The following is a 252,913-nucleotide window of genomic DNA, read 5'->3' as shown; positions in this document are numbered from 1 at the left end:
TAAATATATTTGAAAGTCATGGGGAGCCAGGCTCGGCCAATACATTCACCTTCTGACCTCTGTGAATATGACCCCAAGGCCTTACTTCAGTGAAAAGACAACTAACCCTGAGAATAAAGATACGCACAGAAATGTTAAAGGCATCCTTCACAGTGGCCAATGCGATTTCTTGGAAATGCAAGTAGGTCACATTACCATTTTGTTTAAATTCTTTCACTTGTTTGCTTACTCAATAAATATGTGTTTACTGAGAAATGATTCTGTGATGTGGGTGCTGTAGGATCAAATCCAGATGCCTTGTGCAACTTACATAGCTTCTATCTAGCCTCTGCCTGCTTCTCAAACTTAAGTGGCATCGGATCACCTGGAGGGCTTGTTAAAACCAAGATGGCTGGACCTCATCCCCAAAGTTTCTGACCCGAAAGGTCTATGATGGGGCCTGAGAAGTTGTGTTTCCAAGTTCCCGAGTGATGCTGTTGCTGCTGGTCCAAGAACTACGTGGGGAGCCGCTGCCCTAGCTTCACCATGTTACCATGGCCAACTCCAGCCTCCAGTCTCTCTCCCTACTCCACATCTTCCTCTCACACACAGACGCCTGCCCCATAACTACTGAACTTCTTCAAGTTTCCATGTCACCCATGCCATAACTCTCACAGATTTTATACATGCTCTCTCCTTTACCTAGAACACAATCCCTCCCCAAATTCCTCTGTCTCACTCCTATCTCCTTTGGAAGATCCGGCAGAGATGTCATTTCCTCCAGAAAGCCTTACATGACTACTCTCCTCTCCCTTATTCACTACTCACACAACAGACTGGGCTGGGCCTCTTGCTCTGAGCTTCAGGAGCAACCTGTGCTACCCCCTCCTCCCCTCCCCCCCTCACCACCCCCCACCTCCCGCCCACCCATAGCCCTGAGTCCACTGAATCATCAGAGCTGGTCTGGCTCAGCCTCTGTGAGGACAAGAGTCAGATCCATTCTAGTCACCCTTTCATTCCCAAGGCCTGGCTAGTGAGGAAACAGGTGGTCAGTAAGTATTTGTGGAATGAATGAACAACATGAACTTGATCATTGTCTTATGGAGATATTAGCCTATATTCATATTAGATGGGATTTTAATACCTTACACCTACACTACCTCCTCAGTGGTTCTCAAGATTTCATTCTCCCCAGTAACATCCACATCGCTGGGGAACCTCTTAGAAATGCAAATTCTCGGACCCCACTGCAGACTCACTGAGTCAGGAGCTCTGGGGTGGTGTCCAGCAATCTGGTTGTAATAAGACTCCAGTGCTCTCTGTGCATGCTCAAGTTTGAGAACCACTGCACTGCCATATAATGAGTCCTCAGAGTGAAAATACTTAAGTATTCTAAAGGTCAAAGGACTCACAGGTATTGGTGAAGGGCTCTGGCACATGAACGCTACTTCACAGAGGTCTTGGGGACTGTCTACACTCGTGAGGAGCTGTAACCTTGAGGTAGTCCAGCGGGGGTCCATAATTATCCAAATTATTAATATTTATAAAAGAGTTACCTCAAGGATGGAGGAGTCACCGCAGACGAAGTGAGCTTGGAGAGGAGATGATCGCTCTGTCAGGTGAATAATTTGGAGATCAAATTGAAAAGCAACAACCAGGAAACCCAGGTGAGCTAAAGGTTAGTTTCATGGCAGGAATAAGAAGCACTACCACGGAGCGGTAATCGGTTCCCTGGCGGGTTTGGGGGAGCAAGCCTTTCCAAATTCTGTGAGCCACCCCCTCAGGAGAAGTAAGCACAGTAGGCATGAGGGGTGAGAGCTGAAGAAATGACCCGCAGGTGGCCGCCAGCGCCTCGGGGCTTGCAAGGAGACTCCAGGCCCGGAGTGGGGCCACAAGAGAGGTTAGGAATGACAAAAGCATCAGATGGGGACAAATAAAGCAGGCTAGTACTGCAGGAGGAGGCAAAGACTGTCCCACACTCTCTCCAAAGTCAGGGTAAAAGAAGCCAGGTGCTGTGATCTAGGGGAGATCAGAACACACAGGTGTCCTCAGGAGGCTTTAGAAAGAGGAACCCCAACCTGAACGTGGGGAGCTTATCCCCAAAGTCCCACCAGCAAGTGCTCACTTTCCTTTAAAGACTCGGCATCTGCAAACATGTGCCAGTTGGCATTGAAGCAAAATGGAAATAAGACACTAGACTTGCTTGTTGAACCATGGCAAGCGGCAGCCTATAGATCTACCATATGCTTCTCAATTGTCCACCTCTGCACAGTTTGCTCTCAGATATTCTTCAAATGCCAACAGAACATATTCTACATAGTGAACAAAGCTAGCCTTGGGCTGCCTTTCTGACCCAGGAACTGGATAGAGGAGGCATGGATCTGCAGTCCTTGTCGCCCTACCTGTGTGGTGGTACCCCCAAGAAAGGAGCAATGAGGGGTGGAATCCCCCCACTAAAAGCAAATTTGCCACACGGAGCCAGAAAAGCACTCACTGGGTCACTAAGAACGGGACCTTATTTAAAATGATCACTTATCCTAAATTAGGCCAAAGGTCGGGATGAGGAATACCAATATTATCTCAGGTATCTGGTGGAGACACTTGATTCACGGGAAGAGTTGTTGAGAAAAGAATGTGTGTTTTTGAGGTAGATATTCTCCCAATACACAGCTCAGGGTGTGAGTTCAGGCAAGTGACAGACCTTCTGATTCTCAGGGTTATCCCAACACTGAAATAAAAATATCTCCTAAGCAGGGTTGTTTTAGAATTAAACAAGGTGTCACAGTATCTCTCATAGACACCTAATAAATATTAGAGGTACTGACCTCACACCGCTCAACTATGGAGACCCATTTGTCTGAATCCTGTTTCATACAAGGAAGGCAATATGGAATGTGACAACATCGCCCTGAACTATAGGAAAGCCACAGTTTGTAATGAGCGTTGTAAATTACTTTTTAAAAAATTAATGATGAAAGCATTTTTGCCCTTTGATTGGGTTTGGCGAACTGCCTTTGTCTTCTTCTTCACCGTTAGAAATGTTGTAAGTACACGCCCAGAAGTTGCCTGGTGAGCTTTCTGGGACCTGTTCCCTCCTCCCCACACACACACCCCAGGAGGAACTTCTCATGCCCACTTATTCACTAAGACCTAAAATTTTCACTAGAGGTATTTTTTGTTTAATTTTGTTCTGTTTTGTTTGGGCTGATGACATTCCCTGTATTACTTTGCCTGTAACAAAGTACCACAAATCGGGTGGCTTATTCAACAGAAACATATCGTTTCACATTTCTGGAGGCTCCATCTCCCAGATCAAGGTGTTGACAAGGTCTCACACACCGCAGGAGGCTGTGAGGGAAGGATCTCTCCGTGGCTGGTAGATGGCTCTCTTCTCCCTGTGTCTGTCCCTAACATCTCCCTTCTGTGCAAATTGTCCCTTCTTACAAGGACACCGGTCATATGGAATTAGAGACCACCCTTCATTTTAGCTTGGCTACTTCTATAATTACCCCATCTCCCCCTTCAGAGGTCCTGGGGGTCATAACTTCAACATGAATTTTGGGGGGACACAATTAAGCCCCTAACATCCAGCAGCCTCACTCATGAGCACTTGTGCCGAATGGGGGATGAGAGGGTCGTGTTAGCTGGCCTAGCTCCTCCAGAGAAGGGCACATCTCCACAGTGGAGGGGAGAGATTTGCACTCCTGATACAAACCTCACCCTCAAGAATGCCCTCCACCCCCGGGGCAGCTAACTAGGAAGGCATGCACTTGGTCTCTCTCAGACTGATTCCCTTTGGGCCCACAGATATGTTTAGAGACTGGACCTGTAGGCTAGGCCCATGTTCACAGCTGTATTAACCATCCTGTAGGCAAGGACCTTCACCACAGTGGTATCAATGGGTCTGCTGGTCCCACGCATCACAACTATATAACCAAGGGATTGACAGGCTTCTCACTTCTCATTCTGCCCCACTGGCTACAAGTGCAGCAACTCTATTGAATCTCGGGGTAAGAACTGCTGCAAGGCTTTGCTCCTGCAGGAAAAATAAGGAGCAGGCAGAGTTAAAGGAATTGAGTGTCGTAGGCAAAATGTGGAGAGGAGATCCCACAGGGTTCCACTTACTTTTCAGCTTTCAGAGAAACTCCCAGAAGCATCTCTACCTCAGGGATAAAGGAGGGGGCAAGGGAGGGGCTCAGGCACATTCGAGGATTTACAGAGAGAGCAAAAAAAAAAAAAAAAAAAAAATGGTAGCGACAAAGAGGCATATCTTGGGAAATTGTGTTCTGTATCTCTCAGACACATCTGAAGCATTCACATCGGACCAGGTGGACCGTGCCCGGCGGCTGTCAGACCCCTGCCCTGGGCGTCTCACCCCCTCACTGCCCAGAGTGGAGGTGGTTCCCTCGCTGACAGCCTTCTCAGCCAAAGCTCAGGCTCCCCCTTGCCCTTTCAGACAAAATGAATGTTTCTCCGTTCAGCCTTAAGGTGAATCCAGGAGAAGCCTCCTCAGAGCCACCCTCCCTGAAGGCTGCACAATGCCAAGGGAGCCTCCTGGAAGGGGTCCGAGTCTTCATCTTGCCCTTCCAGCCGCAGCAGCCCTTTCCACACCAGGTCCTCTGCCGGCCTCGCCTGTGTTCCGTATTCATGTCCATGAAAATTAAAAGCCCTGAGATTTAATTAGGGGGACGTACTGGGAGAACGAATGGGCAGAGCTTGGTGGTCCGCCAAGGGAAGATTGCAGGCCCAGGGGTGGGGCTGTCTGAACATTTAAATGGAGAAGGACAGCGCCTGAGCAGACCCATCACCCCAGTGACAACGGCAGCTGGTTCCAGCCCATTCCTCAGACACAAAGCCAAAGTGCTTTTGCCTGAGAAGGTTATCATTTAAAAGCATAAAGACCCCTCCACCTTTTTTTAGCAACAGTCTTTTGGGCAACGAGTTTAGTCATTCTGAAGAACTAAAACTCCAAACCCGGTGCTCATTTCGGCAGCACATATACTAAAACTCCAAACCCGGGGAAGGGTCCTGGCGTGTGAATCCAGTGGAGGGTGCTGGGAAAGCGGGCCTCGGGCTCTGAGGCACGAAGCAAGCGTGAGCCCCTCACCTTGCAGCAACTGAGAGAGGCCCCAGGATAGCAGTGCCCCTTCTAAGTCTGCAAGTACGCACAAGGAAGCTACTTGTACTGAATGCTGAGCTCTTCTCAAGCCAAGAGCCCAGGAGCGTTTCTAGCTCTGGCTTGGCCACTGACTGTGTGACCTCAAACAAGTTCCTTAGGCTCTCTGGTCTCCCCCTCAGGGCATTGTTGTGAAAACGGAATGAACCCATGATAATGCATGAACACCATCCCTAGAAGGCACGTATAAATGCTAACTACCCCTTTCAATGATAGTGTTTCCTCTCCCATAACACTAGGTTGGGGCCATGCTCTGCAGATACACCAGATGGACACTGAACAGGGATGGAAGTGGTGACTTTTCCTTGGGCCAGTCTCTGGACCTGGTTCCTCATCAGAAGAATGCAGGCAAGGATTACAGCCTGATGCTCTGGGCACCGAAATGACACCAAGAAGAGGAAAGTGCTCTGGGATCTGTGATGATGCAAGTGTATATTTTTACACTTGATTCAAGAGTGTGTTCCCTAGAGTCAGGCTCCTCATGCATTTTAATTGTCTTCTAAGCAATTGCTTAACCTCTCTGTGCCAGTTTTTCATCTGCAAAAGAGGAAATAAAAGCAAACGTTGTGTAGGTTACTGCAAAGATGAAAAAGTAGACGCTGCAAGTTTGTTTCTTGGGATGAGAACTTTTAAGCTCTACTCTCTTAGCAACTTTCAAATACACAGTGCAGTATTATTAACTGCAGTCGCCATGCTGGGCATTACACCCGCAGGACTTATTTTATTCTATCACTGGAAGCTTGTACCTTTTGACCACCTTCACTTTTTTCAAAGAGAAATCCGTAATTATGTGTGGTCATCCACTTATTGTGGTGACCATTTTACAAGATGTACAAATATGGAATTATTACATTGTATACCTAAAACTAACATAATGTTATATATGAATTACATCTCAATAGAAAAATCATATGTGGACAGCGGAAGGATAAAAAAAAAAAGGTATGTGCTAAATGCTTAGAAGAATGCCTGGCACATTTTAAACCCTTGTTAGTCTTATTATATTGCGGGTTCTGTCCTTATTGTTACCAATAGTAGCACATGAAATAATTGTGGCTATATTTCCTCCTTCAGGGTTCATGCTCACCCAGCACGGCCAGAGGCCTGGCCCCCTATAAAAAAATCAGAACATTGGGAAAGTGACTTGGTTTCCCCTCCTCCCGCGGTAGCCGTCCCTGGAACCAGGGGTGCTCTCCACACCACAGTCCTACGAGGCAGGCTTTACTGGTTTCATGTTTTTAAAATCCAGGTGCTACAAGTCAGCGACGGGCCTGCCTGTTTCCTGTTCACTCGGATGCATTGCATGTTGTTGGGAGCGGAATTGGCTCATGTAACGGCGCGAGAGGGGAATGAGGTTTCCCTTGCCAGGAAAATCCAGGGGGCAATGACGCCGGAGGGAACAGTACAACCTCTGTGCAGGGCCGGTTCGGGCAGAAACACAGAGGAGCTGACAAGGTGAGGCTCTGATGCCTAAGAAGCCATGGGCCCCGGGCAAAGAGGGCCGCTCTCCTAACACGGAATGCAGACCCATTTGGTCAGAGACTCTGTTTCCTGATGCTGCTATAGAAAATGACTGACCTCAAACTTAGTGGCTTAAAATAACACACATTTCCTACTCCGTGGTCTGGAGATCAGAAGTCTCAAATCCGCGGTGTCTACAGGGCACGTTCCTTCTGTAAGTCCCAGGGGAACTGTTTTCTTGCCTCTTCCAGTTGCTGGGGGCTCCGGATGTTCCCTGGTTCGTGGCCGCCCACATCATTCCAATCTCAGACTCCACCTTCACAGGGCCTTCCTCCCTTCCCCCAGTGTCTTTTCCTCTTCTGCCTTTTATAAGGACACTTGTCATTAGATTTAGGGCCCAGCTGGTTAATCTAGGTTGCTCTCACTTCAAGATCCTTAACTTAATTACATCTCCAAAAACTCTTTTTCCAAATAAGGTCACATTCATAGGTACTGGGGCTTAGGACTTGGATATCACGTTTTGGGGGTTACCATTCAACTCATTACAGAAGGAATTGTTGGATACATGAGTTAATGAACATGGTAAGTACCTGCTCCTTAATAACTAGAATCCCATTCCGTGGGGAGGTACATATAGGGATGGTCTGTGGGCCGGAAGGACCCCAAGGCATCCCCAGCTTGGCCCTAAAGCTAAAGCTGAGTCCCCAGAGAAGTGGGTTTGAGTGTGGGTGATACATCAGGGGAACCCAGGCTGCCATGGACCGGAGCACCTGGAGGTTTGGGTAACAAAGAGCAAGGAAGGAAAGAGTGCCCAGGGATTGGTCCCAGGCTGGCTCAAGGAGCTGCAGTCGCACCCAGCAGGGCCATGTCTAGGGGTCTAGGGTGCGTGTCTGCATTGGAACAAGCAGGGCCAGAGCCAGGCTGAGATGGGCCCAGCACGTGGGGGCTGCAGAGGGGCAGGCATCTGGCAAACCGCCACCAGACTCTTCCAGCTGAAATAGCCCGTCAGGGCAATAGGGGCAGTCTCACCTTACAGATGAGGAAACAGAGACCCAGGGAGAGACAAGACCGGCTCCCCGCTCGAGCTGTGATGATCAGTGATGCAGCAGCAGCTAAAGCCCTTTGCTCCTGGTCCAGGCCCTTCCCTCTGCATAGACAGTGTCACTGTCTCCTGTGTCCTGGGGAGTCACAATCATGTGACCACATTACCCAAAGAGTCATCAGGCCCTATGAGTGGTAGAGGATATGACGGACGTGATCAGAGTTGAGTGTGGAATTCAAGGGCTCCCTAAAATAAAGCTAACCAGAAATGTGAATAAGAAGTGGATGGGGAAAAATTGATTGAATGCAGTCTTCTGATGGAATCCAGTGTTCCTTTTGGCAAGAGTCTCTTGATATATGTCTGTTGGAGCCAAGGCTTGAAGGTAGGGGCTTCCTTTCCCCGGGGAAGCGTCTAAAAGACAAGGGAGAGAAAAGAGGAAGAAGGGACAGGCTGGGGAGTGGACAGAGATGCTGCGGGGCTGGAGTCACTGCAGAGCTCCAAGGACAGGCTGACTTTGTGGGGTTGTCAGACAACACAAGCAGCGACATAAGCAGCACTGGAGGCAGAGAAGGCCATGAAGAGCCAGTGTCCAGATACCTGCAGATGGGGCAGAGCCTGGGGACCCGCACGGACTGTGCAGTGTGGGTGGGCTGGGGCCCATCTCACCCAGCTCTTCGAGGGGCAAGCAGGCCCCAGCTAACACTCGGATCACGTCTTTGCCCCAGTAGCAGCCCATAAATGGTCAATAACCGATAACAGCTGCAATCAAGGGAGACTTTGTCAGACAAGTTGTGCCTGTAAATGTTTTTGCTGTCCCATCTCTACACACAGCACTGAGATGGACACTTTCCCTGGCCCCCATCCCAACTGAGGCTCAAGGGCTCAGTAGCACGTAGGGGCACATGCAGGCTCACCTACAGGCTCGCTTCTCCCCCCACCCCCACCCCGGGCACTCACCACCTCCCTGCTCTGCTCTCCCCTCACCTGAGTCCAGGGCTGAAGCCCCCACACCAACCCCTCCTCTCACCCAGTGCCAGGGCCCCTTCTGCCCCCTTCCTTCTCTCCTCAGTCCATCCGCTCACTTCTGCTCCCCCCACCCCCCTTTCCTCTGACTCCTCCACCAAAGCCTTGACCTCTATCATGGTCCCCTTAGTCTTGCAACCCGATCCTTCCCTGAACCTCTACCCCCAGATGACCATCCACTGCCCCCCTTCCTTTCACTGCCAGGGGGTCTTCTTCACATCCTCAGTACCCAGACTGCCTTCAGCTCCCCTCCAGTGGGACCCTGCATTCTTCTTTTGAGGACTCAAAATTTTGGAATAATTCTTAATTCCTCTTTTCCTCCACCTGCCCTTAATGTTCTGCCAGTCACCAAATCCTGTGCATATTTCATAAATATCGTTGAATTGAAGTGTTGATAAAACCACCTTGTGGTGGGAGCACAGAGTTCTGAGTTCTAGAACAAAGTCTCACCCTGACTATGGAACTCTTTATGGATCTCCCTGCGCTTATCTGTGAAGTGGGGGTTTGGACTAGAAGAGCTTTATGGACTCTGGTAAACACCGCTGCTTACCCGCTCTTTATCCAGTGTCATTGTGCCCCTTGGCAAAACCATGATTCTGTCCTGGGTAGTAATATGCTCCCTGGGTGGCCAGTCCTGGACTAAGGGTGACACGTGCTGCATCCTGCAGGTCTTCCTGGGCCCAGAGTCATCACCGGCCCTGGGTAAGCAGCCAGGACTCACTGCAAAAGTCGCAAAAGGCGTCTGCTTGCTTGATGTCTCCATGGGAAGAGAGTGGCCTGTGTTTAGAGGCTCAGAACCTGGGAGCCGGACAGACACTGAGGTCCACAGGGTCCTAATTCCTGTTTCACTCAGAGGCCCAGATAGTTCTATGAGAGTCTCTTTCCTTTTGGGTGTCATCTGGGGCCATATAGAAGTTTCTCCAACCAGTCCCTCTGGAACTGGAAGGACAGCTGCAGGACAAGTCTTCAGATGTGTCAGATGCCCCCTTCTCCTGTGTTTCTTTTTCCCGGTTTAGCTGGAACTTCAGCTGTCAGGACAAGACTGACAAGTTTCCAGACCCCGCATCATACCGGTGCTTGAAATGTACCAAACATTGCAGCCCTCCAACCCCGCACATAGTAGGACTTGACTTCCCACACCAGGCTCTTATTTTTTTAAGATTTTATTTATTTATTTGACAGAGAGGGACACAGCGAGAGAGGGCACACAAGCAGGGGGAGTGGGAGAGGGAGAAGCAGACTCCCCGCTGAGCAGGGAGCCCGATGCGGGGCTCGATCCCGGGACCCCGGGATCGTGACCTGAGCCGAAGGCAGACGCTTAACGACTGAGCCAGCCAGGCGCCCCCCACACCAGGCTCTTGAAAAAGATACTCTTCTTAACTAGGTAGGGGCCTCCCTGACACTTTGCACAGTATTCAGTGCTAGGAGGAGAATTTCCCAGCCGTCCATGGACGATCCCTTTGGAAATGCTCACGACACAGAGGCACAGGTCCTCTTCTCCTCTGGTCTTAACCTGAATTCAGGAAGGCTGGAATGCAGAAAGCCATCCAGATCAGTAACACTCACAATAGTCTTTGGGGTGCTGAGTGGAGACCTTCCCCTCTGCTGGGCAAATGCCCCAGCCCAAAGGGCTCAGGGACCGACAGGAGCTCCTCTGTCCATCCCTGCCTCCCGCCCCACTGACTCCAGCTTCCCAGCAGGACCACAGGCTCCTCCTGCCCCCTGCATGGGACTTGGCCTCACTACGTACCACATGTGCAGGCCTTTCTCCAAACCAGGAGCAACATCCCCTGCACCATCCCTCAGAGGCAAAGTGTGAATACCGTTTTGTGCGGTTTCATCAGTGACTATTTACGGGCACTTTGCATTTGGGGGCGTACGAAGTCCCAGTGCAGTTCTCACAGATCGTTCTGGCATCAGACACTCAGAAAGCCAGGTGAACACTCAACTTCCAACTACTTAGCTGCAGTACCCCAGCTGTGCGGGGAAGTGACCAAAGCTGGGCTTCCTCTCAGGGATCTTCTCCCCAAAGGGAGCCAGGCTGACAAAGGGAAGGGAAGGAAGCTGAGATTTGGTCACAGCCACAGAAGAAACACCTTGGGGCATGGTTGGGGGAAGCTCTGCCCTGTGGAGAGACCCCAGCCCCAAACAGCCAGCACAGGAGAGGAAGAAGGAAGAAGTGATGATCTCTCCCCACTTAGAGACCAATCAGCCTTGAGTAGCTCTGCCACGGCCACATTGCTCTGTGCGTACAATATGGTGGACCCCACTCCTTGTCTCCAGCAGAGCCCCCTGGAGATGCACTCTAGGAGTTGAGAGGTGAGGGCTCAGTCGCCATTTGCAGACTCTCCACTAGAGGGCAGCTCTGGGCGGGGCTCTGCTGCTCCTCCAGGGAGCTGTGGGGGCCTCCAGGGCTCAGGGCTCAGGGCTCTGGAAGGAGCTCCCAGATGGTGGAGGGTGAGGTGTCCCCTCCACTGTAGTACATTCTGGGTCCTCCATAAATCAGTTCTTGGAAGCCACATGGCCCAGAACCCTCCGTCTGAGGTCGGAACAAGCTGACCTCACACTCGGCTGCCCAAGAAGCCCCAGACACCCTGGACTCTTCTGTGGTGAAGAGGGAGCCCAGGGTGCAGCTGAGATCTGAGAGGCATGTCAGAGCTGCCCATGCGGCCCCTGAATGTCCCTCCCAGACCTCTCGAGAGGTTTGCTTCTCTCAGAACCACAGGGGAAGGACGGAGGGTTTTGCCGGGCTGACACCTTGCTTATCTCTAGCTAAGAGTCATGGGGTAGGACCTGGAGCCCTTTTTAAGAAGACAAATAAAAATGTGGCACAAGTCTGGGTGCAGGCTTAGTGAAGCTCTTAGAAGAAAGCCCAATTTGTAGAACACACAAAATCAGGGCTGCCCTGGACAGAGGAGGATAAACAGAATCCCATCCTCTGAGTAGCCCGGCACTACCCACCCTCTCCACCCCTGGCTTTGAGCGCCTCTTGGAGAGCCTGAGAGTCTCAAGGATACAGTTTGAAAATCACCAGGCAAGGTATCCTGAGGCCTTGGGCATGGTCATAAGCTGGAGGCAGCCCCAGGCCAATGCGTATGGGCGAGTAAAGGGAAAGGGGTTAGGAAGCAGGAGTAGACCCTCCTCACATTGGGGCAGCCCTTTTGTTGACAAGATGAGATGTGTCATCCACAAAAACCCTGGGAAAAAACTCTGGCCCTCAGAGTAGGTTCCTGATAGGCAAAAGGGACAGCCCAGGGTCTCTAAGCATGAACCCCGCTGCTCCTATGGCTGTCACAGGCTCAGCCAGAAACAGCCTCAGACACAAGGACTCCTTGAGGCCAAGATAGAACCTCGCCTACCCGCCCAGCCCCAAGCACCATGCATGCAGGTGCAGGGTGCCAAGGCCAGCAGGAGTGTGCTTCAGCCTGGGAGGCAGAGACCCTGTGCCTGGCAAGTCTTTGGGCTCAGAGACACCGTTTGTCACATTTGCAGGAAAGACGGGAAGGAGCATTTTACATTGTCCTAAGGGGCTTCCTAAAAAGGAAGCGGATCTTAAAATACGCATGGCAGCAAATATACAAACAATCCCCATGCATGTGCACATATAAACCTCACAGATACAATATGAGCACCCACACCAGTGTGTGACTTACATACATTGGTGGCCCACATTACAGTGCCCCGAGACAGTATTGCAAAGATCAGTGGACCCTGGGCCGAGAGAGCACTCTGTTGCTGTCTAGCTCTGTGTCCTCAGGGAAGTCACTCCACCTCTCTGAGCCTTTGCTTTCTCATTTGTAGAAGTGCATAAGTCAGAGCCATCTGCCTCCAAGACTTATTATGACAGCTGAATGGGAAGCTGGTCTACAGAGCCCTAGCCTGAGATCCGTGCCCGACCATGTGCATGGACACCCAGTCTGACAGTGCTGAGTGGGGGGCTCTGGAAACCAGGAGGCACTCGCTCACTAAGTGATGGACCATGGCCTGGGCGGCCATCACTGCTTTTAGGCCAGTTTTCCAATCCAGCAGTCCCTGTGGAATAAGGGCCCTCAGCCAGTGTCAGAGCGCCTACAGCATGGGGACTGTCAGAGGTGATGTAGGAAAGAACGATAGGGTTCGAAGCCAACAGCCAAGAAAGAATTCTTGAGATGTTTTTGGTGCAAAAAGGTGATTTTATGAAAGCCCGGGGACAGGACCCGTGGGCTGGGAGAGCCGCACCGGGGTCCTGAGGAGTGGCCCAGGATATACTTTCAAGGTGGGAGGGGGTTAGGGACAGCGTAAGTCCCTAAGGAATTTGGAAGCAAGGTTTCCAGGACCTTGAGCGGGCTAGCTATTGTTGGGAAAAGGTCATTTATTACCATCTAATAAAACCTGAGTCACGAGACCCTTCAGATGTATATCGGTGGGCCATATGCTTGGGGGATGATTGCCAACACTATCTTGGGGCGGGGCGGTTAGAGATAAAGGAAGTTTCCAAAGGAATTTTTCTACGTTAAAGTAGACTTACCGGATCCTGGGGGGGGGGGGGGGTTGGGGGGGAGGGAGGGGTTTGGGCTAGGATTGCCTTTTGCCCTTAGCAAAGTATTAACATCGAGGCAGTTGAGTCCCCAGAGGAATGTCACTCAGCCTGTTTCAAGGACTTGTCAGTGGGCTATAAGTAGTAAGGAAATTTCATCATTTCTTTTCTGCCTCTGTTTCCCACATCAAGAGGGCTGGAAGTGGGCAGCTTTGGCCTGCGTGCTGCTTGCCGGGAAGACCCAGGACTGCACCCCGAGGCCCCGCGGAGGGAGGCGCTGACTGCAGGGACACAATGCGGGGAAAGAGCGGGGATAAATATAGAGAAAGAGAAACTGTAAATAGAGCGGTGACAGAGGCAAAGGGAATGAGCGGAGATGGCCTGTGTAGAGAGCCGCTTGGGAAGGCCGTGCAGACACAGACAGCCGCTGACAGACAGGCAGAGAGAAGAACTGCCGTCCAGGACCACGGGGCTTGAGTCACCACATAGGCGCAGGCGCCCACATGAGGACGGGAACAAAGGATGGAAACACAGAGTCCTGGCCGCCCAGGACCTCTGGGCCCACTTCCCGCCTGGACACCCCAAGGACCTTTCTCTCCCGACACTAAGCTCCTGCCAGGCCGCTGGCCACCAGACCCGCTTCGTGCCCGGGCAGTGGCAGAGGCCGGCAGGGGCGGGGGCAGGAGGGGGCAGCGCAGGTCACGGCCAGCCGGGGGGAGGAGGAGCAGGAAGACTCAGTGCTTCAGAGGGCTCAGTCCCCGAGCAGCCGCGGGCAGTCACCGAGGACCTGTGCTTGTCAGCCCTGCATGTTAATGGCTTTAATGAGACCTGGTGCAATTTTCTCCATGGAGAAAGTGTTTTTCTTCTGTGATTCCTGGCCCTGGGAGACTGCGCGTCTTCCCTGTCCTGGCTTCACCTACTCTGTGGGGGGAGAGGGGGAGGGTAGAAATTCTTTCTGTCTTCTTTTTATGATCATAATTAATTCCTCCCAAGGGGAATAAACGAACGTGCTGTCCGTGTACCTAATCATCTGCCATCCCTCTGGTAATTCACCCAGAAGTGGAGGTGGCTGCTGTCTACCGCTATGTAATGGGGAGGAGAGGGGAGGAGGGGAGGGCGGCCTCCCGCTCCTTGATGGGGGAACGGTGGTCACGTTGCACGCTCACACACATGTTGAATGCTTACCTCCGGCCCTGGGCTCGTGGAAGTGATGGTCACATTGAGTAAGGGACAGACGGGGCTAGGTAGGGAGAGACAGGCAGGGGGCTGCGAGAGCAGGCTCACAGCAATCCCAGATGTGGAGAAATGCAGAGGCGGACAAAACCAGAGAGAACAGAGAGCATAACCAGACCACCTTGTTTGTCTTAAATGTTACGGACGAGATATTTTCATGATAGCGACAAATTGACCGCTGAGAGTTACCGACCTTCAAAGGAGAGGTAGACACGGTGCTACCAGGGGTGACCTCCAGAAGATTTCAGTTCCCTGGTCAGTTTTCTATAAAAGACCGACCATAAAAGCCCCCTGTGGCAACCCAGTCGGGGCCCCTCTCGCTCTAGAGAGCTTTCTCCCCTTCCTTTCCGTTCTCACCTTCACTTAAGAAACTTTCACTTCACTTCACCCTTTTGCGTCCGCGAGATTCGTTCTTCGACTCGGTGAGACGAGAACCCTGCAAGCCTGCAACAACATTCGATACGGCCTCTGCTCTGGGGACTTGTGCCCCGTGCCACGTGCAAGGTGTTATTGGGATGAGTTGACTTAACGTTAAACTGTGTCCCCTTGAGCTTCTCCTAATTCCCTCCTACCTTTCTGAGCATGTTTCTTGGTCTCTTTTACTGATTACTATTTTTCCACTTGCCCTTAAACATCAGGGTTCTCCAGGGGCCCCCTGGCCTTCTTCTCTTGTCACTCTGACACCCTAACTCAGGAAATCCATTCACCCTCAGGACCCACTGCCCAAGAACCCCAGCCCCTAAACCAGGCCCGTTGGGCGGGGCAGAGAGGAAAGACCAGTCCCTGCCTTCAAGGAGCTCAGTCTTCCAGGGGAGCAACTAGAAACAAAGCAACAATAAAATCGATGAGCTCTGTGCTCGTGGGTTATAAGAAAGGCAGAAGGAACCCAGCACTTTTGCCCTTATGTGGAAAAATGAAGATTTTCATAGAACCTCATAGGAGTGTCGAGGTGGTTAAGTAGTGGAAAGCTCTCACAACTGTGCCTGGGAAAATGGTCAGAGTTTATTGAGTGAAGACACATATGACGGCCTGAGCCATCGCTGAGACCCATGTGTCCAGCTCAAGCTTTTCCCTATGGTTGCAGGCGAGCACACCTATCCCTCCCCATAGGCCAGACCATGTGGGCATCCAACAGGCACTGCAAATCTAACAGATCCTAATGGAACGCATCACCCATCCCCAGCCTGCGCTCCCCGTAGTGACGACACCACCATTCACCCACTGGTCCAGTTGCCTGAGCTACCACCTGGGTGCCATCTGCACTAGTCACGGTGTCCTGGAAACTCCAGTGGGGTCAGGCTGGGGCATGAAAACTCCTGAAGCTAAAAGTTAAAGATAAAAGGATAAACAGTGAATTCTCATATAACCCATTCCCATACATGCCATTCCAACTCATAGGTAAATACCCAAAATAATTGAAAACGGATACTCAAACAAATCTTTGTACACAGATATTTGTGGCAGCACTATTTATGATAGCCAAAAGGTGGTAACAGCCCCCAAATGTTCCTCAGAGGATGACTGCATAAATGAAATGGGGGGTGTCTATGCAATGGAATACTAGTCAGCCACAACAAGAAATGGAGTACCAATGCATGCTACAACGTGGATAGACCTGGAAATTCTGCTAAGTGAAAGAAGCTAGGCATAGAAGGTTACATATTATATGATGCCATTTCCATGAAATGTCCGGAGTAGGCAAATCCACAGAGATAGAAAACACATTCGTGGTTACCAAAGGTTGGAAAGAAGGGGAAGTGAGATGTTGGAAGGAAGGGGAGGCTGCATTCTGTAGGGCTGTTCCTCCAGAAGTTGCCTATAGGGCCAGGACATTTATTAGCCAGGAGGGAGGGGCTCTGGCCAAAGCCACAGCCTTACAGCCTAGGTCAATGACTGGCCTGGTCTTGGATAAAAATGCTCATGCTGGAGGGAGCCCCGAAGGGCTTACACTGGGACTGCTGGCCAGGTGAAGCTAATGCTGATCAGTCTCTAGAGATTTGCACGCTGCAGGATTCGGGGAAAGCAGCAACCCAGGAAAAGCCGATGAGAGCACACGGACCACTCCATCTCTGGGTGTCCCCTCCAGCCCTGCCTACAGCCCTACTACTTAATATCAGCCCGTCCCTCTCTCTCTTCCTAGACTGTGAGCTCTTTGAGGGCATGGCCACGAGTTTGCACTTTGGGGCCCCAGCATCCTGCATATATATATGGCCCCTGACTCAAAGCCATGACTCCAGCACTGTTCCCTGGGCTGTCACCACTTCCCTGGACACGCCCTGCCACACAGGCATGACAGTTTCCCTTTACTACTGGGTCTACTATTACTACAGAGATGTTGCTGGGCCCCCGGAGGATGCACAGCAAGCTCCCTCCTTGCAGCTCTTCCAGACCCATGCTCCTATTAACATGGCTTCTGGGGGCATCCGGAGTATGTGGAAAGAAGTAGGGAGTTGGAGTCCAACCACCCATGTTTGTACCCTGGCTCTGCCACTTTCTAGTCCTGGAACCTCAGGAAAAGCTCCATGACTCCATTTTCTCACCTGTAAAATGGAACTATAGATCTAAGTTTGGATAAGTAAACGTCTTTTTTTTTAAGATTTTATTTATTTATTTGAGAGAGAGAGAGCACGAGAGCAGGGAGGGTCAGAGAGAGAAGCAGACTCCCCACTGAGCAGGGAGCCCGATGCAGGACTCGATCCCGCGACTCCAGGATCATGACTTGAGCTGAAGGCAGATGCTTAACCAACTGAGCCACCCAGGTACCCCAGGATAAGTATATGTCTTAATTTGAGTCCACCCTGAAAGCAGAGCCTGAGACAAGGACTTGGATGCGGGCAATTTACTTAGGAAGTTAGCCCAGGGAGTGGCAGAAACGATTTGGGGAGAGCAAATCAGGAGAGAGAGAACACCAATACAACTATTGCTGTAAGTAATCAGGCCTCCATCCCGCTGGAACCCCTGAGAAGCATCTGAGAAGCATACAGAATACCCCGTTAAGACGGTCCATCCAAAGGACAGGAAGCAGACCTCCCATCTCCCATTGGTTAAGGACTGACGTGCCCACGAACTCCCCACTCCCTCCTCCAGGAGATACTTCTGGGGTGCTCTTGTTTGCAGATGTGTGGGCTTCTGAAGGTTCAGGAAACGCCTGACGCAGAGAAGCAGAGAAGTGCAAGAGGCGCTTGCGGTGGGACTTGAGCTCATGTGGAACTTTCCACCATGGCTGCAGCTGAAATCAGAGGCGAGCCGGGGCAATGTGAAATGGGGCCTGAAAAGCAACTGCTCCAGTCTGTGAGCCCACACTCCCACAGAAGGCCACGACCACCTCTCCCCTCGTGTGGCCCCATTCCTCTGAGCTGAGATTGCATAGTTGTCTGTGTCTCCACCTGACAGGGCAGGAACTATGTCTGTCTTGCCCATCCCTGTATCCCCAATGGAGAGAGATCTCTGCACACGAACATTCTCGAAACCACTTAGTTGTTGCATGACTGTATGAATGAGAGTACCTCTCACCTAGTGGAACCCAAGACAACCACAGCACTACTCAGACTTTCTGAATTAAAGGAGAGAATGCCCTGGTTTCTTATCAAGTTGCAGAGAATCACTCAGGATGAGGGGTTGGAATTCCTTTTCCATCCAAGCTAGAGTAACAGAGACCAAGTTTGTCCTCTGACCTGGAACAACTACAAGCCCACATAAAATACACAAAACAATGGTGGTCGAGGCATTGGGCATTGGGCAGCCGAGAAGGGTTATCCCTGAGAAGCAGGAAACAAATGAAGTGAGCCCTCAGATTGCCCCAGTTTAATGCTCATGGAAAGTCTCCAGGCAGCAGTGGGAAGCAGGGGTGGGGGATACAGGACTGATGGACACATCACAAAGGGACATGAGGAAACATTTGAGGGTGACTCCAAAGTCACTACTTTGACTACGGAGATGAATTCACAGACATATCTGTATGTCATAACTTAACAAATTGTTTTCTTTAAACTATGCCATTTTATTGTACATACTTACACTTTGATAAAGCTTTTTTTTTTTTAATATTTGAGGGGACTGGTATTTCTACTCAGGCAATGAAGGATAATCTGCGTTAGAAAAACACATGCAGAAACTCACTAAAGAACGTATAAGTAATCAATATCTTTCTGGTAAGATCCTTATCTCTCTGCCTTTTGACAAGCAATCTTTGTCCAAAATTTGTATCCAGTTTCCTGGGAGGATTCAGGATTTTGACGGCAGGCCCAGAGAAACAGAAACACATTTATAAATTCCACATGAGTCTCTCTCCCATCCAGACCCGAGACAGTTGCCATAAGAGGGACACATCCCGCTCACTAGGCCACCTGCCATACATACTATTTTCCTGTGGAGCTTTAACCTTGTTCCCCATATTCCACGGCCTCCGACAGAAAGGCCCCATGTGGCTCCTTCCCGCAGTTCCCTGCCACGCCTGGATCCTTACCACGACCTTTCTGAGATCTCTCTCCTTGGATGCTCTCTGCACCCACCCGTCACCATGCTCAGGGACCACTAAGGCTCTCACTCAAAGGCTGGATTCTCTGGTTCCTCCACTGGTCACTCAGCCCCTTCCTTCCCACTGCTCTGCTCTGGACAAGGAGAAGAGGAGGGCCCCGGCAGAGCTGCTTGGTCTCCTGGTCAAATGTCGCCTCCCAATTTACCATCCATTTCCCTAGAAGAGTAGTCTAAGTTCTTAAAGAAACAATTCTTTCCATTCGATCTTATAACCACCTCCTCCTAAGAATCCAAAGGTATCCCTAAGGGACTATGCTGGGGTGTATTCAAGCTTAGCCTAGTGCCCCCTTCTCTGCAGGACCTGAAGCTACCAAGTCTGGCCGCTGCGCCAAATCCCTTCTGTATTAATGTGATCTTTCCTTTCCCCCCAGGGCCCTGATGTCCTTCTTGACAATCTGGCATCAGTCTGCACGATACAGTCTCTCCTCACCCCACACCCTCCCACCCCCCCGAATCTACCCTCAAGCTACAGATAAATGAATCTTGGTTGTGGACGGGGCTCTGGTTCTTTCCCAGTGGGATTCTGAGCCCAGCGATAGTCAGCACAGGTGTGTGTGTGATGTTCACCCCACTCGGTGGGGTGAACATCACACTCCATGAGGACCCCCCTGGGCTCGGATTATAGTTCAGGGCAGCCCACACAAAGCACTACAAAGATGATCATGGCTTCCAGGCTCTGCCTCCTACCCCAACACTTTTGGGAAGGGGGACGGGAGGGCGGGGGTGGGGAGAAGGGGTGCTATAGGAGACAAGGTTGTACATTATAGGGAATTATGTTAGAAAGTCCTGGGCCCTGAATAAGGGGAACTTGTGCTCCAGCTGGAAAGTTGATGGAGGTGTGTCAGGAGGGAGAGTCTGGGAGAGGAACCGGCGAAGCAGCCCTCACCAGGTTAGGCTCAGCGTTTGAGCTGGGTGTCAGGACTGAGTGAACAAAGACAGCCGGTCTGACGTCACGCAAACTGCCGCGTCCTGTGACATTCCAGGTGGAATAAGAAGACTCAGGTCCAGTCCAGCGGCTCCTACAATACCCAGGTTTGAGTACCGGGTGCTCACAATGTGGAAGAAGCCTAACCCAGACAGTTCCAGGAGCTCTGACACCCCCCTTACCTCTGTTCCCATGGCCTGGCCTGAATTCCCACCTCTCCCGTGGGTTCCCACCGCAACATCTCTGCCTCCAGCCCTGGGTCCTCCCGGCCAGCCTTGCCCATTCCTGCTACCAGGGAGAGTTTCCTAAAACAACTGTGCCCACGATGCGTGCTGCCCACGGAGGAAACACGTGGTGCTGGCCCCCAGCTGCTCTTAGTCACACACCTCCTGGCGTCTCCCACCCACCCAGTCCCATGTTTCTGCCACTCCGGACTTGTCACCATCCACCCCACGCCAGACCCTCTCAACCTCTGTGTCTTGCGGGGACAGAGCCGGAGGAGAGGGAGACGGCGGAGATGCAGGAGAGAGGAGGAATGGCAGAGGGGAGGAGGCCCAGGGGTCAAGGACAGCTGAGGCAGGGAAGACAGAGTGCAGCTGACGGCCCATGGGCGGGAAGGGAGAGGATGAAAGTTGAAGGACATCATGTCCTGAGCCCCCATTAACTCAATTAAGTAGGAAACGGGATCAACTAAAAACTGCAACCCAGCAGGCCATGCCCCTCAGAACACACACGCACGCGCACGCGCACACTCACACATTCGAATGCACACTCACACACGCATGCTCCACGCGGCCTTGCTCCTGGTCCCCATCTGTCCTCAGAGTACTGCTTGTCTCCCTGTGGTCAAGTGTGAGCCTCCGGGGGCAGAAACGCAGATTTCCTGAGGAATCCCTTCAGGGGGCAAGTCTGAGGACCCCCTCGGGGTCTAGGAAGAGCAGCAGAAGGGCGCAAACAATACCAGAAACACACAAACATCCCTAAGTATTTAGTTTATGATAAAGTTTTCATTCCCAAACTGTAGAGGAAATAATGGGCTACTTGATAATTTTCCCTGAGACCGAAGAAATTCCTATCACACACCAAAACATACTCAGATGGGTTTAATGGAGATACAAACCATGATATAACCGGGAAAAAAAATAAATAAATGTCTTTTCTAAAAATCATTTGGTGGCGAAGGCTGTCTACGCATGAAGCAAAGGCAGAAACCATAAAGAAAATGATGATCAGATTTGACTAAGTGAAAAATTATTATAATCCTCATTTTGCAGATAAAGAAGCTGAGGCCTAAAAAGTTCAGAGAGCCAGCCAGTGTGGATGCTGACTGCCAATATGCACCTGAGACATGCTTCCGTAAGAGATGAAAGTCTTCCAAGGCCATTGGATCAGCGCCTCAGCTCCAGTGACCCCTGCAGCCCAGCAATGGGGAGGGAAGAAAGGGCTGTGGGCAGTTGTGTGAGGGAGAGACCCTGCAGAGAAGGAGAGCACACACCCCAGCTAAAGGAAAAATATGTGATCCCCCTGCCCCCGAAGAACCATGAACCCAGGCCAGGAGGTTTGAGGGACGTCCTTGCCACATCTCCAGAGGCTCAACAATTGAGTATTAAACCTCCTGCTTTATGTTTACAGAGGAGAGAAAACAAAGTGAAGGCCGAAAACCCCAGTCTCCAGTCAGAGTGTGGAGAGGGCAAGAAGGGGCAGAGGTAGAAACCACTGAGACTGAGGGAGATGCCTGGGTACCACACTCCGCTGAGAGGGGTTTCATGTAACAGGGCGAAACTGGGAGCTGCCCTCAGCTTACACCCGCCAGCCTCCCACCATCATTCTCCCTCAGAGACGCTCGATGAGCAACATCCAAACAGTGGGAACCAGCACAGGACCTCTGCCTCTGTCCTCCAGAAAACAAGGTGAAAGGAACAAAATGTGCTGCAAGATTTTGTCAAATATTAACTTAAAAGGTGCAGCCCTCCCCTCTGCAGTGTACTATTTGAGTCTCTTCCTTAAGGTCAGTCCTCATTGCTCGAGGGGAGTTAGCTTGGAAGGACCAGAGGGCAATGGAGCCAATCTTAGTTTTGAGTTCTAAATCAGTGTTCCTCAACTTTCCCATGCAAGGGAATCATCTAGGGACCTTGTTAAAGGGAAGATTCTCGTTTCATAGCTCTGGGGTAGAGTTCTCACAAGCTCCCAGGCTGCTAGTCAGCAGACCACATTTTGAGTAGTAAGGATCTGAGGTCTGGATGTTAAGACAGGAGAAAAGGGAAAAAATATGTGATCTACCCTGACCTCCAAGACAATCAGTAAAAGGGAGAGAGGAGAGCAAGATAAACGTTCCTGGGATAAAACTAATTTGATCATGATATGTTTTTCCTACTTGCTGTTTGATTCAGATTTCTAGTATTTTGTTTAAATTTTTAATCTGTTTTCTTGAGTGCTATTGTTTCATCAATTGCCTGTTGAAGGACATTTTGGTGATGTCCAGTTTGGGCCTATTACAGATAAAGGTGCTATAAACATCTGTTTGTGTGAACATAAGTTTTCATTTCTCTGGAATCAATGTCCAGGAGGGGGATTTCTGGGTCTCATGGCAAGTATATACAGAGATAGCTTCTTTTCCAATTCTCATACCTGTATGTTCACTCTTATCCAATTCCATCGGCTAATACTTCAAGGACAATGCTAAATCATACTGAAGGTGGTGGCCATCTTTGTCTTAGTGGGAATACCTCCAGCGTTTCCCCATTGAGTAGTAGTACTCTGACTTTAGGATTTGAGTTTTATATTATTTTTTCATGCTAAGGAAATAATTGGTTTCCTAGGGCTGCCATAACAAAGTGTCACAAACTGGGTGGCTTCGAGGAACAGAATTTGTTCTGGAGGCTAGAAGCCTGAAATTAGGGTTGGCATGGCCACGCTCCCTCTGAAACCTGTCGGGAGGATTCCTTTCTTGCCTCTTCATAGATTCTGGTGCTTTGCCAACAATCCTTGATGTTCCTTAGCTTACTACACCTGCAGCACTTCACTCTCCACCTCCACTGTCACGTGCTGTTCTTCCCTCCTTGTCTGTGTCTCTGTGTCTCTGTGTCTCCTCTGATAAGGACAATGGTCATATAGGATTAAGGACCCACCCTACTCCAGTATGACTTCCTCTTAACTAATTACACTGGCAAGGACCCTCTGCCTTTCTTTGTATGTTATTCTTGAGAAGACAGACAGAAACTTAATTTTCCTATGCACTTAAGAAATTTCATAGTTTTGCCTGGAAACCCTAAGGACTTTTCTTTGTCTATACAGTCTAATAGTTTATGTCTCAGATTTGAGATTTGATCGTTCTGGGACAGTCTTCCAAGTAAATGTGTTGGGAGACAGTTCTCAATGAGTCACTTGTGTTTCTGTATACATTTTGAGTGAGGCACTGACTGCCTTCTGTTCCAAAGGGTCTTTTCTTTCTTTTCTTTTTTTGATGTAGTGTTCCATGATTCATTGTTTGTGTATAAACACCCAGTGCTCCATTCAATACGTACCCTCCTTAATACCCATCACCGGGCTAACCCATCCCCCCACCCCCCTCCCCTCTAAAACCCTCAGTTTGTTTCTCAGAGTCCATAGTCTCTCATGGTTCGTCTCCCCCTCTGATTTCCCCCCTTCATTTTTCTCTTCCTACTTTTTTTTTCTAAATATAATGTATTATTTGTTCTAAATCAGTGTTCTTTTTTTTCTTTTTTTTTAAATATAATGTATTATTTGTTTCAGAGGTCCAGGTCTGTGATTCATCAGTCTTGCACAATTCACAGCGCTCACCATAACACATACCCTCCCCAATGTCCATCACCCAGCCACCCCATCCCTCCCACCCACCACCACTCCAGCAACACTCAGTTTGTTTCCTGAGATTAAGAATTCCTCATATCAGTGAGATCATATGATATTGGCCTTTCTCTGATTGATCTATTTTGTTTAGCATAATACCCTCCAGTTCCATCCACGTCCTTGCAAATGGCAAGATTTCATGGTTTTTTGATGGCTGCATAATATTCCATTGTGTGTGTGTGTGTGTGTGTGTGTGTGTGTGTGTATACCACATCTTATTTACCCATTCATCTGTTGATGGACATCTTGGCTCTTTCCATAGTTTAGCTATTGTGGACATTGCTGCTATAAACATTGGGGTGCATGTACCCCTTCAGATCAAGAAATGGCAGAAGACATGAACAGACATTTTTCCAAAGAAGACATCCAAATGGCCAACAGACACATGAAAGTGTTCAACCTCACTCTGCATCAGGGAAATCCAAATCAAAACCTCAATGAGATACCACCTCACACAGATCAGAACGGCTAAGATTAACAAGTCAGGAAACGACAGATGTTGGCAAGGATGTGGAGAAAGGGGAACCCTCCTACAATGTTGGTGGGAATGCAAGCTGGTGCAGCCACTCTGGAAAACAGTATGGAGATTCCTCAAAAAGTTGAAAATAGAGCTACCCTACGACCCAGCAATTGCACTACTGGATATTTACCCCAAAGATCCAAAGGATATTTTCAAGGAGGGTTGTATAGCAAACAGCCTCGGAAGATAGAGACAATATCGCCCTCCAGGACAAAAAGAAGATATGCTTATAGTCAGTATAATGAAGCAAAGGGAAAGTGCAGGTTCCCTAAGCTCAGAATTTCTCTCCTACAACATTGTATGCACAGATAGCACCCAGCCCTCTGCATGTCACCCTTGAACACTAGGGCTTAGGGAACCAATATAGAAATGACAATACACTGGGTGTTGCCATTGCTGTGAGCAATATCTTATGTTTTGTCTCTGGTCTAGGGGGCTCATGTTTTCTACCAACATCCATAAAACTGGCAAGCTAACTTATTAGCTTACAGGTTGGATAAAATTTAAGACTCTTCACAGTGCTTGACAACATAATGGGCCATTTTAATATGGTTATTTAATTTTCTCTTATTTTTGGAAAGTTTCCTCGAATACAGTTTTAAATACTTGCTTTGTTCTTGGGCTTTTGTCTTTTCTTCCAGGGACTCCAAATATACATAGACTGAACCTTCTTTGCCCTTCTTCCGTTTCAGTCACTTTCTCTCAAAGGATTTTACTTCTTTCATTATTTCATTTTTGTTGTTTTGTTGTTTTTCCTGCATTTCTTCAGTGTTCTTTAAAATTTTTCACTTCAACATATTCCTTCTCACATGTCTTCTCATTTATTCTTTATTTAGGAAATTTTGTTGCCTTTTTCTTCAGTTTCCTTCCCAAGTTTGGTAGATTCTTATTGCATTTCTTTATATGGTTTGTTCATTTCTGTTTTTAGTTTTTTAATTTTGGTTCTAATTTTTTAAGTCTCCAAGTGCTTTTTTAATGTATTTAATTCAGATTGAAACACAGGTTATCAGTTTCTTCCATTTTGTGGGTGTTTGTTAGGGATGAATTTTAATCAGCTAGTAGTCTTATATGGACTTAGTTTGATTGATTGATTGATTGATTGATTGATTCCTGAGCATAGTGTGGACCGAGTTCATAGTTTAAGAGTATCTCTTCCCTCAGTTTGATAAAGTGTAAGTTTCCTTATGGATGATGATGAGGGGAATGAAAAAGTTTGCCATTTCTTCTTCCTTTTTCATTTCTGCAAGATCAGTATTTCTCTTCTCTTACTATATCACTGCGATACACTATGATACACTCAGGTATGATTACTATGTCAGTCTGGAAAGGGCATAATTCATCCCTATTTATTTGATTATCTCCTCGGAGCTATGCTTCTCTGCAGCTGCCATTTCCAGCCTAGCTCACTTCCAAGCCATTTTTCCTGTCAGCTGATGCTGTGAACTACCATGTCCCAGACCTGCGCTCAGTATTTTGACACATACTGTTGCCTTTATTTTTCTGGGAGTGATTTTGTATGTGTTTTGTCTCTGCCTTCTTCTCCTTAATTTCCTTTTCGCACATTCTTCTAAGCCTCTTCTCCCCTACTCTCTGCCCCTCATATCTGCAACAGCAGCAGAAACTCTCTGGGAATGTGGTGTTTATTTCTCAGTTTACAGTTAGTTGAAAGTTTGTGGTAGTCTCCATCTCCCAGTGATGTAAAGGTGTAGATCAGCAATGATTTTACTTGTCCTTCCTCTGGACTTAATTGATTTTCATGTGATGTATAGAACTAAACATATCAGGAAGTTGCCATGACTTTTCAGACCTGAAAGCTCTCCCTTATACTAAGTATTTTAAATATCCATTTTGAGTACTTTTTTGATACATAGGTATTTAGAAGTGTGTTTTTAAGTTTAAAATGTATGGGGTTTTTAAATTATTTTTACCAATTTTTTTCTCCCTTAATTGCATTGAGGTACGATATGTGGTCTTTAAGCTCTTGATTGTTTGAAATATACAGAGACCTAATTAATGGCAGTATTTTGGTTCATTTTTTTATTTTTTATTGTTATGTTAATCAATACATTACATCATTAGTTTTTGATGTAGTGTTCCATGATTCATTGTTTCTGCATAACACCCAGTGCTCCACGCAGAACGTGCCCTCTTTAATACCCATCACCAGGCTAACCCATCCCCCCACCTCCCTCCCCTCTAGAACCCTCAGTTTGTTTTTCAGAGTCCATCGTCTCTCATGATTCGTCTCCCGCTCCGATTTACTCCCCTTCATTCTTCCCCTCCTGCTACCTTCTTCTTCCTTTTTCTTTTCTTAACATATATGGCATTATTTGTTTCAGAGGTACAGATCTGTGATTCAACAGTCTTGCACAATTCACAGCGTTCACCATAGCACATACCCTCCCCAATGTCTATCACCCAGTCACCCCATCCCTCCCACCCCCCCACCACTCCAGCAACCCTCAGTTTGTTTCCTGAGATCAAGAATTCCTCATATCAGTGAGGTCATATGATACATGTCTTTCTCTGATTGACTTATTTCACTCAGCATAACACCCTCCAGTTCCATCCACGTCATTGCAAATGGCAAGATCTCATTCCTTTTGATGGCTGCATAATATTCCATTGTGTATATATACCACCTCTCCTTTATCCATTCATCTGTCGATGGACATCTTGGCTCTTTCCACAGTTTGGCTATTGTAGACATTGCTGCTATAAACATTGGGGTGCATGTAACCCTTCGGATCCCTACATTTGTACCTTTGTGGTAAAGACCCAGTAGTGCAATTGCTGGATCATATGGTAGCTCTATTTTCAACTGTTTGAGGAACCTCCATACTGTTTTCCAGAGGGGTTGCACCAGCTTGCATTCCCACCAACAGTGTAGGAGGGTTCCCCTTTCTATGCATCACCACCAACATCTGTCGTTTCCTGACTGATTAATTTTAGCCATTCTGACGGGTGTGAGGTGGTATCTCATTGACGTTTTGATTTGGATTTCCCTGATGCCGAGCGATGTTGAGCACTTTTTCCTGTGTCTGTTGGCCATTTGGATGTCTTCTTTGGAAAAATGTCTGTTCATGTCTTCTGCCCATTTCTTGATTGGATTATTTGTTCTTTGGGTGTTGAGTTTGAGAAGTTCTTTATAGATTTTGGATACCAGCCCTTTATCTGATATGTCATTTGCAAATATTTTCTCCCATTCTGTCGGTTGTCTTTTGGTTTTGTGGACTGTTTCTTTTGCTGTGCAAAAGCTTTTTATCTTGATGAAATCCCAATAGTTCATTTTTGCCCTTGCTTCCTTTGCCTTTGGCGATGTTTCTAGGAAGAAGTTGCTGCGGCTGAGGTCGAAGAGGTTGCTGCCTGTGTTCTCCTTTAGGATGTTGATGGACTCCTGTCTCGCGTTTAGGTCTTTCAACCATTTGGAGTCTATTTTTGTGTGTGGTGTAAGGAAATGGTCCAGTTTCATTCTTCTGCATGTGGCTGTCCAATTTTCCCAACACCATTTGTTGAAGAGACTGTCTTTTTGCCATTGGACATTCTTTCCTGCTTTGTCGAAGATTAGTTGACCATAGAGTTGAGGGTCCATTTCTGAGCTCTTGATTCTGTTCCATTGATCTATGTGTCTGTTTTTGTGCCAGTACCACACTGTCTTGTGATGACAGCTTTGTAATAGAGCTGGAAGTCTGGAATCGTGATGCCGCCAGCTTTGCTTTTCTTTTTCAAAATTCCTCTGGCTATTCGGGGTCTCTTCTGGTTCCATACAAATTTTAGGATTATTTGTTCCATTTCTTTGAAAAAAAGTGGATGGTCTTTTGATGGGGATTGCACTGCATGTGCAGATTGCTCTAGGTAGCATTGACATCTTCACAATGTTTGTTCTTCCAATCCATGAGCATGGAACGTTTTTCCATTTCTTTGTGTCTTCTTCAATTTCTTTCATGAGTATCTTATAGTTTTCTGAGTACAGATCCTTTACCTCTTTGGTTAAATTTATTCCTAGGTATCTTATGGTTTGGGGTGCAATTGGAAATGGGATTGACTCCTTGATTTGTCTCTCTTCTGTCTTGTTGTTGGTGTATAGGAATGCCACTGATTTCTGTGCATTGATTTTATATCCTCCTACTTGACTGAATTCCTGTATGAGTTCTAGCAGTTTTGGGTGAAGTATTTTGGGTTTTCCACATAAAGTGTCATATCATCTGCAAAGAGTGAGTTTGACTTCCTCTTTGCCGATTTGGATGCCTTGGATTTCTTTTTCTTGTCTGATTGCTGTGGCTAGGAATTCTAATACTATGTTGAATAGGAGTGGTGATAGTGGACATCCCTGCCGCATTCCTGACCTTAGGGGGAAAGCTCTCAGCTTTTCCCCCATTGAGAATGATATTCGCTGTAGGTTTTTCATAGATGGCTTGTATGATATTGAGGTATGTACCCTCTATCCCTGTACTCTGAAGAGTTTTGATCAAGAAAGGATGCTGTACTTTGTCAAATGCTTTTTCTGCATCTATTGAGAGGAAAATATGATTCTTGTTCTTTCTTTTGTTAATGTATTGTATCATGTTGATTGATTTGCGGATGTTGAACCAACCTTGCAGCCCGGGGATAAATCCCACTTGGTCATGGTGAATAATCCTTTTAATGTACTGTTGGATTCTTTTGGCTAGTATTTTGGTGAGAATTTTTGCATCCATGTGCATCAAGGATATCAGTCTGTAATTCTCCTTTTTGATGGGGTCTTTGTCTGGTTTTGGGATCAAGGTAATGGTGGCCTCATAAAATGAGTTTGGAAGTTTTCCTTCCACTTCTATTTTTTTGGAACAGTTTCAGAAGAATAGGTGTGAATTCTTCTTGAAATGTTTGGTAGAATTCCCCTGGGAAGCCATCTGGCCCTGGGCTTTTGTTTCTTGGGAGATTTTTTTTTTAATTTTTTTATTGTTATGTTAATCACCATATATTACATCATTAGTTTTTGATGCAGTGTTCCATGATTCATTGTTTGTTCATAACACCCAGTGCTCCATGCAGAACGTGCCCTCCTCAATACCCATCACCAGGCTAACCCATCCCCCTACCCCCCTCCCCTCTAGAACCCTCAGTTTGTTTTTCAGAGTCCATCATCTCTCATGGTTCGTCTCCCCCTCTGACATACTCCCCTTTTCTTCCTCTCCTGTTATCTTCTTCTTTTTCTTTTTTCTTAAAATATGTTGCATTATTTGTTTCAGAAGTACAGATCTGTGATTCAACAGTCTTGCACAATTCACAGCGCTCACTGTAGCACATACCCTCCCCAATGTCTATCACCCAGCCACCCCATCCCTCCCACCCCCAACCACTCCAGTAACACTCAGTTTGTTTCCTGAGATTAAGAATTCCTCATATCAGTGAGGTCATGTGATACATGTCTTTCTCTGATTGACTTATTTCACTCAGCATAACACCCTCCAGTTCCATCCACGTCGTTGCAAATGGCAAGATCTCATTCCTTTTGATGGCTGCATAATATTCCATTGTGTATATATACCACAGCTTCTTTATCCATTCATCTGTCGATGGGCATCTTGGCTCTTTCCACAGTTTGGCTATGGTGGACATTGCTGCTATAAACATTGGGGTACACGTACCCCTTCGGGTCCCTACATTTGTATCGTTGTGGTAAATACCCAGTAGTGCAATTGCTGGATCGAACGGTAGCTCTAATTTCAACTGTTTGAGGAACCTCCATACTGTTTTCCAGAGTGGTTGCACCAGCTTGCATTCCCACCAACAGTGTAGGAGGGTTCCCCTTTCTCCACATCCCCGCCAACATCTGTCGTTCCCTGACTTGTTAATTTTAGCCATTCTGACGGGTGTGAGGTGGTATCTCATTGAGGTTTTGATTTGGATTTCCCTGATGCCGAGCGATGTTGAGCACTTTTTCATGTGCCTGTTGGCCATTTGGATGTCTTCTTTGGAGAAATGTCTGTTCATGTCTTCTGCCCATTTCTTGATTGGATTATTTGTTCTTTGGGTGTTGAGTTTGAGAAGTTCTTTATAGATTTTGGATACTAGCCCTTTATCTGATATGTCATTTGCAAATATTTTCTCCCATTCCGTCGGTTGTCTTTTGGTTTTGTGGACTGTTTCTTTTGCTGTGCAAAAGCTTTTTATCTTGATGAAATCCCAATAGTTCATTTTTGCCCTGGCTTCCCGTGCCTTTGGCGATGTTTCTAGGAAGAGGTTGCTGCGGCTGAGGTCGAAAAGGTTGCTACCTGTGTTCTCCTTTAGGATTTGGATGGACTCCTGTCTCACGTTTAGGTCTTTCAACCATTTGGAGTCTATTTTTGTGTGTGGTGTAAGGAAATGGTCCAGTTTCATTCTTCTGCATGTGGCTGTCCAATTTTCCCAACACCATTTGTTGAAGAGACTGTCTTTTTGCCATTGGACATTCTTTCCTGCTTTGTCAAAAATAAGTTGACCATAGAGTTGAGGGTCCATTTCTGGGCTCTCGATTCTGTTCCATTGATCTATGTGTCTGTTTTTGTGCCAGTACCATACTGTCTTGTGATGACAGCTTTGTAATAGAGCTGGAAGTCCGGAATTGTGATGCCGCCAGCTTTGCTTTTCTTTTTCAGTATTCCTCTTGCTATTCTGGGTCTCTTCTGGTTCCATACAAATTTTAGGATTATTTGTTCCATTTCTTTGAAAAAAGTGGATGGTATTTTGATGGGGATTGCATTGAATGTGTAGATTGCTCTAGGTAGCATTGACATCTTCACAATGTTGATTCTCCCAATCCATGAGCATGGAACGTTTTTCCATTTCTTTGTGTCTTCTTCAATTTCTTTCATGAGTATTTTATAGTTTTCTGAGTACAGATCCTTTGCCTCTTTGGTTAGATTTATTCCTAGGTATCTAATGGTTTTGGGTGCAATTGTAAATGGGATCGACTCCTTGATTTGTCTCTCTTCTGTCTTGTTGTTGGTGTATAGGAATGCCACTGATTTCTGTGCATTGATTTTATATCCTGCTACTTTACTGAATTCCTGTATGAGTTCTAGCAGTTTTGGGGTGGAGTCTTTTGGGTTTTCCACATACAGTATCATATCATCTGCAAAGAGTGAGAGTTTGACTTCCTCTTTGCCGATTTGGATGCCTTGGATTTCTTTTTGTTGTCTGATTGCTGTGGCTAGGACTTCTAATACTATGTTGAATAGCAGTGGTGAGAGTGGACATCCCTGCCGCGTTCCTGACCTTAGGGGAAAAGCTCTCAGCCTTTCCCCATTGAGAATGATATTCGCTGTAGGTTTTTCATAGATGGCTTTTATGATATTGAGGTATGTACCCTCTATCCCTATACTCTGAAGAGTTTTGATCAAGAAAGGTCTTGGGAGATTTTTGATGACTGCTTCAATTTCTTTAGTGGTTATAGGTCTGTTCAGGTTTTCTATTTCTTCCTGGTTCAATTCTGGTAGTGGATACACCTCTAGGAATGCATCCATTCCTTCCAGGTTATCTAATTTGCTGGCATAGAGTTGCTCATAATATGTTCTTATAATTGTTTGTATTTCTTTGGTGTTGGTTGTGATCTCTCCTCTTTCGTTCATGATTTTATTGATTTGGGTCATTTCTCTTTCCTTTTGGATAAGTCTGGCCAGGGGTTTATCAATCTGGTTAATTCTTTCAAAGAAGCACCTCCTAGTTTTGTTGATCCTCTACTGTTCTTTCGGTTTCTATTTCATTGATTTCTGCTCTGATCTTTATTATTTCTCTTCTCCTGTTGGTTTTAGGCTTTACTTTCTGTTTTTTTCTCCAGCTCCTTTAAGTGTAGGGTTAGGTTGTGTATTTGAGACCTTTCTTGTTTCTTGAGAAAGTCTTGTATTGCTATACTTTCCTCTCAGGACTGCCTTTGCTGTACCCCAAAGATTTGAACAGTTGTGTTTTCATTTTCATTGGTTTCCATGAATTTTTTTAATTCTTCTTTAATTTCCTGGTTGAGCCATTCATTTTTTAGTAGGATGCTCTTTAGCTTCCATGTATTTGAGTTTTTTCTGACTTTCCTCTTGTGATTGAGTTCCAGTTTCAAAGCATTGTGGTCTGAAAATATGCAGGGAATAATCCCAATCTTTTGGTACTGGTTGAGACCTCATTTGTGACCTAGGATGTGATCAATTCTGGAGAATGTTCCATGGGCACTAGAGAAGAACGTGTATTCCGTTCCTTTGGGATGGAATGTTTTGAATATGTCTGTGAAGTCCATTCGGTCCAGTGTGTCATTTAAAGTCTTTATTTCCTTGTTGATCTTTTGCTTAGATGATCTGTCCATTTCAGTCAGGGGTGGTGTTAAATTCCCCCACTATTATTGTATTGTTGTCAATGTGTTTCTTGCTTTTGTTATTAATTGCCTTATATAATTGGCTGCTCCCCTGTTAGGGGCATAGATATTTACAATTGTTAGATCTTCTTGTTGGATAGACCCTTTAAGTAGGATATAGTGTCCTTCCTCATCTCTTATTACAGTCTTTGTTTTAAAATCTAATTTGTCTGATATAAGGATTGCCACCCCAGCCTTCTTTTGGTGTCCATTAGCATGGTAAATGGTTTTCCACTCCCTCACTTTCAATCTGGGGGTATCTTTGGGTCTAAAATGAGTCTCTTGCAGACAGCATTTCGATGGGTCTTGTTTTTTAATCCAATCTGATAGCCTGTGTCTTTTCATTGGGGCATTTAGCCCATTTACATTCAGGGTAACTATGGAAAGATATGAATTTAGTGCCATTGTATTGCCTGTAAGGTGGCTGTTACTGTATATTGTCTGTGTTCCTTTCTGGTCTATGCTGCTTTTAGGCTCTTTGCTTAGAGGACTCCTTTCAATATTTCTTGTAGTGCTGGTTTTGTATTTGCAAATTCCTTTAGTTTTTGTTTGTCCTGGAAGCTTTTTATCTCTCCTTCAATTTTCAATGACAGCCTAGCTGGATATAGTATTCTTGGCTGCATATTCTTCTCGTTTAGTGCTCTGAATATATCACACCAGTACTTTCTGGCCTGCCAGGTCTCTGTGGATAGGTCTGTTGCCAATCTAATGTTTCTACCATTATAGGTTACATATCTCTTTTCCCGAGCTGCTTTCAAGATTTTCTCTTTGTCTCTGAGACTCGTGAGTTTTACTATTAGATGTTGGGGTGTTGACCTATTTTTATTGATTTTGAGAGGGGTTCTCTGTGCCTCCTGGATTTTGATGCCTCTTTCCTTCCCCACATTAGGGAAGTTCTCTGCTATAATTTGCTCCAATATACCTTCTGCCCCTCTCTCTCTTTCTTCTTCTTCTTCTGGGTTCCCAATTATTCTAATGTTGTTTCGTCTTATCGTATCGCTTATCTCTCAAATTCTGCCCTCGTGATCCAGTCGTTGTTTATCTCTCTTTTTCTCAGCTCCTTTATTTTCCATCATTTGGTCTTCTAGATCACTGATTCTCTCTTCTGCCTCATTTATCCTAGCAGTTAGTGCCCCCATTTTTTATTGCACATCATTAATAGCCTTTTTGATTTCAACTTGGTTAGATTTTAGTTCTTTTATTTCTCCAGGAAGGGTTTCTCTAATAACCTCCCTGCTTTTTCAAGCCCAGCTAGTATCTTTAAAATCATGATTCTGAACTCTAGGTCTGACATCATACTAATGTCCGTATTGAGTATGTCCCTGGCAGACGGTACTGCCTCTTGTTCTTTTTGCTGAGGTGATTTTTTTCGTCCTGTCATTTTGTCCAGAGGAGAATAGATGAATGAGAGAACAAAGTGCTAACAGGTTAACAACGTCCCCAGCAAATATACTCTAAACAAATCAGAAAAGACCTGAAACCCAGGGAAAAGAAAGGGAAAGAAAGAAAGAAGAAAGAGGAAAAAAAAAAAAAAAGAAAAAGATAAAAACAAACAAAAAGAGAACAAAAGAAAAAAAGCAGAATATGATCAAATATGATCAGGCTAGTGCATAGATCAGTGCCACACACTAGATTTTGGGTGTATTTTGGTCTGTTAGAAGAAAGTGCCTCCTAAAATTCTAAAGAAAGAAAGACTTATATATGTACAAAATAAGGGTTGATACAATGAAGGGATGGAAGATGACTGTAAAGAAGAAAATTATAAAAGATTTTATAAAAGGAATTGATAAGAAGTTGTTTGAAAAAAGAAAGAAGATATAAAAAAAGAAAAGAAAAGAAAAGGGAGAGAATGTGATCAGGCAGGACTAGAACAAAGCCATACACTAGTGATTTAGGGTATATTTTGATCTGTTAGAAGAAACTGTATCTCAAAATTTTAAAGAGAGAACAACTTATATATATATGCCAAAAATAAGGGTAACTACTGTGAAGGGATAGAATATGATTCTAAAAATGAAAAATAAAAATGTGGTTTTTTTTTTAAAAGGGATTGATAAGATGTTGGTTGAGAAAGGGAAAAAGAAAAATTCAAAAAAAAACAGTTAAAAAAATTAACTTTGAAAAACTAATGAATCATGGTAAAAAAAGCTATGAATTCTATGTGCAGTATTCCCCTAGCACTGGAGTTTCCCCCTTTCTCCTTGATCGGTAAACTTGGTCTTGGCTTGCTGGCTGTTCATGCTATCTTCTGGGGGAGGGGCCTGTTGCCGTGGTTCCCAACTGTCTTTGCGGGAGGCGGAATTGCCCCACCCTTGCCTGGTCCGGGCTAAGCAATCTGCTCGGGTTTGCTCTCAGGAGCTTTTGTTTCCTGCAAGCTCTCGGTACAGCTTTGGAGGACCAGAGTGAAAATGGTGGCCTCCCACTCTCGCCCGGAGGAGCCAAGAACTCGGAGCCCCGCTCCTCAGTGCGCCCCCAGGGAAAACCAGTCAGTCACTCCCGTCTCCCCGGTCTCTGGCCGCACTCCGTCCTCACCTGGCCTGTGACCGAGCATTTCTTTCTCTGGCAGCCGACCCCGTGTGGAGTCTCCAAACCCAGCAGATCCCTGAAGTGCGCTCCTGCGCCACTCCTCCCGGGGGAGGAAGGGGAGTCTCCCCGGCTCTGCCGCTTGTTGGGTCCCTGCTGGAGGAGCAGTGGCCCTACTGGGCCGCGGATCACAGTTTATGGCAACCCCGAGCTGAGAGCCCACGCCTCGGCTCCGTCTCTGTACCTGGCTTCCCCGCTCTGATACCCGGGAGCTCTGCCGCACTCAGGCACCCCCAGTCTTTCTGTGACCCCGAAGATCCTGAAACCACACTGTCCTGGGAGGATTCCACCCCCCGCTTAGCCACTGGAGCGACGACTTCTAAAAGTTCCGATTTTGTGTTCCGCTGCTCTATCACTTGCCAGAAGCGGCCTACGGAGGCCCCCTCCCCCGCCATCTATTCTCCCAAATATCGCCTCGGATTCACTTCTCCGCACGTCCTACCTTCTAGAAAGTGGTCGCTTTTCTGTTTAGAGCGTTGTTGCTATTCTTTTCTTCGATCTCCTGCTGAGTTCGTAGGTGTTCAGAATGGTTTGATCCCTATTCAGCTGGATTCCTGAGATGACCAGACAAAATCCAGGTCTCCTACTCCTCCGCCATCTTGCTGCCAAGTCTTTCGTTCATTTTTATACATGATTCTTGTGTGCTTGAGAAGAATGTATAAGCTCCAGTTTCTTGCTGCATGGCTTTCTATATATGTTCACTGGATGAAGTTTGCTAATTATATCGTTCAAATATTATGAAAGATGTGTTGTCTAGCTGATCTATTAATTACTCAGAGAGGTATAACAAAAATTTACCAGTATGATGTATATTTGTCTGTTGGTCTGTCAGATTTTGCTTTATATATTTCTTTGAGACTATGTTATTAGGTATATTTGAGTGTACTGGTAATTCCTAATTAACTGAAGATTTCATGATTATATGTTGCCCTTCTTCATATTTAAAAAAAAAATCTGATATTCCAACCCATGAGCATGGAATGTCTTTCCATTTCTTTGCATCATCTTGAATTTCTGTCATCAATGTTTCATGGTTTTCAGAATACAGGTCTTTCACCTCTTTGATTAAGCTTATTCCTAGAAATCTTACTGGTTTTGGTGCAGTTGTCTAACTGCTGAGGCTAGGACTTCCAGTACTATGTTGAATAAAAGTGGTAAGGATAGACATTCTTGTCTTATTCCTGACCTTAGGGGGAAAGCTCTCTGTTTTTCACCATTGAGTGTGATGTTCGCTGTGGGTTTTTCATTTAAGGACTTTATTATGTTGAGGTATGTTCCCTCTAGACTTACTTTGTTGAGGGTTTTTATCACAAATGGATGTTGTAATTTGTCAAATGCTTTTCCTGAATCTATTGAAATGATCATGCGGTTTTTGTCCTTTCTCTTATTGATGTGACATATCACATTGATTTTTTTATGAATATTGCCCTTGCATCCCCGGAATAACTCCCTGTTGATTGTGGTGTATGATTTTTTTAATGTATTGTTGAATTCGATTTGTTAGTATTTTATTAAGGATTTTTGCACCTCTGTTCATCAGAGATATTAGCCTGTAGTTCTGGTTTTTTTGTGGCGTCTTTATCTGGTTTTGGTATCAGGGTGATACTGGCCTCATAGAATGAATCTGGAAGTTTTCCTTCTTCTAGTTTTTGGAGTAGTTTGAGAAGAACAGGTGTTAATTCTTCTTTAAATGTTTGGTAGTATTCACCTACGAAGCCATCTGGTCCTGGACTTTTGTTTGTTGGGAGTTTTTGATTACTGACTCAATTTCATCGCTGCTAATCAGTTTGTTCAAATTTTCTATTTCTGCTTCAGTTTTGGTAGGTTAGATGTTTCTAAGAATTTGTCCATTTCTTCTAGGTTGACCTTCCATGCTCATGAGTTGAAAGAACAGTACATGTTAAAATGTCTATACTACCCAAAGCAATCAATAGTTTCAATGCAATCCCTATCAAAATACCAGCGGCATTTTTCACTGAACTAGAACAAACTATCCTAAAATTTGTATGGAGCCACAAAAGACCCTGAATAGCCAAAGCAATTTTGAAAAAGAAAAACACAACTGGAGGTATCACAATCCCAGACTTCAAGTTCTATTACAAAGTGGTAGTAATCAAAACAGTATGGTACTGGTACAAAAATAGACACTTAGATCAATAGAACAGGATAGAAAACCCAGGAAAAAAAAGCCTCACAATTATATAGTCATTTAATCTTTGACAAAAAGGAATGAATATACAATGGGAAAAAGCCTCTTCAACACATGGTGCTGGGAAAACTGGACAGCTACATACAGAAGAATGAAACTGGACCACTTTCTTACACCACACACAAAAATAAACTCCAAATGGATTAAAGACCTAAATGTGAGACCTGAAACCATAAAAATCCTAGAAGAGAGCATAGGCAGTAATTTTTCTGACATTGGCTATAGCAACATTTTTCTAGATATGTCCCCTAACGCAAAGGGAAATAAAATCAAAAATAAACTATTGGGATTACATCAAAATAAAAAGCTCCTGCACAGTGAAGGAAACAATCAACAAAACTAAAAGGCAACTTATTGAATGGGAGAAGATATTTGCAAAGGGTATATTTGATAAAGGGTTAGTATCCAAAATATATAAAGAACTTATATAACTCAACATCCCCAAAATAAAGAATCGAATTAAAATGGGCAGAGGACATGAGCAGACATTTCTCCAAAGAAGATATACAGATGGCCAACAGACACATGAAAAGATGCTCAATATCCCTTATCATCAGGGAAATGCAAATCAAAACTATAATGAGATATCATTTCACACCAGTCAGAATGGGTAAATCAACAACAAGAAATAACAAGTGTGGGCGAGGATGTGGAGAAGAAAGGAGTCCTCATGTACTGATGGTGGGAATGCAAACTGGTGCAACCACTATGGAAAACAGAATGGAGGCTCCTCAAAAAAGTTAAAAATAGAACTACCCTATGATCCAGTAATCATTCTGTGGGGTATTTACCCAAAAAATACAAAAACACTTCAAAGAGATACATGCACCCCTATGTTTATTGTAGCTTTACTTACAATAGCCAAATTATGGAAGCAGTCCAAGTGTCTATCGATAGATGAATGGATAAAAAAGATGTGCCATATATATAAAATGGAATATTATTCAACCATACGGAAGAATGAAATCCTGCCATTTGCAACAACATGGGTGGAGCCAGAGAGTATAATGCCAAGCGAAAATGTCAGTCAGAGAAAGACAAATACCATATGATCTCACTCATATGTGGAATTTAAGAAACAAAGCAAACAAAGGAGAGAGAGAGAGAGAGAGATAAACCAAGAAACAGACTCTTAACTATAGAGAACAAACTGATGGTTCCCAGAGGGGAGAAGAGTAGAGGGATGGGCAAAGGAGGTGAAGGAGATTAAGAGTTCACTTATCACAATGAGCACTGAGTAATGTATATAATTGTTGAATTACTATATTGTACACCTGAAACTAATATAACACTGTTAACTATACTGGAATTAAAATTTGAAACTTAATAAAAAATATGATATTAATATAGGTACACCAAGTTTGTTTGGGTTATTTTACCTGGCAAATATATATTTTCCAACTTTTGATTTTCAGCTTTTTCATGCACTTTTGCTTTACTGTGGCTCTTGCAAATAGAATATGTATAGATTTTTTTAATTGAATCTGATAATTCTATATTTTAGCTATAGAGTTTGGTACATTTCTATTGTGATTATAGATATATTTATGTAGAATAATTTTTCTGTGTTATTTTATTTCTTATATTTACTTTGACTTACTATTTATTAATTTACAGATTTTTTTTAAGCAAATGATTTCTCTTGCTGTGAAAAAAAACCTGGAGTTTAGTAATTCTATTAGTTACACTTTAATATTTTCTCTGTCAAATCCAAGTACAATTAAATGCATTGTTACATACTTATGTATATGTATAGGTACACATGTTATCTATTTATAGCTATTTTTGCTACAATGAACACATATGACCTCAATAATATAAAAATTATTTAGAGACAGTTTAATCTATAAATGGATAAATGAATAAATAAAAGTTATATGAAAATGATGTTGTTACAACCAGATAGACTTACCAAAAGCCATAAGAGGGAAGTGGTCTGAAAGCAGAAACTCCTCAATTCCTCCTCCCCTAAATGTTTTCACTGTGCATAGTAAACAGGGGCCTGAAAAGAATGGGTGCTAGCAGGAGAGCCTGAGCTGAGCCCTATGGTAGAGTTTCAGACTGAACAAATAAAAACATGACATGGGATATCCTAACGCTAAGAATTTACATGCTGTTTATCTGAGATTCAGACATAGCCGTGTGTCCTATATTTCATGTGGCTTCACCCACGCATTACGCTGGGGAGTAGAGGCGGAGCAAGAGGGCTCTTCTTGTAAACGTCTGGCCTCTCCCTGCTGAATGGAGCTGAAATGTGTGCCCTCTATTTCGACACCCAGGACTCATCATCTCTTATTTGCTAACACTCTCTCGGGGGCCCTTTTAGCACTTAATCTAGGGAATGAGAACACTATTGCCATTGCTCTTCAGCCTACGAGAGGCAGGTCCTACAGCTCCAATCTGGCCCCTTGCTAACGACTCTTCCGCCATCACCCCCACCAGCCACACACCTAGACCTTCTGCGCAGACCTCGGAAGCTGGAACTGACCAGGAAAACCCCACACTGAGGGATCGTGGCCAGGCACTGCCTCCTCCCCAAGCTCAATTGCCCCAGCAGGACATCGCTTACTCAAAAACAACAAATGGATTAACTCCAATGAGTATGAGTCCCTCCAAATCACTGCAAAGTCCTCCCGGATCTTTTGGTCCACCCCTACCCCCTCTAAATCCTTACTCGTGAGTTTTCCTGCTCACAATTATTCAGAGTTCTCCACTGTTTCCTCTCCTTCCTAAAATAATTATAATAAGCTAATAATTGACCATTTTGTACAAAACTCTAAGTTTCTGGTATATTCTTCCATTATATCTGTGATGATTATCTCTCAGTCCAGCTCTGAGAAAACATGGGCTCTGACTCTAACAGGCCTAAGTCAGAGGCCTCCATCAATCATTTACTAGCTTGTGGTTTGGGCCAACTCACCAACCTTCTCTGAGATGGTCTATTCCCCATCTATAAAACGGGACAAGTACAAATGACTCCTTTGAACCACACCCTACCCTATTAGAAACCATTCAGACTAAGGGGGAAAATTTTGCAAACTTCACATTTGAATGAGATCTTAACCTTTTAGAAGCCATATGATTACTAGAAAAAAAACTGCAAGCTTCATTTGCAGCAGAACTAGGAACCGATTAGCTGATTATAAGATAACCACACAATGGAATATTTTGTAGGCTTTACAAATCAGGAAGTTCTTTAATCTTCACAAAAAATAAGAGGTAGACCTTATTTTAATGAGAAAAGCAAGATAGGAACCAGTACGTATAGCATGCAACATTTTGTATAAGAAAGGAAAAATATAAAAATATATTTCATTTTCTTAGTCTACATAAGCAATACACAGAACTTAATAAATGGTGGTTAAATCTGGTGTGAAGAGGGGATGGTGATGGAAAACATAGTGGTTCAGAGAAGGGGTGGGAATGAGATTTTTACACTATATATCATTTTACACTGTTTTGATTTTGGAACCACTTATGTAACTTCTTCAAAATATATATATAACTTATTCAAAAATAAAAATTGAAAGTTGAGGGGCACCTGGGTGGCTCAGTTGTTAAGCGTCTGCCTTCGGCTCAGGTCAGGATCCCAGGGTCCTAGGATCAAGCCCCGCGTCGGGCTCCCTGCTCCACAGGAAGGCTGCTTCTCCCTCTCCCACTCCCACTGCTTGTGTTCCCTCTCTCACTGTGTCTCTGTCTGTCAAATAAATAAATAAAATCTTAAAAAAAAATTGAAAGTTGAACAGAGGGTAGGTGGGTGGGAATGGGTTCAATGGGCGATGGGTATTAAGGAGTGCACTTCTGGTGAGCACCAGGTATTGTAAGTAAATGTTGAATCACTAAATTCTACACCTGAAACTAATATTACACTATATGTTAAGTAACTGGAAATTAAATAAAAACTTGAATAAGTAAATAAATATTTAACATAAAGTCTACCTCTAAAAGTTGTGAGTTAAGTAAGAGTATGTACATGGTATGTGTGTTTATGTAGTGCGTGCGTGTGTGTGTGTGTGTGTGTGTGTGCGTGTGAATGGTGTCTAGAAACCTACATGGCATATAGTGGTCATACATTAAATGTAGCACCCTTGCCTTTTTTATGGTTATTTTTTTAATTATAAAATTATACAGTTTGATTAGAGAAAAATTCGCAAATTAGAGGAGTCTAAGGAAAAATAATCACCTGTTATCCCAGCACTCAGAAGTAAATCTGTGAATATTTTGCGTATTGTTTATCGATCTTTAAATTTTATTTAAATATTTTTACATAGGGCAGTATACCTTAAAGCAAAGATATCCTTTCCAACTTCTGTTTTAATATCTGTGGTATGCTCCATTCTAGAAATGGCCTTTGTCTTCTGTACTCCTGCCTATGTTCCCGTGGCCCTATAAATTCCCTGAAGATAGGGGCTTTGTCTTCTCCATCGTTGTGTCTCCTGTGTGTAGCTTGTAGAGGGATCTTGATAAATATCTGTTGGAGAAATGCAAAAATTAATTACCCCAAAATCATCTAAGTAATTGCTTATTGTTGGGTGTTGGATCATTTCCAGTTGTTTTTACTCTCCTAAATAATGCTAGCACAGTCATCCGTATACATAGATCACAAATAAAATGACATGTGTCTTCACTTGTTTCCTTAGGCAAAATTCCTAGAAGTGGAATTATTGGCCGAATGGATAGGAAAAAATTGAAGGTTGTTGAAATCACATTGCTAATTTGCCTTCCAAAAAGTTGCCCTGGTACGCACGCACTCTTAGCAGCTGCTTAGGGGAGGCCTGGTACTGACGCTCACTGAAAGTAGGAGCTCCTACTCCTTACATCTTTGCTCAGTGCATAGGAAGACATCCTACCAGTTTCACTTAAATGTCCTTAATTGTTTCAGTGAGGTTAAACAGGCTCCCCAATCTTATGAAACATGATATTTTTAACCAGTTGTCTGCTCACACACTGTGTTTGTCTACCTACTTGGACCTTCATGTTTTTCTTCTATATCTTCTCTTTTTTTAAATTTTGAATCTCCCTGCTTATCTCTCCCCTCACAGTTTACCTAATTATCTCCAGGGAATTTTTTGGAGGTTAGGGAAGATTTATACTATGGAAGATTTCCAGCAGGCACAAAAAGTAGAGAAAAATAGTACAATGGGTCCCCACGTTCCCATCACCCAACTTCAATGATTCCAAACACTTTGGCAGTTTCATCTGTTTATCTCTTTCTTCCCCAACACACACATATAGATGTTTAAAAAAAAATTTTTTTTCTGGAGTATTTTAGGCAAATCCTAGACATCATAGCATTTTACCCACAAATACCTAAAGAATTTTTAAGCTGCCATATGAGTATTTCTATTTAAGTGCACGGATTGACTCCACAATTAGGGATTTATTTATAACCTTTCAGAATGCTGCCCTCTATCATTTCTCCACATTTAGTTGATTCTTTACATCGAATGTGGCCTTTGTCCTTCAGCCCCTCTGCGAGTAGCCACGGGATATTGGTGAAATATCGTAGCCATGCACTTAGGACAAATGCATGGCCAAGGCCTTGCCAAAGTCACCCAGATAGGCATGACAGGAGAATCACCAATTTTGCATTCACTGAGCACATAAACCACTCGTCTCCAGGCTTGCGTTTTACTAACTGCTTGCCCACCTTAACCAAGCTCATACTTGAGCAGCATTAACATTGTTAAATCTTAGCTCGTCTTCATTAAACAGTGGCTCATGTTAAGAGGGGTTTACTCCCTTTCCCTCTCTGTTAAATGGAGCTTTCTCCGCCATGCGGGAAGCAACGGATCCCACCACCCTCCTTTGCAGACTGGGCTTCAGGTAGTAAGCAGATCTCCAAGACGGTGACAGTATCTTTATCTCCTCTGTTGAAACCATTTTTACCCAACTTCAAGTCTCTGTAGAAATCAGAATCCAAGCAAGCGGCCCCAAATGTGGGGACTACAGGTGTGCAGGCTGGAAAAGGACAGAGAGGGAGAGAGATCGTGAGGAAGACATGTCTGTAAGACAGCAAAAGTCGTTTTTTAAAAATAAGTGCTTGCAAAGACATAACTGCAGCCAGGCTGGAAGAGGAGAAGGCCACGCCACCCCCTGAGCCCCAGCCGGCCGTCCCCTGTGCTAATCCCAGTGAGAGCAACAGGAGACGCTGGAATTCGAGCCGCCCGCCTGACTTCAGCATCTGGCGCTGCCGGCTGGGGCTGTAGATCCGGGGGAGTTATGGCGTGCGAGTGAAGAAATACCAGCTTGTCAAGCCACGGCCTGGGTCCTGGACCAGCTCCAGAAAAGTCCAACTGCCCTTTATTGACCAGCGCTCACATTCGGGTCAAGTTTTCACCCTGGGCCAGCCCTTTAGCATCTCCTGGCCCGATGTGCTGCAGGGAGAGCCCCTGGCAGCTCAGCCTGCCCCTAATAACAGTAAGATTGCGGTGGGGTGTGCGTGTGTGCGTGCGCGCGCGCATCGCTGTGTCCCGCTTTGGGACCTGGAAGCTGCAAAGCACCTCGTTCCAAAAGAAGCCTGCTGTCAAGTGGTAAACAAGGTGGATTCTGGGAATTAAAATGTCAAACCCTACCCAAAGTCAGGCCTTTGCTAACATGCTTGGTGGCCAGGTGGCACCCAGAAAGGTTTTTAAAGACTCTAGGCCGGCACGAGGTGTGTGAAACCAGAGCTTTGCCTTTCCGTGGAAAAAGCTAAGGGAGAACAGGAGAAGACAGGCTCTCTCACCATGAAACGTGTTTGTTGGAGAATCTTGGGAATTAAAATAGATGCACTCCCGAAATAATCTTGTTTTGAAACATCAGAAATCTTAGGAAGAGGAAAAGGCTATCAATACACTTACCCTTTGAATCTGTTACGGCCCTTACTATTTATAATGTTATTTTTCCTCCACATGGCTTAAAATAATCAACGGACATTATCACATTAATCTTGCAATCCCCCCGTCCTTCCACCGACGCTTCACCTTCAGGGCCGCAGAGGACACAGCCCCAGCCTCTGCTGCCCCGGCTCCTCTGAGCCCCCAGGCCCGCCCAGGCCCCGCCCCGGCCCGCCCAGGCCCCGCCCTGGCCCAGGAGAATGTCCTGGCCGCGGCCGTTCAGTCTTTCCTCACCTGCACCACTGCCAGGTGGCGGGGAGCCTGCTGGAGAGAAACCTTGGAGCATCAGAGCCTCAGGACCCTAGAGACTCCCTAGGCCCCAGTGCCTGCTGCGGTGTCCTGACCTACCGGTGTCACTGGGAGGCCCACAGCAAGTCCCTGTTGTCAACAGTAAAGCTCGGGCACTGACAAATTCTGTACCTTTTAAAAAGTAAATTAGAGCAGGGTCAAGTTATCTCAACTTACCTCAAGTTACCTCAACAAAATGGCAGCCCACACGGTATGTGCATGCTAACTTTTAAGACTCAGGACTATTCGCATAACAATTGGTATTTTCAGCTTCTCTTGGAAAACCTGGGGCAGGTGGTCCCAAGCCTCAGCCCCCAATGGGAGCTGAGGGGCTCTGCCCTTTCAGCAGGAAGCAGGGCTCCCTCTGAGGGACCCTGGGAGTCCCTGAGTGGGCCACACCGCTTCCCTGGCCACACCACTTCCTGGCTCCTCACAGGCAATTGGAATATGACCTCTGGCAGGCGAGGGCAGGAGCAGACTTCCCAGGGGCCAAAACCTACACAATTTGGGGGGGGGGTGCATTTTAAGAAAAAAAATATATATATACATACGAAGTTAAATGCAAAATGAATATTTATTTAGAATGAGAAAAGAAATGACAGCAAATTACAGTTTTTATGGCAAATATCAATGGTGACAATTAGAAATCACCAAGCAATGACAATACACACACAATACGCACAAAATCTAGAAAGATAATATAATTTTGAAAAATACTACTTCACTGCATGGCATGCCTCTATACTCCGTTTTTCCTATAGTTTTTGGCTGTATACTCTGATTACATCTCCATATGAAATGATTTTATAATATTTTCTCGAGAGAGAATAGACATTCATTCTTTCCTCTAGATCAGCTGGTTGAAATTTGGTTTAAATTATTGATAGTTTAGAGAAGTTTCTTGTAGCCTTGCCCCTCATTATCAGTAATGTTATGTGTGTTTTTGATTGTTGTCAAATTTAGAAAAACTTCTGTCAAGTTTCTTTCATCGATGAGCTGCTACAGTTGTACTTGAAGTTTGATGTACTTCCACAGGCCTGTGCCTGTGGCATAGGAATTCTAATAGATTCTATTTTACATAATTCTCATCAAGAAAAGGGGGGGGAAGGATATATAGTACAATTATAATTGTATGCTGCCTTATTGAGTATATTCTTGCATAAGTGAACTTCTGTTTTGACTAGGCATTGATGAGAATTGAATCCATTGCTTACAATTTGATGTGCCTAATAATCAGAAGATGATCCTGCCATAGTCTCTGTACCTTTCAAGCCTTGTTCCTCCTGTATTCCCCAAATGCTTCAGGAGCTGCGTGCATGTCATGGTTCTGAGAGGGGTCACAGAATGGGCAGGAAGAGCATTCTTGGAAGCCATTCCTAGACCAGCAGGGCCAGCAATGACTTATCCTTGAGAGTGATGCAAACCCCAGAAATATATCCCACTAAACCCAAACTAAATGCATCCCAACTTCAACCCCCTTTACAGAAGCTAGCAAAGCCCTTGGCCACTCCAATTCCACCTGACACAAAGAAACCTGGCTGAGAAGAAGAGAGAATGGACAGGGACAGTGGTTGTACTATTATAATTCAAACCCCTCACGTTTGCAAATTTTATAAAAATGCAGAACTATATGCACACATTGTGAAGGTCCTTCCCAGGACTCTTGAAAGTGGCCTAGCAAGTGAGGGGCCTGAGGTTGAAGCTTCAATTGCTTCCAGGTGAACTGGCCTCTGGTGGGTAATAACAATCCCACTCCCCTGCTTTCTTAAATGGAAAAGAAAGAGGTAAAATAACCTGTAGACACACACTCAGGATCTAAGCCATAACCCTGTGTGAGTGCCCTGTACAGCAGCATCACTAGTTGGGGTGTTTGTCAATTACTGAAGTGACTTACTTCCCCAAAATTATCTTCCTGAGTTTTGTCCAAATCTAGATCTTGTGGAGGAAATGCATCTTTCATATGGCCATGATCCACCAGCTATGCCCTGCCTGAAAAATGGCAGAGGACCGCTGTGCTGGGGGGGGGGGGGCCTGATGCTACAGATAGAGAGAAGAGAGAACTGCCCACAGTTGTTGGGGCCAGGATTAGACTCCCCCTAAACCATCCTTAGCCCAGAGCTATTTCTACTCATTCAGAGCAAAATCTCAGCTTTAAGGTGACTCTACCATCTCTTCTCAAATACACAGGCACAGCCTTCTGATGGGTCTTGCTTAGTGTATCGATCAGGTGTTGCTCAGTGTTGTGTAACCATCCACCCCAAACCCTTTGGCTTGAGACTACCATCATTTATTCTCAGGAATCTATGGGTTCGGTAGAGAGGCTCTGCATCCTGCTACAGGATTGTAGGTCTAGGTTTGTTCCACACATTTCTTATCCTCCTTGGACCAGAGGACTAGCTTAGGCATGTTCTTCTCGGGGTCATGGCAGAGGTACAAGATGATGAGTACAAACATGTGAGGCCTCCTAAGACTTAGACTTGGAATTGACATACTATGGCTTTCATCCACATGCCATTGGCCAAAGCAGATCATACAGCCAAAATCAAAGTAAAGGATGTAAAGAGTACTCCACTCATAAGCCTATGGCAAGGGTGTGAATGCAGAGATGCGTGAAAGATTGAGGACAATTATTCCATCTACCACACCTAGGAAGGAGCACAGATGACGGATGGACAAGACGAGCAGCCCACTGTAAAGATGAGAGAACTGGGGAGCGCCACAGACAACACGGCTTTAGCAGGGCCTTTGGCAGGGGCAAATGTGGACAGCTGGGTAGATTTACTGCTGAACCACAGTGCCCAAAGAGCATTGGCTAATGGATTGATGTCCATCTGGAAGAGGTTTGCAATGGCATACCATCGGCTTCTACTCTGCTCTATGGTTTTCCTCCACATCTTGGATGTAATCATTTGAATCAAGTTTTATCAGATTTGCAGCTGATACACAGCTGAGTAGCATGACTAATGCCCTTTGATGATGAAATAAAAATTCAAATTGGTATCAACAGACTGGGTCTATGGGCCTAAAATAACAAAGATGAATAAATAAAAAAGGAAACTAACATTTATTGAATACCTACTATGTGCCAGGCACACATTTTATTTAATCCTCACAACACACTTGGAAGGAAATATTATGCTCTTCTTTCAGATTAAAAAACCATACCCTAGAAAAAGAAGTACAAATTACATCCAAATCAAGCAGAAGGATGGAAGTAAAGAATCAGCATGGAAATTTTCATATGTTATATGAAACAATAGGAGAAAATCAACAAAACCAAAAGCAGTTCTTTAAAAAGATCCACCAAACTGACAAACCTTTAGCTATGCTGATCAACAACAAAAAAAGAGAGAGAAAACTCAAATAATTAAAATCAGGAATGAGAAGACATCATTACTGACCTTACAGAAACAAAAAGGATTATAAGGGAATCCTAAAAACAATTGTACATCAACAAATTGGATAACTCAGGTGAAATGGACAAATTCCGAACAAGACACAAATTACTGTGACTGATTCAAGAAGAAATAGCAAATCTGAATAGGCCTATAACAAGTAAAGAGATCAAATTGGTAATCTAAAATTTTCCTGTAAAGATAAGTGGCCCAGGCTCAGAGGCATTCACTGATAAATTCTACCACTCAATAAAGGGTTAATACCAATTCTTCACAAAACTTTAGGAAAATTAGAAGAAGCGGAAATACTTTTTAATCCATTCTATGAGGCCAGGATTGCCCTGATATCAAAACTAAAGATGTCATGAAAGAAAGAAATCTTACAGAACAATATTCTTTGTAACATTAGATGCAAAAATCCTCAACAAAATACTAGCAAACCCAAACCCACAACATATAAAAAGGATTATATGCCGTGAGCAAATGTTATTTGTCCAGAGAATGCAAAGTTGGTTTAATCTTCAAAAATCAATTGATTTTTAACAGCATGTTAATGGACTAAAGGACAGAAAACATAAGATCATTTCAATAAATGCAGAAAAAATATTTGACAAAAATCAATATCCTTTTATGATAAAAACATGCAACAAACTAGGAACACAAGGGAACATCTCAATCTGGTAAAGGACATCTATGAAAAATCCATAGCTAGCAGTATGCCAAGTGGTGAAAAACTAAACACTTTCCCCCTAAGACTAGGAACAATATAAGGATATCTAGTCTCTCCACTTCTATTTAATGTGTACTGGAGGTTCTAGTCAGGGCAGTGGGATAAATGAAAGAAATAAAAGGCATCACAACTGGAAAGGAAGAAGTAAAACTCTATTTTCAGATGACATAATCTTATTTATAGAAATGTTAAGGAATCTACTTAAACACTATTAGAACTAATAAATGTATTTTTATACACTAGTGATTCAAATTCAGTTGTTCGAGTTGAACAATTAAATTAAGTAACTAAAATTAGAATTAGGAAAACAACTCCATTTGCAATAGCCTCAAAAATAATAAGTACTCAGGTATCAATTTAACAAAAGAAATGCAAGACTTGTTGAGAGAAATAAAGGAAGACATAAATAAATGGAAAGGCACACCATGTTTAATGTTGGGACAATCAACACTCTTAAGAAGACAGTATTCCCCAAATTAATTTCCAGATTCAATACCATCCTTATCAAAATCCCAGCTTCCAGGTTTTTCTTTTTTTCAGAAATTGAAAAGCTAATCCTAAAATTCATGTAGAAATTGAAGAGATCCAGAATAGTCCAAACAATTCTGAAAACAAAGAACAAAGGTGGAAGATTCCCTTTTCCCAATTTCAAAACTTGTGACAATGCTAGAGTAATCAATCAGCATAAGGACAGACATATAGATCAATGGAATCAAACTGAGAGTTCAGAAATAAACTGATACATTTATAGTCAATTGATTTTCCAACTCCAATCGATGGGGGAAAGAATAGTCTCCTTAACAAATGGTGCTGGGACAACTGAAATGCAAAAGAGTGAAATTGGACCCCTACCTCATTCCACAGACAGAAATTAATTCAAAATGGGTCACAGACTTAAATGTGTGAGCTAAAATTGTAAAACTCTTAAAATAACGCATAAGAATAAATCTTCATGACCTAAGATTTAGCAATAGATTCTTAGGAACAACACCAAAAGCATGAGTAACAAAAGAGAAAATAGATAAGTCGGACTTCAACCAAATTAAAAACTCCTGGGCTTGAAAGGACATTATCAAAAAGTAAAAAGACAACCCACAGAATGAGAGAAAATATTTTCAAATCCTTTATCTGATATGAAACTTGTATCTATAGTAAATAATTCTTATAAGTCAATAGTAAAAAAAAAAACTCAATTTAAACAGGGTCAAAGGATTTGAAGACATTGCTCCACAGAAGATATAGAATGGCTGACAGGTACATGAAGAGATGCTCAAAATCACTAGTCTTTAGGGAAATGTTAACTCAAAACTACAGTGAAATACCATGTCATACACACTAGGAAGGTATAATAAAGACAGACAATTTGTGTTTCTGAGGCATTGAAGAAATTAGAACTCTCCTGCGTTGCTGGTGGGAATTTAAATGGTGCGGCCATTTGGGAAAACAGTTTGGCACTTCCTCAAAAGGTAAATGTGCATTTACCATATGACCCAGCAGTTCTACCACTAGGTATATGGCCAAGAGAAATGAAAACATGCATCCACACAAAGACCTGTACACAAATGCTCATAGCAGCATTGGTCATAATAGCTAAAAAGTGGGAACAACCCAAATGTTTGTCAACTGATGAAGGGGTACCCAAAAGATGGTATATCCATACAATGGAATATTATTTGGCAATAAAAAGGAATGAAGTACTGATATGTTAAAACATAACAAACCTTGAAAACATTATGCTAAGTGAAAGAAGCCAGATGCAAAAGATCACAGGTTGTATAATTCCATGTATACTAAATGTCCAGAATGAACAAATCCATAGACAGAAGGTAGATTAGTAGTTACTTATGGCTGGGGGATGGGGTAGGAGGGGTGTGGAAATTGACAGTTAATAGGTATGGGGTTTTTTTCCTTAAGGGGGACAAAAATTCTCTAAAATTAGAATGTGGTAATGGTTGCACAGCCTGTGAATAAACTAAATAAATAAAACTCTTTTTTAAAGATTTGACTGCACAGGTGCAAAAAAGCACTCTATCCTAGGAAAGCGCTTCTCATACTTTAATGTGCATGCAGTTCACCGGGGGATTTGTTAAGATGCAGATTCCGCGACATAGGTCTGGGATGGAGCGGAAGACTTGGCATTTCTGCCTAAGCTGCCTATACCGCATCTAGAAGAGCAGGGCCCCGAGGTGATTAAACAGCTCCCTCTGGATCAGACAGCTAGCAGACCCGGGAAGCCTGAGTTCCATTTGTGCGACAGCCGAGTTGCTGACTCGTGGTGAAGTGAACAGTGGATGAGACCTGGCTTCTCCTCAAGTGTGAGAACAGCTCCCTATAACCATGACCTCAATGAGTTCACCCCAGGCACTGAGACTCTGGAGGCCAAAACTGAATTACTAGAAGTAGAGAGTCCATCCCAGGAAGGAAGGCCTGTCTCCAGTCAGATTCCAGTCTGATCTGATAGCCTCTGGAGTCCCAGGTTCAGATGTGGGAGCCACACTGAAGAGAAACCCAGGAAGTGATAGTTGGCCTAGAAGAAGGTAACCAGCATGGGGAGAAGATTGGAAACCTTGTCACAAGAGGAACTGGTAAAATGCCTGGTGAGGTTTATAATCCAGAAGTAAAGATGTAGGCAAACGATGCTGACTTTACGTGAGGGCTAGCCTAGGAAAGAGGAAATGAAGGCTTTCTCTGTGACCCAGTGGGCAGAGCAAAGATTTAAGAAGAAAGGTTGTAGGGAAGTCACGCCAATAAATAAAAAGGTAATACAATTTTAATAATTAAAACTTCCTAGATCATTCTGGGACTCAGAAACCAAACACAAATTGGCTTAAGCCAAATGAGAGGTTTTTCACATAACACGAAAACCCAGAGATAGGTTTCAGACATTGCATCTTTGCACACTGTCCTTCTCTATGTTAACTCCATCTCCAGGCATGTCCTCTTTCGGGGGTGCCAACGTGGTCACTAGCAGCACCAGGCCTAGGTCCTATCAGTTTAACAACCAAAAGAGTGAATGTCTCTTGCCCGAGGGTTCCATCAAAACTCCCAGGGCTGACTTTTGCTGCACAGCCTGAGTCATATGCCCATGCTGGGTCACATGACCAATCACTGTGGCCATAGTGGGAAACATGACAATTTACCAGGCTGGGATCACATGCCCACCGCTAAACTGAAAGGTGGGGTCTGTCCTGCCCAAACCACAAGGACTGAGACTGGAGGAGAGGTGACTCTTCAAAGAAAAAAAAAAAAAAGCCTGGCTGTTTTTTACTGAAGGGAAGATAGAAGTTTGTCAGGAACACCAACAGATTTCCATAAACTGCAAATTAAAGAGGCTCCTCTGGGAAGGGAGGAGGGAGAGAGATCCCCATTTCCGGAGACATCCCAGCAGAGGCTGAATGATCACCAGCGCCCTACCCAGCAGGGAGCAGTGCATGGGAGTCAAATCCTACATGATCACTTCTAAGGACAGCAATTCTCCATGGCCTTCCTCCTCACTCTTGGGCACTTGCTTCTGCTTCAAAATAACTTGCATCATAAAAAAGCTTCCTAACTCATATTGCATGGAATTTTTTAAGCCCTTTTAGAAACAGACACAGTTCTTTTTTTCTTCCCTCTTAAGCCACTTTTTGTGGCCTGGATGTACACTCACTCTCCGTGACTGGCCTTGGCCTTTTATATTTGGCATAATTAAAGATGCTCTCTCCAAGGACATGTGGAGTGAGGCTTCAGCGGAGCATTATCATCTCTTGTATGTTGTTCTTTAGCAATTCACCCCTTATTCAAGGTGAGGTGCTTTGTTTTGCAAGAAAATAAGATCATTCAAGCTAACTGAAGAAAGGACTGTGTGTGCGTGTGTGTGTGAGTGTGTGTGTGCACGCGTGTGTGAGTGTGTGCATGCGTGTGTGAGTGTGTGCTCTTGCTCTGCCCCAGACAATAAGCCAACCCTGATCTAAAACTCAACCCTTCTCCAAGTATCTGTGGCCAGGAGAGGAGACACAGATTTGACAGCCCAGGCTGTTCTTCAGTAAGTCGGTGGATAACACCTCTGGAACTTGCTGCTCACCCAACGCACACCCCAAATTTGTCAAGTGCATCCCTCCTCTTGCACCTGAGTATTGCAGAGAAGATTTGGGTGTGCAGACTCATGTTCTCCCTGTAAGTAACCAACCAACTGAAAGGGTGCAAACTGATCAGGCCATTAGGCAACACAGAGTAAATGTCTTTCCAAATGACGAGGGCAGAGGAGGCTGGGAGGCTGTTGCACATGGCCCTGAAGACAGTGCCAGGAGAGGGGTTCAGCTTAAGGAAAAGGAAGAAATTCATCAAAGCTCAGGGGTTTCTGCACCTCTAGCCTATGTGAGAGGGAGGCTCACGCTTGTGTGTCCAGGCTCTCTACAGAGAAGGGGGCTGCCTGTGTGGCTGACTGGACCAATCCTAGGAAATCCCAGCCATGCACCAAAGGAATGGCACGTGAGTCCCCCAGTGCCCCTGCTCAGAGACTGACCCCCGTCCAAACCTCGCATCTGTCCCCTGCAGGGTTTTCAGGGGATTCACCAGGGAAGGGGCCAGACCGAGAGGACTAAGGTATGAGGGAGAATCAGGCCACCTGCGACTCAGCCATCTGCTCCTTGCTGTGAATAAGGCTGAAAATATCTGCTAATGTAAGCATCTGAGGGCACCCCAGCCCTAACTCGAAGACACCATTCTGGCGAAAATATGCAGCCAGAGAGACTAGAGGGAATTCTAGGGGATTAAAGGGATGCACTGGTTCCAGGCACTGCAAGAGAATTGGACACAGTAATTAATGGAATCTTATAAAACAAATTCAAATTGATCAGTCAGTAAATGAGTGTATTGCCACCCAGACTGAAACCGATTTAAAGGAACATAAATTGAGTCAATAATAAATGTGGAAGGAGACAGTAGTCAGGAGAAAGTAACAAGTGTAGCATTATTGGAGTTGATGTTATTTATTATAGGGGATTAATAGTAATAAAAAAAAAAGCGCCCATGACAAAGCCTTTGAAAGAAACTGCAATGTAAAATTTAGATCTATAAGTAAGATCTGGTTTTAGGAGCTTAATTGAAAATATTAAATGGGGAACAGCAATTTAATTAAATATAAAGATGATGATAAATCGCTGGGTTGGATTTAGTCATGGGAAGAGAGATCTGGAACAAGGGCTCTGGTGTAATAAGAATTCTGGGAAACACAGACATTTTTCTAAAGAGGACATTTGCAAAGCACCGATTGAAAGCTGCCCGCAGGACCCCTTGAAGTGGTCAAGGCCCTCTGTGGTCTGTCTCCGACCTGGCCCCAGAAAGAAAAAAACCCCTTCCCTGGCTGCACAGCCCTCCCCGCATAAACCCCATCCCTGAATGTGTGGAAGCGCAGGCCCCGCCCCACGCCCATCATACACGGAGCAGGCAGTGCCAGGACCCCCCGCAAGCCAGAAGAAGAGGGAACCCCGGGAGCTGGGAGGAGCGCAGTTCAGCCCCGGATTCATCGCTCTGATGAATAAGTGAGAAAACTCCGTAGTTATCTTAACTCCAGAGCAGCTGACCTCCAAGCCTTGCGCCTAAGTGTTCAGAACACGCCCCTAGCCCTCAACAGTGTCACCCTGCATGCCTCATTCACACCGTCTCTCACAAGAGGGGTGGCAGCCGGGCACAGGCTCCATGTGGAGGGGGAAGGACAGTGGTGTCCTGGCCACTGGACAAGGAGAATGCACACAGGTTACAGGAAGGAACAATGAGCTAAGAAGAGGCGGGATGACTCTCACAGCAAGAGACACATGGCCCATGAAGGAGGGCGGCGGGACCTTCTCCTCCTTGGCCCTGAAGACTTGGGCCAGCTTCAGCAAGTCAGGTGGGCTTCCCTAGATCTCGCACCTCCCCCCAGCTGGGGTCGGGGCATCCTCCTCTGGGCTCCCATTGACACTTTCTGCAGAAGCTTCTACCCAGGCACTCAGTCTGCTGTCTCATGGTCACCAGTTTATCAACTGAGTCTCCCAGCTGGACTGGGTCTTGTTCTTTGCAGTCTCCCCAACAGAACCAGGCACACTGTGGTTGATTGAATGATGGAGTGGCAGGGGCTCAGCTTGTTTGGAGGAGAACTAGTCTTCAGAGCCCAAGACTGGTGGTGACAGCTAGCTGAGCCCATAGCCATCCAGCTGTGTAGCTGGCCAGGGAAAGCCCGCTACAGCCTCAGCTGCCTACCTATGGTGGGGGTGGATGTTTGAGGGTGATAGAGGACCATCAACAGATGCCTGTCCCAGCTCTTCAAAAACAGCCTGACTTGGTCATCTCTCCATGCTGCTGGACCCCAAAGAGGTGGCCCCTTTCTGAGCACTGGGAGCAAGCCAGAGACAGGGCTGGGGCCTGTGCTCTTGGCTGTGGGGAGGGAGGAGGTGCATTCAGAAGGTATCGAGTGACACAAGATGGGACATGAGTCGGTATATGTTGAAGCCGAGTGGTAGGGAGAGACATGAGGGCTTATTATATACCTCTCTACTTTCGTGTATGTTTGCATTTTTCCATAATAACATCATTTTAATAAAATAAAATTTAAAATTTAAAAAGACAGTAACCGCAAATGATTTTCCCTAATGGTCTTTCTCTCCACCTCCCCTAATACAGTGGTTCTCAAACTCTGTGACCCAGACCAGCAGTATTGGAATCACCTAGGAACTTCCGAGAAATGCAAATTCACAAGCTCACCAGAACCTACTGAATCAGAGACTCTGGGGTGGGACCCAGCAAGCTGTGCTTCACAAGTCACCTAGATGATCCCGCTACATGTATACATTGAGAGAGAACTACCAGTCTAATGTATTTTCTTTAAACCTTCAAACTTGTGACTTCCATGGATTGGTGATATTTCCAGTTGTCGCAAGTTCCCTCCCCACTGCCTCGGGGAGAATGTGTTTTCCCCGCAGCTGACATCCCAGTCTCACCTACAGCCCGACTGGAGCACTCAGTATCCCTTATGCAGAGGACGTGAAGAGCCCGTGGTTCAGTATATTCAGTGGGTCCGGCCCCTGGCAGTCATGAGTACTCACTATGCACAGGAAAGGTCCTGAGCTCTCACGTGTTATCTCATTTGATAATTTCAACACCAGATACTGTGATTACATTCATCTTACAGATGAGGAAGCCAGGCTTAGATGCACAGTGAAATAGCTCACCAAGTTTACCAAGGGAGCAAGTATCAAAGCTCGGATTCCAGAGCATGAAGCCCTGACCACGAGACACCCCCACCTTACATTTGTGTCCCTTGTCTGGCTCTGATTGACATCTCACTCCCAGGACCAAACCTGCACCTGGCTTGGACCCCTGTGCCTAACTCCATGATTTAAGTATATATCCAGGCCCTGGAGGCTGGGACTATAATTTATGCATGCCAACATCACTCACTTTGTCAGTTAGGAAGCTTCCAGGTGCAAGGAATAAATTAATGGACCTAGACAACAGGGAGAAGCTATCACCTCATCTAAAAGGGGCTCCCAGGTAGGGTGGCTGTGACAGATTAATGCAGTGGTTCCACGGTACCCTCAAGGACACAGGTCCTCCCCTTCTTTCCTCCCTGCCATCTCAGCTTGTACCTCTCTTCTCAAAGATCAGCCCCCATCCCCCTGTGGTCACGAGATGGCAGCTGACATCATGATCAGACAGGAAGAAGAAGGGCTATTTCTTCCAGACATCTCCTTATTCAGAGTGAGGGGCCCTTTCCCAGCCAACCTCCCCTCATGTCACACTGGCTGGAAGTAGTGACGTGACCATCCCTGAACCAACTGCTGCTAAGGGGAAACAAGAAGGACTTGATGAGAGTAGCCTACTCAGATTGACCCCTGAGCTCCCTGGTAGAGGTGCGGACAATCCAATGCAACTGGGACTTGGCCAAAAGGGAAGAGGAAGGAATGGCTGTTCTGGATCCTTCCCCAGGAGCCCATGTAGGACTGTGGGATAGGAAATACTGTCCTAGTGTACAGCCCCAGAGAGTGAAAAGCAAATGTTCTTGAGTCATGTTATCAGGACGTTTCAGAACACTGGGGCAAAAGTTTCCAGAAAGAAACAAATAAAAGTCACCTACAAAGGATCAGGAATGAGAATGGCATCAGACCTCCAGCCAGAAACTTCTCAGAATGAGTTAGAAGACAGCACTGCAGGGCCTTTGAAGGGATGAGGAAAAATGATGTGAAATAGTCATGTTACAAATCAGTCAATTATAAATAGTCAAATTATTAATCAGTTCCAATAAAGACATTTTCAGACATTCAACAAACATTCAAGGTCTCGGAATCATGCACCTTTCTCAGGGAGGCAGTGGAGATCATGACTCACCAAACAAGGGAAAACACTAAGGAAGAGGAGGAAATCAGACCCGGGACACAGGTGAATTCCTGAGATTGCATGAAGGAAGGCCGTCGGATGACAGCCGCAGGTGTGCAGAAGGCCTGAAGAGAAACCGGGAGGCATGGAAGAGTCTGGGGTAGATGTCCCGAAGAAGACGTGCACCTGGCACTTCCCGGCTGTGTTGGGAAGAGAATGGGGAGATTTAGTGATAAAGACAGGAAGTTAAAGCAAATAAAAAACGAGGCAATTATCACCCTTCCCCACCCTCCCAGAAAACAATAAACAATAGTTGTTAAAGAAGAGAAATGTAATCATGGAACAATAGGCTGCTTAATTGTCAATTATACTTATAGTCGTACTATAGTAAACCCTGGATATTTACTAATCAAATCTTGTGATCTAAGCAGATTGAGAGAAGGGAGGGGTAGAAATGTGTGTGTGTGTGTGTGTGTGTGTGTGTGTGTGTGTGTGTGTGTGTAAAGGGACTAATCCTAATCTTGAAATAACGAGTCTGTAGATAATATTGAAGCTGGAAAATCAAGAAACTGAAGTACAATTGTGTCTTTTTGAGAGAGGTGAACAGAAGGAGCCAGTGCAAGGGCTCTCTTGAGACCAGCACTTCAGGGTGGAAGAAGTGAAGAAGGTCCACCATCGGCCAACCTGTGCTATTTGAATTATTCAACTATGTTCCTGTTATTTTATTTTATTTTTATTTTTATTTTACTTTATTTTGTTTTATTTTACTTTACTTTATTTGACAGAGAGAGGGAACACAAGCAGGGGGAGTGGCAGAGGGAGAAACAGGCTTCCCGCTGAGCAGGGAGCCCGATTCCTGGACCCCAGGATCCAGGACCCTGGATTCCTGGACCCCAGGATCATGGACCCCAGGATCATGACCTGAGCTGAAGGCAGACACTAATGGGGGGCCCCCATTACCTGCCTGCAGAATCTTCATTTGGAACAGCTGATGCCACTGAAGCTTTTGAAAACTCCCCGGGAGAAACCAAGCTGCCACTTCCGGGGCGGGGCCTCCCACCTCCAGTGTGACCTGTTTCCCCGAGACCCACAGTGGCAGGCACATCGTGCAAGGTTCGAGGGGATGTGAGCCGGTCCCGGGGGGCTCCAAACAGCCTGGGGTCTTGGGGCCGGTGCGGGGCTACGGCACGTCGGCCGGGACCAGGCCCCGGCCAGGCAGAGACCAAGCACGGGTGCCCCCAGCCCGGCCAGCCCCAGACCTCTTCACCCCACGCACCACACTTGTTTCCTCCTCTGGCTGCTTCTGCCAACCCACCTTCCCACTCAGGGTCCCAGGGAAGCCAGTGCTGTGGGTGGAGTGAAATTGAATCCAGACCAAAAAGACCCCGTGTTCCAATCCATGCCCAGGCCCAACCTGCTGTATCTGGGCTCTCTTTCTCTGTCATCAACCACAGTCCAGGGGCATCAGGAAGGGGATGAACACTTTGCCCTTCTTACTCAAGGAGGCTGAATGACCCGCCCCCGTCCACGCGGGTAGTAACTGCTGGCTCAGCTCTACTGGCTCCAAGATCTGAATTCTTCCCTTTTCTTCCAGACTGTCTCTAGAAGTGGGCAGGGGTACATTTTATTCCCAGGAGGAATGCAAAGTTTCCCGGGGAGAATATTTATAAACATTACTACATATTCTCCACAGTGTTCATTTGTTGATTCAAGAATTGTTTATGCAAGGTCTGATGCTGAGTGCAGTCCCTAGACTCAAAGAGGGCACAGTACAATGCGGGAGGAAGACACTAGAACAGATCAGCACAGCTCTGTGATAAGCTGATCTCCAGGAGTCCTCAGCCGCCTCTCCTGTGCCGTGGACGTGTCCCCTGACTGGCCACTTAGCACAGGCACTCTGCTCCCCTTCATTTCCTCTTGTCCAGGGCCACGGTGCGGCCACCACAGCAAGAAAGCTCTGGAGTCCTGAAGCCCCCAGAATGGGGCTATAGTGTCTGGAGCCTGAGGGCTGAGGCCACATGGCCTTCTGTGCCTGAAGGAAAGCTCTGTCACCTAGGGCCATAGCGAGGCTGCTCCTGTGCCCAGTGTCTTTCAAGGTCTCCGCTGAAAAGTCTCCTTTCATCTGAACTTGGAGTTTAATGTGTCCATAGGACACTGAGCTAGGGACAAATCCAAGCGACAGCCCCTCTAAAGAGAAAGGTTTTGCTCCTCAGCCTAACTCCTGCCTGCCCAAGAAGTTCCTCAGTCCCGCTTAAAAACAATCCATTCCCTCCTCAACAAATCTTCCAGACATGCACCAACATGGCTGAGGGCCAATGGTGGGCTGACGCCCCAGGACACATACATGTTGCACACGCTCATGCACATGCATGGCTGTCCCTCTGCCCACCCTGACCCATCCTGCCTGGTCATCCTTCCGCAGTCAAGGCCCAACACTCTTAGACCTTATCATTTGGGGTCAGAAGGCTGTGGAAGGACACATGTCCTCCCCACATCTCAGGACAGTGCCCAAAATTCCAAAAGCTACAAATCTCTAGTAACTGATGGTTATGGAATAGAACATAAAACCTGATAGTCTGAGAATAAGATGTACAAAATGGGAGATATTGCCAGAACCATGTTTGTATTGTGATGGGGTTAAAGGCACACACTTTGTAAGCAGCCAGACACTGCAGAACAAGGAAAATGTGAGGGCCATGCCAAGCCTGGAGGGCCGTCACTGACGGGGCTCTCAATGACCACTTCAGTCACTCTGAGCCTCTAAGTTTCCAGCCTTCTTGATAGTTCCCTCAATGCCCATCAAGATAATGAAAAATCCTCCCTATTCCCTCGGGGCCCCAGCCTCTGCTAGGCAAAGCTTTATTGTGGGAAATCCCTAACCGATCAGACAAATTAATCTCTGATAAAAGATTAATGTAAGGATGGCAAATGGATTTCATTTCTGCTGCCAACCGTGATTGATTGGGAGGGCTACCTGGAGTGCTCATCTGCAGACTGTGGTCAGAGCTTAGCGCAGCACGCAAGAGTGCCGGGATCGATTCAGGATGTCTGCCCTGAGCTCTCTAGGGACAATGCCATCACAGGTGCTGCTTATCTGCCATCCTAGGGTTAGTGGCTGCCCTGGGTTAACCTGTCCCTCCCTCTCTGGCATGGCCGTTGGGGGAAAGAAGTCTTATTCCAGGTAGTAAAAGACCTTGAGCCCATGAGGAGTTATGTGGAGTAAGGAGGACCCTACCAGCCCTCTTGGGACGGCCCTTTCCATGCTCCAGGAAAACCTGACCTCAACCAGCAGTATCTTAGAGGGTCCTCAGCCCAGGGTGAGAGAAGGGCTAAGCGGCCATTGATTCCAGTTAACCTCAATGAACATCATTAACTTGCCTCCTCCAGGGTAGTGACAACCATCCACGTGTGGCTAATGCAAATTGCCCGTTGGTGATTTGGCCCAGGTACAGATGAGCAATCACCACCTGCTCTGGGACTCAGGTCCCAGGAAGGAGGTTTGGAATCTGAGAGGGCACTTACCAATGTGAAGAGAATGTGGATCAATCCTGTGAATAAGCCCTGGGTACACTGAGGCCTCACAGTGGGATTCCAGGAGGTTATTTTTGTTTCATTTTGTTGCTTTTCCAGGGCTGCTTATGCACCTGCTAAAGTATTAAACATAAAGGGCTCTGAAAAGCTAGGCAGAGCCTGGGGACACTGTGTGGACCCCGTAATTCCTGGAGCCTGGGTATGAGGTCTAAGAAGTTAGAGGAGAACAAAGCCCATTCTGTCTGCTTCTGTGGGCCTGGTAGACCCTGGGCTGTCTCCCTCCAAAAACAGCTTACAAACTCCTGCCAGGCCCCACCTCTCCAGCAAGCCATGGCCCTTCCATTCTGGGATCCACACACTATTTACAGAAGTTTCCAGCCCATGGACAAGTCCCAGCTTGCCCAGTTGGTCCAAATAAAGCACATAGGGACCATGATGGCAGATTGGCTCATCGGAGAGGTGTGCTGGGAATAGACTCCTGCAAATAGCAGGCGTGAGCTAGCCCTGGCTCCAGAGGAGAGAGACCTGTGGTATAAGCATCTTCCTGTGGCAGGCTGGGGGTTGGAATGACTCTTAATCATGGTGATTTCTGGATTCAATTGGGACACCCTTCTAAGATGGGCTTCCATCATTTTCTCTATTTGTCTTTTCTGTTCTTTACCTAATTCTGTCTTCTTTTCTTCCTTCCTTCCTGCTTTCATTCTCTCTGTGTACAAGTGTAGATGTCTACTGGTTGTCAGGTGCGGCCCTGGGTGCTGGGGACACAGAGATGAACAAGGCCCAATCCCTCTTCCATGAGCTCTCAGCTGGAAATGGAGATCATAAATCTACATGCACACAAGTACACGGCAGTAGAGAGCACAGGGAATGGGGCACCCAAGCCTGCTACAGAGAATTTGGCATTTAAGCTGGAATTTGAAGGATTAATTGATGTTTGTTAAGTGGGAAATCAGGTAAGGACATTTCGGGCAGACACTGTAATGGGTAAAAGCACCCAGGCTCGAGAGAATATGCAGTGTGTGGGAAAGTGTAAGTCCGGGTGGTGAGACTGAATAAGTAAGTAGACAGCATGGAGAGCCACGTGTGCTGAGACAGGATTTTCTCCTGAGGCCAATGGGAAAGTTCAATCGAAGCAGGAAGCAGCCCTAATGAATTGACCTGAGAGAGACTTCTGCATTCGGGCAGGCTAGGGAAGGTTGCTGCAGGCCAATGCTCCTGCTGCAATGACTAGGGACAAAAGGAAAAATTGGAAAAAATTAAAGATCTTTTATTAATTTTTTTTTTTTTTTTTTTTAGGATCTAAGAGTACGATGGAGGCAATGAAGTCCAGGGAAGGAAACGCCTTTCCTAGGTGAGCTGATGAATGTTGGCTCTCTTCTTCCTTGGAGACTCTTGCCAGTTCAGGGCACAGGCTGGTGATGGGACTTGGCCCAGCCAGGGGAACCTTACCAAGGAAAGAGGAACAAGGAAAGTCTTCAAGGTCGTCCGGGCTGGCTGCTGGACTGGAAATAAGAGGAGCCCTCAGGCAAAGCTGGTTTTGACCTAGGACAACACTAGAGGCTGGGCACCAGGACTGGAAAAAGGAATGAAGTCTCCCCCCAACACACAATCAGAGGGAGGGGGGCTGTGACAAACATGCCAGTCTCTTTTAGGATACTTGCCAGATTTTGAACACACCCAGAGTGGAAAGATAAAAATCTAAGCTCAAAATATCAGTGGTGCTAACTGTGTTAGCTTAGCTAAATTGGAAGTGCCTTTCCCAGAATTCTTTTCCTTGTTTGGTACCAGATTATGGGTGGTCACAAGATAAATTTGAGATTTGGAAAGTGGATTGAGACAACAGTACTCTGCTGATTTATAGCAACTTCTGGCCCACCACTAAACTCAGATACAGCAGGTTTCCATAGACTCCCCTACCAGCTCCCACAACTGCATAAGGTCTAACCCATATAATCATTATTCCATGTCATTCTTATTGGCTCTGCGGCTCTGATCAAACTCTAACTGGTACGCCAGAGGTTAGCAAACTTCTTATGTGAACATTTTATTTAATAATAATTATTATTACTTATTAGATATAATGTATATTTATTTTATTTATTTATTTACTTTAGAGAAGGGGTGAGGGGCAGAGGGAGAGAGAGAGAACACCAATAGACTCCCCACTGAGTGCAGAGCCCAATACGGGCCTTGATCCCATGACCCTGAGTTCATGACCTGAGCCAAAATCAAGAGTCAGATACCTAACCAACTGAGCCACCCAGATGCCCCAATATATATTTATTTTATAGTAAATATTTATATACATGCCTTGCAGTCCAAGAGGCAAAAGTGAGGATATTATAAAGGAACTGAATTTTTTTGTAATACAGGTCTACTTATAAGAAGAACCAAATTCTTTTGGACAAGATAGAATTTCACTTAGTAGGGATTCAGACTTAATGCTCTCCATCACCAAACAGATTGCAAATTTTCATCTGTAAAAACCATTCTTGTTTGTGGGCCATACAAAACCAGGCAGAGGACAAGATGTGACCTGAGCCATTAGTTTGCTGGCCCAGTGATACATCCTTTAAAGGGGAAGGAACTTTCAGGGCTGAGAAGAGAGTGCCAGCAGGTTGTAAATCAAAACTTCAGAAAGATTTCACTCAAGGAACAAGGACAAACTACAGATAAGCTGAGTCTTACTAAAACTGCAATCCAGGGGCGCCTGGGTGGCTCAGTGGTTAAGCGTCTGCATTCGGCTCAGGTCATGATCCCCGGGTCCTGGGATCGAGCCCTGCCTCGGGCTCCCTGCTCCGTGGGAAGCCTGCTTCTCCCTCTCCCTCTCCCCCTGCTTGTGTTCCCTCTCTCGTTGTGTCTCTCTCTGTCAAATAAATAAATAAAATCTTAATAAATAAATAAATAAATAAATAAATAAATAAATAAATAAATAAAACTGCAATCCATTTCCAACCCAGCTCAATCTCTGGTAGGACTGAGGTGGTAGTCTTTTTACCCTACCCACCTAACAAAGAAGGAATCCTTGCTGGTTGAGAATATCAACCAAAGCCTCTATGATTCTATTATACACGATGACCAATGTGTAATAAAAATTACTAGATATGCAAAGAGACAAGAAGATGTGATTGATGATAAGGAGAAAAAAACGAATAATAGAAATAAGTTAGAACATTTTAAAATAGCTATGATTAATATGTTAAAGAAAGTGGGTACAGTTGAACAGAGGATTAGTGAACCTAGAGACAAGGCAATAGAAAACATCTAAAGTAAAGCACAGAAAGATTTATCTGAGAGAAAGATCATTCTGGCTACAGGGTATAGGATGGATTGCTGGGGACAAAAATTGAAGTCAAAATACCTTGAGGGGATGAGTAGAGATTTGCTTTCTCAGGTCATCTAAAAGCAGCCAGGATGAGGAACAAACAGCACCCAAATCCTTCTTCTCTCCCTCCTTAAGGAAAAAGGACCTTATTCAGCCCCTCCCCCACCCCATAGCCTTATTCAACTGAAAGCAAGTAAAATCAGAGGGCTCTTGGAGAAGCATCCCCCTCTTAGGGTCAAACCAGGTCTCTCCATTTCCTTCTGATAATGGTATTTCTAGCTTGGCTGAGACTGAAGGAAGAGAAGATTCTGCAGATTCCTGGCTCTTCCCTGAGCAGGGAGGGAGACATTTCAGGCTCCAACCCAGCCTGCTGACTATCTGCTCTCTTACTGATTCCCAGAATGTTAGCAGAGATTCTGCACCACCAACAACCCTCTTGGGAAACCAGAAGCTTCTAGCTGATCAGAAGTTGTAAAGTGCAGCCCATCCAGGTCCTGGCAGAAAAGCACTCCACATTAAAACCAAAGAGTGAGCTGGGGGTAGAGGTGGGGGAGTGGGCAGGAAAATTCTCTTCAGAGGGAAAGCTCTATGTGATGCTTATTCATTCAGCAACGTGAAACCGCTACTATGTGCCAGGTATAGGTCTAGGCCTGGGAACACAGCAGGAAACAAGACAGGCAAAGCTACTTGCATTCTAATTATCTCAGTCAGGTTAATAAGTCTGTATAGTAAATAAACCCACAAGCAAGAAAATACCAGTTTTTGGAACATGTTATGATGAAATTAAAATGGTATGATATAACCTAAAGTAGTGAATTGGGTGGCCAGGGAAGGCTTCTCTGGGTTGGTGACATTGACTAAGATTTGAATGATAAGAAGGAGAAACCTGGATTAGGAGCATTTCAGGCTCCCCCGCCCCACAAAAAAATAAAAAATAGAAATAAATAAAAAATAAAAAGAGCATTTCAAGCAGAGGAGCTAGGGCAAATATCCCGAAGGCTGCTGTAGCTGGAGGGCAGTGGGTGCTAGGGAGATGGATAAAGTCAGGTGGGAGGAAGCCAGTTCTGTAAGTTCTCAATCATCTTGACACAGAGCTTGATTCTGTGTGCAACAGAAAGTCATCAGGGATTTAAACTACATAGAAGAGTCCTCTGTGTTATTTCCTCCCACCCTTCGGCTTGATTTCATGGCTCTGATTCTCTGGCTATCCATGAATCTCCCCCACGCCCCCAAATTCCTCTACCCCTCAGCCTTTGCCAAAAGGCTCAGGCCAAAATTCTTGGAGTCATCCCTTGACTCTATTTCCTTGAAACCCTAAGAAAATTCTGTGGGGTGGTGGACATATCGATGTATGTCCGGTATCCAACACTTCTCACCACCCCCACCTAAGCCACTGTCATCCCACATCTGGGTGATTAAAACTGGCTGTTTCTCCTCTTGCCCCTACAATCTGTTTGCCACACAGAGCAAGCCTCTTGAATTGCCAAGCAGACCAGTTTACAACACTCCCGTGCTCAGAGAGCCTCCTTGGTTTCCATCTTGCTGGGGGCAGAAATCCGAAGCCCTTACAAGCATTTATAAGGTCTCTATGGTATCCGCTCCTCATGACTTCTCTCCCCTCCCCACCTCCCACTGCCCTTCGCTCACACCATCCCTGGGACCCTGGCCTCCCTGCCACTATAATGCTTCTGATCCGGGGCCTCTGCGGTTCCCTCTACCCTGAACATTCTTTCTCCAGATAGCCCACAATGTAACACCTTCCTCTAGCACATCTAGGCTCCAAAAGCCACCCCTCAGCAGAACCCTACCTGTCTACACTGTTGCCTCATGCAAACTGCCCCCATCCTGCCAGTCTGTATCCTCCTTACCCAGCTTTACCACTCATTTTTTCTGCAGGTCTCACCACCTTCTAAAACATTCTACAATTTGCCCATTTTCTGCGGTAATTGACTATTATCTGGCCTGTCCCCCAGTGTGGATGAATTTCTGTGAGGGTGGGCATCGTGTCTATTTTGTTCTCTTTATGCCAAACCCCTGAAGAGGTGTTTAGCATATAGTCAATGCTCAATTAGTACTTTTGAAAGAACATTGTTGAATGTATTGATAATTTTAACATTTTTATTCTATGCCCTAGATCAGACAATGTTATACATGACAATATTTATATCTATAGTATGTCTCTTGATCATTCAAGAAAGAATTTTTTGAGAGGCACCTGGATGGCTCAGTTGGTTTCGGCTCAGGTCGTGATCTCGGGGTCATGAGATCAAGCCCTACGTCAAGCTCCACACTGGGTATGGAGCCTGCCTAAGATACTTTCTCTCTCTCTCTCTCCCTCTGCTCTTCCCCTCCCTGTGCTTTCTATCTCTCAAATAAATAAATAAATCTCTCTAAAAAAAAAAAAGAAAGAAAGCAAAGACTTTTTGAAAAGAAAAAGTTTGAGCGCTGTATGCAGAACACAACAGTACTACCTTGACTTCCAAGTTGAACATGATGGATTGACTACATGTGTCCTCCCCAAATCCCAAGAAAATGACGAAGACGAGGTAAAAGCAGAATGGACCCATAAAGACAAAAAGAATAAGAGGGAGATGACAGTGGACAAGACATATGAGCAAGGTGCAATATGGAAAGCAGATGGACAAGGGTGGCCATGTTGTCAGACTGACCTGACCAAGGGAGAACCATGCTTGTCTGAACGGAGGGGAGCCAGGAAGGAAGCTGGCTCCTGCTTCAGCATCTAGAACTGGAAGTAGGGAGACGGCTCTGAAGGCTGCCACAAGCGGGGCTGAACACAAGAGAATGGGTTGAAGATCCACAGGAGAGACAGTAGGACCCCCACATACCTCCCAGCCCGCCCAGACAGCAGCTGCACATGGACGGCTGACTTCATCCTACTTGTGATGTAGCTAAATTAGAAGGATGTTATCGCCACATATCTGCATGATGGGGGCGAGGGATAAGAGAGGTAAGTGTTATTCCACGTTTGGAATTCAGTAGAAAATAAGTAAAACATAAAAGTCAAATGTTAGCAGTACCAGGATGGCAGCAGCTGCTGAGGGCTGCAAAAGCTCACCTCTGGGAAGCGTGACATGTGACCGAGGAGGGCCAGGACAGCAGTCTGCTCTTCTCCATTAGAAGCCTTATAGAACGGGTCATCATTTAACACTGGGTCCGTACATTACTTTTGTAAAAATGGAAATTGCCTTTCTGGCTGCTGTGTGGAAAACAGATTGGGGGAAGGCAAGAATGGACCCAGGGGAACCCCATAAGTGGTCCAGGAGAGGGGTGATGAGGACGGGGCCGGCGTGGTAGGAATGGAAGTAGAGAGAACTGGCTGCATTTGCTAAGTTCACAGCAGAGTCAACACAGCCTCCTGAAGGACTGAATATAGGTGTAAAAAGTAAGAGGAATCAAGTGTGATTTCTAGGCATTTGGCTGAAGCCACTTGGTATAGTCAGGGTCTGGAGAGGAAGCAAGTACCAAGGGCACAATATTCAAGGAGGCCCTTGCTCTCAGGGCCATGCAGGTGCAGGTGGGCCCCTGAGGGTGAGGGCCTCCTGAACCGGTATGCTCACCTCACTCTCGTCTCAGCCTTGACTTAGAAGGTTCTAGTGCTATTTACCGAGATGGGCAAATGAGTGGCAAAAGCACAGAAGTCACAAGGAAGGACAGAGAGTGAAAAAAGTTTTCGTTTGGACAAGTCATGAGTTGTCAAGCAGTACAAGTCCGCAGCTCAGGGGAGCAGTCATGTCGGAGATGGAAGTTCGGGTGTCTCAGCATAGAGATAATCCTTAAAGTCATGGGCCAAGACTGGACAACCCAGAGAGAGTGGGTATGAAGAGAACAGGAGGGACCAGATGGGAGACACTGCAGGCTGTAACAATGAGGATAAAGAAGGAAAGGGCAGACAGAGAAGGAGCAACCAGGGAGGTAGGAAGGAAGCCAGGAGAGGCTGGTGTTCCAAAGCCAGGAAGAAAGCCTTTGCAGAGGAGACCATCCTCAATGCTTCATTCCCCAACCTTTTACAGAGATTGTCCTGTGAAGAGGACAAAATGCTTGTGTCCTCTGTCTTACCCAAGGCCAGCCTCCATGTGTCCACCTGGGACTCCGGAGAACTCCAGCTTCTCTCCACCTGTGGTGTTGCCTCACTATGAGTCCTGCTCGCTCCCAGCTTCTGGGTCACTGCCTTTCTCTGCAGTCTGTGGCCTATCCATTCCCCAGGACTTCACGCACCTCCTATCTTGACCCTTGCTTTCTAAGGATGGGACTTGGGTCATTCATTCAACAACCGTTTATGCAGCACCTAATGTGCCAACAGTGCTCCTAGGCACAGGGAATAGGACAAGGTAGTTACCCTGAAGGACTCGTTGCCTGCCATGAACTCCCTGCCCTGTGCCCCTTCAGCTAAAACTCCTCACCTGCCCAAGTCTGTATTCTGGCTTCAAGCCCCCTGGCCAGACTTACAGGAAGGCCCGGTGAACCTCCATGGGGTGATAAGGAGACCAAACATTTCCCCTTCCATGACGTGAGGGCTCATTGGAATGTAGAACCATCCACTTTGGAGAAAGGCATGCCCGGGATGAGCCGAAGTATGTGCCCATTCAGCCCAGATCCTAGTACAGTACCTGGCATGTGGTGGTGCATGGGATGGTGGATGAATGAATGAAGGGCCCACCCTGAGTGAAAATACAAATGATTTTTGGCAACAACAACAAAAAAATACATAAGGAATCTTTTCATGGGAGACGATAAAGGTTGAGGGCGGGAGGGGTGTACAGGGTCAATCTGCCTAAAGACAAGGTATGGACAAAGGAAACCCAGAGATGTAGCCCCATGGGAAGGCTGAGGCCACGAACCTGCTCCCTATTGCATCTGCAGCCTGATGCTCAGGCTGGGTCCTGGAGCTAGCCCAGCACCCCATTCTCCAGAGCATGTGGCTTTAGCGGCAGTTTGGGGCTTGGAGCAGCCTCTCAACAGTCTTGGCCTGACAGGCAGCAGCTGCAAACTCCCAACAAGAGATTGCAAGTTTGCATTCCTGGGGCAGGAGGGGTATTGGCCTCTGGATCTCATCCCTATGGAAATTGGCCCTGGAGGTGGAGGGTGGGGAGGGCAGCCCCAGCCTTTGCAGCCCCTCAACCCCCTTCACTTGGAAGCCGGAGGAGCTAGCAGATGGAAAGAACCCATTTACTGATCCATGGCTCAGCTAAGGGACTGCTCAGCTCTTTAGCTCGCCTTGTAGAACTTTCTAGAGTCAAAGAGTCAACTGCCCAGGCACCCATATGGTTATCCCAGCCTCGAGCTGCTTCAGGAATCTCTACACATGGCCCCATAGATATACAGCGTGCTGGTTTTAAAGCAAATTCTGTTCAGGGCTCCCTCCTGAAGGTAAGTTGGGAAGTATGCCACCCAGGCCCTGCCACAGGGGGTCCGGCTGTAGCTTTGCATCATACCCCTGGTGCAGGACAGCCCGTGCCCACGGTCCTCTGCATCTGGACCACCTACACAGCCATGCTGTACACACAGTGTCTCTGTCTGAACCTGGGGACACACCTGCGTCAGGCAACAACCCCCCCGCCACCTCCTGCTCCGTGGCCCCACCTGGCAGCTAGCTGGTGCTTCTCTCCCAGCCCTATCAGCTTCATTTGTGTTGCTTTTCCCAGTAGCTGAATAGCTTATTTCAAAGTGCTAATATTGATTAGAACAGGTCTGAGAAGCTTAATGCCATTGACATGAAGGTGGGAACCTGTGGGCCTTACTGAAAGAACCAAACCTGTAGCCCTGAGTGGAGGCTCATCAGATGGTCAGCAGTCTGTGTGTGTGTGATTAGAAGCAAGAACAAATTAAAGAACATAAGGTGCTGGAAAATACACTTTGAAAGACTGTATCTTGTAGGAATGATATTAATGTTTAGCCCCTCTCTTCTCCCCCACCCCTCCTCTTTTTAAGATTTATTTATTTATTTATTTGAAGGGTGAGGAGAGGGAGAGGGAGAATCTTAAGCAGACTCCTCACTGAGCAGGGAGCCCAAGGTGGGGCTCAATATCAAGACCCCGAGATCACGAGCTGAGCCAAAACCAAGAGTTGGATTAACCGACTGCTCCATTCAGGTGCCCCCCCCACCTCAGGCCCTTTTATAACAAGACATTCTACCATTTGGCCTGTCTACACCCCACCTCTGTGAATGCTTCCAGGAAGGCACACACCCACAGCCAGGCAGCCTCTGCCTCAGCAGGCACTATGTGCCTCACCACCCCAAACACCCCATAACGAGTTCCATCCTGCAGCATGAGGCAAAGCCTCCAGCCAACACTAGGCTTTTCTTTTCTTGCAAATCTTCCTATGTTAAGCCAAGATGCTACTCCATGGTGCTAGTTTTCACCTTATGGAGTCACCGTAAGAGGTCCTTCCCCTTCTCACAAGATGTCCCTTCAAATATTTCAAGGCAGCTACCTGCTCTGTTCGCACCACCTCCTTTCAAAGTGAAAGGGTTCTCCCCTTCTCAATCAGCCTTCAAGGGAGCAGATAGCCACATCAGACCAATCACTTGGCCCTGGACATGTTCTCTTGTGTCAAAGCCCCTTAAAGGTGAGCTGGTGCTTTGCAATGGATATCAAGGCCCTTGACAATGTTCCTAGCTTTTATTTCCATAATCTGACTTCCAGAAATCCATCCTAAAGAAATGATCTACATATGTAACCAAGTGTTGCTCTTACAGCTCTTCCCTTGAAGTGTTGGCCTTTATTATGGAGGAATATCCGATAAGGTGGGCAAATCAATTGTCATGTCCACATATACAGCCATCAAACACTATCTTTGTGAGGAATATGGAAAAAAGCAATATGCAGCTATATACTCAGCATTATGCAGATGCACACCCACATTGCACTCTCACACATATGTATGCACACAGGTGCATGCCCAGACCCACACACAAAACAGGAAAGAACACCCTTAAATGTGAGCAGTGGGAATATATATTGGTGACATTCTGGGTGATGATTCTTTTCTGTTTTGTATTTCTCAAATATTCTTTTTTTTAATATTTTATTTATTTATTTGACAGAGAGAGAAAGACATCGAGAGAGGGAACACAAGCAGGGGCAGAGAGAGAGGGAGAAGCAGGCTTCCTGCCGAGCAGGGAGCCCGATGCGGGGCTCGATCCCAGGACCCTGGGATCATGACCTGAGCCGAAGGCAGACGCTTAACGACTGAGCCACCCAGGCGCCCCAGTATTTCTCAAATATTCTACAATGAGCATAAACTGCTTCTCATTTGCAACTGGAAAAGTTACTGTTTAAATTAGAACTGGACATAGAGCCCTCATATTGTCTGACCGGCACAGGGTGTTGGTCACTCTCCCTGTGCCATGTCCTGGCCTCTCTTGTTCTGAAGCCTGATAGGCACAGACCCACGGGCAGCCAACTGCCCTGAGGTGTTTTGGAGGAGCTGCCCTTACCCAGTACCCCCTGCTGGTGACACCATGGGGCATGTTTTTGCCCCGGGCAGGTCTTGTCCCAGACAGAGAATGCACATGCAGCAGAAGACAGGAAGTCGTGATTCAAGAGTAAGTCATACTTGCAGAGTAAATAAAATACTGCCCACAGCAACAGGCCTTTCACATATTCGCCTTGGGGCCAGATTTTGCCAGGCCATTACCATACACGAAGGGTGGCCATGTGGGCCGACTTCACCTGTGTGGGAAGTCCCCGTGAATGTGTAAAAGAACCCATCCAGGAGGTTGTCTCCTCCACATGGACAGGGAGGACAGCAATGCCAGGAGAACAAGGGAGAGATCCAGTGAAGTGGTGAAAAGCCCAGAAGCTCTTCCTGGCCGTGTGGCCTGAGGCAAGTTACTTAACCTCTCTGAACCTCAGCTTCTCTTACTATAAAATAGAGACCATAGTAGGACTGTATACCCTGGTGGCTGTGAGGATTCACTGAGTGCAGTTCTTCTAAGCACTTAAAGCAGAAACTATCAGCCATCAGTGTTCACAGGTTACATGTGGCAGACCAAGGAGAGGACCTTGGCTGTGTGACCCTGTGTCAACTGCTCAGACCATGAGGCCTATCACCTTCTTTCTTTCTATGTCCTTTAAATAAATGCCGTGTGTGTGGATGAACTGCAGAAGCAGAAGGGTGTGCACACTGAGCTCTGCGCTTTTCTCTGGGAGTGGTACAGAGCCCCTTCTTCCCCTCGGGGGCTCCACTGGGCCCTAATGTGGCACCTCTGCTGTGCAGTGCCTCCTGCCCAGCTTCCCCACCTGCCAGGACCCACATCCATCTGCTCACGAAGACCAGATGGGCCCCAGTCTCCTCCTGTGAGTTGAGTATCTGGTCCTAGGAAGCCAGAAAGGTCACTGCCATGTGTGGGCAAGCCCCCTCTCTCTGTAAACTCATCTCTCAATAAATGATGAGTGTTGTCACATCTCACTCGAGAAGCCAGAACAATATATGCTCAAGCCTTTCCAATCAGGATTGTTCCCACAAGCCTTTGGCTTCTGTGGGGAACATTTGGTTTAAAAGGAAATAGAATTTCCCCTTCAATATTCTTCTTGGATGACAGGTCTGTGATTGGAATCAGGGCATGAAAAATCATGCCCTGGTGGTTATTTCCATTAGTGGCTTTTGACTTTACAGCGACACCTGGAGCACAGAGCACCCAGCCTCTCCCACCTCCCACTTCCCACCCCCACAGCTCAGGCAGGTCATGGCTGTCTGACCTGGGGCTGCTTGTTATTTCAGAGCCCTGTGCTGCCTGGTCGGGAGCTTGGTGAACTCAACTTGGCAAGAACCTGCTACCTGGTCTCTCCTCACTTCATTGTCCCCCAAGCCCACACTCTGGTACAGGCTTCTTCCTCTGCAGGCGTGATGGAACTCCTGAAACTCACACACACACACAGTGAATGCTTGCTTCTCTGCCTGCGACAATCCCAGGGAAGGACTCATTGTCATATAAGACAGAAGAAATTGTTCATTGTCTAGGTTGCAGGATAGCAGAACCCAGTGAAGGAAATAGACATGGGGCCTGGAGACTCAGAAAAGAAGAAAGATGAGCCCACACTCAAGAATGAGTCCTTGAAGAAGGGTCAGTGAGAAATAGCGCTGTGGCAGCATCATAGCTGGCTTGTGTATCTGGCTCCTGTAGTAGCCTGGGAGCCCCAGAAGGTAGCCACACATCTCCATCCCTCACCCCCAGCACAGGTCCAGGCACAGACCAGTGCTCAGGAAATGTTTGTTGGTGATGGGAAGAAGGAAGAAGCAAGAGGAGCAGGGTAGCTATCTTCTGCTCGGAGATCTGAGCGCTGTTTTCCTTAACTTTAGGCAGGGTTTGGAGAACAACAATGTATGTTTGCTGAGCAGGATGTAAGCCAAGAGGAACAGGGTCCTCTGCGGCCAGATGAGGAGGAGCCTGCTCTGACGACTTGGAGTGGGAGGCACCAGCTACACGGTGCTCACACCCTGCTCCTGGACCGGGAGGGCCAGTGTGCAGATGCCGCATAGCGCGCAGGGTGACTGCACCTGCCTGCCATCAGCATGGAGCCCACGCCAACCCCCTGTCCTTCACAGAAAATGATGGCTATCCTCAGGAGCCAGAGGATTTGCCTCCTGGCGTGGGGGCCAGAGGCCAGAGGACCGATGGAAAAGGTTAGCATCTGGGCCTGGGCGAGGAGTACCGCCCACATGCCCACAGTATGGCTGCCAACACCCCTCAGGATGCCATCGCCTTCCTCCCAGCACCCAGAGCCCTGAGTATCCCCCCATCCCCCAGTACCTGTGCAGCCAGTGGCAGTCAGTGGGGGCTGCTTCTGACCCACCGCCAGGAGGGGGAGGACTGTGAACTCACCGCCGGTCCCCGGGGAAATCAGGCCATGTCCGTGCAAGCGAGGCGAAAGCACCCACAGATTGCTGCCCGAAGACAGCCCTCTCCCTGGCTCCCCTTTGCTCTGGTTCTCAAATCTTCAAAGAGTCTGGTGACTGTGGGCAGAGAGGAAGAATCATTTCTCTGCAGAGGCTCTTGCCTCCTGGCATTGTCTGCGGCCCAAGTGCAGCTCTAAACCAGCCAGAAATGAGCCCATTTCTTTCTGTTCCCTGCCATTTTACATAAAGAGTCTTTCTAGCCAATAAAGAAAACAAACAATACCTGCATTGTTTAGGAACTGTGTTTGGCAACAGAAATCTGAAAACCAGTGACTTACACATAGGCACGTGAACCCCGAGGAAGCTGCTCCCCATCCTGCTGCAGCACCCAGGCAGCCTGGATTTCTGTCTGTTTTGAGGCCTGATATCCTACTCTCTTGGGAGTCTGTGTATAATCCCCACGTGCTTCCAATCAACTGGTTTTTAAAAAGTCAGGTGAGGTTGCGGCGGGGGGGGGGGTCCTGTCTCTTGCAACAGCTCCCATTTGAACCGCCTACTTCCCACAGGCTCCCATTCCTGACCCCAGTTGCAACCAAAATGCCAAAGGTCTGCCTGAAGCTGGCAGGCCTCATGTGGACAGGATTTATTCCTAAGGGAGACAAACGCTAGGGGCATCCCCTAAGCAATAAGGGAGATGGTGCCATCGCCCAGCTTTCTGAGCACCCGGGGTGACAAGCACCACATTCGTCCAGGATAGCACTTCCTTTTGGGGACCTGCTGCAGGCTCAGCTGAGCCAAGTTAGAGTTTCTCCCAAAGAAACACACTGAGCAGGAAGAAGAGCCGGCAGCCCTCGAGAAATCTGATGAAGATGGAGGTACACTTGGTGGGTATCCGAAGATGTGCATCCTGGTGCACTTTGAGAACCTCTCTACGGTACATTTTTCCTGAGTGACCAAAGTTGGTTCTATGAAAGCAGGAAGAGCTGTGTGATCTAGGGTGGGTCACCTGGCCTCTCTGAGCTGTAGTTCGCAGGATGGTTGCGAGGCTTGGTGATGAGGAGAGCACCCACACGGCATCTGGCACAAGGATGACACTTTTCTCAGCTTTGTCGTCATGCCAAAGTTTACTGAAGGGAAGTAAAATAAAATGACCCCGCTCCAATCCTTTGCGCTGGGGGAGATGCTAAGTCTTTGCAATTAAGAAAATGAGCTTCCACGCTGGATGTACCTGCGCCTGCTGTGTGCAGTGGGGCCAGTTACCCCATCTCGTTAGCCTGTTTCTCCAGCCCTGCAGTGACGCCCATGAGAGCACCCCGCTCAGTAGGTGTGCTGTAAGACTCCCAGGAGACAGTGAAAAGGGGCCGTGAGCCCAGCTTTTCATACTCAGCAGCACTCGCTAGCATTGGCTGGTAGTATAGCTGCTATTTGCCTTTTTCTGACCTTTCCCTTGGTCGGGAGCTGCCCTTAGCATTGCTGATGTGGGGCCGCTCCGGGAGGAGCTTGTACTATGTCCGGGGTGAACAGTGGGGTAGCGGGACGACAGGAGGGAAGACTGGAGGGCCTCTGGCTATGGGAGCCCGCTGCAGGCCTGCCAAGGACACTGCTGACCCCAGCCCAGGTCAGATGTGTGCTTGGTCGCCTGAGCTCCCCAACCCCTCCCAGCCCAGGACAACAGGTGTATGTGCTCGGTAACTCGAGCCTACCTTCTGAGGGCCCGAGCAATTGAGAGAGGACAGACAACTCTTTCTTCAGACAACCACCAGGCCAATAAACAAGTTTTCAGGGAGACCATGGCCAGCTTGAGATTCTGCAGGGCCGGCTGTCAGTTTGGGGATTATCCAGGATCTTTGCTTTTTATAACAACAACAGTGGCAGCAACCAGCCATTTGCTGAGCCACCGGTGGGTGCTTAGCGCTGCCCTGGCTTCTCCCTATGCTGTTTCCCAGTTCTTCCTCTCTGCAGCCCTGTGCAGGGAGCAAGTGATAGAAGCAGAGACACCAGAGTCACGCAGAGCAGGCCTGAACCTCAGCTCTGCCACAGGCAAGTCAATTCACCTCCTGGAGCCTCAGTTTCCTTGTCTGTAAAACAAAACTGATGATACCTACCTCATGTGGCTTTTGAGAATGAGATGAAGTGATGTCGAAAAGACTGGTAGCCCAGAGCCTGGTACAGAGTAAGCCCTCAATATACGGCAGCCAAATATATCACTGGCGCAGCATCCCCACTTTAAGTGGGAGGACACTGAAGCACATTCAGCCAGAACTGGAAGCGGTCTGACAAGCTCATGTCTTACCCACTGTGTCCTCTGCAGCACGTCTGGGTTGTTTCCCCCAGCCCTGGTAACTCTGCTGGTGGACAGACGGGAGAGAAGTAAATCACTGGATTCAGGATTCCAGCCAGAAAGAGACAAAAAGCACCAGGTAAGACAGGGGGTGGCATCGATGGCTTCTTATTGCCCAAATTGTCTTCCTGCCCCTAAATCCAGAACGTTCTTCAGAAAGGGCTAAAGATGAGTACACAGAGATGAAATCCCAAGTTATCTTGTTCCAGACACAGACTCTTATCAATACACAGAAAGCCACAGAACACATTTCCCTGCCCAGACCCTGGGACGAAGAGCAAAGGATAAAAGCAGATGAGACTCTTCATTCAAGGTGTATGCGACTGTCCCCAGAGAGGAGCCCACAGGGTATGTCCATGTATGTGTGCTCACTCAGATGCCATGAGTCAAACGAAGTGCTGCCCAAAGCTCTGTAAGGGGTCCAAGTGACCATAGTTTCCCAAACATAGTCTTAATTATTCTAATCACTGCTTCAACTTAGCATAGCTTAAATTGGTATAAATGCATTTATAAATAAGATGTTTTGTCATGAGGTTATGCATTTTCTCCATGCAAACAATTTTATATATGACATTGAGGATATAAGTTTAAATCCATAAAGGTCTGTTTAAACCCTACTGTGTCAGCAACACCATGCCTTTTAGTGAAAATACCTTTACTTTAGAACTTAGTGAACCTGGACAGCCCAGTTAAACATGATAGAATGTCTACCCAGTATCCAATCCTTTCCCTCCTCCACTCTAGCCACATGACACCGAGGCCCCTGGACCAGCCCCAGCTCCAGGGAAGGTCCTGACTAGGGGAGCCAGCAGGAGAGCATACCTCTTACCAGGGCTGTGTTCAGGAGTCCAATCAGCACCTGGCATCCCTCTGGTGACTGTCATGGGTCCGGGGAGGGCTGTGAGACCCAAGTCGGTCCCATGGACTGAAGGAACATTCTTTCATCCTCTGGATGGAGGAGAGGACTTCTTGCCAGACAACGGCACAGAGCACGCCGTCCCAGTTGCTGCAGGCAGGCACCTTGCCCGCACCAGGGAGGCTGCCAAGAACAAACTGCAACAGAGGAGAGCAGAGCAGAGAGATTCTGGGGAACCCGAGCCTGGGCCTCCCTGTGCCATGCCGCTCTGCACCGCCTCTGGGCTCCTGCTTTGCAGGATGGTAAACTCTACTCCTTTGCTGAATTGGAGGGAATTTTCTACTACCTGCTGCAGGAAAGCATCCCTGGGCTGGAGGAGCTATGTCAGGAAATAATGGAAGGGGAGGGACTCTCTTGAGATAGCAAGGCAAAGGAGGAGTTCATGGAAGAAGATAAAGGATTCATGAAGGAGCCTGGGCTTAAGTTATAAAGACATGGAGGAGCAAAGCGGTGCCAAGCCTCTGCTCAGACCCTGCTAGGTCTAGGTCCGCGGAGCAACTCCAGGAACATGAGTGTGGCGGCAACTGCAGGGAAGCTGGCACGGACACCAGCCGACCCAGGGAAAGCCGGGGGTCCCGGAGTTGCAGCTCCCAGGGTCCCGGCAGCCGCTCCGCCGGCGAAAGAGCTCCCGGAGGTCCTAGTGGACCCGCGCAGCCGGCGGCGCTACCTGCAGGGACGCTTTCTGGGGAAGGGCGGCTTTGCTAAGTGCTTCGAGATCTCGGACGCTGACACTAAGGAGGTGTTCGCTGGCAAGATCGTGCCCACATCGCTGCTGCTCAAGCCACATCAGAAGGAGAAGATGTCCATGGAGATATCCATTCACCGCAGCCTCACCGACCAGTACATCATAGGCTTCCGCGGCTTTTTCGAGGACAACGACTTCATATTCGTGGTGTTGGAGCTCTGCCGCCGGAGGTCTCTCCTGGAGCTGCACAAGTGGAGGAAAGCACTGACTGAGCCGGAAGCCTGCTACTACCTTCAGCAAATTGTCCTTGGCTGCCAGTACCTGCACCGAAACCGGGTTATTCACCGGGACCTCAAGTTGGGCAACCTTTTCCCGAATGAGGATCTGGAGGTGAAAATAGGGGATTTTGGACTGGCAACCAAAGTGGAACATGACGGGGAACGCAAGAAGACCCTGTGCAGGACTCCTAATTACATAGTTCCTGAGGGGCTCAGCAAGAAAGGGCACAGTTTCACGGTGGACGTGTGGTCCATTGGGTGTATCATGTATACATTGTCAGTGGGCAAACCACCTTTTGAGACCTCTTGCCTCAAAGAGACCTACCTCCGGATCAAGAAGAACGACTACAGTATTCCCAAGCCCATCAACCCTGTGGCTGCCTCCCTCATCCAGAAGATGCTTCAGACAGATCCTACTGCCCGCCCCACCATTCATGAGCTGCTCAATGACAACTTCTTGTAACCTCCGGCTACATCCCCACCCGGCTCCCCATCACCTGTCTCACCATTGCACCCCGGTTTTCCATCACTCCCAGCAGTCTGGACCCCAGCAGTTGGAAGCCTCTCACAGTCCTCAATAAAGGTATGGAAAACCCCATGCCCGAGCAGCCCCGGGAAAAAGAGGAGCCAGTGGTCCGGGAGACCAGTGAGGTGGTTGACTGCCACCTGGGTGACATGCTGCAGCAGCTACACAGCGTCAATGCGTCCAAGCCCTCAGCGTGGGGGCTGGTGAGGCAAGAGGAGGCTGAGGATCCCGCCTGCATCCCCATCTTCTGGGTTAGCAAGTGGGTGGACTATTTGGACAAGTACGGCCTCGGGTACCAGCTATGCGACAACAGCATGGGGGTGCTCTTCAATGACTCGACACGCCTGATCCTCTACAATGACGGCGACAGACTGCAGTACATAGAGCGCGATGGCACAGAGTCCAACCTCACCGTGAGCTCCCATCCCAACTCCCTCATGAAGAAGATCACTCTCCTGAAGTATTTCCGGAACTACATGAGTGAACACTTGTTGAAGGCGGGTGCCAACATCACACCCTGGGAAGGCGATGAGCTCAGCCGGCTACCCTACCTGCGCACCTGGTTTCGCACCCGCAGCGCCATCATCCTGCACCTCAGCAATGGCTGTGTGCAGATCAACTCCTTCCAGGACCATACCCCAAACTCATCCTGTGCCCGCTGATGGCAGCCGTGACCTACCTTGCCGAGAGGTGGGACTTCCGCACGTACCACCTGAGCCTGCTGGAGGAGTACGGCTGCTCCAAGGAGCTGGCCAGCCGGCTCCGCTACGCCCGCACCATGGTGGACAAGCTGCTGAGTTCCTGCTCGGCTGCCAACCGTCTCAAGGCCTCCTCGTAGGCCTTCCTCCCCTCTGGACTGGCACCCCCTCTCACCCCCGCAGCACCTTGGCCCGCACTGGTTAGCAACCCTTGTGCCGTTTTCTAGAATGTGCCCCCCAGCCCTGGGGGCTGGGGAGGGTTCCACATCCTTGCTGGTGGGGGTCGCCGTGTTAAGTTATTTTTGTACATGTTCGGGTGTGGGTTCTACAGTCTCTTGCCCTTCTCCCTCAGCCCCACCATATGCATTGTACAGAATACCGCTCTTGAATCCGGGACTGCCCTTTCCTTGACTTTATATACATTAAACTCATGTGAATCTTCAAAAAAAAAAAAAAGTTATAAAGACATTTCCCTACGTGGAATTATTTGACAAGAGAATCATGGGAAAAGATGGAAGGAGGACTAGACTTGAGCCCCAGCCCTCGAGGGAGAAGGAAGGTCAAAGTGGAAAGAGGTTTCGTGTAGCCAGAACCACACAATCAGCCCCAAAGAGCTGACGCCCCATTTTTCAGGGAAGAAGTGTGGGAGCAGGGGAGGGACAGTGAGCCCTGTGGGAGAGGACACTGAGGGGACATGCGATCGGCCACCATGGTCACAAACCAGCTTATGACTTTATGTTCCCAGGATGTGGGCACCTTTCTAGGATCTGTGAGCAAGTCTGAAACGACAGCCCTCATAGGCAGCTTGTACCATCTGCCAGGGGCTTCCTTCCAGGCCCTGATACACATGAGCGAGATCTTTTTCCTTTTCTCCCAGTCCAAGAGAAGATGTTCTTAACTGTTCTCGAGGCCTCAGTCAACACAACGTTTCCTTCCATGGCAAAAGCCAAATGAGAATGAAAACTGTCTTACGGGGGCACCTGGGTGGCTCAGTCAGTTAAGAGTCTGCCTTCAGCTCAGGTCATGATCTCAGGGTCCTGAGATCTCTGCTCAGTGGCGAGGCTGCTTCTCCATCTGCCTCTGTGATCTCTCTCTCTCTCTCTCAAATAAATAAATAAAATCTTTAAAGAAAAAAAAGTCTTACAGCAACTTGCTCTCATGAAACCTTCAAGTGCCCATCTGTTGTCACGCCTGCCTCACATCCATTTCTCCCAGGTCTGTTAACAGCACACCATCTTGCCCTGAGGCAATGTGGTTTGCAGTGGGTGTGACCCCACCCCAGGTCCAAGGCTGGGCATGCGGCTCAGGTCCAGCCGACCAGAGCACTGCATCTCCCAGCTGACGGTAATTGCTTCCCGCGTGAGCAGGTGACCCAACCTGGTCAGTCTAAGCTAACGAGATGGAGCCGGTGGTGGTGGGAAGTGGGGAAGAGGGTTCTTCATCTGCTAAGCCTATAAAGGTGCTAGCCACCTTGGAGCTGCTCAGGGAGCTCATGAGAAGAATCTGCCTGAAAATGAAGTGAATGTGGAAAGAGGGAAGCAGAGGAAGAGACAGAGTCCTAATTACATCATTTGAGCGCCATGTCTAAAGCCAGTGACCAGGCCTTTTCACTGACACACGCAAATGATACATTCTCTATAGGTGCGTCATCCCTTCAGTTGGTTTTTCTAGCGCTTGTAAGGGATGCAGTTTGGGCTGATAACAAATTTCAACCTTAGAAGAGAGTGATTTTCCTTCTCTCTTATTGTTTAATTCTCAGTCCTGTATAAAAGCCTTAGGTTATTCCTAATGTCATTAACTGCTTGCTGCCTGACCCTGAACAGGGTCATATCCAAGTGCCCTCATCAGAAAAATGAGGGCATTGGGCCCTATCTCACAAGTTCCTTCCAGCTCTGAAATCGTAGACTTCTATGAATAGTCTCTTAGCAACCTTCACACTCAGATTTAGATACAAAACTATTTTCTTCACGAGAGTGGATTCAAAACATTAAAATAAAACTGGAAAAAGTTTAAATCAAATGTCAGATGATGAAAACCACGCAAGGCCTCTTTCCTTTCGCAAAGCATAGAACCACGTGGTGTGGATGTGGCACCTGCTGGTTTCTGGTGCCTGAAAACTTCTACCACCCCCACTCCCTCCCACGCCCCTTCTACTGAGGAATTCCCAGGTGTGGCTACAGCTCGTCTATCCCATTTGGCCTTTCAGAGATGGGGTACGTATAACAGTTTAATAATCCTCAGACAGGTTTAAAAGCAAAACTGTGGTTGCTTTGTCCATAGAATCTAAGGTCCCTTCCCAAAGCCCTTCAGCGACTCTCTGTCACCCCAGTGCCAAGTCAGATGCCTGCCCACAGGCTCCCATCCATTCTCCTGCTCCTGCCTACTTGTGCATCCTTGGCGCATCACTTCATCTCGTGGGGCCTCAGTTTCCTCGTCTGTAAGATAAGATGGTAATAGTACCTTCCTCCGAGAGTCGCTGTGAGTCCTGAATGAGTAACATCCCCAGAACAGCCCCCAGCATATAGTAAGCACTGTATGAGTGTTTGCTCTCATCTTCACCATCAGTGTCCTGGAGGGACTCCTCAGTGCCAACGGATGGTTGCTTGGATGGGAGGAGGAACAAACAGGTTAAAATCATGAAGTACTCAAATATTTCACGTCCTGTAGGTTATCAGTAAATACATAGTAACAATGGTGTTCTAGAGACATAAAAGCAAGAATTCAGAAGGAACAAAGCACATGGCCTGCTCCCCTTCCTGCCATTTCTGCCTGCTCCCAAGTCCCCAACAAATCCTTCCTGCTTAGAACTTTTGCTACTGGCTTGTAGGGCCTAGGGTGTCCAGTTAATGATGATTTGCAGCTCTTCGTGTAAATTTTCTCCTCTTGGTACCTGATATGAACTGCTCCCAAGATAATTGCAGACTCATTTCTCAATTATGTCTATTTAGACTGAAAGATACCCAGAGTGACCAGCTGACCCCAGACTTCAGTTCCCTGGGGCACCCAGAAGTAACAGGATTTGGGAACCAATTCTCCTAACTTGCTCTCAAATGAAACAATTGATGACTCAGAAAGACCATTTATTGAGAGTAAATAGGAAACAGATTAGCCCAGAGACCCAGTCCCTGGTATCATGTAGAGAATTCTCTCCCAGAAGGCTCACCCTCTGAGGACCCAAAAGGCTGCTCATTGGCTTCAGAATAAAGTGGGCTGGCCCATCTGGAGGCACAAACCCTCCAAATAGTACGCAGAGCAAAATGAGAACAGGCCAAAGGCCCGCAGGACTGGGTTGTTACTCTTGCAAGATTTGTTAACGGGGTGCCTTTGGGCAAATTTCTAACTTCTCTGAGCCCCAGTCTCTCCCAGTGCAAAGTGGGGCCATGATACTCACACCCCACGGAGTAGCTGTGAGAACTGAGATGGTACAGGTAAAGTGCTTGCTACACCAATAAATGGTACATCTCCGTGGTTTTGAATGTCCTTCCTCCTCTTGGGAAATACTTCTGTGCCAACAGCCAGCATCAGCCCCTGGACCCACTGGCTCTGCCCCCTGCAGAGATGGATAGACCCCAAACTGTTTACAAGCTGATCCCCTTTCCCCAGTTTCTGCCATCTCCTGCCATAACTTCATGGCAGTGCTCCCTGGCAAAATAACCACCCGTTGGCTTGTGATTTCCACAGGCTTATAGCCTCTCTCCATACCCTCTAGGGCCACATGCACCCCAAGATTAAGATCCTCTGCTTTAATTGACCTTCCATGGCTTCAGGCCCTCCTGTCTGTGCTTGGCTGGTACTCCTGTTACCCATGATTCCTTAGCTGGTCCCCCAAAGTAGCAGCATAAGAGTCTCTCGCTTCACAGTTCACAAAGTACCACAGAACAAAGTGACACGCTCTCCCTTGGGAAAGGTCACGGAAGGCTAATTCCACACCTCCTCAGCCCCCTCTGTGTGGGTCTGCCTCGAAAGACCTGCTTTTCCCGACTCTTTCCTCAAAATCAAAGGCCCTCCCAGGAACGGGGCCTGCAGAGTGTCCACCTGCCCCCTCCGTCCAGCTGTTCCCGTCCCAAGCCCCGTCCCACTCTGAGGCCCGCCCCTGCGTGTTCCCAGCCTCCTGTCCTGCAAGCCACCTGTCCCCGGGCTTCACTGACAAGTGCCGCTGGCCTGCAAAGCTCCTCTGGGCTCTGCCACCAGGGCATGGGGACGAATTAAGAGACCGGAGTTGAAAGATAGCAGGCTTCAGAAGCAGACTCTAAACAGACTTGAATAGCAGAAAGTTTCAAAGGCTCGCGCTGAAGTCCTTATAAAACTCCCGCCGCCTCCTCCGTGAGCTGGCAGTCCCAGGCTCTTTCAGATCTCTGAGCTGCCTCCTTGCCCAGCCACCAGCTCCAGTCCTGCCAAGAAGCCAAAGGGCCTTTTGTGTTGAAGCCTTTCAATGGAAAGAGACTGGCGGGGGCTCTGGACCCCTCCCAGTCTGAAACGTGAATGTCTCACAACCCCTCTAAGCCAGAAATTCTCTACCCTCTCCTGCCAGGGTATGATGACAGTCTTGAGCTGGAGGGGGACTTAGTCGTATGTCTCCACATGCTCATCTAGCGGGTGAGGAAACAGGCTCAGGAAAGTCTTCTTGTTGGCCCAGAGCTCTCAGGAGGGAGCAGCCCGGCAGGACAGGCTCGTGGTTGTCCAGAATCCTCGCCTCATCCGTATGCTGCTCCACACACAGCCTCCTCACACGGGGGCTCCACAGGACTCATGGAGCCTGTTCCTCCATGGCCTGAGTTTCGGGAAACTTCACAGTGTTGACAAGACTATCGAAAACTGAACACGAATAAAGGGTCACACAGAGCTTTTAAAATGTATATATGTCTTCGTCTGCTCCAGCTGCCATAACAGAAGCCACAGGCCGCGAGGCTTACACAACACACATTTATCGTCCCACAGCTCTGGAGGCCGGAAGTCTGAGATCACGGTGTCCACGGGGTGGGTTTCTCCTGAGCTTCTTTGTCTGTGTGTGCACCAGCTGGTGTCTCTTCCTCTTATTATAAGGCCACTGGTCCTACTGGATTAGGGCCACCATTATGGCTTCATTTTACCTTAATTACCTCTTTTAAAGGCCCTATCTCCAAATACAGTCACATTCTGACGCACTAGAGGCCAGGACTTCAGTACATGCTGAACAGTACTGCCCTCCTGTCAGGGCTCCCAACTGGGCTCTTATTTCACCAAGGTAGTTATGTTTTTCTCTTTTAAGAACATACACATTGCTATCGGCTGAATTGTGCCCCCCCCAGACACACACACACACACACACACACACACACACACACACACACACACACACACACACACACACACACTCATATACTGCGGTCCTAATCCACAGGGACAGGCCCCTGGCTGCACTGAGACACCTGCGTGCAGGACTTCCTCCACCACCTGCTAACTGAGCCATGTTCTGCTGCGGGTCGGCGTGTGGCCGGAGAGTGCTTAGACACTTCCGTCAAGCAAGTAACAAGTGCAAGCTTAGAACCAACAAACCTGGGTCCTAATGAGCCTTGGACAAGTGACTCGGTGTTGCTGACATTCAGTTGTCTCTTCAGTACAATGGAGCTAATCTGACCTGAACACATCACAGGAAAGTAGGGGAGAGCAAATAAGATAAAGCAAATACGGGGCAGCCTACTGTGAACTGTAGTTATACCAAATAAGAGAAAGTTACTAAAACTCATGTTTCTTTTTCCTTTCGAGTAAACTAACATGTCCCCCACAAAAAGATGACTTCTCCAAAAGCATGATTATCATCGATGGTGTTTCTTAAGAGCCAGTGTCTCATGGGCCCGTATGTCACCAGCTGTACTTGTCCTGGGACCTGAATGAGCTTGGGGCCGGTGGGGGGGGGGGGGGATTTGCTTTGTCCCAATGAATGGTATGTGTAAAGGGTCTATCCCTGCTGTGTCAGGGAACTGCTCATGCAGAGGGAGAGGTGGGGCCTGAGCCGAGTCCCCAGCGATGTGGTGGACATGACCGGGCACTGGCATTCCCAGTGGAGGGGATGCAAGGCAGAAATTCACAATGGAGGTGGGGAGATCTGTAGAAGCAGCAACAGGGTGGTGGGTACCAGCCAGCCCCTAGAGCCGGGTTTGAATCCAGCCACACATCTTTGGGCAAGGTTCTTAGGCTCAGTGTCTTCATCTGTAAAATGGAAACTATTAGGGCATCCACTGCGTAGGTTGTTGTGGGCTTTAAATGAGTCATATATCAAGAAGCCTTAGAGTGGTAGCTGGGACATGGTGAGTGGCCAGGGAGCCTTAGCTGTCAGTTCACCCTGTTCTTTCATTAAGCATTGGCTGAGCAGCTGGTATGTGCCCAGCACTATGCTAGGGACACAGCCTTGCCCTCCAGAAGCACTCCAGAAGTATGCATGGATGTGAAACCACTTAAACAATTTATCGACAGTCTCTCAGAGATAAGCCCAGCACTTTATGGACACCAGGAAGAGCACATGACCCAGCCTGAGTGGAAGTGGAGGGAGGACAGACATGGGATGGGGAGTCCAGAAAATCACCCCCAAGAAGGGATCCCCTGGTCCAGTCTTAAGGAGTAGGAATATCTTCGGAGGGGGCTGAAGGTAGGAGGGCACCACGTGCAGAGAGGCCTGGGGTAGCGTGGTCCCCATGGCAACAAACCAGCAGTTCTGTGTTGGAAGAGCTTATGACTAAGTAGAGATGACACAGGACACATCTGAGAGCCTGGCGGCTCAGGTGCCCTGCCAAGGGCTTGGACTTGATCCCATGTGGGTTTGAGCAGGGAACAGCATACTTGGATTTGTGGTTTAAGCCTGAGCACAGCAAGAGGTAGAAGTGGAGGGGAGAACATTAGAGGGGAGAACAGAAAGTGAGCCATGAGCAGACAGGCCCAGGGGCCGTAGTGATGGGGGTGCAAAGAGCAAGGACGCCAGGAATACTTACAAAGGACATGGCATGATGTGACCGGGTGACTATATGAAGAGGGGGAGAAGGTGCTGGGTCCATGAGAGTGCCTCAGAAAGAGAAGGGGGTTCAGAGGAGGACGAGTCTGCCATGCAGGTAGGGGGTCCAGTTCTTAGTCCTGAGCATGGAGCATGGAGGCAGCAGCCCAGAGATAGGGAGCAGAGGATCAGAGCAGAGGCCTAACCCAGAGTCAGGGGAGGTGCAAGCATCCAGGGATGAGGAGACAGTGAAGGGACCTACAGGAAGCCGAGGAGCAAAGGTCTGAGCCCACCCCAGTGCAGGGAGGACAGACCCTGTCAAGGCTTGGCCACAGGAGGGCAGTAGAGTGCCCGTGGAAGGTGGGCAGTGACCCAGGCAGAGCGTCAAGAGGGAAAGGGGTGGCCAGGAAGCAGACTAGCACGTCTGGACCTTCCTTTGGGAGATTTGAGTGAAATGGGGAAGAGGAAAAGGTATGAAGTAGAATCGGGGCGGGGGGGAGCTAATTTTTAAATGGGAGAAGTGTGAACTAGAACCAACAGGGGCAAAGGTGGAGGACGGAAGGGAAAAGTGCTTCCTGAAAGGCCCAGCCCCCAGGAGGTCAGAGGGCATGAGTGCCAGCCGGGGATCCTCTGGGGGTAAGTGACCTGACCTAAGAAACGGAGAATCTGTTGGCTCATGTAACTGAAACATTCCAAGGCAGTCTGACTTCTGGCACAGCCAGATCTAGGGGCTCAAATGGGATCACAGGATCAGACTTCTCTCCCTCTTTCTCTTGTCTCTGATTCCTCCGTGTTGACCCCATTCTCAAACAGCTGCACCTTTTTTAATTCTTCTTTTTAAAAACAGATACAATTCACTTATAAAACTCACCCTTTTAAAATGTACAGTTGCACTTTACAATTATTTTAACTATATTGACAAGGTTGTGCCACTCTCACCTCTATCTGATTCCAGAACATTTCCATCACCCCCCACCAAAAACCTGTACCCATTAGCGGTCACTCCCCATTTCCCCCTACTCCCGGCCCCTGGCGAGAGGCTGTGTGTGGCTTTGGGAAGAGTGTGTTCATATTGGAGGCGAATAACTTGCAAAAGTGTTTATGAAGATAGCTCAGAGAGTCTCAAAAATGAGATCCTGTTTGGTTTATCTAGTTGGTAATAGATAAAAACCTTTTCTTGTGTCCAGAAATTATTTTCCAGTCCCCAATTTCCATCTTTTTAACATGCACTGGCACTATTTTTACTTAAGATCTTTGACCCAATTACCCAGGCATTTCAGTCCTCCAGAAATGATGGAACAATGACTAAAGAGTCTTACCATGACTGGAATTATCATCAGCCTCATCTATAGGTAACAAGAACTGAGGCACAGTTAGCCTGGGGCAGCATTGGTGTTATGCAAGATGCTTAATGATCCACACCACACAGGAGCTGATCAATCAGGGCAGATAGCAGCTGTCAACAGCCTGGTGCATCCATGCCATGCACACCAGCCAGAGAGTGGGACCCAAGGCCACTGGTCATTACTGCACTGCCAGACCCTTGCATTACGTGGGCGACAAGCATTGGGGCTGGAGGAGTGGGTAGAGGGAGAAGCCACGACATCACCCCAGCACAGTATCTGACCACAACCCCCAAGAACAGGCTCATGAAGAGGAGGAAAAGGGCTGTTGTTCTGAATCCATGGTCTGTGCTCCTCTGGCTACTGCATAGTCTGCCTCTTTCATTACCTGCAACTTCGAAGATGGAGGGTCTCTGAGATGTAAGATGAATTATTTTGGGTGTGAGGGTGAGAGTGAAGGCGGTGGAGGTGATGGAAATGGTGTTGGTGGTGGAGGTGGTGTTGGTCGTAGAGGTGAGGTGGGTATTGGTGTTGGTGGTAGACGAGGTGATGGTGGGAGGAGATGGTGATGGTGGTGGAGGGGGTGATGGGGTAGAGATGAGGTAGAAGTGGAGATGGTGATGGTGATGGTGAGGGAGATGGTGATGGTGAGGGAGATAGTGATGGTGGTGGAGATGGTGATGGTGATGGTAATGGAGAAGGTGATGGTGAGGGAGATGGTGGTGGTGAGGGAGGGGGTGATGGTGATGGAGATGGTGATGGTGATGGTGATGGGGATGGTGATGGTGAGGGAGATGGTGATGATGATGGTGAGGGAGATGGTGATGGTGAGGGAGATGGTGATGGTGAGGGAGATGGTGATGGTGAGGGAGATGGTGATGGTGGTGGAGATGGTGATGGTGATGGTAATGGAGAAGGTGATGGTGATGGAGATGGTGATGGTGATGGTGAGGGAGATGGTGATGGTGAGGGAGATGGTGATAGTGATGGTGAGGGAGGGGGTGATGGTGGTGGAGATGGTGATATTAGTGGAGATGGTGATGGTGGCAGAGGTGGTAGCCTCTTGATAGAAATATAGCAATAATATGTGCTTAATTAAGAAGGAACCAGTCCAAGGGAAAAGTAGAGAGTGCACTCACCTCTGTGGAAATCTATAAGATGTCTGTACTTGGAAGCCTACCTGAAGAGCAGTTGAGTTCAGTGAAAAGAAGAAACAGAAATGATTTTATCATGGGAGTTAAATGGATACCACTCAGACAAAAAGCCATTCAGAAGTTGGGAAAGCCTGCTTTGCTAAAAGCAGCTCCAGGATGTGTTCTTGCCTTGTCTTGAAGGTCAAGGCAGCAGTGAACTCATAATGCCACCTCCTACTTGTCCTCCCTGCTCTGGGTAGACCCAGCTTCTGGGGGTCAAGGGCCATCTGGCAGCTACCCTCCTGTTGGCTCACACCAGGACAGCCTTTCTCAGTCCTCACCTTCCCCCTCACACCAAGGTGGACAGCTGTGTAGATGGGGAGGCCCATGGTCATGAGCTTCATGGCTTCCTCCATCCATGACCTGGCCAGGGTCACATGAGAAGCAGCATACCAGAGCACCCCAGGAGTTTGCAAAGTGCAGACTTGGATTCACACATTTTATAGGCCCCAAGCTCCTCCTTCCCGGGCAGCCCCACAATGCAGCCCGTGAGCACACACTGGAGCTCCATTTCCAGTTCTCAGCACTTCCAGCGGGAGGGTCTGAGCAGAGGCCTGGGATGTGAGGTGTGGCAGCTCCCTGCAAGTCCTTCCTCAGTGGCTGGAGTACAGGGTTTGCCAGCCACCTCATTTGGAGCCAAGGAGCCCCTTCCAGGATGTGTCACCAGGCAGATATGCCTGTGAAGCAGACCCATGGGTGTCCCACTAGGTTCTTCGTACTGCCAAGTTGTGAAATACTAAAATATATATATTAATCTCCACCTCCAGTGCCTGCTAATATTTTGTCTCTGAGCCCAGTTCCCAACAGAAAGCTCCTAAAACCCTTGTAATTTCCCGGGTGACAGGAGGTTAGGAAGAGGTGACTCTTGGAGGGTTCCTGGGTGGGAGCTGGTCACCAGAAAATCCAAGCCATGATTACAAGCTTAAGCCCCAACTACCATCCTCCATAGAGGGGACTGAAGCAAGGAAATGGGTTAATAATTCATCATGACTATGTGATGAAGCCTCCATAAAAAGCCCAGAAGCGTGGAGCTCGGAGAGCTTCCAGGTCGGTGAGCACATCTGTGTGCCGGGAGGGTGGTGCACCCCACCGCGACAGACACAGAAGCTCCTGCACTCGGGACCCTTCCGGTCTTCCCCCTATAGATCCCTTCACCTGGCTGTTCATTCCTAGCCTTTAAAATATCCTTTGTAATAAATCAGCATGAGTAAGTAAACTGTTCCCTGAGTTCTGTGAGCTGCTGAAATATACCATTTGAAGGGATGACATCCCGCTAATTTTTTCTGGAAACAGCCCGTGTGCCTGAAGAAAAGGGCCCTGCTTCCTGAGACCGTGGCCAGCTGAGTAGCACAGCTTCCTGAATCTTCCTTCCCCTTCTCGCTGCCTCGAAGCCATCCCCCCTGCCTCCTGCTGCCCTGGGATTGCAGCCCAGCCCACCCCTTCTCAGAAAGCCTTAGCGCAAGATTCCGCCCCAGGCTCTGTTTTCTAGAGGGCCTGGAAAGACAGCTATCTAAAATCCTTCTCCTCACTTCCAGGGGTGTAGGTAACGAGTCCTGGCCGGGGGGGGGGGGGGAGGGAATGAGTTTGGAGGAGTACTGCCCAGGTCCGCGCTAGAGATATGAAGGAAGGCTGACCTGGGGATGAGCTATTACAGTGGGAAACTGGTGTCTGCCGCGACTGCCGGGAGCTGGGGGACACTGATGGGATGAGGCCAGGGGAGGAACCAAGATAGCTGCATTTGGGATCTCAGCCTGAGAGCCAGCAGAGCCATTAATAGAAATAGGGGAGAAGCTGGGAGTTGAGCATGGATGTTAGGGTAAGACACACATGGAGTCTGGTCCAGGCTCTGCCATTTCCTAGATGTGTGCCCTAGGGAAGGTCACTCATCATCTCTGGCCCTCATTTCTTCAACTCTATGGTAGAGGCAGTGACGACCTTTCCCCTGTTTAAGTGACAAATTGAAATAATATTCGGCACAGAGCCCGGGCCATAGCAGGAGCTGGATAAATTAACGTGTCGTCTTGTCTTTATGGCCTTGGCCCAGCTGCTGAGTTTCCTCAACTGCACAGTGGTTGGGACTGAATAGTGACCTCCAAGGTTCCTCCCTGTCTGCCCATCCAGGGATAGACAGAGGGCCCCAACCCTTCCTGGGGCACTGGCTGGTGGAACAAGGGAGGTGGGAAGCCTCCAAGTCTGTGGGGAAAGTCCCCTCAGAGCCCTGGCCCATCCAGGACCCACAGAGTGGGGAGCCGTTGGGGACAGGACAGGGGTACCCACTCCCGGCTCCTCCTGGTGCAGTGCCTCTGACTGTATACAACTGGTGTGACCCCACACTAGAATTTCCTGGGGAGCCTGATGGAAATGCAGATTCCTGGCCTCCTTTTGACCAGCCAGTCAGACTCTGGGGATGGGCCTGGCCCCTGAACTTGAATGTACCCTCCCCCCAGTGATTCTGCTGTACACTAACACCTAAGAACCACATCAGGACCCCAGACTCAGGAGCCCAGGGTCAAGAGTGACTTCTTCCCTCTCGATGTGCTGAGGCTGAAAGGGCCTTGGCTTATGAGGGCTCTCCTTCCACCAAGAGCCTGACCAGAGGAAGCACTCTTGTCTATCTCTCCCCCTCACCCCAGCTACCCCAGCACGCACCCCCTCTTTATCTGCCTCCAGGAATTGGTCTGTCTCTGTCTCTCTCCCTGACTGTGTCTCTCTCCATGTCCATCTTTCTCTGTCTCTCTACTTCCGTGTCTCCCCGCCCCCCACCGCTCATCTCTCTCTTTCGATTGCTCTCTCAGCAACTCTGTTCCTTTCGTTCTCTTTTTCTGCCTCTCTGTCTGTCTCTGTCTCTCAGTCCTGCTATTTCTCTGTGTGCCTCTTACTCTCTCTCTGTCCCTCTGTCTCTCTGTCCCTCTGTCTCTTTGTCTCTCTCTGTCTCTGTGTCTCTCTGTCCCCTGTTTCTCTTTCTGTTTCTTTCCCTGTCTTCTCCGTCCCTGGAGGCCTCCAGGCTGCTGGCTGGGAACAGATGGTTGTCAGGCCTTGGCCAGAGACACATGTCATCACAGGCTCCTCCCTCAGTGGCAGCTTTTCAGCCACCACCTGGGGAGTGTAAACTGTCCTGCCACCAACGGGTCCCTGTCATCACTGTGCTCCAGGGCCTGGCCCAGCCCCGCGCCCAGCCTGCCCCAGGTAACCCTGCGAGAGGCAAGCTCCCCGCTTTGCTTGCGCAACAGCAACTCCAGGGACCAGAGGCCTCAAGGGGAGGGTTGGGGGAGGGGGGAGCCTTGCCCCCACCCAAGAAACTTATCCCAGTCGCAGAACTGGGAGCTGGGGGTCCTCCATGCACCCAGGCCAGCCCTGACCTCTCTCCCTGAGAGGCATGGTCAAGGCCAGCCCTGCCCCGCCTCAGTCTGCAGAGAGCGCCAGTGTCTGGCGAGAAGCCAGGGCTCCCCTCTCCCGTGGCCCATCCTGTGTTCTGGCCCTCCCCCTCCCTTCTTCCTTGGAGCAGACGCCAAGGCAACCTGGGGCAAACCTCTGCACTGGATGGGGGAAAGGGGACGGATGTCGCAGGATCCCTCACTTACGCTGTGCCATGCAGGAGGCCAGCTGCCGAATCCAGAACAGCAGCGCCAGGCAGGAATCAACACAGCCCACGTTTACATGAGAAACCAAGGCCCAGAGAAGTGACGTGACCCTTCCAAGGTCCCACAGCACCAGTGGGGGACCCCACGTGGTTTCGTTACACAACTGCACACCGCCCCTGGAATGGCTTGAAAGGAACCCTTGCTACGGGCGGGAGGTCGACTGCTCGAGGAGAGCACAGATGGACGGCCGTGTGCCCGCGCACAAACACACGGTATACAATGCCCCCCCCAACGATGTTCCTGAGACCCCGCAGTGAGGAGCACGCACGGGGGCTCTTTCTGTCCTTGCTCCTCCCGTCCGGCGTCCCAGAGGTGCCCTGACAATGAGGGGAGTGGCAGCCTGTCTGCGGTCATGTCCCAGGTTTCAGGGATGGGACTGGCCCCGTTTCAGAACAGGCACCGCCCAGTGCCAGCCACATGCTGGGCTGCGCCCTACACCACCTCACTTTGTCTTCTACCCTGGGCAGTGGGCATGACTGTAGCCGGGTTACAGATCAGAAGACTGAGGCTCTCGCTTGCCTGGCAAGGCTGGGACTGGTGCTCCCTCTTTCGTAAGTGACATTTTCAGGATGAAAATAAAAACAGCCAGCAGGGCCCCCCGACCCCAGACCCAGGAAAGTGAAGGGGAAGGCAGAGCCCAGGGGAGGCAGGAGAGGCTCTGCTGGATGGAACTGGCCTAGCAGGTGTCCAGATGCCAGAAGAGCCAAGAGCAGCCCCCGCCATGTGGGCTCAGAGGGAAGGCCTCAATTTTGTGGTTTTCATGTGTCTAGGAGGCCACTGAGCTGGGGAGCTTTCTCTGGAGCCTGCCCTTCCCTGTCCCCAGCCCCCTCCTTTCATCCCTCCTGGCTGGAGGGAGAACAGGATGGCAGGATGCAGTGGGAGAAGGCTGGCTCATGTTTCCCCCCTCTCTTCCTGGCAGGGATTACATGGTGAGCAAGGAGGACAGCTGAGCTGGCAGGTGGGTGGCCCGGTCATGCTGAGGGAGAAAGCTGGGGAGGAAGGACGACTGAGGTGACTGGGGCCCCGGGCAGCCCCTCTCCTCACACATCCCCTCTTCCCAGCCACTCTGGGGCCATGGGACCCAGCTCCAATACCTGGGCGCCTACATTCCATTCCCCCCAAACTCTGCTCTACAGGGTAAGCAAAGCGAAAGCCAAATAGTATCTTGATAGACAGACAGATGGACTTCAGAGAATAGAAGACCCACAAGTTTGGAGGAGACCTGTGTAATTCTAGAATCTCTCATGTGCATGCCCCTCACCCGGCTGCCATCATATCCCCCACTGCATAAGCTCCGCAGCTGTTTCTAGAGAGCCTCAGTCTGGTCAACTGCAGAGCCACTTCACCCCACCCAAAGCCCTCTCCCTGAGTTGTCCGTAGAGCCCGTGGTTGCTTGGGCCACCTACCTAACCATCTGGAAGTACTCCAGCCTTGGGATGGTGGTTGTCAACACTTACAGTTCATCAGGTGGTCAGGGAACAATTTGGTGACATCAAACAACGAAAACTGGGTATGGATTCAGAAAGTGCCAGGAGTGATACGTCAGCAGGAAACTGCACATCCTGGGTGCCAGAAGGGCCTGGGGTTGGGGCTCGTGGACCCCTGGCTGAAGCCCTAACAGATGGAAGATGAAGCGGAGTTCTCCTCCCTGGGGCTATGCTGGGTCTCCAGAGCCCCCCACCCCGCAGGAGGAGAGCTTCGACCCAGACAGGCGAAGCAAAGCTGGACGTTGGACCGGCGTGTGAATGCCTGTAGATCTGCCTAAGGTGCTTGGTGCATCCTGGCAGATAGACTCCAGGGCCAGGAATCTTCCAGAAGGATGCTGGATCTGGCACAGCCACCAAGGGATGCTCCAGTTCCATAGCAAACAGGTGGAGCCTGACATCAAACTCCAATAGCAGTGCACGTCCCCCTCCCCCAACCTCCTTCTAGCTAGTCACTGTAGGAGTGACTGTATGTTCCCATCCAACACACTTCAGGCAATGCAGCCCGGAAGTTAGCTGTCAGACAGCATGCTTTTCACTTGTCCTGGACCTGTTTGCTTCAGGCTCTCATTCTGATGCTCTGTGTTAGCAAGCATGTTCAATCTAGCCCTGCTCTTCATGTTTTATTCATGTGGAACATGTGCCCTGAGTCCCAGGTCCTCATCTCTAAAATGCAGGAAACTACCTCAAAAGGTTGTTAGGATGAGTAAGACTAGTGAAAGCTCCTAGCACAGGGTCCAGCACAGAATAGGCACCCAACACATATTTTTTCCTTCCTTCCCTCCCTCCCTTCCTTTCTTCTTCCCTGCCTTCCTTGTCCCCCCCCCCCCCCCGCTACCCTCTCTCTCTTTCTTTCCATTATTTTCTTCCCAAACTGCAGGGTCTAAGTATCTTGGTTGATCCTCCTGCAGCCCCCTCTTCTCCTTCAGCTCCCCAGGACTCTCTTCAGTTCCACTGCTCCCTTCAAAAGTGGATCCACACTGTTTTCTAGGTCGACTACAAGAGAGACTCATTCATCTCTGTGTCCCCACAACACCAGACACAAGGCCTGGAGCACAGCGTCTGGTTCCAGCTGGGATGAAGGAAATGGTAATGGATGGGGTGAGAGGTGCAAGTGGGCGAAGCGCTGAATGAGTGGATGGGTGGGACAAGTTAGATGGGAAGGATAGGAGAGTGGGGTTGGCAGAGAGATAGAGGGGTGATGTTCGGGTAGAGAGGGTGGCATGGGTGAACGAATGGCTAAGCAAGAGATGGATGGATGAGAGGGGGACCGGATGGGTGGGTAGATGGCCTGGATGGATCGACAGGAGAGAGTGTGTGAAAGCATGGATTGTTGGATGGATAAAGGGATGGACAGAAGCACATGCCATGGCTGGCTTTGTGCTGAGGCAGGAAGGTCCAAGGAGCTCACATCGATGCTTTTCATCCCTATTCAGTGTTTTCACTGTCTCCTTCTGCTCTCGCACTGTAAAGATGTGGCGGGGAAGGAAGGGAGTGGCTGACGGCAGCTGGAGTCGGATACTCTCTTCATTGCAGATTTGCCAAGCGCTGGCTTGCTGAGTCCTGCCCCCAGGCTGCCAGCACCCTGGTGCTCAGAGCCACAGGACTGGAGAAAGGCTGAGGGCACCCCGGCCCCTCCCTGGCCACTTCCACTGGTCTCATCCTTGGACGATGCAGCACAGAAGGGAACTGACTATACGAGTCGAGCTTTGAGTGTCCTCACACTCAGCACCCAAGGCTGGAAACTTGCCAATTTCAATTTCACCTCCCGGTCTGCGTCTGCCACAGGGCAAGCTTGCACGCGGGCTGTGCCGAGGTTCGGCTGCAAGTGGCCTCTATGTCGCCCTCGCTAAGCCCAGAGCTCTTGAGAGCCACTGTATCATCCTCGCTGCCTCATCCCAAGGATGGAGTTCCTGACACAGAGTTGGCATAGAAAAAAATGTTTGTGGTTAAATAAAATGGATAATGAGTCTTAGACACTACTGACTGTCATTTCGGGGAAAGAGGGGTGTACTGGAAAACAATGGTAGACCTTGATCTAGGACACTGAGCTTGAATCCCAGCTCCACCATTTCCCAGCTGTGTGGCCTTGCACAAGGGTCTGCACCTCTCCGAACTTCCATTCCCTCATCTGTGAAATCAGGATAACAGTTGATACTGCTCAACTATCTTCTGAGGCTGCAAGGGTCTCATTGGGAATCGGCTTCTCGTCTGGTCCTTTTGAGTCACCCCCACCCGGGACGCCTTGATAGCCAAGCCCCAAAGCTCAACATACCTTCTGCTCAGCCTTGTCACCCAGAGGGCAGAACAGGGCCTGTTGAGAGGAGACCTGCAGGCCGCAGGAGGTGAGCACGTTCCACTTTCAGATTTCTCTAACTTGGGCTATGCATAATCACCCTGACCTCAATCTTTCTCGGTGAATTATGGAAAAAGAGTTCTCTGAAAATGAGGCATGTGCAAAAGTTCCACTGGGTTCCCTGTCCTCCCCCTCATTTCACCCTTCCCAACTTAATAAGGACCATGGCTTAATAGCTGTTCCCGTCCAGCTCTCCTTGTCCTGCGCCTGCACACATGAGACTAAAAATATCCGTGGCTCCTATTAGAAGCTGTGCCCCGGGGACAGGCAAGCCTGGAGGCTGCACTGACACTGGAAACTGGCTCCTGGTGCCCCCTGGGATCCAGGCCACGGCGCCCATCCCGTGTGGGGCCAAAGGGCACCCCACCTCATGCCAACAGTCGCCAGGGATCTTCAGGAGTGATCAAAAGGCTGTTCCGACTTCACCTGCGTTTTTGTGCAGACACCCCAGAGCTGTCTTCTGTGACTCTCCTCACCACCTTGTTAGACACCCTCCCACCACCCAGCTGTGAGTGCTCTCCCCCGGGGACACCCGTCACTCAGAGCACTGCCCTGGGCCCTGCAAGAGAGGCTGGCCTAAATCTCAGCCCACCGGTGGAAAAGACCTCTGTGCCCTTTTTCACGAAAGCATGCAGAATGGGCAAATGTGTTAGGCTTGGCGGGAGTCCTGGGCCCATCTAGAAGCCAGTGCTGACTCCCTGGGAAAACTGTGCGATCCCATTTCTTGATCCTGTTTCAGTGTCAATAAAATGGGCACAAAGGCATCAGCCTAGCCTTGGGCTACCATGAGGACTCTGTGAGTTTGTGGAAGTCAAAATGCAGGCTTCCACAGTATAGGAATCACTGACCACCAAGGAATGGACTCTGAAGCGGGAAGTCCGCACGAGGACCTCTTGTTTCCATCAGAGAGGCGGATCGAGGAATATGCAAGGGGCACTTCAATAGCTCGGCAATAAACACTTGGCGAAGCTGAAGAGGTAATCTCTCCATGGGCTTTCATGTGCCACTGGATACCTCTCTTGGCACGGCCAGAGATATTTTGGAAGTGGTGGTGAGAGACAAATTGATTCTCATCATTTCCATCCACAGGAAAAGGCCAAGAATGCCATAGTGTATAAAGACTTCAAAATTCAAACTACCCGGAACTTGGGATGTAGTGCTTCCCACATTTGCACATCGTGACGTACAAGGAGATGGGGTTGTACTAAGCTATGGAGAGGAAAAATAGGGAAAATCAATGAAGGCGTCACGGATAGAAATACTGAAATGGGCTGATGGGCCGACCAGGGAGAGACCCGCCAGAAAGGCTGAGAAAGGGAACTGTGTTTAAAGGAAAAGTCACAGCTTATGGCTCCTGTTTGGGGCGGGGTGGAGGCGGCTGCCTAGGACTGAGCAGTGCTTTTGGAACCAAGCTCTCCCCCAAATTCATGCTCCAGATGGTTCTGTCAGCAGTGGGAGAAGGTGCGTTTAGAGCTGCTTGTCCTCAGTTAACCTCTTCTTCCATTCCCTGATGGTCTGAGAGAAAGGAGCAAACACTATAAATCTCCGGAAGGCTGCTACGCCTCCGGGCTACAGGGAGAAGTCTTGGCTGGCTGGGAGCGTTCATTCTGCCCAATTTAACTCTAACATTTATTGAGCACCTCCTGTGTGCAATACACATAGAAGGCCCAGCATGTGGGGGGGGGAGGAGAGTGGGAGGGGACTCAGGAATGAGGAAGACCATGACCTGGCCCTCCAAGAGCTTAATATGGTCTGAGGCCAGGCAAGGACTTCACCATACACTTTGCTATGAAATAGAAGAGACCTGAGGTAGTTTGGAAGAGTATTTTTTTTTTTCAAACTAACTTTTTTTTAAAGATTTTATTTATTTAGTTAACAGAGAGAGCACAAGTAGGCAGAGTGGCAAACAGAGGGAGAGGGAGAAGAAGACTCTCCGCTGATCAGGGAGCCCGATGTGGGGCTCGATCCCAGGACCCTGGGATCATGACCTGAGCCGAAGGCAGACGCTTAACCAACTGAGTCACCCAGGCGCCCCTCAAATTAACGTTTAAATGTCCATGCCATTCCAGTGGAAAAAAGGAACTGAGGATGGTTAAAAAGAGAAGCACCACAGAGAGCTGGCATCCTCCAGGAGTCCCAAGAACCAGGGTGACTAGGAAGGCTTCAGGGTGGAGGTGAGGGCCAGCATCAGACTTCAAAGGATGGCCAGACTGTACTTGACAGGAATGTCTAAACACACATTTCAGGAAAAAGTGACAGCAATAACAAATTCAGAAGTGGGAGCGAGCCAAGCCAGGCTGGTCAAGGCACCACAGGAAGTGAGTACCAGCTTCCAAAAAGGTTTCTGGGAAAGGTCTCTGGTTCCCCACATAACAGTTTGTCTATATCAGCAGAAGCGAGGGCGTGAAGAGGCTGGGACATGGTCTGTGCTCTTTACCGAGGTGCCCCACTTTCTGTGTGCCCTTCCCTCACTGCACCAATGTAGAACACCATGCATGTCTACAAATTGCCTGAAAGTCTTTCATGTATTGGCTTTGTCTATCACATCTCTCTAGAGAAGAGAGAAACCTACCTCCTGGGATCTCTAGAGGGCTGAAAGAGTTAGGACTGGTGGTCCCCGAAGAACCACTATTTCTTAGGAAAAACAAAAATGTGAGTCAGGACACACCCTTTCTGGTGAAAACCTCATCTGCCAGAAGCAAGCCTCCCCTTATCAATCACTCGCCATCTCCAAGACAGTTCAGGGCTCAGAACCATAGGGACAACAGATGCATCCCATCTTCAAGTAAAAGGCTAGAAACAGTGTAGATGACAGTAGGACTTGCCTGGGTATTAATGTAATGGAGGAAAAAGGCAACAATACAACCATTTTGACTGCTCTTTGTCTTTTGGTGTCCTGAAATTTCCAACTCATTGTGATTAAAATAATTAAAGGTCTGCCCAAGAATAGAGATAGCCCCTGGTTTGTCAGATCCCAAGACAAAAGGATGTGGATGAATTTGTTAGGTCAGATTGTGGAAGTCCTTGAGCTCCATGTTGTTGAAGATGGTGGCAGGATGGTGGGGCTGGTATGTTGAGGAAAGCCTCGAAGGCGAAAGACCAGGTAGATGTGTTTGGGGAGTAATGGACATGGCTGTGGCTGCAGCATGTGTGAGTTGGCAGGGCAAGAGGAAGAGGTGAGTCCACAGAAGGAGGATGGACCCAGGGTGTAAATCACAGGCTGAGGGTGCGTTCTCAGTTCCATTGGTTGGGGAGGCCCTCCAAGGGCATAGACGCTCTGAATGATACCTCATAGCCTCAGTCTCTCCTGCTCCCCCTCCACTTTCCAGATACATCCCAACACTTTCCTGTGGTGTGGTGTCTCCCTCTCAGCCAAAACAGGTAGTATGGATGAGAGGAGGGGTCAACAGAGGCCAGGGTGGGCGCATGAAGAATGAGGAGACCATCTCACCTTTCTGCTCATGCTGCTAGCACGGAGCCGCTGTGCAGGCCCAGGGAGCCAGACACTGGACCGAGAGCCGTGGGTGGGAGGCTCTGAGGAGTGGGTACAGGTTCTGGACAGCATCAGGACCCAGAAGCAACAGCATTTTCCAGAACAGCCAAAGTGACACAGCCCCTATTTCATGGGTTTGTTCCAAAGCAGTGTTTTCCCTGCATTTTTGTCCCCCAGGAAACATATGTCAACACCTGGACACATTCCGGCTTGTCACAACTGGGAAGTGGGTGCTACTGGCATCCAGTAGGTAGGTCCCAGGGATGCTGCTAAATATCTTACAATGCACAGGACACCTCCCTACAACAAGGAATTCTCTGGCCCCAAATGTCTGTAGCACCACAGGCGAGAAGCCCCTCTCTAAAGGATCTGTTTTCAGGCATCCTGGAGAGGCAGGAGGCCCCTAGACCAGCTTCCTGGACTTCTGGTTGATACATCCCCAGGTCATCATCGCCTCCTTCAGGGGCAGCTCTGGAAACGGATGCCACGTGAGCAAGCTCCTAACAGTGACACTCTCCAGCAGGGAACAAGGGAGAAGGATGGGAATGCAAATTCAGGCAAGGGGGCTTCAGCTTCCCTGCCCTTCCCACTCAGCCCCATTCAGTAGTGAGAGGTGCTACACAGAAGCTTCTCTTGGGACCTACACCCTTCAAAAGCTAGGACACGCTGTCCCAGGTCAGATGAGGGGATGCTGCCTGGGCAATCTCCAAGACCCCAGGGACTTTGCATAACCCCAGGGACTTTGCATAATCCTTACTTTCCTAGCCATCTAGAGAGCAGCAGGGCTCAGCCAGCCTCCCAGCTGTGTGTGTGTGTGTGTGTGTGTGTGTGTGGGCACGCGCACGCGCGCGCACATGTGCACACGCGTAAACATGACAGTAAAGCACAGGACTCACTGCATGAGGAAACCTGCCTTGGGAGTCACCCACCTACATCAGTCCCACAGCTCAGCTCTCTAGGGACTCCAACACTATCAGAAACCAGTGACATCTCCTTTCATCAGATGCCCAGTGAGCAAGGGGTTGGTGGTGACGCAACAAGGTGGTGGCCTTTACTGGCAGACAAACCCTGAGTCACAGTCAGTGGAGAAAGACCTTCAGAGTCTGAGGTATATCTGTGTGGCCCCTGCCTCCATCACTGACTTGTCACTTCACCTGTCCTTTCGCTCACCCTTAAAATGAGGTATGAATGACAGCTACCATTTGGAGACCACTTACCATGTGCCAAGCAGCTCAAGTGCAGGTCATTCTCACAACAGCTCTGTGAGAACCTGTTTTATGCCCACGAGAGGGCTGGGGAAATGGGGGGAAATGGCTTGTCCATGGTCACACTGGCAGCTAGTGGTGGAGCTAGGACTGGAACTTAGCACATTATAGTCTGCCTCCAAGGGGGAGGTAGGAGCTCTCAGGGACCACCCTGCAACCTAGCGTCATTACACTCCTATGGGAAGGGTACCAGAGCAAAGGCTTCCATGTGCACGGCATTTATTAATGGTGGAAACTTAAGTTAGGGGACTGGCCCAGGTTGGGTGGGCCCACCGTGCCAAGGGCTACCAGGCAGATGCGGCTGTAAACACTCCCGAGACCCGGAGCCAAAGGCCCTGCCGCTGCTGGCTGGCCTGGTTAGGCCCCACTAAAAATAGATGGGTTCTCAGGTCCAGCTCCCTGAGCACAGCGGGCAGGCTGCTCCGGGCACCAACCTCCTCCTCTGCCCCTCCCCCCCTTCCCCACCAAGCATGAGCCAGGCTTCTAGAAGGAACAGAGATGTTAAGACTTTCACCACAAGCCAGAAAGAACTGTTAAGTGGATGCCCAGTGGTCATGTTCCAAGGCCTGGTGCAGCCGTTATCGCAGAGATCCTGACCCCAACACCCTGCCCATCTCCCTCTTCTAGAGGAGGCCATCAACTTCCAAAATCCACCCGGGGAAGGAGTGGGGCCACCCTGCGCTCCTTCTTCCTTTTCCAGAACTGACTTTCACTGTTGACAGCGCTGAGTGATTTCTTTGCTGCAGCTTCCCGAGGAGGTCTGCTGCAGGCCCTCGCGGGAATCCCCGGAGACGGCGGGAGACTAGGCAGCGACCGGCCAGCGGGAGAACAGCGCTGGATCCCGGGACGAGCGCTCCAAGCGCACGGGGCAGGAGGCTCTCTGGAGCCGCGGCCTGGGTGCAGGTCAGGGCTCGGCTGTGGAGTTCCTTTCAAAGGTGACTTAGAGCGGCTTCATTAGGGTAGCGCCCTCCCGGGCGGGCCCTAATGGCGTGTTTGGCAGAGTCAGCGAAACGCGGCGCCCAGCGGCTCGGCGGCGGGGGAGCGCCCTCTCCCGCGCCCTCGCCGTCTCCCGCGCCGGCCAGCGGCGCGCACGGGGCCATTTGCAGCGCAGGCAGCCTCGAGAGCGGCCGCGGCGCCACGGCGGGGAGCGAGGCGGCACCATGGAGCTGAAGAAGGACAGCAACGCCGTGTCCATCGACATGCTGCTGATCGTGCACTCGGAGAAGCGGCGCGCCGCGCAGGGCATGCACTCGGACCGGCAGGCGGACCCGCGCGCGCTGTCGCAGCGCAGAGGAGGTAAAGCGCGCCCGGCCGGCGCCCCCGGACCCCCGCACCTCGTCCTCCTCGCCCCCCCCCCCGGGGCCCGGCCGCCCGGGGCGTCCCCGAACGAGGCCAGCGAGACCGAGCCTCTCCCCACCGCTGCCTGCGCCTCTGCGCGGTGGCACCGGCGTCCTGTGGCAACGCGCAGCCGGGTGATCGCCCTGAGTTGACTCCTCGCGCAGGCTAGTCGGTGCTTCCGTCACCCCCCGGGGAGCCGGCTTCCTCCCATCCACTCTTTGAAGGGTGCACAACAGGGTTGGAAGATGCCTTGGAGGAAGGGGGCCAGAGCCTCAGGCCTGACCCCTGTGTGGCCGAGGCCTGCTCCTCACATGGCACATTGCAGAGCGCAGGGGACCCAGGGGAATGTGTGTGCTGAATCAGACTTTGAGACGGGGAACTCCCTTGGTGTCCTTGCACAACTCCTGGCCTCAGTTTCCCCTATCTTGAAGCCTCTCCCAGCCTCCTACAGTGGAAGGCATAAAGTGTGGTGTAAGAGGCACACAGGCTTGGGTAGGGTCAGCTTAAAATCTGCTCTCTGCGCTCTCACGGATCTATTAATTTTACTCTTCCTACAGACTTTCTGAGGAAAGGTAGACTGGAAAAATGAAGTGACTGTTTATGGAGCAATTATGGAAAGCAGCACTCAGGCCTCTGTAATCTCCAGAGAGGACACACTGAAGAGAATACAGATGGAGAACAGCAGATGTTAGATAAGCCCCTCAGAAGTTGGGGAACAGGTCGTAGGTCTGTGAGGAAGCCCTCCTGAGCCTTCTTGGGGGCTGCTGTGAGGTTTGTGCTAGGCTGACCATGGGCCAGTGCTTTGGGAGTGACGTTTAACAGCCCCTGCGGTAAAATGACTTCTGCCTCCTGCCTGCCCTCCAGCTCCAGAGCTCCTCAGAGTCTGCCTCTGGCTCTTCTCTCTACGGAGGTCTGTGCATTGAACCCCCCCCTTCCACCTGCCACGTGGAAGCAGTGGTGCCATGACTGGCTTTGCCCCCACCAGTCACACAGGCTGGAACTGCCGCATAGTTCCTGGTGACCTCTTGGGGAGGCAGGCAGGGGAAAGAAATAGATTCTGGAGAGCTGCACATGTTGTCAGGTACTCCCTGTCTCCAGGGGGATTTGGGGCCAGGAATTGTTTGGGTTAGTTGGTTCTTTCGTTCTCAGAGCTTCTCCCAGGAGAGGTGGAAATGGCCCACCCCGGTATGCGTAATGAGGAAATTGGCAGAGGCCGCCTGCTCCTTGATTGAAAAGAAGCTGCCTCTCCTCTCCTCCAGAAGCTGCCTCTCCTCCAGAAGCTGCCTCTCCTCCAGAAGGCCTCCGCCAGCGTGTGGCAAGGCCAGAGGGCCCCCACGAGGCCCAGCTCCGGGTCAGCCTATGAGTCCCCACCTCCCTTCCCCACTCTGATCGTTTCTCTCCTAAAGGCTCCAACACTAGAAAGGGAGGAAGAAGAACACAGAGGAGCCCCAGAAATTCCAGGGATCAGCACTGTTACCAGAGGTGTCCCATCCCTAGCATACACCCTACACGGCTCCAGACCGGTGCATTTCACACTCATGACCATGACACAAGGAAAGAAGACCCTGCTTGCCAAGCCCCTTTCTGCTATTTGTCTCCAAACTTTTCCTGAAGGAGGTTTCTCCCACACACCAGGCCAGTGGAAAGACTAGTGTCACTTATTTACAGACAGTTCTATACCAAAGCAGAAGGAGAGCGACCAGCCTCCAAGCCTGCTGGGCAGTGTTGATGTCCAAGAGACCCCCGACTAAGCCCACACAGCCTAAGGCAAGGAAACACTGAATTAAACTAGCTTGTTCCAAGGCCTCCTGTTGGGGCACAAGATCCAAAATGCCCCCACACCTCTTCCAGGCCTCTCCTCCTGTCTCCCCTCCAGCCCAGGTCCTTGGCTCTGCGAAGGAGGGCCTGACCTCCATTACTGTCACAATGCAGAGGACCGAGTGAAGATCAGGTGGCTTTCTGCTGTGTCCTTGTGGCAGAAAAGAATCAGAGGGACAAGGAGGCAAAGACAGTGTGTGCCGGGGATCTGGGCTGCCAACAGAAGCTCTCTGCTCTTTCCTCTACAGCCCTACCATTCTCCTTTGGGCAGTGCTTCTCAAAAGCATGCCTGGACACCCTCACCTCCTATCCTGTGCCATGGAGGAGGTGGCCTAAAGCTGCCTGCACCCAGTCTAAAATAGCTCCAAAGTCAGGTTTCATCCCCCAAGTCAGTGTGATGTGTGCATTCCAGTCCACACGTGAGTCCACGAGGGTTCCGAGTGGTATGCCCCAGATCCTAGCTGCAGAGAGTGCTGCAGAAAAGAAGAGCATCGGGAAGGGACTGGGGGACTTGCAGTGACTGCAAGAGCTGGAGACCCAGGCTAGAGGCTGAGCTTCCAGGAACAGCGTCAGCGGCTGCCCAGCAGAGCTGGTCTGGCAAGGAAACCTCTGTTGCCACCAAGGGGCCCTCGGTACTCCTTCCTCATCAGGAGCTATCATCCAGGGAGAATTTTCACAATTTGCCAATTATCACTTGCGTTTCCCATACGGATAGACCGTCTTTGCCCACCCTCCACCTTCCGTCATGACTAAAAGTGAGAGATTCCCCACATATGGAAATAGGCAGGCAAAATGAATGGTGAGCATCTTCCACAGTTATGCTTCCATATTTATGCGGCCGAGATGTGGAGTGAAAAACGGGCATCTGTATTGTGAAAATTCTCCCTGGATGATCCCGATAACCCACCTCATCACCCTTTGAAAACTACTGTTTTAATATTTTCCTTTAATGTTTTAAAGTGCGTCTCATTTGCGGGCAGCCTCTCTTGGATCCTGACAGAGCCGGGTTCCACCAGCCCCACCTCAACCCAGATACGTTAGCAGCTGGCCCATCACTTGCTGGCCTGGGTCTTCCCATCATGGAGACCCTCATGCGAGACCCTGTTATTTCATAGGACTCCAGGGCATCGGAAATGGAATCCGGAGATGGCAGAAATTCGAAGGAAGTGACGTGCATGGTAAATTCTCTCTTTTCATTTTCTTTTCTTTTCAGTCCCTGTAATTCAACACATTGAAAAATGACGGGAAGCATTCGATTTCACATGTTTGAAAACTGGCTGTAGATATCTAACCACTCAGAAAGTGGCTGCTCGTGATTCAGCCATGCCTCTGGGGCCACTGTGACCCCGGAAAGTTTTCCCTGGCATCATGTCCCCCAATTTCCTGGAGGCTGTGGGATGGGAGGGGAGCAGTGCCCTAAAGTTGAGCACCCACTTGTTCACTGGCTACATATAGGGAAGGACTTGGCATCATCACTCGGCATGGCGAGGTTTGAGCATGTTCCCCCTGGAGGTGGGGCTGCTCACGTCAGGCAGGGCATCCATCCTTTGAAATTTTTTTCAAACAGAGAGGACAGTGGCCTCTTTGGGGACATTATGACTCCAAGCCTAGGGAGAGGGGTGCTATGGTTCCCAGCTGGCTGGGGACCCAGAATATAGTAAGATCTGAGCGAAGTCTGTTTCCAAAGCCTCCTTTCTCTGGTGCCGGGTGTCTGTCACCCTGCAGTCCCAGGACAGCTCGGGGAATGCCATGCATGGACGGACTCTACTAGGCCTTATTCTGTATGCATCAGAGACTCATTAGCCCAGCTTCCAAGAAAAAACATCAGTGAAGCTTCACTGTGGGCATGTGAGAATTCTAGTAAGAATCAGACCTCCACTCCCAAAACCCCAATAGGGGACTCAGTCAGATCTGGGCTCATCAAATGCTAGTGTGAAGAAACCACCTGTGTGACCCTCTGCAGATGGGTAATCAGGACCCCAACTGAATGAGACCAAACACCTATGCTCTGCCATCCTGACAGTAACAAAAGGGAAGGATGAAGTTCTAAAAGAAAATTCATTCATTAATTCCCTCAGTAAAGGTCTACAGTGTTTCCTTGGTGCCAGGTGGGGTTCTAGGTGTTGGGATAAAGACAGTCAAGAACCCCTGCCCTGATGGGACCATGTCAATGATTATAATCATAATGCTTTTCACTGCAATAGAATCTCAACACCCTGGAGGTAAAGAGCTTTCCTGTGTCCCCTGCCCTATGCATAAGGACAGATCAGACCCAAGACAGGCTCCTGCCCCGGGAACCATCCCCTGGGGTCCTGGCTACATGGGCATGCATGGTGGGATGGCTTCTTTAACCTTGCTTTAGGGTCATAAGATGGTAGATGTGCCTGCTCTAGCCGGACCGAAGCAGATGCCAAAGTTAGCGAAACTAGGCTGCAGGCTCATGAGAAGTATAAGAGTCAGACCACCAGAAACCTGTCACCTGCAAAAATACATAGCAGCCAATGCAGATATGCATGCTTGGCCAGTGTACGAGCAGGTGAGTGGAAAAGTGGGTTGAGGTGGGAGAGAAGAGACTCAGCATCTTCATTTGTTATAGCTCGCTTATCTTGAGTTGTCTGAAATTTATCTTATGGCTTCTCAGCCATGTTATTACGTTAGGAGAAGATTGAAATATAGTGAATTTATCCTATCTTACTTTCACCATCTTTAGGGCCTCTGATTTGAGGGAAGGTTAGTGGAAAAACACAACAAAATAAAGAGGATCATGGGGCACCTGGCTGGCTCAGTCGTGGAGCGTGTGGCTCTTGATCTCATGGTTGTGGGTTTGAGCCCCACGTTGTGTGTAGAGATTACTTTAAAAAAATAAAAATCTTTTAAAAAATAATAAAAAACTAAGGAGGAGGGTGAAAGTAGTTCTTGAAAAACCACCCAAGAGAACTGAGAGTTTCGGATAAGTGGAGGCCTGGAGAGAGGGTGGCACCACTCCGCCAATATAGGTAATTTAAAATAAAATTTTATTTATTTTTTTCAAATTGCACATTTGTGTGCCAGCAGAAACTAAAATTACAGATTCTCCCTGTGTTTTCTGATGGTGAGACTCTGGGTACATACTTCCCTCGCTGGTGTCCAAGGCACCCAGCCCTGGAAACTGGATGCCTCTCATCTGCAGAGGAGGCAGCTGATGGCTTGTGCTGGTGGTGTGTGCACAAATGTGGCTGAACTTGGGGCAGATCCAAAAAGGCACATGTTCCCCTTCTTGCTGCCCTGTGTGCTCCTTGAGCTGGGGCCTTGGCAGGGTGGGGGGAGCCTGGACTGCTCCAGACTTTTCCGAGCAGCAGGTGCTTGGGCCGAGCCAACGCCACTAGCTTGCCCAGCAACGGGCTTCCCCTGCTGTGATTGGCTGCTTTCCTTGGTCCTGGCCGAAGTCTGCCTAGCAGCACCGGGACTGACACCCCATAGCCACAGGGAAACCAATTGTGCGGCCCTGACTATAAATACCCACAGCAGCTATGCCAGCCAATCGTCCTCCTTGAGGATTCCCTCCCCGGCTCCTGTTTCCTTCATCTGCCAGCCCAGCAGAGATGTAGCCAGCTGTGCCTGAAGGAGCCAGCCTCCCTGTCCTCGCTTGAGTCTGGCCTAGAGCTCCAGAGCAGCATCACCCTGGATTGGCATACACAGTGCTTCTAGCCCTTGGCCAACCCACCGACCTCAGCCCACAGGGTGAGGGTCCTGGCTGGGCCTGCTCATAGGAGAAGGCTGGAGCAGGCAGGTTCTCCAGGGCAAGACCCTGCCAGGTGGATCACAAGTCCAGCCCAGCTCAGTGACCTGCCTATCCACCTTGACTGGCTTCTGCCTGGGCCCTGGCATGGGAATCCCTGGGTGGCAGATCTGGTTAGGTGCACAAGGAAGATGTCTGAGTGGAATCTGTGGAGGCCAGCGCCCCAAAGGCATGCTTGTTTCCAGGCCCAGGCACTGGTCCCAGTGGCCACTTCCAGTGGCAGGCCCGACAGCCTTTCTGCAGACCAGTGGAAGGCCAGGGGAGAAGGTGGCAAGCCAGGGTGGTAACTGTGGGGGAACGCCTGCTGCCACAACCCTGCCCCTTCCCCTGCTGAGCTACCCCCCTGAAGCAGCCTCAGCAAGACCAGGCTGCCGCAGCAGCGGGTGAGAGAGAAATATAGGAAAAGGTGTTGCTTCCCATTGGAGGGGCAGGTAAGCCTGTGTGTTCCCCTTCATGGCCTGTGGCAGGAACTGGGCCTTTCTCACCGCAGCCTGACCCCACTAGGCTCTGAGGACAGCTCTGTGTTCCAAGGACATAAAGATCCCCAGTGCGTGGAGAGAGCTTTCACATAGTGAGGGCCCTAAAAATATCTGTGAACCTGAACAGTACAGCAAGTCACCCCAACTCCTAAGCTGGAGTGGAAGGCAGGCTGCCCCCATTCTGCTCAGAGGGAGGCAAGATGTTGACCTAGGAATCAGGAGACTTGGGGTTCAAGTGCCTGGGGGCAAGGTCTTTAGCCAAAAGTTAAGTGTCCAGGCTGCAGGCCTATTGGCTATAAAATGGGCAGAGGAGCCTCCCAGCCCATTCCACAGAAGGTGTGATGATCAGCAAGGCACCCGTTTGCTCGTTGGCAGCTGAGCCTGGCCACACTGAGGTTGGGACCCATGAGGTGTCCCCACCTTCTCGAGAAGAAACCCAGCCTCGACTGGCACCTGCTGAGAGGTGTGAGGGTGTGTGCACACGGGTTCATAGTCACTTGCTTCTGCATCCAGATGTGTAAAGGTGCTGATTCACGCATGTGTGCACCGTGCAGATGTGCACAGGGGTGTGCACACGTTTAGGCCAGGCCTGGGATGAGCTCACCCCCCCCACCAGTCTGCTTTTCTTGCAGACACACACAGCTCCCTGCTCTGCCTGGGGCAAATGCCACCATGGTCCCAGTGGTCACCGCAGGTCTGTCTTGCTTCAACAGGAAGCCTGACGGAGAAAGAGCATCCTCAGCAGACCCAGGTCATCACTTCCTACAACAACCAAGGTAAGGGATTCACCACTCCCCTTGGACTCTCCTCCAGCTCCTCTGTGTCTGTCTGGATCTGCTGTCCAGGCCAGAGACACAGCAAAGGCAGAGCACAAAGCACCGTCTTTTCTGCCCCACGGATGTTGGAGCACCCTCTCCCTCTCCTTCTCCCCACATCCCATGGGAAACCATGAAAGCCTGCATGGTGACATGGGAGAGAGCAATCAAGTCCCCCGGCTGTCCTCCTCGCCCTTGCTGTCATCACCAGAGCTAACATTTATGAGAGCTAACCATGTGCCAGGCACCCTGCCGGTCCATTTACATAATTATTCTCCTGTAAATGAAACTTCACAGCACTCCTATTTGATCCATACTCTCAACTGTCCTCAATTTACAGATGAGTAAGCTGAGGCTTGGAAAGATTGTTATATGTCCAAGAGCACAGGGCCAGTAAGCATCAGAGCAGGGGCAACCTGACCCCGCCACCCCCATAGCCTTCCCAAGGCCTCTGCTGTTAACCCTCACACGGCAATGCTTCCACAGCACCTCTGGAAAGCGGCTTCGACCGCCCCCTCGCCCCCAGTCCAAGCTTTCCCTCCTCCTGAGTCACAGCAGTTCCCTGACCTCTCTTTCCGAGACTGAGCCTTTCAGGGCCTTCCACCCAGGGATGAATTTAACTCAGCGAGGACCCTTTCTTGAGAATCCTCACCTTGATGGGTTCTGGGGGGCTCTGGGAGGGCAGGCAAGGGCATCATCATGCTGACTCTGCAGTTGACGAGATCTGAGAACACAGGGTGTTTGTGTTGGAGGGGTAGGGGGGTGAGGCTGCAGGGGTAGAGACAGGAGGACTCTACAGCTACAGCTGGAGGGGAGACCAGGTTAAATAGAGACACCCCCCCCCACTAACCCCCACTCCGCCCCTACACACACACTAACCTCCCACCTTGGTTTCCTGCTCTGCATTAAAGCCTCAGGGCCTGGTACCTGAGAGCTCTCATAGACTCAGCCCTAAGATGGCACCACTATTGTTCTCAGTGCTGATGTCCTGACTTGTAAGGAAATGATCTGATTATGTCCAGGGGGCAGTGGCAAAGTAGGAGTCCCGGGAGGACTCAGAGCCTCTCAGGGAATTGCTCTCAGAAACACAGACTAACCCAGCATCCCCACAGAACGTCACTGGCAGGCGGTGGGGAAAGGCCTGTCAAGATGGTTTAGCAGCACGAGGCCAGCCTTCCTTGCAACCAGGGCTGGTGTACCTTTTGGCAGAATTCCTGGGCATATGGCTTCAGAATAGTCCCCATTCAGCAGGCCCACTGCAGCCTGCCCCCTGCCCTGAGCACACCACAAAGACAAACCTATGCCCCCCTGCTTCCCAGAAACGGACCAGCAGCACGCAGTTCACCACAAAACAAAAATAAGCAATACCTCAGGAAAATGAATGTGGATTAGCCTCTATGTCACTAATCTTGCTTAGTTCTGGCCACACTCCTTGCTGGGGTCATGGTGTTATCCCTGTTTGTGCACAAGAAAGCTGACACAGGGGATGCTGTGGTCCCCGAGCCAGGCACACCTGCCAGACCTCCACAATGCACTGCCCCCGCCGTGTCCCAGGCAGATGGGAGTGGGATGGGGCCCGCCAGTCACAAGAGCCACACCCTCGCTCCCATGGGCCACTCACAGTCCACCTACCAGCACTTGAGGCTTCCAGAGGACAGAAAGGAGGGCGGCCTTGGTAGCCTATGTGCAGAACAGAGCCTTGTAGGTTGGGATGAGATGGGCCCAGTGGGGTCCTGCGAGAGCCTGGGCCCCAATGAGAGAAAGGCTGCCCCTCTCTGGGCAGGAATGGAGTCCACAACAAAACAGACAAGGACTCCTGCCCTTGCAGGGCCGACCCCCTGGTAAGGGAGACAGACAGCCCTCAGAAGGAAAATACAGGGTGTCAAATAAGGCTGAAGGAGGCCAGAGCCGGGAGGGGGACGGGGGAGGGTGGGTGCACAGGGTGTGTGTTAGTTTGCTATGACTGTGGTAACAAATTGCGGCAAGCTTGGTGGCTGAACACAAATGTAATTCTCTTCAAGCGTTCTGGAGACCACACGTCCCAAGTGAGTCTCACTGGGCTAAGTCAAAGTATCGGCAGGGCAGGTGCCTTTTGGAGGCTCCAGGGGAGAATCTGTTCCTTGACTCCTCCAGCTTCTAGAGGCCGCTAGCACTTCTTGACTCGTAGCTGCATCACTCCATTGTCTGTGACCATTGTCACATTGCCGGTCCCCCACATTAAGTAGTTAAATCTCCTGACTCTGTCTTATGAGAATCCTTGTGATTACACTGAGCCCGCCAGATAATCCAGGATGATCTTCCTATCTCCAGATCCTTAACTTAATCACATCTGCAAAGTCCCCTTTAGTATATAAGGTAACATTCACAGGTCCCTTGAACGAAGGCCTGGATATCTTTAAGGGCTGTTACACAGCCTGCCACGTGGGGACAAAGTAAAACAGAGTCATTGAGAAAGTGACTGAGAAGGTGACATTTGAGTAAGGGAGGAGGTGAGGAAGCAAGCCTTGTGGGCATCTGGGGAAGAGCCTCCAGCAGAGGGAGCACCAGGTATGATAAACTTGATGCAGGGGGCGACAGATCCTTGGAATCAGATCTTCATGTGGAGGGGTGCCTCAGAAGGTCAATCTATAATGGGTGGGTGGGTGGAATGACAGGAGAGTGACCCCCAGAACCCCTGTGATTTCAGGCCCCAAAAGTAACTCCTGAGTTTTTTTTTTTTAAGGCTTCCGTCCTTCCAGGTCCTGCACCCTTGTCTGCACGCAGACACTCTGTGCCTTCTTTGACCATCCATGCACTAGGGTCACACTGCCGCGTTTCCAGAGCTGGGACACTCCTGTGGAGTTCTGCTCTGCAGAAGGAATCGTGAAGGGCCCCGGGTTTTCAAGAGCCCAGTGAACGCCGGGGCGGGTTAGGGCTGCGAGAGAGCCGCCCTTCATCACCCGCCTCCCCTCAGGCTGGTGTTCCAGTGGTCTCAGCCCACTCTGTTGTCAGGTGGTCATCTGGTGACCAGAGCTGCTGGGCGGGCCTTTCACGCGGCAGCGGGCAGAGCCTGGTGAGGGCTCTACAGAGCTGGACTGCCCCTGCCGCCCTCCGGCGTGCTGCCCCCCGGGGTATCAGTGCGCCCGGCTCCCTGTGTGCGGACTACCGCTCCCCAGGCAGAAACCACAGCACGGCTCTGCCGAACACCTACCCTGGAGCTCTTTCAGGGCATCTTTTAATTACCGGTGCTTTAGCTGAGGCTTCCTGATTCTCAGCTCCTGCAGGGGAAAATTTCCAGGCAAAGAACCTGGTTATTAACCCACGTTCCAGTTACAGAAAGCGTGAGTGAGCACCTTAAACAAGGGTGGCGAGTATCCGACATGAATCCCTCAGCCCCCCACACACACATACACACCCACACGTATGTGCACACTCACACACACTCACATTCATACCCACACACGTGCCCACAGTCCTCGCTAATTGATCGACACTCCAGGCAGCCACTTCCAGTCAGTTAGAGTTAATGAACAACGGGAAATCTGTTTGCCATCTCCACGTTAGCTATTCTGAGCAAATTAGGCCGTGAGACAAATCCTCATTCAAACCTGCAGAGACCTGGGGAGAAGCTGCCAGGGAGGGGAGAAGTCTCCTGCCCAGGTACAAGGCAGACCCCACGTGGGTGGCCATGGCCGTGCAGGGCCCGCTACGTCTCCATATCTGAGGGGAGAAGGAAAAGGAAGCAGAGCTGATGGGATCTGGGAAAGAGCCCCACGAACCACTTGTCGGCGGGGAGCAGGAAATACCCATGAATCTGCTGTTCCTAAGACAGCCAGGGCTGCAGCTTTGGAAATATTGTTTGGGTGACAACCGGCAGAACCGGGGAGGGGTGCCGTGAAAAAGCCAGCCAGGTGACCTGACGCCCCAGGAAGGGCCTCCTGTAGGTTTGGTATGACTTTTAAGATTGGTGTCATGGTATCTGACTGTACTTAGGTTTTAGATCTTACTTGAAATTTCGCTCCAAATGATGTTCCTATCTTTAACATTGGAGATTGGTCAAATTAATTTTTGTCTTAAATTAAGAGTTTTAAGTGACACAGGAATGTAGTAGTCTGCAAAATCTTATCATTTCACACCTTTAGGAAGCACAGAGCTCTCCAGTGACTGTTGCTCACCTGAGACAGCACACCCAGGCCCAGTTTCTGAGGCAGAGAAGCCCCCCCCGACCTTGCTGATGGTGCAAGGTGTCCTCACACACCTGTGTGTAGTAAGAGTGGGTATCACACTCCCACAGATCAGGGAGGCTAAGGAGCTTTGCTGCTTTCCTCAAAGGGGGCTGATTAGCAGCACCGCTTTGGGGGAGAGTCAGGAAGTGGGGCTCAGGAGAATATTGGAAGTTGGGCCCTGTCCAAGAGCAGGGAGAGAAGAGGAAGTGCAGGAAAGAGAGAAGGGATTGGAAATAGCTGGGTGGAGCTTGCCGGCCAGGATCACGTCACTGTATGAGACTATCTCAGCACCCACCCTTTCCCCGGGCTTTAACAGCACCTTGTTCAGCTCACTTCTTTTTGACAAAGAAGCACGGCTGAGTTGGGGGTGGTCGGAAGTGCCTGGATGTTAGATGTAAGAAGTTTGGGGAAGAGGTTTGTTGTTGAGCCCTAAACCAAGTTGTTCAGTTTTGCAGCTTCTTCAAGCTTCTGGATGTTGTTGTTCCAGTCCAGCATTTTCCAAATTGTGTTTCACAAAATAGTACTGGGTCAAACTGACTTCTTCACTGCAGGACTTCTCAGAGCGTTACACATTGCAACCTACAAAAGGGAAGAGAGTGGGCAGGTTTTTAAATCCGATTCTTGTAAGGCATCTTGCAGCTAAGTACAGCTCGGCACTCATTTTGGAAAACACCTGAAAGTGTTTCAGATGGAAAAAGTGAAAAGGCAAAGAACAGGCCCATGCAGCATGAGAAGACACACAGGAAGTGTTTGCTCTTGGCAATGCCACCTGATCCTATGACTAGAACCGAATTATGCTTTGAACTCTGAAATGCTTAAGTCTTAATTTTAAAGTCACACACTGATTGTCTTTGACAGTGAATGTGCTAGAAACTACACTCAAAGTGATGTTAACCTCTTCAAAGTGATGCTTTGGAAGGCCGCATTGTATCTTAAAAAAATTGTTTCAGAGTTACCCTCTTTGGCATATAGAGCAAGTCCATGAGCTACGCAATAAAGTCGGTATTGTTACTCTGTGAATAATAATCGCGATACATTTAGCAGGGAAAGTGTTATTAAAAAGAACTCTTACAAAATTAATAAGGAAAAAATAATACATGAGTAGGAAAATAGACAATTCACAAAATAAGAATTTTAAATGGCAAATAAATATCTGTTAAAAATTAAATACACAAAAATGAGATGTCATTATTCATTACTAAAAATTTCAGAGATTAATAAAAATCAAATGTTGGTGAATATATCAATGATCTAGTTTTGTATTACAAACCACCCCAAAACTCAGTGGCTTAAAACAATAAGCATTTACCAGCTCACAAGGGCACAGGTTGGCCAGGCGTTCTTGCCCGAAACGTACCCAGTTCATCGCAGGTCTTGGCTGGGCTTGCTCGTGTATTTGTGGTCAGCTGGTAAGTTGGCTAGAGACCAGGTAGGGTAGGGTGCCCTCACCTGAGATGCCTCTATTCTGTTCCACATGGTCTCTCCTCCTCCAGCAGGCTAGTCTGGGCTCATTCACATGGTATTTGTGGCTGGAATCCCAAGAATGGGAATGGAAGCTGCAAAGTTTCTTGAGACCTAGGCTCAGAGCTTGCCTAACATCACTTCTATTAACATCACATGCTAACCAGCCAAACCACGTCGTAAGGACAGCTCACATTCAAGGGACAGAACAAAAGGCCTCTCAGAAGTACAAAGTTTTGTGACCAATTTTGCAATCAAACACAGCAAGAATGAGCAAAATGGACACCCTCTTGTGCTATTGGTGTGGTCATCAACAGATAAAATCATTCATGGGAAGTTTGCTAATATATAACAAAAGCCTTAAAAATTTCCATAACTTTTGATCCATATTTAAGAATTTATTTAAAGGAACTGATTTGAAAAGTGCATAAAGAGATGTGTATCAGAATGTTCATACATCACTGATTATAATAACAAAACATTTGGGAAAAGCTAACTATGCTACCAAAAGGGATTGTTTATATGGATTATAAACCATGTATAGAATAGAGTACTATGCAGCCCACTTAAAATGATGACATAGGATTATATTCACTGACACGTGAAGAGTCAAGAAGAGAAAGCAGGTTACAAAGAATATGTTTACTATAATCCTGCTTTGGACTTTCACTTTCTATTTTATATCTTTCTGTATCATCCAAGTTCTTGTTTTAATTTTGCTCAGGCTTTTTTGCTCAGTTGGTACTTATTTTTATTTGTTTTTATTTTAAATTACTAAAACGGAATTATCTGGTATACAGTTCTGTGGGTTTTAATGCATGCATAACGCATGCTCATGTACCACCCCTACATTCAGAATACAGGGCAGTTCTGTCACCCCAAAATACCCTTGTGCAGAAATCCTTTTACCTCTCCTAAGAGTTTCTTTGTATTGTTGAGAAGTATTCCTTTATATGGATGTACCACAGGGTGTTTGTCCATTCACCCATTGAAGGATATTTAGGTTGTTTCCAGTTTGGGATCATTGTGAATGGAGTTTCTGTAAACATTTCTGTATAGGTTTTCATGTGAACGTAAGTTCTGAGACCACGTGGAACAGAATATGGGATCTTCTGGGATAAACGTTCAAGAGTACAGTTGTTGGGTCATATATGTTTGGTGTATGTTTTGTTTTACACGAAACTGCCGAACTATTGTCCAGAGTTGCTGTACTAGTTTACAGTCCCACCAGCAATGTGTGAGAGATCTGAGTTCTCCACAACTTTATCAATATATAGTATTATCGCTATTTTTTATTACCGCTCTTCTGATAGGTATGATACCTCATTGTGGTTTTAATTTGCATTTTCGTAATGGCTATTCATGTTGAACATAGTTTCTTGTGCTTATTTGCCATCTGTAATCTTTTCTTTGGTGAATATCTGTTCTTTTACCCATTTTCTAATTGGAATGTCTTTGCACTTCTGTAAAAAATCAACTTGCCATATATGTATGGCTCCATTTCTTAACAGTGCTCCATTTATCTAGGTATCTATCCCTGTGCCAATATCACACTGATGACTGTAGCTTTATAACACATCTTAAAATCAGCTGGCTGGAGTCCTCCAACTTTTTTTTTTTTTTTTTTCAAAAAAACCCTCGAGTTGCTGTATCTTTCCATCTATATTTTAGAATCATCTTGCCTAAATCTAAAATATATAAAATTCTCCAAGGAGTTTGAATGCAGTTGCATTAAATCTACATAGATCCATTTAGGGAGCATTGCCAATTTAAAAATATTGAGTTTTCAATTCATGAACATGGTATGTCTTCCCACTTATTTAAGTCTTCTTTAATTTGTTTAATCATATTTTGTAGTCTTCAACATATAGCTCCTGAACTTTTTTTTAGATTTATACTTAGGTATTTCAATTTTTTGGAGCTGTGGTAAATAGTAATTTTTAAATTCAATTTCCAATCATTTGTTATGAATATAAATATAATTGATTTTTGGGTGCTGACCTTGTATCCTGTGACCATGCTAAACTTTCTTATTAGTTCTAGGAACTTTCTTTCTAAATTACTTGATAGTTTCTATGTAGAGAGATGTGTCATATGTGAAAGAGGAGAGTTTTATTTTTTTCCTTTCCAATCTATAGGACTTTTATTTATTTTTCTTGTTTTATTTTACTGGGTTGAAATTACAGTGCAATGTTTATTAGGAGCAGTGAGTATGGACATCCATGCCTGTTCCCAATCTTAGGGGGAAAGCATTCCATTTTTGACTATTAAATATGCTCGTAGCTATAGATTTTTGATAAATACCCTTTTTTCAGATTAAGGAAGCTCCCTCCTATTCCTAGTTTATTGAGAGGTTTTGTCATGAGTAGATGTTAAATTTTGTCAAATGCATTCTCTGTATCAATTGATATGATCATGTGTTTTTTTCTTCTTCGGCCTGCTAATATTATTAGGTGAATTACATTCATTGGTTTTCAAATATTGAACCAGCCTTAAATTGCCTAAATAAGCCACACTTGATCGTGGTATATTAGTCCTTTACTATATTGCTGGATTTAATTTTCTAACATTTTTTGAGAATTTTTGTGTTCATAGGAAATATCGGCCTGAAAACAAAAGAAAAAGAAAAGAAATATCAGTCTGTAGTGTTCCTTTCTTCTGCTGTCTTTGTCTGATTTGGGTATCAGATTAATGATGGCCTCATGAAATGGGTAATGAAATATTTGCTACACTTCTGTTTTCTGAAAGATCTTATTTTAAAAATGGTCTTATTTCTTTTTAAATATGTCTTAGAATTTATCGATGAAGTCATCTGGACCTGGCATTTGTTTGCTTTTGGAAGATTTTGACTACAATTAGTTTTTAAAATAGATACAGGGATATTGAGGTGTTATCTACTCATTGGATGAGTTTTGGTAGTTTGTAACTTTCAAGGAATTGGCCCATTTCATCTAAGTTGTAGAATTTATGTGCATAGGGTTGTTTGTAGTATTCTCTTATTATTCTTTTAATATATATGAGATCGGTAGTGGTCTTACCTGTTTCATTCCTGATATTGATGTCTTGCTTCCTGATTCATGTCTTACCTCCCTTTCTCTTTGGTCAATCTGGTTATCAATTTTGCTCATCTTTCCAAAGAACCAGCTTCTGGTTTCATTGATTATTTCTCATTATTTCCTCATTTTTTTCTCCTGCACCACACTATTTCTCCTCTCCTTCTGGGATTTCAATAACATGAATGTTAGATCTTTAAGTATCGTCCCACAGGTCTCTGAAGTTTTGTTCACTTTTTCTCGCTGTTGTTCATATTGGATAATTTCTGTTGATTTTTCTTCAAATTTATTGACTCTTTCCTCTGTCATCTCCGTTCTACTATTTAGCATATCCAGATAATTTTTCAAACTATTTCGTTTTTTAGCTCTAAAATTTCTATTTGTTTTATCTTTATAGCTTTTGATGTTTTGCTGATTCTTGGTATCTTTCCATTTATGTCAAGACTATTTGTCCTCACTTTTTAGAACATGGTTACTATAGCTATTTGAAAGTCTGTCTGATAATTCCAAAATCTTTGTCATCCTGGAGTTAACATCTGTTGATTATCTTTTCCTTTCGAGTACAGATATTCCTGGTTCTTCCTGTGCTGGGTGATTTCAGATTGTGGCTTTTGCAATGCTATACAGATCTGCCTTGCACACGCACCTCCCGGGGACCAGTCGAGGCATTGGTCTACCCCATCAGTTTAGTTCACAAAGACTGTGGTATGATGCTTAGGATGAGATCCATGTATGCTCAACATAGAGGTGACCACAAGAGTTCATCCCTACCTGTACGGATTTGCTTTCTTGAGCTCCCTCCCCTTCACAGTCCACTTCCCATTCTCCAGCACAAAAGCTGGATTTTAGTTTCTCCACTCTGCCAGGCACTTCTCATAACTCTGCACCTAGACACAATCAGTGCGGGACAGAGAGAGAGAGAGTAAAAAAAAAAAAAAAAAAAACAATGAGTATTTGCCCCCACACTCTAGGGAATCATAGCTTCTCTGGTGCCCTCCCTCAAAGACTCAGGTGCTTAAGGTTTTGGCTGATCAACAAAATCACTGCTACACTGCTACCAACACTTTCCTAGAGGCTGAGTGGGGAGATAACAGAAAAAAGACGGGGTACAACAGGGGATTTCCCCCACACCCTCTGACTCTTAGAGGTTTCCTTTCTTACTCCACAGAAAGGACTTCTCTTGGAACACTATTTCTCTGTACCGTTTGTGCACTTCTGGGTTTGGGACTGCCTTTGAGTCCAGTCTAAGTAATAACCACAGGGGAAGGGGAATGGTAAGCTCACTTAAATTCTAATCTTATTCCCCAGCTTGCCTTCTCTGATTTACCTTACAGAATCCTCAAATAGTTGCCCCATGCATTCTTCCCAACATTTATAGTCACATTCAGTGGGAAAGACAAAGTAAAATGTTCTTATTCCATCTTGCCTGGATCTGAAAACTGTCTATTTTGTTTTTTCATTTTTTTAAACAAGAATTATTTGTATATTCAGAAGAAAGCTTAAAACCAATTGTGTTTTGTTGTTCAAACATCTGTCACAGGACATTGCACTCTTTCCTAGCAGCATCTGGCTTAGAATGTCACCTCCCATTCCTTTGCAGGGACACAGCTGACTGTGGAGGTCCACCCCCGAGATGCCATGCCCCAGCTGCTCAAGAAGTTCTCCTTGGCTAAACGTACGTACGTACAGGGCTGCGTGTGTGTGGAGGGCTGGCAGGGAGGAATCAAAGTCACTTAATGGGCCAGAGCCCAACCTAGGCCTCTTAGGGGGAAAGGAGAGGAATAATCTAGGCCCACACACTGGAAAGAAGTTTCATTCTAGGACCTCTTTTCTCCATAACTAACACCCACTGTTCCTGAGTCTGTGCAATTAGGTGTGGGTAACACAAGGCATTTAGCTGAAGATGAATTTCATCACAAGAGTGTTGTTTTTAGATACCATTTATTGTCTGCCTAAAAAGTGGCATAACAGTGGTAAAGATTTTATATTCATTAACTTTTTAACACTTAGATATAAACCAGCATCATCCCCACTTTATAAGTCAGCAGATTGAGGCCCCAAAAGGTAAAATAACTGCCCAAGGAACCAACTAGGAAGTGGGTCAGAACCAGGTCTGCCTGAGACCTGTGCTCTTAGCCACCATGCTTGGCTGTCTTCGGTGCAAGGTGCATAGACTCAGGCCTACGATGTCTCTTCCACTCCCTTCTTGGTCCTCTCCGGGCATCTGTCCACCTTATGGCTAAAGGGATCTGGGGAAATGCTGGCCAAGGAATGAAGGCTCCAGAGCAGCCAGGGCTCGGGTTATCTCCATGCCCATGCATGGGCAAGGCAGGCACTCCTGGATGCCTGGTCCTGCAGCCCTCAGTGGTTAGGGTCTCAAAAGGGCAGTCAGGTGTAGAGCAGACAGGCCCTGGAGTCAACTGGCTGGGCTCAGATCTCAGCTATCACCTTAAGCAAGCAAGCTTAACCTCCCTTTTGCAATCAAATTCCTCATTTATGAAAGAAGGAAAATAATTCACCTTCCTTCATAATACTGTTGTGAAGTAAATGAGATAGTCAATCTAAAGGACAAGGTAGGCAGGCATAGTAAGTGCACAAGAAATGCTAGCTCGATGTTGAATCCTCATTACTCTACCAAAGAATGAACATGGAAATAAAATATAGATGCAAGAAACAAAAGGACCACTGTTTCTCTGTGCCTCTATACATTTGCAACCTTCCATTGTTATATTTACAACCTTCGGTGGGCTTCAAGGGCATAAAACAGCTTGCCTTGACGCTCTACTCCCCAGCTCCTCCTGGTTCCATCAGAGACCCACATCTTCCTGACCTGGTTTCAAATCAGCAGCTCTCCTGTTTCCATGGAGTCAAATAACTGTTGGCAACCATTCTACATTAACAGTCCTGGATTGATAGGATTTGGTTGCCTTTGAACCTTCCTGAAGAATAATTTAATAATTGCTTGACCTTTTTGGGTTTCAACTCCATAGAAACTGCCTTTCCCTTGCCCCACATTCATTTCTTCCCATGGTCAGTTCTTAACTAACAATGAATGCACTGGTGCTCTTAGCATCCCCAGATGTATTTCAAGATAGCAGGGGCAATCCAGAGCAGGGCAGGAGCTCCAGGCTCCAGGTAGACCCGCTGAGGAACACAAAGTGTTGATATCGGAGTAAATTCCACCTTTGGTCAGACTGTAATTCTCTCTCTTGTGATTCCCTTCCTGGTTCCCAGTCCTTCCTCCACCTCAAGAGGAAGTCCAGAGCAATTCCAGCAGTAGTAGATGGTGGGTGGTATGGGAGCAAGAAGGCTGGGGAAAGACAGTGAAGAGGAAGAGTCAGAAGCCAGGACTACCACATAGACAATCGTCTGTGCTTGCATTTTGATTTCTTCTGAAGCATCTCTACTTCTGACCTTTGGGATATTGCAGGCTTACAAGGTGATAAAAATGGAAACACAAGACCCCGGCAGCCTGGAGCAAAAGATGCCCATGGTGAGTTGCAGGGCCTTCTCCAGGGCCGTTCTGTGAGGTGGTGAATTGGTTTAGCCTCGTGGGCCAATCTGTTTGAGAGTCTGGGGTTACCTCTGCACTCAAGGTGGAGATGAGTATCATGATTGATTAGCAATGTCTGCCATGGACACAGGCAGGGTAATGAGAAGCTCACACACCATATGACCCAAAGCTAAAGCAAAAACCCCAATAACAAGGCAGTCCATTACAGAAAACATATTAAAAACAGAATTCAGAACTGTGTTAACTTTAAATGGAATGCCAAGCATCTGTAAGGTAGGAGGCATGTGAATACACAGAATGGGACAGAGGGTAAAACCCTGAATGGGGTGATAGATGGCCTGGCTTTGAATCCTATTTTTGTTCCTCACTCACCTTCCTCGGGCCTCAGTTTTCCTCTCAGTAGACCAGGTGGCATCTAAGGTTTGGTAGAGTTTGGCACTTCTTCTCATTGTTTTGCTTTAAAATTAGAATAATTCAGTTAATGCCACTGGTATTTTAAATGTAATTATGCAAGATCATATTTAGATCTTATGTAATCTCTTCAGAAGGTAAATTTAATGAGGCATAAATCATTGTGGGTATTTTTAATGTTCAGATATTGTAAAATGGAACCAAGAAAGGGTAAAATTAGTAATAGGGTTTTCAGTCCCATTTTAGAAATGTCATCCTTGTTCTCAGTGGGGGCGGGGGAGACCTCATTTGCAGAGTTGTGCTGAGCGGAAATTTGTTAAATGTAAGTCCACTTCATATCCACTTAGGTCAGCCTGCTAGCCCTTGTCAGAGAATGGCAGGATCCAGATTCCGTGGAGGGAGAAGGCACTGATAGCCTGCTGCGGGTCCCCACCGCCTCCCTAGGGGCTGGCTGGACAAGGGCTGTGCTCACACCACACAGGATAGGGACTGACAGTCATCTAAGTAATGAGAGACAAGAGATCCCAGCTCCAACAACAGAGGAGTGAGCCACAATGGTGCTAGGCTTCCAGGGAGCCCCAGGGTAAGACTATACAGGAGAGAAGGTTTTGGGGAGGGTCCAGGAAATGTCTTGGTCCCTTGTAGAAGGAGCAGAAAATGCTAGGTTGGTGAGTGACAATCACAGCCTCGAGGTCGGGTTTACATAGCTTGCCCGCCCTCGGCACACTCTGCCCCCTCTTGGGAGAGGAGCAGCCCTCAGATCCTGGATGTGTCCGAGCACGTGACATGGTGAGGACCCAGTCAATGGCTTGGGGTCAGAGAGACCAAACCCCTCTAGGGCCTGCTGCAGAGTGTCAGCAAGAAGCAAGAACGCAGTGCAGAGTGACCTTGGGGAATGTGCCAGATCCAGTCGGGTTGAGAAGAAAGAAGGCCCGGTTCCTAATAGGAAGGCACCCTGCAGCAGTGGGGAAATGTGGACGGACCCACATGGGCTGCTCGGACAGCTGACCGAGGTTGGGAGCCTCTGTGGCCGGAAATTGGCCAGCTCCCTAACCAGCTGCCACTGCCTCTCAGCCAGAACTGGCCAGGGAGGGTCGTGCAGGAGCTCCTCCCCTCTCTCTCACCCCAGGTCTTGGGCCTGCAGCACCAAGGTGAGGGATTTGCAGGCAGATGCAGCTGCAGCCCCCACAGTGGGCACAGAGGCTTTATACCTCTCTTCTTGTGCTTGCCCACAGAGGACCCCCACATTGCACCTTCCCAGGGAGCAGAGTAGTACTGACTTTACAACACGATCCGCTGTCTCCTTCACTCTCCCAGGTGCCCCATAGATGTGCGCCTGAGTCCAGCAGCCCCCAGGGAGGTGGAGGTCGTGAAGGTCAGGCCCCCACGAGAACCTAGGCTTCATGCAGCCCCCATCAGGCGTTTTCCCATGTTGCTCTGCAGTTTCCAGGCTGACTGCCGTGCGCTGGTGCCCCACCAGCACCCCTCTCAGGGGAGTTGGGTTATCAGCGAGTTCAGGGATCAGCATCCCTTTGGCCCCACCCTCCTTGCCCACTCCCTGGCCTCCCTTTCAGTTTGCCTGATTTGGTCGGCCTTGAATAAGGGAACCTTGAATAAGAGGGACGCTGCCAGACGAGATCAGGTGAGTTCAGGGTAGCCATCAAAAGGAATGAGATCTTGCCATTTGCAATGACGTGGATGGAACTGGAGGGTATCATGCTGAGCGAAATAAGTCAATCAGAGAAAGACATGTATCATATGACCTCAATGATGTGAGGAATTCTTTAATCTCAGGAAACAAACTGAGGGTTGCTGGAGTGGTGGGGGGTGGGAGGGATGGGGTGGCTGCGTGATAGACATTGGGGAGGGTATGTGCTATGGTGAGCGCTGTGAATTGTGTAAGACTGTTGAATCACAGATCTGTACCTCTGAAACAAGTAATACATTATATGTTAAAAAAAAAAAAAGAAGAAGATAGCAGGAAGGGAAAAATGAAAGGGGCGAAATGAGAGAGGGAGACAAACCATGAGAGACTATGGACTCTGAGAAACAAACTGAGGGTTCTGGGGGGGGGTGGGGGGATGGGTTAGCCTGGTGATGGGTATTAAAGGGGGCACGTACCGCATGGAGCACAGGGTGTTATACGCAATGAATCATGGAACACTACATCAAAAACTAATGATGTAATGTATGGTGATTAACATAACATAATAAAAAAAAAAAGAGGGACCCTGCCAGAGCCCAGGCTCTCTTTCAAGCTGAGACAGGGGTTTGCTGCCCATCCATGGCTGGTCTGACCACTGGTCAGTTAGCCCTGCAGCAGCTGACTGGGGCTGTCCTGTGTCCAGGCTTCCTATGAGAAAGGCAAGCACAGATGAGTGATTCTGGGGCCCAGCGTTCCTCAGAGGCCTCCCCACAGAACTTGGGGTGCCCATTGCTAGAACACACGTAGCTTTCTTGGGGTGCTCCAGTCTCCAGCTGACTGTGGGCACAGGAGGAATCCTGTCTGGGTGCCAAACCCACTTTACCCTACAGAAGCCTGCATGGCCTGGTCTAGCACACCCTCCTTCAATACCCAGGGTGCCCTCCACCCTGGGCACCGTGGCTATGGCACAGACCTTCCTTTCTTGAGCCCACTGGGGACTGGCAGCATTCCTGGGCACTTCCCACAGAGCACTCATTCCTGGAACAGTTAGCAGGAAATCTGCAGAAAACTCTAAGATGAGGAGAAGGCGGTTCCATCATTAATCTGTCTGGGCACTGCTGAGTTAATTGAGGGGAAATTAGTTTCTTTACTGCTGACTTCCCAGGGTCTACAAATAGGCTTAGATCCCCTGTGAGTCTCCAAAAGACCTAGAGGAGTTGCCATCGTTCACAAGCCAATTTGACCAAGGAACGCTTCTAGGAGATCTAGCTCTTGGGAGCAGTTTTTCAGGCTCTGGGAAGCATGTTGAAGGTCGGGCAATCCCAGCTCCTCAAAAAGACAGAGTAGCCCCTTGTCAGCAGGCCTCAGTAGCTGACTGAGCCTCCCTGTGTTTCCAGCCTACCCCTGGGATCGGTCCAGCCTGAAATCCATGCCCCTGGACCTGCGGCAGTTTGAGAAACTGGACACCTATGCCTCACAGGTAAGAGAAGGTGGCTTGGAGTTTCCCGAGTCAGGGTAATGAAGCCTCTCCTCGGGCCCCTCCTGAATGCATCTGCAGTCCCTTGGACAGATGGCCCGGAGGGCCTCTTCCCATCGTATGGATGGGGGAAAGAAGGCCAAGGCACCAGACTCCTGACCAGGACAGGAGTCCATTCCATCCCCCCAATGCCACCCATGGGGTCCTGATGCGCCCACCCCAGGGTACACACCCTGTAGGTGCCCCATTGCCAGGCCCCTCTGACCAGCCCTATCCTGCCCCCCATGCCATTGCCCACTTGGGCATTGCTGCTGCTGAGCCAGGCCACCCCTGGCCCATGAAGGAAGGGAGCAAGAGGCTGAGGGAGGGCCATGGATGCAGCTGGCCAGCACCCACTGTGACCGGAACCATGCTCACCCCTGGAGCACGTGGGCTGCCAAGCTCTCGCCTCTGGGGCCGGCCTCATCTGGGGTGGGGTTGGGGAGAAGCAGCTACAGAAGCTGAAGCACTAGAGACACACTGGGGTCCTGGGAGCCAGGCAGGAGCCCTACCACAGTCTGATTGGAAGGGCCAAGGAGCTGGACCCATTGCTGAAGTCGAGCCATCATAGGCTGGTAAGCAGGGAGGTCATCTACAGTCTAAAAAGACCACCGTGCGGTTGGCACATAGTAGGTGCTCAGGAACCTTGTTTGTTGTATCGATGAGTGGTTGGATAGGGCCTGGATCCAGAGTCAGATTAGAGGCAGGGCCGTCAGTAGTGGGCCGTCCGCTGTCCCGGCAGGAGCAGGCGTGACGTGCATTAAATGGGAACAATGAGAGCAGAGAGGAGTGGAAAGGTCAGCACTGAGCTGGAGGCAGAGGGAGGGCTCCATCCCGGTGTGTGTGAGGGAGGTGGAAGGCAGGAGGCTCACAGGCGGCTGGACTGAGCGACGGAGCGAGGGTGGGACAGCCCCCCGCTGCCAGGAGCAAGTCTCAGGGGATGACGAGTTTGTTTAGGGGCAGTGGGCTCTAGTACCTGTGGAAGAGCCACGGGAACTGACCACTGGGCAGCCAGGTCTCCCAGCCCGGAGCCCTATCCAGCCTGGGGAGATGTGGGCAGGAAACACTGATCCGGGAACCATCAGATGTAGCTGAAGCTGAAGCCATAGGGTGGTGTCATCTTGGGGAGGACAGGGCAGGAGGTCCAAATGGGCCCTGAGCCACCTGAGACCAGGGCAAGACAAGGAAGGATCAGTGTTCTCGGAGGTGCAAGGAGAGCTCCCTGAGGTCAAGGATGGCCAATGGCATGCGCCATTCAGTCCAGTCAAGTGAGGTTAGGAGAGACTCATTTCCCCCACTTCTGCACTGAAGTGCTTCCTGCAGCCAGAGGGGCAGGTCAGAGGAGGTTCGTCGGAGGCTCGGCCAGACCCCGGCAGGCTGAGGAGCAAAGCAGGGATGAAGGAGGAGGGCGTGGGGAGAAGACCCCACAGGAGCCTGGCAGAGAAGGGGAAGCGAGATGTAGGCAGCCCTAAGAAAGAGATCTGGGGAGGGGATAGGGCAGCCAGGCCTGGAAGGGAGGAGGTGAGGACACAGGTGAGCAGGGGCGCTGGCCTGGGGAAGAGCAAGGCCTGCAAAGACAGGAGGCCCTGGGCCGGAGGCTGACAGAGAGGCTGGCTGCGCAGGAGGGAGGGCTCGCTAAGGGGAAGTCCTGAACTGAGCCGTGTTGAGTCTTAGGCCTCAGAGGTTGTCTCTGAGAGGGAGGGAAGGGGGGCGGTGTCAGGGTCTGAGGAGGGTGGAGTGTGTGGTAAGGGCCACCAGAAGGGACAGGCCAGGCTTGGAGAGCAGGGCCGGGAGCCCAGCTGAGGCCAGAGACCCAGCCGCAAAGCGGTGGGTGTCCAGAGCCAGCCAGGCCCAGGTAGAGCCGGAAGGTGGGGACCCAAAGGCCCAGAAGCCAGGAGGGTAAGTCAGGAGTCAGCCAGGCTGGAGTGCGGGCCCTGCAATGTGTCAGGCACTGTCCTTGGCTCTGGGAGAGGGGTGAAGGACAAGAACTGTGGAGTTGGAGCTGGACATTGAACAGAAGGAGGCAGACAGCAGCTGGGCGGGTAGGAGGCAGAAGCGGGCTCCAGAGGTCTCCTTGTGGTCAGACAGTGCATCCGGGGGTTCTGATGTGAGTGGTGGAAAGGATCCAGGAGCTCAGGGAGTACCTTAGGGTGGGAGCTGGCCAAGGCGTGGGCAACTTCCACAGACTTAAGCACGCAGTTGCCCCAGCTTCTCTAGAAAGATTAAACATGGTCATGGCTGCCTTTCCTAGAATCTCAACCGTGTTTCCTCCCGACGGCCCCTGCGAGAAAACCTAATTTGTTCTTTTTTTTTTAATTGTGGTAAAATACATATAATATAAAATTTGCCATATTAATCATGTTTAAGTGTACAACTCGGTGGCATTGAATGCATTCATGATATTGTACAACCAAGTGTATATCTAGGTCCTTCACCCATTTTAAAATTGGGTTGTTTGTCTTTTTGTTGTTGAGTTGTAGGAGTTCTTTACATATTCTGGATATTCATCCCTTATCAGATATGTAATTTGTGAATATTTTCTCCCATTCTGTAAGTTGTCTTTTCACTTTCTTAATAATGTCCTTTGATGCCCGGAAGTTTTTTTTATTGTCACGAAGCCCAATTAATCTATTTTTTCTTTTGTACCTCATGCTTTTGGTATCATATCGAAGAATCCGTTGCCAAATCCAAGGTCATGATGATTTACTCCTGTGTTTACTTCAAAGAATTTTATCATTTAAACTCTTTTATTTAAGCCATTGATCCTTTTTGAGTTAATTTTTTAAAAGATTTATTTTTTTAAAGGTCTAGATGACTTTTTTAAAATTTTTTTAAAGATTTTATTTATTTATTTGAGAGAGAGAGAATGAGAGATAGAGAGCACGAGAGGGAAGAGGGTCAGAGGGAGATGCAGACTCCCCGCTGAGCAGGGAGCCCGATGCGGGACTCGATCCCGGGACTCCAGGATCATGACCTGAGCCGAAGGCAGTCACTTAACCAACTGAGCCACCCAAGCGCCCTATTTATTTATTTATTTTGAGAGAGAAAGAGAGAGAGAATCTCACGCAGACTCCCTGCCCAGCACAGAGCCCAACACGGGGCTCAATCCCACAACCCTGAGATCATGACCTGAGCCAAAACCAAGAGTCAGATGCTTAACCAGCTGAGCCACCCAGGCGCCCCAAGTTAGTTTTTGTATATGAAGTAGGAATCCAGCTTCATTCTTTTGTATGCGGATATCCAGTTGTCCAGCACCATTTGTTAAAGAGACTATTCTTTCCTCACTGAATAGCCTTGTAATCCTTGTCAGAAAAGTCAGTTAGCCATAGGTGTATAAGTTAATTTCTAGACTCTCAATTCTATTCCACCGGCCTATATGATCCTTATGTCAGTACCACACTATTTTGATTACTATAGTTTTATAGTTAAGTTTTGAAATCCAGAAATGTGAGTCCTCCAACTTTGTTCTTCTTTTTTCAAAATTGTTTTGGCTATTCTGGGCCCCTTGCAATTTCAAATGAAGTTGAGGATTGGCTTTTCCATTTCTGCAGAAAAGGCTGTTGGAATTTTATAGGGATTGTGTTAAGTCCGTAGATCGCTTTGGGTAGTACTGACCATGAGTAGGGGCTGCTGTAGCCGCCTAGATGCCTACCCACCTGGCTGTCCCCAGAGTCTGCCGAGAAAAGATATGTGACTCTAGGGCCAGTGACTCAGCTGGTCAGCACTACCTGATATGTCCAGCCCCCCACCAAGGGCTGCGCTCAGCCTAGCCCTTGTGCCTTTGGCCCTCTCCTCCTCCTCCTCCTATGCCTAGAGGAAAAGCAGCACCGGCTGCTGGCGGCAGGGCACTGGGCTCCCACCGCCCTCATCCAGGCCCTGACATAGCACACCCCTCCCACTCCCCAGGTGACGGTCAAGAATGGCCTGGACGAGCTGGTGAGCGACCTGCTCCAGGAGGCCCACAGTGACCTGGAGAGGGTCCGCGTGATCTGGATCTGGATCTGCCACCACATAGGTAGGCCCACCTGTGGTGCCACTGGTCCTAGGACTCCCCTGATGCCACTCCCCGCAGGACCCTGTTCCTAGGGGAGACTCTCTGGGATTCACTTGACCACCAGTGTGTATGGAGTGAGACAGACAGTGGAGGAGAAGGGTTCCCAGATGGCTAGGTTGAATAACCAAAGACTAACCAAGGAGGGTAAAACTCACCGTGTACTAACAATCTCCATAAAGGGTCGTTGGGTGGGGGATCCCCTGTGGCCATCTGCCCACAGTCGGTGACCGGAGCTTAGGCCCTTTACCCAGCAGCAGCATTCCCTCAGTGCTGGCTTCCTGGTAAACCTGCTGCACAGACCTGAGAACCCAGAACAGAAGGTCATCTCCAAGAAGGATGGGGAAGGTTCATAGCTGTTGGAAAGTTATTGCAACACCAGAGGTTTCTTAAAGCACCAGTGCCAGGAAAAGTGGGCTCGCCTCTCCCTCTCCCTGTTCCCACACCCGCGATCTCAGCCCCATCACCAGGCACTCAGAGCAACCTCAGGGGGCCTGGGCCTGTGTACCTGTCCCCAGCTCTGCACGGGACAGCCTTGAGGGTCTGGCCAGGTCAAGCCAGGCCCCATGGGGGTGGCTAGGGGGAGGCTGGATGCTGCCCCTTGCAGTCAATGGAAGAGCCAGGTGGTGGGGTGGACTTCTAGAGCTTTCCCTGTGACCTGACAACCAGCGGGGGCTCTCCTGATCTGCTGCCACTGGGCTTTTCCTTTGTCCTCCCAGAGCAGCAGTGAGGGATGCAGCTTAGAGGAGGAACTCACCTGACACAGGTAGGGTACCTGACCACAGGGCCTGAGAGGCCATTTCCTCCCTCCCCAAAACCAGCAGCTCCATTCAGCCCGGGCCTTAAGGGGGCAGAGTCAGAAACAGAGCATTAGGTAGGACTTCACTCACTGTCCGCCACCCTCACAGGTGCTCCCTTCGTGCCCTCTGTGCCCACAGGGATTCCTGCCTCAGGGCCTCCCTCCAGGAGGGAGATGAACAGCCTGTTTAGTGGTAGCTCAGGGCGCCCCCTGGGGGTCAGTGTGAGGCCTTGGGGGTGGCTGCAGCAGGGATGGGCAAGCAGCCTCACAGGAATGGCCTGCCGAGCTGTGTGGTGGGGAGGGCAAGGGCAGAGCCCCCACAGCCTGGTGCTGTCTTGGTCCCCTTCCCTTTCAGCCTCTCCTCAGAGGCCTGACGAGCCAGGCAGCCTGCTCTGCCGATGCTTCGCTCTTCCTCTTGCCACCTGCCCAAGGAGGCGACATTTCCCCAAGCTTGCCCTGGCTGGGGGCCCTGGTTCCCCCTTCAGCCTGCGGTGGTTTCTCCGGGACTTGAGGGAGGCCAGCCCGAATGGTGCTGAAAGCACAGCGGAGGGCGGGGACGGTGCCGCAGGCCACGGACCCCCTCTGCTCTGCACCAGCCTTGGTTTCCTCCCAGGACTTGGCTCACAGCCTCCTCTGCCCTCTAGAGTACGACATCGAGGCTGCCCAGGAGAAGGACCGCCAGGCCTTCAAGCCCACCGACATCCTGCGGACCCAGAAGACCAACTGTGACGGCTACGCTGGACTCTTTGAGAAAATGTGCAGGTACGAGAAGGGGTCCCATGGAAGGCAGGCAGTCCTGGGCTGACCGCCGTGACCCCTCCCTTCGCCCCTTCCAAAGGCCCGTGCGCCTTCGCCCACATGCCAGGCCTGAAACCGGAGTTTGCAAACTCTGCTCTGGAATCCGAGTGAGTCCTGAAAAGGTCAATTTCTCCCTTTTTAACACCAGCATAATTGACTTTGTACCATCTGCCCGCCTTCGCGATGCATTAACATAATGGCAGATGAATGCGCAGAGATAATTTGGTTATAAAAGGCCCCTTTTCCACCTTCTCTGATCTCTGCACAGCTGAAGGTTAGAAGAATGGCAGGTCTGGGAACAGTACGACAGTGGCTGCTGACGCCAAGGGGACTGTGAAAGCCTGTCCTCAGGGCTGGCGCCGGAGCCCTCTCTTGGGGGAAACAGATGATCTCCTACCCGAAAAGATTTGTCAGTTGGAGACGCTGAATAACTAGGAAGCAGCTTTTCTCTCGGAGACTTTGGGCTCCATTTTCATTGCTCTGGGAATGAGCTCCTGGCCAGGTTGCCCTGGTGGGTGACAGCGGGTAAGGAGACCATTTGTGCGCGGAGGCACCTTTGCTGGTCCTAGGTGACCTCGAGACAGACTCCAGGCTGGGGGAGCCCTGACGGCCCCACAGCTTCCTGTGCCCACTCTCCGAGGTCTGCTGGGTTCCCCGGGAAACAATCAGGCAGCCCGGGAGGCCACTGAAGAGCCTCGTCCCCAGGGAGATGGATAGGCTCTGCCCACCGTCTCTGCAGGCCTCTGGGGGTGGGTCTTCCCAGGCACCCAGGTCAGCCCACCAGGACTCAGGTGGCGATTCATCAAACCACGTGCAGCAACAGACACTCAGGAGTCTGCAGGTGGGCACCTGTGATATGTCTGGGACGTGTGTACGCGTCGATGTACAGGCAGCCCAAGACGTCCTGCTCCTGCAGACACGCAGCCCATTCCTGGCCTAACCCCCCGTTGTTTGGGCCCTCCCATCCCCCAACACCACCGGCAAGCATCGACATGTGCCTGCTCCCAGCCTCCTGCTCGTTCCCTGCTCTTCACGGTACCCCCCTCCACACCCCACCCCTGAGGCCACCCAGGGCAGGTCAGGCTGCAGCGGATGCCAGCCCCTCTGCAGCCTATCCACTCCACCAGAGCGGTGCTTCACTCCCACCCCTCATGTGCCTGCCCCCGCTCCAGGCCCGGGCACCCCAACATGCCTGGGGGCCTCTCCAGGAACCGGGATCCTCACTGGCCCTCTGCCCAGACTTCATAGGTCCTGGGTTCCTGAACAGGACCCACAGGCTCACACGGTCCTGTAACGTCCTCCAAAATCTGACCTCCAGCACCCTTCCAGCCCTGCACCCTGCGGCACTCTCCTCACTTCCGGGTCCTCAAGCTCACTCTGCTCCCCCCTCTCTAATGCTCCTTCCTGCCCCACTCCTGGACCCCCCGTCACCCCACCCCATCCCCTCCCTTGATGTCATCAGCATACCGTATACACAGACTCCTGGCTTGCCTTATGCTTTTATTTAATAACTTTTTCAAATTAAACAAAAAATACTTGTCAATTATAGATGATTTATAAAATGCACAGAAGCAAAAAAGAAGAAAATTAGGTCACTCTGACCACTTAGAGATAACACTGAACATTTGGTCCCATTCCTTCCCGACTTTGTTCTATCATATAGAACACATGTGTTACCTCTGTTACCTGGGCTCATTTTTCCTCCAATGTCTTGTGGGGCTAGTACGTCTTTTATGTGCCTTCAGCCACTCTCTCTCTGTTTCCGCTTCCCCTGTGAACACCCAGCTCAGAATCCTACACACCATCAGCCCACGATGACTGGAAATGACAAGATATTCCTAGCAGATTTGCATGAAATGGGTCTTCCTCTCTTTTTAAATCATGGACTAACAGTCTGTTTTCGGCTCTATTTTTGCCTGGCACCTTTCAGAGCATAATTTTCATCTTAGTTGACCAACTTGGTTTTTCAGTCCTAGGATTTCTCAGTCATAGGATATATCCTTCTTTATCCAGTATAAGCCTTCCAAGCATGGTGCGGGAAGGTGCCAGACTGAAAGCCAGAAAGATGTTTGCAGCCCTCAGCTCCCCCGTCCTTAGTTTCCAGTCCTCAATTTACCGTTTGTTAATTGTGTTCTTTTGGAAAGGCACTGAATTTCTCAGAGCCTCAGTTTTCCCAGCTGTACATGGGGACCATAGTGCTAGGGTTAAGTGAGAACATGCAGTTTGGAATTTGCTCACCTGACTTTGGGGTTGTTGGGTTGTTTTGTTTTTTTTTTAACCTTGCCTGTCTTTCTTGAGTATGGGAATGCTCTCGCATAGTGGAATTTTCCTGCAGACACACGTAGACTCAGAAAATTGACACGTGCCTTGAGTGAACCTGTCGGCTTTTTGGCCTGATCCAGATGCTTAACAATGGCCCTCTTCTGGCCTGCAGCTGATCATTAAAACACATCCCAACATTCTGCATCATTTAAAGCTAGGTTCTAACCTGGCAGTTAGTGTGTGAAAGACTCTGTACACTGCTCAGACGGTTAACGGTAGCTCACGGTTCCCTGGATCCCTTTAACTTTGGCTTTAAAGATCAGCAAACTCGCCCATGCATCACTTTCCTAATTCCCCTACCTTCCAAATAATTGCCGAAGGTTTGGTAAATTCATTAGCTGAGTCCTTAATAAAAGAAGACATGTAATCCACACTTGCTGATTTATCCCGGCTCAGTTGTCAGGGAGGCCTCTTAGTAAGAGCAGTACCCACATGGCCAGCATTACTTCTGCCCGTCCATTCTGCTTCCTTGCAGTGGCCTCATTAAAGACTGATCGAATAAAGTAATTCGGTGGGGAACTCAGATATTTTTGCAACATCCTTCATTTCCTCATCGTCTTTCCCAAGTAATCGATATGAGGGTTTTGTTTGTTTGTTTTTGTTTTTTTAGTCCTATTGCTTGTAACTGCTGGTCTGGTTTCTTTCTGAGCTCCCATCATCCAACATTAACGTCCCGGCTCCTGCCTCAATTCCCCTCCGCCTTCACGAATTCTGCTTAACCTCCTTGCAGGGGCCAAGCTTCATTTCCCAGATTCCTGCCACCAAGTCAGCCTCCAGTACAACCCCTCCCCCTGTTATCACGACTCTAGCACCACCAGCTAGCAGAGTTTCCAGAGACTTTGGGGAAAGCCAGGAGCTTAGTATCAGTTTGAGGCTTTGATGCCGAGGAGACTGGTCGTCACCAATCAGATGTCAGCCTGTTCTCCATCCGTCCTCCTGCTGACACAGAGACCAAGAGCAGCGTCCAGCTTCTGCTCAGCATGATGTCCCAGATGATCCCAGCACATCAGTGGGCTCCAAAGGCCCCCAAAGGCTGGGGAGCAACCATCTCACCACCCTCCTGGGAGAGGCAGATACCCTGGATTACCTGAAGTTATGCCCAGATCTGACTTTGTCATATAAAATCCCTGAAAGGGATATCTGAATTCCCCCGCCCTTGTAGATACACCAAAGGCTAGTGCTCGCAGAGATGAAGGATGTCACTAGGACAAACCATCCTTTAATTTTGCTGCACCCATACATTTATAAGTTAAAACAAATCTTGGCATACTAAGGGGCTGGTGTCATATGAAGCCTCCTGAACTGTGTGCATCAGGACAAGTGAGTCCTGAGGCTGCTCTGGCCACTGGTTGGCTGTGTGTCCCCAGGCAAGTCAGCCTCGCTCTCTGTTCTGCTGACTCCTCACTTGTCAGAGAGGAGGGCCCTGAGGTCACACCCCAAAAGGCCCGACACAGGGCCTCAGAGTGAGAATAATTACTGCGGTTATAGTTACTGACCTCACCGTTAAGGGTGGTGCAAGAAAAGGGAAAGGGGGCCGTACAGCAGAAATAGAGGCACCATCAGATTTACAAGAAATCAGCTACATAATCTGTGAAACGTATGCCATAGTTATGCTTGTCCTGCTACAGTACAGAAATCACAAAATTGGGGGGCACCAGGGTGGCTCAGTCGGTTGAGTGGCCAACTCTTGGTTTAGGCTCAGGTCATGATCTCAGGGTTGTGAGATCAAGCCCTGCATCAGGCTCCACACTCAGCGAGGAGCCTGCTTGAGATTCTCTCTTCCTCTTTCCCTCTGCCCCTCCCCTACCCCAGCTCGTGTGCTATAAACAAACAAACAAACAAATAAATAAAATCTTTTTAAAAAAATCACAATATTTTCATCAAGGTACAAAAAAAAGATCATGCTTCATTGCATCTCCCATTGGCTACATCCCTCCCTCCTTCTCTTATTTTCTGCGTGGCCCACACACCCTGGAGAGGTGATGAGAGTACACTACGGTCAGAGCCTGACGCCTGCAGGGCACATTGCCCACCCCAGACAGTGTGGCCGCCCTGCCGGGGCCTGGCAGCGGTGTGGCTAATGCAGTACTACACGGTTCCCACGGCAGGACCCGGACCCTGTCTGTATACAGTAATAGTCACAGACTGGATCCACCCCCTCCTCAATTGATACCACTGGTGTTGGCAATTTAAAACTATCAAAAGTAAAAACCAAGGGGCGCCTGGGTGGCTCAGTCGGTTAAGCGACTGCCTTCGGCTCAGGTCATGATCCCAGGGTCCTGGGATCGAGTCCCGCGTCGGGCTTCCTGCTCAGCGGGGAGTCTGCTTCTCCCTCTGACCCTCTTCCCTCTTATGCTCTCTATCTCTCATTCTCTCTCTCTCAAATAAATAAATAAAATCTTTAAAAAAAAGTAAAAACCAAGACGCTGCAGCCTGAGGTTATTAGACAGATGTCCTGGGATGATATCTGGGGCTCCAGAATGGCTGATGAGCTCTCCTTAGGAGGTGGAAACATTTCTCATCTTCTGTCCCTTCTTCAGTGCTCTCCTAGATCTTTCCAGCAATTTTCTCTTCCTTTGGGTCCCCTAAAAGGCCTGTGTGCATCACTAGCATCTAGTAATGGTCTACCTGTCCTGCCCCCTTGAAACAAGGAGCACATTTAGGGCAGCCAATGAACTTTCCTTTCAGAATATTTTATTAGGCTGTAGTATTTATTATATGATAGGATAGGATATATGATATTATTCCCTGGTGCCTGGTACAGTGCTTTGCACAAAAGTCAGTGACCTTTTGACAGCATGAAATGGTTGTGGGTCATCCCAACTAGCAACTGGCAGCTAGAATCACTCGTCCCCCAGTTTTGCATGAGAATTATGGATTATTGACAATAATGCTTTACATCATGACTTCTTTGTCCAGTTCATCTTGCACATTGCTGCCAGGTAATAAAATATCTTCATATCATAGTCAAGCATGGCATAAGCTCCCCGCTAAGTTGCTTTTTTTCATCTTTACTCTGCCCCAGGCATTCCCCATGGCCTTCCCAGCTTCCCTCCAGCCTGTCATAGACATCACCCCCCAGAGATCATTTAACGTCAACCTTTCTTTTTGCCCGTGATGGGCCTGGCAAGGTCACCCTGGAAGCGACCACAGAGCTGAGACTGAGCCCAGATCGCCTGACTCGGCCCAGTGACGGCCCATCCAGCCACCCACTTCTGCTTCCTCCCGCCCTTCCCAGGCTTGGGGTCGGGCTCTCACTGCTGCTCCCCCACCTGGTTCTCAAAGCCTACCTCCACTCCACCGCTCGGGGGGAGGGTGCCTCCAGGCCCACCGCCCAGGCACACAGCCGGCCCCACAGCCCACGGCAGCGCCTGCTCCATTTCACTGGGGCACTCGGGGGCCGTGTGGACATGCAATGCTCCCCTTCCTTCCTGGACCACAGCGCGCTGTGAGCGGAGGCCGGGCCTCAGGGGGGAGCGGTGCCCTAGGGGGCAGCATGTCCAGAGGGCCGCAGCTCCCCTCTGTCCGCCCAGCTTACCGCAGGACTCTTCCCAGGACTCCACACCCTTCCACACGCGCCTGGAAATGGGTGAGGCACACAGACGTTTCTGGGCAAGGAAGGAAAATAACTCACCGAAGAATGTAATTTCAAGTAGTATTTACGGCTTTTTTCCAATTCTAAAAGGAACACACAATCATTACTGAAAATTTAGAAGATCTAAAGGAGTTTAAAGAAGAAAATTACAATCACCCGTAATCGCATCACTAGGAGACCAGGTGCAGCCGGACTGTCTCACTCTGCCCTCCTCCTCTGCCTCTCGCCCTGCACAAGCACAGCCCCCACACGCACACACACGCGCGCACGCACACACTCGGGCCTTGTGCTGACAGCAGGGTTCCATAGGCTTCTGTCGGTTCATATTGTGTCAGGAGCATGTCTCACCTCACACTTCTTCTCATTCACTCTGAGTAGGTGGAGCCCCACCTCTCAGGGAAGCCCCCCAGTTGGCGCCTCCATCCCACCCTTCTGGCCTGGCTCTCACCCCTCCCCCTCTGCTGCCTGTTTCCTCTGAGACTGTAAACACATTCAGTTCCGACCCCCCAGAAGCACCCCTTCACCCCTCTGCAGCTAATGAGGCAGGGGACCCTCCAGGCACACACGCTGCACTTCTGGGGCTCCTCCTCGGCCTGCTGCCTCCTGTGGCTCCTGCCTCGGGGCGGCCCTTCTGCTCCAGGAGTAGGTTTTGGCCCTTCAGCAGCAGGAAGACCTGACATCAGGATCCGGTCCCTCTTGCTGTCTGCCCCTGTTCCCCAAGTGCTCCTGAAATCCTTCCCAGAGCGCCTCGCTGCTCTGTCCTCGCGGCATGTCTCAGACAGCCTGGCAGTCCTGGCCCCCCTTCTGTGAGGCCTCAGGCGGAAGGGCAGGCCTGCACCCCACGGCGGAGGGAAGCTCAGGCAGATGTGGGAACAAGACACTGTTCGGCAGAAGCGGGGTAGAACGTGGAAACGTGCAGGCTCCCCATTTTGCTTCACTGTTTCTCTCAACAAATGATAAGTAATATTTAATCCAGTATTCTAATGGGTAATTAAACATACTTTTTGGGGGCGCCTGGGTGGCTCAGCTGGTTGAGCCTCTGACTGGATTCCGGCTCAGGTCATGATCTCAGGGTTGTGGGGTTGAGCCCCGCCCAGCGCCGAGCCTCCTTGAGATTCTCGCTCTCCCTCTCCCTCTGCCCCTCCACCCCCACCACCCCCCACCCCTGCTTGCTCACATGCACGTGTTCTCTCATTCTCTCTCTAAAAAAAAAAACAAAAAGATTTAGAAACATATGTTTTTATAGGGAAAATGTCCCCTGTTCTATAATGAACGGGGAGCCGTTTTCCCCCTTACCCGGAGAGGCTCCATGGCCCCCTTGTTGAGAGCACTGGGGTCTGCAGAGCTGGTCCACAGAAGGCCCCCGGCCACCAGAGGTGCCCAGGCCTGGCTAACACCCAGAGCACGGAACTGATTCGTGGGAGGCGAGCGCAGAGTCCGCAGGGCAGCTTGTGGGATACTCAGGGAGCCCCATGGAAGGAGCTGCCACGAACACCCTGGACAGCACAGACTGTGTGTGTACTATACCAAGCTGCCAGAAGTGAAAGGAAAGTGTCTTAAAGAAGGAATACCTTTTTCTAATTCACACCCCCCCGCCAGGAAAACTCGCACAGGGCGTCCCCTGGGTCAGAAGAGCATTCCACCCTGGTCCCTGCCATGGCTGAAGAGGAAGGCCAGCTGGTCATGGAAGGACTGTCTGGGCTCTTGCTTTGGCCTTGGGGTTGGTGCCTCAGGGTTTCAGCTACAGCGCCTGCATTGTAGCTTGCCCATGATTTCTGTGGTCCCCACAGGTGACCATCATCCATCCCCCACTGTCCAGGCCACCAAAAGTGGTGCCAGAGTGGTTGTAAGCACTGGGGGAGCATACTCTCTAGAGGGCCAAAGAACTCAGGCTGTTTGGTCAACATTTCCACCCCTCAAAGGACGTCTACAGGGGACGCTGAAACTGTGGCCAGGGCAGTCAGTCAGCACATGACTGGAGAGAGTAGGGCTCAGCTTTCTTCTGTACCCTCACATCCAGCACTCCTCCATGACACCCCACCCGTGTCACCTAGACCCAGTTCCCCAGCCACGTGTTTCGAGCTGCTCTGATTCTTTAAGAACATCATCCTTTCCTGGTTTCCATGTTCTTGGGGAGATCCTTGCCATTGCACCCACTGCTCTCCTGAAGAGCGGCAGGCAGAGCACTCAGGCGGGTTCTGTCTGGGGAAAGATGTTTCAGAGGTGATTTGCTCGGTCTCCATGGAGGAGCAGGTAGTGGTGATTTGCAGCCCCCGCAGGAGCCACCTCTCAGACCCCCTGTCCTGCCCCCAGGATCGCCGGAGTGCAGTGCATGACTGTGCCTGGCTACTCCAAGGGCTTTGGCTACCAGACGGGGCAGAGCTTCTCAGGGGAGTTTGACCACGCCTGGAACGCCGTGTACCTGGAGGGGAGATGGCACCTGGTGGACAGCACCTGGGGCAGTGGCCTGGTGGATTCTACCACCTCCAAATTCACCTTCCTGTAAGTAGAAATCTCAGTGCTGTTGGGTGTCCAGCTGGTGGAAATGGGGGAGGCACGAGGTTGAAGGAAGCAGCAGGTGGAGAAGGCCAGGTGGGAGGGCAGGGAGGGCCAGGGTGGCCTCTCCTCGCTGCGGGCCCCTCCCACCCTCCCTCCAGCTCTGAAATGATTCAGCTCCAAGCCAATAGGAAGGGCCCGGACCTTTTTGTCACCTCACCCTCTGCTGACTAAATCCCTCCCCTGGTTCCCCATCGCTCCCTCCGCCCAAGTGTTGAAAGCCCACCATTTGCCCACAGGCCCTACAAGAGAGGAAGGCAGAGCTGAGAAGCTACTTTAACATCTGTAGATTCCCTTCAGGCCTTTGACCCACTGGCTGTATTACAATGCAGGGATGCCAGAATTCTCTTCCTGGTATCTGCTTCCCCCAGATGCCAGGGCTCATCCCCCACGTCTCTGGGCCAAATGCAGCCACATCACATCTCTGAGGAAGAGGTTATAGTTTGTGGGCAGGGGTACTGTGGGTACAGAGTCACTGTGACCACGGTGGGGCAGGGTGCTGGGGTGCAGGGCGCTGGAGCATGTCTGTCTCCAAGGCTCTGGCCAACTATGGTCTTAACCTAAAGCCATGACATTCACCCTGGATCATAACATCTCTCAGCAACTCAGATTCTTTTTTATCCAGAAAAATGAGAGCATTGTCTGATTTTTGCAGTTTAAATCTCGACAGGCCTGCACACAGGCCAAATACAAGCTAAGAGAGAAGCTTTAGCTCAGATGAGTCTCCCTGTTCCTCTCTTGACCCCCGTCACTAACCGCTAGACAGCTGTGTCTCATTGGCCCCAGGACTGCAGGAGGGCTGCTAACCCAACACTCTCCCTGCCTGCCCTCCCTCCACCCTGCTGGTTGGCACCCGGTCCCTGGGTTATGCCTTTGCTCCCTCAGATCTTTATCGGGCTTTGAGAGTAGGGGGAGCCCAATCCCCACCTGAACACAGCTCCACAGGGACTATGGCCTTCTCTTAAAAGGGGCCGCAGATCCTGCCGTGGCCCCTATTTCTGGAAGCAGCCACTGAGAGGCCATCTGCAGTGCCCATGTTAAGACCGGAGGTAATGCCTCTCCCCATTGGGTTGTTGGCAGGACCCTTCCTGTGGAAGCGCTAGACAAAAGAAGGCCCCAAAGGTCCCCCTGTGAGCACATGGCCACTGACCAGCTTCCCCCCCCCCCACACTTCTAGCTACAATGAATTCTACTTCCTCACCCATCCTGCCCTGTTCATCGAGGACCATTTCCCAGACAACAAGAACTGGCAACTGCTAAAACCTCCTCAATCCCTGAAGCAGTTTGAGAGCAACATGTATCACAAGAGTGAATTCTACAACAAGGGAATGCTGAGTGCCCACCCAGAGACTTCTGTGATCAAAACAGGTAAGCCCGGAGCAGGTGGCCGGCATCTAGCGGCAGGGACAGAGCAGGTGGCCGGCATCTAGCAGCAGGGACACAGGTGGCCGGCATCTAGTGGCAGGGACAGAGCAGCCTGCTCTGCGCCTCGAGGCCTCTGGGCCCCCAGGGGACTGCCCTGTCAGGGCCCAGCCACGCGGAGCTCTGTGTGTCAGTGGTCTGCGCAGCTAGTGGGAGAGCAGTGGGGGTCTCCCGGGACAGAGGACCGGGGGAGGCTTTATTAGGGAGTGGCTGCTGAGCTGGATCTTAAGAGCTGGAAGAGAACAGGCATCACCAAACACAGGGACTGACCTGCTCTGGAAGGATACAGCAAGCCCTCCAACGCCTGAACTCAAGCACCCCTAGACCAGGGCTGGCTCCAGAGGTGCAGCCTGCCTTCCTCTGTGCCCTTCCCTCACAAGCTTCCCTCCTGGAGGCAAAGTCCAGCCTTTTCCAGCCAACTTTACTGGGAGTAGGAGGGGCAGGACATCTAGCTGAGCTGTCCCCGTGGCTGGCCTTTGTTCCCTACGTCCCCACAGGGGCCACAGGTACCCAGCCGGGTGTGTATGTACACTCTGAGGTTTATGGGGGGGGGGGGGCAGCTGTGTGGGAGAGGGTACAGAACTATAGTCACGAGCCTCGCAGGGCGGACTGCAGAGGACTTTGTCTTATGTCTGTCCAAGGCCCTGGTGCCTGGTCCAGGGCTGGACACATAACCTGGACACACTACAGGGCTCAGCACAGCCTAGTCAGTGCACCTACCCCCCACCCACACCCACACCCCCACACTTAAGCAAAGGCCTGCCTATTGGCACCATTTCTGCTACCAGGGGACCTGCATACTCCCAGGAGGGAAGGGTCTGAGCTCACACTGGCTGTTAGCACAGAGAGGTCTCTGGGTGGGTCTATAGGGGAGCCCCATCCCACACTGTAGAGAGATAGGGGCACAGGTGTCCCCAAGTTACTGCCAGCTGATTCATCCCTTCCACCTCACACTGTTTTCCTTAACCAGTTTGCTGAGCTCTTAAATACTTTTTTAAAACTACAAATACCCGGAGGCTCCTGCTGCTAAAATAACAACGTGAGGTTGCTGTCTTTGAGAATGCCTTTCCTGTGCTCGTATCAGATGAGGAGCCTGTTCGGACTGGTGTGGGCCATGGAACCACAGGGAAGAATGGTCCAGGCCACACCAACGTCCAGTGAATGCCATGGAGTAGAACTTGCCTTTGCAAGAGACACAGAAATGTAAATACTGGGTTTCTTGATATACAGGAATCTCGGATTTGATTCCATATTCGTGATGCATATTTCAAGACTATTTCTTTGTTGGAGCTAGTTGTGTTAAGAGTGGGGATGGGAGGAAAGCAGGAGAGGGGAACAGGTGGGTGAAAAGCAGGGAAGGGAGAGGACAGGGGGCTGTGGAGGGTGGGGTACCGCTGATGGGGAAGAGGGGGTTGGAGGGGGAGGGGGTGCAGGGGAGGTCACAGGCTCTCCCAGAATCCCCAGAGTCCTTCTTTCAAGTCTTCCAGCCATTCAGCTCACCTTTGCAGAGAATCTGCTGGGCCAGGCGCCCTGGGCAGCCCTGGGACATGCAGGAAAGGAGGCAGGAGGGCAGTTCCCCACAGTGCTCACCCCTGCAGGGAAGACAGACATTGCAGAGAACTAATTCAGTACAGTGGTGCTAAGTTTCCTGAAGGAGATGTGGAGCTACGAGAGAGGCTTCCAGGGGAGCTGGACCTCACCTGAGGGCACGGGAAAAGACTTCTCTGCAGTCAGACATCATGCTAAGGTCTTATCAGTTTGGGGGGAAAGCGGTGGAGGGAAAGACAGGTGTGAGGGCTCTGGGTTACCAGGGAAAATGCCCTGTGGTCCCGAAAAGGAGGGTCCTGACTCAGGCCAGGCAGGAGGGGACAGGACTGTCACTGGTCTCCAGTTGGATGGTGACCCACACAAGTGAACCCAGGAGTGACCAGGTAGACAATTTCCCAAGAGCCCTTGGGCGGCCCTGTGGAAGTGCTGGGTGGCACTGCTCATCAAAGGTGAATTCTGTGGGATCTCACAGCCAACTCGGAAGCAAGACGGAACAGGACAGGGCCATGAGCAGTTGAAGGCTGAGACAACTTGTGCCCACTGAGTTGGCTTACAAGAAGAAGCCAGGGGAGAGGAGAGATTCAACCAAGAGAGACTGATAACAAGTCTGTTGTTCTTGAGCACTTTCCTTTGGAGGTTACCATGGGACAGATGTCCTGTCGTGGCTGGAGGCAGTGGAGAAAGAAGGTAGACAAAAAAGATAACACCAAAGCACCAAGCACCCCACAAGTAGTATAGCAGAGAGGGAAGGAATGGCAGCAGAGGGAACGGGGCGGTGGTGGGCTGGGCTGGAGAGCATGGGGGCTGCAAGGGGAGAAGAGCGCATTCAGGAGGGCAAGCCAGCAACCCAGAGGCTCCAAGGAAGTCACCGAAGTCTTCGGAGAATGGGGACAGAGGCCAGATGAGAGTTACATGGGTGGAAGGGGACTGCAGACTGCAGTGGGGGGGGGGGGGGGGGGCGCGCGCGGGAGTTCCCTGCCAAGGGAAGGCAGGGAAAGTTTTCCAGATGAAGAGGCCCATGAAGAAGCAGAGGGGAGCCAGCCAGGAAGCTCCCAGCCTTTCCTGCTGCCGCTGGAGGATGCTCACTGGCTGGTTGGGAGTTAGCACTGAATGTAGGAGCAGAGCAGCCTGGAGTCAGGGCCTTGGGGCAGATTAGAGGGAAGGTCTTGCGGGTACTTGTCCTAGAACCCAGGCATGGCTTCCCCACAAGAGCGTCGTACCTCAGACCGGGGGAAGGTTACTAGTGAGAGTGGCTCTGGCAGTAGTCTGTCTCCTTCCTTTGCGCTCATCTGTGAACCCCAACGGGGTGGGGAGGTTGCTGGGACAAGGCGCAGGTGTGGGGCTTCCAAGAGGAAGGGGATTGAGGTTCTGCAAGGAGCCACTGCCCCTCCCTGTGGTCCTGCGAGGCAGGGAGGATGAGGTAGGGAGTGCTCATGGGCTATAGAACCAGAGAACTGACCCTGAAGAACAGTTGACTAGGACAGAGGAAGACAAAACTAGAGGGCATGGGGAGAGGCAGAGGGAGAGTGGATGCAAAAGGCCCTCCAGAGACAGGCCAAGTCTCGCCCAAGTGGGTCCTGGGTTGGGGCAGGGGGAGGGGAGGAGGCAGCCCTGCCCCTGGAGCACCGCCTCCAGTGGTGAAGCCGGTCCCGCCGGGTTTTAAGGTCCTATGTTCACCTGACAGGGCTGACACTGTAATGAACAGATGCTGGAGGGAGCGGTGTGAAGCCAGACTTAAGACTGGAAGGAGACAAAGGACAGCCCTCCAACCAGTCATGGGCCCTCCTTGCCCCTGGGCCCTCTCCCCTTCTCTGGAATCAGGCTAAGCCTCCGGGCCACTTTCATCTAACGAGAATCACTTGGGTGAGGCAAGCACGTACAGCTGGGGCAGATTTTCTCTCGAGACCCTCAGCTTTCAGTGCACCCTAAGAGAACCACCTGCAGCTGGGAGGGGAGCCCCTCCAGTGATGTGCCGCAGCTGGCTTACATCGTGTTCGGTGACTTCACCTCGACTGTTTAAAATCCAGGGTGCTGAGAGTAGTTACACCATGGAGATGGGCAGATGCTAGAGTCAGGGCTTCTTCCCGCGGAGAGCCAGTTGTTAAACATGTAGCAGCACGTCGGCACACGCTGGCCCCACCCCACCTGACCCCGGTTCTCTCTCTCCACAGTAAACGGGAAGGCCACCGTCACCATCGAGAGCTGTGCCCCGACACTCTTCATGTTTATGCTCAATGGCAAGCAGGAGCAAGGGCTGCTGAGCCTCAGGAAGAACGGGATGAAGCTGGACATATACCCTCCAACGGTGGGCACCCACAAGCTGCAGATCTTTGCCAAAGGCAACTCTGACATCTACAGCTCAGTGCTGGAGTACACGCTCAAGTGCAACTACGTGGACATCAGTGTCCGGCTGCCGGCCGAGCTGCACCAGCCCGTGGGCCCCAGCTGGTTCTCGGAGCAGATGGGCATCGTGAAGCCCTCCCACCCCGACCCCATCATCCACACCAGCGACGGGCGCTGCTCGGTCAGCTTCGGCGTGGAGGAGGGCATCAGCGTCCTGGCTTCCCTGCACGGGGACGAGGGCCCCATCACCGAGGAGACGCAGCGGCGCTACATCTTCCAGGTGCAGCGGCAGAAGCGGGCAGAGCTGAAGGTCCAGCTGCCCCAGGCCGGCAAGTTTGCCCTCAAGATCTTTGTCAAGAAGAGGCTGGAGCCAGGCAACTACGTCTTCGTCTTCAATTATCTCCTGTGCTGCACCAACACCAAGGTGAACTGGCCCATGTTCCCCGAGAGCTTTGGCAACTGGGGGCAGGACAATGAGCTGCTGGAGCCTCTGTCAGGCGTGCTTCCTGCCAACCGGAACATCCCGTTCAAACTGAAGCTCCACGGCATCGCCAAAGCCCTGGTGAAGGGGCAGGACACGTGGCCCCTGACCCTGAATAGAGAGGGCTACTGGGAGGGCAGCTGCAGCACGGCCGGCTGCCACGAGATCTACGTCATGGTGCTGGAGAACGCCAACCACAACTTCTACTCCTACATCCTGAAATACAAGGTGAACGCCCAGTGATGCCTGGCGCCCCCTGGCCGCCCCCTCCCAGAGGGCCGAGGCCAGACTTGCCCAGGGAGGGCCCAACGGAAGTGCAGAGAGCCCTGAACACCACCAAGTCTGCATGCAGTCTCTTCGAGGCCTCTGCCTCGGGCTCTCTGCTCTGCCACGGAGGCGGGGATGTTGGCGTTCCCATGGCTTCACCCGGTTGTGGCCGTGGCCCAGGGGACTGAGGCGAAGGCCCTTTAGAAGACAAAGGTGCTATGTAAATCCAAGGTATTGTAAAGGGTACACCACTGCCCAGACGCCCCCTTCGCGTAGTAATGCTATTGTTGTCTTTATAGGGCTGGTGTGGGGAAGCAGGGAGGTTGCCCAGGCAGAAAGCTTTTTCACGTGATGATGAGAGAATTCTCCTCCGTGCCCAAGAGGGACCTGATCTGCAAGGCTGAGTCATCCTGAATCACAGAGCCCGTTTCAGGCAGCCTCAGTGTTTCTCACCAATTCCTGGACCCCAGGGACGGTCGGCCTACCATTTTTTCCCCCAGACCTGACCATCTGCATTCCTGCTGCCCCTTGCTCTTCAAGAGCCCTAGAAAAGAGAAGGTGTGAAGAGGAAGCTGGCCAGCCCGCGCCTGGCCGGAGGCTCCATGGTCCCTGGACACAATGGCCATGTGGCAATAGGAAGGTCACGAGCGGGCTCCCAGGGCCCGCTCTTGAGTGCCCTGGGGGGAGGGCTAGAGGGCGGGAGACAATGCAGCAGCCCTGCCGCCTGAGTCTGAGGCTGTGAGGCCTCCGACTCCATGCTCCCGACGGGCCTGCGGGCCAGTTCAGTCTAGGGAGTCGCTGGCCCTCTAGGCCCTCTCAGAGTCTGGGCTTCAGGCCCCGGCCTGCACTTTCACGGGGAGCTTCAAGAGGCTGCTAGGCCCTTAGGGGGGGTGGCCTTGGTGATAGCCCTAAAGACCCGGGCAGGGAGGCCAGGCAGGGAGGAGTGCAAATACCATAGTGCCAAGGAGACTCATGAAATAACAGGGCTCTGCCAGCCCCCAAGGCTCCCTACCAGCAAAGCCCACACAGGGGACCTCCACCCGCTCCGGGAGCCGCTTCTGTGTTTGTCTGCATCCCATCTTCCTTCCTGCCTGTCTCTGACATGAGAGACCCCTGGGGTCCTGCCGTCCACGCTGGCTCCAGCCCTAGGAGCCCCAGCTGCCCCGCGGCCCTCAGCAGCACCTCAGGCCCGTGTTGCCATGGCAACAGCGGCAAGGCTGGCTCCTTCCTGCAAGGGCAGCCTAGAGGGAAGGAGGGAAAGGCCCTGCGTGGCCACTGCAGCCCCCTCCCAGCATGAGGAGCCCCTGCAGGGGCTCCCCGCCTCCTGGCTGCTCCGCTCTGCAGCCCCTCCCGTCTCCACACCCTCACGCCGAGAGCGGGCACTGGCCCAGCACCCCCCACCACCACCCGCCCCCCCCCACCAACTACTGTTCTAAATGTCTTCAGGTTCAGCGACAGCCAGGCCAGCCAGATGCTCACGCCTTCTCTGCCTTCATCCTCACATTTGTGTATTCAGCAAATGTTCATGGGGCACTTAATTAGCACGGGGCTCTGTGCTCAATGCCGGGGTTATGGAGGGAACCAGGGGGTCCTGCCTCTGCCATCTCAGAGCTCAGGGTGGGCAGCAGCAGCCTCCCCCGAACAGGCCTGCCTAAAGTTCCCTGGAACTTCAGTCCCGCATCTCCCCAAAGGTCCCTGCTGCCACCCAGCTTGGACCTGGCCCAGAGCCATGTGACAGGGGTGCCCAGGCTGGGGGCCCTGGAACACCAGGGTAGAACACCATGGGGGTCTGGGCTCTCCCCTGGACTGTGTCCCGTGCCCTCTGGCAGGCTCTGCCTCCCAAGCCTTTGGCACAGTTGACACGCATGCCTGGAAAATGCACAAAGGCCCCAGAGGCGGAACCGCGGTGCACTAACTACGACAGGAAAACAAGGGGAGTTCTTACACACCAAAAACAGCCTTTTTCCACACCTTTGACTTTATGGGCTGAAAGAAAGGTGCTGTGTTTTATCCAAATAGTGTCTTCTATGACTCATGTCACTCCCTGGACCCAGAGCCATGGCTAGCCCCGATGAGAACATATATCTTTTCTAAAATAATATAACTAATCAGTACATTCTGGAGCAGGCAGAGGATGCCACCTGGCACAGTAGGAGTTGCCCAGGAACCAAGCCCAGGCCCCACCTGCAGAGCAACCGCGCGCCCCTCCCTCTGCGTTAACCAGACCCCCCCTTCCTAAAGACAGCTGTAGGCACAGTCAGAAATCACCTGTATTTCTTTCCACTGAAGTAAAAATACATGAAATGAAATCCAATCTTCATGAATTTTCACACGCATGCTGCTCAAGGTAGAATTCGGGGTTGCATTTCGAAGCCTTTTATTCAAATCCCCATCTTTGTTTCCTGGTGCTGGAGTCCCCGCGACCGGTGGAATGGCTCGCGCGCCCCCTGGTGCCCAAAACGCGGAGCTGCCGGCGAGCAGCACTGCGCGGCCGAGTCGCCCGCCAGGGTTTTTTACGCAGAATTTGGAATATGCTGCTGAGATGTTTATGTTCAGTTCATTGGGTGCTTCCTCGTGTGCACACGGAGCACATCTCTGCCACGCGCAAGCTGTGAGGCGAGCTTGGGGCCTGCTGGCCGCGTGAGAAGACACAGCATGTAATACTGGGGAGTCTTTTGCCGGGAAATCGCGCCTTGAAACGCAAACACTGGATATGGGACTGGAAGGGACAGCTCTGACCGCTCTCGTTACTACGCAGGTGAAGGACCGAGACTGATCACACTCAGGGCTTTGGCTGGCAAGTCCTGGGATGACAGCCCTCAGGCCACAGGCAGAAGGGTGCAGAGAAGGTCGGGGAGGGTGCCGGAGTGGGGGGCAAATGGGCTACAACCACAACTGCAATTAACTCCTTTCAGCTTGTTTCCGACGCGCCAGCAGCACAGCTGGACTCCGTTTCAATCTGATTATGATCATCGTGAGTTCCCCATATGCTGCATTGTCCCACCAGGACAGACTCCTCAGGGCCTGCTGAGATTAAAAGGAAATAAATAGATTAACTGAAGCATGAACGATTTAGGCTAGACATAAAGAACTATTTCCTGTTTTTAAGCAGGAGGGGCAAGGTGCCAAGAAAGTTTGTGGAATCCTCTTCTCAAAGGACTTGAAATGTAAAAAAGTTTCCCCAGTGGTCTGGGTTTGAGATGCTATGCTAACTGGAAGGATAAATTCTCTCTAAACCAGTTCATCCTTGAAGTACACTAGATCGCCCCCAGCAAACATGAGGTGAACAGCATTGCCACATGCTTTGCTGTTAACAGTGTGTTCAGAGGTGATGGGCGTCCGTGTCCCACATCAGTTTTATCTGGGGTCTATCATTTCTTTTCATTTGGAATAAGTAGCTGGAAATCTTAAGAGGTGATTACTTTTCATAACGTGTGTGTTGAGTTGTGTGGGCCAGTGGCTGTTGAGTATGCTTTCCCCACATTGTTGCTGGTGTTGTTTTTCAATAAAATTTATATTCATTTTTATCCAACAATGTAATTATCGATCTGTTCTTATCACTGCTCTCACAAGGGGTAAAAAAATAGGAAAAAACACTTTCATGTTCAAAGGGAGCCCTAGGAGAAAAAAAAAAAAAATCAATGTCCCAGCCATTTGAATGTGATAGGGAGATGCAAATGGAATGTCAGGCAAATAGCTATTTCACATTAAAGAAAACATAATTAGGTTACCTCCAGCCCCTCTCTGGCTCACATGCCTTTGAAGAACATGAAGGCAGTGTTTCTTTCATTGAATCTTGTTTAACTTGAAATTTTTCAAGTCAATCTTAATTTCTGTTATTAGTAGAAGAAAAGAATGTACCCAAAATGCCTATCAGCCTACATTTTTTTGTTGTTTTGAGTATCTATTTTTTGATTTTCATATACATACAGAAACTTTCCAGCAGGTTACCTAAACAGATTATTCATAAATTAGACATTTAGGGAAATAGAGAAAATGAACATCCAGGCACCTCTGAGAAGCTGCCGTAACCATGGAGACCATTCTCGTAGCTGTAGTGTGAAGGACAGAAAGAACTGTGTTCTCCAGTCTGGCCTTGTAGCATCATCCCTCCCTGCTGGACCCACAAACGTGAGCTCCCCCCGTCCCGTCCCCCGGGACATGTCTCTGGAGGAAGGAAGCGCACGGGTGGACCATGTCTTGAACAGCATATTAAGGAGAAGTCAGAAGAAAGCCTCCCGCATTCATAGGAGGAGGAACTCTTAAATTATTAGAACAGTCTGAGAATGCCAACCCCGAGGCTGGAATGGATGACCTCTAACGTCCCTTCCAGTCCAGAGAGTTTGTGATGCTGTGTCTCTGGGAACAGATGCTGGCAGGTGGTAGACCTGGGATTGTCAGTTTCGGAACATCTGAAGGGCCCTGCTGTGTTAAGAGCCTGCCCTGCAGCCCCCAGCAGACTGCACTGCTGTTTCCTCTCTTGCCTGAGGGCAAGGGGCTGGAGAAAACCCAGCAGAGAGACCAAAGGGAAAGCAACAGCCCCTGACAGGATGCTGCTTCTCTCTGATTTTGCAAGCAGAACGAAAGAAAACTAAAAGTCAGGCAGCGATCGGGATGCCTTCCCTTAGATATCCCACGGGCATCCCCAAATCAAAAGATACTGAACCGAAGTCACTTTTCTCCCCCACATTACCTCCAACTCCTCCTGGGTCCCCAACAAAGTAAATACATCCCCATCCCCCAGGTACCTCAGTCAGACTCGTGATGGTCACTAGTGACTCCTTCATTCCCCGCAGTGATGAAATCTGGTCCATTCTGACCCACTCTCCCAGCCCCACATCCACCCTACTCCCACAGCCTTTGCCATAATTTGAGCCTTCCTCATCTCTCAGCTCCGCTGTGGGGATTGCTTTCCACGATGATATGAGGACCCACCACCACCACCTGCTCCATGACTCCCCATGTTTCTTCTTATAAGAACACCAGGACTATTGTTGTGTTACGACAAGGTTTCCATGAAAGCCTTCCAGAAGAAGTTCACCATCTCTGGAGAAAGCATAATTTGTGTCAGGTCCTGATGGAAAATGTGGGTCTTCAAGCAAAAACTGATTTTAACAGAAAGGCAGAAACTCCTCCTTTTTCTGGACTCTGAAGAGGCCAGGTGCTGAGGTCTTCACTCCCGGCTGGTGCTGTGTAGGGTGGCTCATAGCAGCACAGCCAAAGGAGGACCTGTGACAAGGTGAGTGGTGGAGCCCAGCCTGAAGGTTAGCAAGCTACACCTTGTAAATCAGATTATCCACATCCGTGGCTCATAGATTTCCCTGTTCTCCTCCTGGAAACAACAACAGTATTGATCATATGTTCAAATGTGCCAGGTGGACTCCCTGGCAAACAGATGCTGAGACAGAGTTAGGAACACAAACAGGGTACTAGAGGGTAATACCTGCGAAAGATAAAGGAGGAGGAAGCAGGATCAGGTAGAGAGAACTTCAGACAGTGGTCCAAGTCTCAGACAATGCAACAGAAGAGTCCCTTGTGTAGAAATGGCCAGGCCCTAGAGACCCCAGTCTGCTCAGTCATTGGCTACAGGCTGACCAAGAAGAACTTGGCCTCCGTTCAAAAGCTAAGATAAGCCACATATCTGGTTTCTGATCCAGCATGTAAAAAGCCTAGAAGCCATCACTCCCTCCAACAGGTAAAAAGCTGACAAACTGAAAAATCAACAACTCTTCTTATATCTGTAGGAGAAGTGAAGTCACAAGGTAAACCTCTGCCCCCTTCCCCAGACTGGAGAGACTGACAGGTGATACCGAGATTCACAACCCACCAGAGCAGAAACCTCCATGGAAACCATGGCCTGGGTAAGAAAACCTGAATTGTAATTGACAAATTGCTGGGGCTCAATGTGGACAGCTTTGAGAGTTGAAAACTCTCCAGGGGGACCCAGTTATCAGGACCCCCACATTTTTGTGAGTTTTATCTCCTGGATCTCTACCAAGTCTCACAGTGAATATCAGGGGAAAATCCCCTCATGCTTCTGGGGTGAGGGGAATGGGTCCATCTGCAAGCAGAAAATTAGTAAGGACATAGTTGAACTCAACACCACCCCCAAACTACTAGATATAATTGGCATCTATAGATTACTTCAATCCAACATCAGATTACATATTCTTTCCAAACTTCACCAAGATAGACCACATTCTGGGCCATAAAGCACACCCCCATCCGATTGAAAGAATAGAAGTCACACATGTCTGCTCTTAGACCACAGTGGAATTAAACTAGACATCAGTAACAGAAAGATAACTGAAAAATCCCAAAATATTTGCTGATTGAAGAACACACTTCCAAATAGCTAATGCATCAAAGAAGAAATCTAAAGAAAAATTTTAAAATATTTTGAACTACCTGAAAATGAAAACACAACTTATCAAAATTTGAGAGATGTAGCAAAAGCTCTCTTTAGAAGGAAATTTAGAGCATTGAAGGCATATATTAGAAAAGAAGAAGGCTCTCAAATCAATAATCTAAGCTTCCACATTAAGAAACTAGAAAGAAGAGCAAAGTAAGCAAAAGACAAATAATTTAAAAAGAGCGGAAATCAATAAATTGAAAACAAGAACTCAATAGAGAAAATCAGCAAAATCAAAAGCTTGGTTCTTTGAAAAGATCAATAACATCTATAAGCTTCTAGCCAGGTTAGCTAAGAGAAAAAGAAAGGACACAATTACCAATATCAGAAGTGAAAGAGGGGTTATCACTGCAGATCCCATGCACATTAAAAAGATAATAAAGGAATACTACGAGTAACTCTATGCCCCCAAATTTGATAACCTAGGTTATCAAATGGTCCAATTCCTTGAAAGACACAACCTGCCAAAATTCACACAAGAAGAAATAGGTGATCTGAGTAGGCATACTATCTTTTAAAGAAATCGAGTCAATAATCAATAACCCTCACAAAGAAAGCACCAGGCCCAGATGGGTTCACTGGTGAATTCCACCCAACACTTAAGGAAGAAATTACACCAATTTTCTACAACCTCTTTCAGAAGATAAAAGCAGAAGGCCTACTTCCTAACTCATCTGAGGCTGGCATTATCCTAATACCAAAACCAAACATATTATAAGAAAAGAAAACAACAGACTAATATCTCTCATGAACATAGATATAAAAATCCTCCAAAAACTAGCAAATTGAATCTAACAATGTATAAAAGCTAAGGCAGACCCTGAAGGCACTGCTAGCTGAAAGCTCTCAGCTACCTGATGTACTCCTTGTGGATAATCAAGTTCTCTCTTGAAGGGAAAGCTGAGTAGCACACCTCTGTGTCTGCCACAAAGGATTCAGAAAAGATTGGGTGCAGGTTCTAGGGGTGGGGCAGCAGATCCCAAAGCCATCTGGGATCCAGTGATCACTGGTGAGAGGCCACCAAATTGTTTGTCAAAGGGACAGTGGTGGGCTCTGTATCTGGCTGTCTCTGTGCAAGAGGAATGCATCCTCCAAGGGCCGCCTTCAAGGTACTGGGGACTAATTTGACAAAGGCAGCTTTTTCCTTCCCTCTCCTCCTTGGCCTCCTGGTTCCTGTCACCCAGGGCAGCCTCAACTCTAAAGCCAGAAGGATCTGCTCATGTTACACTCTTACTTAAAACCTGCCCAAAACTCCCCCACTGTCCAAGAGGTGACTCAGTTCCCCACTGTCTTAGTCTGTTCTGGCTGTTGTAACAGAATACCATAGACAAGGTGGCTAATAAACAGCAGAAATTCATTGCTTACCGTTCTAGAGGCTGGGAAGCTGACATCAAGTCATTTGCTGATCCCGTGTTTGATGAGAACCCACTTCCTGATTCATAGATGGTTGCCTTCTCCTTGTGTCCTCACATGGTGGAAGGGACAAGCTTACTCTCTGGAGTTTATAAGGACACTAATCCCATCCATGAGAGCTCACCCTCATGACCTAATCACCTTCCAAAGGCCCTGCCTCCAAACACCATCATATGGGAGATTCAGTCTCAACCCATGAATTTTGGGGGGCATACAAACATTCAATCTATCATCCCCCCTCTGGCTTCACACTGCTTTCTCTCATGACTCTCCATGAGATCCCTTTTGCAAAAATCAACCACATGACACGAGACGGGCCATGGACCCTCACACTACCATGCTTTTCACACATGCTGATCCTTCTCATTAGGACGCCCTTCCCTCCATCTCTGTCTGGAGAAGCTCTGCTTGGTCTTCAGGGATCTGCACCAGCCCCTATCTGCCCACCCTCCATGTTCACGTAGCACTTTGTTAGCTCATCTGTTAAGCAGGTACTTTCTGCATGATTCATGTGATTGAGAGGGTTCTTGGAGGTTCGAGCACTTGGTTACAAATTGTTTGAACACAGTTCAATTTTTCTCCATGGCACAAAATAGGGGTTTGGTAAATGTTTGGCAAGTGTTTCATTAGGAAAACAGAGGGGAAAGATGAAGACAGGACCAGCGAAGTAACATAACTCAGCAGCCCAATAACAATTCACTGACGTTTGTTGAAATGTGTTTCCAATTCACCAAGACTGGCCCCTGTGCCTTTTGCCCAGCTCTGGGCACCACGGCCTGAACTGTGAGTAGAAGCCAAGATGTCTCCGGGAGGGCTACACCCCAGGAAGGGCTGGGAAACTGGGGCAGGGGGAGATACTGGAATGACCACCCTGTTTGTGACTGCAGGTGGCAGGGGGTAGTCAGGACTCTTTGGCCATGAGTAACTTTATGAAATTGCCTTTTCCCTACCTAATTGTGGTTCCTGCCCCAGATTTCCCCTCCAGGACTCTGTTTGAAGGAGATTCTATAACCTAAGCTGGGGGTGCTTCTGTTTGGCAGCACACAAATGTAGCTAACGGCATCCGCCAGTCCTACCCATACCCGTCCAAACAGTCAGCTGCCAAACCACAGGGCCAAGGATGGTCTAGGCCTCCTGACACCTCTGGGCTCCAGGGGGATGCCACCCAACATACCCACTTGGAGCACACAAATGCACGCAAGCATGCGGCTTCAGGAAGAAGGAGCCCAGGTGGGATTTGCTCGCTGTTTCATCTCCATGACTAAATGACATCTGCATTTAGAATAAATGATCAATACATTTTTGAAGTGAACATCAATTTGTCATTTCAGAAGTGAATTCATAGGTCACTGGATTTATTTACATGGCTGTTGACCAAACAGGCTGTTGAGTTAACAACATCCTAAAGAGTCATTTCTCTCTTTCTCTCAACTAACTACAAAAGCATATGCCCAGGAGCGAGTTTCTCTGCCCCGGTGGGGAATGTCTGTTTACAGGAAGACAGAAACGGCCACCTGCTGGGAGTGCTCATACTGTTTGCCCAAGGAAGCCATCAGGGCCCCAACCGATCAGAGGAGAGCCCTTCTTCCCCAGGAACACCCCCCACCCCCCCACCTCCCCCACCCACCCCACCCCCGCCGCCCCGGGCCTGTGCCAAGACTGCTTTGTTTCCATCAGGAGGGACGGCTGGCTGCCTCACTGACAGAAAGAATCAGCCATCACTTCACCGGGCTGGGCAGGGAGTGAGGCGGTGGCGCCTGCCCCAGGGTGGCAGGGACGACTGCGGAGAAGCCTGTGGGCTCAGGGCACGGCGGCAGTCACAGCCACAAAGGGCCGGGCTGCGGATGAATGAAGTATGGATGTTGGGAGTGAGGGCCCTGGCAGCTCCCACACGGACAAAACAGGGGGACGGGGGTCGGGGTGGGGGGGTCGAGGAGACGTTCATTTAAAACGAAATCACCACAGGATAACAAATTACTCCCTGAAAACTTGGCTGATGTATTTGTATGTATGTGAACACCAAGGGGATCAGAAAAATTAACATTTTATTATACTGTAAAAAATTAAATGTGGCCAAGACGCCCAAGACATTTGGAGGCTGTCCCCTCCCCTGCCCATATCCTTTGTGATGGCTCCGCCCTTGGGAACTGCAGGCGAGCGTGGGCACCATGAACCCTTTGGCATCCATTTCTTTAGCATCCGATCTCTTCCACCTCCCAGGAGAGACACAGTGAAGAGAACACGTTAACCTGATTGCGGGAGGAAATCTGCTCTGTCAGTAAAACTTCACTTGACATTTTTAAAGCTCCGCGAGAGTGTTAAAAGTCCATTTTAAAAAGAAGAGGATGGGCATCTTTCTGGAAAGATGGCCTCTTAGCTGCTGGTCCCCTGTTTGACTGAAAGCTGTCTTGCGCCGTCAGGAGCCATTAATGTATGATTGAAGCCTCGGTTCCTTTCTGTAAACATTGGTTTGACTTGGGGAAGCCCTGCAGCTAGCTGGAGACCCCTCCTCACTAAGCTCTGGCCGGCCCCGAGACCTCCGGCCCCGTCTGCCAACATCAGGCTGGCATAAGCGTGGCACGAACCCTCAGCCAGCCCCAAGTTACTGATCCTCCCAGTCCTGGTTTCCTCAGCAGTGAGCTGGGGATCATCAGCGCACCCACCATGCAAGTTTCCCACGGGGACTGGATGAGTCAGCACGAATGCAGTGAGCATACCTGCCCGGTGGATGTCAGCTGTCCCCACGGCCACAGCATCGGTGTCCGCAGCGTTAGGAGGGTGAGACTGAAGGGCCATGTGTTGTGCCGTGGCTTGAATCCGAAGGTCACAGGCCCCTCCTGAAATCATAGCCGTCACTGATGCCAGCCTCTAAAAGAAGACATCCCGTCTCCAACACTTGGCCACCTGCCTCTTCTAGAATCTTCCAGAGACCAGGAGTTCATCACTCCATGAAACAGCTGTCCCATTAATGGACACCTTTGTTAAAAGACCCTCCCTATATGTAACTGCCTTAAATTCAAGCAGTTGCGCCACTCCACCCACTGGTCCATGAATATTACCCACTGTAATATTCCAAGGTGACCACACAGCAGGCGTCCTGAGCCACCAGTAAAAAACCCAGCTCATCTGGGGGTTCTGGGAGCTGGCTGGAACAGCCGCCAACTACCTAGATAAGGAAGGAGAGCCCAAAGAGAGGGAAAGAAGAAGAAAATCTCCCACTCAAGAGAGCCTGCAAATCAGCATCTGAAACCATATGAAGTAAAGTAAAGGTTAGAGAGAAAAGATACGCAATCTGCGTCCTGTATGGTGAGACCGCCCCGAGCCCTCATCCCACGTAATGCCCTGCATCCGGCCACCTGGCTTATATCCTCCAAGCATTTCTTCTCTGAGAAAACTGACCAACCCAAGAAAAAGACCCACAGGTACAATCTATGGGCAGCACTCCAGTGACAGGACCAGAACCCTATCTGACCGCCTCTAGGAATCCCTCCCCACACACACACATGCACACACTCACATGCAGGCAAGCGCACACGTGCGCACACGCACACACACACACACACACACACACACACACACGAGTTTGCGAGTGCATCTTGGTGGTTTTCAAATGCATCCACAGATTCTTTGGTACTCCTCTCTTCCTAAGGTGGAGCCTAGTTCCCATCCCCTTAAGTGGGAGCTATACTTAGTGACTCTCTTCTAACAAATAGAATGTGACAGAAATTACAGTGTGTGATGTTCAAGATTAGGACCTATAAGGCATTACCGCTTCCTCCTGTAAAGCAAGAACGGAGTGCACTGGGACCAGGAAGCTCCTACAGAAAGGAGGGACAAGGAGATGGCAAGAAGGACGGTAATGGAACAAATCTGGAGAACAGCCGCACGGCAAGGAGGATGGACCAACCTAGAAAGGAGGCACATCGTAGGAAAAAACAAAATGGGACCGATGACTCAGTTGCCGGATACAGGTGACTCCACTGGGGCTATTTTAACGACATGGAGGAGTTTGCGGGACTATTTGGTGAAAGCTATGTTGAAAACAAAGCAAATGCTGATTTCATGAAGAAAGATTGTACCCAAAAAATCATATTAATCATAGTATACTACGTGTGGATATTTATAGGGTCATAACAATGTAAATGTCAAGTACCGATGATGCATTAGATGCTGTGTTTGGACATCTCATGCCATTCCAGCCCCAGCCCCCTTTCCTGTCTCCCAGTTTTGAGGATGAGGTAGCAAATTCTTCCTTTCTCTCAGTAATGTTTAGTGGATTTTTGTGGAGCCTTGCATATCTTTTATTAGGTACATTTCTAGGTATTTACAGGTATATTTTCATGATGTGGTAATGGTATCAATTTTAAAGTGCATTTTCTTTTTTTTAATTGTTTTTTCTAATTGTTTCTAGCATATAGACATATGAGTATACTACGTGAAATCATGCTGTGTGTTCTTTGTGGATATGTATAAATCCAAAAATATAGTTGTGAGGTGTTAACACCAACACCAGGATAGCAATTGCTTCTGGAAACAGAAGAAAGGCATGGAAGTAGACCAAAACAAAGATGTTTTCAGTAATCTTTTATTCTATGTAAGGTTTGAGGAATATATGATGAAATGTTGGCTTTTGTTAAATTCAGGGGGAAAGAAATCATCCATGTCACCATTTTTTTAAAAAGAGGGGTGTGCCTGAGGGGCGCAGTCGGTTGAGTGTCCAACTCTTGGTTTCGGCTTGGGCTGTGATCTCGGGGTTGTGAGAGCAAGCCCCACATTGGGCTCCATGCTCAGTGCAGAGTCTGCTTGAGATTCTCTCTCTCCCTCTGCCTCTGCCCCTCTCTCTCGTGTTCTCTCTCTCTCAAATCAATAAATGAATCTTTAAAAAAACAAAAGAATCTTTGCCTAACCCAGGGTCTCAAAGATTTTCTCCTGTTTTCTTCTAGAAGTTTTATAGCTTTAGCTCTTAATAGAAGTCACTATTGCAAAATGAACCCCATTCTCCATGGAGGATGGAACGAACACATGGTGGGTGACCAGCCTCTGTGGCATCAGTTTTCCCTGGAGCCCTACAGACAAGGAAGATGGCTCCTCCCCCTACTGTGCCTTCCCTACCCCCTTTCCCAGGGGCCTTGCCTGTGGTAGGGAACCTGCCCCCCCATCACCCTTATCACCCCAACACTGGTGTGGGCAGAGGTTGCAAACTTTACTGCTCAGCATGCGCAGTGTTAAAAAAAAAAAAAAGGTTTTATCAGTGCCAACATTTAAAAATCAGGAAAATCACATCAAAATCTGGCCAGCTTTTCTCAAGTAGCCCGTGAACATTACAGGGGACTGAGTTGCAGTGCCCTCTTTGGACTAGCTGGCTGTCCAGGTCACCCCACACCTGCCCCTCCCACTGTCTCCCAGAGCCTGAGAGCTTGCTTTCCTACAGCTGCCCTCTTTGAGGCTACCGGCAAGGCTCCATCTACAGCCTCGCCATCCTCTCCCTTTTCAGCAGCTCACCTGGCCTCCTGACAGCCTTGCTGAGCCAGGGTCAGAGTCCACACTATGCACGGAGGAAACTGCCCAAGGGCGTACAGCTGCTAAGTGGTCCGCTGGCTTTGAGACCCTCCCCCTCCGCTCTCAGACTCATTTCACTGGGCCCCATCGCCCTGAGCACTGACGCTATCTTTAAGCACTGGTGATGCCAATCGCTAAGGGCGCAGGTGTGTTATGAGGCTGCCGTGCGCACCTGTCAGAGGTTCTGGGAGCATGAAGGGAGCTGGGGTCTGTGTCACCTGCGCTGGGATCTGCGGGGAGTAGCAGGAGCTCAGGCTTCTGAGATGAGGGGTTTGCTTGATTAAATGTTTGATGAATGAACTAATAAATGGATAGCTGTCGTCTGAGTAGGCCACATATGTTTAACCATTAATCAAAATAGATTTTAGGGGCACCTGGGTGGCTCAGATGGTTAAGCGTCTGCCTTCGGCTCAGGTCATGATCTCAGGGTCCTGGGATCGAGTCCCGCATCGGGCTCCCTGCTGCCTCTGCCCCCCCCCCCACCCCTCTCTCTCTGACTCTCATGAACAAATAAATAAAACATTTAAAAAAAATAGATTTTAACTGCAGAAATATTTCAGCTGAGGCATATCAAGGAAGAAGAAGAAGGGCAAGCCTATGACATGCCAGAACCCATGCCAGGCCCCACCACGAGGTCTCATCTCATGGCTGAACGTTTCGGAGAGGACCTCGCATGAAAAGCGTCGACGGTAATATCTGTACAACCCTCTGGGGTAAAAAGGGGAGGATTTAAAGGTGTCTGTATGGGACAAAATTCATTACATCTTCTCTGCAATATGTAATTATGATGATAAAAATAATACGCTAGTAGTAGAAGAGACATTGAATTTATATAAAACTTCCAATATGATCTTTTTTTAAAAAAAATTTAATGAAAACCTTGAGCTTTCTTTTGTGACTTTAACTTTTTATATGAGGATTTACGCTTTGAAATTGTTAAAGACAATTCCTGATCAAGGTGTTTTTAATTAACAATGTCTTTAAATTCTTCCTTGTTCACCTTGATGAGAAATTTTGCAAAGTAGTGATAATGTTCTTTACAACATTAATTTGAAAATTATAATACAGATCGTATTTAAAGACTCTAATTGCAATTTCTCTTCTTTCATTGACAAATTTATCGTTGAAGTTTCTAGTAATATTATGGATAGACCTTTAACCCAATCAAACATTTTTAAATCTAGTGTAAATGTGAAACTCTAATTTGGACAACTTCTGAATCTTGGAGTGGTCAGCCTGTAGGTAGCTTGGGGTAAGGCGTGCCAGGGTACACCAGCAGAGAGCTATGACTATCTGACCTTTGCCGGACAATAATTTTCGCCTTGTTTGCAGTATTTAAGTATTCATTTCTTGAGATTCCAGAAAGATTGAGACTGTTGGATTGTTTTGTGAAGACAGAGATTTGGGTCTGCTGTCTAGAGTTGCACCCAAAAGAACATCACCTGGCCCCTCCTACATCAACCACCCCCAAACTGTCCCTTGCCCCACAGTCTCCAGATGGCTGCACTTGGGCTGCAAATTCTCCTTGGGTGCACAGAGCTCCAGATCCTCCAGTGTGCCATTGGGCCCTTGCCCACAGTGGACAGTGGCACCCTCGGCAGCTCTGTCGATGATGTCCGAGTGGTCCAGCTTCTCCGTGGTCACATGCCCATCCCAGGCTCGACCTGGCTGCCCCAAATGCTGACGGCTTCCAAGACCCCAGGGACCCCAATAACCCAGGTAGAATGCTCTGGCCTGCCAGTGCACAACACTAGTTCTCCAAGATGCCCAAAAGTATGCCATGAATAAAAAAAATTAAAAAATTAAAAATGTTCCCTTGTGTAAGTTGGTGATACTAAGGACAAATACTGTCCCCTCAGGCACCTGGGTGGCTCAGTTAGTTAAGCGTCTGCCTTCAGCTCAGGTCATGATCTCAGGGTCCTGGGATCGAGCCCCGCATGGGGGAGGGGCTGGGGGCAGGGAGCCTGTTTCTCCCTCTCCTCCCCGCTTGTGCTCTCTCTCGCTATCTCTGTCACTATCTCTGTCTCTCTCTCAAATAAATAAATAAAATCTAAACAAAAAAATGAAATAAACAAAAATAAAAAAAAAAACAAATACTACCCCCCCTGTAGCAGTGAATGTTCGCAGAGAACCAGACTGACCAGGTATGACATAAATGATAAGAAAGCTCTAAGCCTCTAAAATTCTTAACCTGGAGTTCACAGACCCCCTACCAACAGGTCCAAGGACAGAATTTGGGGCTCCATGAACTTGGATGGGAAAAACTGACATCCTAATTCTCAACAAGATCTTAAATGAAATTTGGTTTTTATTCCATTAGGAATATAAGCCATAAACCACAGCAACTACGAGGACCTGGAGCTTTATTCCAATAGAAATCAGTTATTTTCTTATCTCACTACGCTTGTTGTAGACATCTCAAAATATTTTCATATTTCTTTGAGGCTACCGGCAAGGCTCCATCTACAGCTTCACCAACCTCTTCCCTTCTCAGCAGCTCACCTGGCCTCCTGACGGCCACTGGGGTTTTGTTATTTAATGAGTTACTAAAGAAGCATATATAATACCATATCACAAATGTTTTTTCTTCGGTTTTGATAACAGAACGTCAAAATAATTGGTTTTCCTTTTAACACTACATATTTTATGCATTTAGTCATTGTTTTGAGGGGTCCATAGGTTTCACCACTCTGCCACAGAAGTCCCTGGCACACAAAAGGTTAAGAACTCTAAGTGTCAGGGCATCTGGGTTGTTAAGCGTCTGCCTTCAGCTCAGGTCATGATCCCGGGGGTTCTGGGTTCGAGCCCCGCATTGCATCGCATCGGGCTCCCTGCTCCGCGGGAAGCCTGCTTCTCCCTCTCCCACTGCCCCTGCTTGTGTTCCCTCTCTCACTGTGCCTTTTTCTGTCAAATTAAAAAAGAGAGAGAGAGAGAGAGAGAACTCTAAGTGTCTAGGGCCACCAGCTCCCAGTGATCTGGAAAGCAATAGGGGAGGCAGGGGGAGGGTGGAGGGATCTTGGCCAGTGAAAGGAAGAGAGGCAGTTCTCCCACTTCTATCCTGGCTCTAGGGGATATGATATGCAGCATTTCCCATTCTGCTTTGGCATATTTCTAAGGAACATGTATTAACGCTGAAAAATTTCAGATCTCTGGAAGACAGTTTGAAAAATATGGATTTAGGAAATGACTTAGCCTGAGAAGATTGGAATTGCCTGGTGTTGTTTAAAAACGTTTTCGTATTAAGACTTTTTGGAGCAAAATAAAAAGATCAGGTGATGCCTTCTTAATCTACAAATGGTAGCTCATGCAGGAGGTAGCAGGCTGAATGTACCAGCCATCTAGAAATGTTCCTATCTTTTGCTCATGGTCCAGGACTTGTTAATATGAATAGGTTAGGATTCCATGCTGGGCTGAGGGCCTGTCAGCCAGGAGGGAGCTCACTGGGGAAACCACGGGGCCCAGCCACCGCTCTGTTAGGTTATCGGGTGACTTGCACATATGGAGTATATGCACCTGCTGGGAGCAGGCCATATACTCCACCATGGTTGAAGAAACTAATTGAGGGGCGCCTGGATGGCTCAGTTGGTTAAGCATTGGACTCTTGATTTCTACTCAGGTCATGATCTCAGGATGGTGGGATCGAGCCCTGTGTTGGGCTCTACGCTCAGCAGGGAGAATGCTTAGGATTCTCTCTCCCTCTCCCTCTGCCCCTCCCTCTCACTCTCTGTCTCTCTCAAATAAATAAATAAATCTTTTTAAAAAATAAAATTCGTTAATTGAAAAAAAAAGAAATTAATTGGTAGAAAACACTTGTCTTGTTTGTGGCATGGAATTTGAGGCTGAGGACCCATGTGTTCTAGATTGCAGAAAGATTCAGGGACTGGTGAGTTATTTTAGTTCATGCTATCCATCCGGAGCAAAACAAATCCAAGAGATGGCCTACAGAGAGGCCCTCCTTGCTTCCCCAAGCCAGTGCCATGGGAATTAGGACAGCTCTGGGAACTGACAACTAGCTCAGCTGCGCTAGATGCCTCCCAAAGGAGTGGTTGTTCCATGAAAGCACTGGGCAAACTAGTGTCAAATGGTCTTAGCTGATCTGTGTTCCATAGCTGAAGAAATGAGCGGGTTTATGTAATGCATCTGGCTTTTCTTTCTCTATTTTTCCCAGTCATGCTTGGAGAGATATTGGAGGATTTGCCAAGCAGTGTTAGGGCACAAGTCCCATAGTCACACACTTCTCTATCATTGGTCTGTAATGCTCTCTAAAACGTTCTGTACGCAGTCCTCCTCACCACTAAGGTTAGTGCCAAGCATTCCTGCAGCCCCTCCATACGAGATACTTAGCCAGGAAACTCTGCCTGGCTGATTACTATGGACTTTGCTGCCAGGACCCTCAGGAATCCTGGAAACTGCTCCCCTCGCAGGCAGCACAAGACCACGCTCTGCTGGAGGAAGCGGGGGAGCCTCGCAGTGTGCCCAGCTCCTGGCAAAGCCCTTACCCACATTATCTTGCAGTGCAGAACTGCTCCACTCACAAGCAATTATGCAGACAGAGCTCGGTCACCCCTTCTCTAAAGAGAACCACCACTGTTACTCCTGAGTGTGAGTGTAGAGTGGAAACTATGAGACTCTGGCATGTATGTGCTCTATGTGCTGTGATGTTTTCTGAATATAAACTTGAATTTTTTAGGCGTTGCTACCCATCAGGGAGGCTTTTTTGGGTAACAGCTTTATGAAGATATAATTCACATACCATATAATTCACCCATTTAAAGTGTATATTTCAATAGATTTGGGTGGTGTTACATTCAGAGTCGGGCAACTATCACACAACCTATTGTGGAACATTTTCCGAACCCCCCAGAAGAAACCCCTTACCCTTTAGTCTCCCCCCCAACCCTCCCTCTCCCTGCCCCTAGCAACCACCAATCTACCGTCTGTCTCTGCAGATTTGCCCATCATAGCCGCTTCATATAAATGGAATCATACATATGTGGTCTTTCATGACTGGGTTCTGTCACGTAGCAGAAGGTTCTCAAGGTCGTTCGGCATTGAGGCAGCAGTACCTCATCCCTTTTTACTACCAAAACATATTCCACTGTCTGGATACACCACGTTTTGTTGATGGGCTCATGGGTTGATGGACATTTAGGTTGTTTCTACTTGTGGCTACCAGGATTAACGCTGCTATGAACATTCATGTGCCCCTCTTTGTCTGGACATGTGTTTTCATTGAGTTTGGGCATACACCTAGGTTTGGTCCTACTGGGTAAACGGTCAACTTTTTGAGGAACTGTCCAATTGTTTTCCAGAGTGGCTGCACCATTTTACATTGCCATCAGCAGCATATAAGGGTTCCAATTTCTCAGAGTAAGGAAAGGGTTCAGGTATAGGCAGGGAGAGATAGGGGGGCCTTGAGTAGGCTCTGAAAGAGTGAACAAGAGATAAGGGAATAGACCAGACCACCTGGCCTTGGATGTTAGGGAGTATTTTTCTTTGGCAGCTACAGTGTAATCACAGAAAATGACCAAATCTCAAAGTCAGTCAGTCATTAAGGGGTTATCAATAGTCCTTGCTCAGACCAAGATGGCGCAAGAATCTCAAGGCCACAAGCTCCCTGGTCTAGTTTTCAATAAAGACTGGCTTAAAAACCCTCACTGGCAAGCCATTCGGGACCCCTCTCACTCTAGAGAGCTTTCTCTTTCCTTTCTGTTCTCACCTTCACTTAATAAACTTTCACTTCATTTCACCCGTTTGCGTCCGCGAGATTCGTTTTTGGACTCGGTGAGACGAGAACCCCGCAAGCCTGCAATATCTCCACATCCTTATCGACACTTGTTATTTCCATCTTTTGTATTACAGTGACTGTGAAGTAGTATTTCACATGGTTTTGAGTTGCATTTTCCTGAAGACAGTGATGTAGAGCATCTTTTCATGTGCTTTTGGCCATTTGTACATCTTCTTTAGAGAAATATCCATTCAGATCCTTCACCCACTTTAAAATTGGATTATTTGCCTTTTTATTATTGAACAGCTTGAGGTTCTAATGACTATTCAACTGCGTTTTAAAACTTAGCCCTGGGGCGCCTGGGTGGCTCAGTCATTAAGCATCTGCCTTCGGCTCAGGTCATGGTCCCGGGTCCTGGGATCAAGCCCCGCATTGGGCTCCCTGCTCGGCGGGAAGCCTGCTTCTCCACCCACCCCGCCCCCCCGCAATCCCCTGCTTGTGTTCCCTCTCTCGCAGTGTCTTTCTCTGTCAAATAAATAAAATCTTTTAAAAAATAAAAAATAAAATAAGATAAAACTTAGCCCTAATAGGAATTGGTCAGGCTCCTACAATTTTGCATCTCTCCCCAGAAAACAGAACACAATTCTGGGAAAATTCCAGTCCCTAAAGTTGTGGTTCTTTGTATTTTTTTGGCTCACAGATATCCTTGAGAATCTGATACTCTCCGACAGAAAAATGGACGTATGCAAATTTATCTATGTTGCATTTAGTTATCAGGGAGAGTTCCTGGACCTTCCACCATTCAAGCATTGCCTTGATAAGGCTCTTTCTTTTCACAGGAAGAGTATCTACTTACTTCTGATTGTACTGTCCAATCATTTGAACCTGGCCTTAATGGGCAACATAAAATGCCCAAATTCTCTGTTCCCACAGAGGAAAAAAGAGTGAACTGGTCGTCAGATTATTGAAATCACACTGTGGAGAAATAGCTTTTAAAGAAGATTGCCTTGAAGGCCTGCAGTCCATCATTTCTGTAAATTTTCCCCTGTGGTCAGGCCAGACCGCAAGAGCTTTATACCATCACATCTGGGACCGCCTTAGAACTGGTCTCTGATTGCTCTTTCAGCCTTTGCCATCAGCCCACACTGAGGCACGCTGTAAGGAAGCCATACAGATTCTCTTATTCTTATCAGTTACCAGAGTGCTGTAGGACCTCTCCTAATGCTCAGACACCCAGCCAAATGCTCATATACACACTCAGAGAAGATGTGCTTCTCTTGAACCCATGGTCTGTTTTGATCTTGTGGGCACCATCAACCTTTTAAGTAATGTTTCCTTCTCTGCTTTTGCCCTTAAGCAGCTCAGTGGTAAAGTTGCTGCCTGCCCCTAGCAACTGAACTAGATGTTAGTTTGTGAATGGACGTGTATGGCCTTCATTTTCCCTTTGCTCTGATTCCACTCTTGGTTTCTTTTTAATACATTTTGTATCCTATCTCAAACTATCTCTACAACAAGTCAACAAATCTCTTCCTAAACCTGCCTTTCTGCACTTGACTGCCATTCATGACAACTCTTTGCTTACGTATGTTCTTAATGACAGAACTTATTTTACAGTTATTGTTCTCACACCTAACTTTTAGTTTCCAGACTCAGGGGTGTTTTGCAAACACATTACCATCACCCATAGTTTACTAGGTGTCATGTGTCTGTGTCTGAGAGGGAAGGTAGAATTTTTTTAAGTTGAGTAGACATAATACTGTAATTTTGGGGTGCCTGGGGAGCTCAGTCAGTTAAGCATCTGCCTTTGGCTCAGGTCATGATCCCGGGGTCCTGGAATGGAGCCCCACGTTGGGCTCCTTGCTCAGTGAGGAGCCTGCTTCTCCCTCTCCCTGTGCTCTCCCCCCGCAACTCGTGCTCTCTCTCTCTCTCAAATAAAATCTTAAAAGATACTGTGTATTTCTTTGTCTATTCAACAAGATATTTTCATACTGCTTACTAGGCTAGGTACCATTCTATGTACTTTACAAATACTCATCTTCACAAAAACCCTATGAGGAAGGTATGATTTTTATTTCCCGTTTTACAGATGAGAAAGCTGAGGTATGGAGCCCAAGGTCACACAGCCAGTAAGTGGTAGAGCTAGGGTTAGGAACTGGGTCGCCTGCCTGCAGAGTCCACACTCTCTACCCCTACCTAGGCTCAGCTAAAAAGAGCCAGGGCTTTCAGGTCCTGGGCAAGCCACTTAAATCCTCCCTGTGGCTTTGGAACAGTGACACCCATTGCCTCCTAGGCTTACTGAGATCAAAGGAGGCTCCATGGAAAGGTAGCATCCCACTCACAGGGAGAACTCAACTTTGCCTCATCAGCTAAAATCTGCATAGAAATCCAGACCAAACTTCACTGGGAATGCTGGCCAAGAGGAATGAGGCAACTCACCCAACACAACATCATCTGTAAACACCCAAAGTAGATGAGCACACCCTTACCTTTCCATCTCATGTGAGTATCCTGATCACAGAGAGACTTTGTAAAATGTGTATTAAGAAACTAGCTCAAATTGAGTTTGACACATTTTAATATTTGGCATATCTTTTTGAAAAACAAAGTTGGGAGATTAAATTACAATCGAACATTCTGACAAATTTAGACTGTTTACCTCAACTTTAACAACGTGGTGGAAGTTTAAGAAGTACATAGTACCTCCCGATTCCTTAAGTATCTCCAGTGACTAGAGTCTGTCCTTGTTCCTCCTAGTCGGCAGGTGCCGTGGAAATTTAGGGTTGTACCCTACATATTTTAAGTGGAAGCTTGGGACAGTCTGAAACTCAGAAATCCCTGCATACCAATCCAGATGGGTACCATATTTTTAGAGTCTGCAAAGCCCTTTCAGAAATGTATTTTCGGGGCGCCTGGGTGGCTCAGTCGTTAAGCGTCTGCCTTCAACTCGGGTCATGGTCCCAGGGTCCTGGGATCGAGCCCCTCATCCCGCTCCCTGCTCAGCGGGAAGCCTGCTTCTCCCTCTCCCACTTCCCCTGCTTGTGTTCCCTCTCTCGCTGTGTCTCTCTCTCGTCAAATAAGTAAATAAAATCTTTAAAAAAATGTATTTTCAATAAATCCTCTCAACCCCATGAGGTATCATCCCCATTTTACAGGTAAGTGCAATGAAGCCCAGAATGGTAGCGATTTTTATGTACTGATTAGTCATTTAGGATCTACTATGTGTGAGACAGCACCCTGCATGTAGGCAGGACCTTGCCCCTGCTTTTAAGGAGTTTTTGGAAGAGACAGAAATTAGACAGCATGGTGTGGTCAGTGCTTTGAGAGGAGCACACACAGGGTGCACTAAGAAATGAGAAGCTCCCTTAATCTGGTCAGGGGCTGTGGGAAGGCTTTGCCAAGCAAGACAGTAGGGGCATGTGAAAGCATGGGAAGAGGAGGCTGACCCAAGGGACAGCACGTACATAGGTGTGAAGGGAAAACGTGGTGCATCTGAGGAAGGACATTTATCCACTGGTTCAAACCATCTGAGCACTTGCCCAGTGCCAGGCTTGTGCTGGGTCATGAGGACCCCACCACCAACCAGACAGGCAACATCCCTTGCCCTCAAGGAGCTTACGGGTAGAAACACACAATAAAAACATATAGGGCCCCTGGGTGGCTCAGTCAGTTAAGCATCTGACTCTTGATCTCAGCTCAGGTCTCAATCTCAAGGTCGTGAGTTCAAGGCCCATGCTGGGTTCCACGGTGGGCATGGAGCCTACTTAAATCAAAATAAACAAAAAAGGTAAATCAAGTAACAGAATGATTTCAGAGTGGGGAGTACTATAGAGGGAATAACTCAAGGTAGTGACCTAGAGAAACTGGGAGAAGCCAGTCAGAGATCTCCTCAAGGGGAGACGTTAGAGTGTACACCTGATGGCAAGAAACCCCAATCATGGGTGAGGTGAGAGAGGGATTCCAGGCAAACAGCAAGGACAAGGACCCTAACAGGTTGAAGCTGGCTGCACCGGAAGCAGAAAGGAGGCCAGCATGGCTGGAGCACCATGGACAAAAGACAGTGCAGGGGGCGACGCAGGCAGGCCCTGTTACCCAAGGCTCTGTAGGCTCTGCTAAGCAATTCAGAGTTCTTCTGAGTGCAGTAAGAAGCCTCTGAAGGGTTTCAAGAGAGGTAGTGGTGCCACTGTTTCACTTCCTGGCGTCATGAGCGGAGGGGATGCCAGGTAGGAGGCTACTGGCAGTATCTAGGTGAGAGATGGGTTAGTCTAGACAGGGTGGGGGCACTGGAGGAGAGAAATGGCTGCATCTGAGATAGATTTTGGAAGCAGAACCGACGGGACCTCCCGCTGGTGTGGACATGGAGCGGTGGGGTCTAGCTCTTCCACTGATCCATTTCCTGTGACCTTCATATGATGGCGTCCTTCAGCGCCCCTGGCCCTGCGCTCTGCTCTTCTCTCCCTACACACTCGCCCTGGGAAACTTTATCAGGTGGATCTTATCGGCTCTCCATGGTTTCTAACACCTTCTACACACAGATCTTTGTCTCCCCTTTAAACGTCTCAGAAATGCAGAGGCCGAGCATTTCCATCCGACATTCCATAGGCACCCCACGCCTAAAACCAGCCCCTGGCCCCTCCCTCCACCTCTCTCTTATACTTGTGTTCAGAGCAAAAGAGGGCTTCCTGTCAAAGTTCTTTCATCCCTAGACACGCTAGCAGCCCAACTGGCTAGTAAACAGCAACGCCAGTACATCGACCTGGATCTGGGTCAGTTTGACTCTGAAATCCGTACTCCTACTACATACTTCTGTAGTTACTTTATCTTCAACTTGTATCATAAAATCTTTATTTTAATTAGTCTCTAGCTATTCACATTTAAGTCATCAAGAGAAAATATCACTTTATAATAAATATTAATGTAAGGGAAAAAAAAGCCTAGCAAAATGGTTTATTCTTACAAGTTATTGCTGGAAAAAGTTCTTCAAACAAACCAGTGCAGTGAAAATGCCTTAGAGAAGTATCCGCTTTTCCGATTCCTTCACAACAAGTGTTAGGATGTCTCATCTTGGCATTTTTTGCATCTTCGTGTTGTGAAGAGCCACTACTTCCAGGTGACAGTAACTCTTCAGGGTCTATTTTCCTTTCCAAGTTTGTGATTTTTTTTTTTCAAGAGGCTACTTTAGGGTCGTGAATTGTTTCACTGTCTTTTCACTCTCTCTTTTGAGTTCTTCAATATGGGCATCCAGGCGCTCTAGAATATGATGCGACCTCAGCTCCTCCTCTTCCAAAAATCTGGTAGCTATGGAACCCAGAGGAGATAAAGGCAAGGGACACTGGAGGAGAAACAAATTTTGACATACGTAAGTTGAACAGTGTACTTCTCACATACATTTTCATGCTATTTTCTAACCAGAAATATTAAAAGGTGACTTTTAAAAAACTACTTTTTCTTCTGAAGAGAGATTTTTGTCCTAATAATTAGACTAGTAAAGAAAAAGAAAGAAAGAAAGAAGCCGTTCTGGAAAAATTAACACAGACCTCTTCCTTTCTGACCCAAATTGTATAAATGTAAAGTGTCACATAAAATATATTAGTTATGGGTCTGAAGAGTATCTGTTTAGACTTTGTATAAAGTATACATACATATAGCCTTTAATAGGCTTTAATATCCCAGAAGAGAGTATACTTAATGTCTGTTACTGCAAATTCACTTTTAAAATCTGAATATGTTACTTTGATTTTAAAGCACAGCAAATCTACTAATAACATATTAGATCCCAAGTGAAATCAGTAGTTTCCCTCCTCCAAAACCTCAGGTCCATGAGCCCTCATCTGAAACTCCTGGGACCATGGTATATCAGAATCCAGACCTCAGAAAGGTAATAGAGGACATGTACCACAAACAGTCCCTCCTCACATGCAGTAGTTACTTCTAGAGTCACCTCAAACACTGAGTTAGTGAATAAAGCATCACTGCTCCTTGGGGAAATACACACACACACACACACACACACACACACACACACGCACGCACAATCATCCTAAAATGATTCATCCTGTTAGAGTCGATTTTCTTTATTTGACAAAAGAGAAAACGAGGTTCAGAAGTTGAAGTGGCTTGCCTGAGGCCGTCCCACTAACGGGTGCTAGAACTGGGACTCCAGCCCTGTTCACCAGCCCCAGAGCCCACGCTCCTGGAGCTTACCCCACGCTGTCCTCACCTCCTCCCCTCTCTCTGGTCACCTCTGTGTGACAGCTGGACAGAAGGGCAGAGTGCCACCTCCGCCAACCTCAGCTGGGAATGTGCAAGTCTAGGGATTCAAATTTTTCACAGCTCTGCTCACAACCACAAATGACCGTAGGAGTCCCTCAAGTCTCGACAGAGGGTTACAAATAGTTTAGCGAGGAGGCAATTCACAAACACAGAATCCACGATTAATGAGGATCAACCGTATTACCTTACTGGAGTCTGAGGTAACGTCTCATAATCAAACACATTGATATTTCTGAAGTAAAATGCTAAGCAGAATTAAATAAAATCTATACATATTATCACATCAGTTCAGGTCAGGTTTTAGTGCCAAGTAAGTTTTGCTGCCAAATGTAGGAAGACAGTTTGCAGGACGTTTTTGGATTTCAGAATGACATGTAAGGGAAGTAGAGACTTATTTTAAAAATGAAAAGAAAACCTTTCCATGGACTTGTAGGTACATTCAAAAGTCACAAATACTGAGCTTTCACAGGTGTGGGACCCCTAACTGGTGATGGCAATGAATGGCCAGAGGCGAGTGCTTCAAGTCTGCACGGCAGCTGCAGGAACATGGGGCCAGCACAGTGTCACCCTGCGTGGTACTGAATCCATGTTCTGGATGCGTCAGATGCACTTCCTTCCTCTGCCTCCACCCACCCTCTTTTCTCCCTTTCCCCCAGTTCCTTCCTTCTTCACTGTCTAGACCTCAGGACTATCTTGGCATCCAGAGATATTCCTTGAACCAACCATTCTAATACAAAATTGACCCTCTCTGAAAAAGGCAGGAAAGGAATTTCCAATTAGGGTTAAAAAACAGGCATGGCTATTAACTTTCAGAACTAAGATGCATTTTGAAAAGTAATCAGGGCTGAATGTGTCTTCACAAGCAAAATCCTAAGACAGAAAAACATGAGAATAATACAGAGTACTTAAGATAGAGAACTGGTAAGAAACAAACCAACACACCCCGTCACCCACCTTTATCCTTCAAATAAAAAATAAAACCAAACCAAACAGGCTTAATAAACTAGTAAGATGAGAAAGTTTCCATACCGAAGACATAAACTCTTCTTGGTCATTTAGACTCTCAGAGACAGTGTCCGAATAATTGGCTTCGTTTATATCTAGCACTGAAGGCAAAGAGTTAGTTTTGCACAGAAAGTTAGAAGGCAGAGAGACGGAACTGCAAGGGGTGATCTGAGAACTCAGGGGGCTGAGGACCCTGGACACGGGCTCTATACTATCCAACGCTTGTCGTCTCAGAGAATGAAGACCTGTTTTGTAGTGCTCAGTCTTTATTCCATCATGTCTGTATGGGCCATGGGTTGGCCTGGATAGCAGATTAGAAAACAAAACAAATATAAATTGTAATGACTTTTCTCTTTTAACACAAAACTGTTACAGGAAGTTAAAATAAAGGAACTTAAAAATGAAGGAACAGGCTAACCAGTTAAGACTATAATTTATAAAATGAGCAGCCCACTCAGACCCCTTGTTCTTTCTATCCATTCAGGCCCCATATCCAATCCCCACTGCCAGGCCCCGGCCCTCAGACATGGACAATATAGCCAGGAAGACAAGCTACCAGAGAAATCAAGTGTGTCTGGTGCTAGGACAGAGGGAAGTACTGTGCACATGAGATCTGGTGTCAAGGTGGCAGTGGAGGTGAGGTGTCAGCATGGGCTTTGGTAGGTAGGTGGGAAAACACATAAGCCATATAGTAAGAGCTGAAGCCAGGTGGGTTTTCATGGAACGCTGACTTCTTATGGTAACAGCTCATAATTAATTGACCAAAAATACAAAGGAAGCTTTCTTCATATAAAAAAGCCAATTTCTACTTCTTATGGTATCAGTGGGGGTTCGAGAGGTGGGAGGCAGCATGGAAAGGCTCGGGGGAGGAAGGACATTGTTTATACATACATCCAGAGTGTGTGAAACTAAAACCTGAATGAAAGTGCTTTATAACCCTCCGCCACTTTGTATAACCTCACAGTAGGCTTTACTGTATACACTGTACTTCAGAGTCAAACATAGGGCTGTTTGAGGAAGATTTAATTTCTGTAAGTCTGAAATTATTCTCAAAGAAATGAGAATTAATGGTACACATTTTAAGTAAACTGTGAAGAAATTTTACTTGAATTCTGTATTCTTGAACTCAGGTGCTCTGCTGTGTATCGGTTTAAAGATCCTGTCATGGTTTTTTTTGCACATCTGAGTAGAAATTTCCAGCTTAGATTTAGTATCCATCAAATCTTTCTGTAGTTGTTGATTTTCAGACACTAATTTATTTAATGCCTCAGTATAATTCTCCTGGAGGTCTGCTAGTGAAATCTCTTTTGCCTAATAAAAAAGAATACTAGAGTTACTTAATTGGTATAAGAATACCTGTGATCTATGATACCGCTGGTGGGAAACTACATTTTTTTTTTTTTAGTTGTAACTAGTTCATCTATGGCTTTACTTTGGAAAAAGTGACTATTTGTGGTTTGCCCCTCCCCTATGAGAAAACAAGTGTTGTTTCTTACAGTGAATGGGGGTGGAAAATGAGGAACACGATGGGCTTCCCTGATGTGCCAAGGAAGATCTAAGGAGCCAGAAGAAGGCTGGAACTCAGATGGAGGAGAGCTACAAGAGAGAATGAGAAACAGAAAAAAGAAAGAAAATAGCAGCCATGGGTTCTTCCAGAGTATCTATGGAAGAAAACTGAGAGACCTAGTTCAAAGAAAGACATTTGAACAGAAGGTTCTGAAAAGGAATTCCAGCTGGCAGGGACAACTTTTAAATAAGTACTCTCTGGTCTTAAGGACTTTTACATAACATTGGCACCTGCTCTGGTATGTGAAATTTGAAATACACATAAAACAGCATTCAGGTATAAGGTAGGAATTCCTACTCTGATCTGGTGTGGGTTCCGTGATCATGAATTTTACTTTTCAATTCTAGGTGTTTCCTGGTAATGCTACCTGAAAAAACAGTAGTCTGGACCATTTTTTTTTCTTTTCTTTTTTTTTTTTTTAAGATTTTATTTATTTATTTGAGAGCGAGAGAATGAGAGATAGAGAGCACGAGAGGGAAGAGGGTCAGAGGGAGAAGCAGACTCCCCGCTGAGCAGGGAGCCCGATGCGGGACTCGATCCCGGGACTCCAGGATCATGACCTGAGCCGAAGGCAGTCACTTAACCAACTGGGCCACCCAGGCGCCCTTGGACCATTTTTTTTTTCTAACGACAAAATATTTTGTTAGCATTCTGAAAAATTATGGTAATTTTCTTTGGAATTTAATATGATGTTTAGCTTGGTCTTTTCTGGAAAGAATTTTCTGAAAATAAGCTGGTCAAGGTGGTTTAACAGAATTAAAACATACACTTTAAAACGTAGCCTTCGATTATCAACTATCTATTGGTGTGCCAGTAGTGACAGTAAGTTACAAAATGTTTCAGTAAGTTGTCAATGCCAGTTAAAATCTCAAAAAAGAAAAAAAAAATTGCAGGACATAGGAGTTAAATTACAAACTACTGTTGATTTTTTAAAGGTGGCAAATAATTTTACCAGAGCTACTGCTTTCATTATTAAGATAATTAGATTATTTCATTAAAATTGTTATTTAATCCAAAAACATTCATTTGTAAAAGTACTTCCACCTTCCTAGGTGGCAAAATGCAAAAAAGAACTTTCTAAAAATTATTCTTAATACATACAACATGTTGGGGCACCTGGGTGGCTCAGATGGTTAAACGTCTGCCTTCAGCTCAGGCCATGATCCCAGGGTCCTGGGATCGAGCCCCACATTGGGCTACTGACTCAGCGGGAAGTCTGCTTCTCACCGCCCCCCCCCCCCCCGGCCTCTCCCCCTGCTCATGCTCTATCTCAAATGAATAAAATCTTAAAAAAAAAAAAAATACAACATGTTCACACTGTGTGTAATTTCAAAACCAGAGGAAGTTTAAAATGCTTGAGGGGATTTTGACCAGCCAGAGTCTGGTATTTGATGTCATTAAATATATATTTTTAAAAAGACAGTGCTTTGCTTTTGCCAGGCATCTCTTAAAGTTTTCTCAAATTTATTATTTTATTAACAACAATTAAAGAAAAATCAATGTGAGAGGTAATATAAAAATTGTGCGCCAAGCACATGCTGGGCTGTGTGAAGAAAGGACAGGTTATCGCTGTTAGACGGGATTTCAGGAGAAATTCAGCTCAACGGAATCTCTGGTCATAGTCTGGTTTAAGCACCCCGAAGAGTTCCCAAGTCTTAAACAGGAACAGATAATCACTGCGTAAGATTCTCTCGATAAGGTATTGCCAGCCAAATCCTGAGCCTTTTGAAGATTCTGTGGTGTAAATCAGGTTGGTTCTTGGCTTTCTCCATACTAGCTTCATATTGGCTTTATAGGGGCAAATAAAATTATCTTTTTCTTTCTTCCTTCCTTCCTTCCTCCCTCCCTCCAACTTCCCCCTTATAAAGGGTTTAGCTGCTTTCTCCTCTCCTCTCTTTCCCATCCCTTGTGGGTCTGCACTTAAAAAAAAATCCTTTCATTATATTTTTAGAAGGATTTGGGAAGGAGCAAGATTAGATGCATATTTTCACCTGCCACCTTAAATGACAACATAATAAATCCACAGTATAGATAGCCACAGATTAACCATCCCTCTAGACGCTAACATTTAGTTTACTTCAAAATTTTGTACACTGCAAATAACACAAAATGACCATTTCAGCACATTTGTTCCTATAGGATGGGTTCTTTGGGAATGCAAACTGATTTGACCTTTCTGGAGAACTACTCTGCAATAATTATCAAAATCAGAAATGCACATGAGCCAGAAGTTTATACGCTATATATATTTACAAGTTTAATGGATATTGCTAAACTGTCCTCCAGAAAGGCTATACCAATTCACTTTCTCATTAACAGAGCATGGGAGCCTGTTGCCCTATATCCTTGCCAATATTAGCTATATTCGTTTTTAAAAATCATTGTCCCGCCAGTTAGCAAAAAAGTATTTACTTACTTAGTTTTGATTATTAAGGATGCTGAACAGCTTTTCTTATTCACTGGACTTTTGCATTACTTCTATGAAATATCTCTGTTCTTTGTCCATTTTTCTACTGGATTCCCATCTTTTTATTATCTTTCCAGGAAATCCTTGTATTAATATATTAACTTTTGTCTATTTATAAATTGTTTCCCCCAGTCTATTAGTCTTTTTTCTGGGGTATTTTGCCATCCACAAATTTTACATTTTTATTTCGTAAAATTGTTTATGTTGTTGTATATTCTTTATGGTTTCATGAGGCTAAGAGAATCTTATTGTCCCAAAAGATTATAAAAATAGTCCCCGATATTGTATTCATTTAACATTTTGCACTTTCTCCCTCCCCAGCCTCCATAATCCGTGATTGTGAATTTAAAACTACTTAGTAGTGAATAGGGGTGCTGTGTAACCATACATCTCTGGTGGCACAGAGTCTCTGGAAATGCAGAAAGAAAAAACTTCTACAATCTTTGGGCATTTGACCTACATCAGCATTACGTCTAAAAAAATGTAGGCACTTTAATTTAAAAGAGGTCAGAATAGATGGGTCATTTTGCAAATTATAAGAATTTTATAACAAAATAGCTAAAAGGACATCCATACCATTTATGAACTCACTGTAAACTGACCATGTTCTCCCCGCTTCACAGGAGCTGGCACACACCTCTTACCCCCCAACTAGTTTACTCTCAATCTCTTCAAGGCAAGAATTCTATCCCACTCATCCTTGCGTACATTACATTGCCTGTGAAAATACTTTGAACACAAAAGATTCTAGAATATTTGACTAAACAAATTGTATCTTATAGAAATATAATTAAAACCAAATTATGTAAAAGATGATATACTTTATAAGAAAAAGGTATTATCAACATAATAATTCTAACAATAATAATAGCACCTAACATTTATTGTGCACTTACTAAATGCCAGGCACTATGCTAAGCACTTTATATACAGGCTCCCTACTAAGAACATAGACTATACATGTATTTTGTCATATACATAATATAAAAAAATCTCCCAGTTGCTGAAGTGGAGAGTGATATTTTGCTCACTGCCATCATTGTCTTGACTTCTTTTTATTTGAGCAAGTTTCTGCAGAAGGATCATTCCACAGTTTGATCTTAACTCTCTCTTTACAACATCAATATTTACAAAGTGATTTCTTTAAAAGGCCTGGATAATAGAAAAACTTAAGTTTCTATTATGTACCTCGTGTAAACCCAATTCCAATTTCATCACCATTTCAGAGAGATGACGATTTTCTAACTTGAGTGACTCCATCTGATCCAAAATCTCCTGAGAAGGGAAAAGCAGAAAAAACAAATAAATGCACCTACAAAATTTTTCCATGTATAATTTTCCTTAGGCAAAAATGCATTCTTCATTCATATAAATATATATATTTAATTATATTAACATATTAATAAATATATAACATATTTATATATAAATACCTTTTTAAAAACATTTTTTACGGATGCCTGGATGGCTCAGTCAGACTCAGATCTCACTCAGATCCCGAAACCTGGGATCGAGCCGAGTCAAGCTCCCTGCTCAGCAGGGAGTCTGCTTCTCCCTCTGTCCCTCCCCAACACTCATGCACATACGCTTTCTCTTTCTCTCAAAGAAATAAAATCTTTGAAAAATAAAAAGATTTTTTTAAAAAAGGTGTGTCAAGATGTATTAACACACATGCATTTAAAATATTCTAAGAAGATGAATGAGCTCAGGGCTCCTGGGTGGCTCAGTCTGTTAAGCAGCTGACTCTTGATTTTGGCTAAGATCACGATCTCAGGGTCCTGAGATGAAGCCCCATGTTGGGGCTCTGTGCTCAGTGGGATGTCTGCTTCAGATTCTCTCCCTCTGCCCCTCTGCCTGCTCATGCTCTCTCTCAAATAAATAAATAAATCTTTAAAAAAAAAAAAATATGAACAAGTTCCCTGATCAATCCCTCCCACTCTCCAGTGTTAGCCTCATCTCATGTGGTTTACACCTCCAACATCATATGGACTGCACTCCTTTCACAAGAGAATACAGACATACCTCAGAGATGTTGCGGGTTCAATCCCAATAAAGCAAGTCTCACAATAAAAGGAGTCGAATACTTTGGTTTCCCAGTGCATGTAAAAGTTATGTTTACACTATACTGTAGTCTGTTAAGTATACAATAGCATTACGTCTAAAAAAATGTACGCACTTTAATTTAAAAATACTTTTTTGCTAAAAAATGCTAACCATCACCTGAGCTTTCAGTGAGCTGTAATTACTGATCACAGATTACCATACAAATACAATAATAATGAAAATGTCCAAAATATTGCGAGAATTACCAAAATGTGATACAGAGACATGAAGTGAGCAAGTGCTGTTGGAAAAATGGTGCTGACTGACTTGCTCATCACAGGGTTGTCACAAACCTTCAATTTGTGAAAAATGTAACATCTGCAATGTGCAATAAAGCAAAGTGCAGTAAGAGCAGGTGTGCCTGTAACTGACTCCCCCTCCTCATTTCCTCCTTCTCAGCGGTGTGCTCAACCATTCCTACCTGAAAAAGACTCCTCCCTTCTTTGGTTTCCTGCTTCCTTTGTGAAAACTATCTAGTTTTCTTCCTTATTGCTACCTTTTTTTAGCTCTATTCCAACACCTTTTTACCCTAAATGAGTAGTTTCCGAAGTGTGGTTCGAGCTCTGTCTTCATCCCTATGCTTTCTCACCACATTTTCTAAGTCTCTCAGGGCGTTTCAAATGCCCACTCCATGCAGACATGCCCACAGCCAAATGCCTCACCCCGATTTTAATCTTGAACTCCAGGTCTTCTGTAGAATTGACTATTAGATATTTCCATACAAACGTCCGGCCTTAATCTCAAACCAGTGTCTGCTCCACCAGCTTCCCTATTTTGTGTTACTTTCAAACAAATTCCGTATCTGCCCTAGCCTGCTCCCTATCTTTTTCTCTATTTCACTAAAGGGCATCACTTTCTACTCAGTTACCCACATTGCAATCCTGAGTGACATCTTCCCCTAACTCTGTCTAACTCGCCCTCCCTGTTCAAACAAATGCAAAGCCCAGTCGATTTTACCAGCCACCTATCTCAGAATTCCTGCATTTCCCTCTACCTCCCCTGCCCACTGCTCAGGCCACCATCTTACTGCTGTAAGGGTATCTGAGTGGTCTCTCTGCCTCCTTGCTCACTCTCCATATCACCACCATAGAGACCCTTGATGCCTGCTTACAGCCATTCTCTACTGGCCTCAAGAGAACACTAAGCCCTTCCCACCCCGGCAGGGTCCCAGGAGCCAGTCCCTGCTTCCCAGTTCCACCCCTTGCCACACTCAACCCACGTGGACTCTAGTCTGTCCCAGCGGACACATCACACCCCCACCATGCACGACAGACACAGCCTCTCTACTCTGTACTCACTCTCACCTCCCCCCCATCCTCACAGAATGCTTGTGAACCAGCACACCTCAGCCCACAGCAGGAGTCTAATAAAAATTTGCTGAATTAAATACTATGGGAATTATATCTGTACTGAACGCCATGTTCAAAAACACTTCAGATGAAGAGTTTTTGTTCAAGCTTCACCTTATGTTCTACGGCTTTTTCTTCTGCCTTTTGGATCTCTGCTTTGAGTCGCTTTTCCATGTCAGAGGACGAGCTTTTGGTGGAAGCAATAGTGATGTCTCGCTGGTGTAACTCCCGAGTTAGCTGTGAGATTTCCATCTTCATTCCTTCTAAGGCAGAACTGTAGCTTTGTTCAGCCTGTAAAATCTGTTCTTTCAACTACAAAGAAACAGAAAGGAAAGCGTAAAGAACAAAGAGAAAGCATGTAGACAGATAAATATGTTAATAGTTAAAAATAATAAGGCAATTTTTACCTTACCCCAAGACATGAATTTTTTCCTTGATTAAGTTCTACAGAAAATTAGCAATGTACCAAGTTGTATGTCTACGTGGAAGGTCAGATGGCTATACCCACAATAATTCATTAATCTCAAAAGAGGGAGAGATGGGTTATTTGAATGCTAAGAACCTGTGTCAAAGTCCATGCACACATTATTTAGAGGTCAGCAACTGTGACCTTCATTCTTTCTTTTTTAGTTGCAAAGCTAACAATTTTGTGTATATGGCTTCCTTGTCCGCATAAGACAAGAGAAAGGTAAGAGGAAGAAAGAAGCCAGAAGCAATCTCAAGTAACAAAAATTATGAGTCAACAAACACAGCAGCCAGGGCCCATTAATGTGGAGAGGAGAGACAAACAGCTCCACATACCTCAACAGCCAATGAGGGGATTAACTAGACCAAGGCACAGAATACATACCCATGACCACCTTCAGTCAATAAGAAAATACTAAATGCTAGTTCATATAATATCTTTTTGAAAGCAAAAGAGTGTAAATCTTTTAGAACATTTAAAATAAAGCTTAGAGTTCAAAGAGGATAGGCTTCAGTTCCCTTGAAAACGTTTATATGGCATCCCTGAGGATGACAAAGACTTTCCCTAAGCACATTCTGGGTGCACGTCTACTCCTGAATATCAAGTGGCTCCTTGGCCCACATTTTTCTCTCATTAAATATAACTCCTATGACCTCCCAACCCACAGCTCAGTCCATATATATATACAACTTGGCGACTGCAGGTAGGCAGATTTTTACCTTCTTAATCTCTGCCCTGTACTCATTGTTATGTACTTCCATCTTCTTCAATTCTTCATATTTGTCCATTAGTTCTTGGCTCAGTTGTTTACATGTTGCACTCACAGACTCCAAGCTGTATATATGACAAAAATATGATCACATACTTCAAACAAAAACCCTGAAGCACACAGATTCAATTATCTAACTTACCTTTTGGTGTCCAACAAATATCTTAAACATCACCTCCCACCCCAAATTAAAACTCATTTCCAATTTCCTCATCACCAGAGGCAACTAAATCCAATTCCAACTTTTGGGGATACTTTTGATTTCTGTGTTTACCTATACTCTTTCCCTCTGCTTAAAATTTAACTGGTTATAAAATTCTAAAGATTACAGCAACTTCACTACTTTTCTCTCTCAAATTGTACAAGAGTTACCATCATAATTTTAATCTCCACCATACTTAATTACAATTCCACACTACACAGCTTCCACCTTGTCACCCTTACTTAAGAATCAATCCCTCATCAGACACGAGAACCTCAGGGAACCATAACTCTTTTTTTTTAAGATTTTATTTATTTATTTGAGAGAGAGCGAGAGGGAGTGCACGAGCATGAGCAGGGGGAAAGGGGAAAGGGAGAGGGAGAAGCAGGCTCCCTGAGCAGGAAGCCCCAAGTGGGGCTCCATCCCAGGACCCTGGGATCATGACCTGAGCCGAAGGTAGATGCTTAACCGAATGAGCCACCCAGGCGTCCCAAACCATAACTCTCTTATCTCACCACTCATTTCTGTTAATAAAATTCTTTTGCTCCTTTCTCAGGGAACATTTTGTTCAAACTAAACAACCTAAACTATCTAAAATGGGTTCCTTTTTCTATTTGCCTTTTGATAGAAAAAATATTTTTAAAAGACATTGTTTATTACTGAACACTGGTGTATGTTTCCATTTATTTCAATTTTACCTATTTCTAAATATCCTAAAATGCTCATTTATTTGGTACTTGGTATGTCAGTACAGTGTGTCAAACACTGAGGCAGAGAGAGAAGAATTATAGATACTCCTGTCCTAGCTACAGATGGGAAAATTGGGGCTTAAAGAGGCTAAGGATCTAAGGTCACACTGCAAATCAGAAAGAAGAGGTAGGTCTTTAAAGCCTGAAGGGAGCACAGTAAAACATACCTACGTGTAAGATACTAAAAAGTCAATCAATGGAAAATCTATGATAGAAAATGTAAATTTTAGTTCCAATGTCAAAAAGAATAATAAGCTTTGTGGAGCTTGGGTGCCTCAGTCAGTTAAGACTCTTGATTTTGGCTCAGGTCATGATCTCAGGGTTGTGAGATCAAGGAAGGAAGGAAGGAAGGGAGGAAGGAAGGGAGGGAGGAAGGGAGGGAGGAAGGGAGGGAGGAAGGGAGGGAGGACGGGAGGGAGGGAGGGAAGAAGGAAGGACGAGCTTTATTTTATTCAGTTTGAAGTGTATACATCCTGAGGCACCAGGGTGGTTCAGTTGGTCAAGTGTCTACCTTCGGCTCAGGTCATGATCCCAGGGTCCTGGGATCAAGCCAGGAGTCGGGCTCCCTGCAGAGTGGGGAGTCTGCTTCTCCTTCTCCCTCTGCCTCTCTCCCCAGCTTGTGCTCTCTCTCTCACTCACTCTTTCTCCCTCTCTCAAATAAATAAAATCTTTAAAAATAAATTTAAAAAATGTACACATCCACCTCAATAATGATAACCAAGAATATCTTAAGTATTCCAAGGTGCAAAGCAAATAAAGCAAAAAACTGTATGTGCATGGTATTTAATATGTAAGAAAAAACACCTGGTGGTTTCCAAAAACAGAAATAAAAAGTAAAAAATGTATTACTTAAAGATAAACTTAAAAGGGTAAAATAGCAATATTTTTGTTCTTTGTTTGCCTAAAGGCTAATAGTTCATATATTTTAAAATTTTTACATACAGAAAATGTTAGCGTACAAACAACATTTCATGTTTAAAACAAAATATCAACCTCTTCCCAGTCACAGAGTTTAGAGGTATGACAAACAAAAGTTCACAAGTATGATGATGAAGCAAGTGAGCTGGGTATGCTCTAGCATAGATCAGGATTCAACTAGCATCCAAGGAAATAATCAACAGCACTTCGGGACACAAGAAAGGAGCGTCATGTGCCCAGTGTGCCCTCGCTGAGTGCAGCTCCAGCCTAACTAAGACTTTCTTTTTAAAGATTTTATTTATTTATTTGAGAGACAAAGAGCGAGCACAAGCAGGGAGAGGAGCAGAGGGAGAGGGAGCCCCCACTGAGCGTAGAGCTGGATGCAGGGCTCCATCTCATGACCCTGAGATCATGACCTGAGCCGAACTCAAGAGTCGGTTGCTTAACCAACTGAACCGTGCAGGCGCCCCTTCACTAAGATTATTACGTTAGTTTACTTTATCAATATGACGATCAAAAATCATTTTTAACAACTTGAACACTCTTGAAATGTGTATGTAATTATCTACCTGCCTTCCAAACGAGTCACCTCTGCCTGCAGAAGTTCTTCACTACTGTGGGTGAAATCCAGCTGGGACAGCATGTTGCCTAAGTCCCCCTGCTCGTGTGAGGTATACCTCCTTCCTGCCTGTGACTCCTCCAGTGACCTAAAGACAGAGGAGAACTGTTAAAGGCCTCTGATCCTTGCAAATAAAACAATGCATAATCAGTTCATATTTCCCAATTGTTTTTGGTAATGAAACTGTTTGGAACTCTTCGGAACTCTTCAGCTTGTCTCCTGCTTCATGAAAAGATCACTTGGGAGAGTAAAGAAGCATGAGATGATGCTTCTCAAAAAAGTCAGCAGCAGTTTACTCCTTTCTCAACTGGGATTTGGCCTGTTTTTCTAGGGAAAAAGATAAAACGACAAAACTTTTGTTTCCACTTGATACCTTGAGCCAAAGAAACCGAAAAGTTACAGGAAAGTTCTGCCAAGAATAGAAATGTGTATCAGACCTAAAGGAAAAGGAGCATAGCTCCTTCTATTACTTTCCACTACAAGCATCACGAAAATAATTCATATTTAGAAATATAATGAGTTTTAGGATTTTTTTTTTAATGAGCTATCTCAATAGCTGGCTTATTAATGATGTTGATGATAAGCAGCTACTTATCATGACCTATTCTACCAAGAAAGGGAAGCCTTCCAGGAAACATGGACTACAATTCCTTTCACATTTGGAGTTTCACCAACAGTACAGATTGACCAAGTAGTTTCTACTTTCTAAACATTACAGTCTTTTGGTTAGGGACCCAAACTGGATGCAGAAAAAAAACTAACCACACAAAATTTTATAACACTATAAAAATTTAACTCAGAAATTAAAAGTGAGTAAGAAAACCCATAATGTGATCAAACACAAAATTATGAATACATAATATTAACACTGGTGCTCAATGCCAAACCACCAAGTGGATACAATTAATATTTAAGATTAAATAAAAAAAAATAATAATAAGATTAAATATACCTTATGGCCTCTATTGTGTGTTGAGCATCAGTTGGCTTTAACTTTGCTTGTAGCTTCTCCTTTTGCATTCTTTCCTCATGCATGAAATTTTCTTGAGACTGAAGAGTTGCTTTCAATTCTCTCTTTTCTTCCTGGAGAATCTGCAAAATACTCAGAAAAAAAGTCAGATGTTATCACAATTTTTCTATTTCATAAGAAAAGGAAGCCAGGGAGTCAGACTATAATAGCTACAATATTAATAAGGCTATCAATGTCTGATCCATTAGCTACAGAGTAGGGAAGAAACCCATGGATTCTTGAACATAGTTCAAGATTAATTTTTTTTTAAGTTCTTATTTAAATTCTAGTTAGTTCACAAATGGTGTTGGGAAAACCGGACAGCCACATGCAAAAGCATGAAACTACTTTCTTACACCATCTACGAAAATAAACACAAAATGGATGAAAGACCTAAATGTGAGACAGGAATCCATCAGAATCCTAGAGGAGAACACAGGCAACAACCTCTTCAACCTTGGCTGCAGCAACTTCTTGCTAAACATGTGTCCAAAGGAAAGAGAAACAAAAGCAAATATGAACTATCGGGACTTCATCAGGATAAAAAGCTTTTGCACAGCAAAGGAAACAATCAACAAAACCAAAAGACAACCGACAGAATGGGAGAAGATACTTGCAAATGACGTATCAGATAAAAGGGCTAATATCCAAAATCTATAAAGAACTTAACAAACTCAACACCCAAAAAAACAAAATATCCAGCCAAGAAATGGGCAGAAGACATGAACAGACATTTCTCCAAAGAAGACATACAAATGGCCAACAGACACATGAAAAAATGTTCAACATCACTCGGCATCAGGGAAATACAAATCAAAACCACAATGAGATACTACTGCACACCGGTAAGAAGAGCTATAATTAACAACTCAGGAATCAACAGATATTAGTGAGGATGTGGAGAAAGGGGAAGCCTCTTACACTGTTGGTGGGAACGCAAACTGGTGTAGCCACTTTGGAAAACAGTATGGAGGTTCCTCAAAAAGTTAAAAATAGAGCTACCCTATGACCCAGTAATTGCACTACTAGGTAATTATCCAAAGGATACAAACATAGTGATTCAAAGGAGCACATGCACCCCAATGTTTATAGCAGCAATGTCCTCAAGAGCCAAAATATGGAAAGAACCCAGATGTCCACCGACAGATGAATGGATAAAGAAGATGTAGTGTGTACACAAACACACACACACACACACCCCGTAATAGTACTCAGCCATCAAAAAGAATGAACTCTTGCCATTTGCAACAATGTAGATGGAACTGGAGGGTATTACGCTAAGCAAAATAAGTCAGTCAGAGAAAGACAAATACCATATGATTTCACTCATATGTGGAACTTAAGAAACAAAACAGATGAACATAGGGGAAAGGAAAGAAAAATAAAATAAGATGAAAATACAGAGGGAGGCAAACCAGAAGAGACACTGAACTCTAGGAAACAAACTGAAGGGTGCTGGAGGGGAGGGAAGTGGAGGGATACGGTAGCTGGGTGATGGGCACTGAGGAAGGCACGTGATGTAATGAGCAGTGGGTGTTGTATGCAACTGATGAAGCACTAAACTCTACCTCTGAAACTAATAAAAAAATAAATTTAAAAAATTCTAGTTAGTTAACATATAATGTAATATTGAGAATTCAGTGATTCATCCCTTACATACAACACCCAGTGCTCATCACAAATGCCCTTCTTAATGCCCATCACCCAATTATCCCTTCCCCCCACCCACCTCCCCTTCAGCAACCCTTAGTTTGTTCTCTATCTTTTAAGAGTTTATGATTTGCCTCCTTTTTTTCCCCCTTCCCCTTTGTTCATCTGTTTTGTCCCTTAAATTCCACATATGAGTGAAATCATGGTATTTGTCTTTCTCTGACTTATTTCACTTAGCATAATTCACTCTAGTTCCATCCATGTCATTCATTGCAAATGGCAAGATTTCATTTTTTTGATGGCTGAGTAATATTCCACTGTCTATATATACACCACATTGTCTTTATCCATTCAGTTGATGGACTTTTGGGCTAGTTTCTCTTAAAAACATGCATACACACATTTCCCCAACTGTAGTAATTTTAAAACAAACCTCTAATAGTTTTTCAGATTCCCTCAATTTTTCTTCTTTTTGCCGCTGCTCTTGCATAACAGACATATTGGTTCCAACCAAGTCATTGACCCTCATGGTGAGGCGCTCTATTTCCAACTCATTGGCACAGATAGTGTCATTGGCCCGCTCCAGCTTACTGCTCAGGTGCTGAATTTCCGACTGGCTGGACAACTCCACAGACTCTAATTTCTGTTTCCGATTGACAAGCTGAGCCTAGAAACACAGATTACCAATAGAAATGAAATAATAAAAGAATATTTGATGAAGACTAAAATAAAACTGAGTTTTACTTCCATAAAAATGTAAAGCATTAGCTCATTTATAATAACCCACTCATGACCCAAAAAAACAAAAAACCTCTCATGATAAAAACTGGGAATAGAAAGGAACTTTCTTAACTTGCTAAAGATGATCTAAAAAGAACTGTACAGGATGCCGTCGCTCGCCAACACCAGCGCCGCCTCTAGCTCGCCGAGCTCCAGCCGAAGGAGAAGAGGGGTAAATAAGGAGGTTTCTGTACCATGGCTCGTACAAAGCAGACTGCCCACAAATGGACCAGTGGTAAAGCACCAAGGAAGCAACTGGCTACAAAAGCTGCTCACAGGAGTGCACCCTCTACTGGAGGGGTGAAGAAACCTCATCGTTACAGGCCTGGTACTGTGGCCCTCCGTGAAATTAGACGTTATCAGAAGTCCACCGAGCTTCTGATCCGCAAACTTCCTTTCCAGCGTCTGGTACGAGAAATTGCTCAGGACTTCAAAACAGATCTGCGCTTCCAGAATGCAGCTATTGGTGCTTTGCAGGAAGCAAGCGAGGCCTATCTGGTGGGCCTCTTTGAAGACACCAACCTGTGTGCTATCCATGCCAAATGTGTCACAATTATGTCAAAAGACATCCAGCTAGGGCACCGCATACATGGAGAACGTGCTTAAGAATCCACTATGATGGAAAACATTTCATTCTTTAAAAAAAAAAAAAAAATTTCTCTTCTTCCTGTTATTGGTAGTTCTGAACGTTAGATATTTTCTTTCCATGGGGTCAAAAGGTACCTAAGTCTATGATTGCAAGTGGAAAAATAGGGGACAGAAATCAGGTATTGGCAGGTTTTCCACTGTCACTTGTGTGTGAATTTTTAATATAAACGCAGGGACATAAAGCATTAATGCAAGTCAAAATGTTTCAGTGAACACGTTTCAGCAGTTCAATTTATAACAATTATAAATAAACCTGTTTAATTTTTCTGGACAATGCCAGCATTTGGATTTCTTTAAAACAAGTAAATTTCTTACTGACAGCAACTAAATGGTGTTTGTAGCATTTTTATCATACAGTAGATCCATCCATTCGCTATACTTTCTAACTGAGTTGTCCTACATGCAAGTACGTTTTTAATGTCTGTCTTCTGTGCTGTTCCTGTAAGTTTGCTATTAAAATACATTAAACTATAAAAAAAAATAAAAAATATATTTAAAAAACTGTACAGCTAAAATCATACTTAATAATGAAAAATTCAAAGCTTTCTCACTAAGATCAGGTACAAGTCAAGGATATCCCCTCTCACTACTCCTTTTTAATATCAACTGGTGTCCTTGCTAATGCAATAAGGCAAGAAAAGGAAATAAAAGGTATACAGATTGGGAAGGAAGACATAAAGCTGCCTTTGCTCAAGGATAACATGATCATCTATGCAGAAAATCTGAAAGAATCAACAACAAAAACCCTCCTGGAAGATTCCTCAAAAATTAAAAATAGAACCTACCATCTATCAATCCCACTACTGGGTATTTACCCAACAAATACAAAAACACTAATTCATAGGGACACATGCACCCCTATGTTTATAGCAGCATTATTTACAATAGACAAGATATGGAAGCAGCCCAAGTGTCCATCAATTGATGAATGGATAAAGAAGAGGTGGTATATATACACAATGGAATATTACCTATAAAAAGAAATGAAATCATACCATTTGCAATGACATGGATGGAGCTAAAGAGTATAATGCTAAGAGAAATAAGTCAGAGAAAGATTAATACTATACGATTTCACTCATAAGTGGAATTTAAGAAAGAAAACAAAGGAGCAAAGGGAAAAAGAGAAAGAAACAGACTCTTAACTATAGAGAACAAATTGATGGTTACCAGAGGGGAGGCAGATGGGGGTGGATGGGTTAAATAGGTGATGGGGATTAAGGAGTACTCTCGTTGTGATGAACACTGGATGTATGGAATTGCTGAATCACTCTATTGTACACCTGGAACTAATATAACACTATATGTTAACTAACTGGAATTAAAATAAAAACTTAAAAAAAGAGAGAAGAAAAAAAAACCCTCCTGGAATTAATAAGCAATTATAGCAAAGTTGTAGGCTGAAAGTTAATACACAAAGCTCAATCACTTTTCTATATACCAATAATGAACATGTAGAATTGAAATTAAAAACATGGTATAATTTACATTAACACCTGAAAGAATTAAATATTTATGTATCAATGTAACTAAATAAGTATAAGATCTATTTAAGGGAAACTATAAAACTCTGAAGAATTAAATCAAGAAACTAAATAAATGGGGAGATATTCCATGTTCATGGATAGGAGAACTCAATACTCTCAAGATGTCAGTTCTTCCCAATGTGATCTATGGATTCAACACAATCCCAATCAAGATCCCAGCAAATTATTTTATGGATATTGACAAAACGATTCTAAAATTTACATGGAAAGGCAAAAGACTCAGATTAGCCAACACAATATTTCATAAAAATTAACTCAAAATGTATCATAGACCTAAATGTAAAATGCAAAACTATAAAACTCCTAGGAGATAGCGCAGAAGAAAACCTAGATAACTTTGGGTATAGGAATGCCTTTTTAGATACACCAAAGACATGAGCCCTGAAAGAAATAACTGATCTGAACTTGATTAAAATTAAAAACTTCCACTCTTTGAAAGACAATATCAAGAGAATGAGAAGACAAGCCAGGGGCTGGGAGAAAATATTTGCAAAAGACAGACCTGATAAAGGACCATTATACAAAATATAATAAGAATCTTAAAACCCAAGAATAAGGAAATAAACTCCATTAAAAAATGGGCCAAAGACCTGAAAAGGCATCTTACCAAAAAAGATATACAGATGGCAAATAAACATATGAAAAGATGATCTACATCATATGTCATCAGGGAAATGCATATTAATACAATAATTACACATCTATTAGAATGACCAAAATCTGGAACAGTGATGATACCAATTGCTGGTGAGGATGTGGAGCAACAAGAACTTTCATACACTGCTGGTATGAATAGAAAATGTTACAGACATTTTGGAAGACAACATGGTGTTCTCTTACAAAATTTAATATATTCTTAACATACGATCCAGAAATTGTGTTTCTTGCCAATTACCCAAAGGAGTTGAAAACATTATGTTCTCACAAAAACCTGCACATGTATGTTCACGGCAGTTTTGTTCATAACTGCCAAAACTTGGAAGCAACCAAGATGTCCTCCAGTAAGTGAGTGGATAAATAAACTGTGGTACATCCAAACAATGGAATATCATTCAGTGCTAAAAACATGAACTATCAAGACATGCAAAGACACGAAGGAACTTTAAATGCACATTACTAAGGGAAAGAAGCCCGTCTGAAAAGACTACATACTGTATGATTCCAACTATATGACTTTCTGGAAAAGGCAAAACTATAGAGACAATAAAAATATCAGTGATTATGGGGATGCAGGGCAGGAGAGAGATAAAAAGGCAGAGTACAGAGGAATTTTATGGCAGTGAAATTACTCGGTATGCTATTACAATGATGGGTATATGTCATTATACATTTGTACAAACCCATATAGACCATACAATACCAAGAGTAACCCTAAAGTAAACTATCATGTGTCAATGTAGGTTCATCCCTAGTAACAAACGTAGCATTCTGGTGAGCAATATTGAGAACAGAGGAGGCCATGCATGTACGGGAGCACACAGGAAATCTCTGTACCTCCCTCTCAATGTTGTTGCAAACATAAAACTGCTTTTAAAAAATGAAATCTTAAAAAATTATATAATAAATATCTTGAGAAGAAGGGATAAGAAAGAATTGAGAAAGTAAACGGATTCCTCAGAAGAGATGCTGCCCACCTACTGCAAGAATAGCTGCATTATTCTACCCACTAGTGCAAAAGTTTAACTGCATCTGACTCATCACATAGGAAAACTGGATTTCTCTCCTCTTTACCACATAGGAAATATAGGAATTATAATGCATTATTTTATTTCTTATGGAAGCTCATAAATTAGGGTTTTTTCTTAATCACTAAACATCTTAAATTTCCAGGTCAAATTTTCCTCTCTCCCCACCCCAGAATATGTTGCGTGTAGTTAATTATTCTGTATTTTCAGATACATTACAAACATGCATATTCAGACTATTCAAATTGACCACAAGATGTTCAAATTTGGGGTGGAGGGAACTGGAGAATTTTGCTCCTTGAGGAAAAAGGTGCTTAGAGGAGAGGAAAGACTGGTTCTGTCTTCAATATTTAGACACTCCTCGAGCTAAAAGACTTAACCAAATATAGTGCATCTCAAATTAGTTTCTTTCAATGATTTATCTACTGAGATACATAGGAATAAAACTGGTTAGTGACTATCTCACAGACCTATAGTATAAAGTTCCAGCAGACTTAGATAATTCCTAGGCTGTGTATCCCAGCAATCCTGGTTTTTAGTTCCCAACTTTCTAGTGTTCACAAGTTTTAATCCTGTATCCAGAGAGGTACTTCATCTAAATACCAAAGATAGACATGAATCATCTGTGTAAGTAAAACTTGCCTTATTATAAATATTTTTAAAAGGTAAAGGTATCCAATTTTATTTTTAGAAATTCAAATGGAAATGTCTCTGGGAAATCAATCTGCCATGGATTAAAGATTTTATTGTATACTGTACAGGACCCAAATCCCATACTATGGTCACATAAAGTAGATGCTCAATAATGCCCATAAGCCAGAGGAATGCTGGAAGGAGAAAGGCAAAGAAACCGACAAATAGTGTTTGTATAAATTACAGATCAAGATTGCAGTGTAAAGAACCAAAATCTTTTTACCAGATTCCTATCATAGTCTGAAAAAAAGGTATCAGATAGGTTTAGATCCGCAAGAATAACTGCCAAGCATGCAACTGTCTCCAAACATTTAAAATACAATATATACTTTTTTTTTCCCAAGGGAAACTCTTATACAGAACCTTGTACAGAAAAAATAACTGAAGAGACTGGGTGAGGGTGAGGAGTAAAGGGCTGGAGCCCAACTTGCTGAACCTTTCTGACCCCACCTTAAACTGCACAGAAGCCCTGGGCCGTGGCAGAACAGAACTAGAAAGCCTCTGCCCAAATGGACACTCAGGCTGAAAGACAACACATAACTGCAAAACACTAACATTATGTTTTTAACACTGCAGTAGAAGGCGCCTGGGTGGCTCAGTTGATTAAGCATCTGCCTTCAGCTCAGGTCATGATTTCAGGGTTCTGGGATCGAGCCCCACGTCAGGCGCCCCGATAAGCGGGGAGTCGGCTTCTCTCTCTTCCTCTGCACCTAACCCCACTCTTGCTATCTCTCTCAAATAAATAAAATCTTTAAAAAAAAAACAAAAACACTGCAATAGCTATTTTATACTACTTAGTTCAAATCTGTAATCTTAAAGTAAACTCAACATTGAAGTTATAGTTTAACTAAGTTCAAGTTTAACCAGTGAGTCTAGATTTGATACTTAAAAACTAACCAACTTCTTAGTTGTGAAGAATCAAGAACATAGCCTTCTTTTATTGACTCACTCTTTCAGTCACATACAAATATAGTGTTTAAGCACAAAAGGAAGTACATAATCGTTCCAGGACAAATTCTCAATTTTCATTGACTGGAATTAATACACTCGGCCAGTGCGATCCGATAGGGCAGTCACTAGTGACGGGTGGCCACTGAGCACCTGAACTGTGGCTGCTCTGCACTGAGATGTATGCAAACTGTAAAATACACCCTGGATTTCAAATGCTCAGTTAAAAAAAAGAAAAAAAAAAGAATGTAAGTGCTGTAATGATATTTTTGGTATACTGAGTTAAATATATGAATTTCACTTCTTTTACCTTTTTTTAATTGTTATGTTAATCATCATATATTACATCATTAGTTTTTGATGTAGTGTTCCATGATTCATTGTTTGTGCATAACACCCAGTGCTCCATGCAGAATATGCCTTCTTTAATACCCATCAGCAGGCTAACCCATCCCCCTACCATCCTCCCCTCTAGAACCGTCAGTTTGTTTTTCAGAGTCCATCATCTCTCATGGTTCGTCTACCCCTCTGACTTACTCTCCTTCATTCTTCCCCTCCTGCTATCTTCTTCTTTTTCTTTTTTAACATATGTTGCATTATTTGTTTCAGAGGTACAGATCTGTGATTCAACAGTCTTGCACAATTCACAGCGCTCACCATAGCACATACCCTCCCCAGTGTCTATCACCCAGGCACCCCATCCCTCCCACCCCCGACCACTCCAGCAACACTCAGTTTGTTTCCTGAGATTAAGAATTCTTCATATCAGTGAGGTCACATGATACATGTCTTTCTCTGATTGACTTATTTCACTCAGCATTACACCCTCCAGTTCCATCCATGTCGTTGCAAATGGCAAGATCTCCTTCCTTTTGATGGCTGCATAATATTCCATTGTGTATATATACCACTTCTTCTTTATCCATTCATCTGTCGATGGACATCTTGGCTCTTTCCACAGTTTGGCTATTGTGGACATTGCTGCTATAAACATTGGGGTGCACGTACCCCTTTGGATCCCTACATTTGTATCTTTGTGGTAAATACCCAGTAGTGCAATTGCTGGATCGTATGGAAGCTCTATTTTCAACTGTTTGAGGAACCTCCATACTGTTTTCCAGAGTGGTTGCACCAGCTTGCATTCCCACCAACAGTGTAGGAGGGTTCCCCTTTCTCCACATCCCCAACAACATCTGTCGTTTCCTGACTTGTTAATTTTAGCCATTCTGCCTGGTGTGAGGTGGTATCTCATTGAGGTTTTGATTTGTATTTCCCTGATGCCAAGCGATGTTGAGCACTTTTTCCTGTGTCTCTTGGCCATTTGGATGTCTTCTTTGGAAAAATGTCTGTTCGTGTCTTCTGCCCATTGCTTGATTGGATTATTTGTTCTTTGGGTGTTGAGTTTGATAAGTTCTTTATAGATTTTGGATACTAGCCCTTTATCTGATATGTCATTTTCAAATATTTTCTCCCATCTGTCAGTTGTCTTTTGGTTTTGTGGACTGTTTCTTTTGCTGTGCAAAGGCTTTTTATCTTGATGAAATCCCAATAGTTCATTTTTGCTAGGACTTCTAATACTATGTTGAATAGCAGTGGTGAGAGTGGACATCCGTGCCGCGTTCCTGACCTTAGGGGAAAAGCTCTCAGCTTTTCCCCATTGAGAATGATATTCGCTGTAGGTTTTTCATAGATGGCTTTTATGATATTGAGGTATGTACCCTCTATCCCTATACTCTGAAGAGTTTTGATCAAGAAAGGATGCTGTCCTTTGTCAAATGCTTTTTCTGCATCTACTGAGAGGATCATATGATTCTTGTTCTTTCTTTTGTTAATGTATTGTATCACGTTGATTGATTTGCGGATGTTGAACCAGCCTTGCAGCCCAGGGATAAATCCCACTTGGTCGTGGTGAATAATCCTTTTAATGTACTGTTGGATCCTATTGGCTAGTATTTTGGTGAGAATTTTTGCATCCATGTTCATCAAGGATATTGGTCTATAATTCTCCTTTTTGATGGGGTCTTTGTCTGGTTTGGGGATCAAGGTAATGGTGGCCTCGTAAAATGAGTTTGGAAGTTTTCCTTCCATTTCTATTTTTTGGAACAGTTTCAGAAGAATAGGTATTAATTCTTCTTGAAATGTCTGATAGAATTCACCTGGGAAGCCATCTGCCCCAGGGCTTTTGTTTCTTGGGAGATTTTTGATGACTGCTTCAATTTCCTTAGTGGCTATAGGTCTGTTCAGGTTTTCTATTTCTTCCTGGTTCAATTTTGGTAGTGGATACATCTCTAGGAATGCACCCATTTCTTCCAGGTTATCTAATTTGCTGGCATAGAGTTGCTCATAATATGTTCTTATAATTGTTTGTATTTCTTGGGTGTTGGTTGTGATCTCTCCTCTTTCATTCATGATTTTGTTGATTTGGGTCATTTCTCTTTTCTTTTTGATAAGTCTGGCCAGGGGTTTATCAATCTTGTTAATTCTTTCCAAGAACCAGCTCCTAGTTTCGTTGATCTGTTCTCCTGTTCTTTTGGTTTCTAGTTCATTGATTTCTGCTCTGATCTTTATTATTTCTCTTCTCCTGCTGGGTTTAGGCTTTATTTGCTGTTCTTTCTCCAGCTCCTTTAGGTGTAGGATTAGGTTGTGTATTTGAGACCTTTCTTGTTTCTTGAGAAAGGCTTGTATTGCTATATACTTTCCTCTCAGGACTGCCTTTGCTGTATCCCAAAGATTTTGAACAGTTGTGTTTTCATTTTCATTGGTTTCCATGAATTTTCTTAATTCTTCTTTAATTTCCTGGTTGACACATTCATTCTTTAGTAGGATGCTCTTTAGCCTCCATGTATTTGAGTTCTTTCCGACTTTCCTCTTGTGATTGAGTTCTAGTTTCAAAGCATTGTGGTCTGAAAATATGCAGGGAATAATCCCAATCTTTTGGTACTGGTTGACACCTGATTTGTGACCTAGGATGTGATCAATTCTGGAGAATGTTCCATGGGCACTAGAGAAAAACGTGTATTCCGTTGCTTTGGGATGGAATGTTCTGAATATGTCTGTGAAGTCCATTCGGTTCAGTGTGTCATTTAAAGTCTTTATTTCCTTGTTGATCTTTTGCTTAGATGATCTGTCCATTTCAGTCAAGGGGGTGTTAAAGTCCCCCAGTATTATTGTAATGTTGTCAATGTGTTTCTTCACTTTTGTTATTAATTGCCTTATATAATTGGCTGCTCCCCTGTTAGGGGCATAGATATTTACAATTGTTAGATCTTCTTGTTGGATAGACCCTTTAAGTAGGATATAGTGTCCTTCCTCATCTCTTATTACAGTCTTTGTTTTAAAATCTAATTTGTCTGATATAAGGATTGCCATGCCAGCTTTCTTTTGGTGTCCATTAGCATGGTAAATGGTTTTCCACCCCCTCACTTTCAATCTGGGGGTGTCTTTGGATCTAAAATGAGTCTCTTGCAGACAGCATATTGATGGGTCTTATTTTTTAATCCAATCTGATAGCCTGTGTCTTTTGATTGGGGCATTTAGCCCATTTACATTCAGGGTAAGTTTTGAAAGGTATGAATTTAGTGCCATGGTATTGCCTGTAAGGTGACTGTGACTGTATATTGTCTGTGTTCCTTTCTGATCTATGCTGCTTTTAGGCTCTCTCTTTGCTTAGAGGACCCCTTTCAATATTTCTTGGAGGGCTGGTTTCGTGTTTGCAAATTCCTTTAGTTTTTGATTGTTCTGGAAGCTTTTTATCTCTCCTTCTATTTTCAATGACAGCCTAGCTGGATATATTCTTGGCTGCATATTTTTCTCGTTTAGTGCTCTGAAGATATCATGCCAGTCCTTTCTGGCCCGTCAGGTCTCTGTGGATAGGTGTGTTGCCAATCTAATATTTCTACCATTGTAGGTTACATATCTCTTCTCCCGAGCTGCTTTCAGGATTTTCTCTTTGTCTCTGAGACTCGTAAGTTTTACTATTAGATGTCGGGGTGTTGACCTATTATTATTGATTTTGAGAGGGGTTCTCTGTGCCTCCTGGATTTTGATGCCTGTTTCTTTCTTCACATTAGGGAAGTTCTCTGCTATCATTTGCTCCAATATACCTTCTGCCCCTCTCTCTCCTTCTTCTTCTTCTGGGATCCCAATTATTCTAATGTTGTTTTGTCTTATCGTATCACTTATCTCTCAAATTCTGCCCTCGTGATCCTGTAGTTGTTTATCTTGTTCTCAGCCTCTTTATTTTCCATCATTTGGTCTTCTGTATCACTGATTCTCTCTTCTGCCTCATTTATCCTAGCAGTTAGTGCCCCCATTTTTGATTGCACCTCATCAATAGCCTTTTTGATTTCGACTTGGTTAGATTTTAGTTCTTTTATTTCTCCAGAAAGCGTTTCTCTAATAACTTCCACGCTTTTTTCAAGCCCAGCTAGTATCTTTAAAGTCATGATTCTGAACTCTAGGTCCGACATCATACTAATGTCCGTATTGAGTAGGTCCCTGGCTGATGGTACTACCTCTTGTTCTTTTTGCTGAGGTGATTTTTTTCATCTTGTCATTTTGTCCAGAGGAGAATAGATGAATGAGAGAACAAAATGCTAACAGGTTAACAACGTCCCCAGCAAATATGCTCTATACAAATCAGAAAAGACCTGAAACCAAGGGAAAAGAAACGGAAAGAAAGAAAAAGAGGAAAAAAAAAAGATAAAAACAAAAACAGAACAACACAAAAAAAGCAGAATATGATCAAATATGATCAGGCTAGTGCATAGATCAGTGCCACACACTAGATTTTGGGCGTATTTTGGTCTGTTAGACAAAAGTGCCTCCTAAAATTTTAAAGGAAGAAAGACATATATGTACAAAATAAGGGTTGATACAATGAAGGGATGGAAGATGACTGTAAAGATGAAAATTATAAAAGATTTTATAAAAGGAATTGATAAGTTGTTTGAAAAAAGAAAGAAGAAGATTTAAAAAAAAAAAAAGAAAAAAAGGGAGAGAATGTGATCAGGCAGGAGACTAGAACAAAGCCATACACTAGTGATTTAGGGTATATTTTGATCTGTTAGAAGAAATTGTATCTCAAAATTTTAAAGAGAGAACAACTTATATATATATGCCAAAAATAAGGGTAACTACTATGAAGGGATAAAATATGACTCTAAAAATGAAAAATAAAAAATGTTTTTTTTTAAAAGGGATTGATAAGATGTTGGTTGAAAAAGGGAAAAAGAAAAATTTAAAAAAACAGTTAAAAAAATTAACTTTGATGAACTAATGAATCATGGTAAAAAAAAGCCATGAATTCTATGTGCAGTATTCCCCTAGCGCTGGAGTTCTCCTGTTCTCCTTGATCGGTAAACTTGGTCTTGGCTTGCTGGCTGTTCGTGCTGATCTTCTGGGGGAGGGGCCTGTTGCCATGGTTTCCAAATGTCTTTGCCAGAGGCTGAATTGCCCCGCCCCTGTCGGTCTGGGCTAAGCAAGCTGCTCGGGTTTGCTCTCAGGAGCTTTTGTTCCCTGCAAGCTCTCGGTACAGCTTTGGAGGACCAGGGCGAAAATGGTGGCCTCCCCATCTCCACCCGGAGGAGCCGAGAACTCGGGGCCCCGCTCCTCAGTGCGCCCCCAGAGAAAAGCAGTCACTCCCGTCTCCCTGGTCTCCGGCCGCACTCCGTGCTCACCCGGCCTGTGACCGAGCGTTTCTATCTCTGGCACCCGACCCCGTGTCGAGTCTCCAAACCCAGCAGACCCCTGCAGTGCGTTCCCGGGCCGCTCCTCCCGGGGGAGGAAGGGGAGTCTCCCCGGCTCTGCCGCTTGTTGGGTCCCTGCTGGAGGAGCAGTGGCCCGACTGGGCCGTGGATCACAGTTTATAGCAATCCCGAGCTGAGAGCCCGCGCCTCGGCTCTGTCTCTGCTGCCGGCTTCCCCGCTCCGATACCTGGAAGCTCTGCCGCACTCAGGCACCCCGGGTCTTTCTGTGACCCCAAGGGTCCTGAGACCACCCTGTCCCGGGAGGATTCCACCCCCTGCTTAGCCACTGCAGCGACGTCCCTCAGCGGAGCCAACTTCCAAAAGGTCCGATTTTGTGCTCCACTGCTCTCTCACTTGCCAGAAGCGGCCTGCGGAGGCCCCCTCCCCCGCCATCTATCGCCCCGAATATCGCCTCGGATTCACTTCTCCGCATGTCCTACCTTCCAGTAAGTGGTCGCTTCTCTGTTCAGAGAGTTGTTGCTACTCTCCTCTTCGATCTCCTGTTGAGTTCGTAGGTGTTCAGAATGGTTTGATCCCTATTCAGCTGAATTCCTGGGACCAGACGAAATCTAGGTCTCCTACTCCTCCGCCATCTTGCTCCGCCCCCCCATACCTCTTTTACCTTTTAAATGTGACTGCTAGAAATTTTTTACATATAACTCTCATTTTATTTCTATTGAACAGAACTACACCAGAATATTTCAAGAATACTTCTTCCAAGACTTACAGAAACAATCCTATAAACTACTTATAAAGTAACAATTATTTCTCTTAAATATCTGGCATTAGATGTATCTTAAGGCTAATATATTTTTGAACCCCCCCTTTTCTTTTGCAATAACCACTGCCATTAATTTTTTGAACTCGAAACCAGAACTTCCTCTTATTTTTTCTTAGGTTTTAAAAAATTTATTTTTTAAAAGTTAACGTGCATAAGAGGAAACTGAAAAACACAAGAAGCAAAGAGCAAAGTCATCCATAATCACAAGCAGTTTACAAGTTTGACTTTTAGGTCCCACGTGTGTATCTGCACAAGTAAGCATTTTAATGTAATTAAGATCATACAGTTATGTATCATGCTTTTTTACACACCATTAATATTTACCATTTCAAAATCCTCAAACTATGAGTATTTTGATAACCAAGAATACACTACACCAACTCCATCTGAAAGAAAAAAAATGTAATCCTGCCTTTCTTGGCGACAAAAATTCCATAAAAGACAAAAATGGCAACAGGCCTCTAGATAAAGATATTGGCAGAGTTACAATTATAATACTGCAGTCTCTTAATGTTCAATTAAAACTGAGACATAAAGTAAAAAGAGTACACAATGTATACTGCTTCTAAAAGAATTATCCAATTTATACTATTCAAATATTAGCAAGGAGGTATGTTTCCATTGAAACACTTAAAAGTATTACTATAATACTGCCAAAGAGACACACACACATTAACAGTTATCATTAAAATGTCGATATGAACACATCCGCATACATCTCTCCCTCTATACTTCCTCCTGCCTCTCTGCAGAACTTCCTCTTAACTATTCTGTTGGAATGGGTGGAATTATCTCAACAACACAACTCACAGCAGAGGTATTAAAAGTAAAGAAATAATTTAAAAGGCAATTTATGTCAGGGAGATGGGAATAAAAGCCGAGGTGGGCAACAGAAGTGTGAGAGTAGGGAAAGGGCTAGGGGTTGGGGTTGCGGTCAAAACCTTCTCTGGCTTTACAGTCCCTAATCCTGGCGCTTCAAGCAGATGGCTTTCCCAGATAGCGAGATTCCTGAGAACAATGTGATATGAAGCAACAAAGACTTTTTATTTTCCAAAGGATCCCAGAATGAAGCTACGACCCTGGCAGGATCCGTCTTTACCAACCTCCCCTTCAGTGTCAACTCCAAACGAGTCAGTGCGGGTCACAGCCTTAAAACATTTCCACCAGGCAGCAGCCTGAAGAGCCCATTAAGACACTGGCTCCCAGTGACACCCTCTTAACACTGTCCTGTCTATGTCGCCATAAACCTGAAACAGCAGGTCTGAGCCAGTTCAATTAACTCTGATAATTCTACCAAGACAACAGATTAACACTTGAGTTAGGATCATCTTTTCTTCATACGTTGTAACATGGAAAGGATGCTTTAAAAATACTGTTTATACTTATATATTTATGTAATTGAAAAGTGGATTTAAAACTTGAATGATATATAGCTCATCTAAATATTTCAAAAGGAAAACATACATATTTAATGCAACCTCTATTTTTCTCACGTCACATTTATCAGCTAAATATTTTATACTCTGTGCTGGCTTAATATTTTAATTTTTTTAATGTTTTAATGTTCTCTAAGAATTCCCTTAATATCTCCTTTCAACACTTGTATACGAGCAACGGGGAAAGTAGCAGGTGATTCCTTGCCTTCTAAACAGAAATAACCTTATGTTTTAGTGACTAAACCAATCCTTTTCTATGCATATATAACCATCATTCTATCATTGCATCTAATAATGTCACATTGTTTAACAACTGTACTTTTTAATATAATACATTTTAATATTTGATAGAACATCACCCTAACTCTTTTAGAAAATGCTGCTTAGTACCATTCATTTATTCTTTCATAAAAATTTTAGAATCGCTCTGTCAAGTTCTCAAAATCTAACAGTCAATAAATTATGTGGATAACCATTCAGGAAAAAAACACGTTTAGCCTATCAAATACCATATAATAATAATTTTCAGATCAAATATATAAAAAAGAAATTATAAAGCAGAAAAAATCTTGGCTTAGGTAAAGCTTTATAGTATGATATCAAAGATAGAAACCCTACAGAAAAAATTAAGAGAATTAAGCAATTCTAAATAATTGTTTATAAAACAATTGTATTTCCATTAAAACTATTAGGCAAAAATTAATTAAGAGAATTAAGTAATTCTAAATAATTGTTTATAAAACAATTGTGTTTCCATTAAAACTATTAGGCAAAAATTAAGGTAAACTAGGAAACACCTAGAATTGCAACAAAACAGCAAAGGGTTAATAATATAGTTAATGTAGGAAGAGCTATTTCAAAAGTAAAATATAAATATCCTAGAAAAAAAGTGAGTAAAAGACACAATTTATAAAAAATTAAAATGTCTGCAAGTAGATGAAAAAAATGACACAACCTAATTCATAATTAAAGAAATGCACATTAAAACAAATAATTATAACCATATTTTTCACCTATCAGATCAACAAAGACAAGCCTAAAAGTAGGGGAAATTAAAAAAAATAATAGTGCCCAATATTGGCAAAGTGTGAGGAAATGGACAATCCCAAATACTGCTGGTGAAAGTCTGGATCAACATAACTTTGGAGAGTACTTTGCAATATATATTAAAATCTTTAAGAATGTTCAACTACACTGGTACAGCAATTTCACTTCTAGGGCCATTTCCTAAGAATATAAATGGACACATACTCCTAGATGTTTATATAAAGACATTCACCCAAGCACTATTTGCAAGAGTAAAAAAGTCAAAAACTAAATGTTCTATAATAAGGGATTCAATACATAAATTATGGTACATTTATGGACTGGACTTCTATGCAATCATTATGACTACACATTGGTTGATTTGTCATATTTAAAAAGGAAAATTTTAATCATGAAACTCAAATAAAATATTGTATTATAAAGTGCTTAGTGCATCTAAATAATAAGAAAATATTAAATGGCATAAAGAGAGAAATTGACAGTAATATATTTAATAGTAGTGGACTTGAACACCCTATTTACATCAATGAATAGATCATCCAGACAGAAAATCAATAAGGAAACACTGGCCTTAAATGACACATTAGACCAGATGGATTTAACAGATATAAACAAAACATGTCATCCAAAAACTGCAAAATACACACTCTTCTCAAGTGCACATGGAACATTCTTCGCGACAGATCACGTTAGGCCACAAAACAAACCACAATAAATTCAGCAAGACTGAAATCATATCAAGCATCTTTTCTGACCACAACAATATGAAAAGAGAAATTGATTACAAGAAGAAAACTGGAAAAAACACAAACACATGGAGACTAAACAACATGTTACAAACAACCAAGAGGTCAACAAAAAAAATCAAAAAGGAAAAAAATACCCTGAGACAAATGAAAATGGAAACACAATGCCACAAAAGTAGTTCTAAGAGGGAAGCTCATAAAGACAGAGGCCTACATCAAGAAACAAGAAAAATCTCAAATGAACAATCTAACTTTACACATAAAGGAAATACGAAAAGAAGAACAAAGCCTAAAGTTAGTAGAAGGAACAGATAATAAATAAATAAATAAATAAATAAATAAATAAATAAATAAATAAATAAAACAGAGACTTACAAAAATAGAAAAAAATTAAAAAATGAAACTAAAAACTGGTCCTTTTGAAAGGATGAAGAAAACTGATAAATCTCTAGCCAGATAGATAAGAAAAAAAAGAGAGAAGAAACAAGAGAAGTTACAACTGACACCACAGAAATACAAAGGATCATAAAAGGCTACCACAAATAATTATATGCCAACAAACTGGAAAACCTTTAATGGATAAATTCCTAGAAACACACACCTTTCCAAGATTAAATCACACAGAAACAGAAAATCTGAATCAACCAATAACAAGTAATGAAACTGAATCAGTAATTTTAAAACTCCCAAAATACAAAATACAAAAATACAAAAATTTTAAAACTCCCAAAATACAAAGTAATGAAACTGAATCAGTAATTTTAAAACTCCCAAAATACAAAAGACAGCTTTACAGGTGAATTCTATAAAACATTTAAAGAAGAGTTAGTACCGGGGCGCCTGGGTGGCTCAGTCAGTTAAGCATCTGACTTTGGCTCAGGTTGTGATCCTGGGGTCCTGGGATCAAGCCCCAAGTCAGGCTCTGCACACAGCAGGGAGTCTGCTTGTCCCTCTCCATCTCCCTCTGTCCTTGTCCCCGCTCATGCTCTCTCTCAAATAAATAAAATCTTTAAAAAATGGGAGGAAGGTGCCTGGTTAGCTCACTCGGTTAAGCATCTGCCTTCAGCTCAGGTCACAATCCCAGAGTCCTGGGATCAAGCCCCATGTCGGGCTTCCTGCTCAGCGGAGACTGCTTCTCCCTCTCCCTCTGCCTGCCGCTCTGCCTACTTGTGCTCTCTATCTCTCTGTCAAATAAATAAATAAAATCTTAAAAAAAAAAAAAAGTTAGTACCTATCCTTCTCAAATTATTCTAAAATACAGAAGAGTAAGGAAAGCTTCCAAACTCATGAGGCCAGCATTACCCCAATATCAAAACCAAAGACACCACAAAAAAGAAAATTATAAGCTAATATCCCTGATGAACACAGATGTGAAAAATCCTCAAAAGAATATTAGCAAACTGAATTCAACAATACATTAAAAGGATCATGATCAAGTAGGATTTATTCCAGGAATATAAGTATGGTTCAACACCTGCAAATCAATCAATGTGATACACCACAAAATGAAAGATAAAAATCATATGATCATCTCCATACTTGCAGAAAAAACATCTGACAATTCATCATCCATCATGATAAAAACTCTTAACAAAGTGGATATAGAGGGAATATACTTCAACATAATAAAGGCCACAAATGACAAATCCACAGCTAACTTCATACTCAACAAGCTGATAGCTTTTCCTCAAGATCAGGAATAAGACAAGGATGCCCACGCTCACCAGTTTTATTCAACAAGTATTGGAAGTCCTGGCCACAGCAATTAGGCAATAAAAAGAAAGAAAAGGGTATCAATATTGGAAAGGAAAAAGTAAAACCATCAAAATTTGCAGATGGCATACCATATAGAAAGCCCTAAGACTACAGAAAAAACTGTTAGAACTAATAAATGAATTCAGTAAAGCAGCAGGATACAAAATTAACATACTAACATATTAGTGTATTTCTGTACACTAATAATGAGCTATCAGAAAATTGCAATTACAAAATAATTGCAATTACATTTACATCAAAAAGAATAAAACACCTAGGAATAAATTTAACCAAGGAGGTGAAAGATTTGTCCACTGAAAACCATAAGATATTGACGAAAGAAATTGAAGACAACACAAATAAATAGATATTCCATGCTTATGAACTGGAAGAATTAATAGTTAAAATGCCTATACTACCCAAAGCAATCTACAAATTCAGTGCAATCCCCATCAAAATATCAGTGGCATTTTCCATAGAACTATAACAAAGAATCCTAATGTTTGAATGGAAGTACAAAAGATCCCAAGTTGCCAAAGCAATACTGAGAAGGAACAAAGCTGGAGGTATCGTGCCCCCTAATTTCAAACTATACCACAAAGCAGGCGCCTGGGTGGCTCAGTTGGTTAAGCGACTGCCTTCGACTCAGGTCATGATCCTGGAGTCCCGGGATCGAGTCCCACATCGGGCTCCCTGCTCAGCGGGGAGTCTGCTTCTCCCTCTGACCCTCTTCCCTCTCATGCTCTCTCTCATTCTCTCTCTCTCAAATAAATAAATAAAATCTTAAAAAAAAAAAAAACTATACCACAAAGCTATAGTAATTAACACAGTGTGGTACTGGTATGAAAACAGACACATATATTAATGGACTAGAATGGAGACCAGAAATAAGCCCACACTTATATCATCAATTAATCTATAACAAAGAGACAAGAATAAACAATGGGGAAAAAGAGTCTCTTCAATAAATGATGGGAAAACTAGACAGCTACATGCAAAAGAGTATTAGGTCACTACCTTACACTATATACAAAATTCAAAATGGATTGATGACTTGAACATAAGAACTGAAACCATAAGACTCCTAGAAGAAAACACAGGCAGTAAGCTCTTTGACATCAGTCATAGCAGTATTTTTTTGGACCAGTATCCTGTGGGAAGGGCAACAAAAGTTAAAATAAACAAACAGAATTATATCAAACTGAAAAGGTTTTGCATGATAAAAGAAACTGTAAACAAAACAAAAAGGCAATCTACTGAATGGGAAAAGATTCCTGCAAGTCATACATCTGATAAGGGGTTAAAATCCAAAACATATAAAGAACGTACACAAATTAATATTAAAAAAACCAAACCTGATTTAAAAATGGGCAGAAGACATGAACATTTTTCCAAAGACATACAGATGGCCAACAGACACATGAAAAGATGCTCAGCATCACTCATCAGGGAGATGCAAATCAGAACCACAATGACATACCACCTCATACCAGTCAAAATGGCCAGTATCAAAAAGACAAAATAGCAAAAGTATTGGTGAGGATGTGGAGAAAAGGGAGATCTTATACAATGTTGGTGGGGTTGTAAATTGGTGCAGCCACTATAGAAAACAGTCTGGAGGCTCCTCAAAAAATTAAAAATAGAACTATCATATGATGCAGTAATCCCACTTCTGGGTATTTATCTGAAGAAAACAAAAATACCAACTCAAAGAGATATCCACACCCCTGTGTTCACTGCCTCATTGCTTAAAATAGCCAAAATATAGAAACAACCCAAGTGTCCATTAATAGATAAATGGATAAAGAAGATGTGTGTATGGGTGCCAGTGTGTGTTTGTATTCGATTATAATGGACTATTACTCTGTCATAAAAAAAATAATGAAATCTTGCCACTTGTGACAACATGGATGGACCTAGAAGGCATTATACTTAGTGAAATAGGTCAGACAGAGAAAGACAAATACTGTATGACTTCACCTATATGTTGAATCTAGAAACCGAACATATTCCCCCCCAAACACACGAGTGTTTTTCTAGTAAATGTACATGACTACAATGTACACTACATAGAAGCATAGAAAAAGTTGGAAGAAATTTACACCAAAATGTTAATCATGATAGATCTCTAAACTATGGAATTATGGGTGATTTTATTTAATTCCTGTCTCACTGACATTTTCTCATTTTTCTAAAATGAACATGTATTCTATAACTTTAATAGCTGATGAAAAGAACTTGAACAAACAAGGACTCAAAGACTGAGAAGTTATTGTGAAGTCCACTTGCAGATGTTAAAAAATACATAAGAAAAAAGTTGCTATCAAGTTTTTAAAAACTGGGGGAAGTGTGGATGTTGATCCCCATTTATCCAATCTCCCAGATTTTCTCCCTTGACTGTTCAGTGGTGACTCACAGATCACCAAAATATAACATGTCAACCTTGACTGGATTCCAATTTGAACATTCAACTGTACAAAGACATAATTTTAGAACAACTGGGGAAGTCTGAACAGACTGAATATTAAATTATGTTAATAAATTATTTATTCTGTTACAATTTTTTGAAGTCCTTATCTGTTGGGAAACATGACAATTTCTGTGATTTGCTTTGTAATATTCCAGCCAAAGGTAAAAAGTGGGGAAGGATGAAACAAGACTGGCAAAATGAGTTTGTTTGGTACAGTCTTTAGCTTTGCAAGTAGAACAAGTTCTAGAGCTCGGTTACACAACAACATGCACAGAGTTAACATTAATATACTCTTTAAAATGGTTAAGATGGTAAATTTTAATGTGTTTTCTACCACAATAAAAAAAAAAAAAAAGCCCTAGCAAAATGATGGTAACTATTAATGCTGGGTAACAGCTATCCAGAAATTTATTTAAAAGTTAGTTTTTTTAAATGATGATCATACAGCACTGCCACATACTGAATCACAGAAAGATTTAGTTTTGTTTAGTTTGCTTAGGGGGAAAGAGAAATATAGTATCAGTAATATTTTTTGAGTTAAGCAGGGAGAGTAGTTTTAAACAAACTATCAGGAGAACAATTCAAATACCCTTAGTAGGGAAAACAAATGTTGGCTTTTTAAAGGCTTCTTATTCTGGCCTAGCTGAATTATGGTAAACAAAAATCTCACTTTTACTAGCAATGAAGTTTAATCATGCAAAGTAATCACAATAGTAATTTGAAAAAAGGATTTGCATCAATAATAAGCACACTCCACAGATGAGTAATTGAAAACTAAAAAGTAGGACTTGATTTTCTTTTTTCCCCAATCTGAAGGCTACAATTAGAGTATAACAATATCTTATAGCTATTTATGTTTGCACAGTGCTTTAGCATTCAGATGAAAAAAAACTGTGGTCTAGACATCCAGGATTTTATTGGCCCACTCTGACTGCATAGCTTGCTGCAGCCTAGTAAATAATTTTCTTCCTTGAAGTCACTGTGGGCCCCCCTGCAATCCTGAGTGGAGTCACTCACAGCAGAGCCATTCACGGTACTTTACTGGCCAGCTGATATTTCAGGAGAATGATTACAAGCCAAAACATTACTGAGAGTTAAAGCAGCAAATAATACAGATTGGTTTTTTCTTTTTTAATTTTTAGAGCTTCCCTTCAGCTCTTTCAACTTATCGAGTAATTCCCTCATTCTAGAAAACTGAGATAACTACTAACCTTGACAGATTATCATGATATTAAACAGACAACACAGAACCACATATTCTAGATAACTGAAATCTGGAAGAAGCACTGAGACTGTGTCTAGCACAGAATAGATGGTCACAAATATTTATTCCCCTGTGTTCATTTCCTTTTATGTTCTTGGTTTTTAATGGAAAAAGCAAACATAGTATGTTCTAAGAAGAAATATCCCTAAATTAGATATTTTTTGGTTCTGCTTAAGTCACTAGTTCTTCATTTAAAAAAAGATTTTTTTTAAATTTTATTATGTTATGTTAGTCACCATACAATACATCATTAGTTTTTGATGTAGTGATCCACGATTCATTGTTTTCGTATAACACCCAGTGCTCCATGCAGTACGTGCCCTCTTTAATACCCATCACTGGGCTAACCCATCACCACACCCCCCACCCCTCTAAAACCCTCAGATTGTTTTTCAGAGTCCACAGTCTCTCTTGGTTCATCTCTCACTCAGATTTCCGCCCCCCCTTCCTCTTGCCCTTCCTTCTCCTAATGTCCTCCATGCTATTCCTTATGTGCCACAAATAAGTGAAACCATATGATAATTGACTTTCTCTGCTTGACTTATTTCACTTAGCATAATCTCCTCCAGTCCCATCCATGTTGATGTACAAGTTGGGTATTCATCCTTTCTGAAGGCTGAGTAATATTCCATTGTATATATGGACCACATCTTCTTTATCCATTCATCTGTTGAAGGGCATCTCGGCTCTTTCCACAGTTTGGCTATTGCGGACATTGCTGCTATGAACATTGGGGTGCATATGGCCCTTCTTTTCACTACATCTGTGTCTTTGGGGTAAATACCCAGGAGTGCAATTGCTGGGTCATAGGGTAGCTCTGTTTTTAATTTTCTGAGGCACCTCCACACTGTTTTCCAGAGTGGCTGTACCAACTTGCATTCCCACCAACAGTTTAAGAGGGTTCCCCTTTCTCCACAACCTCTCCAACATTTGTTGTTTCTTTCCCTGTCCATTTTTGCCATTCTAACTGGTGTAAGGTGGTATCTCAATGTGGTTTTGATTTGAATTTCCCTGATGGCTGATGATGATGAACATTTTTTCATGTGTCTGTTAGCCATTTGAATGTCTTCTTCGAGAAGTGTCTGTTATGTCTTATGCCCATTTTTTGAATTATTTGTTTTTTGGGTATTGAGTTTGAGAAGTTCTTTATAGATCTTGGATACCAGCCCTTTATCTGTAGTGTCATTTGCAAATATCTTCTCCCATTCTTTAACTAGAGTTCTAAAAAGTGTTTCTGTTACCACAAAGATACTGCTTTTAGTCAGTACGCTTATCAATGCAATGTGAATCTCTTGGTAGCTGTAGGCCAACAGGTAGCCGGGCTGAAGCTCCCTGGCTGAGGCATCTGGGCCAAGGTACCCCAGTTACTAGAAATGGAGCAAGACACAGAAGTGGAGCCAAGGCAAAAGCCAGAAACAGCCAGACTAGTAAGCCAGAGACCCAAAGAAATGGAAAGGGAGACAAAGAAAGAACCGAGGTAGAAAGAGAGAGTAGGGGAGGGACAGAAGGGCAGAAAAAGGGAAGACCAAGACCAGGAGAGTGACATGAGTGTGAGGGTGGAGTGAGCAAGACAGAGAGGGCAAGAGAGAGCATGAGAGAGGAGCGAGCAAGCAAAAGAGCATGTGGCACGAAGACATGTGTGGACATGAGTGTGGACATGAGTGAGCAAACGGGGACTACATTAAGCTAGTGCCAATGCCATCAAGACTTCTCCACCTCTCATTATTTTAAAATGGCTTAAACCAACCTGAATTATCTCTGATTGTTCAGCCAAAGCCTTCCTCTGTGCCTCCAGAGAAGACACCTGTTGCTGATAAATCAAGCGTTGCTTCTCCCAGTCCAGTGATTTCTGACGAAATTCCTGAAGAGGCAATTAAGGTACTTAACTTGTAAGTGCTTACCCTTGCAGTCCCTGCTTCCCAGATTCACTTTTAATTTTTTCCCCTCCTCCCTGGGTACACACGCACCTTTCTCCCCAGCAGGAGCCCCATTACTCACTTAGCTGACAGAATTGTAGAGCAATACTAAATTCCTGACATACTGTGCCTCTGGATATCTGTCTTCCTAAATTTAACACACTAATAGTGAAGAGTATGAAACACAGATGCTAAACCCTAGGTTCGTGATTATTTTCATAGATTTGCTGCCACCTAAAGGTTGTTATCATTGTTAGTGATTTTTCAGAAAACTGATCTTAAGAGAACTAAAATCTCAAAATATGATTATGGGGAGATCCCACTATCCAAATTCTTGATATCCAAACCCAGAAATTGAACAGATCAAATAAATTTTCAGATGAGTCCTTGGGTAGCCCAATTCTTACTTCTAGTATCTGAAATTCAGGAATGAAATAGATTCAGATAATATAATACCCTTTGATATCCAAATTTTTACTATCTCAACAGAAGAACTGCAAAGACTTGAATTACAAGGAGGTATCTGTACTAAATTCTAACATATTTGTAACCCAAAGCCAAACAGTCAAAATTAATGATGGATCACTTCCAGTTGATAAGAAAATGAGCCCAATATTTATGACAATGGGGCAAATCAAAGGGATTTCTATCGCAGTCCTCCAGGATCCTCAACTCCAGCAGTCTCAAACTAGTTTGGGATAATCACTGTTAACCAGCTTTCTGAAAGTCACTCACTCATTCATTCTCCAAAAATGCCAGGAACTGTTCTAAGTGGTGAGGCTACCATAGTTAACAAAACAAAAAGTCAAGCCCAACTCAATGGGCAATAGGCAACACATTCATTGTATAATACATTAGATGATCATACCTGTTTTGGAGAAAATGGAGCATGGAGTGCACAGAGATGGGGGTTGCAATTTTAAAAAGGGGTGGCATTTAAGTAAACTCCCAAGGAAATGGGGATGAAATTATACTATTCTGGGAAGGAAAAGGGAAGTACAAAGCCTTGAAGTGGAAGCATCCTGGTACATTTAAGGGTAAGCAAGGAGGCTGGTGTGGCTCAAATGGAGTAAAGGGAAAAGCAGGTAAAGAAAGGTCAGTTAACAAGGAGTGAGACTATGTAGGTCATCAGGATAACTTTGGCTTTTAAGAGAAGGTACTGAAAGGTTTTTGTAAAGGAGAGAACATGCTTTGACTTACAAGAGAATCATTCCAGCTGCTGTGTGGAGAAAAGAGAAGTCGAGGGTCACGCTAAGGCTTTCAGCTTGAAAAGTTGAGGAATGGGGTTGCCATTAAACAGGAATGGTGTTGGGAGATGGGGAAGAGGAAACCAGGAAGTTTACTTTGGACATGTCAAGTTTGACACGGGTTTAGACATCAAGGTGGAGCTGTGAAACAGCTGAAACAGGCAGTTGGAAATTATTGTATAGCAAAAAGGACAAATCAAGACTGGATATATGAATGTGGGAATTATCGACATATATACAGTGCTAAAACCTATGAGACTGAATGATATCACTAAGGGATTGAGCATAGATACAAAAAAAGAAGAGGTCCAATGATACAACCCCCAGGGTACTCCAATGTTAAAAGGTTGGGGAGCAAAAGAGATTGAGAAGGAATAGCTAACAAGGTAGGAGAAAGCCCAGGAAAGCGTGGTTGTTCTCTAAGTCATCTCTAAGTCAAATCAATAAAGTGTTTTAAGGTGGAACTCATTGGTGACCTACATGTAAATAGCTTCCAGAGAGTGACGGGGCAAAACCTTTATTGAGTGGATGCAAGAAAATGGACAAAAAGAAACTGGAGACAGGTATAGATGCCTAAAGCAGTTTAGTTATAAAATGAAGGGGAAAAAAATGGGGCAGCATCCAGAGGAAGAGAAAGGTCAAGAGAGGATATTTAAGAGGGAAGAAATCTGGATGGTGGTGGAAAACATCCAGTAGGGAGGAAGGGAGGAAGCAGAAAAGAGAAGAATGGCTGGAGCCATGTCTTGGGTAGGGGCTGGGGAGAGTATGGACAGTTCCACCAGCAGGAAGGCAGAGTATATGGACAGAGATGCACATAGTTGGGCAGACCCAGTGTTGGAAGTCTGTGAAAATTCTCTTCTTTATTGCTTCCATTTTCTCAATGAAATGGAAAGCAAGATCATCACCCAATGGTGAGAATGTGGGGGAAAGTGTTGAAAGTTTGAGAAAAGAGAAAGTATAAAACAGTCATTATGGAAAGTAGCAAAGTGAGGGGAAATGTAGTATGATTCTAGGAAGCATGAGGAACTCTTTGAGGTAAGTGACCATGAATTTAAAATGAGGCCAATCAGCATGACTATGTTTTTCTCCAGCCATGTTCTGTTAAACATGGCAAGTAGAGAGCGGGCAGAAAGCTGGATTTAACTAGAGTTATGGTTTTGCCAAGCAAATATGATGAAGGAAGAAAGGGACACAAGAGTTGAAGGGGAATGTAAGGAATGTAACCATGGAATTTAAGCTGTGTAAGGACTGATGCATGAGGACATGAGGTAGCTCTCCAGCAGTGAAAAGGTGTCAGAATTCAACCACTTGGGGATGGGGTCAAGTGATTATTGACAGTCAAGAGATTATTGAGACTAAAGGGAATGAGCTAAAAAGAGAAGGATGGTAGTTAAAGAATGAGATGATTAAAAATGTGATTCCAGGAAAGTTGTAAGTTTGGTAATGACGACACCCAAGGAATGGCAGTGGGAATGGGTAGATGAGACAAGGAGGAGATCAAGATGTCCATGGAGGAAAGAACACCTAGGAATTCAAAGAGCAGGGTATTATAAGCATCATCCCTGTGGATACTGAAATCCTCAAGAATTATGACAAGTATAACACTGGAGAGAGTGACAATGCCCTGGGAGCTGAAACCTCTGGGCCAGGAAGTAACTCGGGGATCAGAAGATGGCTACTTTGGTTGTATGTATACTGGCTGGGGGTACAGGCTGATGACATGAAAATCAAAGATGAGGTTTTGAGGTAGAAATAAAAGAGAATGATAATGAGCGGTAAGAGGAAGATGCGGGGTTTGGGAGAAAAAAGCACAGATGTCACAGAAGATGGCTGGAGAGAAAGCAGTAGCATAGCCCTCCGAGTCTAAGCTCTTCAGATGGATCAAAACAGTAAGATGTAAAAGAACATTAAATACAGAAATTACAATGCTAAGTTGTAATAATGGCATTTTTGTGGGTGAAAGGTCGCCCTGACAAATTGTAAGCAATCATAGAGAGATGTTGAACGATGTTTCTCAAATTGCAATCAGCCAGGGGAAGTGGATAAAATGCATATTCCTAGGTCCCATGTCATACTACTGGAGCAGAATCTCTGACAGCCTAAAGAGGACCCTGGGGAGTCTTAGGTACCCTGGAGAACCAATGGCATGGACAGAGGAGGGCAGTGGCAGATGCAAGGGAAAAGAGTGACAGCCCTGCACTGTTGCTTCATCCACCTTGGGCAGTGTTAACTCGCCACCTCTGGTAAGTCGTGTGGGAATCAACATACACAATAACCAGAGTTACTCAGCCTTAATAAAAACAAAGTCAGCAAAGAGGGGAGTAAATGGCTTATTACATCTGAATGGGAACTGAGGCTAAACAACCTGAGATGCCCAGTACTCTGTACAAAAAGCCATGTACTTTCAACATTTACTAAGCCCCAACCCTGTTAGGTGATAAATAAGACGAGAACACTGCCCAGGGAGGACTGCTAGGAACTGGTGGTCAGTATTTCTCAATATTGGCATTCTGGGTACAATAATTCTCCCTGTGTGGAATGGTCCTGGGCATGTTTAGTGTCCCCGGTTCCTGTCCCCTCAACACCAGTTTCACTCCCAGTCATTTGAACAACCAAAGCAATGTCTCCATACATTTCCAAATGCCCTCAAAGGGTGGTACTGCCCTACTGAGAACTACTGAGAACTAGTAACCCCATCAACCCCAGGCGACCAGGTGATGACAGGATGTACCTCTGAAATAGCTCCAGGGCAGTCCTGGAGATGGCAGAAAATCGATTTCAGAACTAGTACTACTAGAAACAGCACCTTCCTGCAGTAAGGCTGACAACCACTAGGAAGAAATTATTATGAACATACCTCTATTTTTCCAGTTAACCGCTCAATTTCAGACCGATCTTCCTTGTGATTTTTGGCATTTCCTCTGAAGTCCCTTACATGCTTTTTCTGTAGTTTTTCATAGCTTCTCTTCAGTCTGCCTAACTGTAGACACAGTTATTTCTAGACTTAAAATTTAAGAATTTGTAAACAGTGGTGGTGGAACATATTGGTATCATGAAAGCAAGAGCAGTGCTGAACAGTACTATTGAAAATAGACTGAGCGTGTTAGATTTGCAAATTAAAACAATTCAAACCTGTATATAAAAAATAAACACTAGAAGAGAAAGACATTGCACCGAACAAAGAAAACTGAGGGAAAGATACTCTTTAAACAAAACTTTAATTTTTATTACAGTGGCCTTGCACTTAAGGATCCCATAAACTAACCCATGATAAAAGCAGCAAATAAAAACTCCTCTCCTCTGTGGTTCTTGAGCCATTCTCCTGTGGAACACTGACATTCAATAAGCGGGAGAGGAGTATTTTGGAACAAAGTAAAAAAAAAAAAAAAAAAATGCATTTTTTTTCCCAATCTGAAGAATAATATTGAGTTGCTAGAATTCTTACTTTTCTTATTTGTCCCAAAATGCTTCTGAATATATTGGATTCTCTATTATTTAAAATCTAGTAACTGATTTAATTCAAAATTAAAATATTTAATATAGGTTACCTGGTATCAATATTTCATAGTATTATACAAAAACAGCTTTATTTCTTTCAGGTACTCAACTGAGAAACACATTTTAGAATCCCTGTTTGGATAGTACCAAATATATAATTCAACAAGTCTCTCTTGCCTGAATTTAAAGAACAGAGAAATAGATTTCTACCCCTGTATCTCCCATGGATTATATACTTCCCACTTTATCAAGTAGAAATGGGCACATTAACAAAATTCTAATGGTTAAAGAGACAGAATTATACAACACATAACAGAATTAAAATCTCACTTCTTCATGTAGTTTCTTTAACTCCTGCTTATAGTCCATGGCCATCTCTTGTTTGACTTTTTCATGTTCTTCTACCTGTTGATGCAACATTACAACCTAGAAGCAAAAAGATGGTAGTATTTTTCATTATTGGCATTGAAACAATATCTCTGAAACATAAAAATAGGAAATAACCTTTGTACCTTTCCATAAAAACAAGTTCTCAACCGTATATCGTAATACCCCACACTTCTTAGGAAGTCAAACATCTAATTATTTAATAACCTTTCTAAAATTTCTAGGTTTAGATGAAAACTTGCTCTGTTGGATTTATTCTCCCCAACATTTTTTATTAAAAAAACTCATAAAAAAATTAAGATATACAACATTATAACAACCTTGGAAACTAAGATATTGAACAAAAAATCAGTGAGGCTTCAAGAAAAAAATTATAGAAATTAAAGTACAGAATAGTAATGTCAGATGGAAAGACAGCAAGAGACTTGAAACTGCTTAACCATTTACCTCACTTCAGAGAAATCAGTTCCACCAACCAGAATAAGGACGTTATCCTAACCCATTTTTCAATGGTTTGATACCAGCCACAGCTGGTTCATGACCAGCCCTCACCTCCATCAATATCCATTAGTCTTTCTCTACGTCTCTCCATAACTGGTTAGAATTTCATCTATTAATAAGTGAGGAGGGAGAGGGAGAATGGGGAACACTAGGTAATAATCACAATACAGAATGGCAATTTCAAAAACAAAATAAATGAGAAACAGGTCTTAAAACTTCTCATCATTCACCTACAGGTGGAATCTAAAAAACAAAACAAACAAAACAAAATGGAAACAGATTCATAAACACAGAGAACTGGTAGTTGCCAGAAGTGAGGAAGGCAGGGGGATGGGCAAAATAGATGAAGGGAATTAAGAGCTACAAACTTTCAATTATAAAATAAATAACTCTCAAGGATAAAAAGTACAACATGGAGAACATAGTCAATAATACTATAATAACTTTCTATAGTGACAGATGGTAACTATACTTACGGTGAGCATTTTGTAATGTATATAAATAACAAATCACTATGTTGTATACCTGAAACTAATATAATATTGTATGTTTTAAAATAAAATAAAAACTATCAATCACCAAATACCTTAGCACTCATATTCTAATAAGTAATATCAATAAAGGAGAAAATAGAGGCATCTAAATCTTTGGGGCAATAGAAGTTCTGATCACACACACAAAAGTTTTGTAAGTACACATGGTGACAGATGGTAACTAGACTTACTGTGGTGATCACTTCACAATAAATACAAAAGCTGAGTCATTACATTGTACACCTGAAACTAATATATGTTTTACTTCAATTAAAAAACAACAACAACCAAACAAAACAGAAGTGGCGCCTGGGTGGCTCAGTCATTAAGCATCTGCCTTCGGCTCAGGTCATCCCAGGGTCCTGTGATCTAGCCCCGCATCGGGCTCCCTACTCAGCGGGAAGACTGCTTCTCCCTCTCCCACTCCCCTTGCTTATGTTCCCTCTCTCACTGTGTCTCTGTCAAATACATAAATAAAATCTTTTAAAAAAAGAAAAAAGACTTCTAAAAAAAAAATTCTTATAAGAACAATTCAATTTTGCTGTATCTTTATAAACACCAAATAATTGAGTTTAATTATTTTTACCCAACTGGACAGTTTTCATCTTTTAATTAGGCCATTGTATGCAATTACACTTAATAGACCTACAAGGTGCCCCCCATTATCTGAAAGTAGAGTGTTCCTATGAAACCTTTTGCAAGTCAAAATGGCTACAGCAAAGAAGCAATGATCGTTTCATAAAAGTAAAAATCTTCTTCATATTTCTTTCAGCTAGCAAAAACAAGTACCGATAAGTCTTTCGTAAAAGCAAAGTGGTGTAAGGCAACCTTTCAGATAGCAGGAGAAACCTCCATCTGGATTTAAATCTCTCATCTTATTAAGTGCAGTGTGTACTTAATAAGCTATATGATCCATTTTTCTCACTTTTCTTGCCTTCTTTGGAAATGATAACTTCTTATCATTTCATTTTTCTCCTGGATTGTAAAATATATACTCCACTAATATATCAATGATACTTTTAACAGTTCTCTCGAGATTAAAACATGGGTTTGCAACTTAACAAATGTAATGTTAATTAGTCATTTTACCCATTCCCAGGCAACCCAAGGACTACAGAAATACTTTAATTCCATTTATCCCCCAGCCAGACTTAAATGCCATTATAATTCTACATATGTTAAGCTGAAAAGCTACTGTTGTTATATACAGTCAACATTCACTTAGATTTACCCAAGTATTTACTGTTGCCTTTCATTTCTTCCTTTATCTCTTGACCTTCCATTTGAGATCATTTTCCTTCTGCCTGAAGAATATTTAGTATTTCCTTGGTGTGGGTCTGTCAATGACAAACTCTCTGAATTTTTACTGATCTGAAAATGTCTTTATTTTATCTTTACTCTGGGTATAGATTTTTGGTTTGGCAGGGGGGGGAAAGTCATTTCTTTGTAAGGATCATTCTATTGTCTTCTGGCTTTCACTGTTTTAGCAGACAAGTCAGCTATTTGGAGCTGTTTGTAGATGTGTCTTTTTTTCTTGTTAATCTTTTTTTTCCTTGATTGTTTTTCAGACTTCCTCTTTGTTTTTAGCTTTCAACCTAGGTAAATATTTCTTTTTATTTATCTTGCTTGAGATTCTCAGACTCCTTAAATACATAGCCTTCTTCACTTTTGGCAAAATCTTAATTTATCTTCAAATATTGCTTCTGCCCATTCGCACCTTTTTCTCCTTCAGGGTTTTTCAAAAACACTCATATTAAACCTTCTCACTGCAATTTCTTTCTCTTATCTTTCCCCTGGATTTTCCATCATTTGTCCGTGTTTTATTCTAAACATTTTCTTCTGACCTATTTTCAAGTTCATTAATTATATTTTAATCTTTAAGGCCTTAATTTCAGTTACTTTACTTTTCAATATTATAATTTCCATTCATTTCACTTTTTTTTATGGTTTTCCACTCTTTCTTTAAGCGCTCAATCTTATCTTTTATCCCCTTGACCACAGTGAACATAGCTATTGCAAAGTCAGAGCATGGTAATGCCAGTATCTAGATTTGCCATGGGTCTGTTTCTATCTTCTGTTGCTTCTGCCTTTTTGCATTTTTGTTGTTTGTCCTTCTGTGTCAGGGGTTACTTTCTGAGTGGGTATCAAGCATTGTATTTGCAAAATTATTTGAAGAAATAATTTAAGCCCCAGAATGGTGTTTTTTCCCTCCCTTTGGAGAAGATTTAAGCTTGCTTTTTCCAGGTTCCTGGAAGCCTTAGTACTTTGGAGATGCCTAGGGACAGTGGCACTTTAAGATCACCTTATGCTGATTTCAGAAATTCAAATGTCTGTGGCTGAGTGGCAATTTCAAGAGGGCCTGTTCTATATCCAGCCCATCCTTCCTCATAGGGTGCTGCCTTTCGAGGTCCCAATCCAAAGTAAGGAGGGGTTCAGAGCCGCCTGGGACACCAAATCTTTTATTCTCTTAGCACTCTGAAGTTATCAAAAACCTCATTTAGCCTCTATCCTCTGAGCTACCTTCTCTAGTTTCAGCTAATAACTGCCCCAAGCCCCGGGCTCCTCCCTCAATCTCTAGCCAGCAGAGATCCTGGCCTGGTAAATTCTTCACTAGCTTGTTTAACACTCTACTTCAAGCAGACTTTTTTTTTTTAATTTAGCTTACCTAGTTGGTCTCAGTGGGTGGGCTGGTCCAAAATAACTAGTCTGTCCTTACCAGATGTTAAAGTCTGAAAGATTCATATTTAACTAAAAACATACTGAGTAAAATTTACTTTGAAAGCAGAATTCTACAGCCAATCAAACTTTCAATCAGATGTAAAAAGAGAATAATGATATTTTATACATATAAGATCTCAAAAGTATGTTCTATCAAAAATGGAGAAATAAATAAAGATGACAGAATACAAAGAGACAAAAAGGAGAAAAGCATAGAAAACTCCAGAATAATAGTGAAGGGAGTTGCCAAAATGACAGCTATCCAGCTAACCTAGAGAATAGTTTATCCTTGAGAATGGCAAGCTCCACAAAAGAGAAAAAATAGAAGAAGAAATGGATAGATTACCTGATATATCTGAAGATACAGAGAAGACTTACACTTGTGTCAGAGAGTTTGGGAAGAATCAGTGGTAGGTACATTTTTAAAAAGCAACTGAGGGTGCCTGGGTGGCTCAGTTGGTTAAGCAACTGCCTTTGGCTCAGGTCCTGATCCTGGAGTCTCAGGATCGAGTCCTGCCTCAGGCTCCCTGCTCAGCAGGGAGTCTGCTTCTCCCTCTGACCCTCCCCCCCTCATGCTCTCTCTCTCTTTCATTAAATAAAATCTTTAAAAAAAAAGCAAATGAAAATGAGATAATTATTAATTCCCAAGAAAACAAAAAATTGTATAAGTTTATCATTATACTATCTGACTCAATATGAATAATATTTACCGTCTTAATAATGTAAATACTAAATATTGATCTAACCAAAAATTAAGACCTATAATCCTGACAGGACAAGGGGATGGAAATTGTATGTAAAAGAGCAAAACTCTTATCTCTCATAGTAGCAAGTCATTAGATAAATAACTAAAACTGAAAATTAAGAAAAATCAGTATTGAATGCCACTTAGAAACATGGGGAAAATACCAAAAGAAAGAATTAAAGGCATTAAAATGACCGCTTCAGAGAAGCCAGAATCCCAGCTTCGGAGGGGTGGGCAGGTGATTACTATTTTTTCTTACCAGCCTTAGAGAATCATTTTTCTTTTTACTTACTACACATGGCAAGCATAAATATTAAATGTAAAGATAAGATTGCTTAATTTTATTTCTGTACCAAGGTCCGGTTCATAATGGGCACTCACCAATACTGAAATTTCTTAAGGATAAAAAGGAGAAAAAAAGAGGTTAAATGTTGAGAGTGAAGAATGGCATTGGGCAGAGAAATGGGAGCCAAGGTTTGAAACTGTATGGGTGATAGAAGAAAGAGCTGAAATAACAGATCGTTTGAGACACAATTGAATTTTCAAAGAGCTATCTTAAATAGTAACTCACTCTTCATAACAACCCTGGGACATAGACATTATATCCCAATTTTACACATGATGAAACAGGCTCAGAGAAGTTAGACTATTTGTCCAAGGCCAGTCAGCAGAAAAGAGGCAGAGCCAGGACTCCAAATTCCTTACTCATTTCATCAGGTCAACCTGCTCTGCATGGCATTACAAGTTATCACCAGCAGAAATGGCCATTAAAACCAACCCAAGCCCAACAATGTAATCAGAAAACACTAAAAGCATTCAATTACAAAATGAATTGTTTATGCTAGTACTCCTGCAAGCATGATCGGCACACAGGCTGGAGCTGGTTTATGCTGGTACTCCTGCAAGCATGATCAGCACACAGGCTGGAGCTACAGCAATCTAGCACAATATAAGGAGCTTGAGGCAGAATGTGAAGCAATGACCTCACCAAACACACTGTTCCGTGCAGCTGGCATTTTTTATGTAGCAAAACTTTCTAGGATGCAATATACTGATTTACATTCTGCTGAAAGCTTTCCATCTCACCACGGACTGTCATTTGAGTGGCACTGGTTCATACCATAGAGCTGCTTCTAGGCCTGTAACTTTCAAACAAATAAGAATGACAAAAACTGAAAGCTCTATTTTCTAACTCTTATATCAAAGTAGATTATGAACGTGTTAATACCAACACAATTTCACAGAAGAACTCTGTGGGATAGATTCCCATTACTAGTGTTTGGTAAAAGCACTTTACTTCTAGAAACTTAATCAACTTTCAGCAACCCAATCAATGAAGCAGTAAATTGACCAGACAGCTACAATTCTAAATTTCTTTTATGTCCCCAGGCCAAAATTGTAATCTTCACATCCTTACCATGGAACCTATCCATTCAATCCCTTTAATTTCTTTGTAAGGTATTAAGTAATGGCAGTAATGACCTTGACATCAAAACTAAGTTACAGGAATAAGTTTAAACAGTCCCAGAGTGACTAAATAGTCTCATAATCGCACATATGGGAATTTCTTTAATGGGTTTCTAACAAAATAAACAACTTAGATATCTATATATACATACAGTGTTTTTCTTAAGCTAGGAAACCACAATCACTTTAACTTACTAAACAAAACTACTTTTGTTCTGCCCCAGGAAAAATAAAGAGGGGTAGCTACAGTAGCTTACCAGACAAGGAACACTGACCCTCCCTAAATTACAATGTTTAAAAAATCAAATATTATCATTCCATGTACTTTTTTACCACCTTCTACATCTGAGCATGAGGTATAATTTTAAAATACATTTTTTTTTAAGATTTTATTTATTCATTTGAGACAGAGATACATAGAGTGAGAGCATGAGCAGGGGGAGAGGCAGAAGCAGGCTCCTTGCTGAGCCAGGAGCCCGATGTAGGGCTCGATCTCAGGACCCTGGGATCATGACCTGAGCCAAAGGCAGATGCTTAACTATCTGAGCCACCCAGGTGCCCCTTAAAATAGATTCTTAAAGGTCTACTCAAATTTTAAAATAAATTCCACTTTAGCAAATGGCATTCACAGAAAACTGAATTTGACATGGCCAATTTTACTCTGTACTGCTTTGACCCAAAGTACAAATGGCCAGCCACTGAGAGATTCCCTTGACAAGCATAAACACTTTTTATCAAGCCTAATTCTTTCCTTGTTACATCAAACATTTCTAAAATGACACTCTTGCTAAGTGTCATCAAAAGAATCACAACGTCAGTGTGTATATTCGCAGAAGTGTTCCCGAGTAAGCTAAGTAACGGCACTAATATGTGGTGATCCTACTGGTAGGAAAGTCCAGCAGAGTGGGGCTTGGCACCAGGGCTTCCCTACAACTTTTCCAGTCCTCACTTGGACATTCATACCAGACATTTAGAAGCAATTCTTGGGCTTAGCATTGCTTTCTGCTTCCCTTCCAATATTCCATGTTCTTCTTTTCACTGTACCAGCTAAACTGTGAGAAATCAATCAGCATATTAGTAAGTTTTTCCCCCAAATCACCAATAACTAGTGGTGGTGGGATTGCAAGTAATTTTTATTTTTCTCTTTTCTTTCTTTTCCCCTAATTTTCAACAAGGGCAAATAAAAAATTTTTAAAGGGTTTTCTGAATTTTGTTTTTAAATAGAACCCAAAGAGGCAAATTAGTGAATTTTGGGCTTAACTTTTTTACCCTAGCCATGCAATGAGGCCCCCAAAAACAACGTACACTAAACTCAGTCAATGTTAATACAGGCATGTAATAGGATGACAGCTAGACAAAGTTCGTGTGACACCCTTTACATTTTCTTAAAGAAGTTATGTATTGTATGTGACGAAGGTAATATGATCCTTGAAATAAATATTAATATTCATTTATAATGAATATATATGTGAATATATATAAAACACTCATAATGTTTTCACAACGGATTCTTCTCCTAAAAGAAACCACGAGAATTAAAAGATAATGCAGAAACTAACTTGACACACAAATGCTTCCTTCAACAAATATTTAAGAAACATACTTAGAAATGCAAACTGTGTAGCCACTCTGGAAAACAGTATGGAGGTTCCTCAAAAAGTTAAAAATAAAGCTACTCATGGGTGCCTGGGTGGCTTAGTTGGTTAAGCAACTGCCTTCGGCTCAGGTCATGATCCTGGAGTCCTGGGATCGAGTCCCACATCGGGCTCCCTGCTCAGCGGGGAGTCTGCTTCTCCCTCTGACCTTCTTCCCTCTCATGTTCTCTCTCTACCATTCTATCTCTCTCTCAATAAATAAATTAAAAAAATCTTAAAAAAATAATAAAAATAAAGCTACCCTATGACCCAGCAAATGCACTAGTAGCTATTTATCCAAAGGATACATAGTGATTCAAAGGGGCACATGCACTCCAACATTTAGAGCAGCAACGTCCACAAGAGCCAAAATATGGAAAGAGCCCAGATGTCCACTGACAGATGAATGGATAAAGAAGATGTGTGTACACACACACACACACACACACACACACACACACACACACACACACACTGGAATATTACTCAGCCATCAAAAAGAATGAAATCTTGCCATTTACAACAATGTGGCTGGAACTAGAGGGTATTATGCCAAGCAAAATAAGTCAGTCGGAGAAAAACAAATACCATATGATTTCACTCATATGCGGAATTTAAGAAACAAAACAGATAAAAATAGGGGAAGGGAAGAACAAAAATAAGATGAAAATTGAGAGGGAGGCAAACCATGAGAGACTCTTAACTCTAGGAAACAAACTGAGGGTTGCTGGAGGGGAGGGGGAGTGGCTGATAGGGTAATTGGATGGTGGGCTTTAAAGCAGGAACGTGATGTAATGAGCACTGGATGTTATATGCAACTGATGAATCACTAAATTCTACCCCTGAAACTAGTAATACAGTACATGTTAACTAAATTGAATTTAAATAAAGAATTTTTTAAAAAAGAAACATATTTAATATAAAAGCCAAGGTCAAAATATCAAAAAGAGGAGTGAATCAACAGCTTTACCTCTTTGTGTTTCATATCCAACTGACCCCTAAGGGCCTTAAGTTCTCGTTCACGGATGTCCAGGCAAGTTTCGAGAGCATGTGTCTGCCCTTCCCATTCAGATTTTTTATGAGCTACCATTATGTCAATCTGTTTCATGAGCTCTTGTAGTTCTGCTTCACAGGATGTCAAAAATCCCCTGTAAGTAAGAACATATGCCCATGACTTTTTCTCTTTCACATGTAAAAATATAGCAGATGTGAAAAAAAAAAAAAATATATATATAGCAGATGTAAACACAGCTGAGGTGGAACGATGTCAGTAAAGAAATTATTAAGAGACAAAGAAAAGGATTTCTGCACTTTTCCCTTTAACATTCATATTAAGGTGATTACTTATGCCACTGCATACTTGGCCTTCCTCTAATAGCCAAGCCTGAAGCCTAAGTCATTTGGTCAAACACAAGACCGATGTTTAAGTCCAGCTTGTGAGCGAGGCTTCCACAACCAACAACTAGCTCTTTTGTAATGTTTTAGGAATGCTCTCAGGAAAAATCCAGGCAAGCTTCTCACATTTTTAGCTAACCAAAATAAAAAGCCTTTGAAGTGAGTAGGGTATTGGGAAAATGACAATACAATTTTAAGAGCTGTTTCAAGAGCCAGATTTATTTCAACTATTTCTTCCCACCTTATTATTAGAAACTTACTGCAACGGACCTTATTGTAAACTGACAGAGGTCCATCACAGTTACAGGAGATGCCAGATATCTCAGAGGCAGAAAAAGAAGTAAATATAGATGTACTGGATTCAAATAGGTTTCCAGAAATGGCCACAGAAAGCTGTAGCTAGGAAGGCTTAAATACTTTTTTATAAAAGCATTTGTTCTTAGTGTACAAAACTTCTGAACTTCTACTTTTGCTTTTGAAGAGAAAATTGAGAGTGGAATGAAAGCAAGCAGCAAGCCATTGCTGAGATGAGGCAAACACCCCAAAGAGAGATGCTGTCCACAGACATGACATGAATCAGCTGAGCTTCCACTTAGCACTTTTGCTTCTATACCCAAAGCATAAAATGGTCAGAAGGATAACTTGGATATGCTTTTTAAACTCAGTGAGAAGCTTAAGGTCAAAAGCTAACTTACCCTTCATGTCCCCGATTTTGTATTCCTTCCAACAAAGCCTCCATCACCAACTCCCCTTTGTTTTGGCAACTGGGAAAGCAAAAAAAAAAAAAAAAATCAGTCAGGAGAAAATACATTATAAGTTCTAACATTCCAACTTACAAACCTAAGAATGTGAAAGCATACAATAACAAATAACAATGAGAAAATGCAGCACTTCTTAGGATGACTGTAGAAGCAGTCAAGGAACATCACTTCAAGAAATATTCAAACCAAATACACTTCAGGCTAAAAGAAAATAACTTTTAATGATCTGAATTGCTGCTGACACTCTCCCCACATGATAGAGATCATACCTCATTGTTGTACCCCTGTGAACCAAGAGGGCTAAAAGCAGAGGGACACTGACACAAAACCTCTCACAAAATGAGGGGAAGTAATTAGGGGTCACACATGTCAGAGGAAAAGCAGATCTCTTTTTTTTTTTTTTTTAAGAGACATTATAAAATGCCCTGAGCTTGAACTCTTTGGTCCATCATGGGAGATCTTACCCACACCCTTCAGATGACAGGCCCGTGAAGCTTCCTAGAACACTCTCCCTTCCCTCAAAGGCAACTATATGGGCCCTCCCTCCTCTACTTCCCCACTGCTAGTCTTTAACAGGTTCTTTCACAGGAGTTACACCACCCTGGGAATGAGGTTTTTGCACACCTTTTTTCCTTACTATTCTAAATCTAATTTTATTCACCTCCGCAGCTCAAGAGAGCTAGTGTAGCATCTCAGTATGGTACATGTTAGATGTTTTTGGCTGAATTTATCACAATTCCCCTCCCTTTTCCCTCTCCTTTTGTGCAAGCTGGTCACAGAGAAGCATCTGGTAGAGAAAGAAGGGAAGGAGACAGAACAGATGCCATAGAAAGGGAAAGACACATCATAAAGAAAGGAAGGTGAGGAGGAGAGGTAAAAGATTACCCTTCAATTCGGAAGTGCCAATGAGAAGTACCTGTTGGTGGCTTCTCACCTCTACAAAATGTTAACCAATGTCAAACTACTTCTCACTCCTGAGACACTGTTTCTTCCTTAAGCCTTCAAAGGCTCAGCCCTGACTTAGTCTTTAGGTAATTCTGAAAAGTTGTGGTGGGAGGTTCTACCCTTTTGTCCTAATGCCTCGTGTAAAAATTACAATGCTCTGGAAGGGGACTCCTTTATTTAACAGAGAATTCGGTGTCGTACTAACCACCAGATACACAGTGATGAAAGACATGCTCCTTTTCAAGGAATTAATAATCCAGTATGGGAAAGAAAAAATTAACCCAAAATGTTCCCCCAAGTATAATAAATGTAGTGACAGAGGTGAGGACAGGGTGTCCTGGAGACACAGAGGAGAATGGAAGACTGGAAAATACAACTAACTACTGCATGCTATTTGCATCCATTTCTGAAGTTACTAACAGGAGTATTTAACTATTTATGCACAAATATGGCAGAGAGGCTTTTTCTCCAGTTGGCTTACCCTTCACATTACACCAACATTAAATAAATTAAAACCTAAAGAGGTTTTCATGTTCTAATCCACTTTCTTTCAGACCATCATATGGTCAATTATAGCACAGTCTAGATTCCATGTCTTATTCCACTCTGGGGACCTGCCAGGCAGGGCCCAGTTCACACAGTGCCATGTGGATAAAAACCCAGGAGAGAGTCCTACTCTGCAACTAAGTAGCTTTGTGTCCTTGGACTTCAGTTTTTGCATCTGTAAAATGAGCAGGATGAACTATAATCCCCAAGGTTTCATGGCATTCTAGTAGCCAATTAAATGTCCACTGCAAGTAGCATGCTCTTGCCTACTGTACATGGATATTTATTAAATCTGTAAGAAAGTGCTATTCCTAAGGACAGTGCCACTACAGTCATTCAAAACTATCATCAGTAAAATTATACTTCTTTAGGTCATTTCCTTCTTAAACATTAATATACTTAGCAATATAAATTTGTAACACATTTAGTAATATATTAATATATTTTCTAGATGACATTATAATTAGCGATGTTTATGACAGAAGGTAACAGTCACTGAGTGTGCAACTGTTCTGCCGCCTATACACTTGTCTAATTCATTCTTCACAACACTCATAAAAGACAGACACTATTACTTTGAGGAAACTGAGGCTTGGAGGGTTAAATAGGTTGACTACAGTAAACTACACATCATAGTCATAGGATCAAACCTAAGCGGTGACTCCCAAGTCCCAACCAATGTGCAATCTTTATAAATTTTACAGGATTCCAGATCTTAAAATACCTTCCTATTTTCTTTTGGTTTAATAGTGTCTTCTTGGCAATAAATGAAACCAAACCAAAACGTCTGGGTACAGGAAAAAATGCAAACGCACCACCATGGACACCAGATGGCAGTAACACGACAGTGAAAATAGTCCACATCTTGGGAAATTGCCATTTCAGAATTAAAAATAATGGTCTAAGACTAAAACAAAGAGATCTCTGTTTTTAAAAAATGGGGGTGGGGGATCAGCAACATTCTCTGTAGAAAATAATCCTACTGTTGTGTAATGTATTTCTTTACCAACACCTTCACCATCTGTTTGAATAGCTGCCAAACACCACCAGTTCTCATTCCTTAGAATCAGGTAAATAGCAAGGGCTCAGATTTTCTGTGGACTTTTCTGAGTTTCTCATAGCTACATCACCAATTCCTTCCTAACCACACGGAACCTCATTTAACTCTATGTACTATGTCATTCTGCTTTCTTCTTTTACCCGGGCCATGTAATAATGATGTAAAGTTAGATAATCTTTGTTCATAATAATAAATGCAAATTTACTCACTGTTCGATAATCTACTACTCCTTGCCACTAACATAAAATGCTAATGTGATTACATAAAAACTGTGTAGCTCTACAACTGTCATTTCTGCAGTTAAACCAAGACATCAACAAATATGTTATTAATTATAATTCTCCTTTTATTTATTATAACTCTCCTTTGGAATGAAGGCTGTTCTAAATCAGTGAAATCTAGAATAGGAGGCTTAAAGGGAATACAGGGTGGGAAGCAGGGAAAACACACTTTAAAATCATAGGGGGAAAAGAGTCCAGATAGGATATCTAATAATAGGCAAAGCTTTGAAATTCATTAGCATATTGGAATTTAAGAGCTAGGAAGGATCTGAAGGTCTCCCCTTTAACCTCTTTATTTTACAGATCAGGAAAAATATTCTGAGTATAATCCCATGATCAAATTACTCACAAAATGGGACACAGGAAGAAAATAAAAGCTCTGGATAGAATTATGAATTAATGTGTACTAATAGAAGGGATATCCCTACCCATCAAGTCTCATTTAAAGGAGGATAATGATACTATGTTACTATGTTACATATATACATACATATGTATACATATATGTATACATATACATACATACTATGATTACAAAGATCTAGGGCTCTGTCAGATTTACTATGGCTGATAAACTGGCTGCTCCAATAAACAATAATTTACCATTGCCCAGAAAGGTTCCTATTTAAACTTAAGGGGAAAAAAAAAATCACAGATAAAGTATCAAAGAAATTTTCCAAAACAAAAGTGGAATTTTAAAACATTGATCAAACTAGGACTCAAAATCCAGAAAGAATGAGGAGAAAGACTGAGAAACCAGAATAGATAAAAATACACTTTTACATGGGAAAAATGCCATAAGCAAAGTCTAAAGACGACAGTATTTGAAAGTTTTATCAGAGAAGGTTATTTATCCAAATATATAAAAAGCTTCTAAAAATTGAGGGGGGAGGGGTGCCTGAGTGGCACAGTTGGTTAAGCACCCAGCTCTTGGTTTCAGCTCAGGTCATGATGATCTCATGGGTCATGAGATCATGATGGCCTGTGTCTGGCTCTGTGCTCAGTCCAGAGTCTGCTTGAGTTTCTCTCTCCCTTGCCCTCTGCTCCTCCCCGCAGCTTGCTCTCTCTCTAAAATAAATAAATAAATCCTAAAAAAATAATAATAATAAAATTAAAATTAAAATTGAGAAGGGAAAAAAGGAATCTATAGAAAAATGGGCAGAAGATCTGAACAAGTAGTTCACAGAAAAAGAAATGCAAATGACCTTAAACATATGGGAAGATCAGCATTATTTACAATAGCCAAGAGATGGAAGCAGCTCAAGTGTCCAACGATTGATGAATGGATAAAGAAGAGGTGAGATGGATATAGAGATAGATATAGATATAATGGATTAATATATACATACATATGTCCACAGATACATACATATGAGGGAATATTACTCAGCCATAAAAAGAGAATGAAATCTTGCCATTTGCAATGACAAGGATGGAGCTAGAGAGTATAATGAGTATAATGCTAAGTAAAATAAGTCAGAGAAAGACAAATACCATATGATTTTACTCATATATTTAAGAAACAAATGAGCAAAGGGAAAAAAGAGACAGAGAGACACAAACCAAGAAACAGACACTTAACTATAGAGAACAAACTGATGGTTACCAGAGGGGAGGTAGGTGGAGGGATGGGTGAAATAGGTGATGGGGATTAAGGGATGCACTTGTCTCGATGAATACTGGGTAACGTATGGAATTGCTGAATCACTATATTGTACACCTGAAACTAATAAAACACTGTATGTTAACTAACTGGAATTAAAATAAAAACTTTCAATTAATTAAATTAAAACACACACAACAAAACATATGAAAAGATGCTCCATCTTGCTTACAAGAATAGAAATACAAATTTAAAATACACCAAGTTACCCTTTCTTCTATATTTAGATTAACCAAAACTCAAAACTTTGACAATACACTCTTATGACAGATATATTTATGGGAAAATGGGCCCTCATATACACTGTAGGCAGGAACGGAAAACGGTACAATTTCTATAGAGATTTTGGCAATCCCTAGCAACTAAGAAATATGACTTCACCCTTTGATCCAACAATGCCACTTCTAGGAAGCTATCCCAAAGTCACACTGGCAAAAATACAAAATCACATATGCACAAGGACACACAGTGCAGCACTATATGCAACAGTAGGACACAGCACAAAGGCCTGTCAACAGGGACTAGTTGAATATTCATCCACCAGTGGAATATTATGAAACTGTAAAAATGGATAACATACTTCTTCTAAGGAGGATCTACAAGGCACATATTACTAGGGGGGGAGAAGCAAGTAGATGATGCATTTGTTTTTATGGAAGGATAAACCCAAAGCTAGTAAATATGATACCTATAAGGAAGGGAACTAGGGGGCGCCTAGGTGGCTCAGTCGGTTAAGCATCTGCCTTCGGCTCAGGTCATGATCCCAGGGTCCTGGGATCGAGTCCCACAACAGGCTCCCTGCTCAGTGGGGAGTCTCCTTCTCCTTCTGCCCCTCCCCTCTGCTCATCCTCTCTTACTCTCTCTCTCTCAAAATAAATGAATATTTTTTAAAAAAAGAAAGGGAACTATGGTGGAGAAAAGAGGAATGAACACTAAACTTGTCTGGATATCTGTAGTTTTATGGTAATGTTTTACATATAATAAAACAAATCCAAATGGGAAAAAAAAGCAGTATGAAAAAATTGGAAACAAAATGAAACAGATCAACTATCAATTAGATATCAAGGCAGAAAACTAAACATATAACAAAATGTTTCACATGCCTTTAAAATGCAATAATTCTACTGTACATATCCCAAGTAGGATATAACTAAAGATAAAAAGAGAACTGCAAAGAAATCCTAAACACTATTCAGGAATCATATTGTTAATAACAAAATTGGTATAATTAATTTGAAATTAATATATATAATATAGGATTAAAAAAAGTAATTATGTTAATGACATTAGGTTCCAAGATTTTCAGCAAGACAAAAAGACCCAAATATAAAAACAAATACAAAAAATTAAATTAAAATGTAACTATCAGTTTGAATTCTGTATATTTGTTTAAAAATATATATATTTCCTAACTCTGGCCACTGTAAACCCTAAAACCATTGACCAACCTGGCACTATAAGCACCTCTAGCACCCAGACTGTGGTCTGTAAATACCATCTCCCACCAAAAGGAACCAGGGCTTTTTGGTGGCTATTAATGGATAAATGAGGGAGGAACATGTTTTACCAGAAAATAGGGAAATTGATTATCAAAGACTACTGGTCATATCAAAATGGACAGGAGCCAACTTAAAGGGGATGCCACTGACCAAAGGAAGGGCAATTTGAGTATTTAAAAAAAAAAAAAGACTGCAATAAGTTGAAGTTTAAATATATTCAAGTCCACGATGATTAAAAAAAAAAAAAGGCAGAAACCCTCATGGTTACCTTTGGAGGTTGCTAGGCCCCCCACCACCTCATTACTGTAGTCTGAAAACAGAGGGAAAGAATTAAGCATTTTTCTTGCCTTTCCCGTACAAACTATATTTAAAATAGCTGATGGCAGTCAAATAGCTGGCAGAGTAGAGTTCTTCATAAAAGATTTCCAGCTAATAAATACTGAAGGAATGACACGATTGGAAAATCACCGTTCTGCAACCCCTAATGCAATAATGAATATGGGCGATCTAAATCCATAAAAAGATTTCACCATTAAGTGAAAAAGCTCATGGGGAATTTCAGGATGGATGGATTGGGCTAACAATATCTGAACCCATTACGCTGCTCAATCTTAACACAAGAGAGACAACTCAAGACATTTCATACCTCTCTGATAATTAATGCAATAGATTATCTACGCACTACCTAGGAAATCTTATTGACCCCCACAAAAAAAAAAATTAAGGTTAAATCCGATCTTCTAGATCAGCGCTACTCAACATAACTTTCTGCAATTATTGAAATATTTTATGTCTGCACCATTTAGAGGGTAGCCACCAGGCACCTGTGACTATTGAGCAATTGAAATGTGGCTAATGAAACTAGGGAACTGAATTTTTAGTTTTATTTCATTTTAATTCATTTAAATAGCCAGAGCTGGCTGGTGGCTACTCTAGCGCACAGTGCAATTCTAGATCTAACCACAGGTTTAAAGGGAAAAGATGTACATGTTAAAAGTATGTCATGCAGATGCAATCAGCTAAACCTAGAATACGGAGTGGGAAAAGGGACACAAGGGAACTGCTCTATTAAAAAAGATTTAAACAATGTATCAACCAAATACAACATGTGGATCTCTATGGGATTTTGATCTAAACGAGCTAACTGTAAAAAGTCATTTAAGGGACAGTTGGGGAAATCTGAACCCAGAGTGAATACTGACATGTAATTTTTATAAATTTTCCTAGGTGTGATGACAGAAACGCAGCTTTGTAAAACCGAAAAAGCAAATTTAGCTTTCAGAGAGGGGAAAAAAAAAAAAAAACAACAAATTCAATCCCTGCAACCGCTGTTCATGTTGGCTTCAGATGAATTTCAAATCAAGTTGTGACTTTTTTTTTAAGTAGGTAACTCTGGGGGCGCCTGGGTGGCTCAGAAGATTAGATAAGTGGATTACTGATGCTGTCACAGCTGGCTACCACTACTACATAAATGAGAAAGGGAAGGACAAAGCAAAGGTCTTCTATCTTCTAACGGGGAGTAAAATGGCACAGTACAATTAACATACGCATTTATTAGAAATAATTTTTAAAACCTGAATCTACATACATTTTTAAGGGCAGTGTGACTGTCTAAATGTTTAGGAATCTCTAACCTGTTTTAATTTCATTTTTACTGTACTGATCACTGACAGTGATATAGTCGATGGTCAAGAAGTTGTACAAATCTAAAGGCCGCACTGCATTTCAACTAAGAAAATACATACCCTTTATTGTATCATTAAGCTACAGCAATGATTAAGTATTTGAAAGTAACATGTAGTTGATGATCCTTATTATGACTTCGTCTTCACATCTATAAAATAAAATGGAATGCAAGTATGTGGGGAACTCTGTAACAGCAGTGTATCTACCCTACAATACTGCTTTATTAAGGGAATGAAATAATTTAAGGAAGCGGATGTAAGGCTCAATGAAAACTACTTCCTGCTAATAAGGGTACTCTAAATAATCACTGACTGCAGATTCGTTTTTACTCTGATGTTGTAAGGAACGTAAGATAAACATTGGGCCTAGATTTACTGTCCTCAAATATCTTCACGATTAAAGTGCTCCTAAGGAACTGTCCCTTTTAAACCCTCAGTCTATCATTTATCTCCCACCCCTGATTTGTATGGAGCAATCCGTAAGCTCGGGGTTTCCCAACTTCTTCAGTCCTTCACGACTTCTGCCACATTTCGGTACTTCTTGTACTAACATTAACTCACTTTTTAAGAATTGCTAAATTCCCCCCATAAGTGAACTGGCATCACGTGCCTTCAATGGCCTAAGTCACAACAACGCTGGGAAGCTAACCAGATATGGCAGCCTAGGCGGGAGGGCTGTGCCGGGGGTCCCTCCTCTGCAAAGGAAGAGCGGCCCGCAGCTGGCTCCGCCGCGAAAGACGAGGACTCGGCGGCAGCTGCTCGCACCCCCCGCCGCCCCCCCGCCGGCCCGGCCTCTGGGGAGGGGCTGACCACCTGGCTGGCCCGGACAGCGCGCCGGGCAAGGCCATATCCGCCTTCGCGGGTCCGCAGGGCGTACGCGGGAAGGCCGACGGGCGGGGCGCCGCAGCTGACCCGGGCCGGCGAGGGCGGGCATGGTGGCCAGCGGGCTGCGGCGGAAGCCGGCCCCGGGCCATACGGCCGCGCAGCCCGCGGCGCCACCGCAGCCAGGGCTGCCTCCGGACCAAGACACGGCCGCCCCTCGCCCGTCCACCGGGCGCCCATGCGGTTACTGGGCCGCCGCGGGCGCGTCCCCGAGCCTTCCCGCCGTTACCTCCGGCGGGGGCGCGCACGCGCGTCTCCGCCGACCCGACGTCCAGCCTCCGTCGTCGCCACGTTCGTTCCGCCCACTGCCCCCTCACTTTTCATTGAAGTGGCGTCCTCCTAGACCGCCCCTCCGCGCAAGCAAATGGGCTTACCCACATCCGGGGATCGGTGAGAATGGCGCGCAGTCACGTGATGCGGAGAGGGAGCCTTGTGGAAGCGGGTGCAGGCCCTGGGTCCGGCGCGGGTAAGGCTTTCCCGCGCCCCTAGTCTTGGTTTTGGAGGGACGGGGACGCGTTGGTTCCTCAGCGTCTCCCTTTCCCAGCTCCCCTCAGTGGAGGCCGATGTCTTCACTTCATCTTCACAGTCACTTTCCGCACGCCGTGAAGGGTGGAAAGGCACTTGCGTGGCGGTTCTGGACCTCCCCCGCGTCCACATTTGGTATATCCAGCCGGAAGCCGGGACTGGGGTGGTCCCACGCCTGTGTACGGATGGTGGTGGCCTGCGAGGGTCAATCTTAGCGAGGGAGGCGGCCGTCCCATTTAGTTCACGTAACTACAGGTTTGCAGAACTGCAAAGCACAGGAATGGGATGAGACGTGCCGCTGCTCCGGGGAACACCACACACACCGCGGGTCTGGGAAAACCATGTAATGGGCTGTGTGACAAGCTCCCATTTGGGACCATTCGCTGCGCCCAGGAAACTAAGTGACCCCAGGAAGGATGGGTACCGAGCTCCCCCTGGGTCTAGGAGCACACTGTCAGCGGGAGACGACCGGGGAACCAAGTTTTTTAGACTGGAGGTTAGCTGGAAACAAAGGAATTGTAAAGAGCGTTCTGGGCATCGAAACTGTTACTGTGTAAGAAAAGTTTGCTCAGGAAGGTGGTAGTGTTTCATTCTGTCGAGTGTGGCAAGTGCTTGGGACAGTGGCCGTGTCCTGGACGTTGCCTGTCTTGATGCTTTCCACGCTTCCAGCCCCTGAAGAGTGAAGGCACCTTAGCGCCTGACTCTGGAAATAAGATGTTGACCAGATGAGCTGACACCAGTGTTGAGTTTGGAAGGAAAACAGGCGGTAGTGAGGCGGAAAAGGGGGCTTTTAAGGGCAAAGGCTGGAAAGTATGGCAGGGTTAGTGGTGTTTGGAAGAGGGACAATGAAAAAAGATTGAGGCCAAATTTGGGAACGATGTGCTCCAAAAGCCCATCTTTGGGAAAGAGTCTGCAAAATTTACGCATAATAATTGTAGACACGGATACCTGAGCAATCTGTTACAGAGACTGCCTAACTTTTTAGGTGGATCATAAAGACAGGAAGGAAACGTTCAAGGGCAGAATGCTTACAGAAGCTGGAGTGATTTGAAGAAACTACAGAACAGAGGAATCTGTGTGACTGGGAAAATTAGCTAGTTCTGATCAGCTGGTAAAATGAGGAGGGTATCCCAGGGGACAGAGCAGCAGGGACAAAGGAGTGGCAGCAGGAAAAAGGGTTCTTGTAGGAGAGGGATTCCAAAAATATAACTGGAGCTGTGTGTACGTTTCCTAAAGACAACGTCCTTATACTTGTTTTGAGTTATCCACTGGGTAGTACTGAATTAATTTTTGAGTGAAACATCAAGGCTTCAGCTGTTTTCACTGGTGGCCAAAATAGCTGGGCACTTTCTGCTTCAGTTTTGCCTGGCTCTTTACTATGGGGGTAAAAACTTTTATCCCACCCCAACCTGTATAATTATTACCCAGGCATTAGGGCTATGATGTAGTCATACTACTGGGGCCAAGCATGGGTCTGTATGAAGGAGTTGGAGTCCACCCCTAAAGATTGTTCCTTGTATGAATGTTCATAGCTTCAGAAACTAGGAGTGACTGGGAGTGCCTTTGGTGCCATTGGCTTCCAGGCCATTGGCATGGCTGCTTTGTGGCAGGGAACACAGTAGAGTGATAACCCATGATGAAGCAGCAGAGGCCAAACTAGGAAACAGGAAATCCAGAGGTACCCTCCATGCTGGCTGCAGCTGTTGAGGAGAAAAAATGGAGTGTCAGTCATGGCCAAGGGCTAAGTAACATCTTGACCACTTGGTCCAGGCATTGAAGGGAGTACGGCATTAAAAATCAGAGGAAGGAACCCCAAAGGGAAGCAGAAATGAGCAGCAAGGAGTCCTGCTACTGTTGTTCACCTGGAGGTGCCCCTTTCAGAACTCGGGTTGGGCACTATTTTAAGAAAGGCAGTTTCCTTTACAAATTCAGCTGAGGATTTCTGTCAGCTCTGTAGTTGGTCACTTTGCATAGCCCAGTTCAGTATCTTAGTACGTTCATTTAGCTCCTGTGCCTAAGAATGCTAATACTAAAGCCAAGTCAGGTAGAGACTTTTGTAAAAAGTAGTGCAGCAAAAGGCTAAAGGGGACAGAGAGGAGACTTGGTTATTAATCAGGGATTCATCAAAGGCATCCTGAGCAGGGAAAGGTGAGTATGCAAATTAGGAGAGAGAAGCTATATTCTAGATACACTGTGGCCTTGTACACAAGGCCTCTGTCACACTGTGACACTGGTGTGTCAGTAGGCTATATCTGCTGTCTGTCCTATATGTGCTATAAAACATCCATGGGGGGGAGGGGATGGGCAGGAGGGAGAGACTGTGATCTTAGAAATAGATTGTCACCTGACCCAGATGAGAAGATGAGTCTTTCCCATTTCCCAGGGTGATGTTATACCAAAAGATACATGCAGGCTAAAAAGCCTGGGGAGTCCTAATGCTAGATTACATCACCTCCTCAGTCTTCATGCTTAAGAAATAACCTCTTTGGCTTACAGGTCTGACAAGATCAAAGCTGCAGGAAAATGGACAGTGAGGTACAGAGAGATGGAAGGATCTTGGACTTGATTGACGATGCTTGGCGAGAAGACAAGCTGCCGTATGAGGATGTTGCAATACCACTGGTAAACTATAATTTGTGCCAAGGATGGTGGGTTAAAGGTATGATCTGGTGAGCCCTAGTAGAAGTTGGATGTCAATGGACAAACTAGTAGGGCAAAGAAATCAAAGCTGTGGAGTTCTCTAACTGTAGAAGACACTGGATAGTTTGACTTTTTATTTGAAGAGAACTGTGGTTCAGAGAGCTGATATGATGAGCTCAGTTAGGGATCATGCCAGGACTGGACTCAAGACTTCTGAACCATGTTCTGTCTGCCACACCAAAGCTAGTAAACCAGATGATGAGAGTCCAATGTACAAAAGATGGGAGAGGAACGAGAAGCAATGGCATTTACACTATATTTCTTACTTGTCTACCTATGGTTGATCATTTGCTATTTTTAGAGACATATTTTTGAAACACACACCTATCCTAGTTTCCCTGGAAAATGTTTGGAAGACACCTGGCTTTTCTCTTGCATTTAGACCAAAGGGGTCCCTCTTTTCTTTCCCGACCACTAGAGAACTCTCCTGCAGGGAGTTTTTTGAACCTCCTGTAATAAATGATCTAAAAGTTTTGCATTAATAAATGCTTTTTAAATCCTATTTATGTCATAGAGGCCTAACAAAAAACAAGAAGAGACTCCAGGGACTGCTTTTCTTCAGAACCTGCCAAGTGCCCTGAGAAGAGCTGTTAATAAAATGCAGCTTCCAAGTAGACTGCTGCTGCTTCCTGAGAAATAAAATTCTGCTCACCCATATTTTCGTTTAAGACTAAGAGATGATATTATGCTCAGTGAATAATACACATATCAGATAATAAGTCACAGCTTATTTCAAGTTTAGAAAAATAGTCAAAAGGGAGTGCACAGTGAGAATTGTAGCTGCCACTTACTCAATACCAGTTTTATGCCGTGGACTGAGGTGGAAATTTGACATACGTTCTCTCTAACCGTTGAAACACCCTTGCAAGGGCAGTGGTGTTATCTCCATTTTACAGAAGGGAATAGGATCAGAGAGGGGAACTTGTGCAAAGCCGGGTGGCTGATAAGTTGGACTTCACACTTAGGTCTGTGTGAAGGCTCCAGATCCTGTCTTGTAAACTTTTGTTTGTTTTTTCACTTGACAGGCATTTCTTTGAAGCCTACTGTGTGCCATAAGACTATGTGAGCATAAGCTACAGTTCCTGCCCCTGGGGATCTAAAGAGGCAACACATAGAAATAAGTAATTACAATAATAAATGTTACAAGCCAGGTTGTGAATAGCAACATAGGATAGGAGGTGGCTGATGCCTGTTGAGCATCAGGAAAGGCTTCAGAATGTAATATTTAAGCTGATCATAAGGGAGGGCCAGAAATTTAGTGGGGGTAGACAAGGGCACTCCCAGCAGAGGGGACAGATGTGCACAGGCTCAGAGTTTTGAAAGGCTTTGGGAGATGGTGAGACATTCAGTGTGGACAGAGACTATATTTGTCATCTAAGGTAGGCAGAAAAGATGGGCTTGGACCAGATTTTGAGAGGAGTGTACAATGCCATACTTAGACTTCATTCTGAGAATAACCAGGAATGTGTGGTCTTCAAAATAGAAATCTGCCACACTCAGATTTGAGTTTTAGAACGTCAGTTCCGAAGGGAATTGTTAGGGAATGTGTGCCATAGAGAAAGGGGCGAGTGACAGGGCAGAAGGACCAGTGAGGAAGTGATCACAATAGTGTAGGCAGGGAGGCGGGCCTGAACAAAGGCACGCCAGTGGAGGGGAACTGCTGGATTCTGGACAGGCTTATGGCAGGATCTGGGGACCACTGCTGTGGAAGGGGTTGAGGGAGAAGGAAGTTTCCATGCTAACATCCAGGCTGTAGCCTGGCCTTCTTGTTATTCTGTCTTTTCCTGTGTCTCATGACTCTCAGAGAATGTGCACTGGTTAGCTTTTGTTGCTGCCTACAAATCTCCCCAGAGTGACTTAAAACAACAGCTGTTTATCTCATGATTTTGTGTCTCAGCTGAGAGGGTCTTCCAGTCTTTGCCAGTTCGGTTGATCCCTGCCAGACTGGCTGGTGTTCTGCAGGCAGTCAGCAGGCCAGCTGGAAGCTGGGGGATGGGGAGACTTTTCACATGTCTGGTAGGTAAGCAGGTCAGCTGGGATGATGAGGTGGCGAGGTCAAAGCCTCATTACCCAGCAGACTAGCCTAGACTGCACATGGCCATCTCAGGGTTCCAAGAGCAGCAGGAGAGGGACTCTGAGGCTTCATGGAGCTTAGCCGAGAATGGGCCCATGGACGCTGCGGCTGCTCTCTGCTAGCCAAAGCAAGTCACTCAGTCAGTCCCAGTCTGAAATTGGGGAAATAACGACTCTGCCTTTTCATGGGGGTAACTGCCAACAAATGAGGCCAATTTGTAGTAAACCATAATTGACGGTTGTGTTTATGATACCTTATGATACTTTGTGTTGGTTTCCAAGCACATACACATTTTTTCATCTTGGCATTCGGTGTAAGAGACCGTAGTGACCAAATGAAAAAATACTATTTTATTTTATTTTTTTTTTAAAGATTTTATTTATTTGATAGAGAATGAGAGATAGCACGAGAGGGAAGAGGGTCAGAGGGAGAAGCAGACTCCCTGCTGAGCAGGGAGCCCGATGTGGGACTCGATTCTGGGACTCCAGCATCATGACCTGAGCCGAAGGCAGTCGCTTAACCAACTGAGCCACCCAGGCGCCCGAAAAAATACTATTTTAGAACATACACCACAGAGGGGCACCTGGGTGGCTCAGTTGGTTGAGTGTCCAACCCTTGGTTTTAGCTCAGGTTATGATCTTGGGGTCCTGGGATTGAGTCCGGCATTGGGCTCCAGGCTCAGTGCGCTCAGAGTCTGCTTGGGTGCACACACACACAGACAGACTCTCTCTCTCTCTCTCTCAAAATAAATAAAATTTCAAAAAAAAAAGAACATATACCACAGATAAGATGAAATTAAGTTGCTTGTCTGTCAATCAAATAATTCACTAACCAAAGACTTTTTTGTGCTTTGTGAGCTATAAATAATTATTGGAACCAAACTTTCTCTTTTAAGTTTGAATGTATGATTGCTTTACAGTAAATGATAGGTTTTTGCAATTTGTACAAATATGTTTGAATCTCAGTATTATGTTTAAAAAACAACGTGTGCGGTTCAGATACATTTGTACATACCGTAAATCATTTTGTATATACTGAGCATAATTTTGAAGGAGAAAAACATTCATATACTGCAAATTGGAATCAGTGGGAAATTGAAAATCTCAATACTGAGTAACAGTTTGCTGCCCCCCAAAAAAGTATAAATTCAAATAATTGAAAAGCAATATATTGGTGTCAGTAAACTCTGGGACAAAGCAGAATCCTGGTACTAATAAATTTAAATTTAAAATATAAGGAAACTGCCAAAAGTTTTTGGTAGTTTCCACACACATAAAAACATAGTTAACTATAATGAGGTGATGTATGTGTAACTAGCCTTATTGTGATAATCATCTCATAGTATATATGTCAGATCATCATGTTGTATACCTTAAACTCACACAATGTTTTATGGAAATTAAATCTCAAGCTGAAGAAAACACTATACGTCAGATTCCACACTAAGCGAGGCCACGGCTTACTGTTCTAAGAGAGTTACTGGCAGGGAGGGACAGGTCATTTACCGGGGTTTATGTCGCTGTGCTCCACTAGGGGAGTGCTCTCCACTCACCTCCATAAGAATACAGGCATGCTGGGTACAGGATAGTTTTTTTTTTTAATACATTTCTTGTGCTTAAGGAATATTCCAGCAAATGTGCTATTCAATTAAAGCAGCCTCCCAAAAAAGGACTCAGTATTGGGTCTTTTCGGTGATCCGAGCCTCTAGGAATAAGAGCAGCTATTCCTTGAGCATCAGATGGCCACCCACAGTGGTGAGCACTTGATCTCAATTACCTCATTTAGTTTCATAGCCGTCCTGTGAGGTGATGGCTACTTTTTCCTCTCATTGCCAGAGAGGAGACAAAGGGTCGATCTTTTTATCCCAGTTCTTTCTTTACGATTCACTTATGCTGCCTGTTTCTAAGAACTCACAGGTTTGAATTCTAAGTGCTCTTGAGTTTTAAGGGGTTTGTTAATGCAGAGTATACCAGCATTCTGAATGTCCATTGTACCTTTGCAGAATGAGCTTCCTGAACCTGAACAGGACAACGGTGGCACCACAGAATCTGTTAAAGAACAAGAAATGAAGTGGACCGACTTGGCCTTACAGTATCTCCATGAGAATGTTCCCCCTATAGGAAACTAATACCTGGCTCCTTCTTCATGGACAGATTTTTGAAAAATATATAGATACAAAATGTTTTCTTTCATCTCCTCATTCAGATCTTGAAGTGGTACATCTACACTCATAAATGTACACCCACCTAGTTTTTGTGACAGCAGAATGCAATGTGGAAATACCAGAATGAGGACTTGATTGAGATTTCTCAGGAATGCTGAGTATTTGGCCCTTTGAACCAAAAGTTCTTCATTCACTAGCTTGTGTTTGAATGTGACTGGTACAGCATTTGCCTTTCACTCTGACTTTGCTTTACTGTCAGAGTTTAACCATCCCACCTACTTACCTGTGTCCCGTGACATAGGTGACTGAAGACATGAGGGGATGGGCAAAGACAGGGAAGCCAGGTGTAAGGAGAGCGTTAACTTCTCACATGCCTCCCTCTGAGCCGCAGTGTATAGCACCTGCGGGTAGGATGGATGTCTGGGTAACCCACTCACTGATGGCTGGGATTCCTAAAATCCCCTGTGGCATTTTCAAAATTTATTTCAAAATAAATTGGCAGATTAAAGGTTATCTGGCAGGTACTTCTGCTCTCTACAAGTTAATAAGGTGCCACTGGAAAAGACCCTTGGCTGGCTGGACCACTAGTTTTATCCAGTAACAAGATTTCGTGTCTTCACAGTCCTTTCAGATACAACAGAAACACCATGAAGCCCGTGTGCAGTTACACATTTATATAAGAACTCATATTTTGAGGGGGGCCTGGGTGGCTCAAGTCGGTTCAGCGTCCACTCTTGATTTCAACTCAGGTCATGATCTCAGGGTCCTGGGGTCAAGCCCCGGTCGGGCTCCATGCTCAGCAGGGAGCCTGCTTTGAGATTTCGCTCTCGCCCTCTGCCACTCGCTCGCTCGCTCTCCCTCTCTCTCTCTCAAAAAATCAAAAAAAACAAAAAAAACTCACATTTTGTAAAGCACATCCATGGACATTTGTCTCCTGGAATTATTTGCCTCTGTTAAGTGGTGTCTCTCGTTTTCTTACCTAAGTTGTGAACTGTGGGAAGAGGCCCTGACTTATGTTTCTATATCCCTCATTGAAAAACTAGAAACACTGAATAATTGAAGCGTCTCTTCTGCTTTTTTTTGTTTTTGTTTAGGATTTTATTTGAGTACCTGTGCATGAGTGGGGGGCAGGTGGGGTGGGGGCAGAGGGAGAAGTACGCTCCCTGCTGAGCAGGGAGCCCGACACGGCTCCATCCCAGGACCCTGGGATCACGACCCAAGCCAAAGGCAGATGCCCAACCGACTGAACCCAGGCACCCCTCTTCTTTTTTATGGGGTCTTCTTGTTTACCTAGCTTTTAGGAAGAAGTATATCACAAATGAGCTGATTTCAGGGTTTCAATCAGAAACAGGGTTGTGGCAACTCTCCTGTAATCCAGACACATCCAGGCTAATCTCCCTGTGCATCAGTGTCCTGCCTACAAGTCAGTCATCTCAGAATAAAGACCCCAAGTCACCAGCCCCTCAATAACAAAAGACAGACAACCCAATAGAAAAGAGAATTAGAATGGTCAGAAAATATGTATACTAAGAGAGTTTTTCAAAAAATGAAAGTGCCTGGGATGCCACGGTTCCTACACATTCTAATTAAATGAGGGTTTTACTACAACTTCCCTTGAGGTATGTGACAGCTAAGAGGCTGACCTCTAGGAATCAAGGGCATGTTCGTACGAACCCAGCCTTTTCCAGGGGCATAGGGGGACGTAAGGTACAGGTAAAGGTAGGTGTAAAATGTGAGAGCTCTCTCAATTCCCACTGACTCACAGTATGATTGCCTGAAAAATAGCAGTTGATGGATCTGCTTGGTTTATACCCTCATCTAACAACTGCCCCCGCCTCCACGCCAAGTTTGACCTGTGATGTGGTGTCAGAAACCACAGCTCGCTGTGTCAGGAATTGGGTGACCAAACCTGGGCCACACCGTCCACTGCGGCTTTGGAATCTATGTAGGACCGGCTTGGGGCTGATGGCCATGAGAGATGCTAGGCAGCTGTTGTAGGGCAGTTTTTCAAGCAAATGTAGCGCAGCACCCGAAGAGGAAAGTCTGCGGAGCGAGGTTTGAGAGGCTGTGCTCATGCGGTGTCCAGTTCAAAACCGTGCATCGCTCTCCTCTAAAAGGCACCTCACTTAGTGTTGGGGATAGAGCAGTGAAGAGAAGTATGGCTTCTGCTTTTTAGTGGGGGAAATGAGCATCAAGCCAATAGTTGTACACATTTATGCTTTTCCATCGTGACATGTGCTGGGGAAGGGCAATAATGGGATGTCACTTAGGTTGGGTACTTAGAAGCAAAGCCTGAGGCCGAGTGTCTTGTGTGAGGGATTTAGTGAGGTTGTGCTCTCCGGAGGAGCCTGTGAGGGAAACAGGCTAGAGCGGAGGAGGAAGCTGAGCAAAGAGAGAGTGTCAGGCTGAAGTCGAGCCTCAGCCAGGTTCCATAGGTGCTCCGGAATTCACGTGATGTCACATTTCCCCACCTTGAGGCAAGTGGCTAGGCCTTTGTATTCAGTGTGCAATGTACAGTCGTTGGTTCTGCCCCTCCCACCGTCCCCCTGGGAAGACATACCCTAGGCATTGCCAGGGGACCAGGCTGTCCAGAGGACAGTGCAACCATGAACTCTTGGCAGCCAGCACAGAGCCAGTAGTCAGAGATGGGTGTACCAACAGACCAGACCGGGCCCCAACAGTGCGGCCCTACACCAAAGCGTATAGAGAGTGGGACTGGGAGACCTGACTTAGATTGGGTAATCACGGTGAGACCTTGTAACAGTAGCCTTTATAGCACATAACTTCAAATATTAATTTTGTTTATGAATTTTTCCTACTCCGAGTGGTTGGGTCCTTCGAACTTCTTGTTCCTAACGGAACAGATGAGTTCAAAAACAACTTTACCCCTTGCTTGGGAAGCCAGGGAGGGATGGAGAGGAGGAGCCTCTCAAGAGTAGTGGAAAGCTGTGCCCCAGTTGCTGGTGGTACCCAGTGAGACGAGCTTCAGAGGCTCGTGATTTTGGGGTGTTTTCCAGCCTAGGCAAAGACCCCGAAACATTGGAGCCACCTCCTTCCAGAGCCCCTCAGAATTGGCCATGAGGATAGCAGCCGTGACCCAGATAAGCTGAAGAATAGAGGTCCTCGCCCACTTTCGAGGTCACTCATGAACATCCCAAATGCTTGTGAGACCCTAAAAGGAGGAAACTCCCCAGTGACCACAGATTTAATTTCTGCTGCAACACAGCAGAGGCCAAAAAAAAATTAATTTGCTTTGAAAAAAATAAGAAAGTGTGCTATTTCTCGTACCTTCCTTGAGTGTATGAGCCAACACCCAAAGGATGGGAAGGAAGAATTTAGGGGATGAGGATCGATGGCAGGGAGAGCGAATTGCAAAAAAGCCCAGAGGTGAGACTGGCCTTACAAGCAAGGTGGGCAGGTAAGCTGGGGGAGCTGGGGGAGCTAGGGGAGCGGCCCCAGTCAGATTTTATTTTATCAAATAGAAGTTACCCTGGGTTTGAGCAGCTAAGAACAGAGGTGGAACAGCAGAAGAGCTTTTGCACTGGTTCAAGAGAGAGATGAAGGTGGCTTTAGCTAGCAAGACAGAGGTGGAATTAGAGGGACCAGGGGTATCTCTTAGAGGAAGAATTGTCCAGATGGGCCCAGTGAGAAGTATATTTCATGAAGCCAGCACCCTAACCATGGTTGTGGGGTTCAAAAGGAACTGGAGTGCCCAGTGTGAACACTGCCCTTGTGACCCAGGGGCAAATTCTCTGAGCCAGATGCAGGCCTCCAGATGCAGCCCCTGCCCCCTGGGAAGGTAGGACCTGCATCCAGGAGCTGCCCATCCTTTGAAGCCCATTAGACCCACTTCTTAATAATAGAGTAACAGTAACAACACCCACAGTTAACTGAGCGCTTCTGAGTGCTTCAGGCACAGGATCCAGCCCTCACATCCACTTTTGAAAGTGGATATTATTGTCCTCGTGATCACGAGGTGGTAACTCAAAACCGAACAACTTGTTCCAACTTGAAACCACTCCAGTAGTAAATGCATTGCAACCTAGGCTGGCTGATCTCCAAACCCATGTCCTCTGCCTGGACCATGCAGCCTCCCCTATGGGATCTTCTGTGACCACTCCTCTCTGAAATGGTAGGATATCCTACTGGAACATTTAGTACTTCAAAATGTTTACCTCGTTTCCATAATTGAGATAAAGATCTAAAAAAAATTGTTGGGAACTCAGGAGTCATGAAACATTTAAAAAATCCACTTATTACCAAATCCATATATAACTTCTATAACTCACAACTGTATCACTATGACTCATACTGTTGTTTCTGGGTATTACACGAGGTTAATTCATTAACGGTGTATTTTCAGATGTTGGTGCTTGGTAGTGGACAGCTTAATGGCGATGCTATTTACCCAGCAGGGGGTGCTCTATTCCTTTGAGAAAGTCTGACTCGCAGGCAGCTCTTTTGGGAAACTAAACTGAGGATGCCCAATAAATATGGTGTTTTGCTTGGAAGTGATTCTGCAGATCTTGGTTGCCCCAAGTGCTGGGTAGGGGTTTGTGTAAATCCCTGGGATTCTGGCCGGCCACCCTTTGTGGGCTCACTTAGTGAGCTCCTCACTTGTGCTTTGTGAGGGGGCCAAGTGAGGGCACATGGAAGGTGAGGGCAGTTCAGAACTTTGATTACAGAGAAAGGTAGCCGGAATCAGGAATTGTGCCAGACTCTGACCCCAACCTATATTCATAGTCAGGCCTGGGGACTCTCATTAAGCTATTTCCCAGCTCTCTGTGTTAAATTATTTGGAGAATTTAGGCATCATCCTGGAACAATCCATTAGGCTCCAGAAAGACTATTTTTCCTGTCCTGATCTGGCCCTGTTTTACCCACAGTTATCTTTGTGCCCCACTTCCTTGCCGTGCTGCACCCTGTCGGTGAGCTCCTATAGAAAGCGGACGAGGGGAAGGGGCCACCATGGAAAGGCCTCCAGATGGTCTCTTGAATAGACTTCACATCTTGTGGCCTTTCTGGCCCCAATGGTGGCCTTGGCCTCTGCCCTTGGGCCAACTGGGTCCCACTTCATGGACATGCAACCTGGGTGGCCACCCAGGGCTCTCACCCAGAAGAGCCTGCTGAGGCTATCTTGAAATACTTAACAATCATTGAACAAGGGGCCCCATAAATTATAGAGCTGGTCCTTCAAACTATGGCAGCCATCTGTAGGAGTTCCATGTTGGACGCTGACCACATGGACCCAGCAAATGCCCTCAACTGGGAATGAGAATTCAAGCCACCAACTGTCTGCCTTTGGGGTATCAGAAAAGTAGGCACATCCAAGAGAAGGGACAGGAAAAAAGCCGGGGCAAACCTGCAGGCATCCTGAAAGCTCTTCCCGTTCCTCATGAAATCCTACAGACCCATTGCTGAAATTGTTTCCCGAGCTTGACTGAGTCCTCTGTTATTGTCACCACCTGAAAACTAGCCCATCCTACCCACAGGGTGAGAGGGTAGGTAGAGAAACACTAGAAGTGTAACAAGACCGGTTTTGTGGACAGTTGAGAGAACTTGCAGCAGGGTTATCACCCAGTCCCAGGGCATGTCTGTGCCTAAATTTCACCCATCTTTTAGCCAACTGCCGTATGAACTTAACACTCTCTGGTACTAGCTACCGCAATGCGGCTGTCTCAGAATAGAGCCTCTGATTGAAATACGATACAAGAGCACAATTACAGAGCTGAGAACCATGGTCAACACATGCTCTCGTGAAGAGTTTCTACCTGGGTTTTTATTCCCATTTACCCTATGTGTTGAACCATATGAAAAAGCTGTTTTTATAGGTCAAAAGTAGGCATGATTTCCCGGTTTTAGTTAATTTTCTTCTTACCTAGAGCCAGCTGCACATGTACAAGCACACATACACAGCACACACTGGATGTGATGAGGGGAGGCAGGGGCTGGCAAAGGGCGGAGAATTTGAAAACAACCAAGTGACTCTAAAGGAAGTGAGGGAGGTTGATGTATAAACCCATCCCACTTACTCCATGCCTTCCCTGGTGACTCAGATCCCGTTTATCGTGGGGCCACCACCCAAGGGCAGAGGGGGTTTTCCTCCGCCCACGCCGGGATCTTGCCTCTGCTCTCCTGGCATCTCTGCCCGTGCTCCCTCCCCACGTGTCATCTGCATGTCAAGGAGTGCCCCTGCGTCCACCGCAATGTGCACAGACCGGTGCTCACTCTGGCACACAGTCTAACTGCGAGACTTCTTGAGGAAGAGAAAACACTTATGCCAAGGGTAATAATCTAAGAAGAAAATGCTCAGTGTGCCTGGTACACTGTAAGTGCTCACTAAATACTTACTGGATCGATGGATGGATGGGTGGATGGATGGATAAACAGACAGAGAAATAATGCCATGGAAGAGGGGAATCAGAAGAGGAATCATTGGGGCACCTGGCTGGCTCAGTTGGTAGAGCATGTGACCCTTGATCTCAGGTTCATGAGTTTGAGCCCCACATTGGGAGTAGCGACTACACTGAAAAAAGTCAATAAAAAAATAAAAGCAGAAGAGGAATAATCTACAGCTGAGGGGATTTAGGAAAGTTTTATGGAAAAGACAGACTTCGGAAGGCTAGATTTATACATCTGGAGAAGCAGTGTTGGCAAAGGGACTTTTGGTGATGATATTCTGTCGTTTCCCGTTCAGTCCCAGTGTTTCCCTCCCTCTCTCCCTTCCTTCCAACTAAGAGTAGAGCTGGTATGTTTGGAAACAGGTGGGAAGTTTTTTGGTGGTCACGATGACTAGGATGATGGAGAAGGGGGTGTCAAAGAACATTGCTGCATTTAGTGGTATTTTGGCCAGGCTGTTAACTATATTGCAGAAGATAATTGTTCTGTCCAAAGTACTAATGGTGACCACATTGAGAAATACCAGTAGGTGAGAGAAGTATCATGAAAAGATTGTTACAATGTCACAAAGTGCTGGCGAAGATATCTACACATGTTTTCTGCTTTTGTCACCCAAATCAAATCATGTGATCTCCCTTCTAGGGAAGAAGCAGGGAAGTCAGGTGTTGCTGAACAGATAGAGAGCTACTCAACAGAGGTTAGACCTTGGTCTCACCAAAAAGGGGACACAGTCAAGGTTTTTGACTAGAGGAATGATCTTGTCATATCTGTGCTTTAGGAAATGCCAAACCCCTATTTTTTATTAACATAATGTAGTATTTGTTTCAGGGGTACACGTCTGTGATTCATCAGTCTTACACAATTCACAGCACTCACCATAGCACATAGCCCCGCAATGTCCCTCATCCAGCTACCTCATCCCTCCCATTCCCCTCCACTCCAGCAACCCTCAGTTTGTTTCCTGAGATTAAGTCTCTTATGGTTTGTCTCCTATTTTAAAGAGAACCAAATGTGAAGTGATAAGAAGTTAATTTTGTTTAAAGCTTTACCCTGGTTCTGCACCACAGAAAACTAAGAGGTCATTCTATGTTTTAAAAACTTCTCCAAATATAAAGTATTCAAAAAATAAATTCATTCAACAAATTATGCTGAGACAATTGGCTTTCTTTTTGGGTAAACAAAAAAAATTAAGTTAGATCCCTACCTCAAACCACATATTGAAGATGGTTTAGAGAATTAAACCTAAAAAGATTTTAAAGATGTTAGGAGAAAAATGTAGTTGAATACTTTAGGAACCTTGAGGTAGGGGAGGCCTTCCAAAGTAAGCTACAAAACTGAAGAACCATAAAGTACAAAAATGATAAGATTTTTACATAACAAAAAAAGTTAAAAGAATAGAAGCCAGGGGCACTTGGGTGGCTCAGTTGGTTAAGCGTCTGCCTTCGGCTCAGGTCGTGATCCCAGGGTCCTGGGATCAAGACCCATGTCCAGCTCCCTGCTCAGCGGGAAGCCTGCTTCTCCCTCTCCCTCTGCCTGCCTCTTCCCCTGCTGTGCATGCTCTCTCTCTCTGTCAAATAAGTAAATAAAATTTGAAAAAAAAGAATAGAAGCTGGTTTTAACATAGATGAGACAAGAGATTATTTTCCAGATAACCTACAAAGCTTCTATAAATTAATAAGAAAAAAGAGCCCCAGATGAAAAATGGGCAATAGGTATAATCAGGCAATTCACAGGAAAAAAGACGTAAAACGTGAAAATATTATTATGGCAGATATTTCAGATTGATTCACTCAACACCATGCCTACTACCCTGTACCTTATCTTGCAGCACATTGGAGCCTAGAGAGCTAATGCCTAACAATTCCCTGGCTTCCTTAGAGCTAAGCTTCTGCATGTGACCTTGCTTTCCCTGGGCAGTTATACCCTCAAGAGATCTACTGACTCTGTAGCACACAGGGTTAAGGAGGGGGGGGGGGTTCTTATTTTTTGTTTGTTGTTTTCCTAAATCAACATAGCAGCAATCTCACTGTCTAGATGCAGTCTCCTCCAGCTTCACGGGTGCTGTGGACATGATGTAGGGTGTCTCTAATGCAGCTGAGGCTGTGTGGTCCTGGATGCCAGGTGTGTCTGAGGCTTCCTGGTTTCCCGATTCCCAAGTCAGCAGTTGGGGCACAGCCTCCCAAATCCCCAGTTTCCTGGTCATGGAATAAAGAGAGGTTCCTTTGGCGGGTTGGTTCTGAGCTGGAGTTCTGGGAGTTGATCCTACTTTTTCACCTGATTTAACAAAATTTTAAGCCCCAAATTCCCTATTTTAAACCAAGCAGTTCCCCTACTCTCTTTCTGCCTATCTTTCTACGTAAACTAAGCAGGGTGGCTTAGTTTGAAATATGTTTCATCAGCATGTGAACACAAAAAGTGTTCACTAAAATTCAGTGTTGCTGAGGGTAAGGGAAAATGGGCCCTCTTTTGGAGGTTTTGTATGTCATCGAGACCTTTCTGAAGAGCAGTTTGGCAGAATCTACCCAAATATAAAATGTGCATCATATCAAACCCAACATTTGGCCTCCAGGCATCGGTCAAAGAGAAATACTGTTCCAGGTCCCCAAAAAACATTTTCCACGGATATTAACTGCATCATTGTGAATAATGAAAAAATAACAATACGTAGCTGAATTGTCCATCAAGAGGGAATAGTTAAGAAAATTATGGTACAACCGTTCTTTGGAATAGTCTGCAGTCGTTACGGAATGAGACAGAGCTCCCAGCACTAATATGGAAAGATCTTAAACATATTTCCAAGTGAAAAATAAATGGCAAAACAGCATGTACAGTGTGATCTCATTTATGTTTAAAAACACGCATAACAAAACATGTTTCTATTGACACATGCATATGTCTGGGTAAATGCAGAAAAGGTCAGGAGGGACACAAGCCAAGCTACCCTGTGGGGCGGGGACAGTGGGCGGAGGAGGGCCTTGGGCAGTTACTTCTACCCTCTCATCTGTACTATCTGAAGGTTTGAACATTTTACAATAAGAATGTATTATATTAGAATTTCATATAGTATATAATTATATGAATACAGAAATTAGAAAGTTATAAAACACTATAGGGGCAAGATTCCAATTTTCAAATGCCTAAGCGAAAGATGTATAGAGACTGACTGATCTGTCTGTCATCTATCTATCTGTACAAATAGAGAGTTCTAGATAACTAGAAAGGGAGAAAGCAAATATGACAAAATCAACACATATTGAATCTAGGTGGAGGGATATGGGTATTCATTGCACTGTGCTTTCAACTTTTCCATATTTTAAAACTCTTCTCATAATCAAAAGTTGGAAATAAAAACATCAAATCCACATCCTCGGACACACACACACACACACTTTCCCTGTGCAAGCAGATTATTTTCAGAGGTGGGGGCAAATCCTGTGGCTTGTAAAGCTGCTAAAAAAGCAAAAAAGCATCAGCAGTCCTTCCTGCTGACTTCCTAGGGCAAGTGCGCCTCACTCTGGAAGCCAGTGTCCTGAGGAAACTTAGGAGGCCTCTGTGTGCACTCACTGGGATTGACAACATGCCCCTGCCCCATCCCTCTGCAGGCACAGTCAGGGACAGCACCTACTGGGGAGCAGGGACCCAGCTGGCCCTCTTCCCCTCTTCCTACAGAGGTAGAAAGTTCATGGCCAAGGGCACCTTGAATATCAAATATGCCCACCCACAAGTGCATATCTCTGAAGCCCCATGGTGAGGTGGCCATTGGTAAGGAGACCTGGGGGCTCCTTCAGGGCCACACCGGGTGGCTCTGAAAAGGTTCCATTCATTTGAGCTGCTATCCCCAAGACCCCTCATTCAGTCCTCATTCTGGTGTTTATTTTTGACATAACAGTGTGAGAAGAATGGAGAAAAAAGGAATTGCAAAAAAAGGAACTGGAATTTTAATGAGAACCATCTGGAGTGTTTGCCAAGAGTGCAATGTTTGGTACAAGAAAGTAATTCCTCCGCTTAAATGAGGAAAAGAGAAATGGAGGAAATCGTTATGTTGTGCTTGCCCCCCAAACTGATGCTGAACAGAACCACCTAGAACATGCACGTCACACAGGAATGGGGCTTGGACTGAGCCTTGGGGAGATGGAGTGCGCCATTCTCCGGTCCGGACTTCACAGTGCAGAGGAATGTTTCTCCTCTGCCAAGGAGACTTTGAGGGATGGGTTGTGGTGGGCCCTGGGCCAGCGCCTGGAATCTGGGTAACCATGGAAACAGGCCCGCGGGTGACAACAAACACGGGATGGAATTTCAGCATTCGCAGCCAGGCCACGGAGGAATGGGAAAGTTCGGGAAAGTTTTTTTGTTTTTAACCCAAGGATGGGGAAGGCACAGGAGGGAGCCACAGAGTTCTGAATAAATCCTCCCTGCGCAGGACCCCAGTGGAGTCACAGGGAGCCAGCCTCTCTCAGAGGCTCTATTTCCACTTTATTCTTTTCATTTGTTTATAACCCACCTCCTTCCACCGAAGATTCCGTGGGGTAACAGCCGCTCCTGAGGGGCCTCGGTGCATAGCCAGATCCCTGTCCTCACACCAGCGTAATCCCATATCTTGAGGGCAGCCACCCCCTGCGGGCATTTCAGTGCATCCTCTCAACACAGCCTCAGAACAGTCCTGCAGCCAGGGTGGCCAGATCCCCACCTTCCAGATAGGGAAACGAAATTCAGAGAGCCAAGATCACCCAGAAACAGAGGGGCTTTCTGCCCCAGCCCATCTTCCTTGCACCATGCCATTGTACCTGTAATCTTTCTTCTGGAAACAAATGAGTAATTGTGGTACTCAGCGTTTATGAAGAAGAGAAGGAACGCATCCTAGACCTCTCGGTGCGCAAATAAGGGCCACTCATTCATGTAGCTGCAGAAGTGGGCCTTGACTGAAGGAAAAGATTTATATTATGGAAGGGAGTAATTTTTACAGAGTTACTGGGCTGAAAAATTAAAGAACCATGGCTTCCAGAATTTTCTTCCCTGAGATCTTTACAAATAGAGTGGCTGGCATCATCACCTGGACAGATCAGGGCTGAGAGTAAGGGAGCCAAAAAACATCCACTGCAGACTCTCTGCTTTGCAGATGGGGAAACCAAGGCAGAATCGGGGACTGGGCCCCATGTCCAGTACAAGGTTCTCTTCTTGACAGCACTTTCCAGGAGCCCCCAAACAAGCCCATAGTAGACCCTCAGAGTCCACAGTGGGGTTTAGGTGAAACAGTATCAATCAGCATGATTAAAACAGGAGGTAATAACAACTGGTACAGAATAGAGGATTGTTACATCTGGGATCAGACTAGGGGGTGCGGCGTGGGTGGGGAGGAGGTCCATGCGTAACGGATTGGCATTCTGCAAAACAGATCCACACGGTGTAAAATCCATTTTAGTGTTGCTGTTAGGACCATCATTAGTTAAGAAGGAGCCTCTGCTCCGAAAGGAGAAAGAGACTCAACAGTTAAGAATTCAGCAAAGAAGATAGTTTTAAATCAGCAAAGTTACATAACTTTATAACGGTTTCAAGAAATCATCTTGAAACTTCATGAGCAAAAAATGCCTCCGAATAAGCCAACAGGAAATAAGCAGTGCAAGGAATTTCTGGAAATAAGAGAGTGTTTTTTTGTTTGTTTTTAAAGTGGAAAAAAAAAAGTTTTAAGGAAAAAGGAAGCCCTGACCCACATAAAGATAGGGTTTCAGTAGAACGAATTTGAGAGCAAGAGGGAAAGTGTAAGCCTCAGCAGTGGAGTGACTACCTAGGCCCTTGAGGGCTCTATGCGGGCTGCTGAGAACAACGGCAGTCCCCGATAAATGGGCTCAAGAAACAGAGCTAGTTTCACACTAAAAAAGAAGTGTCATTCACTGGAAAATAAATCTACAGGAAGCTGTCCACAGCCCTACTGAAGTTTACAGAGTAACTTACAAATGGTTTCAGCACTTAATCCAGGAATATCTGCTGTGTATCCTGAAGTCACGGATTCTTCCTAAAGCTCTGCTTTGTAACTTTTTATCCTGAAAACCTCTATTTCTCTTATTCAGTCATTAAAAATGGGGGAGAACGTGTCATTTTTTTCTCAGCAAATGTTTTTGACAACTTGCTCTATGCCAGGCCCTGAGCACAGCGCTATCATATCCGATTCTTACGGCCTCTTGCTTGGACTTCATGCCATTTCCGAGTTTTTAATATTCAAATGCAGGGTCCATTGTGAATCTATGAGCCTCCTATAAATTGTTGAGAGTTGTCCATCTTCAAATACTATAAGCACTATGCAAGTTTAAAGAGGCCACTGCTCATTCCTAATGAGAATCTTCTGTTTATGATTCACAGATTAAACCCTTTACAGCTTTATGTACATGCCCAAAATATGTGGATCCACAGGACGTCTGAGAGTATTCATGTTAAGTATGTATCCGCTCGTGAGAAAGCGTGTGGGGGAGGGAAGGAAGAAGTAGAAATTGTTTCCCCGTTTAAAAAAGCTAGAGGGGCAAGCAACAACTATTCATATACATCATTAAAGAAATGAGTGTAGCTCTCCCCTCCAGCCATCCACCCTGCCAAAAAGAAGGTGAAGGGGAAGAAGGTGGCTCCGGGCCCTGATGTCGTGAAGAAGCAAGAAGCCAAGAAAGCGGTCAATCCCGTTTGAGAAAATGTCAAGAATTTTGGCATCAAAGAGGACATCCAGCCCAAAATGGA

The 252,913-nt window shown here is 45.9% G+C and overlaps 5 protein-coding genes across 14 annotated transcripts; 4 read left to right on the top strand and 1 right to left on the bottom strand.

Moving 5' to 3' along the window:
* Positions 1 to 77,533: 77,533 nt before the first annotated feature.
* On the top strand, positions 77,534 to 79,352 carry LOC113918410 (serine/threonine-protein kinase PLK1-like). The gene is given in 3 exon segments (XM_035723454.1): positions 77,534 to 78,448; positions 78,451 to 79,152; positions 79,155 to 79,352. Coding segments are annotated over 3 exon segments (1,815 nt in total).
* Positions 79,353 to 102,111: 22,759 nt separating this feature from the next.
* Positions 102,112 to 145,142, top strand: KY (kyphoscoliosis peptidase). 3 transcript variants are annotated; one of them, XM_027586982.1, is made up of 11 exons: positions 102,112 to 102,247; positions 105,223 to 105,285; positions 109,078 to 109,140; positions 119,499 to 119,573; positions 121,329 to 121,391; positions 124,866 to 124,948; positions 128,891 to 128,999; positions 130,479 to 130,596; positions 138,863 to 139,051; positions 140,283 to 140,473; positions 144,247 to 145,142. In XM_027586982.1, the coding sequence occupies exons 1-11, from the start codon at positions 102,112 to 102,114 to the stop codon at positions 145,140 to 145,142; spliced, it is 1,986 nt and encodes a 661-aa protein (XP_027442783.1). The 3 variants fall into 3 exon arrangements, with proteins under 3 accessions (XP_027442783.1, XP_027442785.1, XP_027442784.1); XM_027586984.1 differs by lacking the exon at positions 109,078 to 109,140; XM_027586983.1 differs by lacking the exon at positions 109,078 to 109,140 and having other exon boundaries at positions 119,499 to 119,588.
* A 24,067-nt stretch (positions 145,143 to 169,209) lies between these two features.
* Positions 169,210 to 233,003, bottom strand: CEP63 (centrosomal protein 63). 7 transcript variants are annotated; one of them, XM_027583689.2, is made up of 15 exons: positions 232,706 to 233,003; positions 223,705 to 223,773; positions 222,585 to 222,762; positions 213,960 to 214,055; positions 212,989 to 213,111; positions 208,716 to 208,829; positions 185,855 to 186,088; positions 183,715 to 183,854; positions 182,713 to 182,850; positions 180,225 to 180,339; positions 179,154 to 179,351; positions 176,776 to 176,862; positions 172,659 to 172,864; positions 171,578 to 171,854; positions 169,210 to 169,607 (listed from the first exon to the last, which is right to left on the bottom strand). In XM_027583689.2, the coding sequence occupies exons 2-15, from the start codon at positions 223,746 to 223,748 to the stop codon at positions 169,449 to 169,451; spliced, it is 2,109 nt and encodes a 702-aa protein (XP_027439490.1). In that variant the 5' UTR covers positions 223,749 to 223,773; positions 232,706 to 233,003; the 3' UTR covers positions 169,210 to 169,448. The 7 variants fall into 7 exon arrangements, with proteins under 7 accessions (XP_027439490.1, XP_027439488.1, XP_027439487.1 ...); XM_027583687.2 differs by lacking the exon at positions 232,706 to 233,003 and adding an exon at positions 232,561 to 232,697; XM_027583686.2 differs by lacking the exon at positions 232,706 to 233,003 and adding an exon at positions 232,263 to 232,552.
* On the top strand, positions 186,397 to 187,146 carry LOC113916765 (histone H3.3A-like). Its single transcript, XM_027583693.1, has one exon. The coding sequence runs from the start codon at positions 186,397 to 186,399 to the stop codon at positions 186,805 to 186,807; it is 411 nt and encodes a 136-aa protein (XP_027439494.1). The 3' UTR covers positions 186,808 to 187,146.
* ANAPC13 (anaphase promoting complex subunit 13) lies at positions 232,665 to 239,815 on the top strand. Of its 2 annotated transcripts, none has more exons than XM_027583694.1 (3): positions 232,665 to 232,797; positions 235,353 to 235,478; positions 239,633 to 239,815. In XM_027583694.1, exons 2-3 carry the CDS (start codon positions 235,380 to 235,382, stop codon positions 239,756 to 239,758), a joined length of 225 nt encoding a protein of 74 aa, XP_027439495.1. In that variant the 5' UTR covers positions 232,665 to 232,797; positions 235,353 to 235,379; the 3' UTR covers positions 239,759 to 239,815. The 2 variants fall into 2 exon arrangements, with proteins under 2 accessions (XP_027439495.1, XP_027439496.1); XM_027583695.1 differs by lacking the exon at positions 232,665 to 232,797 and adding an exon at positions 234,985 to 235,004.
* Positions 239,816 to 252,913: the final 13,098 nt, after the last annotated feature.

The sequence above is a fragment of the Zalophus californianus genome, chromosome 1, assembly GCF_009762305.2.
Source record: "Zalophus californianus isolate mZalCal1 chromosome 1, mZalCal1.pri.v2, whole genome shotgun sequence".
Classification (NCBI taxonomy): Eukaryota; Metazoa; Chordata; class Mammalia; order Carnivora; family Otariidae; genus Zalophus; species Zalophus californianus.
Note: the sequence above shows the minus strand (reverse complement) of the source record. Positions and strands in the feature narration are given on the sequence as shown.

What these genes read in the sequence shown, in the direction of transcription:
- CEP63 (XM_027583686.2), bottom strand. Translation starts at nt 232,423, where the DNA reads ATGGCCCGGGGCCGGCTTCCGCCGCAGCCCGCTGGCCACCATGCCCGC. An exon ending in GCGCTGTCCGGGCCAGCCAG is followed by an intron (nt 223,774 to 232,262) that starts GTGGTCAGCCCC and finishes TTGCTTTCCCAG; the next exon opens with TTGCCAAAACAAAGGGGAGT. An exon ending in AAAAAGCCGTAGAACATAAG is followed by an intron (nt 176,863 to 179,153) that starts GTGAAGCTTGAA and finishes TTCCCTTCTCAG; the next exon opens with GAGATTTTGGATCAGATGGA.
- ANAPC13 (XM_027583694.1), top strand. Translation starts at nt 235,380, where the DNA reads ATGGACAGTGAGGTACAGAGAGATGGAAGGATCTTGGACTTGATTGAC. An exon ending in AGGATGTTGCAATACCACTG is followed by an intron (nt 235,479 to 239,632) that starts GTAAACTATAAT and finishes GTACCTTTGCAG; the next exon opens with AATGAGCTTCCTGAACCTGA.
- KY (XM_027586982.1), top strand. Translation starts at nt 102,112, where the DNA reads ATGGAGCTGAAGAAGGACAGCAACGCCGTGTCCATCGACATGCTGCTG. An exon ending in CGAAGGAAGTGACGTGCATG is followed by an intron (nt 105,286 to 109,077) that starts GTAAATTCTCTC and finishes TTGCTTCAACAG; the next exon opens with GAAGCCTGACGGAGAAAGAG. An exon ending in GAAGTTCTCCTTGGCTAAAC is followed by an intron (nt 119,574 to 121,328) that starts GTACGTACGTAC and finishes GGGATATTGCAG; the next exon opens with GCTTACAAGGTGATAAAAAT.
- LOC113916765 (XM_027583693.1), top strand. Translation starts at nt 186,397, where the DNA reads ATGGCTCGTACAAAGCAGACTGCCCACAAATGGACCAGTGGTAAAGCA.